Raw genomic sequence first — 261,164 nt, forward strand, 5'->3', positions numbered from 1 at the left:
CAGTCTATTGTCTAAACTGGAGCACTTTCAGGAATGAAAGGGAGCGGTCTTAAATACTACACTGGGAGAGCAAACACCAACTGGGGCTCTTCCGGGCAAACCGGGATGTACGTTACCCTACTTATCACCGCTTCCTAGCTGTGCGGATTCGGGCAGTTACATAACCTCCCTGAATTGTGGTTTCTGCATAAAAAAGGCTAATGTCTTGTGCCTGCCTCCCAGGGCTGTTGGGAGGGATTAAAGGAGTGAGGTAAACTATGTGAAAATTCATGGAACAGCCCTCGGCAGAGAGTGGCGTTTGCAGGTTTGTTCTCCTCCTGTGAAGAAGTGGGGTCCCTGTTCTTAAAAGCAAGCAAGGACCTGTCCACTTGTTGGGAGTCCTCACGGTGGGAGAGCCCAGCGAGGGTGCGTATACAGCTGGAGTCAGATTCTAGCCCTTGTGTCCTCCACAGGGCTGATGGGGGAAGGTGGTAGAGCCCCAGGACCCCCCAGCCCCCATCCTCAGGCCTTCCTGCACCTGGGGAGGGTGGGACAGTGAAAGGTCCTAGGCTGGAACTCTGGTAGACTTGTCCCCCACCTTCCTTCCGCGCCATGGTGATTTCTGTGCACGAAGACCCCAGTAGGGCCCGGTGGCTTTGCTGTCATGGGCTCTCTTTGGCTGCCGGGGGCACACACAAAGTCTGTGTGCTTCTGTTGTCCTGAGATTGCCCCACGTGGATGTGATGCGGCCTCATTCCACCCCCAACACCCCCCCCCCCCGCACCCCCTTGTCCTCCAGCAGGGGGAATCTGAGAAGGCTGGAGGCTGAAATGGAGGAGGAGGCCACTTATATTTTCTGTGCCTGTTCCTGGGGCCTGATGAATTGACCAGAGCCTGTTCCAACCCAGAATTTCTTAAAGAGGTGGGTGTGGGGCCCTGCTCTGCTACTGGACCCTGGGCTGGCCCCAGGTTCCTGCTGCGAGGTGGGGTTAGTGTTAGGGTCAGAGTCGGCTCCCTCTGCATGGCCCTTCTCCACCCCCACCCCCCCCCCCCCCCCCCCGGCCCGGGAGATAGGGGCACTCCCCAGAGATAGCACTCTCCAGGATCTGGGCAGAAGAGGCCTCAGGAAAGGAGCAAGTTAGGTTGGAGCCAGGAAGTGAACCAATGTCTCTGTGCAGAGCTGCCCCGTCACCCCCCTGAAGATGCCACAGGTGGATGTGACTTCCGGCCAGACACCCTCATGCATTGTCAACATTCCCAGGTGATCCTATCCCAGCAGCCTCAGCTACAGGCTACTTTTGTCCTGTGTCCTTTCCTCACCCAGAGGAGGTTCTTCTGGCTGTTCGAGTCAGAGCTGGCTGGAAAGATGGTTTCTTTCGAAATGTCAGCTCTGGGGGCGCCTGGGTGGCTCCGTCGTTAAGCGTCTGCCTTCGGCTCAGGTCATGATCCCGGGGTCCTGGGATCGAGCCCCGCTTCGGGCTCCCTGCTCCGCGGGGAGTCTGCTTCTCCCTCTCCCACTCCCCCTGCTTGTGTTCCCGCTCTCGCTGTCTCTCTGTCAAATAAATAAGTAAAATCTAAAAAAAAAAGAGAGAGAGAGAAAGGAAGGAAGGAAGGAAGAAAAAGAAAAAGAAAGAAAGAAAGAAAGAAAGAAAGAGAGAAAGAAAGAAAGAAAATGTCAGCTCTGGAAGACATCTTGAGAGAACAGAGCTCAGTGCTCAGCAGAGTCCTGCTGGGTCAGTCTCCTCCGTTCAGTGTGGAGCCCGAAGCCCCAGGTGGCAGTCACGGGAGCAGGAAGTCAGTGTGCAGCTGAGGGCTGGCCCTCGGGGTGGGTGCAGGCTCCACAGCGCTACTGAGCCTCTGGGCAGAGGCCACAAGGCTTCTAGCCACATCCCGCCTCAGGACCTTCGGCCCAGGCAGGGCCTCCTGTGCTCCACTCTCCTGACTAAGGTCCAGGAGAGAAGTGGGACGCCAAACAGGTCACCAAGATAACTTACAGCTAAGAAACGAAAGGTCTCCAAAAATGAGGCACTAAAGCTCCAAAAAGAGGTGCAAAAATCCCACGTTAAGACTTTCTGGCCAAGCAGCCTACCTGGGGAAAGTCTTGAAAAGTGAGGCCTCCCTAATATTAACCACAAACAGCTCCTGTATTCTCACCAGTAGAATGTCTGACCATTCTCTTGTTGGCCCTAGATTTTGGGATATTATCCAGCGTTGGCAACTTAAGTGGCAGAAGAATGGCATCTCATTGTTCTAATTTATATTTGTAACTGGGGAGACTGTGCGTTTTTCACATATTTGTGGGCCATTTGTACTTCTTCTTCTGGGAAGAGCCTGTCACAGCCTCTGTTCATTTTTCTACTGAGCTGGTTTTCTTTTCTTCTAAATGACTGATATAGGTACTCTGTATTATGGATATTAGTTCTTCGTCAGATATTTTTCTCTGTTATTTGTCTTTTAATTTTGTTTATGTCACCTTCTGCAGAGTTTTACAGTTTCACAATGTCCCATGCATGTCTCTTCCTGCGGCTTCTGTGTTTCATGTCGTGCTTAGAATTTCTCTCGCTGAGATGATTCAACTGCTGCTTCAGACGTTCTGAGAAATGACGGCCACAAGGCTTGCAGTGGCAGCAAATCATGCTTATTCAAAAGAAAATGTTTATTTTAAAAATAAGAACTGTCACCCCAAGCATTTATTCAAATATTAATAGTTATGGGTAAAAATTATAAATGGTATAACAAAACTAGCAGCTTTATATTCACAGATGGTGAGATGCTGACAAACAAGAAATAAGATCTATGTACATTGAGATTTGGTTGTTATGAAAATGCATATGAAGGCTTAAGAAACGGTCTATTTATAGGCTGTGGTGGAGCCATAATCCCCAATTTTCTAGTGGCTCCTGATGCTGCTTGAGAACCCTGCACAGAGGAATGGGGTCCAAATATGTTGTAGGATTTACTTTTAGAAGATGTCTTTCTGCACACGGTGGATCCCCTAAAAGGTGACAAAGAAAAGAGAATTAAAATGTTAAATAAAATCAGAAGTGAACTTGCTCTCCACCTGCGCAGAGCTCTATAATCAGTCTGCGATTTTCCTTGCTCTTCTGTGTCTCTGTGCATTTCCTGCCTATAAATCCCCTGGAAGTTTCCTTTACAGTTCAAGGAATAAAGGACTGCTGCCCTTCTCGCAATTCTGTCCTCAACTTGTCTTCTTAAAATGGCAAGGACTGTTTCTTAATTTTAGGACTTGAGACCAACCCCCTGTGCCTGCTCCCCACCCACACCATTACGGCTGAGAGATAAACCCCTCCCTCTGGACAACAGAGCCCAGATCCACAGTGCTCAATCTATTCTGCCCAAGGAAGGGAGAATACCTTGATTTAAGGTCCCAGATGCCCGGACGATAGACACGGTGGAGTTACGGTGCTTGCCCAGCTCAGAGAAAGGTAGCTTTGTGGCTGAGTGGAACTGGGGTCCTGCTTTCTGCCTAGTGGGGTGGCAGCAGAGCACAGAGGGGAGACTCCTCCAGGTCAGCAGCCCCAGCGCCGGGAGGGGGGAGGGCGGCAGATGCGGCCCCCGGGGGAGGCGCCTGGGTCTGGCACCTTGTCAGGGTCGCCAGCAGCTCGCTCTCTTGCCCTCTCTCCTCTCCTACTCGCTGCCTTTAAAACCAGGCAAAAAGCCCCACCACAGCCTATTACAAAGTCCTGCCAGCACCTCACTGCCCCCCACCCCCCGCCCCCAACCTGAAGATACCAGCTCTTTTTCTCTCCGCTATTGAAACGAAAGAAAAGAGCCACCGGGCTAGCATTTTACAAGGATAACGGGAGAAGCCTTTCCAAACTGCTTGGGTTATTCCCCATGGCTTGTAACGGGGCTGAGTCTGTGCCCAGAGTTAAATCGGTAACATCAGGGCCTGCAAGCGGCCTCCCATCTCTGAATGTAGAGGCCGGGGTCTCAGGGCCACCCATCGGCGCTTAAGGCATTCTGCTGGGCCGGGGGTGGGGGTGGGGAGTGCCTTTTTTAACATTTTTAAACTCTTGCTTGAGGGCAGTTTTACTGCAGAACTGGCAAAGATCTGCTGCACCCAGCCAGAGAAGCAGCCTTAAATTTCCCTACGCTGATTTCCTGCTGAGAAATTAAGCCCTGAGTGAAAACCTGCTGTTTATGTTGATTTACAGAACGAATCTGCCAACAGCGGTCTCTGGTGCCCGGGCCAACCATTTCACGCCCACTCTGAGAGCCCAGAACACAACTGGTTCATTGTGTGTTATTCGGAAGATGTAAAGCTCGGAAGGTAGGGCGGGGAGTTAAGGTCTCTGGCACAGAGCCACGGTATTCCGGGGCTGCCTCTCAGCCAGGTGAGCAGCCCGGAAGTGGTGGGAAACGGTCACAGTGGTTCAGCGGCGACAAGGGGAATGCAGCACGTGCACGAAGAGGCTGCTGCCGAGGGTCAAAAAAAAAATTACAAAACTCCCTGGTTTTGGGCCAGAAGGGATTAGAAGAGAATCCCATGGTAAACACGTAGGTTAATTAACAACTAGCATTCAAATCAGTACTGGCTTTTGGGGAAGTGTGAGTTTTACTACTTCTTCCTAGATTAGGCTCGAACCCACAGGGGGAGGTGCTTCACTCTTACAAACAGAAATTGGAAAAACTGCAAAGGGAGCCAAGGGCAATGAACACTGAAATATGGCGTGCTCTGTTCGAACAAGAAAGAATGGGAAGATCACAGTCATGTGTAAGGGAGCTCCACGGGCAACGTGCAGAAATGAAAGCACTCTGGGTGGGCGTGGGTGAGCCAGAGGCCGGTCCTACCTGGGCTGGGAAATTGAGACCCAGCTGGGAAAAGCCTCACACAAGCCTTTCCCAGGCCAGGTCTCAGCTTCCTCCTCATAAACCCCGGGGGGGGAAGGGGGGCTGGACCAGACGCCCCCCCCCTTTTTTTAAGATTTTATTTATTTATTTGACAGAGAGAGCGAGAGAGCACAAGCAGGGGGAGCAGAAGAAGGAGAGGGAGAAACAGGCTTCCCTCTGAGCAAGGAGCCCGATGCGGGGCTCGATCCCAGGACCCTGGGATCATGACCTGAGCTGAAGGCAGACGCTTAACCATCTGAGCCACCAGGCGCCCCCAGACGCCTTTTAAATTCTCCTTCTACTCCCTGAGCTCCTGAGGAAATGAGTATTTCCCAAAACAGAGGAATAAATGAGGAAAATAAGAAAATGTCCCCACTGAAGAACATCTGCTGGTCACTTGCGCATGAGAAACCACAGAATTAAACTAACATTTACTAATGCCTTTAATTTCTGTACCCTGGCAGAAGGATTAGCACATACAAGATGTTTGTTTATGGGCTTAACAAGAAAATGACAATTTGGTAACATTTGCCTTCCTTTCTCTTCCCCCACTCAATTTTTTTTTTTAATCACCCAGAAGGAAAAGAGGTAGAAAAACTGCAAAAAAAAAAAAAAAAAAAAAAAAAAAAAAAAAAACACAAAAAAGCTTGCAAAAGTTTACTGGGGACTTGCTTCCTTTTTCCTGTAAGCATTTCTGTTAGGTTATGCGGTTACTCGGGGGGCCACATTCTCCAGGCTGACGGGATGGTCCCGACCCTGCCAGACCTCGCTCACCTACAAGGCAACGGCAGTGCAATTATGAAGACATAAGAACACTGCACGGATCATCGGCCAGGACCTGACAGGGCCTCGGTCCCCGCTGGTGTGCAGGGAGTGCCCCAAAGGTGCCGCATCCCAGCCCCGGGGCCAGGAAAATGTGGGAGAGGGGAGGTGGAAGACATTGCCACAGCCCCTGGAGGCCTGGCTTAACGGACCTTTTGGTTTCCTCTTCTCTGCTACCCTGCACAGGTTGGGAGGTCGGTTTTCCCAGGTCTTACGGAAGGGCAGGGAGCAGAGCAGGGCCTGGGGGCAGAGGCCTGGAGATGCCACACCAATGAAAGCAGTGTAGCAGGTACTGATGGAATCATAAAGGCAATGGAGAAACAAAACCCTTTGTTTACTCAGCTAGTATAGGATTTGTAGCATTTTAGGCGGAAAAGTCCCTTAAGAAGAGAAATTATAGGCCACCTGGGTGGCTCAAAAGGCGGAAAAGTCCCTTAAGAAGAGAAATTATAGCCACCTGGGTGGCTCAGTCATTGGGCGTCTGCCTTTGGCTCGGGTCGTGATCCCAGGGTCCTGGGATCAAGCCCCGCATCGGGCTCCCTGCTCCGCGGGAAGCCTGCTTCTCCCTCTCCCACTCCCCCTGCTTGTGTTCCCTCTCTCGCTGTGTCTCTCTCTGTCAAATAAATGAAAATCTTTAAAAAAAAAAAAAAAAAAAAAAGGAAGAAGAAGAGGAGAAATTATAAAGACAAAAAGTTTTTTTTTCAAAGGTAACCTCAAAACTGGAGACATTTTGGCAAAGTAGACAACTTGAATGATAACTTAGGAGTAAGAGATTTTAAAAAATCTGAAAAATGTTTCTGTTTTGGATTCAGTCTTAATCATTACTCCATTCACTAGAGAGGCAACATTTAACAGTGAGTGAACTTGGTGCCGCCTCGCAGCCCTGGGGCAGGACCTACCCTTTGGTCTTGGAGCCACCAAAGCTGGTTTTCCTCCTCTTAGGCCTTTGGGAGGCTGGCATTCTCTTCCTCTTTCTTTCGTTTTTCATTTTATTTGCAAAGTAGTGAGAAGATACGGGTGTTCCCTCATCGACCTCCTCCGCGCCGCTTCTTCTGATGCCTCTGTGGCTGCCCGGGCTTCCCCGCGGGGAACCGTCCTCAGCTACAAATGGACAACGCAGACGTTTGTCCCTGATGCTGTGGAGGCCCACGCGCTGTGAATGTCCACGTGGAGGAACACCAGCAGGGGTGCAGTTGGGCTGATACCCAGCTGCTTTCCTGGGGGCCTCCTGCCACATAGGTTCAAAAAATTCCACAAGAATGGACGATTTCTTTTATGTCAGAGCCCCAGAGTCCTCAACGGAAATTTACTTTTAATGTAAGGAGATCAGAATTTGTTAAAGAAGGTGGTGAGATATATATAAAGTAAGCTCTATGCCCAACGTGGGGCTCGAACTCACAAACCTGAGGCCCAGAGTCACATGTTCCACTGCCTGGGCCAGCCAGGCGCCCCAGAAATTTGTGAAACTCTTTAAGTTAACTAGAGACATCAAGTGTCTGTTGCACATGGTCTGTGTCCCTGTTATCGCTTGGGCAGTTAATCCTGCTAAGCTCTTTGAAAAGTATCAAGTGCTATATAAAAGACAATTTTATTTATCATTTAACACAGGCTGGGAAAAAAAAAAAAGCCCAATATAAGAGAAACATAACAAACTATGCTCTGTACTTCATGTTTGAGCAACGGCTACGTAGCAAACGCATGCCAGAAAACCCTAGACCCTATCATGCTCTTCAAACACAAAAAACGCTTCTTCTTGTTCCGGTTGGGAACATTTCCCATACCATGCAGGAAACGGGTCGGGAGGAAAGCGCTAGTCTGCAAAGAAGGTGGTAACTTCCACGAGTACTGGCAGCCTAAGGCACCTAAAAAGCATGAAACCTCCTTGTGGGTCAACAGGGATCCCGGCTCCATTCTCAAAGGAAGGTATTTTGGGGCTGGTCTGGCTCCCCCTTGGGCTCTGCTACTGCCCGACCCGAAGGGCCCTAATCCATGGGACCCCGTGTCCGCCCAGCGCTGGTTCACACGGGGAGGCAGTGAGGCTCTGGCAAAGCTGCCAGCCCGTCATCCTAGCTGTGGGGCTTGGCAAAAAAAAGGCTACGAAATGGGGTGTTGTGAGGACTGAATGATACAAAACAGGCCAGGCTCTTGGCACGGCGTCTGTCTCTCAGTAAAGTGGGAGCGATCATCACCACACTGTGGGCTCTTTCCACAGAGCAGCCTGTCTTATGTGGGCAAAAATCCCCTTCCAAACAAGTTACTACACTAAACAAATGTTAAGTTCCTATCAATATTCAAAGCAAGGCTCTTAATGGAATAATTACCACATAGAGGAATTTATAAAAACCCCACTTTTCAGCACTTTGTTAATGGATAAAAAACGGAAGAGGAGGGACAAAACTTGAAAGAAACGCTCACTCATTCCTCATTCTGCTTACCTTTTCCAACAGCCTTGGGAAGAAACCCCCGCCGTTTGTTACAGAAACGGGAGAAACATTGAACTTGGCTTGTCTATTGTGTCTTAACTGCATGGCCATGTGCGGGAGGAGGGCATGGACGTCACTCACACCTCCTACAAGATCTGTCTCTCGATCTTCTCGAAGTTAATGCTGTCTATGGCTCAGTGAGGAGGCTCACAATGAGGGGCCACATGACCGGCCCACCGTAACCCTTGGGGCTGTCTGCTAACGATGCGCGCCCTTGGGCAGATTCCTTCTGATAACCATGATTATCTAGCATTCCAACTGCACATTCATTTTCCCAAAACATTTAAACTCTGCTCTTACATTTTATCTTTAGACACGCTTGTCAGATAACATGTTCCTCCCGCAGATAAGGAAACCAAGCACAAAGAGGGTATTTGTGGACTGCCAAGGATAGCAGAGTCGAGATGGGAGTCCTTGGGCACTTGCCTTAACAGAATTGGAACTCCTGGGCCCAAAGATCCTTCTCTGGGTCCTACCAGCAGGTCCAGTCACGGGCGTTCCCCAGGGGGGCCTAAGCGCCAGTGTCCTCTAAGAGGTGCCTGGCACAGCACCGGGACTGCTCTGCACTTGAATGTCAGTGTGACAAGGTGGAGGAAGCATTAACACAACCCAGAAACCACAAAATTCTAATCCAGTGAGATGCATTGCTTAACATTCAAACAGGCTTTTAGAAAACACAGAGTTAGCTGTGTACCGAACCTGGCAATGTCCACTCAGAGTATTTCTGTAATACTGCCATCACTTCTGCACCATATTTTTCCAGTTTGTCTTCAGTAACACCATCAATTTGAAGCAAAACCTCAGGATCAGAAGATAAAGATTCTGTGCATGGGCATAAAATTAGGAATTTAAATTACCACCCATAGAAAACCCACTGAATTCACACTCATTCACTCATTCAGCACATGCCTATGAAGTGCCAACTCACTGCAGGGCACCAGGCACACGGGCCAATTTTCTAAAAGGCAGTGAGTGCTAACAGAGGCAGCCAACAGGCCTGGAGGACAGGAGCCCCTCGAGCAATTCCAGCAGCAGAGGTGTGTAAGTCAGGGCGGGGGGGGGGGGGGGGGGGGGGGGCGGAGAGCGAAGGGCGCGGGGGGGGGGGGGGGGGGGGGAACCGGAGGCAGGTACCTGTGCTACGAGCCTCAGAGTTTAACCAGACTTTGCTCTCGCTTGCTGTTCTCACAACAAAGACTTGTCTAGCTGCCACAGTGATGCTCCCTGTTTTTGGAGAACGCCCACATTTGTATTTCCCAGCTCCGACTGCTCCCCAGCACTCCAGACATGGATATCCTCTTCCATAAGGGCTGTCACTGAGTTCTCCCTCCGCCCCCAACCCAGCCCCGTGCTTCCTCCAGTCTCCCTATTGGGGGGGGGGGGGGCGGGCGGGGAACAAGTATTGGACTTGAGCAAGTGGGCCATTAAGAGTCCTCTGCATACAGATGGCCCATCAGTCTTGCAGCCAGACAAGCCTGTCATTTTAAAGATCACCCTGGCTGTCGCGTGGAAAACGAGCTATCAGGGAGAGAGGAGACTGGGAGCCTGGCGGGAGCCCCTGCGCGAGCAGGCAAAGATGCCGTGAACTGACAGCTCGGTACTGGACTTGGGCGGGAGAGCGATCCGGACACATTTCAGAGGCCGGGTCCGGCTCTGGGGCGTGAGGAAGTGATAATTCCTACTATTTGAGCAAAGAAAGGGCCAATCTCAAATTTGTGATTTTCACATCATTTCTATGTTTAGAGGAAAAGGAACAGACCTGTGGGACAGACCTGCAGCTTTAGGGAGGGTTAAGGAAGATGAAGTTGGACAGGCAAGCAGAAATCTGTCCCTCTTCGAAAAAGCTGTTGGAGTTTTAGAGGACTCTGTGGGAGATTAAAATGTGTCTCCTGTTCATATCTGGAGTTAGAGACCAGGTAGGGAAGTCACTAATAGCCTAGAAACAAAATGCTGTTATTTCCTCAATTCGAAGACACACGCCTTTCCACGCTGTGCCGTTCCTGAGGTCAGCATGCGTCCGACAGGGGCTGCTGGCCAAACGGCCGCCGCCACCCGGGCGCGCGAGGCCTTGTCCCGGCCGCCACACGAAATGTCTGCTGGAAGAGACCGAGAGAGTGCTGGAAAGATGACCGTGGTGCAGAAAAGCTCAGGGTCACAGGGAACGGATTTGGCACGAATAAAGCCGATGTCTGCCTTTGAGGAAAAGGCCACAATTCCCTAACTTCTTGCGAGCCACAGCCAAGTGCTTATGGGACCCGAAAAGGACGCCGGCAGCCGATGGAGCAGCGTTACATTTGCGTCCCCGAGAGATGTGCAGCCTCCTGCCGACGCCTTCTGGCATCATCGGGGGACACGCCACCATCGTATCAGAGCAGCTGGCGTGGGATTTGGTTAAAATGCCGGGGAGAAGACTGGAGTGTGCTAAAAAGTCTGTGTCACTATCGTTCTCAATGACACGAGGGAAAGACACGGACAGCCGAGTCCAAAAATAATTCCCAAGAGTCGGGCTTTGGCTATGAATTTCTCTAAGCACCTAAATCAACTTGCTTTGATTTTATGCGATTTTCATATATGCAGTTATTACATACAATAAAAATCTGTATTTAAATAAGTCAGAAACAATTCTTTCCATAAAAGCACTGTGTCAGTTTAATTAGCGTAATTTTTTCTTTCTTAATAGTCCACAAAATAACAGTGTCTGAAAACAGCATCTCAGAGTTGATGAGACGCCGTGATGACCTAGGGTGGTAGGAATGGGAATAGAACAGAGAGGAGGCATGCATCATGAGATTTCATGAAGGAGGAATGTAGAAGGTAACATGTACACTAATCAGTCAACTATGTGAAGGACTTATTTTATTTTCCAGGGGCTTTCCTGTTAGGATTCTGGTTTGAGCTGTCAGAAGCTATGGAAATAACTCAGGTCAGCACGTATTTCTTAACTCAAGATAAGCAGTGTGCTAGGTCTGGGTTCAAAGAAGCATGAAACAATGTCTTTTCATAAGGAACGTAGCTCCTTCTTGCAAAGACATTTGTACTTAACACAGCCAAACATCATAAAGCAGGCGGAAAATGAAGACAAAATCTCTGAGTGACAGCTGGTATTAGAGGTTACAATTATCCAAATCCTAACATCCGGCATTAGAGGGAGAAGTATAAAATTAAAACTATGCTGTGTGTCTGAACAACACAGTACTGTTATGTATCTTATTATTATTTTTAAAAGATTTTATTTGTCAGAGAGAGAGAGAGAATGAAAGCACAAGCTGGGGGAGTGGCAGGCAGAGGGAGAAGCAGGCTCCCCACGGAGCAGGGAGCCTGATGCCGGACTCGATCCCAGGACCCTGGGATCATGACCTGAGCCGAAGACACTTAACGACTGAGCCACCCACGCGTCCCACTGTATACATCCTAAAGACCATATTTCATCTCAAGTTCAAGTTGTTTCTTTGAGCTCTCAATTTAGAGATTAAATACAAATAATGAAAATAAACTGAGCTAGATCTATGCACTTAAAAAAGTTCCTTAGCAAGATTAACTTTTGGCTTATTAATTCATGCCACGTAACAGAAGATTCACCCATACCTACCTGCAAGCTTCTTGAGAGTGACAGTATTAAAAATATTAAAGTAGTGAACACCAAAAACTTTCCCCAGAGACTTGCAGACTTCTGTCAGTTCTCCGAGACACTTCTTCACCACCTCTTCCCTCTGAGACATCTTTGCCACTAACGCTTTCTGTTTTTTCACACTGGTGGAATTTTCCGTTTCCATAAAGTCTACCTTTGTGAGAGAGAAAGTGATCACAGGTGTGGGTACACACGCACTTGTATCCAAATGCAGGCTTCATTTAATTCTTAATTGCGTTTGTGTGCTTTTTTTTTTTTTTTTTTTTTGTATTTCTGTTATGCTAAGTAAGCTATAGCAAGCCCCTTAGGAATCGGGGCTGTGCATTTCTCATGTTTACACCTCCAGTGCCTGGCACAGAACAGCTTCTTGATACATGTTTACCTAATGAATGTATGATGATTCAGAGATCGGACGACCCGCCTGAATTTACTTTGGCAGGTGCTACATTACTTGCGTTTGATTTTAAGCTCTCTTTCCAGATTATGAGGAACCGGGTACGTTCACGTAGGACAGTATATATAAATGCAGTATCCATAAGCTTTGGAGAATACCCTCTAATTTGCAGTAATATGTTTTTGCCCACTCACATTAAGATAATTAAAATAAACATTTAGAACCTCATACCTTTAAATGCCCATTTAGTACAGTTTGGGCTTTATTTCCCAGCATTACATAGGCAATCGGCTGGTCATTGGCGTTGATATATAAGTCTTCATCCAAAATCTTGTCAAGTATCAATTTTTTAAAAAGTCTCTCGGCATTGTGTCGTGAGTAAGTAGAGCCCTTTCCAAATATCCCCGACTGCATCTTTGCCTTCTTACTCCCTGGTAAGAAGGCCCAAGGAGTTAGATTAGTAAATGCAGGTATGTCAGAAGCCGCTAGTAGGAGAGGCTGAAAAAGTCATTTATGGACAGGTCTGGATAAATGGGGTAGATAATCTGTTCCACAGGAAAACCCACAGCACAAGTACACACCCATTTCCATAAAATGAGAATATGTGAGTAGAACTCTGAAGTTTCTACGGTTCTATGTACTTTTCCTCATCTTTTTACAACATGCAGTGACCAAAACCAGCAGCAAAATAAGGCTATCATTTTAGGATGGTGCACTTACAACGTATAAAATTACATTAGAGCAGAGAAATCAAAGAGAGAGTTGACATAAACTTTAAGCACTTCATATCACTGTGCGACATTAGGATAACTGTGCACTACTGATCTAGTTACAAACAAATTTGGACAACCATTTTCACAAATACTACGTCTGGTCCTATACTGAAAGCACTACTCGTGTGCAGTCCAATTACTGAAGCCCACACTTTTTGTGACCCTCAGGGAGGAAGCCTTTATAGACTGTAAGACAAAAATACATCACTCTCGGAGACTGCGTCCTTCCCTCCTCCTCCTACTGGCTGAAAGCACCACACTGGGCTGGATCTTTGGTCTCACATCCAATCTGCTGTAATCATTAATGTCTTCATTGTAAACACAACTTTATTATAGCAATCTACTTAAGAAGCCTTGTGACGCTGATTATAATCAGAATTAACAGTTACTCTGGAAAGCTTTAGTTCTATTTTAAGAGTTCCAAATAATTACATTAGTGTAAATGTCAGATGGCTTCTGGTCACATATGCCTCATGATTCAAGTTTTCCTTCCTTTGGTGGTTTGTATCCCTGAAACATCACATTACAGGACTAGCCCTAGTACTGGGGATAACTAAGTAAGCTGGAAAAATAAATAAACTTAAATTAAATAAGGCGGGGGGGCCTGGTTTGAGTTCGAGCCCCACACTGGTTGTAGAGATTACTAAAAAAAATAAAATGAACTTAAAAAAATAAAGCTGAACCACAATTTTCTTAAAAACATGAAAGAGCTAATGAGAAACTGGGTATGTCAGAAAAATGCTTGATTTAGTAATCTTTCTAGGAAACTACATGAAAGGTGCAATCAGAGATGCAGTTGAAGGTATATTTAAAAGGCCATTTATCACATCATTATGTATAATAGAAAAATATGTCCTTAAATAAGACTACTTAAATACATCTCATCAATATGATAAAATATAAATTACTGAAAACTACCTTAGAATAAAAAAATTAAGAAATGCTTATATCTTGTTATACAGAAATGATATAAATTATATGTACAATATGATAAATATGTGATTGTGAACCAATACTTCTTAAAATATTAGCATTTTTTTCTGGAGTTACTTGTATTTTCTACACACTGCAATGTGGAGTGATCACATATCACTCTTATAATACATTATTTTATCTGCAACCCCTTGTTCCTTCTGACTCCCAAAAGAGGTCCAAACTCAAAGGCAAAAATCCAGAAAGGGGGGCGCCTGAGTGGCACAGTGAGTTAAATGTCTGACTTCAGCTCAGGGGATGATCTCAGGGTCCTGGGGAGTCCCGGGATCCAGCCCCACATCGGGCTCTGCGCTTAGCAGGGAGTCTGCTTCTGCTTCTCCCTCTCCCTCTCCCTCTCCCCCTGCTTATGCTGTCTCTCTCTCTCTCTCAAATAAATACTATCTTAAAAAAAAAGGAGGGACGCCCCGGGTGGCTCAGTCCCTTAAGTGTCTGCCTTTGGCTCAGGTCATGATCCTGGGGTCCTGGGATCGAGTCCTGCGTCAGGCTCCTTGCTCAGCAGGGAGCCTGCTTCCTCTCCCTCTGCCCCCTCCCTGCTCGTGCTCTCTCTCTCTCTCTAATAAATAAAATTCTCCCCCTGTCCTCTGCCCCTCCCCCTGTTCTCTCTCTAATAAATAAAATCTTAAAAAAAAGAAAAAAAGAAAAAAGAATCCAGAAAGGGAAGACCAGCACTAAAAGTTGCTTTTGTCTGGAGGAAAGAGCAGACCCAGAAGGAATGGTTGAGGAACTGAGTAAACCACATTCCTACACCAATCTAGGTTATTAATGTTTTAAAAAATAAATGCACCTATTAATTGCTTTATCTGTTTTTTAAATTAAAGTAAGGTATGTACATGGGAAAAATAAAATATAGTACAGAAAGGTTTAGGATGAAAAGCAACATTCCTCTGTCCCACCCTTCCCTCCCCCCATCCTCCTCTCTTCTGGAAAGCAATCATGTTTTATTTTTTTTTTTTCATTTTAATTTTTAGTAATCTCTACTCCCAATGTGGGGCTTGAATTCATGACTCTGAGATCAAGAGTTGTGCTCTTCCTGGGGCGCCTGGGTGGCTCAGTCGGTTAAGTGTCTGCCTTCGGCTCAGGTCAGGATCCCGGGCTCCTGGGATCGAGTCCCCCCATCGGGCTGCCTGCTCCGCGGGGAGCCTGCTTTTCCCTCTGCCTGCCGCTCCCCCTGCTTGTGCTCTCTCTTCTCTGTCAAATAAATAAAATAAAACCTTAAAAGAAAAAAATATATATATTATAAAAGAGTGTGCTCTTCCTACTGAGCCATTTGGGCGCCCCAAGGCAGTAAATTTTTTTTTTTTTTTAAGATTTTATTTATCTACTTGAGAGAGAGAAAGCACGCTCAAGAGAGAGCGTACACACAGGGCACAGAGGAGGGCGGGGGGAGGGGCAGAGAGGGAGGGAGAGGAAGAAGGAAAGACTCCCAAGCCAACTCACGAGCCCATCTCAGGACCGAGATCATGACCTGAACGGAAGCCAAAAGTCGGATGCCTAACCGACTGAGCCAGCCAGGCACCCCGGTCCTGTTTTATTTTATTTTATTTTTTTAAAATCTTTTTTTTTTTAAAGATTTTATTTATTTGAGAGAGAGAGAATGAGAGATAGAGAGCACGAGAGGGAAGAGGGTCAGAGGGAGAAGCAGACACCCTGCTCAGCAGGGAGCCCGATGCGGGACGCGATCCGGGGACTCCAGGATCACGACCTGAGCCGAAGGCAGTCGCTTAACCAACTGAGCCACCCAGGCACCCCCCAGTCCTGTTTTAAATAGCTTTTGTTTTCAGCTCTTCTGGTGGCCACCTCCACAAGGAACCTAAGCCCTTGCTGTCATTCCACTAGCCAGAGCTACTGCCTGACACTTACCTACTGACCCCCCACTACGTAAGATGAGGCTTCATCTCATTTAGACTACTCCCTATACTTCGCCTTGCCCCAAATTTGGCTAGTTATATAATATTGTTTAATCTACTGATTATTTTGTCAACTTAATTTTTATTTATTTTTTTTAGATTTTATTTATTTGACAGAGAGAAAGAGTGAGAGAGAGCGCGCGAACACAAGCAGCGGAAGCGGCAGGCAGAGGGGGAGGGAGAAGCAGGCTCCCTGCTGAACAAGGAGCCTGACACAAGGGCTCGATCCTAGGACCCCGGGATCATGACCTGAGCCAAAGGCAGACACTCCACCCAGGTGCCCCTATTTTGTAACTTCAGACAGAACTTGTGGTTACTCTACCTTCTACATAGGAGGTTGTGAGCACCCCAAGCCTTTTATTTATTGTACTTTTATTTTTACATCATCAAGATTAACACACCCTGTCCTGTTCTCTAAACATATTTCAGTCTATGCGTTGACTCTAACTGTTGCAGCTTGTCAGCAGTGTTTATGACAAGTTTCCTTCCCTACTTAGAAGGTCCTGACTCCCGGGCAACCCTCAGGAGAATGTCTACCGCACCCAGACAATTGGACTGCTTTTTGTACATCTTATCAATTACTCAAAATCCTGTAACAATTTCCTTTGTTTTACATTCGACCTTGGCTCTCTTTGTATAATCTTTCCCATGGAATTTCTAAATGTCTTTCTCCTTCTGTTGAGAGTTAACATCTATATTCTTTACTGCCATCAAAAAATGTCATTTCTTATTCCTTCTCACGTTGCTTGGGACCTATTTTTCTTGACTTTGTTACAATTTGCACAGACTGCTTACTGCACCGTGGATCCGGGCTTTCTCTTCCCTGGACCCATCGGTCAGCTCCCCTGTTACGGTATCAGAATGAGGGCACTCACTTTCTTTGCCTTCTAGCCTCTAGGGTTGCTGATATTAATCACCAGTTTGGCTTTGGTTTCTTTCTTTCCAAAGTTTTCAGGATTATCTCTGAAGGGGTCCAAAATATGCCCCTGTGGCATAAAAATTATTTTGAGCAGGCTTTTGAGTTCCTGAAACCTCTTATCGGCAAAAAAGCAGAGACCCCCCCGCCCGCCCCAAAACTCAACTGTCATAAATTCTCTCCCTGGGAGCAACCAAAGACGACTAATGCTTATCACTGGAGATGAGAAGTCTCCATGCCACTCCTAAACACTGTCACAAAACTATTCTATCTCCCTCTCATCTATTCTCCTAAGGGCCCACTTATCTTTCCAAAAAATCCTTTGTTTTTCTGTAAGTGTTCTTCTCCCCCTCCCTTTCTGCTATTAAGATGGTATACAAGCCCCAATTTTAACTGGCCCTTTGAGTCACACTGTGATGAAATCTGTCTTTTGTCAGTTTAATTCACAGGTCCCCAACCACTAAATCTAACAGGATGGAGGAAAAGTTTTTCCTCCCCAACGTCAATTTATTCTTGGTATTCTCAAATCTTATAAAGCATCTCCTTTGGCATTCAGTGAACATTTTAATCTGAAGGCTTTTTTCTCTTTCACTCAGGGCAATTTTCTTGTATCACTGATTTGATAACTCCATCAAAAATTTTGTCAGATTTCCCATCTCTTAAGACTTGATCTATACTTTTTCTCTCATATTTTCCATATATCTTTTTGCTCAGGTCTCAGAAAATTTTCTTGACTTTATCTTTCAACATTTCCACTAAATTTACTTTGTCAATCATTTAAAATTTTTTAGCAGCTCTTGGAATGCCTGGCTGGCTCAGCTGGAGGAGCCTGTGACTCTTGATCTTGGGGTTGTGAGTTTGAGCCCCATGTTGGATGTACAGATTACTTAAAAATAAAAAATTAAAAAATAAATTTAATTTTTTAGTTTTTTATTTTTTTTAAGGTTTTATTTATTTGTCAGAGAGAGAAAGAGAGCACAAGCGGGGGAGCGGCAGACAAGAGGGAGAGGGAGAAGCAGCCTCCCTGCTGAGCAGGGAGCCTGATGTGGGACTCGATCCCAGAACCCTGGGATCATGACCTGAGCTGAAGGCAGATGCCACCCAGGCGTCCCAAAAAATAACTAAAACTTTTAACAGCTCTTTCTCTTTGTTTCTTTTCCATAACATTCTATTATTACTTAAGTCTTTGTGAAGATTCTAAATTAGGAGTTTCTCCTCCATTCTCCCTAACGCTACTGCTTATTTTCTAAATTCTCTCTATCCTCAGGGTCAAAAACTTACTTGGTTTCTCTGATTGCCCAGTTGTATTTACCTGCAGGGATCAGGTTAAACTTTTGAGGTGGATTTCCTCTGTTATTTAAAAAAAAATTTTTTTTTTAAAGATTTTATTTACTTATTTGAGAGAGAAGCGTGAGCGCCCGGGGGGAGGGGCAGAGGGAGAGAGAATCTCAAGCACACTCCCCACTGAGTGTGGAGCCCGATACAGGGCTTGATCTCATGACCCTGAGTTCATAACCTGAGCCAAAACCCAAGAGCAAAGATGATTAACTGATTGAGCCACTCAGGCACCCTTCCTCTGTTATTTTATATCTCTTTCCCCTCAAATTCTTCCCCTGAATGGGAATATCCAGGTTTGCTTTTGGGCGAGTGGGTGGACTGGGTGGTCCCCAAATGCCACTTAGGGGCTCTGGCCCCTAACTCAGCTGCCTTTCTATTCCTTAGGCCATTTATTTCTGTTCTAGAATCAATTCCAGGCTGGCATTTGATGCAGTTCTTTCCCCATTTCTGGCTCCTCTGCTTTCACTCCCACCCCCTTGGACCCGCAGACTCAGTCTGAGGCCTCCTGATCAGTGGAGTTCTGCCTGGTCCATAGTCCCCCCTCTTCTACGACACTCGCCTCTACATTCGTTTTGCAGGTGGCTTATTGTTATTTCATTCCAGATGTCACCATGCGTCGATCCATTTCCTAAAAGATTTGAAAAATCTTGAATCTGATGATGGTCTCTCCCTGGTTCTCCATGCCCTAATGAATTGAACCCCCATTTTATTTCCTATTATTTTAATAGGGTCTCAAACCCCTTTTTACAAGACATGCTTTTACCCAGGCTGCCATCCGGAACTGGAAGTCACTCAACAGGTAATTCTCCAAGGAAGTTATATTCCACTAATTCAGATGAAATTGTATATGCTATAATAACTTCTGTGTATTTATTATTATTACTATTATCTTTATTATCGTAGAGTTGACATACAATATTTTATCAGTTTCCGGTGTACAACATAGTGATTCAACAATCCTATACACTACACTACGCTCAGCATGATAGGTGTAGTCACGTTATTACAATGTCACTGATGACATTTCCTATCCTGTACTTCTCATTCCCATGACATACTCATTTTATAACTGGAAGTCTGTACCTCTTCATCCCCTTCACCCATTTTGCCCTATTATTTGCTTTTCTGAATGTGAAAACCTCACCTTAGTAACATATAAATTCTATATAAATAATTGGTGTAATTCAATAAAGTTGATTTTCTTTCATTACTCGAGAAAGTTTTATTCTGAAATCTTTAATTTCTATAAGACAGACAAGAGAGATTTTTTCTATGTACTTGTGATGAATTCTTTAGACGTTCAATTTTATTTTTAAAAATATTTATTTATTTATTTGAGAGAGAGAGAGAGAGAGTGCGCACCTACGCAAGCGAGCACACAGAGGGAGAGGTAGAGGGAGAAGCAGGCTCCCTGCTGAGCAGGGAGCCCAATGCGGGACTCGATCCCAGGGCGCGCTGGGATCATGACCTGAGCCAAAGGCCGACGCTTAACCAACTGAGCCCGCCCAGGTGCCCCTAGATGTTCAATTTTAATTGCTATAACTCAAACAATAAAAAAGATAACTTACCCAAGAAAATGTCGACCAGCATATTCATAGTAAATCTCCCGGAAGGACCTGTATGGTTTTTATTTCTTGTTCCTTGCAATGAACTATGTTCTTGAACAAATCTGACAATATTTTTTACATCATCAGTCACATCTCTTGTCTTATAATCCTATGAGTAAAAAGAGATTACCTTCTGCTGTAATTAAGATGATACTTAGATAGCTAGGGTTTCATACTGTGGTAGTCTCGTAACAAACCATTTCCACACCAAAACCAAGATCCAAACCCAAATTTCAAATATTCTTTCTTCTCTAAGCTCTTACGTTCAGCTTGTGTCCAGGACATTAGCACTCTACGACGTCTATGTTATTACTGGGTTGCAGACACACCTCTCAGCATGCTGTGGGTAGGAGTATCCTCTGCTCCTTTTCAAACACTTCATACCCTCTAGAACAGTGCTCTGTCACTTGGGCGGTGATTTCTGGGATCAAAAACACTGTCCAACCATGCAAATGTGTGAGTTCTGATCGCCTTTGGGGCTTTGGTGTCATAGTGAACCCTTTTAATGATCTCCTGTCAGTTCCCTTTCTCCATCTCCTCACTGGTCTCCAAACTCGGCCTACTTTTTAAAGCCCCCTTTCCTGTATGGTCTGTCTGCTTTCATCCATCCTAGATCTCCAAATTAGCAACACTAACCAGCCATTGTTCTCAAAAGCAGCATCATGCTTCTGGCCTCTGTCCATGCAGCCTCCTCACCTTCTAACCCTTGTTCCTCTGCCACAATCTCACGACCTCAAGACAAACCTCAAGGTTTCTTGTCTCATTCTAACAGTTAGTAGTGATTCTCAGGCTCTATCTAGACCCATCGCGAAACAGTGCTCTGTCAGTCTCTCCAACGTCATTCCTGCCTTAATTCTTGGCGACCCAGCAGACAGATGGTCCTCCCATCTTGGCCTCTGCCATCTTGAGCTCCTCTGCCCCACTGACCCCAGCTTCCACGTATTCCAGCCGCTCACTCCCTTGGTCGCGCCTACGACCTTGGCCTCACTAAAATCAGCAACCCCTTCATTCTCTGACAGCCACCTCACGCCGTCTAGTATATTCTGATTCCAACAGCCCACCGAGCCTGACTATCTACTCCTTTCCATCCTCGGAGGCTCCCCTAACTCAGCTTAAATTCCATAGCCCCTCATTACAGTACTACCGCTCATGTACCCTCAGCTCCTTTGCCCTCAGGTCAATTCATCCCATTCGCTGACGACACACACTAGATCCAACTCTTCACCATTCTGTGCCTCAACCTCGGTAGCTGACCTTGGCTGGAGAAACACATGCAACCATGTGGAAGGTCTGCACTTTCAACACATGGCCACAAACCTCAAGCGGACCCTTTACGCGGCCCGGTCATCATCACACATCCTTGAGTCGCACTCCTCTGTTCTAGAACAGGAGTCAGCACACTGTGGCCCATGAGCTGGACGCCTGTTTCCGCACATCAAATTTTATTGGAACACAGCCATGGAAAATCGATTTATTTATTGTTTATTATGTCTGCTCTTGGGCTAAAAGAGCAGAGTTGAGTACTTGTGACAGAGCCTGTGAGTCCAAGGCCCACAAAGCCTAACGTACGCACTCTGGCCCTTTAAGATAGAGTTTGCTGACCGTTGTCCTAGGTGACGGGACTACTTCACTTACTCCTTTCTCTTCGATCCCCTCTCTTATCCTGTCAGCTGACAACCTGGCCTGCGACTTCACTGAGAAAACTGAAGCAACCACGAGAGCTTTCACAAACTTCCCTCACAACATCTGTCACCAGCAAACGCCCCACACGGTCTTCTCCCTCCTGCTGCTCTTACAGATGAAATCTCTTGGTTCCTGCCTGAAGCCAATCTCTGGACTTGCACACTAGATCCCGCCCCCCCCCCCCGCCCAACCTATTCAAGGACATTGCTTCAGTGGTTCTCCCCTCTCCTTACACATCAGCTTTTCATCCTCTGCAGGTACGTTCCTATCAGCCCAGACAGATGTCACTTCTCCTGTCTTTTCCCGAATCCACTTCCCTGCCAGTTGCTGTTTCATTTCTCTGATCCTCCTTGAAGCAAAACTTGAAAGAGTTCTCTGTATTCGTCGCCTCCAGGTTTGCCCCACTCTGCGGAAACTGTCAAACCCATCCAGCCGCAGGGACTCCTGGGGCGTGAAAGCCAGCGGCGTCTTCTCAGTGCCTTCCCACCTGGCTTAGCGGAAGCACTCCCTCCTCCCTGGGATGCTTTCGGTACGGATTCGGGCTTTTCCTCTTACCCTGCTAATTCTCTTTCTTGCTCTCCTTCTCTAGTCCCCCCTCTTCTCCTTAAACTCTTAATGTCCCCGGACTCGGTGGTTTGGTTTTCTTCTCTGTGGGCTAACCTTATACCCCTGAAGATTTCAGCTGCTCTTATGGCTCTGAATACCACCTGTACGCCAACCACTCCCAAATTGGCAGGTACCACGAGCCTCTTTTCAGAAATTCTGAATCTAACAGATACATCTAACTCAAAACACCCCAAACCGAACCGATCTGCCCTGCCAAATGGCCGTCCCGAGGCATTTTGGCTGAGGGTCAGTCACACCACCCCTCCAGCTGCGGCTCTGGCCCATCATCTCTTTCCCTGCGACTGACTCTTAGCCCTGCTCAGCTACACGCGCTCCCTTTGCTATCCGTCATGTGCCCAGGCATGGCCCCCACACCTGGGGGCCAAGAATGCCCATGTCCAGGGAGCTGCTCAGCTAACTCCCTTTTCAGGTGTCCCCTGCTCAGGCTGGCTGCATCTCTGTGGTAAGACTTCCCTGGGCCACCGCACCTGATTCTGTAGCTTGCATCCCACCCACTACTCCTGGCTCCCACACTGCTGAGCTTCACGTACCCTTACACTGTCCGTACTCAGCCTCCCGCGGCCACAACGTAAGCCCCGCAAGGGCAGGGATCTTTTTTGTTGTTGTTGTTCAGTGATGCATGTCAATCTCCTAGAACAGTGCCTGCCACAGAGCAGGCACTCAAATATTTGTTAAACGAGAACTGACACTGATCGGTAACGTCTGCAGGGCAGGGCGTGGGGGGTGGAAATGGCCGTGAATCCACAGACCCCACCCTCTGCGCTGGCTAGTGCCGCCGATCTTTGTGACTGCTTATCACACAGCATCATTACAATCATGTGAATACGGGTGTGTCTGTCCCCCTCCCGTCTATGAACTGGCCCATAACATGCTCGTCTGTGAGTCCCCGGCACCTCGCACAGGCATTTCAAATAATGTATCAAATGTGAAAATGCTCTGTAAACTGTAAAGTACGGAGACATTAAAACAGAATTACCAGGAAAGGTAAAATTAAGTACCTGATGATTGACTTTAACAACTTCTCACGGTTATTTTTAGGACAGATGATAGCAAATTCATCTAGAAGCTATTGCCATTAATTCTTTATAGTTTTTAAATAACCAATTTATAGTATAATGTTACTGACCTGATTCAAACACATAGTACACCAGTTATTGTAACTCTTCAGAATGAGAACTTCAAATATATACTGGGATTGAATCTAAATATGCTACCTGCCCATGTTGATGTTTTTGGATATTTACAGATTAATGATATTTCTAAAACATCCTTATAGTACACACATATAACCTCAATATTTTAGATAGGTCCAGGATATTTTTTTTATAGGCTTCTAATTCAAAAGCTATTCCACAGAATTACTATTAAATGTTTCTATTTCAAATTACTATAGGGAGGAAGCCATCTTTCCCCGGTTCAATCCCTGAGGGCCCATTTATGGTAACCTAACTTGTATCTAACTTTGCTAAAATAAAGTCTCGGCAATTTCCTGAATTACAGGGAATTTAAAACTTTCTTATTTTACCTTTGTTTTACAGCAATTATCACAAGAAACATCTGGGTATTTCTTACAAAAATCAGGATTAAATCCATTTTCACCAAAGTAAGCCAAAAGCTGTATTCTCCTGCATTCTGTTATATTTTCACAGTAATGCACCATACTATACAAATTATTGAAGTGAGTCTCTCTGGTATGATGGTTTCCATCTTTTTCCACTAAAAGAGGTAAAGAACAAAGTAAAAATACTTATTAGAGTAGGGAAACAGAAGAAAATATCACAGAAATATTTGGAATAGATTCATATAACTTTAAATATTAAATGAAATAAAATTACTAATAGCATTATAGATCAGTATGACATCATTCTATATCATGACCAACCTTGTACTTATGTTTATCCCTCAAATTTTTAGTTTTATAAGAATAAATGAGTAGCTGAAAAAAACTTTCAAATCTGCATGAGTCCCAATGATGAAGATCTGAATCAAATTTGCTGTATTTATCAGACAAGCATGTCCTTAGCTGGACGTCTGAAGTCAGCAGAGCAGGCCCTTACGGCAGCAGGCCAGGCACCTCCCTGGGTATCTGGGGTCCAAGTAGTTAAGCCAGTGGTTCCAAAGCCGCGTGCCAAGGAGCCCCGGGGTGCTGCAGTGAACTCACGGGGGTGTTGGCAGGGTATTTTAACTTTAAGGGAAACACAGCAATATTTGAACGCCACCCAAACTGCCAGTCTGAGGACACGGTGCGCTACACTCCTTCGAATGCCATCACTGCGAAACTGAACTTTTGGCAGTTGTTGTGATAAATACAAGTACCTCCAGAAAATCCATGTGAAACAGGAAATAAGGGTGGCAGTGTCTAATCCAATTTCAAGGTTTGAGAATCACATGCACATACTTTCTGTTTGTAAGCAATGGAGGTTAGTTAAGAATGAAAATAAAATGGTTTTTTCTAGTTTATGACTATTCTTTTTTTCAAAATGTTGCTAAGCATTTAAAACTTAAATGCTTATTGAATTATTTGGGCCTAACTTAATATAGGTTCTGTTTAAAAACACAAATGGTCACGCTAAGTTTAAAAGTCTCATTTTTATTTTTTTAAAAAGATTTTATTTATTTATTTGAGAGAGAGAAAGAGAGAGAGCACGAGAGGGGGGAGGGTCTGAGGGAGAAGCAGCCTCCCTGCTGAGCAAGGAGCCCGATGTGGGACTCGATCCGAGGACCTGGGATCATGACCTGAGCTGAAGGCAGATGCTTAACTGACTGAGCCACCAAGGCGTCTGGATAGACTTGGGCCCCATCAGGGCTCTACCACCTACTGAGCCACCGAGGCGTCCACTGGATAGACCTGGGCCCTATCGGGGCTCTACCACCTACTGGTTCTACAGCTGCCGTGCTCCTGTGTGAAATGAGAGTAACAGCAGTACCTGGAGGCCTGTTGTGATGAAGGGATATAATAAGCAGTTAAGACAGCGCATACAGCAGGTACTAAGCAATGTCACCTGTCAGTACTGCTACCACCGTATTCCCCCCCCTCCGCCCCCCACTCCTACCACAGCTGCTGCCCATCAATGCTCTCTTGGAGGCAAGTTACAAAACCTTAATGAAGTTCCTTTTTACCATGGGATGGACTCTACCTCAAAAGCTAGGGGTTATGGGTACAAAAGATGACCCAATATTTGGCACAGTGCCCAGTAAGTGTCATATCCCGTGTGTAGTATCTCTGGCAGGATCCATTCAAAAGTGGTCTCAAAATAGCAAATTTATTTAGGAAATGTATTTAACTATCACAACTTAGTAGAACAGTGGGCAAAAGGCATAATAAGATTCTAAAATATGTATTCACTTTGACCTGGCAAGTCTAAGTCTGGACATTTATCCTATATAGACAATTGTCCAAATGCCCAAAGATACCTGCAAAAGGTGCTCAATACTGCACTGCTGATAACCATGAAAAACAATAAACAATCTAGGTATGTATTCCAAGAGGACTGGTTAAACAGACATGGAGGGCGCCTGGGTGGCTCAGTCGGTGAAGCGTCTGCCTTCGGCTCAGGTCAGGATCCCAGGGTCCTGGGATTGGGTCCCGCATCAGGCTCCTTGCTCAGCAAGGGAGCCTGCTTCTCCCTCTGCCTGCTGCTCCCCCTGCTTGTGCTCTCTCTCTCTCTCGGACAAGTAAATAAAATATTTTATTAAAAAAATAAATAGACATGGAATTCCATGTAGCTGAACTACATGTATCAAGTGGAGTCATAATTACATCCTAGTGTAGACTGAAAACAAACTATATGTACCTAACAAAGGCATATAATATAATCCCCAGCACAAATGGCAAAATATATGCATTTGGCAGGGGTAAACACCAAGTACAAGACACTGCTTCTCTCTGATGGGGGAGTGGAGGGCTGAGGAAGGACAGGGATATACGGGGCGTTTTATTTCTTAACTGGGTGGTGCGTGAGGGCTCGTTATTTTTCCCATTCTACCTGCATGTTTCTGCATGTTTGGAACACGTGTTACATGTGTTACAAGCAAGGATGCATGCACAGGTTGGATCTGGAAGGATACACAGGAAGCCAACAGCTGGAGTTATTTCCCAGGGCAGGACTGTATGCAGGGCACGGTTTGGACATCTTCTGCCGTGTACATGTCTGTGTACACACGTCTGTTATCATTCGAGTTTTACACGACAAGCATGTAGTATTTTTATAACCATTTAAAGAAAGCTGGAGCAAAAGCACCACAGTGGTAGGAGCAGACTCCCTCAGGAGACCGAAGAGGACGGGCTTAGCTTACTCCGTAAGAGTCTCTTCAGCCGGATCACATCATGATACGTATAGAAGAGCAGGCAGTGCGATATCTCCCCATCTCTCCCAGCTCTGCCGGATTCCTGGTAGTAACCCTCCACAGACTTAGGGAGAGATGCGTGGATCACAAACCGCACGTCGGGTTTGTCAATCCCCATTCCGAATGCTATCGTGGCACAGATAACCTGATGAAAGAGCAAAAGCCGCTTAGGCTCATAATAGATAGAAAGGGACATTTTAATAACAGGTGCCTCTAAAAGCTCTACTCTCTATTTTACTCTGTACAGCAATCTAATATCTTAACTTGGTCCCGTTATTTAGCATGACTAATGTGAGGTCTTACTATTGTTAACCTGCAATCCTATGAAGTCCCGAGAAGGTAGAGGAGCTCATGGCGGCAGGCACTTCCTTGTGTTATTTGGCATCATAGAAGGGGCCAGAATCAAGAGCTGTGACGTCTTGGTGGGCGGCCACAGCTTGCTCTCTTCCGTTTCTGATACGGAGGCGTGAGGGGCACTGTCCAGACAGCCATGACATCCAGTGCCAGGGTCAGGAACGAGGGTTCCCAGGGCTTGAGCTCCCAGAGGTCACCTCTGCCGGTTTCTCTGATGCTCCGGGAGCCGTGGCATATTCTCACCTGCCCCCGCGCTTACTGTCTGTGCTCCCAGTGGGAGCAGCTGATGGATCACACGCCAGCTCCTTTTCCTCAACAGCTGATTTCAAAGTAAAAACTTGTGAAATTTTTATTGGAACTCACGTGGGTGAAAGTCTGAGAGGTGCTTATACTAGAAAAAAAGCCTGGAGACTGTGGATCTTGGCCTATGCAAATTACTTAGGACAAGCAAGGTGACAGTTAAATTTCAAGAGCTTCATAAATCCGCTTTCAGTAAAAAAAAAAAAAAAAAAAAAATCATTTTCAAGAATATCCATTTCCGTTGCAAATGTAGGACTTATTAACCCAGACAAAAACATTTCATCTACAGGCAAGATTATATTATACAAATAAAGCTGCAAGACTTTTTTTTTTTAGCTCTCAAGAAAATAAATAGCAGCTGTAAGAACAGTATTTCAAAAGCAACTGAACTACCTGGCAGCCAGGCTGAGGCTGAGGACGTGGTCTTGGTGACTGAGCACCAGGGTGAGCAAGTGCAGGCGGTGGAGAACATGGCCAGCGAACAGGCGTGCTCGGCAGTGCCTGGGGCGGCTGTGGCCTGAGCTACAGGCCAGTCAGCCCTCCAAATTTAGGGCACTTTGATCGAAGGAAGTGTCCTTGGAAAAGAGAAAGTCTATTGGAGCCTCTAGTGGTGGAGAGAAGGTGAGAGGCTGTGCAGGGACGTGTGGCAGCCCACAGCCATCCAAGAAGCAGGGGTGCGGGTGCGGCTCCCCAGGTCGGGTGGGCCTTGGCCACGAGGCAGTGTGCGGGCTCCCAGTGAGGCAACCCTAAAGCCAACTCTCCCTTGAAAGCCTTTACTTCTTGTCACTGGGAAAACTGGCTTAGTCGAGCTGTTACTTCCTTATTTCTGTGTTGCTTTTGAAACTTCAGACTATAATCATTTCTTTGTGAAGAAAAACAATGAAGTTTTATTCTATCTTACAAATCTAACAAGATCAAGGTTGTCCAGTGACTGTATAATTATATCTTGACTGTGAGGATTAGTCTGAAAACAGAAACAAAAATTCACCCATTTTCTTGAACTATATTTTTGATCAAAGTGTTTTATATACATATATACAGATATGTATATATGTGTGCATTGGTATTATAGAATATTTATACTGTACAAAAAGATTTAAAGAACTTGAAAAGAATTAGCTTTTTTCTTTTTTTCTCATCTATTTTTTTTAAGATTTTATTTATTTATTTGACAGAGAGAGACACAGAGGGGGAGTGGGTGAGGGAGAAGCAGGCTTCCTGCAGAGCAGGGAGCCTGATGCGGGGCTCGATCCCAGGACCCTGGGATCGTGACCTGAGCTGAAGGCAGACGCTTAATGACTGAGCCACCCAGGCGCCCCTCATCTATTTTTCTATTAATTTTCTTTTTCATTTTTTTTAAAGATTTGCTTATTTATTTGAGAGAAAGCTAGAGAGAGCAGTGGGGAGGGCCAGAGGGTGAAAGAGTCTCAAGCAGACTCTGCACTGAGTGCAAAGCCCAATGTGGGGCTCAATTCCAAGACCCCAAGATCACGACCTGAGCCGAAACCAAGAGTCAGACGCTTAACTGCGCCACCTAGGTGCCTCTAAATTTTCTTTTTTTCGGTTGAGATTTCACACATTTAGGTTCTATTTGTCCCTATGTTTCTCCATCATCGACATCTGAACATTTTCATATCATTATGAAATTCTTCATAAACCATTTTCAATGCCAGGAATGCGCTATAATGTACCCAGTCACTCTCTCAGGACATTTAAGCTACTTACTATTAAAAATAATACTATCAGGGAGCCTGGGTGGCTCAGTCGGTTAAGCGACTGCCTCCGGCTCAGATCATGATCCCGGAGTCCTGGGATCGAGTCCCACATCGGGCTCCCAGCTCAGCGGGGAGCCTGCTTCTCCCTCTGACCCTCTCCCCTCTCACGCTGCTTCTCTCTCTCTCAAATAAATAAATAAAATCTTTAAAAAAATAATACTATCATACAGTCAATGATATTGTAATAACTTTGTATGGTGGTAAGTGGTTGGTACAATTACTGTGGCGAGCATTTCGTAATGTATAGTATTGTTGAATCACTATAATGTATACCTGAAAGTAATATAATACTATATACATCAGCTATACTTCAATTAAAAAAAAAAACCATTGCACAAACAATGAATCATGGAACACTACATCAAAAACTAATGATGTAATGTATGGTGATTAATATAACAATAAAAAAATTAAAAAAAAAAAAAAAAACCAAGCAACCCATAAACAAACTCTGATGTAAATTCCACACATGCGTTTCAGATCTGAGGCTCCTGTAACAGTCTGCCATCTTCTTTTCCAGAAAGGCTCTCAGGAACATTGCAGGAAATTGCCTCTTATAGCACCGTCCCCAACAGTTAATAAAAGTCTGCTGATACAGAGGTGAAAATGGTCTCTCACTGTTTTAAATTTGGATTCCTTTAATAATTAGCAAAGTTGCACTTTGAAAAACAATTCTACTTAGTCTTTTGTGGCTCCTTTTCGATGTCTCTTGATAGCCTGGGGTAATTTACTATTTGAGACCCATGTTTTTCTCATCAAAGTTTTGGGATGTTTTATTTGCAGAAGACATCATTTCCCTAGTTGTTTCTTATTTGCTATTGCCTTTAATTTTGTTCATCGATATAGAAATGTTTATTTAGATTTTTAATAATTTCTAGCAATTACTTCCTTTTGAGCTCTTTTTAAGTTTGGGTTCTCTTCCAGCCAGAGTTCATACATTTAAAAATACCAATACTTCTGCGGAGGCTGGGTGGCTCAGTCGTTAAGCATCTGCCTTTGGCTCCGGTCATGATCTCAGGGGTCCTGGGATCGAGCCCACATCAGGCTCCCTGCTCAGGGGGAAGCCTGCTTCTCCCTCACCCTCTCCCCCTGCTTGTATTCCCTCTTTCACTGTCTCTGTCAAATAAATAAAATTAAAAAACAAAACAAAAAACAATACTTTTATTTACCTGTAATTAATTTTGATAAGAGGATCCAAAACGATTCCCCCCCGCAGGTAAGTGCTACCACTGGCTGGATCATCCTCCTTTCCTCATTCTTTTTCTTTTTGTTTTTTAAAGATTTTATTTATTTATTTGATAGAGAGACACAGCCAGAGAGGGAACACGAGCAGGGGGAGTGGGAGAGGGAGAAGCAGGCTTCCCGTGGAGCAGGGAGCCCGACGCGGGGCTCGATCCCAGGACCCCGGGATCATGACCTGAGCCGAAGGCAGACGCTTGACCACTGAGCCACCCAGTGCCCCTCCTCATTACTTTTCAATGCATCCTTGCCACATATTGTTTTTACATGTTTTCCTTTTTTTTCTTAGATTTTTTTTTGGGGGGGGGTGGGGGGAGAGAGAGGGAGGGAGGGAGAATCTCAAGCAGACTCTGCCCTGAGCACGGAGCCCTATGCAGGGCTTGATCTCACGATCTAGAAACCAAGAGTTGGATGCTCAACTGACTGTACCGCCCAGGCACCCCGTTTTACATGTTTTCCTTCCTAATTCTGGATTTCTGTCACTGATCCGTCTGCAATGTACTGCAAAAGCTAGTGTTCATGTGTTTTCATTTTCTTGCCAAATTCTTTCAGTTATTTTAACTTGAATATTCTTCCAGGCAAACTTTAGAAAAAGTTTATCAAAGAAAAAAAATCCCACTAGAATTTTGCTTATTCAATATACAAATTAGGGAAGACTGGCATCTGGCACTACTTGAGTGAAGATAAGCTGGTGATGCGTTTTTGGACTTGACGTATCTGAAAGTGCCTTTCTGTTGTGCCCAACATCTGTGACAATGAGCTGGCTCTGAAATCCTTCAGTCCCAAGCTTCCCTCCTTTGATTCAAGACAGTGTGTTCCTGCTTTTGTTATTTAGTGAGACAGTCTCAGACCTGCCTGCTTTTTGTAGAGCATCCTACCTCTGTATCTTTGTGAATATAATTTCTTTTAGCTCTTTGCAAATCAAACAAAGTGGTGAACTTTGTCTACATGTTAAGTTTTCCCCCAGCGACTCTGAGATAATGCTTTTAAATTTGTTAAATATTTGTTATGTATTCATTTAGAACACATCTGACTACTTTAGCCACTTCAGCCATCTTCATTTCTTCCTTGGATACAATGATTATTCTTAGGCTGACATTTTCAAGTTATTCACTACCTCACTGATGCAGATGTCTGCACCGAGTTGAACCATTTGTGCCTTGATAGTGATTCTACTTGTTTTTTTGCCTTTTGTGCATTTTCTTATCTAGATAAATTGCATTTTTATTTGTGCCTTCATCGCAGCCTGTGATCTTCTTATGGCAAGTACTTCTAGTTCATATACGCCAAGTATTCTGACATCTTTCCAAAGACACTAGGCTAATATCCTCTAAGACTTTCTCCTGTTTTCTGTTACAAAATAATTTTGAGAGATATTTTTCCATTGAATCTTTGGGGTAATTTCTCTTTTTGTGAACTGAAAACTTCATAGGCTAAAAAAAAAAAGTTATTAGTCGTTTTTCTCAAATTCATCCTTGTATTTAGAAAGATCTATCCAGGGCGCCTGGGTGGCTCAGTTGGTTGGGCGGCTGCCTTCGGCTCGGGTCATGATCCTGGTGTCCCGGGATCGAGTCCCGCGTCGGGCTTCCTGCTCGGCGGGGAGTCTGCTTCTCCCTCTGACCCTCTTCCCTCTCGTGCTTTCTATCTCTCATTCTCTCTCTCTCTCAAATAAATGGGTAGAATCTTAAAAAAAAAAAAAAAAAAAGAGGAACTAAACCTTTAAAAAAAAAAAAAAGAAAGGTCTATCCAAGGCTGGCACCTGCCACTGTACGGGATGCCTAGAGTGTTCTTAGCTTCCTCCCTCTTGATCCACTTGGGTGACAAATCTGTCATCTCAACACAATTAGTTATTAGGGAAATGCAAATTAAAATCACAGTGAGATGCCACTTCACATCCCCTAGGATGGATATAGTAAAAAAAAAAAGTAGTAATAATAAGAAGTCAAGAGACATTGGAAGCTCATAGATCACTGGTAGGAATGTAAAATTCTGTAGCTGCTTTGGAAAACAGTTTGGTAGTTCCTCAAAAAGTTAAACAGAGAGTTACCATATGACTAAGTAATTCCACTCTGAGGTATCTACCCAAGAGAACTGAAAACATGTTCATACAAAAACATGTACACAGATGTTCACAGAAGCATTATTCACAATAGCCAGAAAGTGGGTGCAACTAAATGTCTACCAACTGATGAATGGGTAACAAACTAGGATATATCCGTACCATGGAATGTTATCTGGTGTACAAAGAGAAATAAAGTATTGATACATGTTACACCAAGATATACATTGTCTTAAAAACATTATGCTAAATAAATCAGTCACAAAAGAACACATACTGTATAATTTCATTTATATGAAATGTCCAGAATAGGAAAATCTATAGAGACAGAATAGCAGTGGTTCCATTAGTGGTTGCCAGGGACTGGGGAGTGGATGCTAAAGGGTATGGAGTTTCTTTCGGGGATGATGAGATATTCTGGAATTAGTGGTGATGTTTGCACAACCTTGTGAATATACTAAAACCCACTAACTTTTTAAGCTATGAAAGGGCAAATTTTACGGTACGTAAACTACAACTGAATAAAACTTTTTTTTTATTTAAGAAAGAAAAAGCAACTTAAGAAGTCTCAAAAAGATCTGTTTTTAAATTTTAGTCTTATTTTGATGTCTGCTGTCTTTAAAGTAAAAACAATTTTCATCCAGCACGTACAAGCGTGTTCATATACTATAAAAAATTATTTCCTTTGTTTATTTTAAAAAATGTTACCTGGCAGCCATCCTGATTAATCCACTTGTGCTGTACTTCATCCCTGGCAGAATCACTGAGGCCAGCGTGATAAGCAAGAGCAGCGAGACCATCTTTCTGTAAAGTGTCAGCCATGGTGTCACATTCTCGCCTGGAGAGGCAGTAGATTATCCCGGAGTCATCTGCCAAGAAACCAAAACAGTACTGAGACATGAGAGCTTTTAACATAAATAACAACACAATTTTTGTCATGTTCTTTTTTTTTAAAGTAGGCTCCACATCCAGCATGGAGCCCAATGTGGGGCTCGAACCCACGGCCCCGAGATCAAGCTGCAAACCGAGATCCAAGAGTGGGACGCTCAACCAGCTGAGCCACCCAGGTGCCCCTCATTATGTTCTTAGAAATACACAAACCACAAGCAGAACTCCATAGTCTTCTTAGAGTAGAGCGGGGTCACACAGAGTAATTTAAGCAAGGAGTTCAACGTGTACTGGAAATCACAAGATGTGACCTTTTGTTCTGTCCCCCGAATGGCTCCTGGGGTGGACCTGGACGAAGCCTGGGCTCTAACATGGGCTATCACATGGGAGGGGACCCTTACACAAATGCTGTGGAAAGCGTGTAGCAGTACGTATCAGCCTTACAAATGCTTCTAGCTTTTGATTCGGTTTCCTTCTAGGAAACTAATCTAGGAAATAAAGTGGTACAAGGATTTCTACGAAAAGTTTTGTTTCTCCTTTTGAAAATTAGAAAAATTTTAATGGCCAACATTAGGAAATTAAGAAAGGACATTAGGAAATAAGATATACTGAAACTTTTTAAGTGATTTCTAAGTTTAAAAAAAAAACCCATGAAAATGCTTCAGATATAAAACAGGTTAAGGGTAGGAACACTGCGGACACAGTATGCTAATGGAAAGAAAAATGCACACAACAACTGCTGGAAGGAAATAAACCCCGAACGGTAACGGTGACTTGTCTTGAGGTAAGCTTTGCGTTTTGCTTCTTTCTTCTTGTTGCTTTCACGGTTTTTCTTCAGTGAGCACGTATTATAGGTACGGTTTTTAGAGTCACAAAATTAAAGTTATGAAAGAAAAAGTCCTCTCTCCTTGGCAGAGCCAAAGGTATAGACAGACAAGCTGTCTACATTCTCTGCTTGGGAGAAGGAGGCCTGGGAGGGAGATCATGGATGACTTCTTAGTCTATCCCTGCATCGTTTGATCTGTTCAAACGAACACATATACTAATTTTTTTAAGATTTAATTTTTTTTTTAAAGTTATCCCTACGGTGCCTGGGTGGCTCAGTCAGTTAAGTGTCTGCCTTTGGCTCGGGTCATGACCCCAGGGTCCTGGGATCGAGTACCGCATCGGACTCCCTGCTCCTTGGGAGCCTGCTTCTCCCTCTGCTTCTCTCTCTCTCTGTCTCTCATGAATAAATAAATAAAATCTTAAAAATAAAATGAAATGAAATTAAAAAAAAAAAAAGGTGATCTCTACACCCAACGTGGGGCTCGAACTCACGACCCCGAGATCAAGAGTCGCTTGCTCCAACGGAGCCAGCAAGGCGCCCTGCAAAGATGTATACTAGTTTTCAAAAAATGAAACAGAGGTGGTTAGCAGAAACAATTCTCTGCGGGAAAGTAGAAAAGGGGTTACATGGAAAACTACCCGGCATTTCAGGATCTCATTTTAGTTAACAGAACTCAGAGGCACTCTTGGGAGAAGGCCCTAACACAGAGATCGGTGTAATTCATACCAACAGAAGCCAGAGGAGAGACACTGAAACCGTGAATTATAACACGGCTGTGTAGGAGGGAATATTTCGTATACTTTTTCTTAGGGTTTATTGTTATCAAACCAAATGCGATTTTATAATTTCCAGGATTGAGAGAGTTGCAATATTCTGTTCTATAAATAGCTAGTTAGTGCTATTGTAACGAAAAAAGAAATGTTTAATATGCACATTGATATATTCTATTGTGGTAACAAAAAGACATTTATTACTTCTGGACATAATCTGTCACATGGCTGTACTCACATGGGTGATGCTTTCTGATCCATTCTAAGCAGTCAAATGCCACCTTCTTGGGTTTTTTCGGTAACACGTAGTATTTCAGATTATGTCTGTTAAAGCTCATGCTGAACCTAGAAGTCCCAAACATAAAATTTTGTTATCGTAAGAAAATATATTTTAGCCACCTTCACACATTAAACACTGATTTTCCACTATGCCAACCTAATTATCAAGCCATCTCAAGCTGAATATGACCACCGGCAGCTTGCGCCACAGAACGGGGTAAGGAGCGAATGTCTACGGATGAGATGACCAGGAATCGGGAGGGCTGTAGAAGAGAATGTGTAGAAAGACAGGTGAATCAGGAGCCCAGTCGCAGGGATGAGGTTGACAAGCAGAGGCAGCCAAAACGTTATTTAAAAAGATTAAGAAAATCAGAGAAAACACATGTCTTTCGGCCACCGGCGTTCCCAAGTTTTGACCGTGTACATGAAGAGCTGATGGCAGGGCGGCAGCGGGAGCTCACGCCCTACACATCATGGGTCACCGTCCTCTGCTCTGACCCCAAAGGGGAGGTGGCTGACTCGGGAGACCGACGCACTCCCCTTTCGATGGCCCTTTGCTCTTGGTGGCCCACGTCCTCCCTCTCGCTTCCTTAGGGAGCTTTTCTCCATTCTCTCCTCTCTTGTACTTCAGTCTCTTCCACGAATTCTTCCCTTTTGTCTGAGTATGTTCTATAGGACCACCAATCCTAAAAGCAAAACAAGCTCCTCTGGACCCCATATTCCACTGTGGCTGGCACCTCATCTCTTTCTTTCCCTCCAATGGCAAGTTTCTCAGAAGACACTTAGGCCCCCAACCAACTAACCATACATCCAATTTCAATTCTTGGCACCTCCATTCTAGCTTTTGCCATTACCATTCTGCCAAAATTGTTCTATCCAGGCTTTTAAAACTAAATAGGGGTGCCTGGGTGGCACAGTCAGTGAAGCGTCTGCCTTCGGCTCAGGTCAGGATCTCAGGGTCCTGGGATCGAGTCCTGCATTGGGCTGCCTGCTCTGCGAGGAGCCTGCTTCTCCCTCTGCCTGCCGCTCTGCCTACTTGTGCTCTCTCTCTCTCTGTCAAATAAATAAATAATAAAATCTTTATTAAAAAAAAAAACAAACAAACCTAAAGAAAGGTGAGGGGACTGTTACAGGGTCCTTGGCCCTGCAGGGACCCCCCCACTACCCCAGGTCCCAATATCTCCACAGGAAGGAGAGGTAACACTGCAGAACAGTTAAGGTTAGAGCATAAAGACATGTCAGTGCCCGTGTGGATGGAAGAAAAGAAAGAGACCGTAACTGTGATGACGCATGGTTAAGGAGGATGCCTACGTACGGGGGTGTGGGGCTCAGAGAGAAGGAAGATGGGGAATAAAACCACTGGCTTTCTGGGCGCCTGGGTGGCTCAGTCGTTAAGCGTCTGCCTTCGGCTCAGGTCATGATCCCAGGGTCCTGGGATCGAGCCCCACATCGGGCTCCCTGCTCTGCGGGAAGCTTGCTTCTCCCTCTCCCAACCCGCCTACTTGTGTTCCTGCTCTCTCTGTGTCTCTGTCAAACAAACAAACAAACAAACAAACAAACAAACAAACAAACACTGGCTTTCTGTCTTTGTACCTGAATCCAAGCTAGTCGGGTCCAGGTTTTGTTGCCAGTGGTAGGGTAAGCTCATCTGGTCTGAGGACAGAATGGCTTGTACGTGGAGGGCAGCGTGTGCGTGAAGGGACTGCTATACAGGCAAGAAGGCCACGCAGCAGGGAGTGGTCACCCTCCCGCTGTGTGTGGCGTGTGCATGGGTCTTTGTGCAGACCTCCTTCTCTCTGACCTCTCCGTCACTCCGCACAGAAACCCCTTACGGGCACGGACGAGTTCACAGTCCACAGACTTGCCCCCCCCCCGCTCCTTTAATTTGTCTCCTTGTCTTCTTCCTTTGCTTACTCCTTAAGTGGGGATCACTCCCCAGCGTCCGGCTCCTTCTCTTCTCCCCGTCACCTTCTTTGGGGACCCCACTTGCCGCTTTAAGCAGCACCCAAGTGTCGTCCCCACATGTCCCAACTTCCGTCCCCCGCTCAGACCTTAGAGTTCTAAACCACAGTCCAACTTCTTTTTAAATCAGTGGTCTGAAACTGGGGTATGCATCCCCCAAGGGTTCACAAAGACTTTCTAAAGGTACATAAGCAAAGACAACTGTAAAGGAATCAATTTGCAGATCCTCCATTTTCACGCGGACTTTCTCCCAGAAGACTGATCTGAGGGTGCTCCTGCAGTCCAGACATCCTGCTTGTCACCCCTGCCCCGCCTCTCCCTTTTACAACTGTCCCCTCACTTTCCAAAAACAAACAAACCCTACTTTTCACCCATTCTGAACCTCATGACCGAGCACTGGTCTGGCAGTAAAAACCTCCAGGACACCACACAGAACAAACTGAATATAGTATGGGTGCAGCTGAAACTTTTTCTTTCCTTTTCTTTAAGGGGGGTGGGAGGGGAGGGGGGCGCCTGGATGGCTCAGTTGGTTAAGCATCCGACTCTTGATTTCGGCCGAGGTCACGATCTCAGGGTCGTGGGATCGAGCCCTGCACTGGGCTCTGTGCTCAGCACGGAATCCGCTTGTCCTTCTCCCCTCCGCTCCTCACCGGCCCCCCCTCCCCGCCACGCTATCTCATAAATAAATAAATAATCTTTGAAAAGAGAGTGTGCATGCATAAGTGGGGGTGGAGAGGTCGGGGAGATAGAGAGAGAGAATCTTAAGCAGGCTCCATGCTCAGTGTGGAGCCCAACGCTGGGCTTGATCCCATGACCCTGAGATCATGACCTGAGCTGAAATCAAGAGTCCAATGCTCAACCAACCGAGCCATCCAGGTGCCCCTGAAACTTTCTTTAATCAAAGTACCAGAAACCCTTGGTAGGGCTTCTTGTCTTGTAAGGGTTTTACATATTTCTGCTGGGAGTAAAGTGTGACACGAGGAATGAAGTACGCTGGCCCTTGCTGGGATATTCTGATTTCAGATACATCAAGAGCAAAGTGGTGGGAGTGGAGATGATTTTCACCTTACGATGGTGCTTCTTGCATAGCTGGCTATTGTCACAGGATATCTTGCTCTAAGAGTCTTGTGAGATCTCTGTTAACTAATACTTTGAAACCATCCCTCTTTTGCTATTTATATGCACCAAACACTGAGAGCTCTTTTCTAGGGTTGGAAAGGCAGAGGGACGTGTAGCGGGCTGTGGCAAGAAAAAGCAGTAGGTAAAGGACTGATCCGTCTATGGACTATTTTGATCGATCGTTCTAAGTCAATTACTTACAATCACTGCTGCAGCAAAGGAAACCACAGTCCTGACAGAATGATGGCATAAAAAGAATTGCTCAGGTATACAAATGTTGTAATGTTGTAGATGGTCTTTAAAATCATTTGAGTTGCTTTGGGCTTACGTTGGGAATGGTGCGTGAGTCTCCCTACCCACAAAAATGCTGAAATGACCATAGACAAGAATGGCCTTGTTACCTTTCCCTACATTTTACACTTTGCTTTAATTTCAGAACAATGTTTTATGTATTTTTTTTTTTTTTAAAAGGTCTGGGTCAAAAAAGAGACAATATCAAGTGCAGGGGGCATAAGGACTCTGCTGGTGGCAATGGGAAACGGTGCAGCTCCTTTGGAAAACAGCCCGGCAGTTCTGCAGGAGGTGAAAAAGAGAGTCACCCTACAAATGTGCACTTCACTCCTGCATGCGTGCCCACGGGAAGGGAAGACAGGGGTCCACACAAACACCTGTGCGTGAACATATATTTTAGCATTAGTCATACGAGCCCAAAATGGAAACAACCCCGATATTCGCCAATAAATAAAATGGGCCACACCCATACGATGGACTATTATTCAGCAATAAACTTTGAAAACATCATGTTAAGTAAAAGAAGCCAGTTAGAGAAGACCACAGATCGGGTGATTTCATTTGTATGAGATATCCAAAACAGGCAGATCTAGAAACAGAAGGTGGATTAGTGGTTGCTGGGGGCCGGCGGGGGTGTGGGGGAGGGGCAGTGACGACTACTGGATACTGGATGCCGGTGTTTTTGCAGGGTGAGGAAGACATTCTAAAACTGATTGTAGTAAAACTCACTAAAACCCACCGAATTGTACACTTTAAGTAAGTGAATTGTATGGTATGTGGATTACATTTCAATAAAGGGGTTATCAAAAACTGGCACATAATCTGAAAGAAAAAAAAATTTTTTTTAAAGATTTATTTGACAGAGACACAGTGAGAGAGGGAACACAAGCAGGGGGAGTGGGAGAGGGAGAAGCAGGCCTCCTGCCAAGCAGGGAGGCCAATGTGGGGCTCGATCCCAGGACTCTGGGCCTGAGCTGAAGGCAGACGCTTAACGACCGAGCCACCCAGGCGCCCCAATCTGAAAAATTTTTAATATTTGTGTCATAATTAAAAAAAAACACCTTAGAAATGTTAACTTAGTCAAACAAATTACTAAAAATAATAAAATGACATGAGATTAGGAAATAAAGCTGCCGATCTCAAACTCAAAACCACAACAGATATCTCTACTACAAAAGGCCCGCTGAACCCAGCACATGGGCCACTGGCTAAAAGCAGCTTGTACACAGTTTGCTATGATGAGAACGTGAACAGTTGCTTAGAGTTTGTCTTACTTGGTCTGTTGGAAAATGGGATGTTTAGAATTACCAAATATTCTAGTCAGAGAAAGGTCCCATCAACTGATGAATGTATAAACAAACACGGAATGCCCATACAATGGAAGATTATTCAGCCTTAAGGAACCCAGTACTGATACATGTGGCAACATGGATAAGCCTTGAGAAAACTCTGCTCAGGGAAAGCGGACGGGCACACACGAGAAGGGGAGCATGGGGAGTGACCGCTAACAAGTACCAGGTTTCTTTTTGGGGTGATGAAAATGTTCTACGCTTAGATTTGGGAGATGGCTGCATAACTTTGTGAAAAGACAACCCCACCCCAAATGCTAACCTTTAAATGAGTGAATTTTATGATGTGTCAATTATCTCCCTCTCTCTTATTTATTTTTTGAAAGAAGGCTCTTTGCCCAATGTGGGGCTTGAACTCACCACCTGGAGATCAAGGGTCTCACGTTCTACTGACTAAGCCAGCCAGGCACCCCAATTATATCTCAATAAAGATCTTATTTTTTAAAAAGCTTGAGACTCTACTGTATCTTCACTAAGGGAGCACTGTATCAGCTGACATTTAACATGGTAACTAGGATTAGGTCCAGGGTGTCAAACTCATGTCATTTTAAGTGATGTGTCAGGAAATGGAATCAATTTGTGCTCAGCTCTTGTTGCTTTTGAAACTGAGATAGTTGTCGCGGGGATGTGTACTAAAGAGTTTATGTGGATTGAGAAACAAAGTCAGAATTTTCCTTTTAAATAAATGAAAGTAAGTTTAATTTAGGAGATGGGTCTGGTGATGTACACTGGCTTTGCCAACCAGGTTATATAGTAGTCATGTCCCAGTATTTGAAAGAGCTAACTGGTAGCCACAGAATTTTGATAAAACTATTATTTAAAAGCATATCCCACAATAAAAATACCTGTCAAAAATATATTAAAAAGGTGTACTGAAACTAACAGCATTTTGATTTCCCCAACTCTTCCGAATATAATGGATACAAGATTCATTTCAGTGAAAGAGGAACAAGAATATTGATTGACTGATTGACTGATTGATTGGTGGGGGAAGGGCAGAGGGAGAGAGAATCTCAAGCAGGCTCCATGCCTAGTGCACAGCCTGACGCAGGGCTCAATCCCACAACTCTGAGATCATGACCTGGGCCAAAACCAAGACTTGGATACTTAATTGACTGAGCCACCCAGGCACCCCGGCAACAACAATATTTAATGGTCATTAGATAAGTCTTGGTAAAATATTTTTATAGCATGTTTCCCAGAAAAAGTAAAGTGAGTAACTAATGATCTGACTTATTTTGCCAAATAGTTTATAATTCTCTGCTTTCCACAAAATTTAAAGGACTTAAGTTGTAAACTGACAGATTAAAAATAATTTTTGATGACAGATCATTATGTAATTTTGGCATATATGTCAGAAAAAATTCAAATAACTGAGTGTTACTGCTATAATAAAATGCTTTCCATTCCCATCTACATGTTTATGTGAGCAATGGTTCTCAATGCTTACATCTATAAGAATAAGAAATATGAACTGTCTTGATTTGTCCACAGAGGTATCAGCTAACTGAAAAGAAGTCCTATCTCATTAAATTACATTCCCAATCAAAATGTATGCTTAAAATTTGAAAAATATGGTTAAACTATTCCGATCAGCTATATATAACTAATGATTATAGTAATTCAATCTGGAAGGAAATTTTGGCATGGGAGATTTAAAAACAACTTTTAATTTATATACCTGTTTCTCTTGCAGGTTAAGTATGACAGAGTAAGCAACAAGACTTCATGTATAAAAATATATTACCTTAGGATAAAAATCTGTGGGGAAACTGAAAGAGAAATAGGAGTTCCAAGAGAAAAAGGAAAGATGTAAAGTATCTGTTAAAGAAATTTTTGAAGAAATTTAAAGTTAAAAAATGTTAACGTGTTTTTTAAATGAGTGAAAGTAGGTACACAATTGCTATTATATTTATATTCTACTGGATACATTTAAAAGGGCTAGGTAACAATTTTATTTTAAAATGTTATTTGCAACAGACCATATTCTCTTTATTTAAAACTCATGCGGAAAAACTTTTGGTGTCAGTTTAGAAATACACAAGTGGGGCGCCTGGGTGATTCAGTCGGTTAAGCGACTGCCTTCGGCTCAGGTCATGATCCTGGAGTCCCAGGATCGAGTCCGGCGTCGGGCTCCCTGCTCTGCGGGGAGTCTGCTTCTCCCTCTCCCACTCCCCCTGCTTGTGTTCCGTCTCTCACTGTCTCTCTCTGCCAAATAAATAAAATCTTAAAAAAAAAAAAAAAGAGAATTGACAGGGCACCTGGGTGGCTCAGTTGGTTAAGCCACTGCCTTCGGCTCAGGTCATGATCCCAGGGTCCCGGGATCGAGTCCCGCTTCGGGCTCCCTGCTCGGCGGGGAGTCTGCTTCTCCCTCTGACCCCACCCCCTCTCGTGTGCTCTCTTTCTCATTCTCTCTCTCTCAAATAAATAAATAAAACCTTAAAAAAAAAAAAAAGAAATACACAAGTGGTACGGTTTTCCAAAATTCTTTTAGGAGGCCCATATGACCAAAGAAAGTATGAAGACTGAGGCCATCACCATCGCCACTCATCCCGTAAACACCCTCACACCACAGATCTAACAATCAAATTCATTACCCACCCCCCCACCCGTCTCCCCTCCTGCACGTCCAGGTATGGGCAGTGGTGCTGGTCACCCGCACCAGAAACAAGTGGAAACTTCCACGTTGTCTGCTTTCCTTACGCCATCAGCTGCCAGTCTTACCGCCTCGGCCGCGCTCTCCCTCCGCCCTGTCCCGCCTCCTCTCCCGCTGCCGCCGCCGCCACCATCACCCTCTCCTAGAACGCTCCAGTGGGCTTCCTCGGGCCGTCTGGCCTCTGGTCTCTCATCCCCCCGCTCCACCTTCTGCTCTGCTGCCAGGCTGGATCATTCTACCATAGGGTTCAGGTTAGAGAAGCTGGCACAGTAAGCTGAAATCAGGAGCGCAGAGGAGTAGCAGGTTTGACTGTGGGCAGGGGAGGGCTCCGTTTGAAATACGTCAGTGGGGCACCCGGGTGGTTCAGTCATTTAAGCGTCAGACTCTTGATTTCGGTTCAGGTCTTTATCTCAGGGTTGTGACATCAAGCCCTGTATCGGGCTCTGCACTGGGCATGGAGCCTGCTTAAAATTACCTCTCCCTCTCCCTCTGCCCACAGGACAAAGTCCAAATACTTAATCATCGCGAAACGCAAGATCCCTGGGAGCGGGCATCGAGCCGCCTCCCCAGGGCCAGCCCTTCTCCAGGTCTCTCCACTCATCCCATGGATTATTCTCCATTCCTTGGAACCAACCTGAACTTTGATGCCTGAAACTTCAGCCCTGAATCCTCACTTTCCACCCCTGAAAGCGCCATTCTCACCACTTCACACCCACTAGGATGAGTATAATCAAAAAGACACACACTAACACGTGTTGGTGCGGGGACACGGGGAAAAACCGCAACCCTCACACACTGCATGCTGCAGCTGCTTGTGAAAACAGCCTGCCGTTCCTTTGACCCAACGACGCCACTGCTGGACAGATGTCCCCGAGAAAGGAAAGCGCCTGTCCACGTGACAACTTAGACACAAAGGCTCATGGCAATATTCCTAATAATAACAGCCACACAATGGAAACAACTCAAATATCCAACACATGATAAATGAACGAATAAAATGTAGAGAGTACGCTTACGATGGCGTATTTTCTGTCACTGAAACAGAATGAAGCACTGACGCGCTACGACACGGATGAACCATGGACACGTGATGCTACATGAGAGGCCAGCCACAAAAGGCCATGTTTTGTAAAATTCTATTTATATGAAATGTCCAGCTTAGGCAGAAATCTATAAAGACACAAAGCAGATTAGTGGTTGTCTAGGGCTGGGAGATGAGGGGGATAGTGGGAACTGACAGCTAATGGGTATGGAGTTTCTTTTAAGGGAGACAAAGATGTTCTAAAATTAGATAGTGGTGGAGTTGCACAACCCTGTGAATAAACTAAAAAAAAAAAAAAAAATCATAGAATTGCATACTTTAAATAGGCGAATTTTAAGGTATGTAAACTATATCTCAACACAGCTGCTTACAAAAAAGACTACTCATTCTACAAAGCCCGCTTCCCTTATAAAATCCTATCTGACCCCTCCTCATTAACAACTAGTTGTTATTTTGGGTTATAGTCAGTCTTGCCTTCCTGAGTTCCTGCAGTCATAATTTACATCTCTAATTACCACTTACTTCATTCTGCAACTTATTAAAAAGTATTTAAAGGGTTCTAAAACCAGACTGTTTGGGTTTAAGTCCTCCCTCCAGCACTCACGAAACGTATGACCTTGTTGAAGTTATTTCTCCGTGCCTCCATTTCCTCATCCCAAAGTGAGGAAAACAGGAGTACTTAACCGCATAAGCCTTAACCTTTTGTGTAGAGAAATGAGTTAATATACATAAAATGTCAGGAATAGTGCCTGGCACATTGTATAGGCTAAATATGTAACTGTCAGCTCTTGTTATTGTTGTATTACGATATTATTGTTCTATCAGCTATCTCTAAGTCTGTCTCCTCTTTCTCACTTTATATTTTAAGGTTCTAAGGAAAAGCAATAAAGTCTCTATTTTATTACCTATCCTTGTACTTCCCAAAGAAGAGGTCAGCACAGACTAACTGTAGGAGAGGAGCACGGGGGCCATAGCTCCAAGCCTAGGGAGACCTGCCTTCACCAGGGCCCACGACAGAGCAGCAGCTGGGTAAATTTAATCCAAACAAGGGCCTATTGGCAAAAGAGATCAGGAAAAAATGTACCAGAAAGTGTCTGTTAAAATTTTTTACTTCCACTAAGAGATTTAAACTCTCCCAAATATAGAAGTACCAAATATATTAAGGAATCAACAGACTTGCCCAAATTTTCATATTTTACCCACATTTACCAAAATTCCTCCATATGTTCCATTTATTCATTCTTACTGAGTGCCAATTATGCACAGGGCGCCACATGCTAGACTCAGGAAATGTACAATCTATTGCTTTTCCAGGCTGATCTCCTCACACGACTAGGAAAAGATATTAAAGGTGTCTGTCTCTAAATGCATATGTGCAATGTTTACTCAAACAAAAACGACAAATTCCATACTTACAGAAAATTATTCAAAAGGTGAGTTGAATTTATGCAATTTCTTTTAACTGTGTGCATTTGGCAATTAATATGACTGGCCTAAAAGAGTAGACTGCATCTGGCATAAATTTGGTGGAAGAAAGCTAAAAACATTGCCTATTAAAAAAAAGAAAGGCTTTCACAGATCAATATAGTACTTACAGAAGTGAATTTCTAGCATGTAGGTTATTCACTAGAACCTAAAGCATAATACGACACCTTAAATATAATGTTATAATGTATACCAATTATGGAAGCAAAATCTCCCGGCGCCCCCAAATTCTACACAAACACCCTTCTGCAAGTGAGATTAAAGTCAAATATTCCATTCCAAATTTTGTGATTTCACACACAAAATTCTGAGGACTCTAAAATTTGTGTGCTCCAGAATGCCAGTCTAATCCCTGTGGCTGTCTTACTCCCATATCCTTCATGTGGCACTTTTGGTTTTTCCCATAACCCGCTGAGGGATGCTGCTGTTTTTACCAACGACAATACTTAAAGAGCCAGCTTTACTTGTCTTTACTTCCAAATGAACAAAAGGTGTGCCTTAACAATTCACCCCAACTACTGGTCATTTCTTCAGGCATTCCTCAAACTCAAAACACCCACTAATAAATTAGAAGGGAACAGTATTAGGAGGGGAAGAACGAAGGGGAGTAAGTCGGAGGGGGAGACGAACCATGAGAGACGATGGACTCTGAAAAACAAACTGAGGGTTCTAGAGGGGAGGCGGGTGGGGGGATGGGTTAGCCTGGTGATGGGTATTAAAGAGGGCACGTTCTGCGTGGAGCACTGGGTGTTATGCACAAACAATGAATCATGGAACACTACATCAAGAACTAATGATGTAATGTATGGTGATTAACATAATAAAAAATTTAAAGAAAAAAAAAGGAACAGTATTTTAACTGGGCACACAGCAGCTGTTCAGTAAATATTTGCTGAGTGAATGAACCTATCAGAGAATGCACCTGTCTCTACAAACTCATGGGGAGGTACGAAACAATCCAGGGCAACCTAGATATGTGGGGATATATATTTTTTTTACAGTAGTTTCTGTTACGAGTAATTATGGATTTGGTGGCAACAAGAAGCACTTTGCTGTTGAGATGCAAACAAAGTATAAAAGCTGTCACGCATCGTTTCTGGACGGTTTTCAACATCTTGGACATAAGTGGGACTTCAGGGCGCCTGGGTGGCTCAGTTGGTTAAGTGACTGCCTTCGGCTCAGGTCGTGATCCTGGAGTCCCGGGATCGCGTCCGACATCGGGCTCCCTGCTCAATGGGGAGCCTGCTTCTCTCTCGGATCCTCTTCGCTCTTGTGCTCTCTACCTCTCATTCTCTCTCTCTCTCTCTCAAGTAAATAAATAAATAAATAAATCTTTAAAAAAAAAGTAAGTGGGACTTCAGGGGAAAATGACAAAGCAGGGTCATCTGTTTATTTCATGATGTATACTCTAGGATGTACAGGAGCTGAAATTAGATGAATAAAAGCTAATTTACTCCTGGGACCATCCTAGAGTTAACAGGTACAGCACACACTTTACCCCTACTTCCAAAATACTGGGGTAGAGTTTTAATGTTAGTAAGTAAAAAGCCGTTGGGCCTCGGTTCCTGAATTATCCTGCACACTGGAGTCACTTGGGGATTTTTAAAAACATAATGGCTCATGGCCCCCCAAACTGTGATCTAACTGACAGAGTGCAATCTGTGCCTGGGATTTTTAAAGCTCAGTACACGATTCTAATGTGCAGCAATCCAGGAACCACTGTCCCAGGGTTTTTAAATTCAGGACTTTCAGCAACTTACACCTGAGGTTGGAGAATCTTCAGCTGAGTGAGGATGTCCTTCTGGACCCTGGGATTAGCTGTGGCGGTAAGGGCCATCACTGGAACAGAGGGGAACTTCTGGCGAAGCATATTCATTCTTTTATAATCTTGGCGAAAATCATGTCCCCACTAGTTGGGAAAAAAAAAATACCGCTTTTCAGACTATTTGGATCTTCCCTCCATAAAAAGCAAACACTGCTCACTGTATTGAGAACTATCTTATTCTTCAGTGAGCTAGAATAAGTCACTGATTTCCCTCTATTCTGAAAATATATATCCTATTGGGAGTATGTATTTATTGATATTTCAAGTCACATAAACCAGTATTTACCTGACTGACACAATGTGCTTCATCAATAACAAAACGTGCCAAGAGCTTCCTCTCATACAGATTCTCCAGAGTGGAAATCAGTCTATTACTCGCACAGACCTAGACCAGAAATGTATCCATTAGAGATCTGAAAACATTTAAACCCCACATCACCTTAAGGACTCTGTTGTCTTTAAGTTCCACTACAACTTAGGCTGTATCAACACCTCCATATAAAAGGAGTTCTTATTTCAGTGTATGAAGAGAACTGGCAGAAGTAATAGAAAATTCCAAATGAGACCTTCTACAATATTCACCCTTCATTTAGCAAGCAGTCATGTATTAGGTCAATGGTTCTATAACATTTTTTTTGCCTCAATATACCTGAGGTTCACCACACGTTTACACTGGTACCAGGGTTACAGATGTGTGTTGTGGGAATGCATGTCATTTAGGGGGGCGACGCACACTCTCGTATGTATGTTATTTCATGGTTCTGTCTATACAGGGCCTAGAAGCAATGATGTCCCGGTAGCAATGACAACATCTGGCATCCACGTCTAGACAGGGACATGTGAAAAGGACACAGAAGCAGTGAGATGGAGCTCTTCTACTAGCCAAGTCAAGGACAATTAGAAGATCCAAATAAAGAGAAGTGATTATAGCCCCCTGACAAATTAAGAACCCATGATTTTATGTTGATATAAATATATATGTAGGTAAAAGGGAAAGCTCTTCCTTACAGGAGAAATGCCAGCTAAATTAGAAAAATCATCCTTTGGCATCCATTATAGTAAACACTGACAGGGAGTCATCAACGGATGATAAAGACCCTCCTGGGTAAAAGTCTGATGAGTAACAGGATACTTATATGGTCTCAGTGTACTCCACAGCAGGATACCTACTCATTACAAAAGCAAAAAGTATGTTTATTTTTGTAATTATTATATTGATTGCAACAACAACAACAAAGAAATCATTGTACAGTGGAGAAATCAGGCAGACACTACCTCAACTAAGTGATCAAAGTTAACATCACCAGTAACAGAATGAACGGACGTCAAGCATGTCCCAGTCGGATGCACTGAGCGCCTACCGGCACCTATGATACTGCCAAAATGAGTAACATAAATCTAATCATGAGGAGACACAAGATACATTCGAACTGAGGGACAGTCCTCAAAACAACTGGCCTTCATGCTTTACAACTGTCAAAATCATGAAAGACAGAAAAACTTTAGAGACATGACAACCGAATGCCATTCATAATCTAGGATTTCCTTTTGCTATAAAGGACACCATTGGACAACTAGTGAGCCTAGAATAAGGTCTACAGATTAAGTCATTGTGTCAGTAAACATTTTCTCATTTCAATGATTTTTTTTTTTTTAAAGACTTTATTTATTTATTTGACAGAGAGAGAGACAACACAAGCAGGGGGAGTGGGAGAGGGAGAAGCAGGCTTCCCACTGAGCAGGGAGCCCGATGCGGGGCTCGATCCCAGGAAAGATTGTATTTATTTGACAGAGAGAGAGAGAGAGCGAGCACAAGCAGGGGGCGCGGCAGGCAGAGGCAGAGGGAGAAGCAGGCTCCCCGCCGAGCAGCGAGCCCGATGCGGGACTCGATCCCAGGACCCCGGGATCATGACCTCAGCCAAAAGCAGACACTTAACCGACTGAGCCACCTAGGCGCCCAGTAATTTTTTAGGAAATGCACTGTGAAGTGTTTAGCGTTGAAAGGGATATCATGTCTGCAATCTACTCTCAAATATTTTAGGAAAAAAGTAAAGAGAGAGAAAGAACGATAAAGCAATTATAGTAAAATGTTACCATTTAGGGTTTCTGGGTGAAAGTTATACAGGAATCCTTGAACTATACCGTATATCAGAAATTACGTCAACGGCTAAGTCAGTTGGGTGGCTCAGTCAGTGCTCGTGCTCTCTCTCTCAAATAAATAAATAAAATCTTTAAAAAAAAAGATCATGTCAAAAATTTAAAAACAATACGTATTCTAGTGGGCTTTAACGAGGTAACAGAAAAATGTATTGGTCTCTACTTCCAGTTCCTGGCACAGAGCTCTTGAAACCCTCGTAATTTGCTAGGTGATAAGAATAGAAGCCTCCCTGGTTCTAATATTTGTCTCTGACCCCATCCCTGACACAAGGCTCCTAAATCCCTTCTAAATTCTCAAGTGATAAGAGCAGCAGGAGTGTCTTTTGTTCTGGTGTGGTGACTCTGGGTGGGCTCCTGGATGGCTTCTGGGCGGGGGCTACTCACCAGAGAGACCGAGCCATGATCAGAAGCTTGGAATTTCCAGTAGTACCCCGTCCTCTAGAGAGGGGAGGGGGGCTGGAAATGATCCTGCCTACGCGAGGAGGCTGCCACAAAATCCTGAGAAGTCGGGGGTTTGGCAAGTTCCAAAGTGGACGGTGAACGCATGCACACCAGGAGGGTCACTCATCCCAGTGCCATGGGGACAGAAGCTCCTGCGCTCGGGACCCTCCCAGTCCCCGCCAGTCCCCGCCCTGTGTCTCTCTCATCTGGCTGTTCATCTGCATCCTTTATCACGTCCCTTAATAAACTGGTAAATGTTAAGTGTTCCCCTGAGTTCTGCGGGCCGCTCTAGCACATTAATCGAACTGAGGAGGGGGTCATGGGAACCTCTGATTTGTTAGCCAAATCGGACAGAAGGTATGGGTAACCTGGGGACCTTCTATTTGCTGCTGGCATCTAAAGAAGGGTGGGATCCATCTTGAGGGGCCGAGCCCTTACCCCGTGGGATGTGAGGCTATCTCTGTGCAGACAGTGTCATGCTGGGGTCACAGAGAGCTGTCAGAGTGAGGAGAAACGCCCACATATTTGGTCACCAGAAGTGAAACGCTCTACGTGATGGAAAAGGAGGAAACACAGGAGAGGAAGACTGGGTTTTTCCCTCCTCGAGAGGCAGCACTGGGCTGTTTTTCTAACACAGCTTTAATACCATATTTTAAAAATAATGGTATCAATACAAACCTTCTCTGGAGTAACATATAGAAGTTTGACAATTGGGTCTTTCTTGGATAATTGCAGGTAAATACTTGTTGCTTCTGAGTCAGTCTTATCACCTGTCAGATATGTAGCTGGAATCTAAGTACAAAAGTGGTAAACGTAAGCATATATTTATCCTTAGGTTCTATAAATATTTTATAAGTCACATATCAAACCTGGGTCAAAGGAAAGATCATCTCAATGCAGTGAAAGTAAGTAATTAGCACATATTTAAAAAAACCTCTTAGCCATAACTCAAAATATTCTCCTTCTTTCTTGCTTTTCTCTCTTTTCTTTACTACCTTTGCTTTTCATATCTGTGAGAAGATGAATATGAATTCAGCACCCAAGAGAGTCACATCCTAAGGTACGGCTCGTCTGAGTTTGGGCAAATGTATCTCCGGCATTTTTAAAGCACAGGGACGATGAGAGGGCCGTAGCATCAGGCCTGGTGGGCCACTGGGGGTGGGCACTGCACAAACACATTCTTTGGGAGAAAAATCAAACCAGTGGTCTTGTTGAGGGGTGGGGGCTCATAACCTTGAGAATATGCAGGATTTGGCAGAACGCATTCATGTAGGTTCTTAACCTCAGCCAGGAGGAAGAAGGATGCACGTGTGGGGGTGCCCTTGTGTATGCATTTTAAGATGTGAAGAAAGGCAGGAACTACGCTGATCTCGCAGTAGTAAGAATCCTTTCACACTAGTAAAAGAAATTCACATCAGCAAAATACAGGTTAAAAGTTCTTGCTAAATTACATTTTTCTAGAATAAAATCAGACTGAACTGCAGAAGGTTATCTGTTCCCAGAGTTTTCAAAGACTCATACAACTTAATGAAACTGCTGTTTTATTCTTATAGTTCATGAACTGCTTAATAAAACAAGGTTACCCAGAGTGCTGAAATATAGTTATTTTTATGTTTATTAGTATTTTTTATTATAATTGGTAGTGTTTTAACTTACATCCAAGGAAGTCAGCTTTTGGACTTGATCTACTATGAGTGATCGCAAGGGAGAGATGACAATAGTGACACCAGGAGAGACACAGGCAGGAAGCTGGTAACACAGACTTTTACCACCTCCTGAAGGGACAAAAACAAAAACAAAAACAAAAACAAAACCTGTCAGGTTCTATCTTGAGAACATGAAGGCAAAAGTTACAAAATAAATCATATGGTAGTATTTAAAAAGCAATTAAGTAATAGGACACCAAGTGACAGTCCCCACGGTGCCAACAATTTGCCATATTTGAATGAGTCAAAATATTTAGACAATTTAAATGTGCAAAAATTACCTTTTAGGACATCTCATGTAGGCATACGTGAATGCAAAAGCAAGAATCAGGGCAGGAAACTTAGAGGCAATAGAATTGCTTTAAAAATCGAATTGGGAAATCCAAGTGCAATACAAGGGGTATTCTACCATAGTATTAGGACGAAAATAATTACTTTGTATAATATTTAATTTTAAACACTTAAAACGTGATAAACTACACATCACTTAAGACCACAGTGAACATGTTTAATATTTCTTTGATGATCCAGAAAACACTTGCAGGATCTCACTTTTTTAAACCACTGGTATGAACCTTTCAACATTAGATATCTGTGCTTTGACTCCCTGTACGCTTATCAAGAAGGACATATTCCCAATCTTCCTTTAAGACAAAAAAAAGGGTAGAACTACACTGGTGTGTACTAACAGAAGATGAAGAGAAAGACATTCTGAGATGCACCTCCATCTCTCTGTGTAACTCTAATTCAAAATGGTAAGACAATCAGTACACATTTAATGATAACTAAAATGATTAGTCTCTAATTTTCAACTTCTCCCATCCACTAAAGGTAGAAGCTTGTGCCAGGCAGTTTCTAGGACTTTGTTGTTTTTTTTTTTAAACTGTACATCAAATTCTACCTTTTTTTTTGCATGTGGGGTAAGCACATTTCATTTTGGTATATATGTATGTGTAAATGTCAAGGAAAGATTGGGAAGCTGTGTTTTAGCTTCCATTCCACCACTTAATAGGCTGTCTGACTTAGAAACACCAGCTAACCTTACCAGGCCTCAATTTTATCACCTGCAAAATGTACTAGATCAGTGTTTTTTGGGGGGGGGGGAGGGCGGTTCTAAAAGAAACCTTATCTGGAATCTTTATCCGTATAAATCAAGAGGTTGAAACTGGGGTGGGAAGACCCTCAAAAAGCCTCTCGAAGTCCTAAAGGACGATGAAAAGTCCTGAAACCACTGGACTAGATCACTGTCATGATCCCTTCCAGCTTCTGTTCTGCAATACCAAAACAAGTCAGGGCAGAAGACAGTGAACAACAAGTTAAGGAAATATGAAATTCTGATTATTAAACCAGTGTTGTCTAAATTCTACAATCAGTTTGAAAAAGCTCAGATGCTTGCTCAACATAATTTAATAACGATGGCAAAAACTAACTGCTAAAGGTCACAACGAGGTGGGTAAAAGGCAGAGGGAAGGCTCCACATAAGTACCGCGGCTCAGATTCCTGAGCTCCCTATGCTAACTGCGGCTTTAACATTCCTTCTTGGATGACTATAAACCATCAGACAGCTGTTACAGACTTTAATGGCACGATGAAAAGTCCTGGATCTCTTCAAAACGGAGGCCAAGAAAGCTATGGCTAAACGCTTTCCGTTTAATCCTCACGACGTTCTGTGCAGTACTATCATCCCCCTCCCTGCACACAGGAGGAAGCCGGCGCTCGGGGCGAAGGGCCTCGCTCAAGGTCACACTGCAAGCCAGTGGCAGAGCTGTGTGCTGAGGCCAGGCCACCGCTCCAGGCCGATGATCTTAACCACCCTTCAACACTAGACTGTGCCAAATAAAGTGCCAGAGATAGGCAAGGTCTCTGACGGTAATTTTTTTGTTCAAGTTCCAGACTAATTTAGACTTAAAAAAGAGAGAGAGAGAGAGAGAGAGAGAGAGAGAGAGAGAGAGAGAGAGAGAAAGGAGTTCTAGATCGATTCAACACAACAAGCTTTGAGCTGCAAATCTTAAAGGGCTATTAGTGTTATCATGTCAACAGAGGACATGAGGTAAGACACTGTCTCACTGTGGCACAGGTGCTTTAGAGGTCCCTTGATGATGGAAATACCATGTGGGTGTTTGTTTTATTTCTATTAAAGGGCTTTCATTTAACATCTGCCAATGGACTCCTGCCAATTTACATCTAAAAATACATACCAGTGGGCATTAAGATAAAACAGTCTTCACCCAGCAGCGCAGCATTGATCGCCTCTAGCTGATTAGTTCTAAAATTATGCAGGCCAAATTTTTTATGAAAAATCTTCATCATTTCTTTTGTATGAGGAAAACTAAGACTTTGGAAACGCTCGTGTTTCAGATTTCTGGATGCTAAATTTTGTGCCGACTTGTCTGAGAAAATAATCGATGTTAAGAAAAATCAGTGCATTATTGTTAACAAGTCAGTTTTAGCATTTACCCTTTGCCACACAAAATCAAAGGCATACAATGTCCTCGCAGCACATCTTTCTTTAACCACTTATCAGGGTTTCATCCTCACCAAATGTCAAAGCCGCCAGAGACTTCCTGAGGCCAAATTCCAGGCTTTTCCTTGATCTTTCTGCAGTACCTACCACTTACTATTTCCTTTATTTCCTTCTTCCTTCTCTCTTGACCTTCAAGACAATCATGGGTTTTCTACTTAAATTCTCTCTCCTGGCTCCACTCTCTCCACCTGCCCCTTACACTTGGGAGTCTTTGCAGACTTGGGAGTCTTTTAGCCATTCTTGCTTTGGAATTCTCCTAGTGCTCTGATCTTAAACATCACCTCTGTGCACAGAATGCTCTTTCGTAAGGCCCCACTGACACTTGCCGAAGTGCCGGTCCTGCGCGTGTCTCCAGATGTCTGCAAGACATTTCTACCTGAATGACTTAACAACACTATAAGCTCCACAAGTCTTAAAACAGCCCTCCTCAACTTTTCTCCCAATCTGTTCTGCCTCCCGACTCCCCTGCTCTGCTAACGGCGTCACAGATTTCTCAGTCACCGGGTCTGAAACCTCGGAGGCATCTCGGCTTCCTCTGCTCTTTTTCCACCGTGTCTCTCACATCCACCCCCCTGCTCTGCTCCCTGCTCTGCATCCCTGCTCTCGCAGCCCTGGGTCAGCACATAGAACAAGGGGTGCTCACGCCAGCTCTGGCAGTCTCTCCAATCCCAACACTCAACTGTCTCAAAGATAATTGGGAACATCAAGTATGACACATTCTAACGTGATACAAAAATAAATCCATTAATGGTTATTCTAAAGGTCAACAGTGTAACCGTTAAGAACAACCTCCGTGGTATTAAGTCATCAATGGCAAAAATAGGGAAGGCTGTACTTCATAAAACCTTACACACAGAAACTTGTTTCAGTTAAAAAACACTCGGCAGTAACTTTACAGGGTCGATGTAAGGTTTTAAAATTAATTTTGGCTTCTCTCTGCAGCCTTTCCAGTGGCTAACGGCACTTCTCCACAAACTTCTCCTTCTAAACTGTGAGCTCCAGGAGGACAGGGACTACTTGTTACTCATCTGTCTATGATCAGAACCCAGCACAGAACAGGACCCAGAGTGCGCACTCCATAAATATTTGTTGAATGAATTAAAAGGATTTTAGGCCCAAAGAAATAATTTGTCTTTTTTTTTTTTTTTTTTTTTTTTGAGAGAGAGAGCACGCGCACGCACAAGCAGGGGGAGCGGCAGGCAGAGGGAGAAGCAGGCTCCCCACTGAGCAAGGAGCCCAACGCAGGGCTCCATCCCAGGACCCTGGGATCATGACCTGAGTTCAAGGCGGATGCTTAACTGCCTGAGCCATCCAGGCGTCCAAGAAATAATTTGTCTTAAGAAATTTCTGACTTCATGTCTTTCTTAGACTGCCCTGCATGTTTCTCTACTTTATAAATTGATCAATTCTCATCAATTCAGAGTTCTAAAAATACATACAATTACAGTTTTAACATATAAATTCAGCCTTGCTTTTACTCATCCGCCAAATTATTAAAAACTTGGTCCTCATGAGCTTTATTATTTTAGGGACTTAAAAAATGTTAATTTAAAGGCAAAGCACATTTGTAATGACTTTAGAGCTTTACTACAATAGGTTATAATTACTCATTTTATAAAACTACAGCTGCTATGGAGACAAAGGAGCAACTTGCTTTTGAAATTGTGATTTGTAATTCATAGTATCAGCAGGAATTTGCATAGAAACAATGTACTTTTCAGGCAAGGAGGATTTGCTATCGGTTTTTTTACACAATTCCAATTTTGGACAGTTATGTTTTCATATAAAATATAAGCATTTATTTTAAACTTACCAGTGTAATTCTGAATTGACTCTGAGTTTTTATTTTGAGCAGTAGATGCCACTGGAAGACAGTTTGTCTCGGCTGAAGAAATTCTTTCTGATACTGGCTTAACTGGCCGACCTTCCTTAATAGGTTGACAGGCAGCTGTGGAAGATTTGCTGGCTGCTAAATTATACATAATATTTTCCCAGTCATCATCATCATCGTCATCAAAGCCATCTATGTCAAAATTGTCAATATCACAGGCAGCCTGGATTTCTCTTTCTAAGTCATTTATTGGAGCAGCGCGTTTATTCTGATCTTTCACAGCCGTGCTTGTGAGAACATTTCCCGGGAAGTAAGAGCTTTCATTTCTTTTTTCTATCCTTGGTGTTTCAGCCCAGTTGCTACTTACAAAGGACTTCTGTAAACGGGGACTGAATAACGGTCTTTCAAAGGGATTCTTCGCGGTGGCCGAGAATCCTGTCTTTCCTGGGGTAGTAGCCAGTAAACACTCCCTAGTGGAATTAGAATGTGAGGGAAGGTGTGGAAAATTTAACTCCTTAACAGAATTCCCTGTAGGACAGGAATCACCCGTTGGAAATGCATCGAGAGCAGAAACAGATGCCATCTCCTCCGGAGGGCTACCAGGTAAGTCAGGCCTGCATCTCCACCCTGACGCAAGAATACTGGCGTCCCTTGTATTAAAATCGGCTTCAGCCAGGAGCTTCCTTCTGAAGAGGAAACAGAACACCACATGAAACGTGAGGCCACTCAAGTATACCTTTAGTTTTCATCCCAAACTGTGGCGAAATATATCCTTTTTTCCTCAGTCTCGAAAATGTGAATACAAATGCTAGAGGGGCGTTTGAAAAGTAAATAAATTTAAAATATAAAGCACAGTGACAATTAGCCTATTCCGTTTCCCGCTCAGAATGCCTGGAAATTCTGCCCTGTATGTTCTGACTTAGGTCGGTCGAAATGTAATCAGATATATTCCAGAAGAAGAAAAAGTAAGATACCTTATGTCCCGCTGCTGACGCAGTTCATTCCCACAATCCAGAGCTTTCAGTTCATCATCAGGAATAGTATCGACTAATTTACAGATCTGGTCCATCACGTGAATAAGCTGCTGCTGCAAACTTGTCTGTTTAACTATAAAGTGTTATAATTTCGTTAGTATTTTTTCTTGAAAAAAGACTTACAATTCTGACAGTCACGCATGTCAAATTGACAGTAGTTTAACAACAAGATTATGAACTACCCTATATTGCCATATTATCTGCCTGTGAAATAATCTGAAATCACGTTATCTCTACTCTATTTCATAAGAGTCCAAAACTGCATTATCATCATTTCATTTCAGGTTAGTTTTCAATTATTTCTCTTAGGGTAACCAATGTCCTTGTAAGATGCAAAGGTTTATCAGCTTACTATTGTTTTTCACTAACTTCAGGGGTCAATCTCACCAAGCCCAGACAAGGTATCAAGAACCCCCACCCCACCTGCAGTCCCGGGCTGCCTGGCACCCAAGCTTCCTTCAAGGTAACAACTCAGCACTGAGACTTTCTCTGTGGAGACACGAGGCCCCCAACCTCTGGGCATCTGATGTCAGGCGGCTCAAAGAGAAGTAGGTCTGGGAGTTTTCTGACTGCAAAAGAAGACTTCTCTTCTCAATAAGCTGGACAGGCTGCTGGTGGCCGCCCCTGCCACCACCCCGGGAAACACAGCTTGAAAATAAGACCCACACAAGGAAAAGCGGAAAGCTAGAAAGAAAGGAGCGGGGGGGACTGAGATGGGGGCTGGGGGTGGAGGAGAGGAGAGAAGACAGGTGTGAGAGAGAGAAATGCCTGATGACGATGTCTGCACGTCGAATCCGGCCAGCCCGCTCCACATTTTTTTAAATTTACATTATAGAACTAAGAAAAAGAATGTCAAAGGAGGTAAGGCTTTAAATGAAGGAAGAAAAGAAAGGGCTAGGGTAGCAATGGGAAGCAAGGAAGATGCCTACTCCACCCCAAGGACCTCAGGGATGTGGGAGAAATAAACGGTTTAGGTGAGCTGCAGAGGGAACTATTCTCAGGAGACACTCCGAGAGCGAACGGGAAGAGAACGCTCAGAGACAAGAATGAGGTTACCGGGAAATCACTGGAAGAGGGCAGCCCGCTGTAGGGTCCAAAGGGCAGGAAGGAGAGGGAGAGAGGACAGACGGGGGCCCGGGGGGACAAACGTCTATGTCAGAATGACTTGGGAAACATGGACTTTTACTGTGACCGGCACGGATCAGGACCTGAGGTCGAAGATGGTGAAGAGGGATTGCTGAATCCCTGTTTTGCCTGTTTTCTCTACATGGAGAGCGGGTATCAGATTAGAAAGAGGAGAATGAACAATGGTCTGAACGAAATGAGAGCCAAGATAGGCTCAGAGAGAGAAGAGCTATTGAAAAGGAGCTCAAGTCTCCTTGTCTAGACAGATTACACCTCAGAAAACAAAGGAAACCCACAAAGAAGATCCCGCTGATATGTGAGGCATTCAGTGAACAGAACAGTCAATGGAAGAGCAAAGACAGGCAAACACTGTTCTAATTTTCAAAAAATTCTAAACGGATTGCCAAAAGTTACAGGCTGGTGCTTTGGATGTTAATTTAAGGCAAAATTCTAGAACATGTTATCAAATGGCTGCTTTGTGAGCTCTAAGAAGAAGAGGAAACAATTATAGAGTTAGCAAGAGTTCATACAAATAAATCAGTAATCTTAATGTATTTCCTTCTTCAAAGGGATTACCAGACTGGCAGATAACAATAGCTACCATTTATCGAAGGCCGAGAGTACACTGGGCCCTTTACCATAAATCCTGACAAAAACCCAGCAAGGGAGATGTCACTCTTCTCATTTCATAGAAGAAACTGAGGTTCAGAGAAGCTTCACTAATTCTCCACAGTCTCCCAGCCAGGAGCAGGAGACAGGTTCGTATCTGGGGACTGCTTCACTCGGAAGCCCATGTCCCCCGCCCCGTTCCCTCTTGCCGCCTCAGACCCTGAACCTGTGGAGTCCTGTGAGTACTTCTGCAGCCCCCCTTCTGGGCCAGGGAGAGCAGCACGGTCTCAAGGCAGGTTTGTGACAACACGAGGTCAGCTGAGAGGGAGACCTCTGATGACATTCTGTCCTTGCCCCCGGCCTAGCCCACCACTTTATCAGTGGGACCATGCCGCACAAGCTGCAGAGGGTGTGGTTACAAGCATAAACTCGGGAGCCTGCACACCACTGGGTTTCAATCCCTGTTCTGCCATTGTCTAATTCTGTGAGCACATGTAGTCCTAGTTAACGCTCCTGTGCCACGGTTTCCTTATCTGTAAAACGGGGAGAAGAGAAACTACCTTACAGGGCTGCTGAGAGGATGAAGTTAATAGCACAAAACATCCAGAAGAGCGCCGAGGGACATCAGGTGTTTCAGGGACATCTCTAACAATAAATTCAGACACCAAAATAAAGAAAACGAAATTGGGAGGAAACAGAAACAACACACATATGTTGTACATGCACACCACCACACGTATGCACGTGCACACACCACCACACATGCGCATACCACCACACATGCGCACTACACGTGTGACACATACCTCACTACACACACGCATGTGCACACACACAAGTACAGAACCCATCAAAAAGGGCCAGAACACATTACAGAAATAGTCAGAGAATGAAAAAAGAGCTTTTGGAAGAGGGTTGATTAAAATGAAAAATCCCATAAACAAGTTAAAGATAAAAGTTGGTAAATCTCCCAGAAACCAGAGAAGCAAGAGATGGAAAATAGAAAAGATAACTCACGGAAGCCTAATATCCAAATAATAGAAGTCCCAGGAAGAGTGAAAGAGAAAAAAGAAGACAAACAAAAAAAGAAAAGAAAAAGAAATAGTATCAGAAAACGTTCCAGGATAGAAGGACACAGGCCTCGGAACTGACAGAGCCCCTGCGAAGTAGAAATCAGGAGTGGGAAAGGAGGCTGCCGCTTTCCAAAGTGGTAGGGTGGCTGCATTCTTTATATTAGATATTTAATAGAAAGTTTAAAAATGAATTAGAAACAAATCAAACAAAAAGTATTTAACTCTGCATGGACATCAAGTCATAAACCCAGAGTACAGACAAGGGAAAGTCAGGAGGATGGAAGGTCTCAAAACCAGTATCGACAAAGAAGAGTTAAAAGTCCTAACAATATTTAGCCCTTAAAAAAAAGCGGGGGGCGGGGGGGGAGAAAAGCTTCTAGGAGCTTTAGACTTATCTCACAAGGATTAAAGTTCCAGGAAGGCAAATTCTGGCTCAATGCGAGAAAAAACTCTCTAACCAGTAGTGTTTTCACAAGAGAGAATGGATTATCTTTAGAGAACACGAGTTTCTGGGTTATTCGAGCAAATGCTGGCTAATCAGCGCCCAGGGGTGGTTCTGTGTTAGAGCTGAGGAACGGCAAGTTTGCCATCTTATGCCAGACAGCCACGGGTTAAAAATACAACCATGCTTTGTTTTCCAACGTTAGGTGGTTAAAATATGTGCTATGTCGAAATACTTTTTGTACCGTCACAGTCTGTGCTGGTATCTTGAGTGGGTTGCTGCGTAGTCATCCCCTCGGGCGTTGGCAAGTCCTCGGATATGCTAGGACCATCCTTTGTGCCAGAGGTGTCAAGGTCCTTTAACATACTGCAAATTAAAAAATATAAAACCAACCGCAGTACAGACTTAGACCAAATGTATAATTTTTCCTCTCATGTTTTTCCACAACTGGTCAGACAATATATAACAGAAAAGAGAAACGTGTTTTTTTTATCTCCTCTATTCTAGAACCTCTTTGGCTGGCCTTCAAAGTCTCCCATCTTCTGGCCCCGAGAGACCTTTTCAATTCTACCTCCAATTACGTCCTTCTGGTAACCCCGTGAGGTGTCACAGGGCATGACTTACATTCCTCACAGGAGCCCAGTGTGGTCTACTTGGTCTACTTGAGGGATTCTGCCTCGCTTGCCTCTCAATTTGGAAAACCCGGGGTCCAATCTCTTCCGACAATTTATCATGCTACACAAAAATTATTAATACATATAAACATGGTCAGCCTGACTGGATACAAGAAATACTTTAAAAGTAACAAAATAAATGAGCACTAAAATTGGTGTTAAGAGAGGGTACCATGGAAATCCAAAGATAACACCTTCTGGAACTTGAGAAGGCTTTGCCAAAGAGGGAAATTTGAGGAAGCCTTGAATGACAGGTATGGGAAAATAACGGACCGTGAAGAGAGACAAAGGACAATTCTCTATATTTGATATCAACTGTACTTGCCTAAAGCAGGATTTTGGAATGCAATCTTATTTTTTTTTAAAGATTTTATTTATTTATTTGACAGAGAGACACAGCAAGAGAGGGAACACAAGCAGGGGGAGTGGGAGAGGGAGAAGCAGGCTTCTAGCTGAGCAGGGAGCCCGATGCGGGGCTTGATCCCAGGACCCTGGGATCATGACCTGAGCTGAAGGCAGACACTTAACAACTGAGCCACCAGGGCGCCCCAGAATGCAATCTTCTAACTTAATTGAACAGTGATAAATAACTATGCTTTATATAGTCTTAAAAACTGATAATTAAAGAAAAGGCCTTATATTTTTAGCAATGTTTTCTAGATTGTTGGTTTGTCTCATTTGGCTCATTGGAGCTTAGGGTTATCATAAGGGCGTAACTAGAGATAGAAATGAAGAGGTAATGTGGGGCCTGAAGATGGAGGACTTTGAGGGCTGACTTGAGAGGTTCGGACATGCAGGAGATTACACAAACATTTTTCTCTTTTTTGTTATTTATTACCTGACCGCTACACCTCCGAAATTAATCCAGAAGTAACAATCAGTGCTTCAAAACAAGATAAAATACAAAATAAAATTTAAGTGTGTACTGCACATAGTGAGAGTATCATTTGTGAAAATTCTATTTCAGTTTTAAAATATATACAAATATATATTTGAGATTCCAATGGAAAATATATAGAGAGAATCTACTTTGGGAATAACCTTGGAAATAAACATTTTCCAACTGCTTTAAAAATCTAGGTAAAGTTAACCATGGTATGACAACTCAATAAATTAGGTAGCCATTAGAAAGAATAAAGACTACGTAGCAATATGGAACATGTTTTAAAAATGTTAGGAGAAAATAATAAAAAACTATAGTTACATGTTGATTACAGCAATGCAAAAATCACATACACATGTAGAGGGTATCAAAACCTAACATGGGTAAAGAAAATGTCTGGTTTGTTGGAACTGCAAAACTACAAGCATCCTGGTAGCTGGCTGCAAGGTCATCTGTGCAACACACACTTTTTTAATAAATAGAGAAAAAAACCCCAGATGTTCCATAGGAATCAATATGGTCCAGGAAATAGCCCTACACTGGATCTTAGTCCATGTGCCATTAACTGTATCATCCTGGGCAATCCCCTGCTCCCCCCGGGCCTTGGCTGCTTCTCTGTTAAATGAGAAATCTTGTTTAGAATCTACATTCTATATGAACTCTTGCTCAGTTCTTTCATGTTCTATAATTCTGTCCTAACTTCTATGGGAAGGGAGGAGAGGGCAGCTCCTGTATTTTATTAGTTTTGTCATCGAATAGTAATCACACACTCCAACTTTTCCCTCCTCTCTAAACAACTAACCCACCAGTTAAAACACAACCCCAGAGAAACAAGGTTATGCAGGCAAACACCTCCTTCCTGCCTGCCTTCCTTAACTAAGGTGGTATACTAGAGGGACATGTTTCTCATCAAAATACTGGTTCACAGTAAATACTCCACCACTCACCTGGACCATGATCTAGATTGGGTCAGGGATGGAGGTAAGACTGACTACTAGTATTTTAAGCTATTGATGGGTTATGTGTACCACCTCTTTTTCCCATAATACTGCCCATTACCCACAACCATGTCACTGACTTACTAAAATTCAGTGAATGACAAATAAAATGGCCAATTCTATTCTGCAGGGCAAAGAGAAGAGAAAAGAAAAGAGAAAAGAAGAGGACATATTATTTACTAAGTCACTTCCCAAATAAGGCGTTAGTTTTGTGTCATTTCAGGTCTAGGAGTTTGGAAATATAGTATTTCTAGGAATATATTCCACACGTCAAAATCAACTAAATAAAACTGTTTGGAGGTCCCACGTAATTAATCATAACATAACTTTACAGCTTTAAATACCACCAATTAAATAAAATGTGTAAATAGGGATTTTTCTGATGCTTTCATGTGGATATAAAACTTTGCAGGAGCATGAAACGAATCTAAACAGAAATGACACTACCTAGCTAAACAGAATTAGCTCAAATATCCCAGAAATAAATAATAATGTTCATTGATTAACATGCTGTTTTACCCGAAACATTTTAAAGAGGAAGAAGAGGCAGAAATCACTTCTTCTTCTGGAGAAGGTGGGACAAAGTCTGTATCGTCATCATCTCCGTCAAGCTCAATACATGGAGACATCTCAATTGAATGTAAATCCGTTTCTTCCACGTTGTTCTTTTCACTACCATCTAAAGTAAAACCGCGGATAAACACAGGTTACTTTCGTCGCTACTGAGACAGAAAGCGCAGGGCAGGAGCACCGGGGTGGGCGCTCCGGGCGAGTCATCACCAATGCCAGCACCCTCTGCGCGCCCTCCTTCCACACGTCCGTGCTGGGGCTTTCTTCATGAATAATGACGGAGTCACCTGGATTAAGTCTAACGGATGCGGGAATGAGGCTGAAGATCTGCTTACGGATTTGTATGACAGTCTCCAGTTCAATTATGAAACTCCTGTTTTTCTATTTTTCACTCATATTTCAGTAAGAGGGAAGTATAAGAGATGAGTCTGATAATTGTACACTGTTAACTTTACCACAAAGGCACCCTAGTTACTAAAGTCCCCCACAGTCAGTGTCTCTCTCTTGACTATGTGGGATAATGATGCCCAATGGTTGCTTTCCAGTTTACCTTTGACCCAATTTTCCCTTCATAAGCAGCCAGCATTTGATTAGACTACTGTTGTACTTATTATCAATCACTTCTCTGTCCCCTCTCACCCCCTAGTAACCTTGATGGGATTCGGGTGTGTAGAAGCGTTAGTCTCGCACGTACAACCACTTCACAGGGCGGGTGCTTCCACACGTGGCTAATCTCAGCTGTGAGGTTCTGGACACCTAAAAACTAGGAGACCTAAACAGATAATGATTTCAATGTCATCTGTAATACTTTAACAGCATAATTAGATCACGTCATACATCCACATTTGGTGGAAACAAGCCATAAAGGAATTATAATGGAAAGGCTTAGTTTCACGTCCCAATTCTGCCACAGGCTAGCCAGTAGACCATCAAGAAACCATTTAACTGGGGCGCCTGGGTGGCTCAGTTGGTTAAGCAACTGCCTTCGGCTCAGGTCATGACCCTGGGGTCCTGGGATTGAGCCCCACATTGGGCTCCCTGCTCTGAAGGGAGCCTGTTCCTCCCTCTCCCTCTGCCTGCCACTTCCCCTGCTCTCTCTCTGTCAAATAAATAAATAAAAATCTCAACAAAAAAAGAAACCAATTAACCTCTATGGACCTTATAGAGCTACCCTTGGTGTTTATATAAAAATTGTATTAGAATAAAATCTTTCATTTCATCCGTAGGTCCTGCCTCAAGAAAGTGGCCAACAGACTGTGTAACAGGTCCCTCCACAGAGCCTAAGGACAAAGGCTGTATCTATTTGCTATTGTTCCCAGTGCCTAGCTTTGAAAAAATTAAGACAGTCAACATACTGAAAGGAGATAAAATATCATTTTTACCTCTTTCTTCTCCTAAATGAGTTTTTAAAGGATGACTCTCCTGAGCATCTCCATGTATAAGCTCTTCAGGATTGGGGTCATCGTCAATGCAAATCACATCGTTACTGAACCATTCCGAGTCGTCGTTCCGTTTCTTAGTCAAACATGCTTGCTTGCTTTCAGAGGAGGACGGAGTCAAATCAGCCTCTCCTGTATCTGCTTGGAGAAGCTGTGCTTTCAAAAAGTTTCTCTTAGACTTTTTCGATTTCTGAGCAGTGCTTACTCTCACAAAGTGATTTTTGCATGGCGTAACAAATGCTTTCGAATTTCCAGTAGTATCAAAGTCATCCATGTCATCCCAATCATTGATGATAACAAGAGAATCTGATGAAGAACTAAATTCTAATTTCTTGAAAGTAGCATTACTGGATTTCTTTACAATTGGTGTGTTCGGGGTATTACATAAGACTCCCTGTGAAACCTGCAACACATCTGGCAATAATGGTTTTGAAACAGCTCTCCTGGTTTGCTGTCCTGCTGGAGCAGTTTTGAAGTCGCTGGGCCTTGTCTGCTGACTTGTGGTGAGGGGCGGAGGTCCAGTGAAGGAAAAGGCCTCAGTGACATTAACATCTTTATCATTTAACACAGGTGTTTTCGCTACTGACACACTAGTGACAGATACATTGTTGGCCGTCGTTATTTTCTTTTTAAAAGTAAAACCTCTGAAAGACAATTGAAAAACTGAATTAGACTGATTAGTTTTAACAAACCCACCAACTATACGAACTCTAGAATCTGTTACTGATGTATACAGCAACTCCTTCACCGTATCACAAACGAGCAAAGAATCTATCTCCCTCTGATTTTGAAATTTATATGGTAACTTCAGTTACACTTTGTATGCTCTGATCTTTCCAATTTAGAAGCTAATTATTCAGTTTTGAGAGTATCCGGGCCATTCCCACTACTTTATTTCTCAGGGAGGTCATCCTTAATGTCCAGCGGGAGAAGAGAGCATAAAAGGAAAAGAGAAGAGACTCAAATGTGGTGACTTGTCTCTCTGATACAAGTTCTATGGGGAAGAGAGGTGACAACTGAACAGGCTACGTTGGAATCTGAAGGACAAGTAAAAGGGACAAGTGTCCTGGATGTCTGCTGGCCTTGGTGACGTGAAGTTTAATGGTGAATTTATAAAGTCCAGCACCCAGAACAGTTGGTAAAGTTCTAGAAATTATCATTAAACATATTACTATATTATACATAATTACATTATCAAATAGAATAGAAATATTTATTAAAGAATAGAAATTATTATTAAATACTGTCAGAAGGAGTTTGGAGTCTAGCTTGGAGGAAAGAAAAGAAATGGAGAGCTACAGTGTCCTTACAAACTGTTTTTGGGAACCATGAGAGACGATGGACTCTGAGAAACAAACTGAGGGTTCTGGAGGGGAGGGGGGTGGGGGGATGGGTTAGCCTGGTGATGGGTATTAAAGAGGGCACGTTCTGCGTGGAGCACTGGGTGTTACGCACAAACAATGAATCATGGAACACTACATCAAAAAGATATATATATGGCTCAGGGGCACCTGGGTGGCTCATTGGTTAAAAAAAAAAAAAAACAAAACTGTTTTTGGAATGGATATAAAATTATATTAAAATATTAAAAGTATCTATGTGCCCAAATTTATAAGAAGATTCATTATTCATTCAGCCCACAGATATTTACTGAGCAAGTATTATGCGCCAGGAACCATGCGAAGGTACTGAACATTTATTACCTGAGCTGCTAAAGCAAATGCTCTACCGTTAATTTGCAAAGTGGGAACATCAAGGACCCCTCAGCTTCATTTCCTCATCTGCGCAGTGAAAGGGTTGAAAGATACTTCATTTGTATGATACTGTGGGTCAGTGTGTGTATGAAAGCCAAAATACTTACAAAGATCTTGGTTTAGAAGGACTTAATTTGTTATTAAGTTTGCTGGCTGAATGGCGCTCTAGTTGCTCCTGTAGATTATTCTGGGGAACAGCGGCCATGATCCTAAACAGTGAGGAAAAGAACTATCAGCGGAGTTACGCACTTTGCATTAATCACAGTATTTCTTGGGGGCGGGGGTGTGCAGTACTTTCCAACTGTGCTCAGATGAATTAGGGTTTTTTGGGTCAATAAACTGTTTCGACATTTTTTCACAACTGGTGGTATTTGAAATATAAAACCCTTAACTCACTGAAGGCTCACTCAAATAGCAAAATGACCTGGTTTCCCTCAATGCTAAAATAAGCACAAAAGACATCAGAGAAGAGATTATCATTATCTGTAAAGGGTTTGGAGAAAAACAGGACCCGGCTTGGGCTTGAAGAGTAAACAAGCTGGATGGGAGTGAGGTGGGAATGAACGACGAGAGCACGCAGAAAACCACAGGAACAGGTGAAGAGAAAAGAAGAAAGGCATCACCAGTGAGAACAATGGTTTTCCCGCAAGATGCCGTGCTTCATAAATCATTAAGTCTCTGCCCGAAAGAGTACTTTCATCATGCACCTTTATACCCCTCGTGCGACAAGTGTGATACTGCTGCGCTACCGTGCAGGATAATGCAGTCTCAGCCACCTTAAAATTCGTGAGGCCGAAGGAAGACAGGATAGCTGATATCTATGCACAGTCAAAAGTTCTCATTCAGGCTGACAGTTACAACCCTCTTTCCCATTCCATCTTTACCAGAGATCTTCGTTTATTTTATGCCATGTACCTTAAGAGGAAGGGTTAACAACACTAGATGATATTCATGGAAATACGAAGTTTTACATAAATCACACTCCACTAGCTGATTATTAGAATGATCTGTTTAACAACTGTTTTACTTGATTTTTTTTTAAGTTTGTTTATTTTATTAATCTCTACATTCAATGTGAGTTAAGGGTTTCATATTTCAAATACCACCCAGTTGTGAAAAAATGTCGAAACAGTTTATTGACCCAAAAAACCCAAACTCTCGACCAAGATCAAAAGTCACACTCCTCTGACTGAGCCAGCCAGGTGCCCCTATTTTACTTTAGATAGTAGTGAAAACAACTTGGAGGAAATGGAATTATATTCAATTGAGAAATTCCCATTTGTCCAGCTTGATGAAGACGACTATGATATAAATTTTGTTCCACATTCTCCAGAAGGAATGATTTCTGCCTCTTCTTCCTCTTTAACATGCTTTAGGTAAAATAGCTAATTAATTAATAAACACTGAATAATTCACACTGATAATGTGAATTATATTTTTTCTTAAAGACTTTTTATTTATTTGACAGAGACACAACGAGAGAGGGAACACAAGCAGGGGGAGTGGGAGAGGGAGAAGCAGGCTTCCCGCGGAGCAGGGAGCCCGACGCGGGGCTCGATCCCAGGACCCCGGGATCATGACCTGAGCTGAAGGCAGACGCTTAATGACTGAGTCACCCAGGCGCCCCTGTGAATTAGATGTTAATAAAGTTGTTACCAAAGTAATCATAAAAAAGTAGACAGAGGGGTTATAATGAACTCCTACACACCCGTCACCCAGAGTCAACAATTATCAACTCCTCCAATATCGTTTCATCTGTACACACACCCCAGGGTCCTCACCTTACCATTCTGGAAATTAACCTCCTCAAATAATGTGTTGTAATCCTGCTGTCCCTTCTTTATTCATTACTTGCAATACTTCTATCAAGAGAAGCCGCCTCTGATCTACTATTTTGTTACCTAGTATAGTACAGTTCACACAGGAAAGACAGGATAAATGTTAGATTCTTTCCTTTACTTATTAATTTCCAAAACAATGACTTGATTTGTTTGTTTTAAAGACTTTATTTATTTGGCAGAGAGAGCACACGCAGGGGGAGAGGCAGAGGGAGAAGCAGGCTCCCCGCTGAGCAGGGAGCCCGACGCGGGGCTCGATCCCAGGACCCTGGGATCATGACCTGAGCCGAAGGCAGACGCTTAACAACTGAGCCACCCGGGTGTCCCTGACTTGATTTTCCAACAACCCCCAGTGAGGGTCAATTTTTTCTTCAGTATTATAAACTCACAGGTTAAACATATTAGGTATATTTTAGTCCAATGGTTATCGTCCTTATTGATTCTCCCATTATTTCATGTTTGGCCAGTGGGAGTCTCCTTAGTCCTTTTGACATAACCTTACTAGTCTTTGCGAGCTCCCCTGCTATCTGGAATGAAAAGATATTCCAGGCTAATCTTGTGCACTTTTTGCCCCAGACTTAGAATCAGCCATTTCCCCAAAGAGCCCTGATGTTTTTCATGAAGAATATGTTAAGACCACAGTCTCCATGTATGTGTCCAAAGGCACCTTCCCATTTCGTCCCAATGTGGGGCTTGAACTCATGACCCCGAGATCAAGAGCCACACGCTCCTCTGACTGAGCCTACCAGAAGCCCTGGCACCTCCCCATTTTATGTCCAGTTAAAAGGAATGGTCTTTTGTTGAAATATGCTCTCTCCAAGGTCCGTCCAGTGTGGAAGTCCTTCACGGTATAAACAAGAAACAGTGAAGTCACACTGCTGCCTCTCAGAATTTCAACCTTAGCAGCTGACACGGAGGCAGGGGAACACAGACCTTCAACCTTAAGACACTAAGTAGAACAAAATGGTCCATGGCATCATCATTACTTAACTTTTTCCCACATTCCTTCTAAGTTTTTATCTTATCCCTCTATGAATTTTCCATTTCTTATTTATTTTTGGATCAAAACCAGCCATGGTACTCTTAAGAGATTTCCAACATTACTCCATAGCATGATGATATGTGTAGTCAGTCATCTCGATAGTACAAATGTTTGATTAAATATTTCATAACTGTAGTGACACATTATGGATTCATAGTTAGCATGCAGTCAGCCTTAACCCTGGACCACCTTTCCCTATTTTTAAGCAACATGACACTTTGGTTATTCCCAGAGGGCAGCATCCTCTAGCCAGAGACATATTCCAAAGCATGGTAGCAAGCACACAATTTTCTTTTATTTTCCTTTTTTTTATTATGTTCACAATTTTCTATTCATAATCCTTTAGTGGGAACGCTCTTAAGAAGTTGGTGAGTGCTGGGCCGCCTGGGTGGCTCAGTCGGTTAAGCGTCTGCCTTCGGCTCAGGTCATGATCCCAGGGTCCTGGGATCAAGTCCCACATTGGGCTCCGTGCTTGGCAGAGAGCCTGCTTCTCCCTCTCCCTGCTCTGCCTGCCGCTCCCCCTGCTTGTGCTAAAAATAAATAAAATCTTAAAAAAAAAAAAAAAGAAGTTGGTGAGTGCTGAGAGGCAAAAAGGTGTCTCCTTTGTACCTACTCCATTAGAACATTAAATTGTTTAACACATAAAAAAATTGTTTACTAACAACAGCAAAGATCAGTGATATAAAATTAAAGGAGGAAAATAAATTGAAAATAGAGACCAGTGAAAAGTTTCACAATACCAAAGAAGAGGAACAAAGTAATGAGCCCAAAAAACTTAAAGTAAAATAAACTTCTGAATTAGACTCACCACAGAAATCACAAGTATAATTTGGAAAATGATCAACAATTTTCTCTCACTTACAGGAGGGAAATCATTCTTAAGCCACTGTAATAAGCAAAATACTGATTCAAAAGTGAGAAAAAAATTACTGAATGAAACAAAATAAACCACAAAACCAGAAAGAATAAATAAATGAGTAAAAAGAAGGAATGAGAGGATGATAACAATCCAGAGCCGGAATACAAAACATATACATAAACATATACCCAGTAAACGAGACTTCTGTAAGTCTTTGTAAATTAAAAGAAACCAAGGGCAAAAAATAAACGACCAAAGGGGTCCTATCTGAACAGTACCTTAATTTGAGTTTAGGCCAGAAATTGAGAGGACCTTTATTTAACAAACAGGCTGTGATACTAAGAAGTAGTCCAATGACATTAAACTAAAAGGGAAAAAAATTTAAGTAATCTCTACACCAACATGGGGCTTGAACTCACAACCCTGAGATCAAGAGTTGCATGCTCCATTGACTAAGCCAGTCAGGTGCCCCTAAAAGGAAAAAAAAAAAAAAAAGATCCAAACAACTTTCATTCACTTGTGACAAGAAGAGAAATACCTTCTTGGAGTTTTTTTTTTGGTTTGTTTTTTTTTTAAGATTTATTTATTTATTTATTTGAGAGAGGGAGACGAGAGAGAGTAGGAGAGCGAGTAGGGGTAGGGAACAGAGGGAGAATTTCCAGCAGATTCCAGGTTGAGTGTGGAGCCTGATGGGGGGGCTCAATCTCACAACCCTTCCATCATGACCTGAGCCCAAACCAAGAGTCGGATGCACAACTGACTGTACCACACAGGTGCCTAGAGTTTTAACATTGTGAGGTACAAGCCTTATCTCCCAAATTGGTTGTTAAGAAATTTGCAAATAGATGGGGCTCCATGCTCAGTAGGGAGTCTGCTTCTCTCCCTCTGCCCCTCCCCCAGCTCACACACACATGCACACTCTTTCCCTCTAAAATAAATAAATCTTGGGGTGCCTGGGTGGCTCAGTCGTTAAGCATCTGCCTTCGGCTCAGGTCGTGATCCCAGGGTCCTGGGATCGAGCCCCGCATCGGGCTCCCTGCTCCGCGGGAAGCCTGCTTCTCCCTCTCCCACTCCCCCTGCTTGTGTTCCCTTGCTCGCTGTGTCTCTCTGTCAAATAAATAAATAAAATCTTAAAAAAATAAATAAATAAAATAAAATAAAATAAAAAAATCTTTAAAAAAAGAGAAATGTTCAAATAGCAACACTGACTTTATAAAAACACAAATTTTGGTAGACACAAGGGGTGGCTTGCAGACTCTGTGTCCCTGCCTTGCCAGGAAACTACGAAAATTCCTGTGGAAGTGAAGCAGAATTTCCTAAGAACATCAGGGGTAGAGAAGAGAACACCTATGATGGCTGTGAAGGCCCATGGATGTCAAACTGATGTCTTCGGATGGTCATGAACTTAATGTGGAAAGAGAAGATGCACTAACATCCAGAACACTAAAAGCCACGTTGACGTGGCCCGAGTCAGTCTGCTGAGAATGAGACTACTGAGGTCAATTTCAGAGAGATCCCTTCATGTATGCTATCAAAAGTATGTGTGGGGGTGCCTGGGTGGCTCAGTCAGTTAGGCATCAGACTTGATTTTGGCTCAGGTCATGATCTTGGTGTCGGGAGACTGCCCCGCGTGGGGCTCCGCACTGGGCATGGAGCCTGCTTGGGATTCTCTCTCTCCTTCTGCCCCTACCACCAGTCTCTCTTAAAAAAAAAAGTACATGTGTATTTTCCCTACAAGGTTCACTACACTAACAGCGCCACAGAAATGCCTGAATTCCCAACTGCACCTGAAACTGCGCTGGAAATGCTGGTGGCTGCGAACTTCTAGGTTGTTTAATATGATAAATCATAATAAACCATTAACTTCTTTCAGTGTTTCAAAATAAACAAATAGAAACAAAAATTTAAAAAGTTCGTGGAAGGAGCGGCTCATCTGAGTTAACCAGGTCTGAGACGTATTCTGAGAACACTGGCAGGAAAACGACTGTTGCTGTGAAATGCACAGTTATTACAACAAAAGTAAGGTTAAAGACTGCAGAAAAACAGAAGGACATAGGACAGAGAAAGCCAAGTTTTCTTCCTTTTTTTTCTTTAAGGGCAGAATTCCTTTTCTTTCAAATAAATGAGACTAAAGTTACTATTATGGGATCTATCACAATCAGTACTACCTTCTTTCTAGGTCAAGCCTTTCTTTTATTCTTTTTGTTGTCTTAGGATGGCTACTTCAGGACATGGGGATACACTACTTAAAAAGACTGCTCTTAAGAAATCCAGTGCCAACTAACTTTCAGGTATGTCTCGCACTGTTTCCACTTTTCTGCTGGTAGTGGAGGTTTCAGGGGTGAGCTCCACTTGGTTACTGTTCAAAGGGAGGAGCTAACTTTCCTGGGGCAAAAGTGAGGGCCAATCATAACCTTACAAACCTCAACTTCACCTCAACGAGGCACCAGGGACAAGCAACACTCTCTCTAACCAAACAGCAAGCAAACACAATTTCTAGAAGAAGAGGGACTTTTGACTAGGATTTCATAAATGTGTGTTTTCTTCATTTATTGTCATACATAGTTTATCTTCTAGGAAGAGGCATATCTGTGTGAGTTATCCAAGAAAAGCAGAGCTGTCAAAATGTGGAATCTGACTGTATCCCACAAGAAAGGGAAATTTATTAATTACTGAGTATCACGTGGTTGCTAGGTCCATTTTCCCAAAGATCTTCCATATCGCTATTTTTATTACAAAGGTTTTAATTATCTCTCTCTCTTTTTAATACCCGTAGTAAAAATGTATTTAAAGTAATTCTCCATCTTTTAGACTTTTATTTAACTTCCAGTTATATTTGATAAGTAAAATTAAAACGGGTAAGAGCTATAAAAAGAACCTACACATTATATCAAAGAAGAGTCCAAGGCAAAGGGAATAAATAAAAGTCATTGCAGAATGATAAAAAGCCCAAACTATACTTAATCTCTATGACCCAAACAACATAGCAAAAAAATGAATAAAGCTCAAACTATTAAAAATGCAAGGAGAAATAATGGAAAGAAACAGAACTGTAAGATCAGCTTCACTTTACTACAAAACGCAAAGACCAGTGGAAATGAGAAATGTACTAAGATCCCAGCTTCTTTGGTCAATCCTGCCACAAATTCACTGTGTGGCTTGGAGGAATTCATTTACTCTCTCTAGCATCCTCATTTGTAAAATAAGGAGGTTGGGTGGGAGAATTTCTGTGTTTCCTTCTAAAATTAGCCTTCTATGATTCCAGAACTAAATGGTATCTGGCAGGAATAAAATGAGAAGTAGAGAATATAATCCTTTAAAAAATGTTGATAAGCAATAAAAAAAACTGTCAAAGAAACAATATACACAAAAAAGTAGAGGGGTGCCTGGGTGACTCAGTCGTTAAGTGTCTGCCTTCAGCTCAGGTCATGATCCCAGGGTCCTGGGATCGAGCCCCACATCGGGCTCCCTGCTCCGTGGGAAGCCTGCTTCTCCCTCTCCCACTCCCCCTGCTTGTGTTCCCTCTCTCGCTGTGTCTCTCTCTGTCAAATAAATAAATAAAATCTTAAAAAAAAACAAAAAAGGTAGAGATTACATAGTTTCAACTTGGAGGCACAAGTTAATAAAAACAAATTAATAAGGAAAATAAAAGCAAAATTTAGAAAGTTTAAATTATGGTCTAAATAAAACAACTGGAGCTGATAAGAAAATCTCAATATTATAGAATAATACTATTTTTAAACAGTGAAAATTAAAACACTATATATTGAACTCTTAGTTGGCAGTGGTTCTTAGCATTTTAGGTCAGAGATTCTGATAACAATCTGATGAAAGTAATGGACCCTCTGTCCAGAAAAATGAACACAATTTTGTCATAAGTTTCAGGTGGTTCTGAGTCCCACCAGAAACCCATAACCCTTTGTAAGAATCTGCTTTATCTTCTTTATCCATTCTATATTATATGTTAAAAAAAAAAAGATAATAGGAAGGGAAAAATGAAGGGGGGGAAATCGGAGGGGGAGATGAACCGTGAGAGACCATGGATGCTGAGAAACAAACTGAGGGTTCTAGAGGGGAGGGGGTAGGGGGATGTGTTAGTCTGGTGATGGGTATTAAAAAGGGCATGTATTGAATGGAGCACCCGGTGTTATATGCAAACCGTGAATCATGGAACACTACATCAAAAACTAATGATGGCGATTAACATAATAAAATAAAATTTAAAAAATCTGCTTTATCTGAGTATGACTGAAGGAAAGGAAAACAAGGAACTAGTTATACATTGTATAATCTTAGAAAAAGCACAGAATAACAATTCAAAAAAATTTTTTTTAAGATTTTATTTATTTATCTGACAGAGAGAGAGGGAGAGGGAGAAGCAGGCTCTCCACTGAGCAGGGAGCCTGATGCAGGGCTCAATCCCAGCACCCCACAGGATCACAACCTGAGCCAAAGGCAGATGTTTAACCAACTGACCTACCCACAGGCCCCTAAAAAAAATTTTTTTTAATGGCATGAAAGCCAATAAAGAAAAATTAGGGGAACTGATAACACTAAGAGGTTGTTTCTAGAGCACAATAAAGGGACAAATAGTAAAATAAAATATGAAAGGACAAGGTAAAATACAAAAAAAGAAATAAAACATAAAGAGAAACATATAAACACTAAGTACAAAAGTATGACAGTTGATTTGAAAAATCCAAATTAAATACTTTTCTGAAAAAAATGTCCTCAATATCGATACAAGATATAGGAAACCAAAATGAACAGTCAAAAACAGAAAGAACTATAAAGTTTCTCTAAAAAGCACCAAATTCATGCTATAACACAAGCATGATCCTGACCCTAAAACATCATAAGAACAAAGTAAGAAACTTAAGTTCATGCTCACCAACCTCAAATGGGCCTGCAGCTCTGCTGGGGAAAAGTACATTTCTTTGGTTAATCTACTCTCACCTTACTTCCTCAAACTTCCTACTCCTCTCTCTCAGCATATGACTTCCTTTCTACATTACAGAGAACACAGAAACCACCACAGGAAACTTTCTCACTTTTCTGCTGCCAAACATGCAAGCCCACCCTTTATGTGGACCCAGCCTACTCTCTTTGACAAGATCAAGTTCTCCACCTGAAGCTTTAGATTCCCCTACACATCCTCCATCTTCCCAAAAATCTTACTCTATTTATCACTAAAACCCCAAAACACGACACTTTATATGACTCTGTATCTCCTTTCCTGTAGAGCCATACTTTTTTTTTTTTTTTTAAAGATTTTATTTATTTGAGGGCGCCTGGGTGGCTCAGTTGGTTAAGCGACTGCCTTCAGCTCAGGTCATGATCCTGGAGTCCCAGGATCGAGTCCTGCATCGGGCTCCCTGCAGGGAGTCTGCTTCTCCCTCTGACCTTCCTCCCTCTCATGCTCTCTCTCTCTCAATAAATAAATTTAAAAAATTTAAAAAAATGGCGCAGTTGGTTAAGCGACTACCTTCGGCTCAGGTCATGATCCTGGAGTCCCGGGATCGAGTCCCACGTCGGGCTTCCTGCTCAGCGGGGAGTCTGCTTCTCCCTCTGACCCTCTTCCCTCTCGTGCTCTCTGTCTCTCATACTCTCTCTCTCAAATAAATAATAAAATCTTTAAAAAAAATAAAAAAATTAAAATAAAAAAATTAAAAAAAAGATTTTATTTATTTGAGACAGAGAGCTCATGCAAGGGAGGAGCAGGAGCAGAGGGACAAGCAGACTCCCTGCCAAGCGTGGAGCCGGACGCTGCACTTAATCCCACAACCCTGAGATCAAGACGTGAGCTGAAATCAAGAGTTGGACGCTTAACTGACTGAGCCACCCAGGTACCCCTAGAGCCAAACTTCCTGACTTACCTTCACTCTCCATTTCCCCACTCTCACAACCACTCTTCTCCGCTTATAAATCTGGCTTCTACCCTGACCACAATGCTAAACGCTTAATAGGGCCACTAATATCTCTCTGTTACTTAATCCAATAGCCTTTTCTGACCCTTCTCTTTTCTGACCTCTAAGTATATGACATAGTTGACTATATGCTCCTTCCTGAAACAAGAGGCTTCTATCAGACCCTCTTGACACAATTTACTCCTAACTCATCCTTCAACATGTCAATTGAATCATTACTTCCTTAAGGAAAACTCCATATTTAGGTAGTAGCATAAGAGGTTAAGAGCATGGGTTCTGGGCCAAAGTACATGGGTTTCTGTCCTGACTCTGCCACTTATTAGCTAAGTACCTTTGGACATTATCATTTAACCTCTCTATACTTCAGATTCCTCATCTATACAGTGCCCACCCACCTCATGTGGTTGTTATGTGAATTTAGGTGAATTATATTTGTGAAGTGTTTAGAATGGTCTCTGGTAGACAGTAAGCAATATATATATGTGTGTGTTTGATAAAGAACAATTCCCCTATAATACACTCTTATAATAACAGATACTCCTCAATTGCAGTTATTGTAGTTTTAACTCTACATTCATTTTTGTAATTATTTGATTGGTTATTTCTTCTACTAGATTGTAAGTACTACGCAGACTGGGCCATTATTTTCTTTTTTAAGATTTTATTTATTTATTTGTGAGAGCGAGAGAGAGAGTGTGTGTGCGCAAGCGGGGGGGCGGCAGGCAGAGGGAGAAGCAGGCTCCCTGTCGAGCAGGGAGCCCGATAGGGGACTCGATCCCAGGACCCCGGGACCACGACTCAAGCCAAAGGCAGATGCCTAACCAACTGAGCCACCCAGGCATCCCCATTATTGGTTTTATAACCCATAGTGTCTCTAAGTACATAGCACTTAACTAATACTTATTAAATGAAAGAATAAAAATAATTTTAAAGAATATAGAAAGGATGGCTCAAAAGGACTTTATTATTTTAAAGATTTATTTATTTATTTGAGAGAGAGAGAGAGAATGTGAGAGTGTACACATGTGCACAGGGTGGGGGGAGAAAGGGGCAGAGAGAAAAGGAGAGAGAAACTCAAGCAGACTCAGCTCTGAGCGTGGAGCCTGATGCAGGGCTCAATCTCACGACCCTGAGATCACGACCTGAGCCGAAACCAAGAGTCAGGTGCTTAACCAACTGCGCCAACCAGGCACCCCTCAAAAGAACTTTAACTGTGATCAACTATGGCTTATCTCAGAAATGTAAAGCTGGTTTAACATTAAGTAAAACCATTAATATGATATGTCATCTTAACAGTTTACTTAATAAAAATCGGTATGATCAGATCAACAGATTTTAAAAATACATTTCTAGTGGTGTATTTTAGTAAAACACATAAGCAGTAAAGTGCACTGAACTTAAATGTACGTCTCAATATAGTTTTACTTATATATTCAACTATATAAACAACATTCAAATCATAGTACAGAACATTTCTAACACCTCAATATGCTTTCTTGTTCCCTTTCCCAGTTAATATACCCCAGATGTAACCACTATCTGACTCTATTAAAAATGATTAGTTTTGCCTCTTCTTGAACTTCTTTATTCATATATAGAGAATTATACAGTATGTACTACCAATGCATTTTTGAAAAGCCATCTGATAAAACTCTATTTCTAATAGACTAAAACACAGAAGTTAAAATTAAGGCCCAATGTAGTATCTTATATTTTACAGTAGGGGTGAATCCAATAAAAATAGGGGCAAAAAACAAGGCTGTTCTCTTCTTTTCACTCTCATATTGGACATTTTTGCCAATGCAAAAATATTCAAAAAGGAAAATACTAGAAAAAAAGAGATGAGAGTATCATTACATGCAGACAATATGATTATATACCAACACAATCCAAAGGAAATCAGTCTTAACAATAGATAATTAAAACTTCAGCAAAGTGGTTAAATAAAAGATAAATAGAAATCCACAGAAGTCAAGTGCATTCTTGTGTAGTGGTAATAACTAACTATAGAAAATACAATTTTTAAGAAGCATTCAGTTAACAATAGCAATGACAAGTATTAAACTACCAATTAACCTAACAAAAGACATACATCTTCATGATATAAAGAAAGTGACCAAATATTGCTGGGAGAAATAAAGAAAAGTTTGGAAAAATATTTCATAGACAAGTATTTTATATTCTTCAATGAAAGTTTTAAGTATCATTAAGATAACAGTTTTTCATAAATTAATTCACGAGTTTAACAAAATTCCAATGAAAACACCACAAGAACACTTCACAAGACTCAACAAAAATGTTTCTAAAGTTCATCTGACAAAAGCACAAGACGAAATAACATTGGGAAATACAATTATGTTAAATATAACAGTAATTTAAATGGCATGGTATGCATCTTTAAAAAAGAAAATTCTAGTCTCCAAAACATAATGTTTAATGTGTGGTGAGAGAAACATAACAAGATAGGGAAAATAATTAGTATTTAACAAGCGTTACTGGGGTGTTCAGCAAGCAATATATTCTAGGGCGCAAGGGTGGCCTCAGTTGGTTAAGCGACTGCCTTCGGCTCAGGTCATGATCCTGGAGTCCCAGGATCGAGTCCCACATCGGGCTCCCTGCTCAGCAGGGGAGTCTGCTTCTCCCTCTGACCCTCTTCCCTCTCGTGCTCTCTCTCATTCTTTCTCAAATAAATAAAATCTTTAAAAAATATATATATATTCTAGATCAGGAGCTGGCAAACTATGACTCATGGGCCAAATCTGGACTGCAGCCCGTTTTCGTAAGCAATGTTTTACTGAAACGCAACCATGCTTATTTGTTCACATACTACCTATGGCTGCTTTAACACCATAGTTGGGTAGTTATGACAGAAACTATCTGGTCTGCAAAGCCTAAACTATTTACTATCTGGCCCTTTATAGAAAAGGTTTGTTGATAGTTGCTCTAGATTACTGTTGGGTAAAAAAAAAAAAAAAAAAAGGAATTATTAAATACATCAAATCTCTGACAAGAAGTTAAAAAAAATTATCAGGCCAAAATCTAAATGAAAGTGGGCAACCAGAGAGTTATGGAAGACACTGAAATTGCTTTTGTCCTAAGACAGATGTCTAATCCCGAGAATCTAGATATCAATTTTGATAGCCTTGGAGGGAAAAGATGGAAAAAATGAGAATTAAGGCCTAAACAATGTGGGAAATGCTCCCCTATAAAACCAGCACCCCCAATGGCTATATGATTTGGGAAAACGTAAACCAAAAGTAAACCCCATTTCTATCCCTGGTGTCTGTAAGCAATGGGAAGTTACCAGTTGCTGGGGGACTAAGTGGGACAGACCCTGAGACCACAAGCCCAAGAATATTTTCAAATCAATTTTTAGACCTGAATAATTCCTTAAAACTTCGAGTCATGAACTTAGATTAAAGTGATCCTAACTCCAAAGCACCTGGCAGAAGCAAATGCAAAAATGTCCCTGGAGAAATATACCTTTATCTTAGGGCTTAAATAATTTCCATAAATAATTTTTCAAGACAACGTGTAGCAAACACAGACAAAAATAGGCAAGTACACAAGAAAACAAGGCACCAAGAATGAGAACTAGTTGTAATAGAGAAACAGTCAAACAGTATTAGGCATAAAAGTTTGAAGTAATTAAACTTATTGTGTTTAGAAAAATCAAAAACGAGCTTGGAAGTATCTGCAATAAACAGAAAACTATAAAAATGATCTTGCCAAGAGACCTTCTAAAAATGAAAAATACAATAACCAAAATTAAGAATTCAATGAATGGATTTACCAGTACATTACACACAACTAAAGAGATAATTAGTAAATGGGAGGGAAAATCAGAAGAAAGTGTCCAGGATCTGTCTCCAGGGATTTCTCACATTCCTACATGGTCCAAGCCTTTTGAGCAAAGGACATGTTAAATTTTTGGCAGCTAGACATAGCGTGTCCCTCAAAGAGAGATCTGGAGTCATACCTCCCCAGAGACATCCCACAGTAGTAAAGACTAAGCCATCTAACTTTCTCTCCCTGGAGACATTTCCTTACATTTCAGGGTAATAAACCTTAAGACACCTTCCCCATCTCACCCAGGGCAGATTTGCCTACATCCTAGGGTAACGAGTAATCTCTCTGGAGGGAAGGATGTGCAGTGTGTCAGCAATCCTTAAGTGCTCAGAGTCTCTAAATTTTGGAGTTCCTTTTCTGTGATGCACTAAGCTGTATGCATGCACAGGTATCACCTTGCCCTCATCACCTCACCCTGTGGGCATTAGGGCATGGGGAACAGATGCAAGATATTGTTGGCTGTGTTTGCTGTAAAAAATTGTCTATATCTCTGATCCAGGGGTCTTGGGTCTTGTCAGTACTATGTCAATGTACACATATGTGTGTATAAAAACCTGTGACAGGCTAACTTGCTAGTTTAAAAGAAGGGCAAAATCTAAGATCCTTCATGGTTTCTGACTTAATAAATGCTTACACAGATAAAGAAAACAGATGGAAAATCTGAGAAGTTAGAAGACATGGAAGATACAGTAAGAAACTGTAACAGAAATTAAACAGAAATCTAGTTCCAGAAAGGAGAAAATGGTGTAGAACTAATACTTAAAAAAGTAACAGCTGGGATGTTTCCAGAATCAAAGACACAAATCTTCAGATTCAAGAAAGCAAACAAATTCTGAGCAGGATAGATAAAAAAGAAATCCACACCAAAATATATCATTGTACAACATTTGAATAGAAAATTGATCTCTTCAGCAAAAATGAAAATCAGAAGACAGTAGAATGATATTTTTCATGTGCTGACAGAAAATAACCTGGAACTCTTTTCCCAGCAAAAATATCCTCCAAAAATCGAGACTGAACCATATTCTTTAAAAGGATGAATTTTGTGGTATATGAATTACATCTCAGTAAAGCTGTTACTTTTAAAACTGACTATAACAAAAGCAACAGATAATAAGTGTTGAGAATGCAGAGAAATTGGAACCCTCATACACTGCTGTTGAGAGTATAAAATGGTGCAGCTGTGTTGGAAAAGTCTGGCAGTACTTCAAAAGATTAAACAGAGAGAGATTTCACTCCTAGATATATACTCAAAAGAACGGAAAACATGGATTCAAACAAATACTTGTACCTGAATGTTCACAGAGGCATTATTCATAATAGCCAAAAAGTAGAAATAACCCAAATGGCCATCCACTGACAGATGGAAAAATAAAACATGTGTATCCCTGCGATGAAATATTATTTGGTCATACAAAGGAATAGAGTACTGATTCATGCTACAATAATGATGAACCTTGACATACTACGTTAAGGGAAAGAAGCCAGTCACAAAAACCCACATATGGTATGATTCTGTTTATATGAAATGTACAGAATAAGCAAAGCTGTATAAAGGAAGTAGGTTAGTGATTGCCTGGGGGTGGGGGTGGTGATCAGATTGGGGGGTGATGGCAAGGGGTGTGGAGGTTCTCTTTGGGTTGAGGAAAATATTCTGAAATCAACCGCGACAATGATTACACAAGTCTGTGAATATAATAAGAGCCACTGAGCTGTACTCTTTAAATGGGCGAATTTCACGGTTTGTGAATTACATCTCATAGTTGTTCTAAAAAAATCAAGGTGAAATACAAACATTTTCAGATCATCAAAACCAGCAGTTTGCCCCCAGCGACTCTCGTTAAATGAGATTCTGAAGGAGGTACCTAAGGTAGTAGAAAAGTGAGCCTACCTGGAAGTTCTCAGATGATAGCTGGACTGAAGAAGTCAAGAAAGTGGCAAATATGTAGCTAAATCTATGAAAGCCTTGACTGCACAAAGTAACAATAATGTCTTGCAGGACTAAAATAAATAGTTAAAACACTCAACAGTAATGACACATAAGTAAGGTAAAGAAAGTTAATGTGCTCCAAGGTCTGTGTGTTGTGAGGGGTGTACGGTGTTGTTTAGCTTTAGACTTTGAGAGGACAAATATGCATGCTGCACTTTCTAGGTAACCACTGAAGAATAAAAAATAGAGTAACTTAAAACTCTTGATTTCAGCTCAGGTCATGATCTCAGGGCAGTGGAATGGAGACGCGCCTCGGACTCCACGCTCAGTGGGGAGTCTACTTGAGAATTCTCTCCCTCTCCCTGTGCCTCTTCCCCTGCTCACACGCTCTCTCACTCTCAAATAACTAAATCTTTGGGCGCCTGGGTGGCTCAGTTGGTTAGGAGACTGCCTTCGGCTTGGGTCATGATCCTGGAGTCCCGGGATCGAGTCCTGCATCGGGATCCCTGCTCAGTAGGGAGTCTGCTTCTCCCTCAGACTCTCCTCCCTCTCATGCTCTCTGTCTCTCATTCTCTCTCTCTCAAATAAATAAATAAAATCTTTAAAAAAAATAAGTAAATCTTTAAGAAAAGCTATAAAAAAGGAGAGAAAAGGAAAAATATAATACAAAGCACAAAATAAGTTAATAGCAGATTTAAATCCAAGTATTTGTTAGTTACAATAAATATAAATTGACCAATTACTTTGGCTGAAAAGGTTATCAATCTGAACTTAAAAAATGAAATCTAACTATTACATTTGCTGTTTGTTAGAGACATATCTAAAACACCAGGTGTATAGGAAGGTTGAAAGATGAAAAATATATGTAAAAACTCACCAGAAGGAAGCTGAGATTGCTATATTAATATCAGACAAAATAGATCTTAAGACAAAAAGCCTTACTAGAGGTAAAGAGGGTCACTGTATAATGATAAAGAATTCAATTCACTAGAAAGATATAACAACTTTAAATCTGTATGGCCCATAAAGTAACTGCAAAATACATGAAGCAAAAACTGATAGAATTATAAGAAACAGGGCGCCTGGGTGGCTCAGTTGGTTAGGCGACTGCCTTCAGCTCAGGTCATGATCCTGGAGTCCCGGGATCGAGTTCCGCATCGGGCTCCCTGCTCAGTGGGGAGTCTGCTTCCCCCTCTGACCCTCTTCCCTCTCATGCTAGCTCTCATTCTCTCTCTCTCAAATAAATAAATAAAATCTTTAAAAAAAGAATTATAAGAAACAGAAAAAGACTATAGATTTAAAATTAGCTCTCAGCAGTTGATAGAACAAGTAACTAATCAGTAACAACCCAGAAGATCTGAATAACACAACCTTTACAACTACAAAATGTGCGTTCTTTTCAAGAATAGACGCTTACAGAAGCTGACCATGTATATGGTATATATGGTAGACTGGTCTTCTGCTTTTTTAAAATTTCATTTTAGGGCGCCTGGGTGGCTCAGATGGTTAAGCGTCTGCCTTCGGCTCAGGTCATGATCCCAGGGTCCTGGGATCGAGGGTCCTGGGTCGACCATATGACCAAGGCCATAAGGCAAGTCTCAACAATTTCAAAGGACTGAAGTCCCAAGATGTTCTCCAACCAAATGTAATTATGCAAGAAATCAGTAATAAAAAGATAATTGGAAAAAGTAACTGTTTTAGTATCCATTGATGATTCATGCCTGAAGAAATAATAGTATGATTGTAAACAGCTTGTGTAATGATGGTTTTCATAACCCCATCCATCATTCTTTGTAGTTGGCACCATGATTCAGTAGCTGGCATAAAACTGTAAAGAACTTTCCCTTCTCCCCTATTTGCTTTTTATCAGTAAGGATTCTTAACATATTTGGTGGGCTGTAATCCATTACTGTCATTATTTTCATGCTCAAATGCTTTCATATTTGATTAGGGGGAATGGAGCTCCTTAAAGCTGACTCCTGTATCCTTTTATATTTTTAATTGTGCTAAAATACATGTAATATAAAATTTACCATCTTAATCATTTTTAAGCATACGGTTCAGTGGACTATAGTATATTCACATTGTCGTGCAACCAATTGCCAGAACTTTTTCATCTTGCAAAACTGAAACTCTATACCTGTTAAACAATAACTCTCCACTTCCCCTCTCCCCAGCCCAACAATCACCATTCTTTCTGTTTCTATGGATTTGACTACTTTAGTGGACCCATACAGTATTTGTCTTTTTGTGACTGGCTTGTTTCACTTAGTATATTGTCTTCAAGGTTTATTCATGGCTGTAGCATGTGTCAGAATTTCCTTCCTTTTTAAAGCTTAGTGATATTCCACTGTATAGATCTAACACATTTTGTTTATCCATTCTTCTGTCCATGGGCATTTGAGTTGCTTCCACTTTTTGGTTATTGTGAATAATGCTGCTGTGAACATGTGTGTACAAATTATCTTTGAAACCCTGCTTTCAATTCTTTTGGGTCTATACCCGGAGGTGGAATTCCTAGATTCTACAGTAATTCTATTATTTTTAATTTTTGAGGAATAGCCATACTATGTTCCACAGCAGCTGCACCATTCTACATTCCCACCAGCAGTGCACAATTTCTCCACATCCTCACCAATACTTGTTGTTTTCTGTTTTGTTTTGTTTTTTATAATAACCATCCTAACGAGTGTGAGATGGTATCTTGTGTTTTCAATTTGCATTTCTCTAATAAATGTGTGATGTTGAGCATCTTTTCATGTGCTTTTTGGTCATCTGTGTATCTTCTTTGACAAAATGTCCATTCAGATCCTTTGCACACTTTTAACTGGGCTGTTATTTGTTTTAAGGAACTACAGGAGTTCTTCATTCTGGACTAGGGGAAGGGAAGTAAGAAAGGAGGCAAGACAAAGGGGCATGAGGAAACTTTTGGGAGAGATGAGTATGTTAATGAACCTGATTGTGGTGATGATACCTCCTATCAAAACTGATCAAACTGTACACTTTACAGGGGCACCTGGATGGCTCAATTGGTTGAGCAACTGACTCTTGACTTCGGCTCAGGTCATGATCTCTGGGTCATGGGATTGAGCACCACGTCAGGCTCCACGGTTAGCATGGAGTCATCTTGGGATTCTCTCCCTCTCCCTCTGCACACCCCCCACCACACCCCCGCAAAAAATTGTACGCTCTACATATATGCAGTTTATTATAGATCAATAAAACTGCTTTAAAAAACACAAAACCCAAAGACATCTAGAAGACTGAAAGTTTTGGGGAAATTTTATTTCACTTTAGTCCTTCAACAACTCAAGACAGATGACTAAACCAACAATAGTAAGAATACAAAGTTAACTAATCAAAAAAGAATTTGGAAGTTTTCCTTCATTTCCTATGCTCTGAAACAATGTACTTAGCACTGGAATTATGTGGACTCAAAAATTTTTCAATAGAATTTCTCTATGAAACCATTTAGATCTAGTGTTTTTTTTTATGTCCAATGGGACAGTTCTTTCATAACCTTATTCTATGAAAACTGAGTTATTTAACTTCCAATCTTTGCTGGCGTCAATATTGGTAAATTATATTTTCCTAAATAATTTTCCATTTCATTTGAATTTTCAAAATCATTTAACACAGAAGTATGCAAATTAATATCATTAAAATTTTTTTTCCACTTGTCATTTGTTATTTTGTATTTGTGATTTCTCCCAATATTCTTAACTTAGCTATTAGTTTACCTGGTTTGTTAAATAGTTTAAGATCTAAAATTGTGATTTCTTAATCAGATGTTTCTCTGTTCTCCATCTCATTAACCTCTGCTTTAATCTTTATTGTTTTTTATTCTTTTGTGCTTTCTTTTGTTTTCTTTCGTTCTTTTTCTAACTTTCTAAGTTTGGAATTTACTTCATTTATTTTCCTTCCTAAATTGACAATGTGTGTAAGACAATAAATTTCCCCCAACCACTACTTTATATGTATCTAACAGAATCTGATGTTGCGTTTTCATTTAATTAATTTTAAGAAATCCTTTATTTCAATTTGTAGTTCTTTGTAGTTCCTTGCATCCAATAGTTCTTTAATTGAGGGTTTAATTTTCCATATGGACCGGTCTTCTGCTTTTTTAAAATTTCATTTTAGGGCACCTGGGTGGCTCAGATGGTTAAGCATCTGCCTTCGGCTCAAGTCATGATCCCAGGGTCCTGGGATCGAGTCCCACCATCGGGCTCCCTGCTCCTTGGGAGCCTGATTCTCCCTCTGTCTCTATCTCTCTCTCTCTCCCCGAGTCTCATGAATAAATAAATAAAAATCTTTAAAAAAAATAAATAAAATAAAATAAAATTTCATTTTAAATTTCCAGTTTTGTTGTATAGTGATAAGGACTATTTGTAACATTTCTACTTTATGGAAATTACTAATTTTTTCCTTGCAACCTAACATATGAACTATTATTATGAATGTAAATACACTTAAGAAGAAGATAGATCATGGGGCACCTGGGTGCCTCAGTTGGTTAAGTGTCCAAGTCTTGGTTTCAGCTCAGGTCACGATCTCAGGGTCCTGAGATCGAGCTCTGCTTCAGACCCTACGTTCAGTTTGGTGTCCCCCTGCTGCTCCCCTTGCCCCCACTCCCTCTTCCCTCTCCTCGAATAAAGAAATAATCTTAAAAAAAAAAAAAAAAAGATCATTACTGTACTAATCCGGCAACTTTTCCAAAGATTTTTAATTTTTCAAGGTAAAAGAAAAAAAATATAGGAAATCTCCATGTTTAGAAATAAATATACTTATAAATAAACTGTGCATCAAATAAGATATCACAATGGGTCCTGGAATATATTTGGAACTGAACATAATGGAAGTCCGTGTATAAAAATGTGATATGCAATTGAAGAGGCAGTGACCAGGAAATGTGCAGCCATAAATGTTAGAAAAGAAGGCGGAAAATTAATTAATGAGCAGAAAGCATCTATCTTAAATAGTTAGAAAATGTAAAACTAAGCCTGATGAGAATAGAAAAGAGAAAGTTATAAACAACTAAAAATAATAAATTATAGAGAGGATCAATAAAGCTAAAAGTTTGTTCTGTGAAAAGACTTACCAAAAACAAGAGAAAAGACACAAACCAGTTAACAGGACTGAAAGAAGAGACTTAACTATATATACCATAGACGTTAAAATATCATAATAGATCCTGAACAACATCATGCCAATAAACTTTAAAATTTACATGAAATGGACAAACTTCTTTAAAAATTAACTTATCGGGGCGCCTAGGTGGCTCAGTCATTAAGCGTCTGTCTTCGGCTCAGGTCATGATCCCGGGGTCCTGGGATCGAGCCCCACATTGGGCTCCCTGCTCAGCGGGGAGCCTGCTTCTCCCTCTCCCACTCCCCCTGCTTGTGTTCCCTCTCTCGCTGTGTCTCTCTTTGTCATATAAATAAATAAAATCTTTAAAAAAAGAATTAACTTATCAAAAGTCACTCAAAAAGAAACAGAAGGGGCACCTGCGTGGCTCTGTTGGTTAAGTGTCTGCCTTCAGCTCAGGTCATGATCCCAGAGTCCCAGGATCGAGTCCCACATCAGGCTCCTTGCTCAGCGGGGAGTCTACTTCTCCCTCTCGCTCTCCCTCTGTGCTCTCTTTCTCTTACTTTCTCTCAAATAAATAAATAAAACCTTAAAAAAAACAACAACAACAGAAAACCTGATAGCCTTATAACCACTTAAGGGAAATAACTATGGTTAAGACTTGCTCTGCCAGACACATAAACACTAATAAAAAACATCTTTAAAACCATACCAGTGATGGGGCACCTGGGTAGCTTAGTCAGTTGTGTATCCAACTCTTAATTTCGGCTCAGGTCATGATCTCAGGGTCGTGAGACTGAGCCCCACATTGGGCTCTGCACTGAGCATGGAGCCTGCTTGAGATTCTCTCTCTCCTTCTCCCTCTGCCTCTCCCCCTGCTTGCATGTGCTCGTTCGCTCTCTCAAAAACAAACAAACAAAAAAAGTGGTGATGATGTAAGGACAGGCAGGAAGACCAGTGGAAGAGTAAAAGGACCCAGAAACAAACCCACACACAGATAATTTGTAACAATTTATGACATTTATCACTGCAGAACACTAGAGAATGAGTCTTTTTGGTAGTTGGTGCTGCGGCCCTGGATACCTACATGGAAAAGAAATGAAGTTTAAACTCTACTTCATTCACTCCAAACACATAAATCACTTTCAAGTGAACTGCAGATCTAAACGTAAAGGGCAAAGCAATAAAGTTTCTGGGGGCGCCTGAGTGGCTCAGTCAGTTAAATGTCTGCCTTTGACTCAGGTCATGATCCCAGCACTCTGGGATCAAGCCCCATGTCCGGCTCCCTGCTCACCCAGGAGTCTGCTTGTCCCTCTCCCTCTGCTCTTCTCCCCCATGTGTGCACACTCTCTCTTTCTCTTTCTCTCTCTCAAATAAATAAAATCTTTTAAAAAAACCCAAGAAAGTTTCTGGAGAATAATATAGAATAACTTCATAACTTCTAAGGGATTTCTCAGATAAGATACAAAAAGTACTAACAAAAAAAGAAAAAGACTGTAAAATTGAATTATGTTTTAATTTAAGAATCTTTTATGTGTCAAATAGCCTAAAACAGCACCAAGACTTTTGAGACAATTGAATATAAAGAAAAGCAAGGTAATGATTACACACAAGTCAGGATAATGGTTGTCTTTGGGGTAGAGGATGAGACGGGGCAGACACGGGGCCTCTGAGGGTGTTAGCTATGTCCTTGCTATTTCTTACCTGAAACATAGGTACAAGGGTATTTGCTTTGCCAAATATGTCATTAAGCTATTTCGGGGGCCCCAGAGACTACCCCCTCACGTTTGGTGATTCACTGGAACAACTTACAGGACTCAGCATATAGTAAGTACTACTCACAGCTAAGATTTTCTATAGCAACACGGACACACAGCCAGAGCAGCAAGGGGAAAAGACCTATCAAGAAGAGCTTGTAGGGCTCGGCTCTCTACCTCCCATGAGAGCACACTCTCTCTCAGGGAAGATGCACCATTTCTGCCCCAGGAAACCTATCAGAGACTCAAAATCTAGGGTTTTTACAGGGGACTGGTCCCAAAACCCTCTGCCCACTAAAAATTTGGACTCTCAGAATGAAAGCAGATGTTAGTGTCCCAGGTGGGCAAAACAACCATATTGGCTCAGGAAAGGTTTCAAAAGCCAAATTCCCATTGACCAGCCAAGAACCAATCTTGCAAGTAGGTCATTCTAAAGATAAGTCTCAGGCCTACTATGTTAACTCATTCCTGCACAGCTTATATAGATGTTTTTTGCACTTTTCTCTATGACATTTCACAATAAAAGATGTTTAAAAATGGTAGACTACAATATACTAAATCTATGTTTAAAAGCTGCAGAGATGACATTTGCAACATATATAACCGGCAAATAATTAGTGTATGGGATGTTTAAACAATTCCTACAAAATAATGAGATAAAGGCAATACAGCTGCTAAGACAGAAAGACAGAAAACTTGAACAGACACTTTAAAAATAAGGAAACAGTCCATAAACCTAACATGGTGCTCAACTTCACCAATAATCCAGGGAATTAAAATCACAAGAAAATACTACTATACATATACTTACTAAATAGGCAAAAATTACAACACAATATCAAATATTAGCAAGACTGTGGAGCAAGGGAAAGTCTCACACGCTGGTGGGAGGGAATGCAACCACTTTTGAAAACAATTTGGCCTGCATAGGAAAGTAAAAGGTACACAATACTCTTCGGCCCAGTAGTTCTCTGGGCTACATACACAAACTTATGAACATGTGCACCAGGACACATGTACAAGAATATTCACAACAACATCAACAGCCAAAACCTGAAAACAATCCAAATGCCATCAAAAGCAGGATGGATAAAAATAAACAAACAAAAAACCCCAAAAAGCCCAGGATGGATACTGTGGCACAATCACACATAGGAATATTCTACAGGAATAACATAAATTTTTATTAAAAATTATTTTAAAAATTTAAAAAACCCTGTATCCACAATATGGAAGACTCTCACAAACATTGTCGAACCAAACAAGAGAAAGTAGAATACATAAACTATACATCTCAAAACCAGGTAAAACTGAACTACATTACTTATGGATGCATACATAGGGTAAACTATGAAGACAAAATAATCACAAAAATCAGAGTAGCTTTCTCTAGTGTGGGGACCAGGTTATGATGAGAGAAGCCACACTCCTGGGGCTCCAGTAATATCCTATTTCTTGATCTGTTTGATGGTTATGTGTAATTATAATTTTATAAACATCTTTATGTTTATATAATTTTAATGTATAAACTTTATAATTTTTTAACAATTCTTTAAATTGCATATATATACTATGTACTTCCTAAGATACTATGTATCTTCTTTCTCAAAATATTTCTTTGAGAGGGGCACTGGGTGGCTCAGTCGGTTAAGTGGTTAAGCAGTTAAGGACCTGACTCTTGGTTTCAGCTCAGGTGGTAATCTCAGGGTCATGAGATCAAGCCCCAAATCAGGCTCTGCAGTCAGCTTGGAGTCTGCCTAGGATTCTCTCCACCCTCCTCCCTTTCCCCCTCCCCGCCATGCATGAGCTCTTTCTCTCTAAAATAAATAAAATCTTAAAAAAATTTCTTTGAGAAACAAAAGTTAGCAAAAACAAAGAAAGAATTAGTATTGAAAACATACAAAGAACACCCAAATTCCCACAAACAAATGATCAGAGTATAAACACACTGTTCACCAGAATACACAAACTTACGAAAAAATGTTTCCTTTTCTAATAATTAATAGCATGAAGCAACAGTGCATACTTATTAAACCAAAGAGAGTGCAATACTGTGATAATTTATAAGATAAACGACAACCATGAAGACTGAGTAGCTACATGGAATAATTTAATATTGGAAAAACAAAAGAGTAAATAATGAGTGCATTAGGTTTACAGCTAAGAAAACCATACAGCTAAAACTTGGAAAGGACTCATGACAAAGGAAAATAGCTGATGTGGTTGAAAGACAGGATTATGGCTGCAATATTTTCCTTGATATTGTGAATGGGTTTCATTAAGATATCGGAATTTCTAAACAAAGTAAATTCAATAGTTCCTTGCAATTCTAGAGAACAAAGTCCATACGTCATAACCCCAAGACCTTTCACAAGCTGACTTCAGCATGTTATTTTTCACTCTGTGCCAGACACCATGCTGGGAACTGGAGCAGAGACGGGCAAGACAGAATTACTCCCCTCAATGAGCTTCTAGGCTGGCAGGAAATGGACATGTCAACAAATAATTACAACTCACTGAAGTAAGTCCCACAAAATAAAGTCTCTTCTTCAAAGTCTATGACTTCCCACAGAAACAGACCCATAAATACAGAGAACAAACTGATGGCTGCCAGAGGGGAGAAGTGTGTGGGGGGGGATGGGCAAAATGGGTGAAGGGGAGTGGGAGGTCCAGGCTTCCAGTTACGGAATGCGTAAGTCACGGGGACCAAAGGTAGAGCGCAGGGAAGAGTCGATGGTACGGTAGTAGCTTTGGGTGACGACAGGTGGTGGCTACACGTGTACTGCAGTGTGCACCGCAGAAAGACTAGAGCTGTCAAATCACTATGTTGTACCTGGGAAACGAAGGTAACACTGTGTATCAACTATACTTCAATTTAAAAAACAAAATGGGCCTGTGTGGAGGTGGGGGCCAGTCTGTAGCTTCCCAGGTGAAGGAAAAACTCAGGAAAATCATAGAGAAACTTTCAAAAGAACACTGAATTGGATCTTGAAGGACAGGTCAAAGCTTCCAGACAGGGTGGAGGTATGAAGGGTAGTCCGTGCCGTATTTGTGCCAAGTCTGAGGTAGAATAGCAGGTGCCTGGACAAGGAGACTGCTTAAAGACATGCTCCCGGCAATGGCGAACCACTAGGGTTTTTTGCATTTAGTTCCCGAGTACTTTGCAATTAAATTACTTTGGGCTTCTTTGTTCCAGCCTTTCTTCCCTTAAAAGAAGTATATAAAAGTATATACAGAGAATAGGTATTGTATGTTAGAACAAGTGTATATTCAGTTAAAATGAGTATTAAAATATATTTAATTTTAATATAGCCTATATTTAATTTTAAATATTTCAAACATACAAAAAAATGATACCCAGGTACTCACCAACCAAATTTAAGAAGTCCAATTCTGTCCTACTCTCTTTCAAAGGTATAAAATGTTTCAGATTTATTTAAAATCCCACTCACTCCTCCTATCTCCTTCTCTTCCCCCTCCCTCATAGATAATACTGACTATCCCAAAGTGGATGCATATGATTTCTCCGGGTATTGGTCTTTCACTACACATCTAACACTATGGGCTTTGCCCAGTTTTTAAACTCTGGGTTTCCTTATCAGTAAAATGAAGGCAGTAGCTACCTCTTCCAGTTAGTGGATCAGAAATAGAATGTATATGGTGGCTATCATGGTGACTGGCACTGAAAAGAACTCAAGACCCAGAAATTTCGTTCCCTCCTAGTAGACTATAAGCCAGTCTTGCAGCCTTGCTAAGAAAATGTTGGTTCAATTTAGTTCTATTTACATTCCCCATATGCAATACTTCTGCCTCCCTTCCTTCCCAATTTCTGACCTCTACACCAGTCTCTGCCATTACTGCCCCTTAACCTTGACAGGGACACAGAAATGCTACTTATCTACACTGGTGGCACCAGGAGCTGTAGGGTGGCTGCTCCCTCTCAGGCCATTAAATGTCCAAAGTGCTGAGTAACCTGAGGGCAGGTGAAGGGTATGGGAGAAAGCCTGGTGTGGAAGATGCCTTGGAGTCAGGCAGCTCTTTCAACACAGGGACAGTCTCCTGGTGCTTCAGATTCTCCTCGTCAAAAATCAGGACAATTTTACCAACTTCTCCGGGTAATGGTGATAACAGAACCCTTACTATGTACCAAGTACTCTTTGAAGCATTTATTGCATATATTAAGCCATTTAATCCTAACAAAACCTCCAGGATGTGGAAGATTTCCCTCGTATGACAGAAGGAAACCGAGGCACTGAGTTTAAATGAGGAGTGGACACAGTCACTGAGCTAGTACGTGGGAGGGCCGGGATTCGAACCCAGGCAATGTGATGCAGGCTGTCCTTAACCACTCCCCTTTGCGGAGGTATGGTGGAGCTACACCTGCAAGATAAAGGGCCCCAAGCACGTGGCACGCTGCACACGCAAAACACAGCGGCCCGGCACGTGACCGTGGAAGGGCACAGGAAGCGTACAGAGTTTTGGTCTTCAGGGGGGAGGTGGGAAGTGCCAGAGGACTGGGCTGGGATCACGGCAGGCACCCGAGTACAGGAACAAGAACAGAATGGGTGCTGGGCCGGCTCTTCCACCGACGCCCGGGGCGACCCTGGCCCCACCCCTCGGCCTCTGTTTGCGGGTCTGCGAACACGCGTGCTTTCCTGCTCTCCTCCCAGGCTACTGGCCGCGACAGAGGAGGGCTCTGCGGGCCTAGCCGAACCGGGGCGGGCAACGGAGGAGCCGGCGAGCCTTCCACTCCGTCCCCAGGGCCGGGTCGTGGGAGCAGGCCTGGGCTGGGCCAGGACTGGGGCCCGTCCGCCCGTAAGTCCGAGCGCGCCGCACTCACCTGTCCCGCAGGCTCGCAGCGGGGGGAACCCGGGTCCAAACTCCCCGCGCCGCCTCCGCAGCCCCCGCGCGAAGCGCCGGCTCACTTCCCGCCGGAAGCCGGCCGATCCCGATTGGCTGCTTCCTGAGGAAACCGACCAGTGCCGTCTCCCAGTGGCACCTGTCCCCGCCCCCGGGGGGGCTGCTGGGGCGGGGCGTTCCCAACGCCCAATCAGAGTCCGGAAGTCGAGGTCACGCGACCACGGTTACACCCCGGGCTTCCGGGACCCTCGGGATCTTTGTTTTCTCCGCGTTTCTTAGGGTCGGCGGAGGCTTTAATATAAGACAGGCTCCTGAGACCGAGAGCTGTGGGGGAAGTGAAAAACTCCGGGTTTGAGAGGAGCCTGACACGTGGCAGTTTCCACAGGCCACGCTGAGGCTCTTACCCGCTGTCTCTGTGAGGCTTTGGCGGATTCTCGCCTCCACCTCCTGGTAACGCTGGCCTCTGCCCGACCCGAGCTCCTGCGCGCGAGCGACTGTAAATTGTCATTGACCGGAAAAGGGGTCGCAAACTCAGATGCTTCGGGGGACATGTGCAGTACCCGAGTGAGAAACCACGCTGCTCTTCCGGCTGATTGTTGCCACGCCGGACTGTGGGCCCTGTGATGCCAGATTTGTTTTCCTCCCCCCCCTTCCCCCTCCCTCTCTCTTTTCCTCCCTCCCTTTCTTCCTTCTTTCCTTTCTCTTCTCTAAGAAAAATTGAAAATGTGTTTATGTGTGAAATCTGCCGATTTTAAAATGCTACAAAAATAACACGCTGCAATCAAACAAAACACAATGGGAAAGAGCAAAAGCAGGTTTTTCACAGAAAAATGGCCAAATAGCAGGATAGAGACAAAGTAGGAGGTATGAAAAATCTACCAAAAGAGAAAGCTCCTAAGACTCAAACGGTACTACTACCCAGAATGATAAGTAGGATCGTCTCAGAACTCAATGAGGGGTGACACTCAGCTGAAATCGCCTGGGCCACACACTGCCTGAATTTTCCTTTAGCTTTTTACTTCATTGTCCTTCACATTTCTGCCACCCTTAGTGCCAGGCATTGTGCTAAGCTCATGGAGCTTTCTAATGGAGCTCACAGGACATTAGACTTGCCCATAGGTGACAAGAGCGATAGGAATGCTGATGGATGTTTTGGGGGCACCCAGGAGAGACGCCTACACGGATTGGCCGCGTTAGGTAAGACTCTGGGAGATGAATAAGAGGTACGATTTGGAGGCAAAGGCCAGGAAACAGGAAAAACCACAGTAGGGTACCTTTGAGGAAATGTCAGGAAAATGAGCAACAGAGAGATGTCAGGAGAGGAAACCGGGACCAGATCTCAGTTTGGTCTTCACCCCAAAGATAAATGGCCATTGTTGGAGGGATCTGCGAACAAGTGGGTTGGGGGGAGCTTTGTTCACTAATTTTAAGTAAAATCAACGATTTTACATATATGTGTATATATATGTATCTCCACCACCCAAATCGGGGTATATACCATTTCCAGCACCCAGTAAGATTCCCTTGGGGAGCTTCCCATCTCTCTGTGCCCCCAGCCACAAGCTGGTATCACAAAGTGTATACTCCTCCATAGCTGCCTTTTTTGCCTCAACATAATGTCTGTGAGCTTCATGTATATTATGTGTACCAGTGACTCATTCTCTCTATTACTGTGTAGAGAAAATTCATGAAAACTTAGAAATGGTCCCCAAAGTATTACTTCTTGTCCAGTGAAAAGGTGTTGTCCAGCATACCCTCAGGGATATCTGATTCTATGCAGGCTCTACACCTTTCATTGTCTTCGATATAAAGAACAACTCTGTAAGGTTCTTTTCAAATAACGGTTCTTGTCTAGAAAAATACAAATTGTGTCCGGTGGAATGCATTTAATTGTCAATTTTTTTTTTAAAGATTTTATTTATCCATTTGAGAGAGAGAATGAGAGATAGAGAGCACGAGAGGGAAGAGGGTCGGAGGGAGAAGCAGACTCCCCGCCGAGCAGGGAGCCCGATGCGGGACTCGACCCCGGGACTCCAGAATCGTGACCCGAGCCGGAGGCAGTCGCTTAACCAACTGAGCCACCCAGGCGCCCCGCGTTTAATTGTCAATTTCATCAGTCCTGCCAGCTTTTCATCTATTTGTAAAGTATTTCATTATTTCTTATTTAACTACAGTATATATATGTGCGGTACTTTGAATTTTCCTTTGAATCAGTTGTAATATCTTTCTGGATCTCATTAATTAAAGAGCTAAACAGAACCTTTGATGTGTTTAAATCTTTATGAGAATCATGATTATACTTGATTTTAAAAATCATTCTTTAACACCAGTAAGCTATTGTATGAACACGCCACAATTTATTTATCCATTCATCTACTGATGGACATTTTGGTTTTTTCCCTTTGGCTATTATAAATAAACCTGCTATGGACATTTTTGTATAAGGCTTTTGTAATTGTATGCATTACTTTTTCTTGAGTAAACATTATCTAGGAATGGGATTTCTGGGCTATCGGGGTAAGTATATATTTTACTTTGGTAGAAACAGTCGTGTTTTCAAAGTGGTTGTATCATTTTATACTACCACTAATGCTGGGTGAGTGTCCCATTATCGGCCTCCTTGCCAACACTGAAATTGCCGATCCTTTCCATTTTAGCTCTTCTGCAGGGTGTTTAATGGTATCTCATTGTTGCTCGTTGTTGTTGTTGTTTTAGAGATTTTATTTATTTGAGAGCGAGCGAACGAGCATGGGGGAGGTGGGGAGAAGTAAGGGGAGAGGGAGCAGGGCAGGGAGACCGCTAGGGGACTTCTTCTGGGATCATAACCTGAGCTGGAGACAGCCACTTAACACCCAGGCGCCCGCATTGTTATTTAATTAGCCATAGAAGGTTTTCAGGAGGGAAGTGAGTTGAACAGATTTTAGAAAGCTCTTTTTGGTTGTTATGTGGAGAATGACATTTGTATACCCACGCTCACAGTGGACATTGATAATGGCCAAAACGTGGAAACAAACGAGTCCATTGGCGGATGAACAGATAAACAAGTGTGTATACATGCAGTGGAGTATGATTCAGTCTCAAAAAGGAATGAAATTCTGACACATGAAACAATATGAACCCTGAAGACAGCACACTAAATAAAATCAGCCAGGTACAAAAGGACCATTGTATGATTGTATGACTGTATGATTCCACTCATATCAGGTACCCAGAATTCAGAGATGGAAAGTGAAATGGTGGATACCAGGATTTGGGATGGGGGGTATAATGAGGAGTTACTGTTGAACAGGTAGAATTTATGTCTGCGATGGTGAAAAAGTTCCTGAGATGGATGTTGGGGATGGTTGTGCAACACTGTGAATGGAATTGATGTCGCTGAACTGTACACTTAAAATGGTGAATAGTAAATTTTATGTCACATGCACTTTCACATGTGCACACGCACACACAGATACACACATGAGCCTAGTATTCTGGGTCTGACGACTGAGCAGTGGCTCCTGTCTCAACTGTACCTGCAAAATTTTAATTTATGCAACTGACTGAATGAGGACACAGAAGATTTTATTAGTTAGTGTTTCCTGAAAGGAGGAAGCACACCGCACAGGGTCATGTGGGGAAGCAACAGGTTTGGTCAGGATGCAGAGAGGAGCAAGGGAAAGCCTAAGCCAGAGCCCTTATTGGGGTGTGTGCAGGCAAGGCAGGCCAGGGCAGGGAAAATAGCTCACGATTGGCTAGTGTGAATAATCCTGGTGGGCTTTGAGTCTGTTAAGAGATGTCTAGTACCTGGCCCTGAATGGATTTCGGCCAGGGGAAAACACTGGCACGGTGTGTGACAGTCAGATAAGGAGGTGACTGTGGTTACAGACTGGAGATTGGAGCAGGGTTTGTAATACGACTTTTCTGTGCTTGAAAAAGCAGGATCACAGACTTCGGCTATTCATCTGGCTGTGTGGTTAAGAGATGTCAAAAGGACAAATACAGAATTGAGGGGAAAAAACGAGTTGGCGCTGTGGCTATCTGCATCATTTCAAGGGAACTTTTGGGTGACGATAGTGGAGAACGTCAGGAAGTATGGCCTAAGTTGCCCCATACAACACAGAAAACATTTTACTGTGAGCGTGAAATGGAGGAACAGGTGAAGTATAAGGAGTCCTTCTAGGCCAGCCCATAACCAGGTTTTCCATTTGTACAGTATTAGTCGAGAAAAACACCGGAAATTTTTAGAGTCTCTTAATATTTTGGTCGAGTTTGTAAAGTGTATTAAAAACATGAGTTTGACAATAATGTCTCAGTGTATTTCTCAGGCCAGTTTGTACCCTCAGGCCAGGTATATTTCTTGCCAGTTATGTTGCTGGAGGGTATGAGCTGATATTTATAAAAGCAACATTGGCTATGGAAAGTCACAGACTCAAGGTCTGTGAGAGCCTCTATTTCCAGGAGAGCCCAGTGTGTAGCCTGTTATTTGTTGTTTTAATAGTGTATAGCATGGGGGCGCCTGGGTGGCTCCGTGGGTTAAGTGTCTGCCCTTCGGCTCAGGTCATGATCCCGGAGTCCCGGGATGGAGTTCCACGTCAGGCTTCCTGCTCAGCGGGGAGTCAGCTTCTCCCTCTGACCCTCTTCCCTCTCATGCTCTCTCTCTCAAATAAATAAATTTTAAAAATCTTTAAAAAAAAATAGTGTATAGCATGAGGCTAAGAGAGCTAGTTTCTTTTTTTTTTTTTTAAGATTTTATTTTATTATTTATTTGAGAGAGAGAGAATGAGAGAGAGAGAGCACATCAGAGGGGATAGGGTCAGAGGGAGAAGCAGACTCCCTGCCGAGCAGGGAGCCCGATGCGGGACTCGATCTTCGGACTCCAGGATCATGACCTGAGCCGAAGGCAGTCGCTCAACCAACTGAGCCACCCAGGCGCCCGAGAGCTAGTTTCTTGTATCACAAGCTCTTGGGCAACTTATGGCCATCATAAGTAGTCTAAAAGCTCCAGGAGGCCTAAGAAGAGGTTGCCAAAGACTCTACAGTGAAGGAGTTTCTGAGGGCACGAATGGGCGTGCCTACTGATTTTAATTTGGAAGGAAATCTGTAAATGAGGACTATGTCACCACCAGCCCCCAGAGGACTAAACGATATGGGACTTATATGTCTGCAAGGAGTGTGTCAAGTGAGTCTCCTCTGAGCAGGATGTCATCAGTCATGGCATACGTGTGCCCCTGGTGGGCATGGTGAAGACCTTGTTTGCACAGGCCATAGGTGGTGGCAAAGCTGTTGAGGGTCCCCATGCTTGGAAAAGGTTAAGTTGTGTCCCTTCAGGGGTGAAGGCAAAAATGCAGCTGAGAGGCTTTTGGAATAGGCACTCGATATAACATCTTAGCCACATTTATAAGAGCAAAATATAAACCTACTACTGACTGGATAGATTCAGTAATCTTCATCGTGTTAGATATTGGGTATCTAAATACCCAAAAATGGGACCAGAGCACTAATGTAGTAATCCACCATGAGTCACCTGTTATGGACTGATTATGTGTCCTTAGAAAACTGATATGTTGAAGCCCCAACCCCCACTGTGACTGGATTTGGAGATAAGGCCTTTATGAAGATAACTAAGATTCCATGAGGTCATAAGGGCAGGCCCCTAATCCAATAGGACTGGTGGCTTTACAAAAGGAAGAGAGCGATTTCTCCTTCGCTGCACCACCCGAGGGAAGGCCATGTAAGGACGCAGTGAGAAGGCCTACAAGCCAGGAAGAAAGGTCTGACCAGAAACTGAGGCAACGGACACCTGGATCTTGGACTTCCCAGCTTTCACAACTGTGAGAAAATCAGTTCCTGCTGGTTAAGTCACCCAGTCTGTGGTATTTGGTTATGACAACCCAAGCTAACTAATACAGCACCCTTTATTTTGTCCAGGTTTAAGAACAGGCGAAATTGGACTGTCAAATGGGGAAGCAGCAGGGATAATCACCCCTTTGTTAATTAGGTTTTATATAATAAGTTTTAATCCTCGAAGGCCCTGTTGTAACTTACATTGGGCCATAATAGCTATTTTAACTAAGGGGTCCGTGGAGTGCCATTGTTATCAAGCCAATTTGTGTCAAAGATTTAGTTTTAATTTATTATCCATTGTGCTAGAGTGTGTGTGACCAATATGGGATATTTTTAGGACAATGGGTATTATGACTATGGGAAATTTAAGCAAAGCTATAGTTAAAGTGAGACATTCCTACTTTTTTTCTCTATCTTATATTTAGTTACTTTCTTAAGATTATAGCAGGCACGATGTTTAAATTTAGTGGAATCTCTAGCTATAACTATAATTTGAGCCCCAGTATTAAGACCATGAAGTTGCGTCAATTGGCGCATTTTAGCAAATGCTGAAGTTAATTTGGAACTTTGGTTGCAGACGCACAAAAGACAATCAGCACCATTTTTATCTTTTTGTTACATAAATTCTTTTAGTATATACATTTACTGTACACAAATTTCGGATTTCTAACTGGGTCAAATTAAGAAAATTTCTTTTAGTTAGATGTCATCTATACATATGTAATGTATCTATTACACATTTGTGTTAAAATATTCTATAGACACATAATTTATTTAGTTACCTTTTATTTTCTCCCCCTGTATCTAGGATTTGGTTCGGTTTTGTTCTTTTTTTCTCTGCCTACCGTTTTTCTCCTGTCTCAGGCTTCTAGCTGCTGGAAGCAGTGGTTTTTAGTTTCCGTCTCTGGCTGGTAAGAGGACAGGGGGAAGGGAAGAGCCCCCTGATTCTAGGCAGCAGCCTCTCCCTGTCCACAGCCTAATCTGTCCCCTTGTTGCCATCTCCCCCAACACACACCTTTTTTCCTCTTAAGCAAAATCTTTCAGAACAGCCAGACAGCGGTATCTCTAGGTGAGTAAAGGTCCCCCCCGCCAACCCTTTCTTTTTCTTTCTTTCTTTTTTTTTCCTTTCCTTTCTTTCCCTTCCCTTTCCCCTTTTCTTTTCTCTTTCTTTCTTTCTTTCTTCTTTCTTTCTTTCTTTCTTTCTTTCTTTTTTTCTTTCTTTCTTTCTTTTTCTTTCTTTCTTTCTTTCTTTCTTTCTTTCTTTCTTTCTTTCTTTCTTTCTTTCTCTTTCTTTCTTTTCTTTCTTTCTTCCTTTCTTCCTTTCTTCCTTTCTCTCTTTCTCTCTTTCTCTCTTTCTCTCTTTCTCTCTTTCTCCCTTTCTTCCTTCCTTTCTTTCTTTCTTTCTTTCTTTCTTTCTTTTCTTCTTTCTCTTTCTTTCTTTCTTTCTTTCTTTCTTTCTTTCTTTGGATCTGGAAGGCATAGGGGCTGTCCCTAAATGTCTGTTCCTAGCCCTGGGCTGATTTAGGGCAGGGGAAATACTGGCAAAGGATGTGGGGTTATATAAAGGAGGTGGCTGTGGGTGTGGACTTGGGATGGGTTGGAGGGTTTGTAACAGGGCTTTCCGAGCTTGCAAAAGCGGATCACAGGCGAGATGTAAACAACTTTGGCTGTTTTTTTGGCCCTGTGGTTAACAGATGTCAAAGAGACAAATAAGGAATCCAGGAAAACATAGTTTGAGCAGCCCTTCTCCACCCTGAGGCATTTTCCAAGAGGCCAGGGCTAGCGGCTATGTGTCACCTCAGCCACACATGTGTTAGGCATAACAACACAGCTTCCAGGCATGAAGGAGCAAAAAAAAAAAACCTCCAAACAACCCCAAAGACAACAGCATCCTTCGCAGTAGACATCTGTCATTTTCACCTTTTCTGCTCGCAGCACCTTGATATCCCTTTGGAGAGCCACGCCTTCCCAACTCCCAGGCCACGCCCTTGTCGGGACTGACTTCTCAAGCCTAGAGCTCAATAGGTGGTCAGGTGACTTCCGCTTGGCCAATCAGCCTCTCCCGCTGTCTTGGCCTCCGTGATTGGTTGAGGGAGGGGCCTGTGATTCCAGCCAGTCCATTGCCAGAATGTACTGGGAGCCTGGCAGGTGCACCCTTTCTGGTGGGGTTGCCAACCTGTTAGGGTGTCATCTTGGAACTGGGACTGGGAGGGGCGCACCAGGTGGAGGGGAGGGAGCTAGCCTGGGAAGAAACCACCACCAAGGAGAGTACAGGCAAGAGCGGGAGAGAAACTGGGTTCTAATTGGATTGTCCGACACCCTGGATCCTGCGGTGCGGTCAAGTACATGAACTGATAAGTTCCCTTTCATACTTGAAAAACGCAAGGTGCAAACTAGGGGGCATAATATACTTCGGTTTGTGTAATAAAAGGAGGGGAAAATAGTGTTTATATGTATCTGCTTGCAAATGCATTTAATCTTTTCTGATAAGTAAGAAACAAATAATCAAGCATACCTATTATGGAATGAGAACTGAGTAAATGGGGAAAGAATCATAGAAAGACTTCACTGTATATTTGTTTTTTGAGTTTCTTTAATCGGTGTATTTGTCTTTTTTTTATTTTTTATTGTTATGTTAATCACCATACATTACATCATTAGCTTTTGATGTAGTGTTCCATGATTCCTTGTTTGTGCATAACACCCAGTGCTCCACGCAGAATGTGCCCTCTTTAATACCCATCACCAGGCTAACGCATCCCCCCACCCCCCTCCCCTCTAGAACCCTCAGTTTGTTTTTCAGAGTCCATCGTCTCTCATGGTCTGTCTCCCCCTCCGACTTACTCCCCTTCATTCTTCCCCTCCTGCTATCTTCTTTTTCTTTAACATATATTGCATTATTTGTTTCAGAGGTACAGATCTGTGATTCAACAGTCTTGCACAATTCACAGCGCTCACCATAGCACATACCCTCCCCAATGTCTATCACCCAGCCACCCCTCCCTCCCACCCCCCACACCACTCCAGCAACCCTCAGTTTGTTTCCTGAGATTAAGAACTCCTCATATCAGTGAGGTCATATGTCTTTCACTGATTGACTTATTCCACTCAGCATAACACCCTCCAGTTCCATCCACGTCATTGCAAATGGCAAGATCTCATTCCTTTTGATGGCTGCATAATATTCCATTGTGTATATATACCACATCTTCTTTATCCATTCATCTGTCGATGGACATCTTGGCTCTTTCCACAGTTTGGCTATTGTGGACATTGCTGCTATAAATATTGGGGTGCACGTACCCCTTCGGATCCCTACATTTGTATCTTTGTGGTAAATACCCAGTAGTGCAATTGCTGGATCGTAGGGTAGCTCTATTTTCAACTGTTTGAGGAACCTCCATACTGTTTTCCAAAGTGGTTGCACTAACTAGCATTCCCACCAACAGTGTAGGAGGGTTCCCCTTTCTCCGCATCCCCGCCAACATCTGTCGTTTCCTGACTTGTTAATTTTAGCCATTCTGATTGGTGTGAGGTGGGATCTCATGGAGGTTTTGATTTGGATTTCCCTGATGCCGAGTGATGTTGAGCACTTTTTCATGTGTCTGTTGGCCATTTGGATGTCTTCTTTGGAAAAATGTCTGTTCATGTCTTCTGCCCATTTCTTCATTGGATTATTTGTTCTTTGGGTGTTGAGTTTGATAAGTTCTTTATAGATTTTGGATACTAGCCCTTTATCTGATATGTCATTTGCAGATATTTTCTCCCATTCTGTCCATTGTCTTTTGGTTTTGTGGACTGTTTCTTTTGCTGTGCAAAAACTTTTTATCTTGATGAAATCCCAATAGTTCATTTTTGCCCTTGCTTCCCTTGCCTTTGGCGATGTTTCTAGGAAGAAGTTGCTGCGGCTGAGGTCGAAGAGGTTGCTGCCTGTGTTCTCCTTTAGGATTTTGATGGACTCCTGTCTCACGTTTAGGTCTTTCAACCATTTGGAGTCTATTTTTGTGGGTGGTGTAAGGAAATGGTCCAGTTTCATGCTTCTGCATGTGGCTGTCCAATTTTCCCAACACCATTTGTTGAAGAGACTGTCTTTTTGCCATTGGACATTCTTTCCTGCTTTGTCAAAGATTAGTTGACCACAGAGTTGAGGGTCCATTTCTGGGCTCTCGATTCTGTTCCATTGATCTATGTGTCTGTTTTTGTGCCAGTACCATACTGTCTTGATGATGACAGCTTTGTAATAGAGCTGGAAGTCCGGAATTGTGATGCCACCGACTTTGCTTTTCTTTTTCAATATTCCTCTGGCTATTTGGGGTCTCTACTGGTTCCATACAAATTTTAGGATTATTTGTTCCATTTCTTTGAAAAAAGTGGATGGTATTTTGATGGGGATTGCATTGAATGTGTAGATTGCTCTAGGTAGCATTGACATCTGCACAATGTTTGTTCTTCCAATCCATGAGCATGGAACGTTTTTCCATTTCTTTGTGTCTTCTTCAATTTCTTTCATGAGTATTTTATAGTTTTCTGAGTACAGATCCTTTGCCTCCTTGGTTAAATTTATTCCTAGGTATCTTATGGTGTTGGGTGCAATTGTGAATGGGATCGACTCCTTAATTTGTCTCTCTTCTGTCTTGTTGTTGGTGTATAGGAATGCCACGGATTTCTGTGCACTGATTTTATATCCTGCTACGTTACTGAATTCCTGTATGAGTTCTAGCAGTTTTGGGGTGGAGTCTTTTGGGTTTTTCACATACAGTATCATATCATCTGCAAAGAGTGAGAGTTTGACTTCCTCTTTGCCGATTTGGATGCCTTTGATTTCTTTTTGTTGTCTGATTGCTGTGGCTAGGACTTCTAATACTATGTTGAATAGCAGTGGTGAGAGTGGACATCCCTGCCGCGTTCCTGACCTTAGGGGAAAAGCTCTCAGCTTTTCCCCATTGAGAATGATGTTCGCTGTAGGTTTTTCATAGATGGCTTTTATGATATTGAGGTATGTAACCTCTATCCCTATACTCTGAAGAGTTTTGATCAAGAAAGGATGCTGTACTTTGTCAAATGCTTTTTCTGCATCTGTTGAGAGGATCATATGATTCTTGTTCTTTCTTTTGTTAATGTATTGTATCACGTTGATTGATTTGCGGATGTTGAACCAGCCTTGCAGCCCAGGGATAAATCCCACTTGGTCGTGGTGAATAATCCTTTTAATGTACTGTTGGATCCTATTGGCTAGTATTTTGGTGAGAATTTTTGCATCCATGTTCATCAAGGATATTGGTCTGTAATTCTCCTTTTTGATGGGGTCTTTGTCTGGTTTTGGGATCAAGGTAATGCTGGCCTCATAAAATGAGTTTGGAAGTTTTCCTTCCATTTCTATTTTTTGGAACAGTTTCAGGAGAATAGGTATTACTTCTTCTTTAAATGTTTGGTAGAATTCCCCTGGGAAGCCATCTGGCCCCGGGCTTTTGTTTCTTGGGAGATTTTTGATGACTGCTTCAATTTCCTTAGTGGTTATAGGTCTGTTCAGGTTTTCTATTTCTTCCTGGTTCAATTTTGGTAGTTGATACATTTCTAGGAATGCATCCATTTCTTCCAGGTTATCTAATTTGCTGGCATAGAGTTGCTCATAATATGTTCTTATAATTGTTTGTATTTCTTTGGTGTTGGTTGTGATCTCTCCTCTTTCATTCAGGATTTTGTTGATTTGGGTCATTTCTCTTTTCTTTGTGATAAGTCTGGCCAGGGGTTTATCCATCTTGTTAATTCTTTCAAAGAACCAGCTTCTAGTTTCGTGGATCTGTTCTACTGTTCTTTTGGTTTCTATTTCATTGATTTCTGCTCTGATCTTTATGATTTCTCTTCTGCTGGGTTTAGGCTTTATTTGCTGTTTTTTCTCTAGCTCCTTTAGGTGTAGGGTTAGGTTGTGTATTTGAGACCTTTCTTGTTTCTTCAGAAAGGCTTGTATTGCTATATACTTTCCTCTCAGGACTGCCTTTGCTGTATCCCAAAGATTTTGAACAGTTGTGTTTTCATTTTCATTGGTTTCCATGAATTTTTTAATTCTTCTTTAATTTCCTGGTTGACCCATTCATTCTTTCCTAGGATGCTCTTTAGCCTCCATGTATTTGAGTTCTTTCCGACTTTCCTCTTGTGATTGAGTTCTAGTTTCAAAGCACTGTGGTCTGAAAATATGCAGGGAATGATCCCAATCTTTTGGTACCGGTTGAGACCTGATCTGTGACCTAGGATGTGATCAATTCTGGAGAATGTTCCATGGGCACTAGAGAAGAATGTGTATCCCGTTGCTTTGGGATGGAATGTTCTGAATATGTCTGTGAAGTCCATTTGGTCCAGTGTTTCATTTAAAGTCTTTATTTCCTTGTTGATCTTTTGCTTTGATGATCTGTCCATTTCAGTCAGGGGGGTGTTAAAGTCCCCCACTATTATTGTATTGTTGTCAATGTGTTTCTTTGATTTTGTTATTAATTTCCTCATAAAATTGGCTGCTCCCATGTTAGGGGCATAGATATTTACAATTGTTAGATCTTCTTGTTGGATAGACCCTTTAAGTAGGATATAGTGTCCTTCTTCATCTCTTATTACAGTCTTTGTTTTAAAATCTAATTTGTCTGATATAAGGATTGCCACCCCAGCTTTCTTTTGGTGTCCATTAGCATGGTAAATTGTTTTCCACCCCGTCACTTTCAATGTGGGGGTGTCTTTGGGTCTAAAATGAGTCTCTTGCAGACAGCATTTTGATGGGTCTTGTTTTTTAATCCAATCTGATAGCCTGTGTCTTTTGATTGGGGCATTTAGCCCATTTACATTCAGAGTAACTACGGAAAGATATGAATTTAGTGCCATTGTATTGCCTGTAAGGTGACTGTGACTGTATATTGTCTGTGTTCCTTTCTGATCTATGCTGCTTTTAGGCTCTCTCTTTGCTTAGAGGACGCCTTTCGATATTTCTTTTAGGGCTGGTTTCGTGTTTGCAAATTCCTTTAGTTTTTGTTTGTCCTGGAAGCTTTTTGTCTCTCCTTCTATTTTCAATGACAGCCTAGCTGGATATAGTATTCTTGGCTGCATATTTTTCTCGTTTAGTGCTCTGAAGATATCATGCCAGTCCTTTCTGGCCTGCCAGGTCTCTGTGGATAGGTCTGTTGCCAATCTAATGTTTCTACCATTGTAGGTTACTTATCTCTTCTCCCGAGCTGCTTTCAGGATTTTCTCTTTGTCTCTGAGACTCGTAAGTTGTACTATTAGATGTTGGGGTGTTGACCTATTTTTATTGATTTTGAGAGGGGTTCTCTATGCCTCCTGGATTTTGATGCCTCTTTCCTTCCCCACATTAGGGAAGTTCTCTGCCCTAATTTGCTCCAATATACCTTCTGCCCCTCTCTCTCTTTCTTCTTCTTCTGGGATCCCAATTATTCTAATGTTGTTTCGTCTTATCGTATCGCTTATCTCTCAAATTCTGCCCTCGTGATCCTGTAGTTGTTTCTCTCTCTTTTTCTCAGCCTCTTTATTTTCCATCAGTTGGTCTTCTATATCGCTGATTCTCTCTTCTGCCTCATTTATCCTAGCAGTTAGTGCCCCCATTTTTGATTGCACCTCATTAATAGCTTTTTTGATTTTGACTTGGTTAGATTTTAGTTCTTTTATTTCTCCAGAAAGGGTTTCTCTAATAACTTCCACGCTTTTTTCAAGCCCAGCTAGTATCTTTAAAGTCATGATTCTGAACTCTAGGTCCGACATCGTAGTAATATCCGTATTGAGTAGGTCCCTGGCAGACGGTACTACCTCTTGTTCTTTTTGCTGAGGTGATTTTTTTCGTCTTGTCATTTTGTCCAGAGGAGAATAGATGAATGAGAGAACAAAATGCTAACAGGTTAACAATGTCCCCAGCAAATATACTGTATACAAATCAGAAAAGACCTGAAACCAGGGGAAAAGAAAGGGGAAGAAAGAAAAAATAAAGAGGAGGAAAAAAAAAAGAAAAAGATAAAAACAAACAAAAACAGAACAAAACAAAAAAAACAGAATATGATCAAATATGATCAGGCTAGTGCATAGATCAGTGCCACACACTGGATTTTGGGCGTATTTTGGTCTGTTAGAAGAAAGTGCCTCCTAAAATTTTAAAGGAAGAAAGACTTATATATGTACAAAATAAGGGTTGATACAATTAAGGGATGGAAGATGACTGTAAAGATGAAAATTATAAAAGATTTTATAAAAGGAATTGATAAGATAAGTTGTTTGAAAAAAGCAAGAAGATTAAAAAAAAAAGGGAGAGAATGTGATCAGGCAGGAGACTAGAACAAAGCCATACACCAGTGATTTAGGGTATATTTTGATCTGTTAGAAGAAACTGTATCTCAAAATTTTAAAGAGAGAACAACTTATCTATATATATGCCAAAAATAAGGGTAACTACTATGAAGGGACCAAATATGACTCTAAAAAAGAAAAATAAAAAATGTTTTTTTTTTAAAAAAGGGATTGATAAGATGTTGGTTGAAAAAGGGAAAGAGAAAAATAAAAAAAAAAACCAGTTAAAAAAATTAACTTTGAAAAACTAATGAATCATGGTGAAAAAGCCGTGAATTCTATGTGCAGTATTCCCCTAGCGCTGGAGTTCTGCCGTTCTCCTTGATCGGTAAACTTGGTCTTGGCTTGCTGGCTGTTCGTGCTGATCTTCTGGGGGAGGGGCCTGTTGCCGTGGTTCCCAAATGTCTTTGCCGGAGGCGGAATTGCCCCGCCCTTGTCGGTCCGGGCTAAGCAAGCTGCTCGGGTTTGCTCTCAGGAGCTTTTGTTCCCTGCAAGCTCTCGGTACAGCTTTGGAGGACCAGGGCGAAAATGGTGGCCTCCCAATCTCCCGAGCTGAGAACTCGGGGCCCCGCTCCTCAGTGCGCCCCCAGAGAAAAGCAGTCACTCCCGTGTCCCTGGTCTCTGGCCGCACTCCGTGCTCACTCGGCCTGTGACCGAGCGTTTCTATCTCTGGCACCCGACCCCGTGTGGAGTCTCCAAACCCAGCAGATCCCTGCGGTGCGCTCCCGCGCCGCTCCTCCCCGGGAAGGAAGGGGAGTCTCCCCGGCTCTGCCGCTTGTTGGGTCCCTGCTGGAGGAGCAGTGGCCCGACTGGACCGCGGATCACAGTTTATGGCCACCCCGAGCTGAGAGCCCGCGCCTCGGCTCCGTCTCTGCAGCCGGCTTCCCCGCTCCGATCCCTGGGAGCTCTGCCGCACTCAGGCACCCCCGGTCCTTCTGTGACCCCGAGGGTCCGGAGACCACACTGTCCCGCGAGGGTTCCACCCCCCGCTTAGCCACTGCAGCGACGTCCCTCCGCGGAGCCGGCTTCTCAAATTTCCGATTTTGTGCTCCGCGGCTCTAGCACTTGCCAGAAGCGGCCGACGGAGGCCCCCTCCCCCGTCGTCTATCCTCCCGAATATCGCCTCGGATTCACTTCTCCGCACGTCCTACCTTCCAGAAAGTGGTCGCTTCTCTGTTCAGAGAGTTGTTGCTATTCTTTTCTTCGGTCTCCTGTTGAGTTCGTAGGTGTTCAGAATGGTTTGATCCCTATTCAGCTGAATTCCTGAGACCAGACGAAATCCAGGTCCCCTACTCCTCCGTCATCTTGCTCCGCCTTCACTGTATATTTCGAAATATCTTTTGACATTTACACATCTGAGAATGTTACCTAGTCATAGTATTAAATAACAATTCTAAAAGTACAGAAACTAGAGTTTGCAGTGGTATTTGATAAACCTTAGGAAGAACAAATCCTATTACATCAACTACATTGAATTTTCAAAGCGTGTGCTAGTAAGATAAGTATATTTATATTCCTAACCACCCAGGAACAATGTAAAAAAAAGAACAGTTAAGAGACCAGGTATAGAGAAATATCTTAATTAAATTTAAGGTTAGGGCCGCCTGGCTGGCTCAGTCAGAGGAGCATGCGACTCTTGATCTTGGGGTTGTGAATTTGAGCCCCGAGTTGGGCATAGAGATTACTTAAAAAAATAAATAAATAAAACTTAAGAAAAGTCAATAGGGGCGCCTGGGTGGCTCAGTCACTTAAGTGGCTGCCTTCGGCTCAGGTCATAATCCCAGGGTCCTGGGATTGAGCCCCGCATCGGGCTCCCTGCTCAGCGGGGAGTCTGCTTCTCTCTCTCCCTCTGCCCCTCCCCCCGTGCATGCTCTCTCAAATAAATAAAATCTTAAAAAAACAAATAGGGGTGACTAAGTGGCTCAGTTGGTTAAGCATCCAACTCTTTTTTTTTTTTTTTAAGATTTTATTTATTTATTTGACAGAGACAGAGACAGCGAGAGCAGGAACACAAGCAGGGGGAGTGGGAGAGGGAGAAGCAGGCTTCCCACTGAGCAGGGAGCCCGATGTGGGACTCGATTCCAGGACCCTGGGATCATGACCTGAGCCGAAGGCAGACGCTTAACGACTGAGCCACCCAGGCGCCCCAGCATCCAACTCTTGATCTCAGCTCAGTTCTTGATCTCAGGGTCATGAGTTGAATGAAGCCCTGTGTTGGGCTCCATGCTGGGCACGGAGCCTACTTAACTAACTAACTAAACAAATAAATGAATGAATTTAAGGTTATGTATACATAGCCTGCCTTGTGTTATGTTTGCTGAGAAGATGCAAGAAGCTTTTTGAGATATCCGGTGATAACTGCAAAGTTCTAGAATATTCAATGTTATCCACAAGGAACTTCGTCTCTGAGTAGGAAGTAGGAGGTATCAGTAGGTCATCAGTCCTGCTGCAATAATTGGGTGGGGGGAAAGGATAAACTACAAAAATCATACATTTTTTTATTAAAAGATTTTATTTATTAATTAGGGAGAGAGAGAGAGAAAGCACAAGCAGGGGGAGTGGCAGGCAGAGGGAGAAGCAGGCTCCTCGCTGAGCAGGGAGCCCGATGTGGGACTTGATACCAGGACCCTGGGATCACGACCTGAGCCGAAGGCAGACGCTTAACCAACTGAGCCACCCAGGCGTCCCTACAAAAATCATATTTTTAAAGACATCAGAGAGCAGTGGAAGCAGAGAAGGAAGAGCCCTTTCTAGGTGAGCTGAGATTGTTGGACTTTTTTTGCCTGGGTCATTTGTGAAGTCTGGGCATAGGCTAAAGCCTGGGCTTGGTTTACACTGAACTGTTGAGGCCCCTCAGGCTATTGTTATAGGCTAGAATCTAGATATGAGGTTCTTTTCCCCTTGGGATATTTGGTAAGTGCTGGGGTAGACTGGGTCTGGGGGAGGGGGGAGGGGAGGGCCTGTCTGGGGTCTGGGCCGGAAAGACAGAGTAAGATCTGCTGTCTCTTAGTGTTTGGAAGGTGAAGTCCTCCTAGAGGGAAGGGGCTGCAACAAACACAAGGCAGGTCTCATTCTCAAGATAATTAAAAACAGAGGTGGACAGAGTCTAATTAAAGCTGCAACTCACTCCAACTCAGCTCAATTCCTGATTGGATTGAGGCATCATCTTTGAGCTACATTGCCTCACAGAGGATGGGTAAACCCTCCAGGAGAAAATATGATTACAACTTCTGTGATTCTTTTATATACAATATTTGGCATAAAGTAGAAAATTACAAGTCATAGAAAGAGCAGGTACAGTAGACTGAACAATGGCCTTCCAAAGATGTGTGTGTCCTAATTCCTGGAGCCTGTGGATGCAGAGACTTTGTGGATGTGATTAAGGATCTTGAGATGGAGAGATGATCCTGGCTTACCCAGGGGGAGGGGGCTGATAAAAGCACAGGGGTCCCTATGAGAGAGAGGCAGGAGGGTCAGAGTCAGTAGTCAGAGATGTGAGGATGGAAGCCGGAAGTTGGAGTTACAGGAAGAAGAAGTCGTAAGTCAAGGAGTGCAGGTGGTCCCCAGAAGCTGTAAAAGACAAAGAAATGGATTTTCCCCTGGAGCCTCTAGAAGGAAGCAGCACTGCCAACACCTTGACTTTAGCCCAGTGAGACCAGTTCTGGACTTCTGACTTCTGGAACTGGAAGATAATAAATCAGTGTTGTCTGCGATCACTAAATTTGTGGTTATATATTAGAGCAGCAATAGGAAATGAATACAGCAGGGCAATTCGACTGAGAATCAAGAGAAAAAAAAAATGAGACAGTAAAAGTAGACCCACATCTGATCTGGATGTTAAGGATTTAAAATAACTATTTAAATATGTTAAAGAAGGGGCAGCGCCTGGGTGGTTGGGTCTGTTGAGCATCCAACTCTTGATTTCAACTCAGGTTGTGATCTCGTGGTCGTGGGATTGAGCCCCGAGTTGTGTTCCACACTCAGCAGGGAGCCTGCTTGAGAGTCTCTCTCTCCCTCTGCCCCTCCCCCCCATAAAATGAATAAATAAAATCTTTTAGAAAAGTAAATATGTTCAAGAAAATAGTGGGAGCAGTGGACAAAATGGTGACAAAGTGGGGAATTTCGATAGAGAATTGGAATATGTGAAAACCAAATGAACATTCTAGAATTGACAGATACAATATCTGAAATAAAGAATTCAGATGGGCTGAGCAGCAGAGTGGACACAGCAGAGGCAAGAGATTAGTGAACTTGAAGACAGGCCAGTGGAGAACATCCAAACTAAAGTTCAGAAAGATAAAAGAATAGAAAGAACAATGTTAACTGCAAAGTTCTTGTTTAATGGCTTCCCAGAATACAGTATTTAGCCAAGAAGATTATTCCTTTTAATCTTAGAATAGTTGTAGAACATAAAAGGGAATTTGTGTATTTAAACTATAAATAAACTCACTTTATAAATCCTATCGTAGATGCTCCTATTAGACTCCTGGATCTAGTTTTCTCTCATGGATTATAAATAACATAAAGTAAAGCTTCTAGCAGGTTTGAATCTAAAAGCCGCCTCATTTGACAACTCTGAATTTGTTTTCACATTTGAAAAATGGAGGTGGTAGTACATGTCTCACAGTTTTAGGATGAGGATTAAGTGACATAAGGCCCTTAGCATAATGCCTGGCACAGAGTGAATGTCTGTTTTTATTAAGTTTTTCTCAGGCGGGTACATCTGCCTTGTCAGAAGACTCATCAGGGGAGTATGAGGCAGTGAACTTCCATCACATGAAATGAGGTTAAATGAGATAATGGGTGTAAAGTTTTCCATAAAGTCCTTACAAATGTGGCTTTTCCTATTATGGCATGAGTCTCAGTTTACCGACTCAGGTGTGCAATAAATAGCATTTTCTTTATTTTTAGATAATTTTATGTTTTGGGCTCCCAGTTGGCTAGAGTGATGGCACATTAATCTCAGGAATTTGGGGTCTTCTTTCCTTTCTGCTAAATGGTGTCAAATTTCTAGGGGCTCACATGGCGTCAACGTGTCAAGGGGTGGGTGGTCCTGATCATCCTTCCCCATAGTCACAAAGCAGGATCCTGTTCCTGTACAGGTGTCTTCTTCCCATCAGGGGACTCTCTCCCCAACTTCCATTCCCGGTTTAGGGGCCATGGGAATCTTTCTGCTGTAACTGTGCCAACCAAGGGCATGCAAACCAAGCCCAAAGGTATGCAGTAGGTAAGGGATCCAAGGATCTAACTGCTCTCAAGCTGCTTGCACCCAATCCTCATTATTTTAGACTTTCCTTCACTCCTAATTCCAGAGATACCGGGATCTTGGAGAGGCTGCCTGGGGCATGGCTGGTCCAGACATCTAGACAGTAGTGCCCTCTCTGCAATCACATTCCAGGGGGTGCTGGCCAGGAAGCAGGGTCCCACGCCTTTCTTTCCTGAACCCACCACATCACTGTTCTCACAAATCAATTCCTCATTTATCTCTTTCCCCTTCTTAAGGGGCTTTTATCTGGGCTACGTAGAGAACCCTGTCTTCTTAATAGGTGTAGGCCTCTGGAAACTATTGTTTTCAGACTATAGTAGTCCCCCTTTATCTGCAGGGGGTACTTCCAAGATACCCTCCCCCCCCACCCCACACAGGATGCCTGAAACCACAGATAGTACTGAACCAATATGCTGTTTCTTCCCTATACATACATACCTATGATAAAGTTTCATTTACAAATTAAGAGATTAACAATAACTAATAATAGAACAATTCTAACAGTTTACTGTAATGAAAGTTATGTGAATTTGGCCTCCCTCTCAAACTACCTTATTGTTTTATACTCACCATTTCTTTCCTTTGATTTATTGATTTATTTATTGATTTGAGACTGAGAGAGAGAGTACAGGAGGGAGGGGGAGAGGGAGAGGGAGAGAGAACCTTAAGCAGACTCCATGCTGATCACAGAGCCCGATCCCAGGACCTTGAGATCACAACCTGAGTCAAAACCAAGAGTTGGACGCTTAACTGACTCCACCACCAGGCACCCCTCTGTGCTCACCCTTCCTATGAGGAGGGGAGATGACAGAATGCCTATGTGATGGACAAAGTGAGGTGAATGACGTAGGACTGTGATGTAGCGTTAGGCTACTACTGACCTTCTGACGATATGTCAGAAGGAAGAGTCATCTGCTTCTGAACCACAGCGACCATGGATAATGAAAGCACAGTTGAGAGGGGGACTGCTGTATTGTTTTCTGCTTTCATTACTGCTTCATCTCTCATCTGAGCCAACAAACACAGAACTGTCTTAAATTGATGAAGAAGGGTGGAGGGAGGATACTACAAGAAAATAAAAATCTAGGGGCACCTGGGTGGCTCCGTCAGTTAATCGTCTGCCTTCGGCTCAGGTCAGGATCTCAGGGTCCTGGGATCGAGCCCCGAGTCAGGCTCCCCACTCAGCGGGGAGTCTGCTTCTCCCTCTGCTCTCCTCCAACTCGTGCTCGTGCGCGCTCTCTCTCAAATAAGTAAATGTAATCTTTTTTAAAAAAGAAAAAGAAAATAAAAATCTAGCATTTGAGGGTTCCAGCGATGGTGTAATCTTGGTACCAGATTAGCTTTCCTGACATAAACAACAGTAAAACTGGACAAAAGATATGAGCCACCACTCTCAGGCACTGGACAACAGGCAGTGCGTGATGGTGATCTCTGAGAGAAGGGGAACTCAGGAGATAGACCCCAGATCGTTTTGGCTGTCTGCTGGGGAACAGTTTTCCAACCACAGCATAGCAAGCTGGAGTCCTAGCAGAGTAGGGACGCCCTGCTGTGGTTCGGAGGCAGAGAGCAGAGTCCACAGTTGCTGAAGCGGACACAATCTATAGGTCATGGCACTGGAAAGGATGTTGGTCCACATGTGGGAGGCAAAAATCTATGTGGCAGGTCCCCTGTGTCATTGCCTGAGAGCTGGGATGCACATGTGTTGGGGAAGACTGCCTGAGGCTTCTCAGAGAGAAGCTGCTACAGAGTTGAGAACAGAACAGATACTAGAGGTCTAGCAGATAACGGAATCTAGAGCATCTACAGTGTATCATTCACAGTGTCCATGAAGCAATCTAAAATTCCTACACATGCAGGAAAACAGGAAAATGTCACCCAGACTAACAACGACAAACAGTCAATAGAAACTGACCTCAAGATGGTCCAGATGTTGGATTCAGCAAAGACTTTAAGGAAAATATTATAAATGAGTTCAAAAATGTAAAAGAAAATATGTCCAAAGAATTAAATGAAAATATGGTCATAATGAGTGTGTTAATGGGAAACCAAGCCCATTAGGTATGCAGTAGGTAAGGGATCCAAGGATCTAACTGCTCTCAAGCTGCTTGCACCCAATCCTCATTATTTTAGACTTTCCTTCACTCCTAATTCCAGAGATACCTCGTTCTTCTGATGGCTGTTCCTTCTTTAGGATTCTGCGGTATAAACTGAATTGGTTTTCACCTTATCCCACTACTGGCTCAGGAATGGTCCCTTCTTAGATCAGCTAAGACAATCACCATTCCTCTTCTATTGTGCAGCCTCCAAAATTGTATTACTGTTGTCTCCTCATCCTTGTAGATATATTGTTTTTTTTAAAAATCAGTTTACTGTGGTTTTAATAAGGGTTTTAGAGGGAATGAATGTAGACGTGCATGTTTAACCCACAGTTACAGCCCAGAACTCCTGTACTAAGTCTTAAAAGTGATTGCAAAAACATAACTTTTCCTGGAAACTGTTCTCATCCAATATGTGAACAGCCTTCTGTTTGCCTCCCCCTTACTAAAAGGCCTCAAATGAGATTCCTCAATTTGTCTTTCTTCTTGTGTTCTCAAGGGCCACAAAGCCTCTAACATAAGTTATAGTTATGCCAGTTCCAAGCCCATTACTTGGAAATGACAAATCAGGAAGAGAGAGACACTCATTTTCTTCTAAGGAAGGAGCCTCCTCAAGGGACTTGGGCTCACCACAATTATGCAAATGCATACCTTCTTGGACATGTCTGGCTTTTGATGACAGTAAATATTAAATTGTGCTTCAAATATAAAACCTCTACTGCATCTAACTCAAGCTAACAACATTAAATGATTACCTAGTTTTAAAAATCTAAAAGGCTTTTTCTTCCCTTAAACAAGTCCTGTCAGTCTCAGCTCCGCATTAATTATTCTCGATTCTAGTGAGCACTTCACTCTTTTCTGCCATCGGGCGGGGGGCGGTGGGGGAAGCACCTTTGTTGTACAAAGACTAATGGAGACAACTCCTTTTTGCCTATTATAATTCTCCACGCAGTTGGTAGCACCAGATGTGCCTCCAGCCTGTCGTGTGTGGTCTATGATTAGGACATCGATCTGGTTGAAGCTTTCTTCTCTTTTGGACTTGGCCGTCCCCTGAATGGGGAGGGGGCTGCGGTACAGTTTGGCCAATGGCATGCATCAGGGGTGCAGGTACAACACTCCTTCTAAAAACCAAACTACGATTCCTACCTACTGTCCAAGTTCGTTAGTATTATTTTTACCTATTTCAGCTGGTCATATTATCTTCATCCCTTGGGCCCAAGTAGACCCTGCACCTTCATTTCCAACTCCAACATACCAGAAAGCTTATAATTGCCTTACAGATTTTGCACCCCCCTCTGTTTGCCTTCACACAAGCTTTCTGCCCTCTTTTTTGTTAACAGAATCTTGATTTCGTGCAAGCGTCTGTGCATATCCCTCCTCTTCTAGAAACTGACACTGTCCCCAGCTCAGGGGCAAATCTTGATTAATTGGGTACCCTTTCCCTAGATGGGATTTTTCCAGTATGGATAGAGTTCTTCCAGTGACACATGTGGACACATCTCCTGGAGAGACTCCTGAGAAAGGTTTCCTCATTCCCAAAAACAGACCCCTAGGAAGAGCCATTCTCTTTCGCTGATCATTGTCAGATCTGAGTGTGGCACCCAGAGCTACAGCAACCTTCTTGTGATGGGGACAGAATCTAGCCTGGGGAGGGTAGAGGAGAAAGATGGAAAGACTTTGGGTCCTCCGTGACATCCCCAATTATACCAATCATGGAGCTTCCCCACTTGAGGAAATCTTGTTAGATAAATAAAATGCTCTTAATTTTTAAAGCCAAATTGAAGTTGAGTATATTACATTTTTCCTGTTTGGCACTTCAGGTCCGCTGTCCACTCGTCTCTGGATCAGGAAGCCGGAGTAGATCAAAGGGTAAGAATAGAGAGCCGTTCCCATAACTACTCCTTCTCTTTGCCCTCTCAAGTACGAGGGTAGCTTCTCTCGGTTACTAGTTACACCCCTTGCTTTCCTGAACCCAGCCCATACTTTGTAATCCCTTCATTAACCTCTCCGAAATGTCCCCTTTTCAACATGCCATCTCTTTCCGGCTGAGACCCTGACTGATATATCGGGTTTTCAACGGATGCAGTTACTGTCCATCTGACTGAACTACAATGGCCTCAAAGACGTTTTACTGTCTTTTACATAGATGGATCTGTTCACTGGTTTCAGTTCATGAGGTAGGGTAGTGTTCCCCTTTGATGTCTCACATCTGCGCAGGTGATGGACTACTTTCAACACACATACCCTTCTAATAAATCTACCCATGTTTTTATTGACTGCAGGTGACTTTGGGATTGTACATATTTATGGCCAAGGAAAACAATGAAGAGAAATAAATCTCCAAATGTCATTAGATTAAGGACTTTTTATGCCTTACAAACTGTCTTCCAAAGAAGCCTTGCAAGATGCTCCAGCTGAAAATGCTTTGGCAGCTGCAACCATTTCTCTCCTCAGGCCACCGCTTTGTTTTCCTCACCCACCAACCAGCCTCCTTTGACAACTTTCTTGAAAGTTGCTCTGCTCCAAAACCAGGCCCCACGTTCCGGGGCGGCGGGGGGGGGGGGGGGGGGGGGGGGGGGAGGGGCTCGGGGGGAGGGACAGCTGAGAGGCTGGAGAGTCTTCACCCAGATGACCTTAGATAATACCCCAGATGGCCACTTGATGGCGCCCGAGCATCTTCTCCACTTTGCTCACATGCTCCAGGAACTGCTCACGTGAATAAAGCAGGTATGATAAAGAAGTCGGATGAAAGCTATTGATGCGTTCTGAATGTTCCATTGTGGGTCATAGTACTGTCGTGCCTGCCATTTTTATGTCTGTTTGTTTGTTTGTTTATTTATTTATTTAGAGGGAGGGAGAGACAGAACAGGAGCACAGGGGAGGGAAGGCGAGGGGAGGGGCAGAGGGAGAGGGAGAGGGAAAAGCAGATTCTCCGCTGAGCAGGGAGCCTGTCGTGGGGCTCCATCCCAGGACCCTGGGATCATGACTTGGGCCGAAGGTAGACGCTTAACCGACTGAGCCACCCAGGGCTCCATGCCTGCCATTTTTAAAGCATGCAATGGAAGGGCACAATCCACAGCAAGATTATTCTGTTTAATTTCATCCAGATGAAGAGCTACTGATCACATAAACAGAAATGTATGTTCATAGGATATATAGAAATATCACCATATGCAAAATGTAATATACTATTGTCATCAAAGAGCTGTGGAAAGGTTTCACAGTCAGATCTGAAATACCCCTGTCTTTAAGATAAGGAGACACACACTTTATAGATTATACTGAAAAGAAGTCTGTGAAGCCTCTCAGAAACAGCATGAAATTCACTGTAGACTTTCAGCAAGGGGGGTGAAGTGGCAAAATAGGATTTTGAAAATTAAATTGTCCAAGATATGGGCAGATACCTGAATCAAACAGCCCAGATCTTGCCCTTAGTTCTTGCAAGCACAAGATGCGTAGCTATGAAAGAGACAAGAATTTCTCATCTTGAAATATTAATGGGTTGACTCATGAAACTTTCTTCTATACTCTCAGGGACACCCACTTAAAAAGCATCATATACTAAATGCCATCTTACTAAAGTAGTGCAAAGCATTAAAAAAAAAAAAAGTATGTCAAGCTCTTCCATACCTAAGTGTCCTACCATAGCAAACGCTGTTGGTGCTTCACCTATATCCCTTTCAATCCCTCTGATTCTGATTCCAGTTCCAACAGGTATTGTTTTTTCCCACACCAAGTAATTGTCTGCGTCACCATCTATCCAATTCCACTCAGTTCTGACACAATCTACCTGGAGATAACATCGGATCCCACGGGTTAAGGCAAAGTCCTACAAGACGGTCCCTCTCTTCAGATGCCAAACATAAGTCTAGGTTGTCCCCTGGGCTTCTGACCAAACGCTATAGATTGGAGGTTCCCATGGCCCCCTCCTTGGGCTCAATTAATTTTCTAAAGCAGCTCACAGAAAAAGAAACACTGAACTCACTAGATTACCAATTTATTATAAAAGGATGTGACTCAGCAACGGCCAAATGGAAGAGATGCACAGGACAAGGGATGGGGAAGGGGTGCGGAGCTTCCATGTCTTCTCCAAGCATCAGTCTCCCCAAATCTACACTTGTTCACCAACCCGGAAGCTCTCCAAACCCCATCCTTCTGTTTTTTTTATGGAGGATTCATTACATAGGCATGACTAATAAAATCATTAGCCACTGGCAGATGATTAAGCTCCAGCTCCTCTCCCCTCCCTGGAGGTCAGGGGGTAGGACCGGAAGTTCCAACGCTCTGATCACAAAATTGGCTCCGCTGGCAAGACCTTCGCCTTAGGAAGACCTAAGGGCATCCCAGGTCATCTCATTCACCCAACTTTAAAAGACACCTTTATGACTCTCATCACTTAGACAACTCCAAGGATTTTAGGAGCTCTGTGCCAGGATCAGGGACAAAGACCAAATATACATTTCTTATTATAAATCACAATATCACAATCCCTTTCACCATTTCTGTTTTGCGATCCTCCAGCCCCTGTGCCATTCATTTCCAGCAGCTTCTCCCCGTAATTGTTTGAGGGTCCCCCCCTCTGGCCTACGGGGGCTGCTTTGCACACCAGCACACAAAGCTTGCCAGGATGCCTGGGAGTTAATGTGCCCCTCCTCTGAGTCTGTGGCTACTGACCTGTGCGGGGGCCTGAGGAGAGACACACTCCAAGGCATGGTTTACCCTTCAGAACTCCCCTCTGTATCTCTTGGCGCTTGGCCAACATCACACTCTTGCTGGCTTCTTACCTTTCCTATATGTCTCTCCCCCATTCCTTCCCTTGTTTCTCCCTGGAGCACTTCCTTAATAAATCATTTGCACATGACTTCTGTCTCAGTATCTGCTTTTGGGAACCCAACCTAAGAAACCAACATCCCTATAAACCATGGGGCCATGGAGAGATAGCCTTACGTTGGGATACACATCAAAGTCCACCAGAAAAAAACAAAAACAAAAACAACAAAAACCCTTACTGAAACATTGCAGAAAGTCTTTGGCCTGGAATCCATTCCTGCAAAGAGAATTCGGCTTCAGAGAGGCAGAGTGATAATGCCTACCGCTTTGCTCTTGACAAGCAGACAGAAGCTGCCAGTGAAATGCCCACCAGAGTCCTCTGTGCTTCAAGAGGAGCAGTCACAGGGCCTCTTGGTAGGGACTCTGTTCTTCCTGACTGCTATGGAACGATCCTGGGGGGGGGGGGGGCGCGCCCGGGGGGCTCCGTTGGTTGACCATCTGCCTTTGGCTCAGGTCGTGATCCCAGGGTTCCTGCTCGAGCTCTCTGTTGCTATTTCTCTCTCTGTCTCAAATAAATAAATTAAATCTTAAAAAAAAAAAAAAGGAATGATCCTGGGTCTCTCTTTTAATTTCCTACTCAGTTGAAGATTTGTAACCCCAAGACAAAGATATTTGCCAAGTTTTTAAAACCCAGTGTCTCGAGAACTATTGGCTACACACTGGCTACAACTATAATTTTCTCACTCATCATTTCTGTCCATGCCCGCGTCCAGAACACTATGCCCAATAACTGTGGAATACGCTTTTTGTTTAAGAACACACGGAACTTTCCCCAAGATAAGCCATATGCTAGACCGTGAAATAAATAAATACATAAACACATAGATAAATAAATAAATAAATAAATAATGAAGGATTGATATCTTATAGAGTCTGTCCTCTGATAACAATGGAATTATATTATAAATGTTAAAAAAATTTTTAGCCAAGGAAATTTGATGATCTAAGGGGTTTTATTAAAGGATTCGTGAATCGGGCAGCATTCCATCTAGCAAGTAGAACAGAGCTCCAAAGGGCCACAGAAAAGGGGGGGGGGTTTAAAGGTAGAGTGGGAGTGGAAAAAAGGAAATTATAGCAAAGAATTCATTCTTCTAGGCCAGGTTACCCTCTTAAGAGGAACAGAAGGAGCCTATCAGTATATTTCCTAATGCTGATCAGGAAATCGCCACGTCCACTGGTAAAAGGTTACATTTCTGGGGGGATTGAAACTGCAATTAGGTTAGGTGTTAAGTCCTAGTTTACTGACTTAGGGCCTTAAGCGAAGTGATATAATTCTGGGTCTGTGGTTTTCTTTTGAAGAGAAATAATAAAAAGGAAACTAGAAGAGCCTCCACTATTTGGAAATTGAGCAACACACTACTAAAAACCTCACGAGTCAAAGAAAAAATCCACAAGGAAAATTTTATAATATCTTAGGGGTGCCTGGGTGGCTCAGTCAGTTGAGTGTCTGACTTTTGGTTTCAGCTCAGGTCATGCTCTCAGGGTCCTGGGATCGAGTCCGGCATCGGGTTCCTCACTCAGTGGGGAGTCCGCCTGGGATTCTCTCACTCCCTCTCCCTCTGCCCCTCCCCACCTCCAAAACAAACAAACAAACAAACAAACAAATAAAATCTTCAATAAATAAAAATACCTTAAACTAAAGAGAATGAAAATACAACATATCAAAATATGTGGGATGCAGATAAAGCTGTGCTTAGAGGAAATTCATGGCTTTAAGTGCTTATATTACAGAACAAAAGTTTTGAATCAGTGATCTAACGGTCCACCTTAAGGAGCGAGAAAAAGAACAACTTAAGTCGAAAGTAACAGGAAGAAAGGAGATAATAAAGACAAGAGTAGAAATCCGTGAAATAGAAAACCAGCAAAAATAGAGAAAACCAAAAGTTGGGTCTTGGAAAAGATGAATGAAATTGGTAAACCCAATAAAGACTTAGCAAAAAAGAGAGAGACAGAAAATAAAAGTGAGACCAGGCTACGAAAAAATAGACACTCAGATCAACGGAACAGAATAGAGAGCCCAGAAATAAACCCACAATTATATGGTCAATTAACTTACAACAACAGAGGCCAAGAATTCCAAGGGGAAAAGACAAGCTCAACAAATGGTGTTGGGAAAACTGGACAGCTCCATGCGGAAGAAGGAGACTAGACCACTTTCTTTCACCAGACACAAAAATAAACTCAAAATGGTTTAAAGACCTAATGTGAGACCTGAAACCATAAAACTCCTGGAAGAAAACAGGCAGTTTGACATCGCCCATCGCAACACGTCTCCAGATATGTCTCCTTGGGCAAAAAAAATAAAATAAAATAAAATAAAATAAAATAAAATAAAATAAAATAAAATAAAATAAAATAAAATAAAATAAAATAAAATAAACTGTTAGAACTGCACCAACACAATAAGCTTTTGCACAGTGCACGAAATCATCAACAAAATGAAAAGGCAGTCTGTCAAATGGGAGAAGATATTTGCAAACAATATATCCAATAAGAGGTTAATATTCAAAATATATAAAGAACTTATACAACTTGGGGTGCCTCGGTGGCACAGTTGGTTAGGGGTCCAAATCAGGTTGTAAGATGGAGCCCTGCATCAGACTCCCTGCTGTGTGTGTGTGGGGGGGTCTGCTTAAGACTCTCTTTTCCTCTCCCCCTGCCCTTCTTTTTCTCTCTCTCTAAAATAAACCTTTTTTTTTTAAAAGAACTTATACAACTCAACACTAAAAAACCCCCCAAATAATCTGATTAAAAATGGGCGGAGGACCTGAATAGACAGGTCCTCTTTTCCAAGGAAGACATCCAGATGCCCAACACATGAAAAGATGCTCAATATCACTCATCCTCAGGGAAATGCAAATCATAACCACAATGAGGTATCACCTCACACCTGTTAGAATGGCTAGTATCAAAAACACAAGAAACAATAAGTGTCGGTGAGGATGCGGAGAAAAAGGAACCCTCATGCGCTGTTGGTGGGAATGCAAACTTGTGCAGCCACTGTGGAAAACAGTATGGGGGCTCCTCAAAAAGTTATAAACAGAATTACCATATGATTCACTAATTCCACTACTGGGTGTTTACCGAGGAAAATGAAAACACTAATTCAAAAAGATATAGGCACCCCTATGTTTATAGCAGCATTATTTATAATAGCCAAGATATGGAAGCAGCCCAAGTGTCCAATAGATGAATGGATAGAGACGATGTGGTACACACACACACACACACACACACACACACACACACACACACACAGGAATATTAGCCATTTTTTAAAAAGGATGAGATTGTGCCATTTTCAATAACATAGTTGAACCCAGAGAGTATAACATTAAGTAAAATAAGTCAGACCGAGAAAGATAAGTGCCATATGATTTCACTTAAAGTGGAATCTAAGAAAACAAAACAAACAAAAGCCAGAAACAGACTCATAAATCCAGAGAACACACTGATGGTTGCCAGAGGTGGGGGGGGGGTGTCATGGGGGGATGGGCAAAATAGGTGTTGGGGACTGGAAGGTACCGGCTTCCAGGTATGGAATGAGTAAGTCACGGGGAGGAAACGTAGTCCGCGGTGCCCTAATAGCGTTGTGTGGCGACAGGTGGTGAGCCCAGCGTAAGGCAAAGAGATGCTGAATCACCGCGTTGTATACTTGAGACTAATGTCGCCTTGCGTGTCAACTATACTTCAGCTAAAAAAAAAAGCGAGGCCAGAGTAAAGGCTATGTGGTGGCGCCTGACACTGTTCCTACAGGTGTTCCAAGTGTCCGACACCACAGTGAGCTCCCCCCTCACCCGCAGTTTTACTTTGCACCGTCTCAGCCATGGTCCTCCTCCGAAGCTCTCCGGCAGCCTAATGCTAAGTCACAATGTCCACGTCATCTACCTCGTGTCAGCTCATCAACCGAGGCATCTTGTCCCCTCACGTCCTCACAGGAAGAAGGGGGAGTTCAGACAATAAGACATTCAGAGGAAGAGAGAGACCACGTTCACCGACCTTGTATCACAGGGGATTGTTGTAATTGTTCTATTTTAATCATTAGTCGTTGCTGTTCATCTCTTACTGTGCCTCACTTGCACACCAAATTCCTCCTAGGTATGTACGTGTAGGAAGAGACGTCGTGTGTCTCTTTGGTACCATCTGCGGTGTCAGCAACCACTGGGGCGTCTTGGGACGTATCCCCCGTGGAGAAGGGGTGACTACCGTGTACCAGAATACAAACTTCCACAAAGTGGGTGAAGTGTGCCAACTGATCATCTTGAACGACTCAAATTTTTGTCAAGAGGGACTGTCTTTTTCTGCTGAATGGAAGACGGGAGGGGGAGGAGCGTGGGAAGGGATAAAAGTGGCGGTGGCGGAAACGGAAGGCGGAGCCCTCAGCTGCCCCCCAGCGATCCCCCAGCTGCGAGGTCGGGCGCCCGCCTCTCGGACCCACAGGCCTGCGGCTGCGCGGCGGTGGCTCGGCCACGCGGAGCTGAGCTTGTTGCACGTTTCCGCTCGGGTGTGCATCCTCTTCTGGACGCTTCTTTCCCCCAACACTTAAACGCCTCTTGCCGCTTTAACCTAAACACCGTGCGAAGCCAGGTCTTTTCTTCGGTGTTACAGGGAAGAGGACTGAGTTTTATGGGAGGGAGAAGACAGGCATTTATATTTAGACGTGGTGAATGAAAGCAAGTCTCATGCTGCATCTGAATCAGAAACGAGGCAGAGACCCTTCTTTATTCTAAAAGCCAGCAGCTGCTCAGAGACAAGCAGATTGAACCACTTCCTCCTTGCTCAGAAACCCTGAGTACACACACACACACACACACACACACACACACACATTTATATACACATATGGTTAGAAGAATGAAGAAGAGGAGCACAAAGAAAAATAATTCATTGATGATGTCATTCGCAACTCCGGTGCACGGTTACATGTCTCGTGTCCCATGATGTCCTGCAAAAAAGCACGGTCACGAGCCCAGGCAATTCTCTTAAACAAGGTTAAGGATTGCATGACAGATAAGCACTCACCGACCAATTAAGACAGACTGGTTACTTTTATAAAACACACACAGAGAGATGTTACTTCTTTTTTTAGATTCTCATGAAAAATTTCAAACACACACAAAAGAATAGTGTAATGATCCCCTCCTATACCCATCACCCAGACGGAACATTCCAATTACACTGAGTTGGAAGGAATCATGAAACAGGAAGTCTGCAGTTTGGGATACAGAACAGGGCAGAGTTAAATTTAGCTTTCCTGGGAACTTGCTCCAACTTGATTAATCAGCTAATCAAAGCACTTTGTCTGATTTCAGTTTCCTTATCAGGGTAAAGAAAGGCTATTCAGGGCTCACCATCTGTGCCCGGTTTCCATAGGTCTGGATCGAATGCTCATGCTCCGTTCAAGATTCTCCATCTTAGCTGATCCCTTTCTCATCAGGTTGGGGGGAAAAAAAGATGACATATTATTTTCTATATTTCTTTCGACATAAATGAGACTTAGATTTTTAAACTGCAATCCGCCGTGTTTGCGAGGGTGGCAGGGTCCCCACGCAGAGACAATCACTGGGCCAATGAAGCTCTGCACCTGGCCGTCGGGAGAGAGTTTTGGACGGCACATCTGTCAGGATGGTCCATAGCCCCAGGAGACAATGTCAAGAAAGGAGAGTGCTGGTGGAGGGGAGAGCCCGAGTGGAATTCTGTGGGACACTCCCGTTCAGGGCAGGTCAGAGCTAGGTCCTGACACGCAGCTCTCGGAGAACAGAGGAAATGCAGGGCTCACGCCACAGCGGGTGCAGACATCCCTCAGAACTCAGCAGGAGGCCACCGTGGCACAGAGATGATGTGGCAGAGATAAAAACCTGCTTTCTGCCCAGCCCATCTCGTCCCGCTCGCCCTGCCCCGTGGGTCTCTCCTCCTTCTGGAATCCTGGTGCCCTGGGGGAAGAAGACTGCCCTTACTCCTTTATCTCAGTCCCCTTGTCACCTTCTTCCTCCCTATTCCTCCTGGACTAGCTAATGCCTCCTCAACAGTCAGACCTCAGCCTCAAGCTATCTTTCCTGATTTCCCAGGGAGGCCAAACCCCACTATTCTTCGCTCTGTACCTTTTCTCTATAAAACATCTAGGTGGTCACTGTGTATCTTCCTGACTCTTGATTACCCAGCGCCCTGAGTAGACCGTCAACCCCATGAGGGTAGAGACTAGGTCTGTTTCATTCACAAGGTGGAGGCCAAGTGCCTCCCTCAGTGGCTGGCCTGAGTTATGCTCAATAGACAGGGAACAAACGAAGGAAGGAAGGAATGAAGGCAAGGAGGTGTTGGCACATTCCCAGGACTCAAGGCCAGCTATTCTTTCTGGAATTGCTCGGAAGGGCCAAGCTACCATCTGCAGTTCTGCTCACAACCCTGGGGAGGGCCGACTGTGGCTGTCCCCTGCTGCCGCTCCCACGGCCAGAGTCCCTGCTGGGGTCAGGCCAGCCTCCTGCTCTCCAGCCGCTGCCCAGCCCTGCCCGGATCATGACTGTTCTAGCTGTCTCCGGGGCCTGGTGAGGGCGGAAGCCAGACCGCAATGGGTGCGAGGTGAGGGCAGGGAGACAGTGGACGTAGACAGCTTTCTCGCAAGCGTGGCTTCGAAGGGGAAGGGAGAATTAGGGTGATAGCTGCAAAGAGCTTCGGGGTCAGAGCAGGTTGGTTTTGTTTTTAATTTTGGGAGGGATTTAAATATGTTTAAAGGTTCTAGTGAGGAGGTGGAGGCTGAATAAACAGGAGGGAGAAAGAATCCAGAGGAGAGGAGCAAAGTTGCCTCTAAAGGGCCCACGGATGTTAACATCAGGTCCTTCTGCCTCACGGCGGCTTAGGCCCCTGACAAGGGCCGCCCCCCCCCGCCCCCCCGCCGTTTCCATGTGCGATGCCAGAGCTTCCAAGCAGGGCCAGGAAGGGAGATGTCAGAGCCCTGGATCTGAGTCACTACACTGACCACCCACCTTATACAGAGGTCGGATGGGCCCAGGGAGGAACCAGGAACTCGGAAGTTGATTTCTGCAGGAGATGCCTGCACCGTAGAATGCAAGCAGAGAGGAGAGGCGTGCTTTTTCTTTTCTCAAATCAGCTGCGGGGGGGCCATCTGCAGGACCTGAAGGGTGGTCCCTAGAGCCGGAGAGACATAGGCGTGCCCGAGTCATGCCTGGACATCTAGGGGAGGCTGTGGCCATGGCCAAGCCTAGGCTTTCACGAAGGGCTCTATTTGAGAGGTAGGTGAAGGTTGGTCAAATGTGTGTACTTCCTGTGGATCAGACGTGGGCGCCAAGCCTAAGACAGAGTGACCGGTGGTTGGTCTAGATCGATGGGTCTCACCTGGGGAGACTTTACACTCCCGGGGACACGTGGCAATGGCCGGAGACATTCCGATTGTCATGACTCATGGGGGGAGGGTCGTCTAGTGGACAGAGGCTGGGGGAGCTGCTACACAGCCTGCAGGGCACAAGCCAGGGCAGCACAGAGGGGAAGGAAGCGCACGTTTTGTGTCGGGAAGATGGGGAGTTCCTGTACGACGGTCTAAACTTTTTCTGTAGAGTAAGAAACTTGCCTTCTTCTGGGAGTGAAGGGGACGGGAAGGCCACGGAAATTGGAAAGAACAGATAATTGAGACAGTCGTTTCAGGAGGGAGAGAGCGAGGTGACGCGTGGTAGGGTTGTCAGACAACGGGCAAGAGAGAGCAGTGGGGGGCCTGGAAGAGGATTGAGGGTCCAGAGGCGGAGTGAGGACGGATTCCCGGGGAGCCCCCGGGGGCGGGCCTCTCCAGGGGCTCCACAGCCGAGCCCGTGCACCCAGGCCCCGGCACGGCATGGCGGGAGCCCAGAGTGGCACTGGGGTCCTCCCTGCCTATAGGCTCATTTTCTCTTGTTGCCGGAGGCCTCCGTCTCTCGCCGCCATCCCCCACTGGCCCACATCCAGGGCCAGGTCCTCGGCCGGGCATGATGCAGTTACGTGCAGGGAGGTCGCGGCCTCAGTGGTTCCCACTTCGCCTTGCAGAGGGGAGACCTCCTAACTTGCACCCCGTAAATGTCACTGAGCGTGGTTCTAGCCCCACAGGCTCTCGGCGGGAGGCGCCTTTCGCAGAAGGCCTTGGTGCCGTGTGGTGAGCGACAGACGCTGGCCCCAACCACGGGGGAGTTCCCCGCAAGGACACAGTCCTCATGAAATGGGGGGGAAAGGTGAAGAACCTACTCTGATAAAGGACAGAAACCAGGGAGGCCTTGGGGACCCAGAAGCAGAAACCGACTGACAGTCAGTCTCATCGAGCCGCTGCAGGGACAGCTCAGCCCTCCCCGGTTCCCAGCTTTTCGCTCCTCCCATTCAAGGGTCAGAGTCCCGGGAGAGAGTGCCTGGGGCGCCCCGGGTCCTCAGCCCGCAGAGAGGACACACACCGGCTCCAACGCCCGTGGGCCAGAATCCGGGGAAGTAGAGGCAGGCTCACGGGAGAGAGGAGGTCTGGATGCTCGTTTCCTGGAAGGCCCTCCACAAGCTCCCAAGGGGCCCTCCCTTCCCAATGGAGATTCCTTTGCTCTGAGTCTCGGATGGAAACAGAGCTGCAAAACAGCATCAGGGGGGTCACTGGACCCCCAGCCTAGACTCACCTCCTGCAGCTGCAGGCCTCACACACTGTCTCGAGGGAGGACATGTGCTCCCCCCTTTCACACCCACTGACACGTGGGTTATGCAAAGTGGGGCCCTAAGCCTGTTCTTAACCTCGTAAAATATTTTTTTTTACTAAAAGGGAAAAACACTGTTTTAGTCACTGTTTTGCAGAGAGAAAAAAGCCCTGTTTATCCTTATGATTCATGTCGGTGGTTTTTGGATGATGTTGTATTGATTCACGACGACTCACTCAGCATCTGGTATGAATTAAGTGGGACTTTCTCTGGGTGACAGTGAAATGAGAGCTCCGAAACAGGGCTAACATGAAAAGGAGCCTGGTGGGAGCACGGAGAGTTTGAGCAATCTTCGGGCCTTGAGCTGGTTCAGTCAGATGCTGCACGGGCTCAGCAAAGTGAGCAAAAAGTGACATGTGGCTTCAGTGTGGGGCTGCCCGTGACGTAATGTCTGATCCTCACTTTCTCGCCGATGACTCCTTGCGGGTCAGATGGCTTCCCATAATGTGTTGTTTTACCCGGTGGCCATTACCCTGACCAGACCCACAGGGGAAGGAGAGGCAAGGAAGCTTGCCCAAAGTGGCCCATCGGGGCCCGGGTTTTCTCTAGTTGGTCCAAGACGCTTCCCGTAGAATTCCAGAGCCTATCTGGTGGCTCTAAACGGGGGATGATTTTGGCACTCCAAGGGGCATCTGGCAATGTCTGGAGGCATTTCTGGCTGTCACGGCTGGGAGGGGGCTACTAGAATGGAGTGCGTGGAGGGCAGGGAGGCTGCTGAACATCGTACAGAGCACAGGACAATCTCCACGACAAAGAATTTTCCAGGCCCAGATGTCAACAGTGCTAAGGTTGAGAAACTGCTCTAATCCAAACCAACCCTTCCTTAATCCCAAGCGACTCGATGGTTTCAGGTCATTAACTGACTTAATGGAAAGGCCTCTAGTTACGGTTAAAGAAAACAAACAAACAGATCTTCTGAAAAAAATCCTGTAATTTCTGTGTTTAAAAAATACACAGTTGACCCTTGAACAACATGGGTTTGAACTGTGTGGGCCCACTGGTACACAGATTTTTACAATAAATACCGTCCAGTCCTGTAAATGTATTTTCTCTTCCTTAGGATTTTCTGAATAACATTTTTCTTTTCTCTAGCTTACTTGATTATAAGAAAATAATATATAATACATATAACATACGAAATGTGTGTTAACTGACTGTTTAAGTTATCAGCAAGGCTTGTGGTCATCAGGAGGCTATTCGCAGTTAAGTTTTGGGGGACTCAAGAGTGCTATATGGATTTTTGACTGTGCGGGGGTCAATGCTCATAACCCCTGCATTATTTCAAGGATCAACCATATATATCTTAGTCTTTTTTTTTTTTTTTAAGATTTTTTTTATTTTAGAGAGCGAGCGAGCGAGCAGGGAAGGGAGCAGAAAAAGAGGGACAGGCAGACTCTGTGCTGAGTGTGGAGCCCAATATAGGGCTCAATCTCAGGACCATGAGATCATGACCTGAGTGGAAGTCAAAAGTCGGACGCTCAACCGACTGAGCCCCCAGGTGCCCTAAGGACTTTTTAAATACCATTTTCCAGTCTTTAAATACCATTTTCCACCGAAATGAGCCAGGGCTTCAGAGAAATGGCTATCCCAAGGCTGGAAGGGTCAAGCAAGGAGGGTATCAAAGATCATGAGGTAGATTTAAAGGACACAAGGGGCAAGCTGAAGGAGCTCTCTCTGCTCACATGTGGGATGATTTGAGTGTCAAAAAAATGCCAATATGCTGAAATCCATATCTGCTATCCTGTGGCTTCTAGAGTTTTCCTTCATAAAATAAAAAGAAATGGTGCTTCCATTTCCTCTCAAACTTACGTGTTCTCAGTTTTCTTTAGCGTTATCCACAATGGAGGGAAGGAAGTTTGCATCATCTTGGCTCTGCTCCAGAAAGGGAGGCAGAATGAGGTACACGGTAATCACATAGTCATCATCAAACACACCATGACTGCGCACTACTCTGGGATGGTTGTAGCTCTTGTGTGGGAGACAGAAACGCGTTAACAGGGGACTGCAGAATAGATGGATGTGTCTGTGGGGGGGGTACTTCAGCTGGAATCTTCCTCTTCTAACCAAAAACCCAACTCAAATAAGTTTAAACAATAAAAAGAAGTTATTGGCTCATATAACCAAGACATCTAGACAGTGCTACTCAAAGCAGGGTCCATGGACTGGAATGGTCCACAAACTGTTACTGTTCCACAGTGAGATACAACTACCCCGTTGACACGACTCTGCGCATAATCCTCTTTGTACAAACTTCCTTTCCTCTGTTGATAATAATAAAGAATAATGAGAACACCTGGATTTAAGAGGCAACAGAAGTACCCCTTTGCAGCAGGGAAACTTCGAGAAACCATACAGTTCATTTTTATCATACGTTACAAAGTATCATAAGATAACAGGAATAGAAAAATGAATAGAAAAACCCAAAATACTGCCTTTGTTACAGACAGTTTGAGAAACACGAGCCTAGGATGCTGGTGATTCACCCTCCTGGCTGTCCCTTAAGCCTACCAGCTGAGTTTTGACAACTACTCATCCTGGAGCTCATTCCCAAAGATTTTGACTTAATTGGCCTGGGGTGGGGCCCAGGTATGGGTATTTTTAGAAGCTTACCGCGTAGCCAGAGTTGAGAACCAGTGGCCTCAGATGAGACTTGACCCAGTGCTCAAGTCATGGGCTGTTATCAGGGACCTGTGTTCTTACAGCACTAAATGCTTACATTAGAAAAGAAGACAGATCTCACATTGGTGACCCCAGCTTCGACCTTAAGAAACTAGAAAACAGTGAGTAAATTAAATGCAAAAGAAGCAAATGAAAGGAAATCATAAAGATCAAAGAAGATATCAGCGAGATAGGAAAGAGAACAATAAAGGAAATCAATGAAGCCAAAAGCTGGTTCTTTGAGAAAATCAATGAAATTGATAAACCTCTAGCCAAACTGACCAGGAAAAAATAGAGAAAACACAATTCACCGATAACAAGAATGAGTGAGGGGACACCACTTCGGATTGTACGCATGTGAAAAGGCTAATAAGGCAATAGGATGAGCAACTTTATATCAATAGGATCAATAACTTAGATGATATGGACAATTTCCTTTTTTTTTTTTAAGATTTTTTGTTTATCTGAGAGAGAGAGCGTGTGCGTATGCTCATGAGCAGGAGGGAGGGGCAGAGGGAGAAGCAGACTCCCCACTGAGCAGGGAGCCTGATGTGGGGCTCGATCCCAGGACCTGGAGATCATGACCTGAGCCGAAGGCCGACGCTTAACTGACTGAGCCACCCAGGTGTCCCGATACAGACAATTCCCTCAAAAGACTCCAACTACCAAAGCCAACTCAGGAAGAAACAGATAACTCGAGTAGCCCCATATTTATTAAAGAAATTGAATTTGTAGTTAAGAAACTTGCACACAAAGAGAACTCCGGGCCCAGATGGCTTTACTGTTGAATTCCACCAAACCTTTCAGGAAGAAAGAATGCCAGTTCTCCACAAACACTTGCAGAAAACTGAAGAGAGAACACTTCCCAATGCTCTGTTTCTGACCAGCTTTCCCTCGAGACCCAGACTAAAAACATAACAAGGAAATATGTATGGAGATCCTTAAAACTTACCGTTCTTGAGAAAGTCATCTCCTATTGCCTTCTCCTCCACAGCTTTTTTGAAAATGGGTTATTCTAACCCGGCACCTGGCCCATACGTAACTTCAAACTGTCCAACATGACCTCCTTCTTCTTGCTGCAGATGTTTGGACCCAAGGGCAGCCTTTTCACTTACAGCTGGGACACTGGCTTAAAAAGGTGTGCTGGAACCCTTCTCGGGAGGTTGACCTAAGAGACACAAAGGGAAGGAATAGTTGATGGTAGGAGCTGAGGAGGGAGACTCATACTGACCAAACAGCTGTGGCAGCCATATTGGAACCACGATGAGAAAGGAGAGGAAATGGGTCCAAAGACGGAAGTGGGGCAGATACACAGGCATAGGCAGAAATTGCAGAAGAGCGGGGGAGACTGAGAGGGAGAGAGAGAGACGGGGACAGAGAGAGACAGAAAGAGACAGAAAGAGTCAAAGAGGGAGAGACAGAGAAAGACCAAGAGGGAGAGACAGAGACAGAGAGATTGAGGGAGAGACTGAGTTAGCAAAGAGGGAGTAACCCAGTTTCTGCCCCTTGTGAGGTCTTGCTCTTCAGATTCTTTTGGATACATGGAAGACTCTTTCTACGTGACACAGTGAGTAGACTTCCCTTTCCTATAGCCCAAACTACCCTGACAAAACAAAATGCTCAGGGCGCCTGGGTGGCTCCGTCGTTGAGCGTCTGCCTTCGGCTCCGGTCATGGTCCCAGGGTCCTGGGATCAAGCCCTGCATCGGGCTCCCCGCTCCACGGGAAGCCTGCTTCTCCCTCTCCCACTCCCCCTGCTTGTGTTCCCTCTCTCGCTGCGTCTCTCTCTGTCAAATAAATAAAATCTTAAAAAAAAAAATGCTCAATAAAAGCTAAGATGCTTCCATTCCTGCACGTTAAAGCCTTGGTGTCAATTCTTAGCCTAAGGACATCATAGGGCACCTTCTTCATTCCCAAAGGCCTCGGAGATTTAACTGGATTCTCTTTTCTTTTCTGCGTGTTCATTAAAAAAAAAAATGTTTTTTATTGAGGTGTGACATACATATAGCAAAGCATACAATTCTTAGGTATATACCTTGAATAATTTATGCAACACACACACACATCTGTGTAACCACCACACAGATACAGAACATTTCTAACACTTACAGAAAGTTGACTCTTTCTATTCTCTGTGGGGTTGCAGACGAGATTATGAGCAGTTGTTGGGTGTCTATGTGCAACGGGAGTTGTGTTCTTCCATAATGCATGTCTTAAAACCCTAACCCCCATGTGACTATATTTGGAGACAGGGTCTTTAGGATGTAATTCAGGTTAAATGAAGTCATAAGGGTGGGGCCCCAATCTAACACAACTGATGTCCTTGTCGGAAGAAAAGACACCACAGCTCACTCTCTCCTCCCCCTCCCCAACGTGCACAAAGACGAGGTCCTGTGAGCCCACCGAGGTAGTGGCCCCCTACCTCCAAGCCAGGAGAGACCTCATAATGAAGCCTGCCTTGCTGGCACCTTGATCTTGGACTTCCAGCCTCCAGACCTGGGAGAAATACATTTCTGTTGTTTAAGCCGCTGGGTCTATGGTATTTTGTTACGGCAGTTCGAGCGAGCAGATTACTATACCGTGTGACCCACACAAAGAACAAAGAGAGGAGAAAGACGTCTTGAACAGAAAACTACCCTTGATAGGAGCCCAGGCGAGTGATTTCACGACCCAGGCAGGTGGCCTGTGCCCAGCGTGGGGCAGGAGGAGAGAGCAGGCAGGACAAACGGCAGGCCCACAGCCCCTCTGGCCACCGGGCCTGGTCCACCTCTAGGCTGGCTCGGACATACTGCACAGAGATATTTGATAAATTTGGAACCGTAGTTAAATGTCAACCGACAGCCTCTCATTCATCTGTCCCCCTCGGAAGTGCTCCAAGACAGCCCAACAATCCAATAGGGCTTGTATTTGATTTTCCGGAGCCAAATGTGAGCCTTGTGGGTAGACCCATCTGAGTATCGCCTTGTAGGAAACACGGAGCCCTCACCATGCAATGGGCTGAGTGCACTGGACCAGTCAGATGATACTGGGCCACCTCTGGAAACATCGCTCTGTCTGGTATGAACTGGGAACACCTCCTCCCCTGGACCTGGGGGAAACCTTCCCACGGGTAGCTGGGAAGGGTCCTTCCTGGTCCAGGCCCTGTTACTTTGTCATTGTCCCGTGGGTTGTCCACTCCCGGGCTTCTGTCTCCTAGGGTGGCCACTTGCTAAACTTGTCACTCCTGTGTCAGAGCCGATGTATCAGGGACAGAGAGCTTCTGGTCTCTCTCTCTCTCTCTGCAATAGCCATATTTCTTTCTCTCTCTCTCTCTCTTCTTTTAAGATTTTATTTTTAAGTAATTTCTACACCCAACGCGGGGCTCGAACTCATAGCCCTGAGATTAAGAGTTGCATGCTCCTATGACTGAGCCTGCCAGACGCCCCATGCAATTGCTGTATTTCTATTTGCTAGAGTTTTCCTGTCTTTTTTGTTGCCGCCATGATTTGTTTTCCTACTTGTTCCTGCAACGCTGAGAGGCCACCCCTTCACCCACAAGGCTCACCGCACAAGGCCATCCTGTCTGGGTTGCTGTGGTGGAGGGTGCAGGAGGGAGACACCCCAGACTCAAGGTAGCAGGTGCCTTGAGGCAGGGGGAGGGGATGCAGTGAGAGAGGGACCCTCTGGGGCCTTTGACTCTCTCGGTGACATCTGTTTTCTTTTCCTTACACTTGGTGATGGGACGTGAGTGTTCTGTATTAGTCTCTATGCCTTTTTGTATATCATCCCGCAGATACCTCAGACCCAGGGTGTCCAAACCAGAGTTCATCATCTCCCTTGGAAGCCAGCTTCTCCTTCTCTCTACTCCCATGACTGGCGTCTCCACCCGGTCAGGTGCCCTGGGGTTTCCTTCCCCGACTGCTGGGTCTAGGCCTGCACCATGTCTTCCTCGGGGAACCTGCTTCGGGCCTGCCCCTTCCATCTGTGCTCACAGGGCAGCCGCAGGCCTCGTTCTCAAATGCAGCCTGATCGCGACACTGCTCTGCGCCCAACTGCCCCGCGGCATCCCAGCTCGTGACCCGCTGCGCCCCCCACCCCTCAGCCCCGGCTCCGGGCCCACTGCCCGCGCTCGAGCCCCAGCATCTCGTCGTCCCTTTGCTGTCTCGGGCTTGTGCTTCAACTCCCACTTTTGTCTCCTCCTTCTTCCAGAGATCTCCCCCCACCCCCGACTTGGGGTTAGGTGCCCTTCCCATGATGGGGGAGGGTATTAATAGCGTCTTCGGCGGTCAGAATAATGTAAACACTATTAAATTAAAAGTGCGCTAGCATTCTCCTGGGGAGGGAAGGGAGGGGGACAGGTGTGTTTAGTGTGGGCGTTGGAGTGTGCAGGGGGAGCGGGGCGTGATAAGAGCGTCCTCTTCCAGAGCCTGAGGCTAGGAATCAGGACCGGATGGCTCAAACGGGAAAACCCATGAACAATCATGGGAGCTCATCATTGAGGATTATGGAGGTAAAAACCAAAAGAACTAACTTGAGAATGTGAACTTTGCGGGGCCCGAGCGGGGGACTGCTGCTGTTGAATCAATATTTATCGTCCGACTGACCAAATCAAAAATTAAATTAGGAAAATAATGGAAACAGATCAACTCAGAGCCTCCGTGCCCGGGCTAGGAGGGCAGACCTGGTCCCACCCACGCTGGGGACTTTGACCGCACAGCTGGAAACTGGACAAACCGTGGCTTCAAGAAATGCCCAGGAAACGAGGGGAGAACCGCCAAATGCCCTGGATGCGACACAGCTACTCGAACAACAATTAGTCTGGGGTTCAGGATGGCAGAATTCTGCTGCATTTCGTTTCTCGAACGCCGACATCTCTCTTTTGCAGTTTGTTGGGCATTCAGGAGCTGGAAGAGGCTGGAGGCTCTGCCCCAGGCTGTGTTCCCGGAAACCTACAGACTGTCCTGGCTCCCCATTTAAGAAGCTGTGTTTAGTGAGCGTTTTTTTCCCGGGCTACACGGGTTCCTTCCCGGCCCTCTGCAGAGAGGTGAGGAGGAGATGTGGATAAGGTGCACAGGAAAAAGCACCGTTCCCAGAGCTGTCTCGGACAATATGTAGGCTTTTTTTCAGACGTGATTCTGGCCATTTTTAAAACCAAGGAAACTGCGTGTTTTGGGTAGGTCCTTCCCAGGCCAAGTTTCTACACAGATTTTCAGCAATGTCAATGCATGATATATAATTATAGTCTCTTTAAATTAGGAAGAGGCTGCATGAAGATGCTAATGCAGCTAGCCGCATTTAGAAAAGCTTTCAGCCCGAATCATGTAGAACGGGGACCTATTTTACTATTTTATTTCACAGTCACATGTGAAACATGTCTTTTTTGAGCCTTAGAAATTTGTATATATTTATAAAACCTGCAAAAGGGAGCATTACCCGTGGGGTCCGCCCCAGAGATTTCCAAGAACACCTCTTCTGTGGGGTTTGTAACATAGAAGACTTTTTGGAGGTGTATCCCCAGGGTTTGCCCCTGTATCTGAGAATTCTCACACCTACCACCGTTCCCAAGAGGGGGTCCTGCTGTTCCCTGCCCCGTGCCCCAGCACGCATGCTCCCGGAGCCGTAGGACAGTGGGGAGGGCTGGCCCAGAGGAAGTGCTCCGGAGGCTGAGCCAACCTCCCCCTCTACCCTGTGGACTCGGACCCGGGACACCTGGAGACCAGGTCAGCTAGTGTAGACACCAAACTTGTTAGGGTCATGAAAAGAACCGTCGTGGTTCAGCAGAGATGAGAAAGCCACTCTGCAAAGAGAGGGAGAGAGGAAAAGCAGATGCTCTGGGCAAGCAGAGAGGACAGATCTCGTGTCCTGAGAGAGGCCAGCCGGCAGACACCTACAGGGACCAGGAGACAGAGAGACAGCAAGACAGACAGAGACAGACGCACAGACAGAGAAGACAAAGGGACAGAAGACTGGCCTTGGCTCCCCACACATCCCCCTGCCCTCAGGCCTGGCTACTCTCCGCCAGCAACCCCGAGCTGGTCCCGCCACCGGCAGGCGCATCGGCCTTTCCTCTTAACCTAACGGACGACGGGACTCTGTCCCTTTCGGAAGAGTCCCTGGCTGAGTCAGTCACCAGACAGGCGCTTGGCACGGAAGGGAGCTGGGGCTGCTATTTTGTGTCTGTTCTGGTAATCTATTTTTATCCTTTGGGGGGGTGGGGGTGGGGGTGAGGGGAACACTCGGTGCTTTCTTTCCCCCAGAGGCCTGGGAATTAAGCATGTCAGTCAGTATAATAAAACTCCCCAAATATGTCTCTTTGTTCAGACAATGGTATTTTTTTTTTCCTAGTCATTAAGTCAGGGCTGCTGCAAGAGTGACACTTAAGTGGCTGGGTTTTTATTTTTGTCCTCAAGGTACAAAAAGTACTGCTTACTTTCTTCTGTGTACGGGCGGGGTGATGTGTTCCAGAGCTTCGGAGAGCCGGGAATGCTTGATCTGTGTAGAGATCTGCCTTGGTCACCCCCTCTGCAGAGTCAAAAACCCCACAACGGCACGTTTTGAGACGTCTGCCCACCGGCTCGTAGCACACAGTGGGTACTCTCCAAACACACTGGAAAGGATGGGCAAGGGGCGTACACATGAGTGCTGTGGCCGGAACGTGGCTGCAGGGGGGCAGAGGGGGAGCAAGGAGAGCAGGGGGCCGAGGATCTGGGCTTCAGGGGTGCTCTCTCCATTGCCTTTCCTGCCCTGAAGGCATGCTGAGGCTGGGGGGGGGGGGCGGGGGGGGGCAGGCGCCTGCTCGCCTCTGGTCTGGCTTACCTGGAAGGACAGAAGGCTTTTCCAGGTCCACAGGAGCCGAGCTCTGGAGGGCGGGGGCCACAGGGGATCCGGGAAAGGGACCGGGCCGCCCGTTCCACATCACGACGAACACAGACACGCTGGCCGGACTCTGAGGACCTCATCACCATGAAGCTCTCCACGGCCTCCAGCGTCCCTGCCCCAACTCTGCCAGGGTGAAGGGGTGCCCAGCCTGAGCCCACCCCAGGGCACAGTGTGATCATAGGTCCTGGGAAGACTGTCTTGTGGGTCACCACCCGGGGCCCAGGGGCCTGCAGGGTCACAGAGCTGCAGCTGCCAGGGGTGGGCTGGGCGGCGACCTCCCCAGCGGACCTCTGGGGCGGGTCGAGGCTGCGCTGCTAGGCCTGACAACGTCCTGGCAGCGAGGCCACCCCTGCTCCGAGCGTTGATTCAGTCTTCCTTCCCTTGTGGCTCCAGGCCTGAGAGAAAGGACAGGGTGGGCAGGGCTCAGAGGGTGCTCCAAAAGTGTTGGTGGAGGGAGGAAGTGCTCTCCCTCTGCTGGTGGCCTTTAACCTCTGCCTTCACCAAAGGTCCCATGAGGCCCATTCTCTGCTTCTCTGCGCGCCCCATTGGAGATCACCTCCCATTGCCTTCCGGGCTTCAGGAGTCCCGGGAGCCTCGCATTCCCTCAAGGACTCTGTGGTTTTCACTCCATGGTCTCAGGCTGTGACTGTTGCCCTGCGGAGTTCAAAGCTGTCTTGGTTATGAAGATTTTTGGAAAACTATTTAACTTTGTGTTTTCTGCTTAAAATTTGGGAGAAGTCTTTATTTTTTTTTCCATCAAGTTTTGGGATCCCACCAAGTTGTATCTTAGGGTTAGTGGGCTTCTCATTTTAATTAGTGCAACATGACCTGTCTCAGTTCATCATAAAGTCTTCCACTCATTTATTTAACAAATATTAAAGGCTTCCTATGACCTAGGCACTGTTTTGGGTTTTGTTTGGTTTTCTAAAAGATTTTATTTATTTATTTGAGAGCGAGAGAGAGCACAGGCGTGGCGGGGAGGGGCAGAGACAGAGGGAGGAGCCCAACGTGGGGCTCGATCCCGGGACCCTGAGATCCTGACCTGAGCTGAAGGCAGATGCCTAACCGCCTGAGCCACCCAGGCGCCCCTGTTTGTCTTTTTTTTTAAAGTAAGCTCTAGGCGCAACATGGGGTTTGAACTCAGGACCTGGAGATCAAGAGTCACATGTTCTACGGACTGAGTCAGCCAGGCGCTTCTGGGGGAAGCACTTTTTTAAGTTCTGGGGAGACAGCCGTGAAGAAAACAGACAAGACTCTCTGCCGGTGTGTGTGTGTGAGACAGACAGACAGACAGCAGGTGAGGGGGGCAGGGAGGAGGGAGGGAGAGGAAGAGGGAGAGGGAGAGAAAACATAAACACGTTTTGATTATTGATTCTGTTCCACTTAATTTATTCTGAAATTTCAGGGACTTTTTTGTCCCCCCTGCGTGCTCACATTTTCTCCTAGAGGTCCGGCACAGCCCCAGCCCCCCTTCCCTCTCGCCAGTGATTGCCCCCACAGGCCACGAAGGTTTCTCTTGTCTCTCTTCTGTTTAATCATCCAACCTCCTGTCATCCTATTAACCAGAGGTTCCAGTGACAAGCTGAGGTGACGGGCCCCCAGCTCTCCTGCACTGTCCTTGTCTCATCCCCCCGACAATAGGGAATAGCTGTTTTCTAAAATCTTCTTTCTTTTCATCTGAGAGATCTATTTCAGAGAATAGGATTATCAACAAGATTTCACCGCTTTCTCCTTTTACTTCTATGCTCGGGGCTTTCTCATGGGATCAGATTCACTTTCTTCCTCTTATACTGAGACTTCGTGAAATTCATGTGTAAATCCACCAAGAGCAAGTGGATTTTTTTTTTTTTTAATCACCAAACCTTGTAGTACATACGTGCTCGAGAGGGAAGAGAAAGAAGAAAACAGAAAGAAGCGGGGAGGGGAGGACAGTGTAGGTAGGGCTGAGGTCCTGCGTCCCGTGGCTCACAGCGGGTGTCCCTCAGGGAGCGATGGGAAGAAGGTGTGGTGGGCATCCGTGCTTTGTCAGTGGGCCGGGTCCCCTGTGCCTCTAACGCTGCGAGCATCTCACGTGTGCTCTCCATACCACACAACCCATTAAGACAATCCAGCTCTGCCTGGTGCTCCACCAGAGAAGGAGCCATCTGTCTCCACTTGGAAGGGAAACAGGCTGAGCTGGAGTTTTCCTAGGTGGTGTGGTTCTGGAGAGAAATTTGTGGTCATGTAAGGGACTTTCACTAGACGCCACAACGTCTTACATGGGGAGCTGAGAATCCCATCCTCAGATGAGATGTGACCCCACTGTACCAGACATGTCAGCACCTCACACACATCTTGGGATCTCGCGGTCCCTTCTGATGGGCTGATGTCGGCAGACACCTCTCCCCGGAGCCTCCAATTTATAGGCCCTCCTGACAATCGATGGCTTGGGACAAATAGACAAGATGACCAATCGGATTCCTCTTCTCTGGAACCTGAAATTGGGAACAGCCAAAGAATAAGGTGGTTAGCCATAGGAGCTGAGTTTTGAAAGTCATGCACTGTCATTTCTGCAGGTCAGCCTTACTCAATGTGGGGAGGGAACATCGTGTACACAGTTCATTAACTTAACATCTATGGGCTCCCAGGATGTGCCAGGCCCCATTCCAGGTACTGAGGATACAGAGATAAACAGCGTCCCTGTTCTCACAGCACTTACCCAGAGGCAAGCAATAAATACATGAGCAAGATGGTCAGAGAATGGCAGAAAGCCCTCAAGTTTTGGAGCAAAGCCGTGAACTCTTTTCACAAGCGACCGTTTTCCTTTTGGGAAACAGCTCTTGGCTCACTACTGGGTTTTGTTGTTGTTTGTAAGTTTTAAGAAGGAAAGAAGGGTTGATGACGAAGCGAAGGAGACCGTGGAGGATCTGGGTCATCAATTCACTTTGGCCTCCCCAAACCATGGAATACTCTTTCTTGGTTTCGAGAATTCCCCACCATATGAACTCACAGCTCCCCATGGTGGAAATCAGGTTGAGTTCCCAGTCTCGCTTGCAGATGGAGCAGAGCATGTGACACAAGATGCCATCAATGAGATGCACCTGCACGAGGCTAAGGGACACTGAGAAGCAGATGCCAAGGAACCTTCTCTGGAGAATACAGCAGATCCATCTGGCTCCCAGAGGCGGCAGCGGCAGGCAGCCCGACGGTGCTCTCCAGCTTCAAGTGCCCACCTGGGCAACAGTGGTGTGTGCGTGCACGTGGCTCATACAAGGACTGATTGCTGGGTCCGGAGGTTAGTGCAAGTGGGCCAAGGACACGATGAGCCTGGGAAGGAGGCAAGGGCCGGGTCATGCCAGGCCTCACAGGCCAGGGGCAGGCATTCGGGTTTTGTTCTAAGGATGGTGGAAATCCATTAGAGGATTTCAAAGAGGGAGCAGCCTCCAGAATGCCCCCCACCGAGCCTCACCTCCTGGTATTTACAGCCTTGTGCAATCCCGTCCACACAGAGTATGGCTGATCTGTGCACCCACCAGGATACTACAGAAAGGGCAGCGTGTGACTTTCGAGGCTAGGTCATAAAAGACAGTGTGACTCTGCCTTGCTCTCTTAGATCTCTCCCTTGGGGGAAGCCAGCCACCCTGTTGTAAGGATGCTCAAGCAGCCCTATGGAGAGGTCCAACGGTGGGACCCTGAGGTCTCCTGCCCACAGTCCTGTGAGACAGCTCAGAAGCAGATACTCCAGCCCCGGTCAAGCCTTCAAATGACTACAACTCCAACTGACATTTTGACCACAACTTCCGGAAAGGGCCTGAGTCGGAACCACCCAGCTAAGCAGCTTCAAATCCTGACCCATAAGTGGGTGAGATCATAAGTGTTTGTTGTTCTAGGCCAGTGAGTTTAGGGGGATATTGCTACCTCTCTCCATTGTTCGCAGCTGGTGTCTCTTTTGCCTGGTGGGGGCCCATGCTTTCGTAGCTGGTAGGTATTTGGATTATCAGCCTTGAGTAGGAGTCATCACGTAGAGGGGAGTCATGAGTGAGATGAGACCAAATGGTGGAAGCAGAGAGAAAGGGGCGCTGTCGGGAGGGCTGAGTCACCCATGCTGTTTGGAAGAGAGCAGAGCAAAGACCTGCCACCTGCCCGGCTTGACTAGCGTCTTGGCTCTTCCTGTCCCTGGATTGTTCTCCTGGGCTCCTGAGCTGTGTGACCTCGCTGTAGATGCCCCATGACTTGGGGTGATAAGAGTTCTCTTCCTTGCTCTACTCAAAGCAATTCTGAACCTGATGCTGGATGATTGGGCTGTTGTTCTGGTTCCTTCTCCTGGGCTGGGCAGAGTGCTCAGCCCAGCTATGGGCACCAGGCACAGGCCAGTGCCAGGAGCTACCTTCTGCCTCCACACAGTTATGGTCACATCCTGACCTCGCATCAGCCTCCCCAGCCAGGTGGGATAAGGGGCTATGTGAAGGGAATCTGCTTCTTCCTCTCTCCCCATTTGGAGGGGCTGGCTCATATGGATCCCACATTCTGAGTGACACTTCCTCTCTCCGTTCTGCCTGTGCCTGAGAGCTTGTTTGGGTTGATTTCAAGGACACTTGAATGGGTTTAGGGATAGGAGGTGCTGGAATGTCAGCTCATGATAATAATTTCCTGAAAATCAGACACACAGCATTTCCCCCAACTGGGACATCAATTCAAAAAATATTAAATAGAAAAAGTTCAGATACGAAAATCTAAAAAGTGAACTTGCCTTTCTCTTCCCACCCTCTGATTCTTTAGATCATCTCCAGTGTTTCTCGACTACAAACAGTCCTGTGATGAGCGTATTTGTTCGCTTAGCCATGTGCAGTTGAGCAGGTCTTTCCAAAGAAGAGATTCCTGGAAGATTATCTGCACATTTTACATGTTCGTAGGTTCTCCCAATGGCCCATCAAAAGACTCTACCAGCACATAATGACCACAGCATACAGGAGCATCCCCGTTCCTTTAGCCAATACTAGATATTATCAATTTTTAAATCTGCATTTCTCCGATCCCTAGTGAGCATACGTGTTCCTCTCACCTAGCAGCCATTTGAATTCTCCTGTGAGTTGCCTGTTCTTGTCGTTCAACCATTTATATATTGGAATATAAAGCTTTATATTTGCTTTGAAGGGCCGCTCTATATTTTAGGGTCGTTATGCATGTTATACCTGTTGTCTTTTATCTTTTTTTTTTTGTCTTTTTTTGTCTTTTATCTTTGATAGGGACTCTAGCACTACAGATGTTTTAAATTTTGGGGGCCAAATCTGTCCATTTTTCCCTTTAGGGTTTCTAGATTTTGTGTCTTGCCTTAGGAAGGTTTTCCCCACCCCAAGAATATAAAAAAATATATTTTATCATATTTTCTTCCAGTCCCTTAAATTCCGTTTGCTAGCTAATGTCAAATTGCCCTCCAGAAAGGTTGTGCTACTTTACATCACACCAGCCTGTGTGCCCACACCCTCACTAGCCCTGAGCTCTGCAGTCTTTTCAAATTTTGCTAATAGTGAACCACAGGTATCTCCTTGTTTTAATTAGCATCTCTTTAATTATGAGTGAGGTCCAGAACCTTTTCATATGGGTATTAGTTCTCTGTATTTCATTTTCTGTGAACTGCCTGATCCTATCTGGGTCCCAGTTTTTCAGCTGGGTGTTGGCCTTTATCCTATCGATAAAGGACTCATTGTTTACAAAGGAAATGAGCCCTGCGTCCCACCCGGCCTTCCCCCAGTTTGTCCTTATCTCTCTGCTGTCCGTGAAAGGCATGTGTAACCAGCTGCTGGGCGCAGTGGATGGGGCAGGAGGCAGTCCTCACCACACTCCACCTGTCGCCTGGTCAGCTCCCTGGACCTTACTCCCACCCCTCCCCCCCGCCGCCCCCCGCACCTGGTGCACCCCTAGAGCCAGCCCTCTCTCTTCCCGGCATCCTTTTCTGAACATCTAAGTTTAGATTTTTACCTTCAACTCAATCCCATCTGCTTGCCTTTCACTTTCCAGCATCCTTTCTTTTTTTTTTTTTGCTTTTATTTTTATTTTATTATTTTTTAAAAGATTTTATTTATTTATTTGACAGAGAGAAACACAGCGAGAGAGGGAACACAAGCAGGGGGAGTGGGAGAGGGAGAAGCAGGCTCTCCGCGGAGCAGGGAGCCCGATGCGGGGCTCGATCCAGGGATCCTGGGATCATGACCTGAGCGGAAGGCAGACGCTTAACCGACTGAGCCACCCAGGCGCCCCCAGCATCCTTTATTTCTCATAATCTCTGATACTGAAGGATATCAGTTTGCAGCTTCTAGCCCTCTGACAGAGGCTTTAAATACAGATCTCCCGGGGCGCCTGGGTGGCTCCGACGGTTAAGCGTCTGCCTTCGGCTCAGGTCCTGATCCCGGGGTCCTGGGATCGAGCCCCGCATCGGGCTCCCTGCTCGGCGGGAAGCCTGCTTCTCCCACTTCTCCCTGCTTGTGCTCTCTCTCGCTATCTCTGTCACTATCTCCGTGTCTCTCTCTCTCTCTCAAATAAATAGATAAAATATTAAAAAAAAAATACATACCCTCTCGGTCACGTTTAGAGGGTTGCGTCGGAGCGCGGGGGCGGGAAGCAGGCCCCGAGCCGCCGTCTTGGCGCCGTCTCTCACCGCCGCCGCCTCCGTACTCCTCCGAGGTCCTTCTCGTCCTGGGTCTTGTGGGTGTCAAGTTGATTTTTCTCTTGCGCGTCAACTGTACTCAAAAAAATATAGATATATCAATATAAATAAATATATAAAATGTTCTCCAGGTTTTCGGGTCTAGAATCATGTCACCTGGAAATAATGCTCATTTTACCAAAAAACATCTTAAGCCACGCACGCATTCACACAAACCAGATGACCAGACCATTTTGAATTGGAGAAGAGGGAAAAAAAAAAAATCAACTTTGGGGCGCGAGGCTGCGGGTGGGCACGTGCCCGGGGGGCGGCGGGCCGGGGCCGCGAAGGCGTGTGCGGGCAGCGGGAGGCCGCCAGGGCCTGCTTCACGGCCGGCAGCCCGGTCTCCGCTTCACGTTCAAGTTCAGGTGTGGCTTCGTGGGCAGTCACGTACTTACATTAACGCTGGTCATCAATGGATGTCATAATAATACGATCGGTCAGAGGCATCTCTCGGGCTTCCTTGAGCCTGGGCCCACGGGCACGTCGGAAACGCTGGGTGCCTTCTCGGCCTCTCCTTGTGCTGTTTCTCTGTTTTGTTTTGTTTTTGTAGAGAGTGACAGAGAGCGCTCGTGGGGGAGGGGCCGGGGAGGGGAGCCCGGGGCGGGGGGGGGGGGGGGGGGGGGGGAAGGGCAGAGGGCGAGGGAGAGAATCTCAAGCAGGCTCCACACCCAGCACAGAGCCCCACACAGGGCTGGATCCCGGGACCCCGAGATGGTGACCTGAGCCGAAATCAAGAGCTGGATACTTAAGGGACTGAGCCCCCCGGGGCACCCCTCTTTCTCGGTTTTTGAGCCATCCCTTCCCCGTCTCTCCATTTGGTTCTTTTCCAAGTCTCGAAGTCTCCCCTGCACCCTGCCCTCGCCCATCCCTTCCTGCTTCCATGTCTTCCTCAGCGTGTTCCCCAGAACATCAGTCTCAAACGTAGCAATACCACCTGTAGATCCTGTTCCTCATGCCCAGGCTGACCATACGTCTCTTCGCGCCAGGCCCTGTTTATGCCCAAGGAGTGGGCATGCTCTGCCACCAAGCCCGCGTGAAGGCTTTGTCCCGGCACAATTCCTAACAGCACCTCCTTTCACTCTCACCAAGTGTTCTGGTTTGGATGACAACTTTTAAGGAAACTAGGCTAGCTGGAACCTAGATTATCCTAGCAAGATGCTGGTGGGCAGAGCATGGAAAACTGGGTCTATAGCTGCCCCTCACTAGCCCAGAACTCTGGCTCCCGTGCTCACTCTCCTGGGGCAGACCTCCATTATGTTAGTGGGGTGGCCATCACTGCCCCCTGGATATTTGGGCGCCTTTGCAAACTGGCCTTCCGCGATTTCTATGACTCCAAGGCTCTTTGTTTATATTCTCTCTGTCCCCACCTCTCTAATATGAACTGACCAGATCTTCTCCCTGTTTCCCTTCGTGAGCCTGACTATGAAAGAAGCCGTGTGGTCCCAATACTCCCGGGAAGGGCAGCTGCGCTCTGAGTGTTCCCCCACCCCCTGCCCCACCCCACAGTGGTTACCAAAGGTTGGGGCTTCTGAATCTTCTTGTCCAAATTTACAGATGTGTCCTAGAGGCAGAGGCCTGGGGCTCTCCACTCAGACTGAGCTGTCCTGGAGAGGGTGCCGATGGAGATGATGACTTTGGGTGCCATTTAGTTGGGCACTGGGTTGTCTGAACTGGTTAAGACACAGTCCTCACCTCAAGTTTCTCACAGACAAGAGGGAAGGCAGACTCTACAACAAAATCAGCCCTATGGCTAGTAAAGTGAATCTGTGGGACAAAGTAGGAAAGAGGAAATGGACAGAGAAGGTGTATCAGTCAGCTATCACAACAATGCTCCGTAACAAATGACGCCATCATTCAATGGCTTCCGTTAGCAGCATTTACTTCTGACTCCCGTGTCTGCAGATTGACTGGGGCAGCCCTGCCAACTTCAGCTGGGCAGCTAGATTGGCTCCTGGGCAGGGGTTTGGTTGAGATCTGCCTTATCTCATTCTTGTGGACCCACTGGACAATGCAGGGAGAGACTGTGCCCACAGCAATGACAGCAGCCCAAGTAGAGGGCATGCTCTCCCACCAAGCCCATGTCAAGGCTCTGCTCCAGCCCAGTCTCCAAACATCTCATTGGCCAAAGGGGCTGGAGGTATACTCCTCCCGCAATGGAAGCGGAAGGAACTATGTACTTGCCAAATAATAATCCAAGCTTCCCAGAAGGCTTCACAGAGGAGGTGTCATTTGACCTAGGCCTTAAAGGAGAAGCTGGATTTTTCCCAAGTGAAGATAGGCTAGGGCACGGCTGTCAAAGGGATGGAAGGACGGGGGTGGGGGTAGCGATGGGAAGCGTGGTCATGGAGGTCCCCTGGGCTAGAAGCCTGGCATGTGCTCTCCTTGAACACAGTACTCTCCCCACCCCCACCCACCCGTCATTTCCCTCATTTCCAGAGTCTGAAACTTCAGCTACGTATCAAGTTCAAGACTCGGTTTTCGGCAAGGAGTCACGATGGAAAGTGTAGTGGCTGTTCCCACACTGGGGAACTGTGCCAGTTTCACCCAGCATAAATCAGCCGATGTTATAGCCCACCTGCCCCCATTACAGAGTTCAGGTCTCCAGTCCTGCAGCCCAGAGGCTCCAACCCTGAGGCTGGGACGAACACAGCCCTCAGGGAAGGGACTCCGTGAAGGCCAAGTCAGGCCAGCAGGAGCACCACCAAAATAAAGCGAACTCAGGAGCGGGACTGGGAAGGCCATTTGAAAAGCGCTGGCAGGGAGCGGAGGACCCATGAGCACACGGAACTGGGCCAGACAATGGTGGGAAGGATGGTTTCAGGACAGGATGCACACAGCACAAACCTTGACAATGTAAAAATAAGAAGTCACGGCTTCTGGGAGGGGGGAGGGGATGGGAAGTGGGTGAGCTCATTTCCTCATCCTAAATCACGGGCTGTCAAGAGATGCCATCTACCGTGGAAACATGCTTCAAGAAAGGAATCCAGCCTCTCGGTATTTTTCTTTCCTTCTAGGGAAATAATTTAGAAACATAAGAAGCACAATTATTTGCAGCCGGGCAATTTCTTTGGTTACATCTAGGCCTCCTTTCCTTCTGTGAAATTTAAGTACTTTTCCCAGAAGAGCATGTATTGTATGAGAGCCCTTTTCTTGGAAAGCTTTCTCCATCCATCTACCCGTCCTTCTCTCGGAAGATGGACATGGAAAGGGGTCTCCGTCAGCGTTTCTGGGGGTGCTGGCTTTCGGAACCACTTGGACGTTTTCTGTTTGTACTCTTCAGTGTTACATGAGTTTCTTATAATGAGTGGGCACGACTGTTATACAAGCAGAGCCTTAAAAAACAACACATTTCTGGAAAAGAGACAATCCTGCCATGGTGGGGGCGGGGGAATGCCCTCTGAGCTCCCCGCCACAGAGAGGGTAGGAGTTGTCCCTGGGGCAGGTGGGGGCGGGGCCACCCCCACCCCCGCTGCGAGGTCCCCTCGGGAGGGCGAGGTCCCCGCGACTCCTGGAGCTCCGCGTGCACGGCCACAGGGTGGCCCTGGGCCCTGGGCTCGGAGCAGGTGGCCGAGCCTCTCCGGGGCTGCGTCTTCCTCTAAACCCAGGAAGTCACCCTTGCCCTGCCTTACTCTCAGGTGGCTGTGAGGGACATGTGATGTTGCAGTGTCTGTCGTCCGCGGCTGAGGGGCCACTAGACAGACTTCTTAGTGTACTCTTCCAACTGGGGATCCAGTTTGAACCAGCACCGCCTCCAGCCCGGTCTGAAGGCTCCATGTAAGAGGGTCAGGTGGCTCTCTCCCCTGTTTCTGGGTCCGAACAGCCACGCATGTGGTCTCAGCTCCATCTAGTGTCCACACTGGGACACGGTCACATGTGACAGGCTTATTATAAAATCCTCATTTCCATACTTGCAAAGGGTACCGCATTCATTGGGCTAACAGGCTGTACGTAAGATCAGTTTAAAACATTCCTCTCTGTCCTAAGATTTGGTATTTCAAAGCAAGCATTATACAGGTTCAGTACTACTAAAGATTTGTGCCTCCTGTCTTTGGAAGGACAGCATACTCGCGCAACAAGTAATACAATAATTGACATTTATTGAATGTTTACCATGTGCTGGGCACAATTCCAGGTCCTTTAATTGTGTGAGTTCATTATACCCTCCACAGCGCTATGAAATGGTGGGGTGTGTGTGTGGGGGGGGGTGCTTATTGTCCCATTTCATAGATAGGAACACTGAGGCACACAGATAAAAGCAAAATCCGTCACTTTTGATTTCTGAGGGCAGGTAGGGGCTGTGTCACGGAGCTGGAGATGAGGAGGCAGCCAGACGGGAAGCCCCTGCCAGGCTGAGCAGAGAGGGAATGGGGGCTGAGACAGCCCTGGGACTCGGGCTGGCTCTGAGCAGTGAAGGGGGACGAGGGTGCAGGCTGGCTCACGTCCAGCTTTTGTGTCAGGGCGGAGGCTGTGGTCTGAGAGGGAGCACGCAGGAGTGGGCAGTTTGAGAATATTCACTGAGCGCCTACACGCCCGGCTCGGAGATACAGACTTCAAGTGCGCAGCCATGGCCCCCGTCCTCGCGGGCTAGAGCCCCGTGGGGAAGGTGGGTGTCGAAGGCTGATTCTGAGCGCTTGCTGGTGCACAGAGATCTACAAAGGACAAGGGCAGCAGGCGGCATGGGATGGAGTGCGGGTGAACCTGAGCTAACAGGCAGATGGGGTAGGAGGCTGAAGGTGAGGGTCGTCAACTTGGAGGACTGGACGGTTGATCCGAAGAAAATGAGGAGGATACGCAGAGGAGATGGACGTGTGACCTGAGGGCACAAGAAGGGGGTTTACTGGAGCCAAGGAGCGGAAAGTGAGTGGCCACGGGCTCGAGGGTCAGGGAAGGGCCAGGAGGAGAGGGACTGGAGGGGCCCCCGGGGGTGGGTTGGGCAGAGGGGTTTGCAGCCGGGGCTGTGGATGCGAAGAGCGGGGAATGAGTGGAACACGAGCAACTCTTTCAGGAGGGGAAGCAGAGAAGGTTGTGGTCCAAGGAGAAGCCGGGTTGAGGAAGGCTTGTTTGCCTCTGTTTGTTCTTAGCAAGGAGGCGACAAGGCATATGTGTGGGCTGACGGGGAGGACCACAGAGAGCTGGGCTGACGAGGAGGACCACGGAGGGCGGGCTGACGGGGAGGACCACGGAGGCTGGGCTGACGGGGAGGACCACGGAGGGCGGGCTGACGGGGAGGACCACGGAGGGCGGGCTGACGGGGAGGACCACGGGACCACGGAGGGCGGGCTGACGGGGAGGACCACAGAGAGCTGGGCTGACGAGGAGGACCACGGAGGGCGGGCTGACGGAGAGGGCCACGGAGGGCGGGCTGACGGGGAGGACCACGGAGAGGGATGAGGCGGGGGTAGGCAGGGCTTCCTCACAGGAAGAGTGGGTCAGTCACAGCCGTGGTGAGTGAGGAATTTCTGGGCCTGAGGAGAGAAACGAAGGCTTCTGGAGAGGAAAGGTCTGGAGCACCCCACGCGGCAGGAGAGGGTCAGGTCAGCAGACCTGGGGTTGCTGGTTTCCTCCCGCGGAGCTCCCAGCAGGGCAAGGCAGAGGGTCGGAGGAGGGCTGTGACCATGCTCGTGGAGGCCGCCGGCCCAGCGGACGAGGCCAGGACAGGGAGGGAAGCCAGGAGACGACAGGGAGGCAGCGAGCAGGGACCAGGGATAGAACTCTCTGTGGGGTCAGAGAACAGGGTGTGGGTGGACCCGAGGAGACACGGTGGCTCAGGAAGTTGGGGTCGAAGATGGGATTTCTGAGTAAGACGCTGGAACAGCCACCTTTGTGACAATCCTGGGTGTGACACGGCTGTTGGGGGGCAGGGGGAGACAGGCCTGGGAACCCTGTGCAGGGGGCAGGCCTGGGGCGGAAAACGGCGCCAAAGCCCTTGGTGAAGAGGGGGCGGCTGGAGGCCGGGACGCGGGAGCAGAGCGCTGGGGAAGGCGCACCTGTGGCCCGAAGCTCAGAGCGGGAGGTGTGGGAGGTGAGGGCCGGGGCAGGGGTCTGCCAGTGGGTGGCAGGGAGTGAGGCGCTGCCGGGCTGCCCTCTGTCCTTGGTCTCCCTGGCTTTGAAGGAACCCTGGGCCCCAACGTCCCGCCTCAGTCTCTCGGGTGCGGGCCCAACGGCGCGTGTACTAGCAGCACTGGACGGGCCGCCAGAGCCCGGGGCCCGGAAGCCTGCCTGCAGGCCAAGCCGCGCTGCGGCGGGGGGGTGGGGGGGGGGTGGGGGTGGGGGGGGGTGGGGGGGGGTCGGGGGGGGAGGCGGACGGCGTGCCACCGGTCCCTCTCTCCGGAGGCTGACGAAAAACACCAAGTGCAGATACGACCTTACTGTGCTGCTTTTAATTACGAAAGATGTAAAACGACGTATTATAAAACTTGGAAGCGACTTTATACAAATTCCAATCTTTAAATATTTTTTTAACAAGGGACCCGGGAGTTAGGACACTGGCGGGAAGTCTGATTAGTTGCCGTGACGGTCCCACCGCGGAGCGAAGGAACCACCTGTGCGTAACGGAGCCAAGGAGAGCGAGCCGGGGACAGCGTCGGGTACGCGGGCTGGAATACGGGCTAGCGTACACAGGGCTTCAGCTCGGCTACTGTACAGTAGACTGAGGAGAGATGAAACACGACAGAGGAGAATTTATGGTGGTCTTGGCGTGATCAGAAAAATTTTCTCCTAACACTGTGTGTCCTAAAAACCACAACGGTACAGAAAAAAAAAAAAAAAAAAAAAATGGAACACAGATAGGTTTTTAGTTCGATACTGTTTAACTGCTTAGTAAATGACAGTGGTGCGGCCGTCGATTTCCTGTCACGAGACTAAAGAGCGGAAGATCATTTATTCTGATGCATGTAGCCGCTTCAGATGCCGAGGACCACGCCGGGTTTGTTGCAAAGGTAGCCGTGAAGGCAGACGTACCCGCTGGGGGTCAGAGTGACACCTGCCCACGGGTGTCCTTGACGCCATGTAAGCAAAGTGGGTTGGATAATGCCCAAAACCTTTTCACAGGAAAAGACTGGACTGGTGGACCTAAGGACAGATTTAATTCAGTGCTAAACCTTATTGTCATCATTATAATCCCCCTGGACAAGTCACTGTTCCCGGGAGCCTCCATCTCCACGAGTCACCGGGAGACTGCCCCGGGGGCAGCGTACTTCATCACGTAAGGTCCCGGGCCCCCTGCTGTAAGCAGGACTGCTGTGCAGACAGAGCTGGACCCCCACCCCGGGTAAGGCACTGCGCAACAAGTGGGTTATGCTGAGACGGCCACTTAAAAAAAAAAACAAAAACACAAAACCAAACTCCTAACATCAGCACCCTTCCCTGTGTGAAAGGCCAGGTCAGATTTGGGGGGGCCTCCGACCCAGGAAAGGCAGCATGGAGCTAGCTGACTTCCTTTGGCACACCGGGGAGCTGTGTACCACCACAAGGAACGGGCTTGTACTTGAACGAGTCACGCCCCTCCCGAGATCCTCAGGATAAAGGGATTTGAAAGTTGCACTGGGACCAGGGCTTGGAGCTCAGGCGAGGACCCCGGCTGGATTCAACAGCAGAGATTCGGGGCTACTGTGAGGCTGAGGACTTGGGCCCCAGAGGAAGCTGCAGTGGTGTGCCATCGGGGTTCTTTGGGAGACTGGAGATAAAGTGATCCCTCTGCAGACGGGAACGGGATGAGGTCTGGAGAGGTTAAGAGCCCAGAATCCCGTTCCAGACTCTTCTTGCTGTGGGGCGCCGTCGCGTCTGATTCAGACCTGTGCGGTAGAGCCTTGCTTCTTTGGGCAGGGGAGTCTAGTGACCTTCAGCCACACTCCTGGTGTCTTCTGGAAGGGCAGTGGCTGTCTGGGCAAAAGTTCCAGCGCCTTTCATCTCTCCCTGAGCGCTCCTGTCTTCCCCGTGCCCACATCCTGCCCCACTGCCCAGACCCCTCCCCAGAGGTGCTCTTCGAACCCACCCAGCAGATGTCTGGTCAGGGGCTAAGTCAGAGAAGGCAAGCAGCGGTGGGAAGCCAATCATACCATTTTACGCTAAGGTACTAATAATGACTAATGATGGCTTCGCGAATTAGGCCTTCATTTTACTGTGGATGTTTTCTTCAACCTCAAAGAATGAATCTCTTTTAAAAGCAATTTAGAGCAAAACACAGATCTGAAAGGGAAGATCTTTTGAGGTGGGGGCCTGGCTGGGAGCCCCGAGGCCTCAGTGTGCCCAGCCATTCTGGATGCACTCAGAAGACAGTTTCCACCCGCCTGTTCTGGAGCATGCCCTTGAGGAGACGGGGGCCCGGTCTCACCGTGGAGTTGGTCACCTAGTGTTAGAAGCGTATTAAAGTGCATGCCTAGCTTAACCACAGGCACAAGTGTTAGAAAAGCTAAAGCTCTGAGATTTGGCAAGGAATGGGGCTAGCTAAAGATTAGACTGCCTTGCAGCCAGGCAGATTCATTCATTCGTTTCTCCCGTTTGTTCATTCACGCCTTCAGGGCGCAGTAACACAGCACCTACCCAGTGCCCGCACTTGTTAGGCGCTTGGGGTTTGGTAGCGAATAAGGCACAGTCCCTGCGCTCAAGGAGCTTCCGGTCTAGCGGGGCTACATGAACACTCCTGCTGCACAGAGAAACAGCTCCCCCCGCCGCTGCTCGGCGGCCGGAGGGTCTGACCCGGACCCCAGCATCCCCGCAGCCGGCCTGTGGAGAGGGAGGCCTACGCTGGTCTGGAGCTCATCTGGAAGACATCGCGGGTCTGCGAGAAACCTACGGCCTTCCTCTCTTCCCTCTCTTCCCACCCCCCCACCCCCCCACCCCCCCCCACCCCCATCGAGAGGAAGCCCTTTCCTCTTCAGGCTCGTCCATCACCGGGGGACTGGTGGTTGTTTTTTTTTCAGTGACTGAATAAAACGGTCCTCCTTTCCCCTCGTCCACAGGAAAAGGTGTACTGAAGCAGCAGAAAGGAGATTACATACTCGGGAGAAAACAAATGAGCGTTCAGTTTGCTTAACTCAAATCAGTTCTTGAAATCGTGGTAAAAATTCTTCATACTGGAATTAAGGCACCTGGGCGATCCTGGCACGTGTGGTCAGCGGCGGGCAGCTGCCGAGCCAGGCCGGCGGCAGCGGAGGACACACCGTGGTGCTGTGGTACCGCTGCTCGAAGCTGAGCCAACTCCCGAAGGCCTGCAGCCCCTCCCTGCCTCGCAGGCCAGGCCCTCTCTTCAGTGTGGACTAAGATCAGTGGTTCTGAGCGCCTCACAACACTACCGCGGCCTGTTCCACGGTTCTGCTCTACTTTTACACATCGACGGACTAGACGGCCAAGGAAAGGGTGTCCTGGTCCCGGTGACGAGGGAGTCATCGGAAGCTCCGAAAGCAGCCCGCTTGCCCGAGGGCCAGGGCACAGCTCCGCTGTCGGCAGTGAGCCATGGGGTGTGAGATGGGGCCTCGTCGGAGAGCTAGGAGCCACGGACTTGGCTCCTTCCGTGTCAGGAGCCCGAGATCACTCAAGCCCCGGGGGTGTAGCTGGCTCCGTGCCCTGCCATTCTAGCACCGCTCCTGCAGCAATAAACGCTCCTGGCCCATTCCATTCTGCTCACAGTCGGTCGGCTCGAAACGTCTCTTCCACAGAGGGGTCAAGCAGGCCCATGCTGGAGTCACTTAACATGTTGAGTCCGTCCAGGCTCAGGGGTTCAATCTGGAGCTCTTCTTCCAATGGAAATGGAGTGTCCATGTTCAGGCCGACCTCGGGCATGCCCGCCAGCGCACTGCTGAGGTCTTTGAACAGGCTGGTACTCGAGTCTTCTGGAAGGAGCAGCAAGAGGGGGAAACGGTGCAGGTTAGGAGGCATGTACAACAGACGACATCCCCGCAAACGCCGGCACTGTCATCTTCCAGCCAGGACAGCGACGGCCCGCGTCCCCCCCCCCCCCCAACTCCCGGCGTCCCCGCCAGGACAGGGATCGCCTGCCTTTTGAAAAGCTAAACTTGAGCTGGGGGACTTTCATTTCTTTGCTTTATATGATGTTTAAACTCTCTTACAATGGCATCTGTAAAAACGCGGCAAAACACAAACAGTACAGTAGAGCTGAGGAGTGGCCCACACTCACCTGTCAGGATGGCGTTGGGGAAACCCCCGCAGTTGGAATACAGGTTTGGTCTCAGATGAAATGAGTCCTGCGGTTCTCGGAGACCTTGCTGCACCAGAGGCACCTGGAAGCATCAGAGGTCACACCGTAAGGAACGATCTCTGCTTTCGAGGAGTGAAGAATGCAACATGCATGGAACTGTCCTGGGTCCCTTCTCTCCAGGATCCCGCACAGAATATTCCTCTCAGGCAGGCAGGCGCTGGGGTGGAGGAGGGCTCCCCGAGGCCCACCGTGTGGGTGACTCGTCCCCGCTCACACACAGCCCGGCCCACTAAACCACCTGAAGAGGCACCAACGGTCACGGTCTCTGTGGCCCCTCTGGTCCCACACCCCCCTCCTTCCCAGCCACACCGAGGCCTTTGGAAACACCGTCTGTGGGAACCCTTCAAAGGCTCCTTCTATAACCAAGGAAGTGATATGACCAAGGGGCTCTTCTGCCCTTTGGTTTCTAGAAAAATGAGGCAGGGGGACCCTTTCCTTCTTACGCTCAGAGGGAGGAACCTCAGGCAGTCCCCTCTCCGTGAGACAGCCTCTGGGACGACTGGTGAGGACTGGGGCCTATCTTAGGTGCCTTTCCAGAAATTAATACTCCAAACTCTTTTTTTAATCTTTCAAAAGGAGGCATTTCTACCATCTTTCAGGGAGATACTGACTCATCTAAACTCAACGGACTTCTTCAGAAAATGAGAGGCAGGGACTACTGGTTTACGCCATGAGTCTTCACCACGGCCCACTCAGGAAACCTCTGTCTTTATTTCTTTTACCGTTGTAATTATTATTAAGATCTGTAAAATGCTCAAACTCCTTCCTTCTCTCCTTAATCCATCCTAGAGCCCAATCCATACTCAATGGACACTATAACATCTAGAGATATTTTAAATGGTCCATGTTAGGGAGAACCTAAAAAGCCAAAGGAAGGGGTTGAATGAAAGTACCTGAGGGAGGGACGTCTGGCCCCGGCTGGACCAAGCTCCCCTGGGAAGCCACACTGGGCCGGCTCCGGCAGCCAGGCCCGTGGGCCCAACCCCTCCTGCGTCTCAGTCTCCTCCGCAGGACAGACCAGTGGACTGTGGTGGTCCCTTCTGTCTGAGCCATTCCACAGTTCTAGAACTAGACTGTCATCAGAAATCTTCTACCACTTGTTCAAAGAGTTCCTCTGCAGAGCCCTGACACCAAATAAGGCAGCCAGCACCGGCACTTGGGGGCTAGGGGAGACTGCAGGCTCCCTTAGCGGCTGAGCCCACCTGAAATCCGGGCGATGGGGTACCTAGTCTATTTGGTGTGGTGGGTTCTACGCCCTGAGCAGCCTGAACAGTGCAAGTCCTGCCCCGAGGAAGAGGTCTGCCTGGATGTTCGCTCACCTGTTGAGGGAAGGCTGGGCCTGGCCTCATGGACTGCTGGTCAAAGCTCACATCTGGGAAGAAGCTGGTCAAAGATGAACCCTTCAGGGAATAAGGAAGGGAACGTTTAGCTCGGAACTTGGGGCAAGTAAGTGTTCCCTTGTGACCGGGGTCCCCGCTAGGACCCACCTGGGCCGTGAGGAGCGGGAAGCCGGACGGAGGCAGGGATGAGGCGGCCTGGGGCTGCTGAGCAGGAGGCTCCTGGGCAGGGGGCTGCTGTAGGCGAGGCTGGGAGAGGTCCTGGGGGGCGGGGTAGGGGGGCGGTGGGGACACTTGAGCTTGAGCTTCTGTGGGCAGGAAGGAAAGTGGGCTTCGATCTGAGGACACCATCTGTAAAACAAAGCCACTAATCAGCTTCGACTGGCGTTTCCAAGTGGTAAGTCCTTTAAGATTAGGAGGTGTCAAAGTGAGGGAAAAGCCTGAGCCCTTCTTCCCCGGGGTACTCTGTGCGATGCTCCCCGAAGCCTACTTCTTACTTCTGCTCTTTCGAAGTGATCTTAAATCTCACTTCCTCACCAGACATTTCCCATTCAATGACAATTTCTATTGTCTTAAAAAAAACAAAACAAAAACACCCGTCAATTTAGCCAGTGACCTCCGTGAAAATCATGTTTGTTTTTTTAAAGCCGTAACGTCTGGTTTAAGATGGAAGACTGAAGAAAAAAAAAAAAAAAGAACTTAGTTAGCCCTACTGTCTCCCAAACCTCGATTAAAAACAACTAAAACAACATTAAACAACAGGAGATATTAATGAACAACACTTTGAAAATAAGTAAGACTAAAATGCTAATAAACAGCACAAGGACAGAGATCATGGGAAGGAAGAAAGTGGCAGCACGGTTTGGAAAATGAAAAGCAACGGCCAAGCCGGGGCTGGGTGAGTGGCGCTGGGAAAGACAAGAGGCGGCTGGGGGGTAAACCAGGAGGCAACCGGACTCCCGTCCCGGGGCGGACAGGGCGGGCTGAAGAGCCGGGAGGAGGTGCGGTGAGGCTTCACAGCCCTTGCCCGTGGCGAGCCTGGGGGCGGCAAGAGGGCAGAGCTGAGGGTCTGCGGGCAGGACACAGCAAGCCCAGCGGGTGAGGCGCTTCACTGGAAACGCAGCGTGCAACAGAGCTCACCACTGAATCCTGAGGCCTCCACCTTTCTTTCCCAACCTGACTCGCAGGAGGCTGGAGTCTAGGTATGCGCCAGTGTCCTCTGGGGATCTGACCAGCCCGAGAGACAACTCTGAAACTCGGGGCACCAGAGGCTCCCCAGGGAAATGGCCGAGCTGGATCAGTGTACAGTGAGGACCATGCTCAACAAGCCCACCCGTCTACGTGGTGTTTCTGTGTCCTGTTCTTAAAGATGAGCGGAGCACCGAAGATCACCAGACTGTGAGGAAAGCATCTGCATAGAAATCAGAGACCAAGGCAGACGTACAAAAAAAAAAAAACTTGGAGAGGTCTGTGCAGGAAGAAGTCGTCATGAAAAGCAAAATTATCAGGTCCCTGGGTGGCTCAGTAGGTTAAGCTTTCAGCTTAGGTCGTGATCCCAGTGTCCTGGGATCGAGTCCTGCATCTGGCTCCCTGCTCAGTGGGGAGTCTGCTTCTCCCTCTCCCCGCCCCCCGCTCATGCTTTCTCTCTCTCACAAAAGTAAATAAGTAAGTAAATAAATAAAAATCTTTTTAAAAAAATCAAAATTATCATTATACTATTTAGTCTATAACAAATCCTTACCTGTTAAAAATACATAATAAAATATTTGCAATGTGTATCTCTATATACATATTTTTTCAAAGTAGGGATGTGGATGAAATAAGATTACAAAAATGATGATTGATAATTGTGGGCGCCAGGGTGGCTCAGTCGTTAAGCGTCTGCCTTCGGCTCAGGTCGTGATCCTGGAGTCCCGGGATCGAGTCCCGCATCGGGCTCCCTGCTCAGTGAGGAGTCTGCTTCTCCCTCTGCCCTTCACCCTGCTCATGCTCGCTCTCTCTCTCTCTCTCTCTCTCTCTCAAATAAATAAATAAAATCTTTAAAAAAATGATAATGGTTGAGGCTGGATGACAGGTATAGAAAGATTCATTCCATCATATTCTCTACTTTTATGCAACTTGGAAAACTTGTTACAAAAAATAAAAAGAAACCAGAATGAAAATTACCCCTGAAAACCTCAGAGAGACGAAAAAATGATACTGCATCCATAGGATGAGTACAGTGCTATAAAAAGGAACACTCACTTGGAGGATAAAAGAGAATTCTTGGCAATTTAAAAGTATGAGAGCAGAAAGGAAAACTCGACATAACAGCAGGATGATAAAGGTGAGAAGCTCTCCCAGAAAGCAGGGTGAAAAAAGATGAGAGAAAAGAGAAGAATGGAAAAAATAGGGTATGAGAGGAAATGTACAGGCAGTCCAACATTCACAGAATACGAGTTCCAGAAAGAGAGCACAGAGAAATCAAAGGGAAGAAACCATCCAGGAAGTAATTAATGAAGATTTCCCAGAAATGAAGGATGACAGGAGTTTCCAGATTGAGGAAACCCACCAAACATCCAGACTCATGTGACCCTGAAGTTTTGGAACTCTGGGGAACAAAAAGAAGATCCTACAAGCCTCCAGAGGGAAAAAAGTACATTTTGTTCAAAGTATTAAAAATTGGAATGGCACTGGATTTCTTAGTAGCAACTCTAGAAACTAAAAGGCAAAGAATTAATACCTTCAAAATTTTAAGAGAAAATTATTTCAGATTTGAATTCTGTGTCTGGCCAATTATGAGTTAAATGATGGGTAGAAGGAAGACATAGTTGAGTCATGCCAGGCCACATGCACTCTTTGCTGGAAATCTACTGGAGGGCTTTTTTTCCCCCCCTTGTTTTGTTTTGTTTTAAAGATTCTATTTATTTATTTGAGAGAGAGAGAGAGCACACGGGCAGACGGAGAGGGAGAAGCAGACTCCCCGCTGAGCACGGAGTCCAATGCTACACGGGGGCTCGATCCCACGACCCTGGGATCATGACCTGAGCTGAAGCCAGATGCTTAACCAACTGAGCCACCCAGGTGCCCATGGAGGGCTTGTTTTTTTTTTTTTTTTTTAAAGATTTTTTTATTTATCTTTTGACAGAGAGAGACACAGCGAGAGAGGGAACACAAGCAGGGGGAGTGGCAGAGGGAGAGGCAGGCTTCCCGCGGAGCAGGGAGCCCGACGCGGGGCTCGACCCCAGGACCCTGGGATCACGACCTGAGCCCAAGGCAGACGCTTAACAGCTGAGCCACCCAGGTGTCCCCAGAGGGCTTGTTTTTAAACGTATTGAGAGGAGATCTACCCAACTCCAAGAGGTGGCGATAGGACAAGCGATACACACATAGAAAACCAGACTCACAGAGTAAAACATCCATCAACTCCCAGGAGAAAAATATTTTTCATTTTGTTATTTCGTGGAATATTAAATGGTTCAACTCTGGCTATCGTAACCGGGAAAACACTAAACACTGACTATTGCTTTCATCAAAATTATAACAAAGCACAGTGTGAATGAGGAGGAAATGTGTGTGTAGGTGGGTGGGGTTTGGGGAGAGGTGAAAGAGAGCCGTAACCTGATCCTCCACGGTAGGATGTCATCAGGTAATACCTAACACTAAAAATCCAGAACAAAACAAGCATGAAATAACATGGATATACCAAAGAGATTAAAGTGGTGGAAAGGAGCCATCTCTAGGGAGTGAGAAATACGGTGCGTCGGGGAGGGGAAGACAATGTTGCTTCATAACAAGCCCTTTAGAACTATCTGACTTATTAAACTATGTGCACGGATAACGCTGATTTTTTTTTTAAGTCTTAGTAATTAAGCAAACAAAAAAAATGGAAACGTCTGGAAAAGGATGCTCTCTGTGCCTACAGCGCTCCTGAAAATGTAGCCAGAAAGCAAGAGTAGTATTTTTTACATCCTCTAAAATAACCTTACCAAAGAAAATTAAAGGCAATCCAATAACATAAAAAGAACCATTAAAAAAACAATTATGAAATACCCTCTCACCATCTCCCGAAAGGGATTACTCATGTTAAGAGTGACTAATAACTGGATCTGCTAACTCCTTCCGTTGTGTTCTGTCAACTCTTGCTTGCTAAATCATGACTCATTTATAGTGAGGCGGGGAGTAAATGATGTCACAATGTATCCAGGGAGGGACCAATAGGTTGAAAATATATTCGTTGATGATTATGGTAAGAGCCACCCCAAGAGCGCAGAATAAAAACGAAGTCAGGAAGACAAAATAGGATGTTTTGACATCTGAATTTCTCTAACAGGCTTGTGACTTCAAAATGTGCCCCTTTCTTTCTTTTTAATTCTTGGTTTTATTTTACTTTTTAAGCTCTATACCCAACATGGGGCTTGAACGCATGACCCCAAGATCAAGAGCCACACGCTCTACCCACTGAGCCAGCCAGGTGCCCCAAAATGTGCCTCTTTCTAAACAGACTTATTTAGGTCCTTTTACGGAGGACCCTGATCCTTATCATACCCCTACCCCTTCATGAGCAATAAAAGCACTGCTTCTCAAACCTGTAGGCGTAGTTAGGGGAGAGGTCTAATCCAATACCAAAGCTTCAGGAAGGTATTAAATGTCTTCTTTGGCTTTCCCCTGTGGCTTAAAATACTCACAGACTCAGTTATTGATAATTTTCCACACCAATTTTAAAGCCCCAGCCTGGTCACCCCCAGCCACCTTAGATGCGTCTGGATCGTGTTCTCTACGCCCTGCCTGGCCCGCAACGCCAAGGTTTGTGAGTCAGTGACTGCAGATCGTGTTGTTTGCGCAACAGCGATCATCGCCACAAACGTGCTGTGAGGACAAGAGTAGGGCTTCCCGAGCTATTCCCACTTGCTCCCTCCGGTCTCACGGGAGACCTCGGGGACTACACCAGCTGAGGGGGGGCCCAATCCAGGCCCCACAGGCCTCCCCCCGTTGGGCTGTGGGTTTGCTCTCACCTGCGCCGCAGGATAGGGGTTCAGAGGGCTGGTGGCCGAGAGCTGTCTGCTGAAACCCTGCTGCGCTTCGGGGCCGGGAGAGAGCGTGAGCGGGCTGACGGGAGGCTGCCTCCGCCGGGAGGGGCCGCTCAGGGCTGTGGTGGAGAGAGACGGGTTGCTGAGGGAGAAGAGCCGGAGGGAAGGGTGAAGAGCAGAGGCGCTGGGGGCGGACGTCTGCGGGTGGCTGTTCAGGGAGGAGGAGAGTGCGGTCTTATTGAGCGTGGCCTGGATGGAGGGGTTGCTCCGAGAACCCTGCAGACCTACAAGACAACAAGCGCACAAGTTACTTGCCATGACTGCAGGCCAAATCTTTCCTTTTCCAAAGTCTAAAGAAGACCTAACTTCCTCCCATCCGTATCTGACGATGATTCTGTGTGAGGGGGCAGCTCCCGGGCGGCTCTCCTACTGCGCACGTATCAGAGGTACCCGCGGCGGGGAAGAGACGCGTGCACACGGAGGATGACCATGAGTCTGACCCATGAGGACACGTGTACACAGCCGCTGGGTGGCAGGGCTAGGTGAACAGAGGCCAGGGCTCAGCCCCCACCCAGCGAAAAGACCCCAGGGCTGTACACACATTCTGTTTAGAGCCCCCGAATGCCTCTGTCCCAGGTACCCTGCCCGGACCCTCTGCTGCCTTCTGAGAGTTATGGCTCTGGGGCGCCGCCTCGGGGCACCCTGAAAATACCCTGAACGCCCCAGTCATAGGAAGGGACCCCCTCCCACGTCTCCTGCTTTCTCTCTGCTTTTCTGGCTCCTGAGAATTATTCATCACAGTCTATTCCAATTCACGGAATATGAAGTTTCTGCTGGGGCTCTGTCTTCTTTGTGGGGAGGGGTTGTGAATTTTAGCGTGAGCTGGAGAGTTTGGGAAACTTTCCATGACACAGCCTGCTCCGTGAGGCCAGGGACCGTGTCCTGTGTCCTGCCGGAGCCTTGGCACGAGGCCTGGCACAGAGTGGCTTCGCTCTGTGACTTCATGATGCTTCTGTGTACCTCAGAAGGCAATGCCTGTGTTTCACAGTTCAGCCCATCATCCTGGTACCAGCCGCCGGGGTGCGTACAACTGTGTGTTCTTTCATGTTCATAAAAAACTAGGTGTTCGGTAAAAGTTACTACAATGGAGCAAGGACAAAATAAAGCATTTTTCGCTGGCAAGTGATTTTTCTAAACACAGGAATGATGTGTCTGATAAAACCCTATGCAGCTGTCCCACAGTACAACTCTCCATGGATCCGGCCAGCTTGAGTCACAGTCAGAGCTAAACATGTGAGCTTCAGTTAAGAAACAAAGCCATGGGGCGCCCGGGTGGCTCAGTCGTTAAGTGTCTGCCTTCGGCTCAGGTCATGGTCCCAGGGTCCTGGGATCGAGTCCCACATCGGGCTTCCTGCTCCGCGGGAAGCCTGCTTCTCCCTCTCCCACTCCCCCTGCTTGTGTCCCTTTCTTGCTGTGTCTCTCTCTGTCAAATAAATAAATAAAATCTTTAAAAAAAAAAAAAAAAGCAAGCAAGCAAGCCACTCATTCAGAAGGAAAGCTCAAAGATGCCTGTACAACTTTGTATACCGTGCATTTTAAGGAATGCCTAGAAACTATAAAGCCTTGATACTAGTTCTGGACAAAATGATGCTTTTTTGAGGAAAATACACAGCGATAAACATAGGATTTTCAGCTGAAGCGAAGTGGCGAAGGCCACCCTGGAGAATGGTGGCTTCCCCAAGACCCCAGGGAGCTAAGTGTTGATGCTGTGTTACTTATGTGATCTCGGATGTCCTTGTTCATACAGAATTTACCAGGACACTTGGTAGAGCAGCAGGATAATAAAATGACCTAAGTGAGTAAGTAGAGGTTATCTCTAAAATCAATTCTTCAAACCTAAAATTATGTGGGACAATGGCAGTGCCACTGCAAGCTTTAGAGAACCTTCCAGATGACGGCTGTAAAGGGGACTTCTCTCCTGTGAGTGGTGGATTCTGATTTGTGTGGACAAGTCCTGTTGAACCCAGAGTGGAAACCAGCAGGCATGTCCCCCTCTGATGGACCATCACTGGCAACCCCTTCCCAAGGAAATGGTCTACACCACAGCTCTTTGAACTGGGACAGCCGGGGGCTGGACCGCAGCACTGGGAGTAAGAGATCAACGCCGGCCTCAGACATCTGCAAGAACGTCTGTCGAGACACAAGTAAACTTAGTCGTGTTTCAACATGGGGTCTGAGCTGCGGGCGCTCAAACTCGGTACAGTAACACCCAAGTCACATGGGCCGCAATTTCATACAGCCACATGCTGACTCTTAAGCCCTTCTGAAAATCTGAACCGGTGATTTTAAACTGTGGTAGATTTCTATTTAATATACCTATCTATGGAGTATAAAATGTTTTCATCACACCTAGTATAAATGTTCTAAAATTCGAAATATTCTCTTCTGAAATCCAATGGGAAAGCAGAGGGATCCAGAGAGAGAGCTGCAGTGATAAACCATCATCCCGTGCTGATAAGAGCCACTAACATTGTTCAGTGAACACAGAATGGAATGGACGCTTTTTTCTTGACTCTCGCATCTTACTCTCCAAGTCCCAGGACACCTGGGCCGGTGAAGACGATAAAGAAGGAGGTCTAGCAGAGCGTCCCAGAGCTCATGGAATCCAGCAGAAACAGACCACCAAAGTGAAATGTCAGCAGGGTCAAGGGCTCTAAGAATAGGTACATAGCTATCTGTAACTCAGAGGCAACCATTCTCATTCAGTGATTCACTGGGGGCCACCTATGATTAAGCCACCAGGGTACGTACGTGGGCACGTTCTCACAGAGCGGGGGACACTTACCAGAAGAGCTTCTTATGCCCAGGTGAGTCATAGCAGCTGGCAGGTTGCTCACACTATTCCCCACACTCATACTACCAAAGACGTGGTCACTGGTGTCCAGTGAGGCTGGCACGGGTGCAGAGTAGTGGAGGTTGGTTAGATCTGGCAATGACCCCCCGGTGTTCAGGGTCCCCAGAAAGGGTGAGAGGCCTATGTTTTGACCGTTGTGGGGAAAACCACTGAAAAAAAGAGAGAGAAGTGTTACTTTCTAAAGTGCATTTGGTTGCTGGGGAATAGAACAGACTTGTCAAAGAAAGGCCGTGGGTATCAAACATCCAAGTCCTTATGTAGGCTTGGACTCTCCCTCGTTCTGAGACCTTGCATCCTCGGCTTACCCTCTCTGAAGGGCAACTGCCTTACCTGTTAAATCAGACTAAGGACGTCAGCTGTGCCTACTTTGCAGAAATATCTTCCGAGACCAGATCAGACTATGGGTGTAAAGTTCTCTGAAAATTATAAAGCCCTACATAAAATGTGAGGCACTGCTTTATATTTGTACGCTTCTTTTTGCTAGACTTTAAAAAGTATCTCTCCCACACACACACACACACACACACACGTCTCTCTGCATCAAGCAGATACTTCCAAGATATACCTGGTTACAGTTTTCATCAATTTTAAAGTGAGAAAGAGATGTTAGCATTCACTTATCCGCTGTGTGCCAGGCACTGGGCTGAGTGCTGGCGGTACAAAGACCAAGGAGCCAGGCATGTGGGTTCACGGTCAGGCCCACCCCTGACATCTGCAGGCCTGGAGGAAGAGTGTGCACGGAGGCCCACATACCATCTGTTTAAACTTCTAAAAGTTATGAATCAAATGAACAAACCCTTAAATAAACTATGTTCTATGTTTCTGCCCTGACAAATTATACCTCCGTAAGAGCCTGGAAGGCCAGACTGAAATGAAGAATCCTCCGGCTCCTGGACGTTCTGCACGGGGACACAGGGGAGGTGGCCATGGTCCTCAGCCCGCCCACCGTCTCGTCCCACCTCAGCCTGCTCCTCACCACAGGGCCCCCGTGCAGCTATCCCAGCCTATAGGCCAAGCCCTGGCCACAGTCCACGTCCCCCCGGCCCAGTGCCCCTCAGGCAGATGGTGTGGTCCCCAGTGGCCCCTTGGACTCCAGACTCCACGGGAGCAGGGTCTCTAAAGTGTGGGGCTCTGGGAGGAGCCGCCTAGCCCAGGTCTCAGGGCACTGCTCTTGGAGCTCATGGGCAAGTAGGAGAGACAGAGAGGTGGTAAAGCAAGCACTTGCAATGTGGAAGGAAGGATGCGGGGCCAGGGCCGATGGGGGTGGGATGACCATGAGGGACAAGAGACGCGGGAGTTGTCAGTGTCAGGCTGGGCTGGGAAAGTAACAGTTTACCAAGCACCTGACAGGGGGGCTCACGCTTCAGGGAAGCAGCCGGGCGTGGCCAGGGCGTCAGGGCAGAGCCAGGAAGGGGTGGGGAGCAGGAGATGAGATTAGAAGGGGAGTGAAGTGAGCAAGGGTAAGATGATGTGCTGTTCTGAGAGTCCGGATCAGGGACTGGGGGAGGTAGGGAGCCCAGTGTAAGCTGGAGAATGACCCTTCAGAAATGCCACTGTGGACACGGCGTGGAGGACAGCGTAACGGAGCAGACAGTGAGGCAGCGATGGGCCAGGCCTGACCCAGGGAGAGAGCAGTGAGGGGAGGGTAATGGATTCCGCCGAGGATGCTGCCGTCCACACAGCACCTCCCAGGGACCAGCTGCGGGCATCAGGGCCTCAAGAGACTCGGACAAGGCAGGGAGGCAGCCCCGTGGCACAAGTCTGTAATGCAAGGACAGAGCCTGGCGGCGTGAGGTGTGCAGGAGCTAACCAGCGGGCTGGGAGGCTCCCTGGGCTGAGTTCGAAGACCCAGAGGGTCTAGGTGGGAAAACCACTTCAGGCAGAGCTCATGGCACGGGCAAAGCAGGGAAGTGTGAAACCGCACAGCATGCTCGAGGAATTTAGATACGACAGGAAATACGGCAGGAAGGTCAAGTTCAGGAGAGGCGGTGGTGAGGGCGCTGGTCCTGGGCAGGTAGGCAGAGAGCACACGAGGCTCGGACTGACAAGGAGCCGGGGGAAGGCTGGAGGCAGGAAAAGACACAACACTTCTGAGGACCATGTGGCTAACGGATGGGGGAGGTTAGGAAAGGCCCAGGGGGCAGAGCCTGGGGGCACAGAGGTGAGTGGGGGCTTTTGCTGCTCAGGAGTCCAGGAGACACAGGAGAGCATGGGGATGGAGTCGAGGGACGCTGAAGGCACTACTGAAGAGGGCCTCCTGATCTTCCGGCATGGGGACACTGGCCTAGGGACACCGAGGTGTGTAAGCAGACTGGGGCCGCGGGTGGGAGCTATGGGGATAACGAATTCTGTCTTAGACACTGAGTTTCCACAGGACGAGAGGACACGTAACAGGGATGTCTCTTGAGGACAGTTCCCTTGGAACAGTGTGGGTGGAGGCCAGGACACAGTGGGTCGCGGAGTGGACAAGCAGTAAGGGAAGAAGACTCAAGAGCAAATACTCTTTCGAAAGTGTGGCTAAGAAATTCTGGAAACGAGCAGGAAGGAAGTAATTAAAAGGGAATGCAGGGCTAAGGAAGGACTTTTTCTGTGCCAACTCCTCAATAAGTACATTTAAACGCCGAGAGAAAACCTAGTAGAGCAGGCGAGGCTGAACACCCGGGAGCGGGGGGTGGGGGGGGGAGAGGCCTCAGAAAGGCCAGTGCGGACAAGGGCCAGGGAGTGAGTCGGGCGGTCAGCCTTGGCCAGGAGGACACCTGTGTCTCCGAGACTAGGAAGACACACTGGCGAGGGGAATCCGGAGCAGGAGGGAAGCTGAGCCTGCCTCCCTGGTGGCCCCCCTTTTCCTGGTACAGGTAGGGGGGCTGGCAGAACTGTGCAGGCTTGGGGGGACATGGGGAAGAAGGGAAGGGGTCCAATCTGACGGAGGAGGAAGAAAGATTCTGGTGGTAGAAAAACCGAATGTGATACCCTGTCTTTCCAAGTGGCTGGATGTAGGAGATCGGTTATAGGGTTAAAGGTCAAGGACTAGAGAAATGACCTTGAGAAGCCAGAGCTGCTCAGCCTGACAGCGGACAGGCTCTCTGACTGATGGGTGGCAGACGGGAATGAAGGCAGGGGGAGGAAGCGGGGAAGGCAGGGTCCGCCGGCACGGAGCAAGGATGGACAAAGTCCCTGGGGCCGGTGCGAACCAGGTCATTGGTGACATTCAAAACAGTTTTCTCTCCGGACGAGAGAAACACAAATCGTAACTTTCCAAATACACCTACAACCTGCCGGAGTCCTCCCTTGAACCTGATAGGAGATAGGTAGTGCTATATCCCGGGTTCAAAACCCTCTGATGACATCCGTCCTACTTCACGTCCAGAGCAAGTGGCAAGGGCCTCCTTACTCTCCAGGCACCCCCGGCTCGCAGTCTCTACCCTTGCTGTCCCCCTGCCTGGAGCCCCTGCCCCCTTCACTTCCTCCCAGGTTCTGGGCACACAGCATCTTATCAAGAGAGGCTTGCCTCTGTTACCGTGCTTTCTTTCTCTTCATGGTGCTCACCAACACAGGACACGTTTGCCTAACTGCTGCTGCCTATCTCTCTCCGCTAGAGCATCAGCTCCTGGAAAGCAGGGATCTGACCTGCTTTGTTCACGGCTCTACCCCAGCACCTGGAATTAGGGGTCAAGAAGTACCTGAATGAATACGAGTCACTGAATGGAACTCTCCCTCTAACCTAAGAGCAAGAAAACAACACTCGGTATCTGAGAAACACCTGCTTTAAAGCTCTGGTCGGGGAGGACGGGTGGCCAAATATTGTGGCCCCGTTCCGGAACGCAGGCCTTCAGAGCACTGATCACTCAACTGTCAGGGTTCTCGAGGAGAATCTTAGCCCTCTCTGTGGGGACGCCCCGCACCCCGAGGTGTGCGGTCTTCTGTCCAGCTAAGCGTCCCGGCGGGCCTTTGGACTTTTTGAAGAGAAGGTCAATCCTCAGCTCAGCTCAGTGGACTCTTCATCGCAGGAGTTTATGTTTAGCCAAAAAAAGAAAAGTAGGGAACGCCCTGAATGAACCGCTGTCAAAGACTCATGGAACGCTTTGCTGGGCAAATAATATTTAAGGACGGCCTGAAGGAGATTTATTGCATCCACAGACTTCTGAAGTGTGTGCTCGTCCTCAGAGAGATCGTGCAAGGGTCCCATTTTCAAACCACATTATTCTGGCCCCGGAAGGAGTTGCTGCTTCGGAGCTGGTTTCAGTTCAAGAGGTGGCAGAGCCCTGAGCACACCGTGGTAACCGGCCCCGGGCACACAGTTCCCTCGGGTCCCCAGGGGTCCGTCCTGTCCAAAGAAAGTTCTTCCAGGCAGCCATGGCCCAGGAGCAGCAGCTCCTCCCCGGCGAGCACTGCCGTGCACCCCGAAACCCATGCCCCGGGGCAGACATGGGTGCTGCATTAGCTCTCAGCTCCCCCCACCCGTCCTTTGTCCCAATCTCCTCACACGCTTCCTCATCCATGTGGCTACCATGCCTATCTTTGCAAGCTGTCTGCAATTGCAATCTTCCAGGGAGTAGAGCTGAACGCTACTAAATACGCTGAGTAGTGGCTTCGTAAGCACTTTCTATATTTGCAAATTTTCCTTTACTCACCTTCCGCTGATTTTTAAGAACGGCGGTAAAATACACCTGATGGGAAGTTTATCACGTGTCCGTGAACGGTTTTGGTGGCATGCAGCATGTTCACAGACACGCTGTCAATCGGCCACAGGCGCAAGGCTGGTGGCTTCTCTGGGCGCCCCTGCTTCCAGGGCCCGGCTGTGTGTTCACCGATGCCCGGCCATGCTATGCTCTAGTGTATTTATGGCCGTTTTACTTGCTGGCGCCCTTATGTAACTTAATTACTTTAAACAAATGAAAAATGAGTACCAAAGGGAGCTGTTGTTTTGTGAACGTCCGGATGACTTCCAAGTTACACATAACAAGTGAAGTTTCTCAGAGTTTTGGGACAAAGTCATAAGACTTTCCTTCAGGAAAACCTTTGGGAAAGTCTCTGAGCCTCGAACAGGAAGAACATTACTTACTTGCCGCCTCCAACATCACAGGATCGAGGGCGCCCTGACAGGGACTGAATCTGGGGAGAGACACAGAAACCCGGCCTTACTCACTGCAAAGTCAAATTCAAGTTTTTTAAAAGTATCTTTGTGTCTTGCGGCTCCAGTCGGCGCAAGCGAGAGCATCTGCACACAACAGCTACTTCAATTCGGACTAGACTTTTCCTGGCACAAGGGAGGCATGACCTTCGTGAGTTTTCTTAATTTTTGTCTTGTTAATTTATCTTCTAGGTGAATATTATTTCCCTCAAAAAGGCCAATGTTTTATAGAGAGAGTTTCTAAATAAGCATTACTTTTCCAATTGGCCTCAGAGGAAAAGAAGAAAACAGAAAAACAAAACAGGGTGAAGAAGAAGGAAATTAATGTCAGAAGGAAACACGTATTTCAACTAGAACATAAGCTTCAACAGGGCAGGGTTTTTTATGTTGTTCATTGTACTATCCCTGCAGCTAGAGCACCTGGTGCCGGGGACTCGATAAATAGATGCTGGGGAAAATGAATGTACCACTGACTCAACTCTTCTCCCAGAAACGATTTATGGAGTGCTGCAAATCCCTAAGAAGTAGGGTGAACACCTCCTTCCGGAGAGAGCAGTCCCTGGCACCTGGGGAAGAGTGGGTGCCGCTGCCCTTCCCGCTGGAGAAGATAGGGCCGTCCTCCAATAAAAGCCTCCAAAACCACCTGTGCCTCCCACGGCCACAAGGACAGTGTGACTGTTTCTCCTCTGTTTGGTATGTTAATTTTTTTTAAGTTTATTTAAGTCATCTCTACACCCGACGTGGGGCTCGAACTCGTGACCCCGAGATCAAGAGTCTCGAGTACTCTTCCGACTGAGCCAGCCAGACGCCCCGAAGTACGTGCATTTAAAATTATATCTCCCCCTCCCCTCCCAAAAAGACAAAAAACATTATATACATCTTGCTTTTACCAAAAAAAAAAAAAAAAAGGTCCTTTCAAGCCCCCCCTTAAGGCTAATGATGACTTTGATAGATCTGGCAGAAGAAACTGGAATCTGACCATGAGGCAGCACAAACAGTTGCAACAGAGCATCACTAACGCTGGAACAGATGACCTGTTTTCTTTCAAAGGAAACACAGCTTCCCTATGGGAAGAAAGGCCAAGTCAAGTACCATGGGGCCATGCTCCTTCCACGGTGGGTGAGGTTCACAGACAGCTGTGGTGGTGGTCAGCTGTACATGCAAATACTCAAGAGCCTCAGAGAAATCACAGAACAGATGATTGACTTACTGACTCCCTGAGGACTCAGGTCAAATACCCTTCATCAAAGAAACGGATATCTGGTAAACCAGCAATTCCGCACAGAAGCTGGTGACGGGGAGAAGGTTTGGCTCTAAAACAGAAAAATCTGCCTATGACTGGTCACAGGCCTCAGAGCTTTTAAGAACATGAATGAGGAGTCAAGGACGGATAGGTTCTTCTGCATGAGTAAATTCACACGAAAATTGTAAGTCAAGAGATCACTGTACTAATTCATCAAAAAAATTGTGGTCAGTTTCATTTAAACCATCATTCCCTAATATATTCTTTCATCTCTGTCCCCTGACATCCTCACTTCCTTTTTTCTCAATTCTTCTTATTTCTCCCACTGCAAGACTTTACAATGATCTCACAAGTGTAAATATTCAAATAACAAACAGACTGCTCCCCTACCTCCTTGGTCTCCCACAGTTGTTTTGGCAGTGGCTTGGGAACGTTTAACAGATTCTCTTCTTTCAATGGGCCCGGGAAAGATAGCACTAAAGGGGGGGGGGGGGAGAAAACGCATATTCACTGCATTTAGAAGGCAGCCATCCCACCCTTGGCCAAATTATCTTTGCAAAAACAATGACTGGTATGATACATATGCATTGACCATGTACTAGAGAAGGGGCTGTGAGCATGTCTGTGGGGACCCCACAGAGGAGTGAGACATGGATTCAGCCCAGGACTGCAAGGAGCAGCGAGAACCCAAGGGTGCAGGGCTGCTGTGGTGTAGACAGGGAAGAGTCGGTGCGGGCCTCTGCAGCCGGGCCGGGCGAAGGCCTTTGGAGGCACAGGAAGAGGGCATTCCTGAGATGGAGAGAGAAGAAAAAAAGGCCTAGAAGCGAGGAAACGGTGGGCAACTATGGAGTCGAGCCGCTCTTCTCAGTGGAGCTTGGCCTAAGTAAAGGACAGGCAGGAGATCAGGTTTAGAAGGTTGAGGCCAGATCAGCGGGCCCCGCAAGCTTGGCAAGGAGAGCGTGGAAGCCGATGGGATGGGGAGGGACCACAGTGGCCCAGGAGGGACGAAATGAGGAGTCAGGAGAAGAGGAACACCACAGGGGAGACGGGGCAGCCGTGAGGCTGCTTGGTGATGGGCTGGGAGCGGGGCGTGGACAGGAACGGAGAACCCAGAGGGCTTAAGGCAGAGCCGCAGGATGGCCAGCTCTGCGCCGAGGGACCATTCCAGGGTTTTCTGCGTTATCGTTCTCTGTCTGGCCAGGAGAAACGGGGATCATGCCATCTGATCTCAGGAAGAGGGTGCATCACGAGAGACACTGGTGACTGCTTGAAACTACAGATGCTGTTAGGTCTTGGTGAGGGTCACGGCTGCCCCGTCTTAGCCCCACACAGGGCAGTCCGTGCACCCAAGGATAACAGACCCCGGAAAGAAGTCACTTGAAACAGAGACCAAAGTTGCAGAGCAAATTCTGAGATGCAATGCTCTTTACTCGGTGCCAGGAAGACGGCCGTCATGTCTGCCCGGATATTCTGGGGTGCCCCCACGCTCCCAGGTGTCTCTCTTAATCCTGGTATTCAAGCTCTCTTCGGAAGAGCTTATTTGGCCAAGTCAAATTTGAGGTTATAAAGATTCAAAGAAAGAAAACAGTGCCTGGTGCCGAATGAATAAAAGAACTGTGCCACTCATTTGTCACTGGCTCTCAGTGTCATCTCGGTAGATCTCCAACATCAACTGGCTTTATGAAACTCAGTTATCTCCTACAATTTCTGCAATTTCGTTTTGCAATCAATTTGCCTTTCTCTGGCATTGTTTACTTACGTTTGTCAATCACTGACTTGCAAAACTTTCTAAAGTAGGAAGAGACAGACAGCTGAGAAGGAAAGGGTCTTGGGATAACTAAGGGTCTGAGCGACCGATTCATTCATATTTTCATGTGGTTACAACTTTAGCTTCCCTGCACAACCGTGTGACCACAGGAGTGTGGGCACTCGGATGACAGGGAGTCTTTGTGATCCAAGTACACGGTTCCTCTCCTGTGCCCTTGATTGTGGCTAGCCTGGATTTTATACAGCCTCTTAGAAAAGTGAACCGATCAGCTGCCATCGGCCCTTGGGGAAGTCCTGAAAACAGGAGTTTCGGGAGCATGAAGGGAGGCTAGAGACAGTGCGGTCAGCATCTCGCTCAGCGCCGGTAGGTGAAAGCAGTTCATACCTTCCCCATGTACATCGTTCTCACCATCACAGAAACCTGGTGGGAAAGAAAAAAAAAAAACAACTTTTATGTGGTGCTTTCAATTTTATCTAAGAATTAGTGACTCTTTCTGATTTGAAATAGAATTGTGAAAATTCCAAGGCAATTTTGGTACACTGATGCTCATTCAAGGTCCATTAGTGTTTCTACTAAAATTAAAATAGGTATGGCCTATTTGAGTCTAAAGTTGGCTCCTTTCTACTTTTCCTTTAAAATGATCTCAGTCTTAATTTTTTTTAACTGCCTGTCCTGAAAGAACAATATACGCAGTCTGAGAACCTCTATTCAAATCACAAAATAAAAAAATACAGATTGAAACTCTTGTAAGTTGTGGTGGTGGGGAAGGGCAGGTAACTCCAAAAGTCTACGTGACTGTTTCACATGTACCATGCATGTCTAGAGGGACAGACTACAAGTCCCATATTGTATGTTGTTATATATATCTTGCTTGCAAATAATCAAATTATTTTCTAAAAGAAGTTTATCTGCAGTCTCTGTCAATTCAAATAGCGGGTATGAGAGCTATTCACAAAGTTGTAAACATTTGACTTGGAATAAATTCTGGCTGAATCAAATATATTTAATCCATAAAACATACCCCAGATTACAAAGTATAGTATTTTCCATTGCTCTAAGCTAAAACCCATGAATTATGCCAAGAATGTGATGTGTGACCATCCACCTTGGAGACAATCAAATGCACTAAATGAGTTTTCAGTATAAAATCAGGCCAAAGTTTTAAGTTCTGGGCCTTTAAATATACTTAAGTGCTTGCTTAAAGTTTAGATAAAGTTTCTGGAGATGCTCAGTCTATCGGTTAACCTGATGAGCCACTACAGCTTCCACACAAGGTCTAATGATCATTCATTCAACATGCATTCGTCAAGTTCCTGCACTGAGGGAGTGCTAGGCGTGGCCAGGTGGTAGAGCGCGGGTGAAAAGTTGGAACGCGGAAGCAAATTCTCTAAAACAGGTAGAAGACAGACGATTTCGGTGGAGCCCAGGGGCAGGGGCAACACTGAAAATCCCCAGGAGCACCAACAGGTTGATAAATTAAGCATACTCATAAAGACAGAACTTCTCTCAGCCCATGGAAGCAGAACCTAAGTTAGTAATTGAAGACTTTATTTTAGTGCACGGGAAGACTTGGGTAAGCCTGTTAAAATGCAGCTTCGTGGGCCCAAGCCTCAAAGACTGATTCAGAGGGTGTGAGAATGGGCCCCGGAATCTGTTTTTAACCATCACCTCTGAGGACTGTCCGCAGACCGTCCTTGGCCTGCTTACTGAGGGACCTGGACAAGGCCAGAGCTTAATCCCGATTTGACACATCCGAAGAAAGCAAGGTGAGGGCTGCCCAGCTGGCTCAGCGGGAAGACCATACAACTTTTGACCTTGGGGTCGTGAGTTCGAGCACCACACTGGATAGAGAGAGTACTTTAAAATCTTAAGGGGCGCCTGGGTGGCTCAGTCGGTTAAGCATTCCACTCTTGATCTCAGTCCGGGTCTTGATCTCAGAGTCATGAGTTCAAGCCCCATGTTGGGCTCCACACCCAGCATGGAGCCCACTCAATAAAAATAAATAAAATAAAATTTTCAAACAAACAAAAAACAAAGAAAGCAAGGTGAGCAGAACATCAGAAAATGAGGTGCCGAGAGACAAAAGGTGAAGCTCTACAGTCAGCACTGTCAGGAGGAGGGGAGAGAAACTTCTGATTCATCTCTTGTCTTCCTTGGAGCCCTCATCTTGGGAAGGGGCTGGGAACTTGACCATTCTGACCACGACACAGTGATTATCCCGTTACAAATAATAAACAGCAACCTGGTATGGTATGTTGCAACATCTGTTCATTATCAAGACCCCAACACCCTCGGCTCCCTCAGTCAGGCCGACCTGGCCCTGAAACACGGGGGCCCAGCTGAGGGCTACCTGACGGAACTGAGTGGCAAGCAGAAACCCCACCTGCTCTCCCGTTAGTGCCACCGCTCTCCCTCAGACGGGCACAGGAGGAAGGCTTCATGGAGGAAGTGGTACGTGAATTAGGCCCTGAAGGATAATGACGAGGATGGCAATAGTTAAGAGCCAGCATTACGGGTCACGTCCTACGGGCCAGGCTTCACAGCACTGTGAGGCAGTCCGCGTTGTCCTCAGAGCAGCCCCGAGACCGCACCATGCGTGGTCGGGCCTGTGTGCCTCCAGAATGTCCGACGGCTGGGGGGATGCGGACTCTGGGCAGTGAGGCGGAAGGGGACGCCCCAGTGCAGAGACGGGAGGAGGAGGAGAGGGAAGGGGAGGCCGAGTGTGTCTGGCAGGAGCAGGAACGGTGTCGGGCTGGAGCATGAGACGAGAGGCACGGCAGAGGGGGCTGCACTGAAGCAGGCTGCCGGTAGCTCGGCAGGACGCAGGAAACAGGACTGACAGGATTACAGCTGAGCTCTGGAGAGAGTGTTCTAGCGGCGGGGGGCGGGACAGATGGAAGGGGAAGGCCCCCAAGGCAGGGAGACGATGTGGGAAACCGGGAGGCTAGTCCAGGCAAGAAGGAAGGAGGGGCCGGGCATGAGGACAGGAAAGAGGCCCTCGGAGGCTCGCTGCGGGGCAGGAGCGCCGGGGCTTGGCTGCTGACGGTGTGAGGGCTGCGGGAATGAGGGTGATCACAGACACCCGGCTCCCGGGTTTAGCGCCCCGGTAAGCAGAACAAGGGTGGTGGCGCTAACTGCTGTGTGGGCGCCAAGCTAACGCAGAACCGGCGTAGCCACGCCTGGACTTCTATTACTGGGTCACAAAATACTGTAGGATACAACTAGAAATAAAGCGTTAAAACTAAAAAGGGAACGCTTTGTGACTGGACATCTGGAAACAGAGGAAACTCACTCACATCCGTCCCACAGGGCTAAGGGGTGGCCGCGGCCAGGGCTGCATCTGGGTTCCGAGCACCCTGGAGGCCTCCGAGCCGCTGATCGCTGACCTCCCGAGTGCAACACAGACCATGTACCCTCTACCCGCTCCCCTGCCTGACAGATCTAGACTCCTCGCACCGGCTGGATTTGCAGAGCAGGGTCCCTTCACGACAAGCGTCTGGGGCTTCAGCCTCCCCACTTGGGCACTCTTGCCAGCTGGGTGATGCTTTCGGCCCCTCTTCAGATCTGGGATGCCTGTGCCCTCCCCTCTCTGTCCTCTCTGTGCAATCAGGGGTCATTAACAGGCTCACTTCCTTTGGGGTTGTTTGCATTTTAGACCTTCTCCTTAACCATGCGGGTCATAGCGTTTGCCTGCTGACAGGTCACGGAGGTCCAAGACCTGCCTCTTCCCCAGGGGAGGAGCTTGGGGCTACGGTTCCCAAAGCTGGTACAACTCATTATCTATCTACAGCTGTGGGTGCAGAGAAGACAATTCTCCCACACTCTTCGGTCCTGAGCTCTAGACTGTTCCCGGAAAGGACAGGGACCACCCCAGCCCCCACCTCCATGACCACGTGGGAACGGAGGGCTGTTAGGGGACAGTTCTGGGCTATGGGACACAGCCAGGGCCACAGGGAGCCCTTACGCTTGCCCGGCAGTGTGCATGTGAAATGGCAAACTACACCTGTCGCCAGGGAAATCTGGTCATCGCTTCTCTTCACAGATTCTGGATAATGAAATGAGAAGAAACTAAAAACCTTGTCTGGTTGTATAAGCTTATTCCTGTCATTTACATCGACCACTTACCACTGACACCTAATTGTCATGCAACTCAATAACCATTGTGAAAATTACGAAGCATGAACAGACTAATGGCTTTATTCTCTGAGGACACAAACTCCTGCTCGTGGACGTACCAGTTTATTACTCATGTGGTTAAGTAAGAGCAGATGCTCTCTTATCATCAGCTTGCAAAGAAACAAACAAACAGACAGTGGGAACACAGAGGCTGCATCATTCTGCTCAGGAAGGATTCCCAGGGAAAGAGCAATTACCATTACTTCTGCTAGAGCCCGAATCCTGGGCTTCAATTGTATTTTCCCATTGCTTTTTAAATCTTTACTTTATTTGGTTGGTTCTATAATAAATACCTTTTTGCAAAGTTAGCTGGTATTTTTAAAATCCAAAAGGAAAGAAAATGAAAAACTTTTAATGAATTACAGGGGGAAAATACACGAAACTATTTAAAATAGCTCCCACCAACAAATATAATTCTCCAGAAATAATCCCCATCCTTGGAGACTTGAATAATATTTTAAACACACTGGCTTTCCCACGTAAACACATCCATATTTGGCCGTGTTTCTGAGCTCTGCTGTACTTGCACAGCAAGTGTGCACGAGCAGGCCCACGGCTCGGACGCTGGAGCTGGGGGCCCGCCCACACCCCACCCCCGCCCCCGCGCCCGTCAGACGCTGCGGACCCACGACCTCCAGCCGCTGACTTGACAAGGAGTGACCACCTCGATTCTCAAGTCAACCCAGGAATTCTCCTCCCGGATTTCTTTCTTGCTCTGTCTGCCAGGAGCAACACTGACATAGTTCTGCCTGATTCCTCCTCATGCACCCCTTCCGACATCTCTCCTCTCTCCCCTCAAAGGCTACAGGGCTCCTGGCATAAATACTGCACCCAGTTAATCCCTTTCTGCGCTTTTTCTCTCTGCGTGCAGGCCTGAAAGGCTCTTTATTTAAATCACCTATGGTTGCCTTCTGCGATCCAGGCTTCTGGCTCTTTCTGCAGAAGCATAACCTTTGCAGATAGGACAAGAGAAACGAAGCAATGGAAGAGGCAGAGAGGCAGCTCTGTATCCAGGGCTCCAGGGTCAAAACCCATCCACCTGGTTCCCTCCCCATCCAGGGAGACCAGGATGTCGCTGTACTTACTGGCACCCCCAGTGATCACAGTCTCTGCCTTTCTGCCTTTGTTTATATGCTCCTGTATCTGCCTCTCCTGGAGCTAAACTAGCACCTCTCCCCATAGACCCCACTCCTCTAAGCAGTGAGCAGTAGGCTCCCCGTCCAGTTCCCACATTGTGCCAGCTTGACGCTCCCATTCCCATGGGGGGAAACATGGCTAGATGGCCCAGACCGACTCTCGTAGATCTCACACTTGAAAAGTAAGGGAATGTTTAGGCAAAGGCGGTCATCTATGAATTCCATCAAGGGAAGAGATACAGCGACAGTTATTACTAAATCCCGCCCCTACTATGTGCAAGGAAACAAGACCTTGCACGTTCTCCGAACAGAGACTATTTCGGGTTCAAATGGTCTGAAAAATAAAGACGACGAGAAAGCCTGGGTTATCTTGACCAAGATTTACTTATTCCAGGTTTAAGACCAAACACCTAGCCCTGTTTGTGGACAAGAGTCAACCTGCATATGAAACGGGTAATTCAAGACCATTGTTCCTACTAGATTATCACCCCCAGAAGGAAAGGCAGGCGTGGAGTGCGTCTCAGCGAGCCAGGTTCAGGTTCGGTTAGGTGAGATGTCAGCACCTAGCGTGTGTTCTAGCAAGGGCTCTGTGCCTGCAAGCCACTGGGTAATTTCTCCATCACTGAGGGTTCCTCTGTGCCGGGCACCGCGCTGGCGGTAAGACCATTAAGATGCTGACTTTTCAAGAAATCCCCACTGAGCAGGGGGAGAGAAGACAGTCGAGTGGCACAGGTGCCAAGACAGGCCTGAGCCCGGAGGAACTCTGGCATGTGACAAGGACACGGGTAGTTCCGGGCTGGCAAAGGGAGGAAGGTCAAGGATGGCCCCACGGAAGTGACAACAAAGCCATGAGTGTTGGTCAGGTAGGCTGGGGTAGATCAGAGAGGAAGAGACAGGGAAAGGAAGACGCATCAAGAGTGGTTCACGTGGCCAACAGAGGTGACTGAGGGCCAAATCCCGGAGCTTGAGTCATTCCAAACAGAATGAGAAAGCACAGACGCTGTGAGCAGGGGCCTGTGTGTCTTACCCATGTATGGGGCAGGCCAGGCCGACTGGCCCCCTCCTCCATAGGGGTCCTGGGGCTTGGCGCTCAGAGCACTCGTGTGAAGAGCGGAATCAGAATTGGTCCTAAGGGGAGGAGGAGAGAGTCTTACTGAAAATCCATTTTTCCTTAGTAAGAATGCAATATTGTTTGCTGCAAATTACCAAAGGAGAGAAGTCAAGCACCCTTAAGATGAGGAGTCTGAACCTACCTGAAGTCCCTCACATCGGTAACAGCCTCTGAGGATCGCCCACACCCAAAAAGATTTTAATCTGTACCTGTATGGTCTTACACTTTGAGGCTAAGGGCATAATGATCTATTTCAACAATGCAGAGCTTGGACTCACAGCTTCCCCTAAGGAGCTTCCCATTCTCCCTTGCAACCCAGAAGACAGCTGGGACCAGCACGTTCTCTGCACCAGATTCTCTCCATCTGAGAGTAAATCCTCCTGTATGAAGGGTCCCTGACAGCAGTCGTTCAGGGAGCATGCAAGGTCGAGACAACTTTGAAAATAATACTGAACGTTCTTTGCCCTTCCGCTCTCATTCTCCTACGAGCACGGCAGAGTTGCCAGCAGTGAGGCTGTGAGGTCACCGTGGACGGAACGCATAAACAGAGAAGCCAGCTATCTTCAAGAGATTTGTAAAAGGTACAACAATGCCACTCTTCTCAATAAAGTCTTCTTTGTTTCAGAAAACATAACTGCGCTTCCTAAAAGAAGGTACCTTTTATGTTGACATGTGATGAGTTTATTACTGCTATTTTTTAATTTTTAAATTAACAAGTATCCTTTATAAATCTCTCAATTTCATTTCCAATATCAATAGATAAATATCAGCCACAGCCATGTACGCAAACACTCTTGGAGGGCCTCAGTGGTTTTTTAAGACTGTAAAGGAGTCCTCAGACAAAAAGTCTGGGAACCCCTGATATATAGCAAATTTCGGAAATTGCCCCAGATGGCTCCAATTTCTGCATAGCCTTAGCTGTAAGGGATGATTATTTACTTTTTCTCATCCAAGGGTCAAACTATCTGCCATAAAAAGAACTTGTGAGAGACTTCAAATTAGCCTAACATGCTTCTCTGTGGTCTGTTCCAGGTGACAGCCTCATGGGCACCGCGGCAGTTGCTGTGTTCGGACAAGGGTCGGGGAGCGGGGGAGGGTTCGGAAGCCGTGTGAGGCAGCAGGAAGAGCACGGACCCTGGGATGAGAGACCCCCGGGTTTGGATTCCAGCTCCTTTAGAGATGCAAAGAGGTGCAAGAGAGTATCAATCAAATGCAGACAGACAACTGGGAAAATCTGTATATAGCCTGGGTATTGGCTAATATTAAGGAATCGCTGTTAATTTTGTTAAGTGTAATAATGGCATTGTGGTTGTGTTTTCTTTAAAAGAAGTTCTTAGCAACCTTTCCTGTTAGAGACGTTTACAGGTGCAACAGTCTACCTAGCGGGGCTGCGGCGGGGGTTTACGGCAGTACTCAGATGACGACCAAAGCCGAAGTGTGGGCACGGGGCCTTCTAGCAATGCTTTTCTCTTTTGTGTATGTTTTATATTTTGCACTATAAACAGTTTAAAAAAAAAAATCCCAGTTCCATCACATGTTAGCTACGTTGCCTTGGACAGGTCATTTAATCTCTTAAAACAGAAAATAATATTCATTCTTGAAGGCTGCTGTCAGGATTGAAAACACTGACCTCCACAGAACACTCACCCCTGGAGTCCAGCCCAGGTCGATCACGACACGAGCTAACGTTGACTGAGTGCTAATGCTTCCCCCGTTTCTTATAAATCTTAGCTGATCCTCACAGCCACCCACCACCCTCACAGGGTGAGAGAGGTATTGTTATCTACCTTTTCCAGATGAGTAAACCGGGGCACAGAGAAGTTATGTAACTTAGTCAAAGTCACACAGTAAGAGCCAGCCCTGTAGTCCCCCCGGGACCCCCTCTAGGTATTCGGTACTATCCGTGCAGACAGTCAATAAATGGCGGGAGATCTAGGCTAAAAAAATACTTCCTATAAACACATGTGACATGAATACCCTCTGGCAACTGGATAATATATAAAGAACATCAGGACAATCAAATTGGTCGTCTTTAAATTTCTTTCTACTAGGAATCAACCCGGGTACCTGTTAAGAGCAGATGTCAGCCTGAATCCAGGGTGCTTTTCTTCTTTCCAAGGATGCTGCTGCCTTTAAAAACCAGAATGACAGAAAAAGTAAAGACATTCAATTCACAGGAGCAAAGGGGAGCCTCGGGCCTGAGTTTGAGAACTGGCTCTTCTACTCACCTGGGCAAAGTCACTTCAAACACTCCATGCCTCATTCATTTTGCTCAACATCGTTAAAATGAGGTCAGACTGAGTGATCTCTCCGATTCCTATGATTCCTGATTTCCATGATTAAAAACCACCACAAGTCCATGAGAACAGGATTAGCCAGCGAGGCATATATGGAGCTTTGGTTTTGTTTTGTCTTAAAAAGGGCAGACAAGCATCTTTGAAATAGTTCAAAATCTATGACCGACTCCTCTCTAGGGGATACGAGGTCTCAGTCCAGATGTGTAAAAAGTCACTGCTCGGCACACACCCCGAGAGTGTGTGCAGGGGGAGCCCTGACAATCCGGAGGTGAAAAGTGCCTTCCCAGAGACAGCCGTGAGGAGGGACACAGCTGGCTCAGGTGTCCGGTTCACGAAAATACTTCTCTCACTACTCCCGGTGCTCTGGGCAGCTGCAGACACCTTTTCCTTGGATACAAATTTTCGAAATATCGGTCTGGAGATGTCTTTTTATGACCGAACATACCATATCGTATCGACCCCACGACCTTGGATCCCGGGATTCTTGGGGGCAGCCGAGACCCGCCCGGAGGCGGGAGCCTGCTGTTACTCATCCTCATACGGACTTCCCAGGTCCTGACTACGTTATTCACCGTAAGTGCGCGGTCAGGGTTTGCCCAGAGGGTGGATGGAGAGTCAACCTCAACGCAGAGAGCACTTTGAATGTCTCTTTTTTGATACGTACACTTCAATGTCTCCTAAATCTGACTTGGTGATCTGAGAATGATACCACACAAGCAATGGATACACCCGTCTTTGCAGTTAGTTTTAGGTTCTGTCACCCTCTATACTCAAAAATACTCAATTTTGGGGGGCATATATCCTCTGTATACAAAAATACTCAGAGACCCTAAATCAAATCCACTGTGCAAATTACATTTTGAGAAGCTTATTAAATCTTTCACTCCTTCCAGCGGCTAAGACACCCTGAGCGAAGACAGTTATTTTTCCATGTCTCAAATGAAAGAATACTGGGGCGCCTGGGTGGCTCAGTCGGTTAAGCGACTGCCTTCGGCTCAGGTCACGATCCCGGAGTCCCGGGATCGAGTCCCGCATCGGGCTCCCTGCTCATCGGGGAGTCTGCTTCTCCCTCTGACCCTCTTCCCTCTCGTGCTCTCTCTCTCTCATTCTCTCTCTCTCAAATAAATAAATAAAATCTTTAAAAAATATATTTAAAAAAAAAAAATAAAAGAATACCAAATCAGGGTATCCTACTGGTAGATGTAGTCCAAGTGTGTTTCCATTTGATTTTAAATATGAAGATCTAGATTTTTAAAATGATTTTTCATCTTAGACTTCCATATCAGCCTATGAGTCTACCTGAAAGACCTACGTTTTCTAAGAGAAAACAAGAGTCTATGATTCATATCAGAAATTTCCAAAACCATATTCAAGGTAGATAAGAGAAAGTGAAATCGACAAACAACACGTGCCCACCATAGCTTTTAAAACAGCTTGCTTACCTTGGCCAACTCTCATCCAGGGGCTGTGAGGAGTAACTGGCTCCGAACGTACTACCATCAAAGTGAAATTTTTTAATAAAGGAAAAATAAAATTAATGGAAAGGTGAAGCAGAATGAAGAAGCCAGAACTGTGGAGAGCTAAATACCCGAGTTTCTGGTTCTTATCTCTCTATACACCAACAGCTCTTCCTCCATGCTCTCTCTGATAAACTTCCTCTGGAAAACCTATTCCTCCCACCAGCGCCCTCTTTGTGATTTATGTGGGGGTCTTTTTTTTTTTTTGCCTGCATAGCATCTTTTTGTTTTCAAGAACTGCTCCCGCCCTTCACCCCAAACCTGGTGACGACATCCTTCTGCGTGGGCCCCTCTGTCCCGGGGGGATGTACCAGGCTCAGTATTTCCAGTCAAGGTACCTTATACCCCTGGGAACAGTGATCGGCTCAGGGATGGGCTCATGACACAAACAAGCCCAAGAGAGCCTCAGAGGAGGAAAGGGAGTGCCCTCAGCTGGGGTGCTGAGCCTGAGAGTCCTGTAAAGCTCTGCAAGAGAGAGCCTGTCCTTGCGGGAAGTCAACACAGACGTGGCACCTCACAGATGCTATCGTATGAACCCCTGGATCTAGCCCTTGGGCTTCCAGTGACATAAGCCAGTGAGTTTCCTTTCCTCGAGCAGAGGATTCCCATTACTTATAACCATAAGAGAGTCGCATGAGATCTGTCGTGTGCTCAGGGCTGTAGTCGCAGGGTCGGGAGACTGAGCCCCGTGTCAGGCGCCGCACTCAATGTGGAGTCCGCTTGGGTTTCCCTCTCCCGCTGCCCCCCCCCATTCTTTCTCTCTCTCTAAAAATAAATATATAAATCTTTTAAAAAAATTTTTTAATCATAATATTCTCCTGCTAAAAAAATCTTTAATGATTCTATATAGAAGCCGCCACCTGCTTGGGCTCAGGAGGGAAGGGAGGGGCCTATTACGCAGGCCTGGGCTGGGCGCCCCAGGATCTGGCACTCGTACTAGGTGGCACTCACGGGTTCCCAGTGATTTGGTGTGAACGGCCTCCTCTGTGAGGAGAAGCGTTATGATCCCAAGTTTCACTTTCTGTGTATTCATTTTGTCCCATCCAGTTAGCTTATTCCTTCATCTGAATCGAAGTCAATACAATAGAAGAGAGGATTTTCAAAAGAGAACCATTTCTTCAACATTAACTGTTAAGCTTCACGTAGACGAAGGGCAGACGAGAATATGCTACAGGAGGAGAGAGAAGAGGCGAAGGTGGTCATGAAATAAGCAGCTCCCCCTCCCCCTGAGACGAAACGCTCCAGCATCTTCGCCAACAGAGCCATTAGTGAGGAGGCGCTGACTCCCACCACCTGTGGTTAGCCACCTTTCCCTTCCCTGCAGTTTGATGAATCTCCATCCAGCTAACACAACGCAGCGTGCAGGGATAGAACAGGAACATCATGATCAAACACCGATTACTTCAATGTTAAGGTTCCAATTAGCATTTCAAGCTCTCCGATGTATATTAACAGCATGAAGTGTAGTGATTTCCTGAAATTTATTTTTTACGGGCATCTGGCTATGTTGCCCAGGCTGCAGCTCCTCGGCTATTGACAGGAGTCATCCCCCTGCTGACCTGCCCTGTTCCGCCCTGGGCAGGTTCACCCCTCCTCCTTAGGTAACCGGGTGGTCCCCCACTCCTGCAGGTCACCGTGTTGGTGCGGAACTTAGCCTGGACACCTGACCGGCATGGCACACTACACCCCAAACTCCCGAGCTCAAGCCGTGCCCCCCTCAGCCTCCCGAGGGGCCGGGGCCCGGACGCACCACCATGCTCGGCTGGGATTTTTAATACGACCCGGCTGAGGCATCAAATGTGAAGAGACGTGACCTCTGAGCATTCTTAATTCTCACTGTCACGTCTCATTTATTGAATATTAAAAAAGCCCGAGAACTGTTGGCATCAAGAGAACCACCAATGTTATCATCGGCTGACGGTTAAAGTCAACCAAAGGGTGGGGTGCCTGGGTGGCTCCGTCGGTGAAGCGTCTACCTTCAGCTCAGGTCACGATCCCGGAGTCCTGGGACTGAGTCCCACATCGGGCTCCCTGCTCAGCAAGGAGCCTGCTTCTCCCTCTCCATCTCCCTGCTGTGCCTCCTGCTTGTGTTCTCCTGCTCTATCAAATAAATAAAATATTAAAAAAAAAAAAGTCAACCAAAGGGAAACCTAGAAAAGGTTCATTTCTTCTGCTGATTTCAGAAAGGTTCATTCAGGTGGCTCTGACTACTCCACCACACTGACAGGTCCTACAGAACAACCTCAGGATGGGGAAAATAGCCTTATTTGTAAACCTGAATTTACCATTAATTCAACAAACATTTTTGGAATGCCTACCAGCTGCTAGCAACCAAAGAGAAACGCAGGGTTTTCAGCAAGCCAGACCAGCTCCTAGACCACCCCCCGCCACCCCCTGGTCAGTTAGCCTACGTTAAAGACTTAAAGACGTTTCCACCTGCACCTCTGTATCTGCCCCACCCAATGCACTCCTTCCCAGCTCCTTTGCGACCTCCTCCTCTGCCTCCAATCCTGCCACTCCTGGAGGTCTGCGGCCTCGAAGCCTCTCCCCAAGGAGCTGCCGGGGCAAAGGGCCGCAGAATCGCTGGGTGCCCTGCAGCGGGGGCAGCCCCGGAGGCCGGAGACACTTGAGGCGGCGTGCTGAGGACACAGAGCCGGGACCACCCAAGCTCGCCTGGGTAGCCCCACCCCGGCCTCTGGCTCGAGGCGGCCCTGGGAGCGCAGCAAGTCACAAACCCAGACCCCCGGCTGCCAACAGCGCGCGGACCCCAAGTCTGAGTCTCCTGCTGCCCCTTCAGCTTCACAACAAAAGTACTTCAGCCTCCACCTGAAAGCCTCCCCCCTCCTCCCCCCTGGCGCCTCTGCCCCTTTTCTAGCCCACCCGCCCGTATTTCAGTATTTCCCTGACCGAGGTGCTCCCCAAGTGCCTACAGCTCTGGAGAGGAAACTCCTCCTCGTGTTCCTGCCTCAACCCAGCGACAAAGGGGCGCCCCTAACTCCTTCTCCACATGGGCAGCCGCAGAGGGAAGCTTCTTACTCACTCTTCCCCAAAGGAAGGGGAGTAGCTCTTCTGCTGATAAGACAGGACATCTGTTGGCCCACGTACCCATGGGTGGGGTCACTGAGCCACAGAAGCGCCAGAGAGTTCCACCCTGTCTCTTTTCTGTGCTCCCTGCCTCGTGGCTGGAGAGCACAGCCGGGCTTCTTCTTTCGGCTTCCTGTTCCCCTGTGGTAAGTGCACCTGGGGCAGGGCTCGGGACCGGCCTGCTGGAGGCAGTCTGGACGCCGGCCACGTTCTCTCCTAGCCTCGAGGACTCCGGGTTCTCCCGGGCCGGCCTTCGCGGGGCAGGCCTGTGACCTCCCGTGTAGCTGGCGGGGCGAGGGAACCCCGAGTCGGCTTGATAGAACCCGCCCACCAAGACGAGTTCCAGGGTCAGATTTAAAGACCTAAAGCTGGTCACAGTTTGGTTCCTTCCTCATTTCTCAACCAGGTCTTTGCCATCACGCTACTTCCTCTTGTCCTTGATTATCCAACTACGTCCCGCTAGAACACATCGTAAAATCAAATGTTAAGGGAAGTGTAGGAGCGGGGTCCTCTGGAGTCCTCCCGTGTACGAGAACGTCCTCCCGCTTCCCTCAGCACACGAGTGACAGCCAGACGGCATGGGCAATTCTGAAGTCTGACTCGGTTCCCCTGAAGACTCTACACCCCAGCCATTTCCTCGTCCTTCACGATGGAAATCACTGATGGGTATTAGGTAAAAATCAGGTGTTGTGATCAAATAAATTCTGTTAGTCCTGGGTGAAGAGACCGTTTCTTGACTGCAGGGCTTCTCGGAGCCCCAGCTTCGGCTGCGAAGCTCAGGGTGGGGGGACAGAGAGTAGTGTTTCCTCAAACCTAACAGGCCATGCGTGTCAAAGAAAGTGTTCTATAAACCAGTGCCCTAAAATTTTCATCTCATTGTATGAAAAGAATCAAAGCAAAGCCTGTTCCAAAGACGAAAGCCATTCCTAACTTTGGCCAGTCTTAATGCCTCTCTTCACGACTGTCCGTGCTGGTTTCCCAGATGCAATACACTCTTGAACCTTGTTGGGAATATAAATCAGAAATTTCTCAGACATTCACTCTTTTTTCTCTCTTTCTAAAAATACATTTAGGGGAAGGCATTTTCTATGATTCTTCATTGTGTCCCCTTCTTTCTCACTGCATTATCCACAGGGATAATACTTATGTTAATTGTTCAGAAATTCAGCAGGATGGGGTTTGGGACCCTTGTCTAATGCCCTCGAGGAGTGAAGAGGGCTGCTGAAGGCATGAGCGCTTGAAGAGCCTGTATTCTGAGTTCTCAAACCCAGGCCCCAGCCAGGGACCAGGCAGTGCCTCTCCTGTGCCCTGAGGGTGGCCCCAGGCCAGAGCCCAGAGGGACAGCATCCTGGTCTTTGCCTGTGGCGGCCACCCATGCCAGCAACAAAGCCCACGGCACTCGCCTTCTCGGAGGCCACGGCCGCCCACTGCAGAAGGAATCTCCCCAGCCCAAGCTCTGCTTGCTCTAGCTGCCCGCTCTGGGTGGAAGCCAGAATATTTATGAAACAATGTTCATTTTATGTATCATAGGACTGAACCCTTGTCTAGGCTGATCTGCCCCTTCTAAAATAACTTCCAAGCCAAGAAGCAGCTGTAAGAAGACAACTCTGGGGCGCCTGGGTGGCTCAGTCGTTAACCGTCTGCCTTCGGCTCAGGTCATGATCCCAGGGTCCTGGGATCGGGCCCCGCATCGGGCTCCCTGCTCCGCGGGAAGCCTGCTTCTCCCTCTCCCACTCCCCCTGCTCGTGTTCCCTCTCTCACTGTGTCTCTCTCTGTCAAATAAATAAATAAAATCTTAAAAAAAAAAAAAAAACAAGTCTGAATACATTTTTTCTCTTTGTCCTAACAAACTGTTCAAACCAGCGTTAACACTTGCAAAGGACAGAAGTGGGTAAGCGGCATTAGGGAGGTAACAGACACACACGTGAAAGGCCACCATTTAAAGCAAATTATTTCTAAATCAAATGAATGTGGCGTGAAAGGAAAGATGGAATCTAAGTTCTCCTGAATCTATTAGCATCTTCGACATAAAATCATCCCTCTCCTATATTTCATGGGACTCATGGTCCCTTGATTCTGCAGGAGAGATGTGCTGTCCATTTATGGACAGGCCTAAGCTTTTTTGAACGAGCAGATGTCCAGTCCCCAGGCCCCCAGCTAGATGCTTAGGAAGAGCATACGGAGAGACGTTTCAGACCTGTACCGTGTGATGATCTTTAATTTACGGGCATATTTAGTTTTTGCTTCCCCTCCCCTTTGGAGGTGACCTGCTTTTTGCTGTTGCTGTCAAAAGGTGACTCGTACATGGGGTCAAGTTACACCCTATCATACAGTGTAGTCACTCCTTCCGCGACTCTGCACAAGACATTCCCCCGGCCTGGAATGTTCCCTCTCCAGCTGTCTTCCTCTCTCTGTACCACTTACCACCATGTGCGGTCACTTGCCTTAATCATTGCTGTACTGTTTGCTGGCTGTCCCCTCCCCCAGACTGTAAACCCATGAAGGCAGGGACATGTCTTATTCACCATCGAGTGTCCTGTGCTTAGAACAGTACAGGGCCACCTGGGTGGCTCAGGCGGGTTGAGAGTCTGCCTTCGGCTCAGGTCGTGATCCCAGGATCCTGGGATCGAGCCCCGTGTCGGGCTCCCTGCTCAGCCGGCAGCCTGCTTCTCCCTCTGCCTCTCCCCCTGCTCGTGCTCCCTCTCAAATAAATAAATAAAATCTTAAAAAAAAAAAAAAAAAAGAACAGTACTTCTACAGAGAAGAGACACTGTAGCTGTCTGCTGAACACATGAATGCATTATCCCCTTACCTGCTGCTTCTTCAAGCCTCAGATTTACCTCCAGGATGCCTTCTCCGGCCAACACTGGTCCAGGCTGCCCCTCCTATGAGCTCGTGCAGCCCGCGTGGTCCCGGCTGCAACTCAGCACACTGTGCTGTGATCTCCGAGAGCGCCGTGAGGGCAGGGAGCCTATCATGCTCGCCGTTACACCTACAGGGTCGGAGCGGGGCCTGACACTGGTGGACACCTAAATTATTTTTCCGTGAACGAGTACCTTCCTCGTCCTGTCACTTTCCTTCGACCCCCTCCTCTTCTAAGTCACTCCTTCAGTTAGAAAAGCAGTGAGCACATGTCAGTACTGAGACCACACTTGCTGCAAAGAGGATCTGAGATAGCTACAAACAGGTATTTATAAATATGCCACGTACATATTATCATATTTAGAGAGAACACCTACAGGAGAAAAAGAGAATGGAGAATTGGAGAAAGATATATTGTTAAATCAGGCAAAGAAACACTCAAAGCCTTTTGCTTGAAAACTCCCAGCCATCTGGACAACGGTCTGATGTACTCAGTCCATCCACACGTGTGCACTAGCGGAAGAATCAGCTGGATTCCATGGAAGTTAGGACAGTTCCAGAGCGAACCCAAGGACTCAGTCGTCATCCCCACCGTCCCGGACCAGTGGTCACGAAATCCACGAAGACTACAAGTCAGCGTCTCTCACGGACCAAAGTGCTGTGTTCCCGGGGTCACTCTCCCTGCCTCCAAATGGAAGACAGCAAGAAACGGGGGTGGGGGAGGCAAGAGAGGTCCTGGCTCCCTTGGTGGGTCCTACAACTCCTCCCACAGGGCCTCTCTTGACGGGGCGGCGGGGGGGGCGGGGGGGGGGACCTGGGCCGACCCACCGAGTGGTGCCCTGAGGGGAGAGGCCCAGGCCGGGGCTCAGCTTGCCCCGGGGCTCAGTCTGTGCCCTTCCAACCTCAGCAGTGGAATCTCAGACAAGTGACTTTGACGCGCAGTTTCCTCCTTGGAAAACGGAGGTTAAAAAAAAAAAACAAAACGAACTACTCAGTGAGTTTTGAGGACTACGTGACGCATCAATTGCCCAGCACAGTGCCTGGCATGGGTAGGTGCTCAGCAAACATGCGTGCCCTCCCCCCACTTCCTGGTTTCTCGTGAAGCCAGCTCTACCATCACTGCCAGGAACTCGGCTCTGCAGTAACACTCGCCCCGCCTTCCTGTGCCCCCCCCCCCCCCCCCCCCCCCGTGAGGAGCGTGCAGGGAGAGCACCAGCCTTCCTGGCACACTGCTTCTCTGTCCTCTCCCACAAAACCTCCACAAAACCCAGCTCAGTCCTGTGTCCCTGAAGCCCTGAGCACAGAGCTGGTGTTCCAGCGGGTGACCTCCGCCCACCCCCCCGCGGCCCTGGCCCCCAGTTAAACGAAATTGCCAGGGGAACTCACAATCTCCTTCTCCTTATTCCTACTTAACAGCATAGGATTTGGCGGATGGACAGTGTAAGAATTTTCCTAACTACCAGCTTTATATCTCAGGTGTCCTTTGCTGAGTTTGGAACTCAAAAAATAGAGAAGATCCTATGAAATTTCTTCTCTAAGTTCTAACGGCAGGTTACCAGGTCAACAGGAATAAAAATTAGTCACTTATCTGTCTCTCTGTTTGAGCTAGATAGACTAACTCTCTCTAACCTGGTTCAAAGTCAGGTTTAGCTCTGACCTGGCTGCTTTCTGAAGAAAATGCCGAGGAGGCCTTGCAACAGGGCTAGGTTACAGGTTGTTTATGTTCCGTCCCTTAACTCAACTCTATCAATGTTTTCATCAAGTAAATACCCGCGATGATCTTTCCAACTTTTAGCTGCAGAGATGTTTCTAGTTTCCAACTCATTTATTTTTATTGCCCCCATTCATCAGATAAAATGAAGGCTTTGAGGCCAAAGGGGAACTGTGGGGAAGATAAGTCCTGAAAACCTTTCAAACATTTCAAAAACTCATACCTCCCCCCCAGACAACGAAAAAGGATATTTGTCGTCCTGGCTTGTCCCCGGACCTTCGATGGAGAGGGTGGAAGCGGGTCCTGGATGGCCTCTCTACCAGCCCGTGGTGGCGGGTCCCCCGCACGCTATCAGCCTGGTGAAGGGAGGGCTGCCGAGAGAAGGGGTAGGAGTCGGCCCGTGACCGTGAAATTGCCATTCACCCTCAAGAACAACAACAGGGAACAACAGCAGATGAAAGGACCGACTTCAGGTTTCTACAGGTGTTCACGACTGGGCCTCGAGTCAAGGCAAATCCAACCACGTGGCACGTGGAGCTCTTCCTTAAGGGTTACAGAGCAATTTAAAACAGTCTTCTGGGGACGCCTGGGTGGCTCAGTTGGTTAAGCGACTGCCTTCGGCTCAGGTCATGATCCCGGAGTCCCGGGATCGAGTCCCACATCGGGCTCCCTGCTCGGCGGGGAGTCTGCTTCTCCCTCTGACCCTCTTCCCTCTCATGCTCTCTATCTCTCATTCTCTCTCTCAAATAAATAAATAAAATCTTAAAAAAAAAAAAGTGAATTAAAAAAAAAAATAAAACAGTCTTCTGTGTGTTAAGGTGAGAGCTGAAAGAATGATAATATTAAAAGCTGTCATAATTCAGAGGTGGGACTACGGGTTCATACATCACACCCCAGACACTCAGAAGTACACCTGAAATGCACAAGAAGCATATCTAAGACAGATAAGCTGGACACCTACAGACTGTGGACTACTTGTTCTGCAGAGAGTCTTTTTAAATTTTTGATTGAATTGACAATGTTTAAAAATTCCGGTTTGAGGCTTCCAGTGAACAACCCGAACCCCTTGGCCACGCCAGTCCCACATTCCCACACAGCAGAAGGGGCAGAAATTGAGAGCGGCTGCTTTCTCTGGGTGGGACACCCATTCTCAGGCTTTGAACGCTTACACCCGACCCCGGGATTGACTTACTATGTTAGCCCCTGCGTTAAGCAAAGAGAATACTACCTCAACACAAGTTGAAAATGTGCAACTCATTATTCCCCCAAATGGCACAAGTGAAAATATAAACAGATTCAGGGTAAATCCATGCTCAATAAATCCAAAGTCCTTTGTTAAGGAGGCTTAGGGTACATTTGTAACATTTTTGAGACTGGCACCATAAAAGGCAAGTTAGTTTTGGTTGTCGAAGACCAAACACTAGGCTGGGCCATTGTATCACACACATGATGTGTGGCGATGTGCACACACTATTCTGCAAGGGCTGTGTTTGTGAAACATATGAAAACAGATTTTCTTTTATGTAAATGGAATCATATATGAATAGTTAGCTTACTCTGAAAGGAATCACATAATGGAATATGTTTTTATAGGGGAGCTTCTTTTAGCTAAGAATTGGTCATTAATTTTTCTTTGTTAAACATACAGATTTTCTCACCCTGGATTTGGGGATGACTCCTATTTCTCCTCAGTGGGCTGATAAAATGTCTGGGCTGATTGAGTCTAACGGTTCTAATCTATTTTTACAACCTTAATCTGTTAACTCCTAAAATAAAGAGATCTTGGTGAGCAACAACTTCTGAGGGCCTGGAAGAGAGACAGCCATCGTGATGGATAAGCGGGCTGTTGATCTCAGACGATACAGCACACTCTTCCAGGGAGTGACAAGTTGAAATACCTTTGTAAATCAAGAGGATACATACCCACACTTTTTCAGAGCCTGTTTACACAGTAGACAGAAGGGACAGATGGCTGTGTTCCAGGATAAAAGGGAGGATTCTCTGGTAATGCAACCACTATTCACTACAGCGATGTTAAATGTACTTGAAAACACATTTTCACTGAGGAGTCTCAGAGCACAAATACTCCAGACTTGGCTCTCAGAGGCCAGCCTAGAGAGGTGGGGCTGAGAGTCTTTAGAAGGGGTTCCGAAAAAGCAGAAAAGTTCTTGGAACGTCTTACAGACTTCCTATGATACCCATATGTGCTATTTACACTTGCCTCTTCTGCATTCATCCCCATGGGCCCAAATCCTGTATTGCTACTTGGACTCAGTTGCGGGGGCAGGGGGGATGGTCTCTGCTAACATTTTAATTTTCTTCTCTTCCTCACTGTGGCACTACTGCAACTCTCTACCCCTGTGGTAGCTGATCTCCCTCCAAATGGTACTGAAATGAGCTCAATCTGGTGTTCAGTCAGGGAAGCCAGGGGCTGAAGTGGACTTGGAGCAAGGAAGCCCGTGAAACACTATGGTGTTAGGCTTGCTGAGAGCTAAGATTCTGTTATTTAAAAATGTATTTTTGGGGCGCCTGGGTGGCTCAGTCGGTTAAGCCTTCAACTCTTGGTTTCGGCTCAGGTCATGATACCAGGGTCGTGGGCTTGAGCCCTACATCGGGCTCTGTACTCAGTGGGGAGTCTACTTGGGACTCTCCCTCTCCCTCTCCCCCTGCTCGTGCTCACTCTTTTTCTTTCTCTAAAATAAAATACAATCTTAAAAAAAATGTATTTCTTAGGGCAACTTTAATACAAAAAGAAATAGAACCCTGGCACCCTGAAGGCCAAGTACATCATGCTTTCTGTTCCTTTTCAAGTTTTATTCAGCTTTTACAAGGCTTGTACCCACAGAGCACATCTATTTTCATGGTCTATATTCTGTACTCAACAGTATTTTGTAAACAGTTTTCTGGATACTCTATAACACTTATAGTTACTAATTCAGCAGGTGCTCAGTCCTTCACTTCTAACCTTCTAAGGCCCACCCTCCATGCTGCAGTTCAAAGAACATGTGATTTGGAGTCAAACGATTCCAGTCCAGAATCCCTTACTAACTAGCAAGTCACTTCACCTTATCTGTAAAGTGGAAATGATGCCGCTGATAACTTCCTCACAGGCTTGTTGAGAAAACGAAATTAGATCACGCGCATGAAAGCTGCCTTATCCCAGGGATACTGGGCGCTAGCAGCTGAAGTGTCCCCCCACCCCCACCCTAATTCACAGGTTGAAGCCCTAACCCCTGGTGTGACTGTCTGTGGACCCAAAACCTTCAGGAAGGTAAAGAAGGTGAAATGAGGTAATAAGGCTTTCATCTAATAGCACTGGGGTCCTTATAAGAGGAGAGGCCTCACCAGAAACCAACTCTGCTGACACCTTGATTTTGGACGTCCAGCCTCCAGAACTGTGAGAAAATAAAGGTCTGTTGTTTAAGCCATCAGGTCTGTGGTATTCTGTTAGGGCAGCCCAAGCCGACTATGACCACTGGGCATGAGCAGAGGATGCATGTCCAGGTGGGTGGATGCTGGGAAGCATCTTGTTAAAGGTGAGGCTACCCTACAGAGTCCCTTTATGGACCACAAGAGCAGCACCACTGTTAGGGGCTCACCCAGTACCCTGAGCCTCCCAAAGTATCCCCAAGGGACCTAGACCTTCGTTAGGCACCCATCTGCTGCCCATGCCAGGTCACCTCTGAAAGCTGCCACCTGGGGACGAAGGGCTGAAACGAACGTTGGCAGGGCCCTGTGACTGGCTTCGGCCAATGGCTCATGAGCAGACGTTGATATGAGTTTGTCCAAACAGAACCTCTCATACTCTTTTCCTGCTGCCATGAGAATTCCATGACCCAGACAGGGATGCTCCCTCGGCCTCTGAAGAAGGAGAAGAGACGTGGAGGAGAGCCACAACAGCAGCAAAGAGGAGTTTAAAAAAAAAAAAAAAAAAGTGTGCTCAAAGTCCCAGAGTTTGGGGAATAACCATTCCCCAAGCAAAGCTGACTAATACAATAGTGACAGCAGAGAGAGGCCTCAGTGAGACAGAGAGTCCTATATTTTTTGAAGAGCACCAAGAGGGGTGCCGAGTCAAAAGTGCCTGCAAATTGGTTCCTATGTGTTTTGAGGATGGCCTCAGGCTCGGACTCTGCCAAATGCCATCCTGTTTCGGAACACGGGACCCAGACACCAAATGAAGGCGAGAAAGCTTCTGTGCCTCCATCTACAAGAGCTCCTCCCCGTTGATGTCAGGGCGCCAGTGCTGGACTACCCACAGATAGACCAAGCACATGCTTAGGGCACCAGCAAGGCAAGGGCAACGCAGAAGGGGAAGGATCTACTTGAGAGGGTGCCCAATAACGTTCAAAGTATCATTGTGGGAAAAATCAGAATTGAGCTGGATTTCCTTTCCTTTTTGTCTTGGGATGGCTTAATGGTTTTTATTCTGAAATACATACACGGATGGGGGGTCCAATAATCTCTGCAGGGCCTGAGTCAGCACAAGTCTTCACACGGCCCCCTGGGCACTAGAAAGCAGACGGGAGCGGCACACCGGGGGGCAATGTTCTCAGTGGCAGCCCAAGATAATGCAGAGGTGCCCACGTCAGCAGCCTGACGATGAGGTTTGGCAGCAGGAGGCTCACCCAGGAACCTTAGCAGCGAAGGGGTAAGCTATCAAATTCTGCTTCACATTGTGACCTAACTGCCAGGGGCTGAGTGTGGGAAGAAAGGACAGAGTGGTCACCCGAGGCAGGGAAAGGTGGATTCTGGGCATCAGTCACCAAATCTGAGAGAAGGCAGACTGCGGTTGGAGCGCAGCCCGAACACCAAGGGTCCACAGACCTCAACAGTGAAGGGCAATGAGCGGGGTTCGGAGTGGGGGGCAGGGGGTCAGAGTGACTCCCGAGTTGGCTACAGCCAATTCTCACCAATTCTGTGGTTGGGCTTCGGGGGGAAGGAGGCATATCTTGAGTTCAAGGCGCTGCTGAGAACTGAATGTCCACGTGCACACAGCCCTGGTCTTGGGCTGCTGATTGTTTCTGCAAATATTTCCGTGTGGATGGCAAATTGGCTCAGGCGTGCAGGTGTTGGGATGGCTGCTGGGGGGAGGGTGGTGTGAAGGGGCCAGTACTGATGGAGAACTCTTTCTGAGATGAAACAGGATATCTAAATCTTCCAAAGAAGCAGAGTTGTGCATTTCCGGGGAGAAGTCCAGAGCCAATGGCATAGACGACAGAGCGCTCTGAGCACTCCCCCAGAGAACCGAGATCTCATTTAGGCATCTTTTGTGTGTAGGCACCCATCTGCTGCCCACCTCACATCACCTCGGAGAGCTGCAGCCTGGCATGAAGGGCTGAAAAGTTGCAGCTGACTTTCCTTACCTTTCTGAGGGGGAAAAACACTTCCTCCAATTAGACACTGCTGATCTATCCACGTGACCTATATTTGCATTAACCCTTTCAGCAAATGTACCACATTGTTGGCATATCAAGTTTGTGGTTAATTAGAAACCCCAGATCTTTCCACGTGACTAATAAGCCATAAGCAGATTCCTCCTAAGCCCTTGTTATGAAATGAGCTCAAGTCTGAGAGTGGGAGAGCTGTTTATTGTCAACTCCAGGAGATTATCATTATTGAAAGTATCCTACAGTATATTCTATATAGACACCTTCTGTTTATGCTACAGTATATTCTTTTTTCTAAGATTTTGTTTATTTGAGAGAGAGCATGAGCGGGGTAAGGGGCAGAGGCAGAAGCAGACTCCCCAATGATCAGGGAGCCTGATGTAGGGCTCGATCCCAGGACTCCGAGATCATGACCTGAGCTGAAGGCAGACGCTTAACCGACTAAGCCACCCAGGCACCCGGCTACAGTATATTCTTTACCCATGAAGGACCAAGTAGCACTTTTTTCTCGCTACAAAGATCAATTCTAGCTTTTGATGGTATTTCTATACGATGTTATTAAAAGAGGGAGAACTGGAGTGCCTGAGTGGCTCAGTCAGTTGGGTGTCTGCCTTCAGCTCAGGTCATGATCCCAGGGTCTTGGGATAGAGCCCTGCGTTGGGCTCCCCGCTCAGTGGGGAGTCTGCTTCTCTCTCTCTCCCTCTGCAGCTCCCCCTGCTTGTGCTCTCTCTCTCTCTGTCAAATAAATAAATAAAAATCTTAAAAAAAAGGGAGAACTATAATTTGCAAATTTTCTCAAGTGAAAAAGGATGACTAAATACATTTTTACATTGTAAGAAGCTTTAGTGAGGGGCACCCTGGGTGGCTCAGATGGTTAAGCGTCTGCCTTCGGCTCACGTCATGATCCCAGGGTCCTGGGATTGAGTCCCGCATCGGGCTCCCTGCTCCTTGGGAGCCTGCTTCTCCCTCTGCTTCTCTCTCTCTCTCCCTCTGTCTCTCATGAATAAATAAATAAAATCTTTAAAAAAAAAAAAAAGAAGCTTTAGTGAGTTTTTTAAAATGCATTTAAAAAAATAAATAAAAATGTACTTAAAACATGCACATGGGGTGCCTGGGTGGCTCAGTCGGTTAAGCATCCCACTCTTGATTTCGGCTCAGGTCATGATCTCAGGGGTCGTGAGATCAAGCCCCACATCAGGCTCTGCCCTGAGTGTGGAATTTGCTTAAGATTCTCTCTCCCTCTGCCCCTCCTACCCCAGCTCACACGCATGTGTGCGCTCTCTCTCAAAAAAATAAAAATGAAATAAAATAAAAACAAAACATGCAGAATACCAGGATGAAGCATGTAAACAGTTCCTTCGAAAAGCCTTGATCCAGAATATCCTAACCACAGCATCTTTACAAAGGGGTGCCCAAACGGTATTCAAACAGAAACAATTCTACGTAAGGCAACTTTCAATAGCTCCACTGGCACGCATGATGACTACAGATCAAGAAAAAAAAAAAAGATAAAACTCCTGTAAGAGAAGCATATGTTCTCCTGGAATACCACTGTCAACACTAGAAATACATCCTGGCAGGCAGCTTCGACAATACAGAGGATGTGCTCCGTGTGATGTCCCCGTTACCTTATGGTGTGAGGACAGGGGACTTGCCTAAACTACGGGTGACTTAGGCAGTAACCTCACCCATCTCAGCAGCGAACCAGGAAGCAAAGAAAGCCTCTAAGCAACAGAATCGGTTAAGAACCCCCAAGGGGTGGAGCGCCTGGGTGGCTCAGTTGGTTAAGTGTCTGCCTCTGGCTGAGGTCATGGTCCTGGAGTCTCGGGATTGAGTCCGGCATCGGGCTCCCTGCTCAGTGGGGAGTCTGCTTCTCTCTCTCTCCCTCTGCAGCTCCCCCTGCTTGTGCTCTCTCTCTAATAAAATAAAATCTTAAAAAAAAAAAAAGAACACCCAAGGGGAGCACTCAGAAGGGAGCCCCCTCAGGTCTTCCATCATGTCTTACCTGAGCCTAACAAACCGGGCCACCCCGTTTTCATGGGGAAGAGCAAGAGGAAGGAATGGGGGCTGCTGGCTCATTAGGGTGAGCTTCACAAGTAAAAGCAAAGGGACTGCTGACCCTACCAGCCCCCCAGCTCCATGCTTTCCTTCTCCAGATGAGAAACCAGGATCCAGAATGAGGAGGGGCTTTTCTCAAGGTGACACAGCTAGTAACAACTAGAAGCTTGAACTCGGGACCCTGAGCCTCCTGCAGGGTTGGACTCACCTCGCCATTTTGCCTCCTTGGCTAAGGAGCCTACATAAAATCAGTTGTTTTTGAGACTGTGAGTGGATTTTTGCTGGCACACCACAGAAAGAAAGTAAAAAGGTGAGAAATTTTCCAGATAAAATCACATCCTCGTAAATCTACTGAAGAGCTAAGATTTGATGAAAGGACACCAGCCCTGCTGGGATCTCGGACTGTCCTGCAGCATAAACAGCACACCTGCAACTTGCTATTGGACCCAGCAGTGCCAGCTGCAGTAGGTGTCGAACCTCGTATTTTATAAAAGGTTAGCTGAAAGTCCCAAGGCTATTTATTGACCATCCCACGCTTCCTCCTAGAGAATTAAGATGCTTCTTCAATCATTCTAAATTCCTCTGTGTGCTGGAGCTCGAACCTGTGTCCCTCCTCTCCAGCAGGGCGGGGTGGGACAGCGGACTGGCTGGAAGTTTCACCTGGAGAGGGCGAGCTCACGCCTGGCCTCGAGGTCACACTTATACTCACTCCTGTGCTCTGCAGGACCTCCGGCCTGCCCGTGATGGTGTCCTTTAGTTCACAGCTTTAGTTCTTGGGAAGTTATGAAAGATTGGCCCCTAGGACTGATGGAACTTCTCGTGGGGAAGAGTGAAGACTTAACACGTGTGGGAAATAAGGCAGGTTCCTTGAGCCTGCGGCTCTAGTTAATGGAAGCTGCTACAGGCCCCCTCTTTGTCAAAGGGCAAGTCTAACAAAGGGACAACTGTGCCTCTCTTGTGAACCCAGCTGGAGATCATTCCAGCCACAGCCTATATCTCCCTTGGTTCTCATGATGAGGAGAGGGAGTTGTATGGACCTGCCCACAACAGAGAAGAGGCTATTAATTCACTGCCTTGGGGTTACACGGACCATTTTAATTTTCCCTTATAAACTGTGAAGAAGAAAAACGATTTCATAGCTGGATTAGAGACTCTTATTATACCACTACCAAAAAAATCAAAAAAACCCAACTCCTTTACAAATCTCCAGAGTCAGACCTGCTCCTCCTCCCTCACCGCAGGCCCCAGGCTCTTCCTTTGCCATCTGTGGGGTCAGGACCAGGCCGGAGCTGGCACCTACACACCTGCCAGAGGGTAAGGTCTTGGGTCCACCAGACTGTAAAGTTCCTAACTTCGGGGAACGAGGTGAGGCTTCTCTCTCAGCAGCGGGCCAGTCTTACCCCAGCCCGGCAGGATGATTTGGTCCTTAGAGCCCCTGAATCACCACAGGGATGTTTTGGTTTTTGTTTGTGTGTTTTTTACCCTGGAGACTATGCCCTTTTTGATCAAATGAATTTGGGGTGTGACCTCCAAAGGACCAAACGAGCCCTACCATGAAGGTGCAAAGAAGTTACAAAGAACAGAGCAGGCCTGGGGTGGGGAGGTGCTGGCACCCCACCTTGAGGACCTGCCCTATCACCACATCTGGGGCCCTTATGTTGCCCCTTCCTCCTCCTTATTATAAACGAAAAGTAAAAGGGAAGTAAAGTTAATGAGATAAACTAAGATAAAAGATTACTCTAAAAAATGACAGAGATAAAAGTTTGTTTTTTATGGCTCAAAGGTCCAGACACACACACACACACACACACACACACACACACACACACACAAGCAAAGGTCCAGACACACACACACACACACACACACACACACACACACACACACACACACACACACACACACACACACACACACACACACACAAGCAATCAAAATGACCTTAGAGGGCCAGGAGAAATAATCTGTCAGAATAAGAAATAACAGCAAAGCGGGGTGCCTGGGTGGCTCAATCGGTTAAAAGACTTAACACTGTGGGAAATAAGGCAGGTCATGATCCCAGGGTCCTGGGATCGAGCCCTGTGTCAGGCTCCCTGCTCAGTGGGGAGTCTGCTTCTCCCTCTGCCCCTCCCCCTGCTTGTGCTCTCTCTTTCTCTGTGTCAAATAAACAGATAAAATCTTAAAGAAAAGAAAGAACAGCAAAGCATAAAACGCACCCAGAGTGTGGGGCCCAGGGTTCACTGCGGGCTCCTGTTCAGGAAGGGGCTGACGGGTCAGTGTCCTGGGCCAGACTGCACACCTTCTTATCTGGAGAGGTGGGGATGACATCCCTCCGATGCAGTGGCTAGAAGCAGTGAGACCTGTCGACCGCCCCCAGAGTCTTCCCTCTCAGCACAGTGGGTTCCCATACACATTTGCTCTATCATTATGTTTCCAAATAACTGGGCTCCAAAGCAGAGTGTGTGCCTCTCAGGGGGCGTGTAAGATGTGTACGGGGTGTAGAGAAGACACTAGAAGCTCTGTTTCCACTCAGTTTTCTACTTTTTGTGTACATGATATAACAGTAGAGTGTATGTGTCTATAATTTATAAACAAACAGAGATACCCAGATTGCGGATATAAAGCTCTTTTTTACTGCTAGGGTGCATGATCAGAAAGTTTAAGTGACAAAATGTTGATAATTACTGAAACTGGTGACAGCTATATGGGAGTTTATTATTCTCTTTCTACTTTTGTGGATAGCTAAAATTTTCCATAATAAAATGAAGAGTTTCCCTTCAGCCCCTCCGGGATGAGTGTGGGCACGGCAAGGGTTAATGCAGACCCCAAGCCTCTAAAGGCATCTTGCTGTCTTTCCAGAAATGCCACACGAGCCCCCACAAAGGGAGAAGTCTGAAGCTGTCCATTGCCACCCCATTCTCCTGCCTGGTGTGATGTGTTTGGTAGAGACGGAGGCCTTCTGTTGAGTGCAGTCTGACCTCTAACTCTGCGGCTATGATCGTGACCCCAGAGATTAGTTCTGGGTAAACCGGGCCTGCCCAGTTATTTCCTCCAGAAGAAGCTGATTTGCCTCTCACGATGACAACAATGATGAGAAGGAGCTGTGGAAGCAGAGAGGGGGTTTTTGTGAGCTACCACGTGAGCAGTAACAGGGGCAAAGGAGGCCAGTCCAGAGGCGGGTTATACAAGGGTACACAGGACCGCAGCTGGTCAGCAGAGTGAGGCCGCGGTGTCCTCGCAGGCCAGACGGGTCAGGGGGGCACTTCAGATCAGGCAGGAAAGGGGGTCAGGGTGCCTGAGCCTAGCTGCATCCCAGCGTGGGCCTCCTCCCGCAGTAGGGATGGGAGGTAAGGAACACCCCCCCACACTGCTGCTGACCACCTTTATCCCTGCTCCCTTCCCTCTCTCATTCCCAACACACAGCCTTCCCAATCACAATCACTGCGTTCCCCATCACACTGCCTTCCCAATCACAATCACTGCGTTCCCCATCACACTGCCTTCCCAATCACAATCACTGCGTTCCCGATCACACTGCCTTCCCAATCACAATCACTGCGTTCCCCAACACACTGCCTTCCCAATCACAATCACTGCGTTCCCCATCGCACTGCCTTCCCAATCACAATCACTGCGTTCCCCATCGCACTGCCTTCCCAATCACAATCACTGCGTTCCCGATCGCACTGCCTTCCCAATCACAATCACTGCGTTCCCCATCGCACTGCCTTCCCAATCACAATCACTGCGTTCCCCATCGCACTGCCTTCCCAATCACAATCACTGCGTTCCCCATCGCACTGCCTTCCCCATCACAATCACTGCGTTCCCCATCGCACTGCCTTCCCAATCAATCACTGCGTTCCCCATCACACTGCCTTCCCAATCACAATCACTGCGTTCCCCATCGCACTGCCTTCCCAATCACAATCACTGCGTTCCCCATCACACAGCCTTCCCAATCACAATCACTGCGTTCCCCATCACACAGCCTTCCCAATCACAATCACTGCGTTCCCAATCACACTGCCTAAACCACTGTGATGAAACGTGCTAAGACACGTCGCTGAGTCTAGAAGAAATCTGTAATTTGGCATTAAAAAAAAAAAAGCAAGGGTGGAGATAAATAAAACTGACAAAATGTTGAAAATTATTGGGGGATGGGAGGTGGGGAAGTGGGTGAAGGTGGTCCAAAGGTACAAACTTCCAGGTTAAGGTAAGTAAGTTCTGGCAATGTCATGGACAGCACGGTAGCGGTGGTTAACAATACTGTACATTGGAAAGCTGCTGAGAGAGGAGATCTTAAAAGTTCTCATCACAAGAAAAAAAATGTAACTGTGAAGTGATGGATGTTAACTTACTGTGACGACCATTTCACAACATATACATACAGCAAATCATTATGTTGTACACCTTGAACTATATTATATTATATTATAATTTACATGTCAACTGTATCTCAATAAAACTGGAAAAAAATATTGAAACAGGTGATGAGTATAAGGGGGGCATTCATTATTCTATTCCTTACTTTTGGGTACATTTTGTATTTCCAAATAAAAAGTTTAATTTTGGGGGGGCGCCTGGGTGGCTCAGTCGTTAAGCGTCTGCCTTCGGCTCAGGTGACGATCCCAGGGTCCTGGGATCGAGCCCCACATCGGGCTCCCTGCTCCGCGGGAAGCCTGCTTCTCCCTCTCCTACTCCCCCTACTTGTGTTCCCTCTCTCGCTGTGTCTCTCTCTGTCAAATAAATAAATAAAATCTTAAAAAAAAAAGTTCAATTTTTTTTAAAGATTTATTTATGAGAGAGAGAGAGTGGGTGCGAGCTTGTGTGGTATGTGGGGGGCGGGGGGGGGCTCTATCTCACAACCCCGAGATCATGACCTAAGCCGAAATCAAGAGTTGGACGTTTAACCCACTGAACCACCCAGGCGCCCACAAAAGTTTACTATTTAAAAATTAAAACTGTGGCGCTGTAACACTTTTTAAGCTTTACCCCAATAACTTCCAAAGACATGCAAAAGCTGAGGTTCTCTACCACACAGCCAGCAAAAATTATGACTAAAATATTTTTTTTACATGACTTTAAAAGACAAAATCAGTGCATAATTTCACAAAGGAGCTAAAAAAGTATCATGAGAAAATGTTTTTTGGGGGGGAATAAAATAATCTGGTACACTTAGTTAGCTACAATAGCACATGGCAATTCTAAATAGAGCATACTGAGTTAAAAAAATATATCCTGTTTTCGATTTCCAAGAGCCCAGGGTACTTCTCATGTGGGCCTGTGCTCATGGAGAGGCGCACACAGCACCCGGCCGGCCGCACGCGCACTCACGAGAGTTGGGAAGGCCCGTGCAGCCCCCCGGCAGCCGTGCTAGAGACCCGGCAGCCGTGCTAGAGACGGGACCGACCACTTTCCCAGGCCGGCCACTCCTCTCTCATGCAGCCGTGCTTCTGGTATGTTTTCCCTTACACGGAGCTGGGACACATCCCTGGAGAAATCTCTTGAGGGAATCTGCCCGGATGAGAGGTTTCTAAAAATTCATCATCGTCAGAGGTTCTTCTCCAGAAGGAAGCAAGCAAGCTACATCAGTGGAAGAATGTGTCGGTGGGACCAACTTCTTCACTGAATTTGAGTTAAAACTGCGAGTCCGGTTGCTTGTTTGGAGACTGAGCTCAGTTGGTTGGGCATTCCTTTTGTCAACCAAATAGAAAAATGGGCAGAACTCATAAAAGGAAGCCTTTTTTTCTTATCTGCAAGTGCCCACCTCTGCCTACAGACAGGGCAGGGGGGAAAACGGACGTGAGCTGCTCTCCCTCCTTTGGATGGGCTACTGAGCTCCACGCCGGGGGCAGCACTGACAGCGTCTTGGCTCCCAACAGGTCGGCAGGGTCTGCCCCTTACAAGGAAGGTGGGCCTTTCTCCAGCTCTGGCCTGTGACTGGAGGGATGAGCCAGGGTGGCCCTGCCTATGCAGGCTCAGATGGCCTCACTTCTGGGAAGAGGGAGGAGGGAAGGGGGGGTGCGGATGTCCCATTTTGATTCCAGGGCCCAGCCCCATGGAGCCTGCGGAGCTACTGAGTGGCCAGGAATGAAGATCATAAAGCTAATGATTTGATCCTGTGTTGGGTCCCCACTAGTGCAGCCCAGAAAAGAAAATGGTCATCACCCAGCTTCCTTAGTTGCAAGAAGAGTGAGTTCAGCGGACTCAGATTGGGTAGTAACACAGCCCTAACCTCACCTATCCCACGGGACCTGGTACCCTAGAAAGTGGAAAAGGAAAACTAGCACTAATGAACTTGGTTACATCTGTGGGATTTCAACATTTTGCGGTGATTTTTTTTTGTATTTCATCTGATGTTGCACAGTGGGGTGTGCGATCAGCATCGACTATAAAACTAGAGATTAAAAGTAAAATATGTTTAACCAGTGCAATAATTCAGATATTTGCTCTAAAACCACAATGAAACCTATTGAGCAATGCTAATGGTTTTTTCTTTCATTTTCAGTGTATTTTACTTATTTGTTCTTTGGAAAAATTTTGAGATCTTTTGAAAACTTTTGGAGTTCCAGGCAATAATTTTTTCCATTTCTACACTTATTTTTTTATTGAATAAATTTGATACCTAACATTGTGTAAGTTTGAAGTATACAGCATGTTACTTTAATACATGTTATATATTGTCGTATGATTGCTGATATGGCACTATTTACCACATTAATAATTCCAGTGTAGGGGCGCCTGGGTGGCTCCGTCATTAAGCGTCTGCCTTCAGCTCAGGTCATGATCCCAGGGTCCTGGGATCGAGCCCCGCACCGGGCTCCCTGCTCCACGGGAAGCCTGCTTCTCCCTCCCCCACTCCCCCTGCTTGTGTTCCCTCTCTTGCTGTGTCTTTCTCTGTCAAGTAAATAAAATCTTTTAAAAAATAATAATAATAATTCCAGTGTAATACTGTCTACATTCATCATGCTGTACATTACATCTCTATGGCTTATTTACTACTTATGACAAGCTTGTACCCCTAAACACCGTCACTCTTCTCCCCTCACCCCCGGTCACCGCTGTCTTACTCTTTTACAAGTTTAATTTTTTAGATCCCACATATAAGTGATATTGTACAGGACTTGTCTTTCTCCGGCCTATCTCGCTTAGCGTAATGTGCTCAAGGTCCGTCTATGGTGTTGCAAATGGCAGGATGTCCTCCTTTCTCATGCCTGAATAATATTCCATTGTGCATATGGACCACATCTTTTTTATCCATCCATCTGTTCACAGGCATTTGGGTTGTTTCCGTATCTTGGCTATTGTGAATAACGCAGCAATGGACATGGGAGTGCAGATATCTTGCTAAAATCCTGTTTTCGTTTCCCTGGGAATAATTTATAATGATCATGGAGAGACGGAAAGTCACAGGACTGTCACTGGGATGTGCCACAGCCAGGAACGGGAGAGCCAGGGTGAAGCTTCTGCCTGTATCGGGGTAAGGACTGATCTCCTTTCTCCTTTTCTTTCCCCATAAACCAGCTTTATAACTGAGATTGTGATTTGTAACAAATATTTGGTTTTCATCCCTGTTTCTGGCACAGAGCTCCTAAAAGCCTTGTAATTTCCTAAGTGATGAGAGCAACAAAGATGACTTTTATTATATTAATTAGGTGACTTTTGGAACACACCTAAAGGTGAGGGCTGGTTGTCAGAAGAATCAACCACATGGTTGGGGACTGGACCTTCAGGGCCCCTCACATCTCCCTGGAGGGGAGAGGGACTGGAGCTTGACTCAGTTGCCAGTGGCCAATGATTTAATCACTCATACCTAGTAAGGAAGCCTATGTACAAACCCAAAAGGATGGGGTTCAACACATGGAGATTTGGGGAGAGTAGAGAAAGCATAAGCTCTGTGCCCCTTCCGATATACCTTGCCCTATGCCTCTCTTCCATCTGGACGTTTATCTGCATCCTTTATCACATCCTTTTATAATAAACTGGTCAACGTAAGTACTATTTCCCTGAGTTCTGTGAGCCACCCTAGCACATTAACTGAATCCAAAGAGGGAGGAGGTCCTAAGAACTTCTGACTTGTAGCCAAGTTGGACAGAAGTTGTAGGTAAGTTGGGGACCTGAAGTGTGTGCATGTGAGGGGGCGGGGAGCAGTCAGGTGGGACGGAGCCCTTAATCTGTAGGATCGGATCCTGTGTCCAGGTAGACAGCGTCAGAACTGACTGAACTGTAGAACTGCTCCCCGGTGCCCATGGTGGGATTGGGCGCACAACCCTTAACCGCCCACACAGTCAAGCTGTGGTTAATAGGGCCAGGCGGTGCCAGGCCACAGTCCTTCTCCCTGACCCAAGACCCGGGACTGTCCGCTTCCCCAAGGGTTCTGGTGTCCCGTGGGGAAGAGTAGAGAAAGGGGCAAAGATCCACACCTCACAGCGTTAAGGCAGGAGGGCTTCTTAGTGGTTCTTGGAGGCAGAGGACAGATAAATCACAGACAATTAGAGCTATCACTAACTAAAAATTCAGGCTCTGCCAGAACCATTGCTTTTAGAGATAACCAACCAGCTCAGATCAAATGATTTGAATAAGTAATGTTTACATTCTTAAATAAAAAGATGTGAAGATGACACTGAAGAGGCGGCCTCCCACTGTTGTTTTCCTTCTGTCCGGTTCCCACCGCCCAACGGGAAACTTGATTACTAGTTTCTTTCAAGTCCTTCCAAATACGGATTATGCATGCACAGCAAGTAAGAATACCTATTACTTCTGCTCCTCCTTTTTTTACACACATGGTGGCATACTAGTACACTTCTCTGTACTTTGCTTTTAAACTTCATCGCCAATGAAGTTTGTAAACCTGATTCCAATTTCTTGGTTCTTTGTCTGAATTTGAAAAATGTAAGAAGAGCCAAACAAAAATTTAGAAAACTCAACAAAATTAAAAGTCAAAACTGTCAGAGAACATATGCCAACATCTTAACGGGATCACTCTCTTTTAGACCATTCACGTTGGCCAATTTCTCTAAGTCCTTACAACCATGTCAGTGTTGCCTTGTCCTCAAAGAGGATCCCAGCCCTCTGCCCCTCTATGGGCTCATCCATCTGTGTCCCCCTCTCTTCTTTGCAGCCAAGCGTCAAGATGAAGGGCTGGGGCGCCTGGGTGGCTCAGTCGTTAAGCGTCTGCCTCCGGCTCAGGTCATGATTCCAGGTCCTGGGATCGAGCCCTGCATCGGGCTCCCTGCTTGGTGGGAAGCCTGCTTCTCCCTCTCCCACCCCCCTGCTTGTGTTCCCTCTCTCGCCATGTCTCTCTCTGTCAAATAAATAGGTAAAATCTTAAAAAAAAAAAAAAAAAAAGAAAAGAAAAAAATTGTTTAAAAAAAAAAAAAGAGGAAGGGCTTACAGCCAAGACTTCCTTTCCCCCCCAGTCCCTCCCGCGGCCCCCTCCCCTCTCTACTCCGCTGAAATGTCTCTTCCCAAGGTAACTGTGGACTCTCCTTGTTACTAAATCCAACGGTACTTTTCAGCGCTTCGGTTACTCAACCTCTCAGTGGCGTCTGAAATCAGTAACAATTCACTCTTAAAAATGTTCTTCGGGCTTCCTATGACTCCTCCTGCGTCTCTGGGTGTTTCTTTCCAGTCTTCTCTGCATACTCCTGGACTTCCTGACCACCCTCTGAATGCTGAGGCTCCTCACAGCTGTCCTTCAACTCTGTCTCTGCAGCCCAGATCTCTCTCCAACGCTTCAGAACTGTGTGGTCCACAGCCCCACGGACGACTCTTCTAGGATAGCCCGCGGGCATTTCAAACGCAACACGTTTGGAAGTGAATTTGCCCTCTTCCTCCAAAACCAGCCCGATTCCATCTGTTCTGGATCTCTGGGAATGGCCCCACCCAGCTGCCTAACCCAGGACACTTGGGGTCATCCTTGAGTGTTACCTCCCCCAAACCTTCCCATCCCAGGCATCTCCAGGTCTGGCCACTCTAACCTCCTAAACACCTCTCAAACCCACTACTACTCTCCGTTCTCGGTCTGTCCACTCTTCTCGGGATTACGGTAACAACCTTGTAATTGGTCTTTTTTGTCTCTAATCTTGTTTCCTCCAACCCCGTTTCCACACTGCAGTCAGAGTAATCTTCCTAAAATACAAATCTGATCACATTATTCAGCTGCATAAAACCCATTAATGACAGGATTTTTAAAAAAAAGATCCTAGCAAGCCGATTTTAAAGTTCACCCGGAAAAATAAACATGCAAGAATAGCCTGGAAAAATCATTGAAAAAAGCATGAGAGCGAATTAACCCTACCAGAGTTATAATACATAACACAAAGCTACAAAAATCAGTTAAAACAATGAGATTCTGGTGTATGAATAGACACATAAATCAATAAAAGAGAACAGGAAGTCTCAAAATATAATCAAAATACATAGGAATTTTGTATATGATAAAAGTGGCATTTTAAATTAGTGGAGAAAAGATGATTATTCATAAACAGTGTTGGGACAACTGGCAAGCGAACTGAAAACAAAATTAAGTCAGACCTGCATTGCATGCCTTACATTAGCATAAGCTCCTGATGGATCAAAGATTTTTAAATCTAAAAATGAAGGCATAAAGTATTACAAGAATCAGAGAACACAGCATGACAAAAAACCTAGAAGCCATTTAAAAACATTAAATTTTGCTGCATAAAAAGATGTAGATGTCTGCATGGAAAAAGAATCCATCATAGAGAAAGCCAAAAGACAAATTTCATAGATAAATGTCTACTTTTACTCATACATAGAGAGCTCCTAAAAACACCAATAGGAAAAAGATCAACCACCCAAAAAAACTAAGGTCAAAAGATACAGATTGCTCACAGTACAGATAATGCAAATGATTCATAAACATGGAAAAAATGCATCTCACTCAATAATAAGAGAAATGCAATTTAAAACTACACAGAAACATGATTTTTCACCTATAAGACTGACAAAGATCAAACAGTTTGAAAAATACTGAGCTGGGGAGGACGTGGGCAAACAGTGCTCTCATACATGGCAGACAGGGATGTAAATTGATACAACTTCTATGGAGGGAGACCTGACACTACCTACCAAAACTATAAATGCCCCAGAGATTCCACTTCTAGAAATTTCTTCTTGCAGATATATCTGCATGTGTATAAAATTATATGTATATAAGGTGTGTATTTTTTGCAAGTATGTAAATAAATGTTCATAATCAAGGAACTAGTTGAATAAATTATGGTAGATCCATAAACAGACTACTACTGAGTATTCAAAGAACAAAACAAAACCCAAGAATAAGGACGTTATATGTGAGCTGTTATGGAAAGATCTCCAAGATCTAGTAAGTGGAAAAAAACAAGGTACAGAAATGTGTATGGTTGGCTATCTTCAGGGTAAAAGGTAGGGTAAAGTGCATTACACATTCACATTTGCTGATATCTACACAAAATAGCCCTGAAAGAATAAACAGACACGACAATACTGATTGCCTCTGGGGAATGAACTGAGCGTCTAGAATAGAGATGGCAGGAGTATTTTTCACTGGACACTCTTTTGATTATCTTTAATCTTGAACTGCATGAACATATACATATGGAAAAAGAATCCATCATAAAGAAAGCCAAAAGACAAATATCAAAGATGAATGTCTACTTTTATATATATGTGTATATATATATTTGAATGTATATGTACATATATAGGTTCAAAAAACAAGTAACATTAAAATAAAAAACATAGCATAAAGCCACAGTTAACTATACTGATGTGGAATGGAAAGGAGACTAAATGGCCAAATCAATGGAACAAAGCAAGAAAACAGAAAGAACCATATAAAAATTAAATTATTCAAGAACTGAGACAATAGACTGGTCATAGAGGAAAGTGGGATCTCTGTCTCAAATCTCACATCAAAATAAATTCCAAAGTGGGACGCCTGGCTGTCTCCGTCAGAGGGTGCAACTCTTGATCTCAGGATTGTGAGTTCAAGCCCCATGTTGGGTGGAGAGATGACTTAAAAATAAAATCTTTTAAAAAACCCCATAAATTCCAAAGTAATAATCGTATTAGAACAAAATATGAGTTGAAAAAAATGAAGTTTAAGAAATCTTAGAGTGATGAAGGCCATTCTAAACATATTACAAATTATAACACAGAAGCCACAAAAATGAGCAATACATTTGTCTCATAAAAATTAGAGCAGAAAACTCCCAAATAAAAATGACTAAATGGAGAGAATATTTGGATTATAAATGGCAGACTGTGGTGGACAGATTCTAAGGTGTCACCCGATGATCCCCACCTCCTAGTGTTCACATTCTGGTGTAATTCCCTGCCCGTGAGTGAGGATAGGACGTGTCACCTGCTTCTCATCAACAGAATATCACAATAGGGATGGAATATTGCTCCCATGATTACGTTATGATATTTATAAGACTCTGTCTTGTTAGCAGTGGTGCTAGAGAGACTCTTCTTCACTGGCCGGGAAGAAACCAGCTGCCATGAAGTCAGAGGCCATGTTGGAGAAGCCCACGTGACAAGGAAGTGTCGGGGACCCATAGGAGCTAAGGGAGTCTTTGGCACGAAAGTGATGCTTTTGTCCTGCAACCACAGGGACATGAATTCTGCCAACCACCTGAAGGAGCTCAGAAGCATATTCCCAGCTCAGTCTCTGAGGAGACCACAGCCCCAATCGATATGTGGATTGCAGCCTGGGGGGACCCTCAAGTAGACAGACCAAATAAGCCATAGCCAGACTTGTGACCTACAGAAACTGTCAGATAATAAAAGGTAATTTTTATTTTATTTGTGGTCATCTGTTACATAGCAATAGAAAACCAATACACAAAGAGACAATTTCCCTAATATATAATAAAGACTTCTTAAAGGCCAATAAAAAAATAAAGTACTCAATAGAAAAAGAGGCAAAAAGGGAGCCTGGGTGGCTCAGTCGGTTAAGCATCTGCCTTCGGCTCAGGTCATGATCCCAGGGTCCTGGGATCGAGTCCTGCATTGGGCTCCCTGCTCTACGGGGAGTCTGCTTCTCCTCTCCCTCTGTGTGTATGCACTCTCTCTCAAATAAATAAAGATATTAAAAAAAATTTTAAGAAAGCACTACGATTAAAAAAAAAAATAGGCAAAAGGCTTAAGAACATAGTCTACAGAAGGGAAGTACAAATGGCCGGAGAAGCGTAAAGAGAGGCTCCATTTGGGTTTTGTGTTACGTCCTTAGAGCAGTGCCAGACACACAGGGGCCACTCAATATTATTTGCTGAATAAATGAATACATTTCACTCATAATTAAAGAAATGCCAAATAAAACAAGATACAATTTTTTACCCATTAGGCTGGCAAATATGGAAAAGATGGATACTCAACTTGAACAGACAACAGACGTTTCTCTAAAGATGATACACAAATGGTCAGTAAGCGTATACATAAAGTGGTGCAGCTACTATGGAAACCAGTATGGTCACTCCTCAAAAAATGGAAAATAGAATTATCATATGATCCAGCAATCCTGCTTCTGGGTATATACCCAAAAGAGCTGAAAGCAGGATTTCAAAGAAATATTTGCATGCCCATGTTGACAGTAGCATTATTCATAATAACCAAGACCTGAAAGCAACTCAAACGTTCATTGATGGAAGAACAGATAAACAAAATGTGACATATACATACAATGGAATACTATTCAGCTTTAAAAAGGACGGACATCCTGTCACATGCTTCAACATGGATGAGTCTTGAGGACATCATGCTAGGTGAAATGAGCCAGCCACAAGAAGACAAGTACTGTATGATTCCACTTATATGAGTTACATAGAGAAGTCAAATTCAAAGACAAAAATAGACTGGTGGGGGGCACCTGGGTGACTCAGTCATTAAGCGTCTGCCTTCAGCTCAGGTCGTGATCCCAGGGTCCTGGGATCGAGCCCCGCATCGGGCTCCCTGCTCGGCGGGAAGCCTGCTTCTCCCTCTCACACTCCCCCTGCTTGTGTTCCCTCTCTTGCTGTGTCTTTCTCTGTCAAATATATAAATAAAATCTTAAAAAAAAAAAAAAATAGACTGGTGGTTGTGGGGGTGAGGAAGGGTAAATAGGGAGCTGTTGTTTAATGGGTACAGAGTTTCTGTTTTGCAAGATGAAAATGTCTGGAGATTGGCTACACAACAGTGTGAATGTACATAACATTCCTGAACTGTACATTGAAAAATGGTAAAGATGATAAGTTTTATATGTTTCTGACAAGTTTTAAAATGGGTATATTCTGGGGTGAAGAAGAGACACTCTGATGATACCAGTGGGAGCCAAAAATGTTTTATCTATAGTGAATAATTTTACAATATCTACCTTAATTTTAAATATGCAAACAATCCTACCCAGTTGTTTTACTTCTAGGAACATATCCTACAGACACCCTTTCAGAAATACTCAAAGATATACGTAACAAGAACGCTCAGGCGGTGTTGCTTCGTAACAGTGAAAAGGTAGACATAGTCTAAATGTCCCTCAATAAGAGACTGGTTAGGTAAATAATGGGGGAGCGATTTGAAGGTATACAATACAGCCATTGAAAAGAATATGTATCTTTACATACTAATCGGAAAAAATGTCCAAGATGTCAAGTTTCGTTTTTAAGGTAGAAATTATTTAGTGCAGCTTTCACTTGTGTGAAGAACAAGTACGTGTATACGATATATGCTTGCATTTACACAGGAAACTTCTGGAAGGGTGCTAAAGAAACAGTAGGTACCTCTGGGGATTAGGATTGGGGGAGGATGTGAGGGAAAGGGAAACTTATATTTTTCATTTTATATGTTTCTCTATTATTTGAGTTTTTTGCAAAAAATGTGTATTACTTTCATATGAAAATTAATTTGGTGGGGTGCCTGGCTAGCTCAGTTGGAAGAGAATGCAAATCTTGATCTCAGGATTGTGGGTTTGAGCCTCACACTGGCTGTAGAGATTACTTAAAAATCTTTTTCTTTTTTTGAGATTACTTAAAAATCTTTAAAAAAATTAATTTGGAAGAATAAGTGAGCAAGTGGGCAAGCAAATAAGTATTTTCCAATAGCTTTACACTGCCCCTAAGACAAAATCTAAATGAGAAAGTAAGGTCTTTCGTGATGCGGTTCCTACTTCAACCTCCAGCCATCCCTCACCACCACATCTCACACTCAGCTATGTTCCAGTGTCACCCAACTTCCCCTTCCTCAAACAGGACAAACTTTCTCTTGCCTCTCAACTTTGCCAAACTGTGCTGCTTTTGCTCAGGTCCCAGCTCAGACGTCTATTCCTCCGGGAAGCCTTCCCTGGTGCGCCCCCCCAACCCCCCGCCACCCCCAGGCTCAGTTAGGCAGCACTAAGATGCATTCAACCCAGTCTCTGAACTCCTCTACCCTGCGTCTTTCACGTGGTCTCACAGTGACTTGTAAAAACATCTGCCTCTCCCACTGAAGTTCAACCACACAGTGGCCATGCCCGTATGGGTCACTGTCCTATCTCCAGCAGCAAGGACGGGGTCTGACACATGGACGGTATTCAGTAGTTATTTGTCAGACTGGACTTGTAGAAATAAAACCACATCATAGACAGCTGAGGAGCAGAAGGGGGAAGGGGGAATTAGGATCCTTCCATCCAAACACAACCACAGTGTTCCTCCAAGAGTTATGTTCCTGGGCATGTTTTCTCATAGCTGTATTCCCAAGCTAGACATTTTGACAAGGCCCTTGGGACACAGTCATTTTGGTTGGAGAACATTTTGCTGCACCCTTTCAAAACATGAGGCTTTTATAAGCCGAAGTAAAGATTACTGTTTTTATAACCAAGTAATGTGTACAGGAGACCACAGGCATCCCGGGCCCTTTCTCACCACTAACCTACCTCTCATCCCTGAGGACTTTCGCTTTGTACTTACTAATTAGTTTACAGTCTAGTGGCTTGTTTTTAAAACTTACTGTTAGACCCCCAAAATTGTCATTATAAAGAAGTATTAGAACATTAATGTAATGTATTACTGAAGAAATTGTTAAGAATTTCATTGAGGACACCCCTAACAGTGGTGAGGTGAGAGAGAGGAAGAGATCACACTGATGCCCGAATATCCCTTCCTGCCTCCCTATTGAGGGTCTACCCAGAGAAGGATGAGTTGGAAGAGAAAGCCACATAAGATACCAGTGAATCCTCAGAGCCCTGCCTCATCCCTCACTACCCCCGGCCCAAGATCAGAGGTTGACAAGGTGGATGAGACCCAGGCATGGGATTAGGTTCTATGTTTTGCTCATTGTGAGGTTTTCTTTCTTTTCTTTCTTTCTTTCTTTCTTTCTTTCTTAAACTCCACGAAAAGAAAAAGTAGTCTCAGAGTGGCACCTGTCAGAAAGGCCCTGGAGACAAACCAGCTACGTCCTAGCAGCTATGTAGAAACTTCATATGCTCCTGTAATCGCCGGGGCATACGATTTGTACCTCCTTTTAAATTTTTGCTCAACGCTTCCTCAGGTAGCTGCAGACACTTTACATTCAAAATTTCACACTGTACTGAGCAGAATGAATGAAATATCATACATTTCAATGATTTGCAATGAAAAATAATCCCACAACATTATCAGGCCTAAAGTTTTCTTGTTATACCCTGGAATAGTTTCTCAGGATAAAGTACCATAAATAGAATTCATCAAAGAGTAAGAACACCTTAAGGGCGCCTGGGTGGCTCAGTTGGTTGAATGTCCCACTCTCGATTTCAGCTCAGGTCATGATCTCGGGGTCACAGGATCAAACCAGTCGGGCTCTATGCTGGGCGAGGAGCCTACTTGGGATTCTCTCTCTCCCTCTGCCCCTCCCCCCATTCATGCATGCTCACTCTAAAATAAACAAATAAATCTTAAAAAAAAAAAAAAACCTATCTCAATACTCTTCACACTAAATATCTTCACTCTTCATTCCTAAACTGCTTTCAGAAGGATGTATACCAGTTGACAATAACTGTAGGAATGCATACAAGAGCAAATTTCATCGCCCTTTCCCCAACACTGAGTATTAACTCAAAAATTTTTTCCTGATTTAATGAGCAAAAATGCTAAATTGTCACTTGGATAATAATTAACCTTTACTGGCATCTACAGTGTTCCAGGTACAGTACCAGGCACTTCATATCCATCATCCCATGGAAGCATCACGACAGCCCTTCGAAATGATACCATTACTACCCTCATCTTATGTTCCTGACTGTGAAGCTCATAAAGGGTGGAGGAGGCTTTGAATCCAAGCTGCCTATATCCTGTGCCCATACGCTAACCACTCTTGCCTCTGGTGTCTCATTACTGTTTTAATGCATGTGTCATGGCTTATAGCGACAACAAACATATTCCCAAAGATTTCTTTGCCGGGTGAATTTCCTAGTTCCTGACTTTTCTACCCGTGGCAAATACTAACAAGTCCAAAGGCTCAGAGTTAGCTTGAGAGCTGCCATTTCAGAGCCATGGTTTTGACAATGAGCAAGACAGGGTTTATAGTAAAAGCAGATCGGAATCAAGAAGAGAATGTCCACAGTAACTGCAGAGACAAGTCTTGGGGTCTTCGCAGCCTGTCTTTCCCCAGTGGCTGGGATGGTGAGCTCCCCAGGCTTAAAGGCCAGATGCAGAGCAGACAGAACCAAAGAGGACAGTCGAGGGCCTGATTCTCCGAGCAGCATCTGAAGTTTTTACAGAACTATTCCCACTTCGGTCTTGTATGTGAGGATGAGAGCAGCTAGTACCAGCCCTACTGATGTCATGGGGCTAACAAATGAAGAAATCAGGAAATGATTTCTTTTTTCTTCAAGAAATACGCTGGTTGAATTTCCTCAACAGGTTTCAACTTCTGCATTCAGAGAAAATAGTTCTGTTTTAGTAATGCAACAAAAGAACAACAACAAAAACATCCAAAAAAAAACCTGCCAGAAGGATAACTAGCAGTTACTAGTGTGGACTCCAGAATCAAAGAGCCCAGACTTTGGGCTCTTGATTAGAGCCCAGATCTAAGGAAGTTGAACTCCTTCTTAGCCTCCATTGTATCCCCCATAAATAGAGGCAGTAACTACCTACCTCTGGGAGTACCAGGAAAACTACATAATGTGTACAAAGCACTGAACCATAGTGCCTGGTGCCGATTCAGGACATTTCCACCAACAGTGGGAGTGGAAGAACTAGCAGTAGCACTTATACTAAGAGTGGTAACCTTGTCTGGAAGGAAGGAAGGAAGGAAGGAAGGAAGGAAGGAAGGAAGGAAGGAAGGAAGGAAGGAAGGAGGGAAGGAGGGAGGAAGGAAGGAAGGAAGGAAGGAAGGAAGGGAGGAAGGAAGGAAGGAAGGGAGGAAGGAGGGAGGAAGGAGGGAGGGAGGGAGGGAGGGAGGGAGGGAGGAAACTTCTTTTTCCATTGCATTCAGAAACAAAGTGCAAAATGTGTTGGTCAAATGGTATGAAGTAGTTGAAAATCTCCACACTAAGTAAGCAGATTTTGATTCTAGCACCGGCCACTTCCTGTACTAGCTGAGTAACATTAAACTAATTACCTAATTTTTCTTGCTTTCAATTTTCTGACCTATAAAGTGAGAGTATTACATCAAAAGAGCTACAGGGTCTATTCTGGTTCTAAGAATTCTGATTCATCTGCCAGGGCAAGTAGTCCTGGAAATATCTCTGTTCCAAATTAGAGCCATCCATTATTGGCAGAAGCCCAAGTGAGGCTGTTTTGCTTCCCATAAATGTTTCCCCTTTAATATTCTCTCTGCTTTGTTTTGAGTTACATTTTAACTTACAAGCTGCTTCAAACCTTTTAAATGATAGCCCTGACTTAATTAATTCTAAATTAACGCCCAAAACTACTTAGAGACTGAACAGGCGCAGACCAGTTGAGGGCATCTCTTGGGCAATTTCATGAACGACAAGATGGCAGAGGAGAGATACTGAGAAGACATAACACAGTCTCTAATTCAACATCGGGTCTCCGGGCCCCTGAGGCCACAGGCATCCGTGGTCTCAAGAGTGGAGGACGAATCACAGCCTGTGTGGCCATGTCTGCTCTTGTGGACAGCCGCCCACTGACTCTAACCTTTTGGACCCCCACCGGCCTGAGCCTTCCTTTGCTAACCGATCCGCTTCCTCCACCCTGCCTTTGGCGTCCCAGGGCTGGCCTCTCCAGACCACATTCCAGGGTGAAAATCCTAGTTCGGGGGGAGTAAGACTAACCTAAGGAGAGATTTCCTCGATAGTCAGGCATGGACTGAAAGTAGGATTAAAGTAGCAAAAAGACGTCTCAGGTGGCTGAGGGAGTTAACAAACAGAAAATAGCCTAATCTAAAAGGAGTCAAGCAAAGGTCACACGGAACTGCACATCTTAGGGCCCCCGGTGACCAGAAAGAAGCATCTATCCAGGCTGAGAAAAAGGAAGAAGACACTCTTCCTAACTGACAACGAATTGGTTTTGTGTGTCCCTATTTGTTTAATGTGCAAAATACGAGCAAAAGCTTGGGAAAGATAAATCTGGGTTTGAATCCTGTCACTGAACTTTCGTGGGACCTTGGGCACATGACTGTTAATGTAGCAGTGGAAGGGAGGTTAACAATACTTGTGTCGGAGGGCTGATGTGAGGACAAGGGGAGGCCGGGACTCTGACTGTACTCTTCTCCCTAATTACCGTCTGTGGGGAGGGGTTTTCCCCGGCGCCCCAGCAAACCAGCATAAAAGCAGGTGGTTACCACGGTGACAACCCCCACCCCACCCCCAGAGGCTGCAGGAGAAACCAGGGCGGGGGGCACAGTGCTTTCTGCAGTCACATCCCCGAGAGGTTGGGGGTACAGACGGAGAAGGGCCTAGGCGTTCGTTAGCTAGCTGTTGTCCAGGCAGCCAATTTCCATACCCAGGGAGTTCCTTGAGGCACAGACTGTTGCCTTTGAACAGGGAAACCACTTTGGTATCTGGCATCAAGGCCTGTGTAGAATCTTCCACAGATGTTATCGTGACTCCTGGAAAACGTCCAAAGTAATCATAAATAAGTAAAAGCTTCATTTTAAAGTTTAAAGTATGAAAACTGGCTGTTTCATAACAGAGGGACCGATTCTGACTCCCAACTATTGTGAAACTACAGGGAATGGGGACAAAACTTTGGCAGGTTCCATGGCCAAAAAAATGTGAGAACTTGAAAGTTCAGTTAGAGACGGCCGCGGCTCTCCACACAGTGCTTCTCCCTCCCTTTTATGACTTGGCAGTCCAAGGATGGACTGGGAAAGAGAGGGAGGAGGGCTGCTTCGCATTAATATGACTTCAGCTTCAGCTCCACATTAATATGACTTGAACTTCACGGGCAGTCAAAGGGCGAGGGAATCCAGGGACCTGGGCTGGGTCCTGGCGCTGGCTCTGCCGCCCCCCAGGCCTGTCCTCCCTCTGGGCATTTCCCTCTGCATCTCCCAGAAGCTGCAGGGGATCAGGGCATCAATCGACACCCAGGACAGGCTCAGGAAGACTTTCAGTCAAAGTGTTTTCATCTAGTCAGCGAAGAATGAGTAGGATGTAACCAGGCATCTGGAATAGAAGCAGCTTTATATAAATAGCCAAAGCTTCGGTCTCTGGCCCTAGAGAGGGTAACTGCAACGAAAGAGAGGACGGGGTGCCTGGGGGGCACAGTCCGTTGGGTGGCCGACTCTTGGTTTCCGCTTGGGTTGTGATCTCAGGGTTGTGGGGTCAAGCTCCGCACTGGGCTCCGTGCTTAGCAAGGAGTCTGCTTGGGATTCTCTCTCCCTCTCCCTCTGTCCATCCCCCTGCATGCTCTCTCTCTCTCAAATAAATAAATAAATCGAAAGAAGGAGAAGGAAGGAAGGAAGGAAAGAAAAAGAAAGAAAGAAGGAAGGAAGGAAGGAAGGAAGGAAAGAAAGAACGAACGAACGAACAGTGGTGTCAACCATCTGCTGAGTCAAACTGGAAGGCTGGGAGGTCCAGCTGCCAGTACTTTGCTCAACAGGAGCAGAGTCTGTAGCAGGAGCTCTACGGCATTTATTGAGCAATAACTATGTGCTGGGCGTGGTTCTAAGGATAGACATGCATTAACTAATTTATGCCTCACACGAACTTTCTAGTAGGTCCTAAGGAGCAACCACATCTCAGAGGAGTGGGCTGAGGCATGGAGAGGTTAAGGACTGTGTCGAAGGCCCGACGCTGGTTAGTGGGGAGACCGGTAACCAGGTTCCCTGGTGTGACTCCTGACCACCATGCTGAAACACTGAAGCACAGCATGAAAACTGGGTTTACTTTGACACACTGGGGGGCAGGTCATAGAGACTCATGGAAGAGATTTCCCGAAGCTGCGTTTTCAGAGCAAGGACCGGCGTGGTGTCAAAGGTCTGTGAGGGACCTGTGTGACTGAGCTCCCAAGTGGCTGACAGGACAGTTCTTGGCTGAGATTTCTCCACAAACTAACACTGAAACTGGAACACAGGTGACTGTCAAGGTGCTTCCATGATTCAGACTCAAACTGGACCTGCGTGGCGGGCAGGCAGCCTGTGGGCACTGCACCCGTTCCCCACGGCTGCGACACCCAGTCCCGTGAGGATCTGCGGGGCCGCGCCTGAGGTTATGTCACATGCTGTGGAAGAGCCTCTCGGGCTCTGACGATGAGTTGTGCGCCCGGTTTCTGGGGCGGCCTGTGCAGTTCACCCCACAGGGGATGTCTGAGGTATTCATCAGCTGCCCTGTTCACGCTGCGTAGTTGCCGGGAGGGTGGGGTGAGCTGAAAGCAAACTGCCTGCAGAGAAGACAACGTATGCCTGACCATTTGGAGCCAAGCCCATAAATTCCAGAACTCTTTTGAAATTTCTGATTATGTGGCCAAAGTCTGGGAAATGTTTGGGTCTACTTGACTCTAAGAAAACACATTCTCTTTCAAGAATCTGCTAAAACCGAAGCAGAGAGCCACCGTCAGTGACGCAGACCAAAAGCCAGGATTTAGAGCTGTCCCAACTGAAAGAATATCCCACAAAGTTCTAGCACTCAGTAAATATTTGTTGAATGAATAATCTGTATTCTCACTGACTTGACCAATCACTAACACTGGACTTCTAACTATATGAATAAAGGAAGATTCCAAAAACATTATCAAAAGACAAATGCTACTGTGGGAGAAACTCTGTATAACACATTCAAAGAACTCCTGCAACTTGAAAAGAAAAGAGAGAGAGAGAGAAAGAAGAGAGAAGTGGGCAAAGCTTATGGACAGGAAATTGCCAGAAGAAGAAATGTGAACGGCCAATAAATACATGAACAAAATATCAACCTTGGACCCGCAATCAAGAAAATACATATGAAAGTCACAAAGCCACGATCTCACACAGTCCTTCTACCCAAGAGATAGAATCACTACCTACATTTCATAACTGAACTTAAGCCTGAAGAGGTTTTAACTCAAATGATAGTTGACAGAGTCCAATAACTCTGTTAACAAAGTCTATGTTTGTCCCAACATGCTGCCCTATCCTAATATTTGTGTCACAACTCGGATCCTGTTAGTCAAGTCACTTAACCTAAGACTCGGTTTCCTCACTGCCAAAATGGGAATCACCAAAGGACCATCACCCAAGGGTACGGGGAGGGTTGGATGAGATAACGCACACACAGTGCGTGGGGACAGGGCTGCCGTGTGGCACATCTGCAATGACCTGACGCGTGCACCCAACAGATATTCAATGAGCTCAGACTCTGGGCGGGCGCCGTTCCGGGCTTTGGAAAACAAGGCAGTGGACCGAAGTGCCCTTGCCCGCAGGGAGCTTGCGTTCTAATGCACTGTAATGAGGACCCAGAATATAAACAAGATAGAGTAACAGAAACATACAGTATGGCCAGAGAAGGCTGTTCCTGGCAGAGAGATCCTAGGGAGGGCTCAAGGAGCAGAGGAAACGGGGAGTGTGGCTGGAGTGGAGCGAGCGAGGCAGGAGCTAGACAGATGTGTCGTGGGAAAGAACGGAGAGGGAATCGGGCCCTTCCCAGGCATTACTGCACTTTGCACTCTGGCTCTACAAGTGGGAGGAGAAGCCATTGGAGATTCTGAAAAGACAAGTGACATGGTCTGGCTCCTATTTTAAACAGGTCACTCAGATGGCAGTGTCGAGGCTAACTGGAAGGGACAAGGACCGGAGCCAGGAGGGCAGTCTGGAGGTTCTCTGCAAGAATCTGGGGCAGAGATGACGGGGGGCTCGGATCGAAGTACTCAGAGTCTGGACAGATTTTTAATGTAGCACCGAGAATTTGCTGAAGGCTCAGATGTGGGACAGGGTATGCCGGCGGCGCGGGGGGTGGGGGTGGGGGGGAGGCGTTAAGAATGACTCCAAGGTTTTGGCCTGACTAACTGAAGAATGGAGTTGCCATTTGCTGCGATAAGTGTCCAGAACAGAGGCTTCCTGACTGCACGCACCGCAGAACAGTGAGAGATCTGGGGCACTCTGGAATCCCGCCCGAGAGGCAAAATCAGGAAAGTGCATCGGTCACTGTGTTTCAGGGCAGGACTTCAGTTCCTGGGAGGAAAGCTGATAAAAAACGAGGTACTGGGACATGAGCAGGTTACCATGGGATTCTGGCACCCAGGAGCCAGACAAGAGTCCAGTTATCAGAGCTGAGGCACAAGGCCAATGTAGTGACTTGAAGCCAAATTACAGAGTGTGAGGCGGCCTCAGTCCCTCGGCCTCAAATGGAGCTGGGTCCTAGAGACGGGCGATAGGCTGGCTAGTCAGGGGTCAAGTGGCCCCGGAGTCCGGGAAAGAAGGCTACCACAGAAGCCCGAAACCAGACAGACCTGACTCCATCTGCACCCGCAGCCACATCATCAGGTGACGTCGGTATATTACAGACTGATTCTAGACCTTTAACATGGGCAGGCCACGAGGCCAGTCACTCTTTGAGAGGTCCAGGTGTGCAAAAACCCCACCCCATGAGGAGGCCCCATTTTGCATGTGTCCGAGATCCTCATGGGGAGAAGAGTCAGGGGTGCTAGTTTTCTGGGGGCCAGACAGGAGGCATCCGTAGCTACCACCACTTCCCTGTCACTGAAAGGACAGAAAGCAAGCTCAAGGAGCAACAGCTCAGACAAAGGGGTGAGGGGGAGCTGCTCGTAGGCTGTGGCGTGGAGGGCGGGGGGGGGGCGGGGGGGTGGCTGTTCCGCTCAGAAGTGCAAGGTTAAGCAGATTAATGTGTGATTGGCCCAAGCGAGGTCTCTTCTGCTACGCTTATTCTCAGACTCCTAGACACTGATGAAATCATTTTCCCCACACTCACTTTCCTAGCTGGAGGACAAGACACTCCCACCAAAATACAGAGAACTCTGTTTTAAAATTAAAGCAAGTAAGGGCACAATATCTATTAGCAGCTCACTGTCGGATGATTTCATCTGTGTACTTATTTTCCTATTTTCTTATAAAGATACATATTAACCATCTCATGATTTATTATAAAGAGAAGAATTTCTTCAGCTGGCACTAAAAATGAAATTGCACTTATTTTCCAGAAATGACAGGTTCACACAGACTACCAAGCAATTAGAAACCAGGAGACTTTTGCAAATCTTCACTCTTGTTAATATGTAAACATCTGTACAAACTCCTGGTTTGCTCTTGGGTCACATTTCTCGGACACAGATATTCTCTGCATATTTGTACACCATAAATTAACAGCCATTTCAGTTTTCACAGAAGTTCTCCATATTAAAAAAAATAAGCACAGGGGGCGCCTGGGTGGCTCAGTTGGTTAAGCATCTGCCTTCGGTCAGGTCATGATCCCAGGATCCTGGGATCGAGCCCCGCATCGGGCTCCCTGCTCCGCGGGAAGCCTGCTTCTCCCTCTCCCATTCCCCCTGCTTGTGTTCCCTCTCTCACTGTGTCTCTCTCTGTCAAATAAATAAATAAAATCTTTAAAAAAAAAATAAGCACAGTTCTACAGCCACGTATGAGAGCTACTCCAGAGACTGCCCGGCAGCCCTAGTCACTCACAACCAAGGGACCTAACTACATACAGCAGCTGCGAGGCCCATGTGATTAATTCTGTGCTTCAGTAAATATGCAAATGACTTTATGCATGAACTTTGGAGTCACTCTTGAATAGTCAACACTTGGAATGCTACATGTGCAAAAAAGGCTTTGGATCTCTTATAGTTCAGGTAATAAATATTCAGAGCAAAACAAAACAATTCTGTTAGGTTAAGTATCTGTGCCGAAAAGCAATGAAGCCACGTGTATTAATAACCTTACAAATATTTCTACTCTTAAAAAACAACAACAAATATTTCTACTCTTTGGCTGGATAATTCTGCCTATGGAAATCTATGATCAGAAATACAGATGACTCATACACCAAGGTGTTTATTATTATATTGCTCTTAATAAAGAAAAACTGGAATCAACCAAAACGTCCAACATGTGGGGGAGTGGTTCTAAATCATATATGAAATATTTTGCTATTAAAATTATACTTATAGAGGCACCTGGGTGGCTCAGTTTGTTAAGTGTCTGACTCTTGATCTCGGCTTAGGTCACGATCTCAGCGTTGTGAGATCGAGCCCCACGTTGGGCTCTGTGCTCAGTGTGGAGTCTGCTTGAGATTCTCTTTCTCCCTCTCCCCCTTCCCCCCATGTCTCTCCCTCTCTCTCTCAAAAAAATAAACTTACTTTAAAAAAATGAAATTCTACTTATAAAGTATTTTAATAACATAGGGAAATAATGATTATATAATGGCTGAAATGAAAAACAAAACCAACAGGACATAACATAAATATGGAGAGTGATATTACCTATATACAAGTTGCATGAAAATTTTATTTATTTTTTTAACAGCTTTTTAAAAAAGATTTTATTTATTTATTTGACAGGGAGAGACACAGCGAGAGAGGGAACACAAGCAGGGGGAGTGGGAGAGGGAAAGGCAGGCTTCCCGCGGAGCAGGGAGCCCAATGCAGGGCTCGATCCCAGGACCCTGGGATCATGACCTGAGCCAAAGGCAGACGCTTAACGACTGAGCCACCCAGGCGCCCCATGCATGGAAATTTTAAAAAACACATTAAAGTGGAAATATTTGTTGATGAAATATAATTTTTTTCTATTCCTTTGTAATTTTTACATATTTTCCAAATTGTATACAATGAGCATGTATTACTTTTATAATGAACAACAAAGAACTATGGAACAAGCTATAAACAAAAACAATGAATTACTTTTCCTGAATGTAAAAGTCTAAAAATGGAAGCTGAAGAAGAAAAAGGTTTTTCAGCTGCAGTTCTTGTGTCTATGACCTGTCGTCCATCAAGCTTAATTATAAGCTTCTTAAATGGACATTATCTCAGTAATCCTCATAAACCCAATAATATCTCATTCATAACAGGCACTCAACCAATATCAGTTAATGAATAAGAAGTCAGGGCAAGTTACGGTAGCTGTTTACTATAGTGAAAAGTGACTTCAGCAGTCAAACACGCCTCTTCCTTGTGTGCACATATGTCTGGACAGGAAAGAACGGCTCAGCACGGGGGGCTGCCACCTGGCAAGCAGTGGGGGGGGGGGGGCAGAGGTTTGCCACGTGGAGGAGCGTGGATGTGAGAGTGTGCGTCGTGGCCTCTGCGGCAGAAAGCACAGCACTCCACCACCAGAGATTCTCAAACATGTTTTCTGCCCCCACATGGGACACTGAACATTCCAATATTGGGCCCGTGTTCCAACCGGTGTCCCCGGGGTGTGCCCAACCCTGGGGGAGCAGGCCTGCTTTCTACAGGTGCTCTTCACTTCCCAAAATAGAACTGAACAGCAACAATGTTATGGTGGGGATAACCTTGTCCTAGCTCTGACTTTTTCTTTTTTAAGATTTATTTAATTATGGGGCGCCTGGGTGGCTCAGTCGATAAGCGTCTGCCTTCGGCTCAGGTCATGATCCCGGGCTCCTGGGATCGAGCCCCGCATCGGGCTCCCTGCTCCGCAGGAAGCCTGCCTCTCCCTCTCCCACTCCCCCTGCCTGTGTTCCCTCTTTCACTGTGTCTCTCTCTGTCAAATAAATAAAATAAAATCTTTTAAAAAATTTATTTAATTATTTTAGAGAGAGAGAGAGCATGCACATATGTGTCCACAGGAGGAGGGGAGGGAGAGAGAAAATCCCAAGCAGATGCCACGCTGAGGGCGAGCCGACTACCAGCTGGATCCCACCTGCCCGAGATCACCACCTGAGCCAAAACCAAGAGTCCCACGCTTAACCGACTCTGCCATTCAGGAGCCCCTCTCATGATTTTTTAAAAATACATTTTACCTGTTAAAATTAAACCTGTTAAGTTTTAGCTGTCAGTAAGAACAAATTAACCTATGACACAACTTGCAGTGGAGGGTGCCGCCCCCACTGAGAGCCACCGCAGTCACAACAGGGACGTGGTGGCACCGGCTGCTCGGGCGGGGCTCGGTGCCTCCCATGTGCTGTCGTACCTTATTCACACCCCTTCTTAGAGGTTTGTAGACTTGAGTAGGACAGCCAGCTGGTAAGTGGCAGGGCCAGACCTCAAGCCCACGGTGCGGGAGAGGCTGCGGAGGGGACTACAGCAGGGACGGGGGTGGCAACAATCCTGAGAGTGAGAGGAGACTCCGCCACCGTGCTTCCCCTGGGCCAGACGCTGCTCTAAGAGCGTAAGATACCTTAACTCACTTACTCCTCACAACAAAATTCTGATCTGAGCATGACTACCATGCCCCCTGCGCAGCTGAAAACTGAGGCAATGGGAGACGTTAAGTGATTGGCCAGAGGTCACAGAGCTGGAAGTGGCAGAGGCCGGATTTGAATTCTGACGTTCCAGCCAGCAAACCTCGCAGCCTCTGTATTGCCCTAAAGCTTTAATTTTAAAACAACACTTACGTTGGTGCTTTAGTCCTCACGGTGCTTCTTTTCATTCGTTTCACCCAAAAGATGGACTTTGCAGAAGTTCCCATCTCTTACAACCTTCCTGGCATTGAAACTTTAAATGAACGGAATACAAGTCAGCTACAAAAGCTCTATTTGGAGTACCCATGCTCTCCCTGACCCTCTAGTGCATGAATAATTGGGAGCACGTGAAAGGCAGAATGAACGTGGCATCATTCCAGTCCCCATGCTCGAGTTCCCATGGATGCAGATGTTCCTAATTCGGTGTGTGGGGCCGATGTTTTCCTGCCCCCTGTATGATTTCAAAGACCTTTATTCCTGACTGCTAGAGATTCACGAGTTGTCTACTTTTCTCTTTTATTTCCTAAGTCTTTTATTCAACACATTAGATAAAAAGGAAGGGGAAAAGTGCTACCCAAATCTGTATTAAAAATACGACTACTGGGGCACCTGAGTGGCTCAGTCAGTTGAGCACTGGACTCTTGATCTCAGGTCAGGTCTCGATCTCAGGGTTATGAGTTCAGGCCCTGCGTGGGGCTCCACACTGGGCGTGGAGCCTACTTAAAAAAAAGAAATACGACTACCATACTCTTGGTCACACAGTTCCTATTTGGGGACAGATACGTATTCCAAATCTATTAAATAAGCCCCTTTCTGTGCATCTCACTATTTCCTCAAGCAGAAGAGGCGAACGTGCTGCTGGAAGTCAAAAGTCAAAGGTAAACCAGTAAGCAAGTCAAACAGAGATAGAAACAAAATACAAAAGAAAGAAAAAAAAAACTCAGTTGCAAAGTGCATGTGGATTAGGAGGTACGGACTCCTAAAGAGAATTTAGGGACAAGGTCAGAAAAATGTTATTCTCTGAAAAAGAAACTAAGACATAACATAAAATAGCTATTAGTAATCAGTGAAAATCTTTCCGTAAAACATGCTAAGATAACGTGTGAATGTCTTCTAAATCTCATGCAGAAGGTCACTGCCCTGTCTCATTATATCTACTAGTATTTGGATAAAAGGGTTTCATGGCTGGCAGAGAGCATGCTGTACCCAAGAGCAGGGCTGGCTAAGGCTTATGACCTTGGGAACAAAATTCCCTCTTACTTTTAACTTCTGAGCAGATGACTACACCACAGAAGCCACGAGCTGTGACGAATGAGCACACATAAACAGAGGTTAGTTAGCGGCTTGGGAAGGAATCAGTTATCTCCACATCCTCGCTCCCTGAACTTGCTCTGGCTCCCACATCTCTTGGTCAGTGCCTCCATGTCCCCCATTTCCTCTGCTTATCCTATGAGTAATTACTGCGGTCCTTATTTTACATATGAACAAACAGGCTGAGAGAGGCTGAAGAGGTGCCCAGGCTCACAGAGCGAAACAGTCGTGCAGCCAGGACTCACACCCGGGCCGCTGCACACCCACCAGACCCCGCCTTACACCAGAGCCGCCCCCCACCCCCACCCCGGGAGCACCCAGCAGAAGCAGAGGCTTGTGGCCAGTGCAGCCAAAACTCCAGGGGACAAAAGAACTGATATGGGACGGTCAGGAAAGAGGAGCTGGGGGCTGAAGGCAGAGACAGAATGTCTGAAGAACAATGGAATGCAAGAGAGACAGCTTTGAGGCCTCTGTGGAGACTCTCTCACCTGTGACTCAAGACATAACCATTTGGGGACAGTCTCCAAGACTCCTCGATCATTCACGGCTTGAGGCAGGGCAGCCCTCCTTCGGTGAGGAGCAGTGGCTGGATGCAGGCCACCAAACCTGAGGACACAAAGCTGGTGGTGGTTCACGAGGACGAACTGGGCCGCCATCTTCTGTGGCGTGGCTGGCTTAATCGCTTCTGTTTCCCACACCTTATGCAGAAGTGTTAGATTTCTGCCACCAGAGCAGGTGCTTAAGAAATATGCGCTGAATTTATTTATGATTTATCTACCGGCCAGTTAATGAGAAGTAAAAAAGAAGAGTAGTGAACTCCTCACTTAGAAGAGGGAACAGGAGAACACAAAGCCCTCTCTGGGACAGCCTGTTCATTTCCATGCACACCTACTCGTGTGTGTGTGTGTGTGTGTGTGTGTGTGCACGCACTTGCAATATAGCTTAAGGATGAGCCCTTCCACACAGGCTTTCAGGTTAACTGCCACCTTTCAGTGCGAGAAATTCTGCCCACTAGAGATCTGATTTTGCAAGCATCCTCTTTTGAAACGCATGGGCCACAGAGGAGGCAAAAAAATTTTTTTAAGTTTTTATTTATTTGAGACAGAGAGACAGAGCACGAGCAGGGGGGAGGGGCAGAGGCAGAGGGAGAAGCAGACTCCCCGCTGAGCAGAGAGCCCGATGTGGGGCTCAATCCCAGGACCCCGGGATCATGACCTGAGCTGAAGGCAGACACTTAACCGGCAGAGTGAACCAGGCACTCTGCAAAAATTTTTTGTAAGCAATTTAATCAGAATGCTCTTCTTACCAGCCAAATAAGCACGCTAGCCAGGACACAGGACTCTTGACTGGCTGATGAAGAAAAGGAGGGAGGCGAAGATGGTCTTCAAGCACCAGCCAGGATGGGAAGGGGAAGCCTGGGCGAGTTGGGGCTGAGACTGGGGCCCAGAGCTCGGCATGAGAATGCTCCCTGGCTGGAGCAGTGCTGCCCAGGATGGTAGCTGCCAGCCATATGTGGCTACTGGGCACAGGAAATGGGGCTTGTGTGACAGAGAAACCGAATTCTGAATTGCATTTCATCTTAATTCGTTTAAATGTAAATAGTCACATATGGCTAGTGACTACCATCCCTGGACAGCATAGGTCATGGGGGTGCAGGGAGAGGAAATAAAAAGAGTTTGCTGGGGTGCCTGGGTGGCTCAGTCAGTTAAGCGTCTGCCTTCGGCTCAGGTCATGATCCCAGGGTCCTGGGATCGAGCCCCGCATCGGGCTCCCTGCTCAGCAGAGTCTGCTTCTCTCTCTCCCTCCGCCTACCGCTCGCCTGCTTGGGCTCTTTCTCTGACAAATAAATAAACAAAATCTTTAAGAGCACAGACAAAAATGAGTAGATACAAACTTCCTACTTCAAAAGTGTTTCTAAGCAGTATTTCTGTTAATAACTGATGGTTGCTTTGGCCATCACAGTTTCCAAAGCCCTTCTGCTTTTATTCTGCATTCATTAAATCCTTTTAACAAGGAGTCACTGTCATTATGATCACAAGGTTCAGAGAATTCTGTGCTTCGCCTAAGGGGACTCAGTGGGAGGGTGGTCTGCAGCCCCTCCAGAGCCGTCCAGGTAGCAGGGAGGAGCCTCAGCCCTTCCTTCCGGGAAAATGGACTACCAGGTGCCCAAGTGTGCTGTTCATGCTATGTTCCGCCCTCTGCAATCTGGGAGGATAGTCAGTGAGAATCATTCTCTCTTGTTTCACTGCATAGCTTCTCACCTGCTTGGAATTCAGCTCCTGAGGTTGGGAGTGTTCCCTGTGCCATGGGGTGGGCAGGCAGATCTCAACGCTCCATCCCTCCCCTACCCCCTCTCCAGCGCTCACAGTCTACCATGCGGACAAGAGCTGGGCAGAGCTCTGAGAGAGGAGCTTTGGCCGCAGGAAGTGAAGGTGTTTCAGATCATGCATGCTGATACCTATACGCTACCTACAATATTACTCTGAAATTCAAAGAAGCAGCTCTCAAGATCTGGCTTTCAAGTAACACGGATAGGACTAGGGGCCGCCTGGGAGGCTCAGTGGGTTAAGCATCTGACTCTGGTTTTCGGCTCAGGTCAGGATCTCCCAGGATCCAGCCCCGCGTCAGGTTCCGTGCTCAAGCTCATGGGGAGTCCGCTTGAGATTCTCACTCCCTCGCCTTCTCCCCCTCCCCGCACACTCTTTCTCTTTCTCTCTCTCTCTAAAATAAATAATTAAAAAAAATGTGTACAGGACTGGATTTTCTGCTTGAGGACAGAGGAGGTATCAAAAGCTGCTAAAAGGCCGCTTGAGGATTAAGGGAGCAAAGCAAAGATTTTAAATAACTCCTTTTCTGCCCCTCCAACCTTGTACCAAGTTACTGAAACACTGTCCACAATTTTCTTTGGATGCATTTGACAGAATCAGAAAACCAGGCATAGAAAGATAAGGCAAGTGATTTTTTAAAATATTTAATACAAACTTATAAATAAGTGTAAATCGTCTTAAGCCAACAATTCTTCACATGGGATCAAAATACGTGCAAACATGAGTGTAACATGTTTGAAATTTTCCCTAATAAAAAGTTGAAGAAAGTGAACGCGGGGCACCTGGGTGGCTCAGTCGGTTAGGCAGCCAACCCCTGATTTCGGCTCAGGTCACGATCTCAGGGCTGTGGGATCGAGCCCGGAGAAGGGCTCCGTGCTCAGCGGGGGGTCCGCCTGAGAGTCTCTCTCCCTCTCCCTTTGCCCCTCCCCCACTTGTACTCTCCGTCTCTAAAAATAAATAAATAAACCTGTGAAAAAATTAATAAAAACAAAACAAAATCTTTAAAAAAAGAAAGTGAATGAGAGCATGTGTACATGTATATATATTTTTCTCAGGCAGGACTCACAGCTTCCATCAGATTTTCAAAGTGAAAGCAAACTTTTAGCTCTTCATATTCTCTCAGGCTGTATAGATTTTTTTTCACACAGTTCTTATAAGTTTCTTTAGTAAAACAAATGTTTTATACACATACACATACATATTATTAAGCTATTACAAATGTGATCTTTTTTCCCTCTATATATTCTAACTTGCCATTGACAACATATGCAATAAGTTTTTAAAAGATGTAAATGTTTGATCAAGTGGCTGGATTTTTTTAAATTATTGATTACAATTTTTTAAATGATGTTTGAAATCAATTTCTCTTGTTTAATTTCCTGAGAATTTCTTTGGCCTAGTGCACGATCAATTTATACACACACACACACACACACACACGCATCCTATGAATAAACAGTGAAAACAACCCAAATGTCCAATAATAAGGGGGCAGTTAAACTGTGGGACATCCGTGTGACAGGATATTGTTAAGTCACCAGAAATTATGCTTTTGAAGACCATTTAAACATATGGAAAAATGTTTATGACATGAAAAAATAAGATATGAAATTATACATGCAGTAAATATGATGCTGATTTTGTTAAAAATATTTATGGTCCCAGCAAAAACTACTGAAAGAAAAGAGCCAAAGGGGAGCCTGGGTGGCTCAGTCGGTTACGCATCTGCCTTTGGCCCAGGTCATGATTCCAGGGTCCTGGGACTGAGCCCCACGATTAGGCTCCTTGTTCAGCGGGGAGTCTGCTTCTCCCTCTCCCTCTGCTCCTCCCCCCTGCTTGTGCTCTCTCTCTCAAATAAACGGATAAACTCTTAAAAAAAAAAAAAAAAGGGAGAGAAAGAAAAGAGCCAAAATGTGAACAGGGATGTTACCTGTTTTCTGTGGATTTGGCAACTGTGTGGCATGATTCGAGTTTCATGTGCTGAAGTGACATAGCAACAAATCGTGAAACCTGCTCAATAAATGGTAGCTATTATCCATAGTACTTTCAGATTAATATTACTACTAATGTTTTCCATTTATTGGAATTTGACTCAGATTATCTTTTGCCAATCTTTTTTTTTTTTTTTTTTAAGAATCTTATAAAAATTTGAAGGGAAAACCATAAAAATTGAACTAGGAGCCAGACTTGATTTTTAAGTTCTGGTTTTCTCACATACTTACTGTGCAAACTCTGAGCCTCATTATACGCTCTCACGTTGGCAGCAGGCCCCAAGAAAATCACTGGCCTGGACCTGGCCCTCCCTGTTTTACTGCTGTGCGACACGGCTTTCTCCCTTTAGCTACCAGACTGTTCCCTGAATCAGAACTTATAAACCCTCAGTTATAAACAAGATGACACAATTTTGTTAAAATGTAGTAATCAGAAAGACAAAAAGTGTGATTAGATTTAGTGATAGAATTCAAAAGGACAAGGTAGGTTTCGTGGAGGCTCTGAAGGGTTATAACTACACCCAAATAGCCCTACACAGAGAGAAGCCGTCTGTCCCTCTCTCTGTAGCTGCCACACCACCAACAGGTGCCTTAGCTCTCAGGCAGGCTGGGACACGGTGCAGAACAGTCCACTCTCCCCCGTGTCCCCCCCCAAAAGACACAGCCCTAGCTTTCAGAGAAGATAATCCCGCTTCCTCTCTCGGCCTCCAGTGGACACATGCTGGGCCCTGCCTAGAGACTGGAGGCTGTAACCCCAGCCGCCCCTGACTGATGACCCACCCCTCATGGAGGATTATCAGAAGGCAGCCTGAAAAGCTCGCTTTGGGCTTACTCATCTGATAAGTCTCTGTTCTCTGTACAAGTGCCCAATGGGTGAGAGGAGAAGAATGTGCTTTGAGATCCTCCATCAGGATAGAAAATTGATCTTTAACCAATATTCAAACACTACTGTGGGCACCAAACTAATGTTGTAGTAAAGAGCAGTAAAATAATAAGATGTGAAAGCATTTGGTAAACTCCGAAGTGATCTATAAACATAAGAGAAAGAGGACTGTGTTTAAAAAGTAATTATAAGCAACTTCACCTGAATCACAATCTGTGCTTCTGTACCACGTTTATGGATTGGGAGACTCATTATCGTCGAGATGTCAATTCTCCCCAACCCGATCGACGGATTCCACGCAACCCCACCTAAAATCCCAGCAGGCTTTCTTTGTAGAAATCAACAAGCTGATTCTACAACTGTATGGATAAGTAAAGGAACTAAAGTAAGCCACACAACTTTAAAAAAGAACAAAGTTGGAGGACTCTCACTACCTGATTCCAAGCCTTCCTGTAAAGGTACAACACTCAAGATAGTTTGGTATTAGTGGGATCTCACTTAGATATGGAATCTTAAAGGGGGGGGGGCAGATGAAATGGGTTATGGGGGTTAAGAGGCACAAATTTCTAGGTATAAAATAAATAAGTCATGAGAATATAATGTGCAGCCTGGTGACTATACTTAATACATCGTATTGCCTATTTGAAGGTTGCTAAGAGAGTAAATCTTAAAAATTTCTCATTACAAGAAAAAAAATTTTTCGGTAACGGTATGGTGACAGACATTAACTAGTCTTATTGTGGTGATCATTTTGTAATACATACAAATATCGGATCATTATATTCCATGCCTGAAACTAATACACTGTTATATGTCAATTATACTTCTTAAAAACGTGTGGTATTAGGCGCACCTGGCTGGCTCAGTCAGAAGAGCATGCAACTCTTGATCTCGGGGCTGCGGGTTCAAGCCCCACGTTGGGTGTAGAGATTGCTCAAAAATAAAATCTTTAAAAATAAATAGGCAGATAGATAAAAAGTGGGGTATTAGCAAAATGAGAGACATGGAGATCAGTGGAACAGAAGATGGAGTCCAGAAACAGACCCACACATACATGGTCAAATGACTTTGAACAAATGTGAGAAGGCAATTCAATAAGCAGGAAAAGTCTCCTCACATATGGTGCTGGCACAATTCAACCTCCATATGCAAAGAGAGTGGTCCTCAATCCATACTTTGCACTACATAAAAAAAAACTTAACTTGAAATTTTCTAAGTGTACAACCTAAAACTATAAAACTTCCCAAAGAACACACAGGAAAAACATCTTTGTGACCTTGACTTAAGCAAATAAGTCTTAGATAAGACATGAAAGGCACAAATCATAAAACAACAAAATTTATGAACTTCACTGAAAGTAAAAACATCTGCTCTTCAAGACTTTGTTGAGAAAATGAGAAGATAAGCCACAGACAGGGAGAAAATATCTTGCAAAATACATATCTGATAAAGAAATGGCATCTGGGGCACCTGGGTGGCTCAGTCCATTGGGCGCCCGACTCTTGATTTTAGCTCAGATTTCGTGATCTCAGGGTCAGGAGATCTAGCCCTGCCTCGGGCTCCGTGCTGGAGCCTGCAGAAGATTCTCTCTCCCTCTCCCTCTGCCCCTCCCCCACATCCACAGCGCTGCTCACGCACATGCATGCTCACTCTCTAAGAAAAAAGAAGAAAAAAAAAAAAAAAAGAAATGGCATCCAAAAAAATACGAAGAACTCTCACACATAACAGGCAAATGAGCAACTCATTTAAAAACTGGACAAAAATTCTGAACAGACATCTCAACAAAGAAGAGATCAGGGTGGCAAATAATCACACAAGAAGATATTCAACATCATTAGTCATTAGGAAAATGCCAATTAAAACATAGTAAGATAGCACTACACATGCACTAGAATAACAAAAATCTTTTAAACTGAGATACCACCGCCTCACACCCGTCAGGACGACTACTATCAAACCAACAGAGACACACAGACAGTGACAGGTGCTGGTGAGGTTGTGGACACACTGGCGCCCTCGTGCCCTGCTGGTGGGAGGCAGAAATCGGTGCAGACGCCACGGAAAACAGTACGGCCGTTACTTGAAATACTTAAAATAGAATTACCGTATGACGCAGCGATGCCACTTCTGAGCATACACCCCAAAAGAACGGAGAGCTGGATCTCTAGGAGATATCTTCACACCCACGTTCGTAGCAGCATCATTCACAATAGCCAGGAGGTGGAAGTGACCAGGTGTCCACAATGGGCGAAAGGACAAACAAAATGTGGTCTCTATATACAATGGAATACTCTCTGCCTTAAATAAAAAGGAAATCTTGCCACACTCCATAATATGGGTGAGCCTTGAGGACACCATGCTAAGTGAAATGAGCCAGTCACAAGAAGACGATACTGTAGGATTCCACTTGCACGAAGTGCCTAGAGCAGTCAAATTCATAGAGCCAGAAAGTACAATTGTGGTCCTGGGGCCAAGGAGGAAGGAAGAGGGAATCAGCTGTTGTCTAATGGGTACAGAGTTTCAATTTTGTAAGATGAAAAAGTTGCACAACAATGTGAACATACTTAACAGCACTGAACCATACACTTAAAAATGGTTAAGATGGTAAATATTATGTTGTGTTTTTTGCCAAAATTAAAAAAAAAAAAAAAAAAAAAACCACCCTGAAATACTGGAGAGGAGTGTAGAATCACTGCAACTCTCTATACTGCTGATGGGAAAGTGAAACAGTACAGACACATTGTAAAACAGCCTGGCAGTTTCTTATAAAGTTAAAGATACACGCGTGCTGTATAATCCAGCCATTTCTCTATTAAGTATTTACATAAAAACTGTATGTGCGCGCCTGGGAGGCTCAGTCAATTAAGCGTCTGCCTTCGGCTCAGGTCATGATCTCAGGGTTCTGGGATCGAGCCCCACATCAGACTCCCTGCTCCGCGGGAAGCCTGCTTCTCCCTCTCCCACCCCCCTGCTCGTGTTCCCTCTCTCGCTGTGTCTCTCTCTCAAATAAATAAATAAAATCTTAAAAAAAAAAAAAACTATATGGGAGTATCTTTATTCACAATTGCCAAAGCCTGGAAATGATCCAAATGTCCATCAACTGATGAATGGATAGAGAAATTACAGTACCCCCATACAATGGAATATTACTCAGCAATAAAAAAGAATGAGCTACAGATAAATGCAATGCAGTGAGTTGAATCATGTTCCCCTGAAAAGATATGCTCGAATCCTAGCCCCCAGTACCTGTGAATGTGATCTTATTTAGAAACAAAATCTTGACAGAGGTAATTAACTTAAGATGAGGTCGTAGTGGATTAGAGTGGGCCCTTGATCCAATGAGTGGTGGCTTTAAAAGACAAGGGGGAGGGGCGCCTGGGTGGCTCAGTCGGTTAAGTGTCTGCTTTCAGCTTGGGTCATGATCCCGGGATCTTGGGATCGAGCCCCACGTCGGGCTCCCTGCTCTGCGGGAAGCCTGCTTCTCCCTCTCCCTCTGCCAGCTGCTCTACCTATCTATGCTCTCTCTCTCTCTCTCTCTCTATGTCTCTGTCAAGTAAATAAATAAAATCTTTAAAAAAAATTTTAAAAAACCCAACATATTCAAAGAAAGAATCCCAGGAAGGCCAAGAGCTGTTAGTTCATCCCACCTCCCGCTGCAACAGGACAGGGGCAGGATAGTAAGTTCTATCTATATTCCTCTAAAGTTGACTACCAAGTACCACAAAATCAGGATCTCAAACACAGCACACCTTGGCAGTGCTCTGATTTCAGAAGCATGTAATCCAGCATAAAGCAGAGACCTGCTTTATCTGGATACTGAATGATCCAAGAGGCCAATGCAGAAGATCATCTGGTCTACCGAGGTAGGCCTCCGATATAGGCGGCAGGATAGTGAGATTCCAACACCAATGTAGGAAATTAAGACCCAGTATGACAGGGTACAAGTGTGTTCACATTGTGCTTTTTCTAATAACCGTTATATTTAAGAGCCCCTGTTAGCACTCTCAAACGGAAGTCTCTATTTTAAATAATACTTTTGCCTTATAGGACCATCATCAAACAAATACACCCAGCTTTCACAGCAAAGAAAGAAGATAGTGCTTTTAAAATGGACAGGCATCCAAATAAATCAACTTACATCTTGTCTTGAAGTTCCCAACTTCGACACCAAATCTTAAATTGTTTAATTAGAACTATGACAGGCTCCTAATTTTTCAGACTCGGATGTCTACTTCGGATCTTAACAACAGTATCCTATACCATTGTCTGAAATATCGATTCCACGTTATTTTGAACAAAGTTCTTCAATGCTATGAATGATTAAGGCACCGTGTGACACTGCACTAATGTAAATGCAAGAGACCCTATCTGGCCCTTAGATCTGCACTGTCCAATATGGTAGAAACCAACCACATGAAGGCAGGAAAATTGGCTAGTCTCAAGGGAGACGTGCGTACGTGTACAATATGCACCAGATTTCAGACTTAGTACAAATTTTAAAAAGAATGTGAAATATCTCATTTGTGTTTGTTATACTTATTATACATTGAAATGATAATATTTTGGATCTACAGGGTTAAATAATAATTTATTTAAATAATATTAAAATTAATCGCACCTGTTTCTTTGTCTTTGATGTGGCTGCTAGAGAAGTCTGGATTACATATGTGACTCACAGTATATTTCTCTTGGACAGTGCTGCCTTAGCCAGCCCATGAGATAATACTATGTCAGGCTATAGAAACTAGGAAAAAGAATGACGGGCTTCCCAGAAGAACACTGAACTGTATCTAGGCCCAGTTTATCCCTCAAGATCCAATCTTTCTAAGGACAATCGCCGCCTATCTTTTTATACTCGATTCAGACTGGAGGAAGGAAGTATCTGGAGGTACCTGGAACTCTGCTGCGCTGCTCCGCAGCTGGCTCACGTTCGGTAAGGACCCGCCATGATACTGCGTGAGGCGCAGTTGCTGAAGCTTCTGAAATTGGACCTGGAAACAAAGAGATTTCAAGATGGTTGAGAGATGACAGCAAAGATCTGAGGGAAGCATTGAAGTGCGGGTATTTTGTAGCAGAAAGGTTCAAGAGTGAAAGTCTTGGTTTCAGTTTCTTTTCTACCTAAAACCTTCAGGTTTCCAGTGCCTTCTGATTTTTGACTAGTCTATTTTTGGAAAGAATCTACCCATGTTCCAAATGTCCCATGCGCCATGATAGTGAGGTCTTTGCAAGGTCTTTGTGTGTGTGTAGGCGGGCACAACCTCTAACAGCAATAAAAGAGTCTCTTAAAGGAAAATAAAGCCATTCTCTAGGTCTCTAACACATTAACTGTTCTCCCTTCTCCTGTCCAGTCTCCGCTCACGTGTGTGTGTATGTGTAATACCCGCATGGCAGTAGTCATAACTCAGGTATGATCCTGCGTGCTTACATCTTAACTCTTTCCTAGGATATTAATCATCTTTAATGGCTGTATTTCCTAAGAACACATTCCAAAGAGTGATTCCTGAGTCTCTGTGCGCGGGCCTTTCGACGGCTCTCAATACATAACGTCAAAATGCAGTCCCAGCGGGTATACATACGAAGTATGTATGAGAAAACAGTTTCACAAGAAAGCTCACTAACACTGAATATCATCCTTAATTGGGGCAAAGGAGGAGGCCAACTCAATAGGTATCAAATGGCATTCCACTGCTTTCATATGCCTTTCTTCTGGAAGTTCTTCCTTGCTTCGTTTTTCAAAAGGCAATAAACTGGTTACAGTTCTTATAAACCCCAAAGTGGTCCAATTTGGTCTTTAAGAGTTCTGTTTCTCAAACAATAAATTACCTCTGTGGTTATATAACCCTTGGCACTTATAATTCACGTGGGGAAGAAAGAGGCAATGGGAACCCTGAAGGCTTTCATCATTTGATCTTTTGTCTAATAGTAATAAAAAGCTACCAGATAGAAGCCCCTAAGATGAGCCAGATACTGTCCTCAGGCGCTTTGCCCAATTCATCGCTAACCCTCTCCACAACCATCAAGGGAGACCATATCATCCTGCTTTTACAGACCTAGAGACCCAGACTTAAGGAAGCTCAATATTTGCCCAAGGTCACACAGCTAGAGGAGGCCAAGCTATGGCTACCTCAAAACCCACATTCTTGGGTGCCTGGGTGCCTCAGGTGGTTAAGTATTTGACTCCTGGTTTTGGCTCAGGTTCTAATCTCAGGGTTGTCAGATCAGATCATCTCCACACTGGGCATGGAGCCTGCTTAAGATTCTCCCTCTCCCTCTCCCCACCCCTTCCCTCTCTTAAACACACACACACACACACACACACACACACACACACACACACACACACACACACACACACACACACACACACACACACACACACACACACACATTCTTATATCTGCCATGGTCCTTTTCTTTGCTCCATTTCTCTCTCTCGCTTTTTTAGGATTTATTTATTTATTTGAGAGAGGGAACACAAGCAGGGAGGGAGGAGGGGCAGAGGGAGAGGGAGAAGCAGACCCCCCACTGAGCAGGGACCCCCCCCCAACATGGGGCTCGATCCCAGGACCCCAGGATCATGACCTGAGCCAAAGGCAGAGGCTTAACCGACTGAGCCACCCAGGCACGCCCACCCCCACTTCTCTCTCAAAGATCATACTATTTACAAGCTCAGAGAAAAATGAAGTTTGGTTGATCAAAAGCATTGCTGGGCCTATGAAGCTCTCTGGTTTTGTTCAGTCTTTATATTTATTATGAAAAATTTCAAATATATACAAAATAAAGATGAATACAATGAAACCCCATCTAATAGCTTCCAGCTTCCACGATGATCTTATGTCCAGTCTTGACTCATCTTTACCCCCTGACTACCCATGGCACCCCACTGAAAGAAATCCAGACATTGTCTCATTCCATATTTCAATATGCATCTCCAAAAGATAAGAGCCTACATCTGGCTGGAAGTTTTAAAGGCATACAAAACCCCTTGGCAGCCTTAACTTCCTTGTACCCGCAGTATTTGATTTCCCAAACACACTGCACTGGGAGGCAGCTATAATCTATTCATCAGAACCCAGATCCAAGAGTCAAATATGAGGAGGACATAGTTAGCCTTTTCCATCTATCAGCTGAATTATAACAATAAAGTGTCAGCTTTTGATCTTAACATTTTCAAAGCACTTACCAGAAGCATTTGACTCTCCGTCCTTGAAATTCTCTAGACAAAATTCTTGGCCCCCTTGATCTCAAGCCTTTGATTCCTTCTTCCATCAATCCATCCATTTATTCACTTATACAAAAACTTTTAACTGTGTGTGTTAGGTACTGTGCCAAGCACTGCCTTGCTAAGATGAATACATGCCAAGGTTCCTGCCTTCAGAGCATTCCCACAAAGGCTTGAACTTGTTCCCAAAAGCCTTGACACTTCAACCAAGCTAAGTTTCTAAATCTAGCTAGACACCTGCCTTCACCTGAGCCTAAGGCCCTCCCACAACCTCCCATACCTGCTCTCCCTCCCAAAGTGCCTGTTCTAGAGTCTTCAGAGACTGCTGAGTTATGGGAGAAAGAGGACTGCATTCGGAACTGGAAGACCTGACTGTGTGCCTTGAAGCTCCCACGCGGTTGGGGAAATTATTCTGCCATCTACTTCACAAAGACAACGTAAGGATTAAAAGAGAGAACAGATATGACAGTGGGGTGTAAAATGGAAAGCTCTGCACAACTTCTCAAAGTATCATCATCATTGTTGATATTCTCAGCTACCTCCTAAACCCCTGAGTAACCAGGATATATTCCTCTTTTGAAATCTAGAATCGATGAACTAGAAAGAACTTTAGAGACTGTCTTCAACGCCGTCATGCTTCCTGAGGATGAAAATGGGCACCGAAGAATGAGTAGCCAAAGGCGGAGGTCACAGGTTGGCAGGTCAGGGGCCACGTTTAGAGAATTCTGTTTGACCCACATGATACTGACCCACTCAATGCTTTACACTTCCATTTTGAATTGGAAGACTGTATAAAAACCTGGATCTCCAACTTCTCTTGACAGAAAGATAAGGCAACAATGCGTGGAACTGAGAAGCAGCTGTCCCCCTGCACAGGGCTTGAGGCATCATTTGTCCAAGACCTCACTGCGCCCTACTATTCCTCCACCATGGCCTGAGATCAGCTACTACTTACTCATTCCTGGCTCCTCCACTCCTTTTCCCTACATGCCTCACCTTGAAACTTAAGTTAGCAACCTCCAGCTTGCAGCCACACACTTTAGGGGAACGTCCTTCAATGTCTATATGAAATGAGAGCCACGCCTCACTAATTCCCTTTTTAAAAAGTCTCACAGCAGCCAATCCCAAACAAAAATCTCAGCAGACCTTTTCACAGAAACTGACAAGATAATCCTAAAATTTACAGATCTGCAAAAGACTAACCTACAATAGTCAAAGCAATTTTTAAAAGGAGCAAAGTTGGGGCGCCTGGGTGGCTCAGTTGTTAAGTGTCTGCCTTCGGCTCAGGTCATGATCCCAGGGTCTTGGGATCAAGCCCCGCATCGGGCTCCATGCTCAGCGGGGAGCCTGCTTGTCCCTCTCCCACTCCCCCTGCTTGTGTTCCCTCTCTGTGTCTCTGTCAAATAAATAAAATCTTTAAAAATAAATAAATAAGTAAAATAAAAAACTAAAAAGAGCAAAGTTGGAAGGCTGTTACCTTGTTTCCAGACTTACTATAAAGCTACAATAATTCAAGCATGTGCTACTGTCAGAGAGATGTAGGGATCAATAAAACAGAAGAGAGAGTCCAAAAACAGACCCACACAGTATCTGGCCAGTGGATTTTTGACAAAAGTACCATAGCAATTCAATGAGGAAAGTGTTTTCAACAGATGCTGCTGGTATAAGCAGATATCCTTGGGGGGCGGGGGGGCGATTAAGGCAGTGGGGCACAGAGACATTCAAGGGGACAGCCACATTCAAACCCCAGCTCTGCCGCTAATCAGCCATGCAACTGCACCTCTCAAGCCTCAGTTTGCTCATCTGCAAAATGAAGAATAACCTAGATACACATTCCCTAGGGTCATTGCGAAAAACCACAGGAGATAATGAATGTAAAGGAGTCAGCACAGGACCTGGCAAAGAGACTGCACTCACTATTTAGCCCAAATCCAGTATGTCTAGTCTTTTCTCCTCTCTCTCTCTCTCAAGACTTTATTTGTCAGAGAGAGAGAGAGAGCACACAAGCAGGGGGAGGGGCAGAGGGAGAAACAGGCTCCCAGCTGAACAAGGAGCCCAACGTGGGACTCGATCCCAGGACCCCGAGATCATGACCTGAGCCGAAGGCAGACGCTTAACGACTGAGCCACCAGGAGCCCCTGTGTGTCAGCTTTTTTTTTTTTTTAATATTTTATTTATTTATTTGATAGAGAGAGACACAGAGAGAGAGGGAACACAAGCAGGGGGAGTGGGAGAGGGAAAAGCACGCTTCCCGCGGAGCAGGGAGCCCGATGCGGGGCTCGATCCCAGGACCCCGAGATCATGACCTGAGCCAAAGGCAGACGCTCAACCGACTGAGCCACCCAGGCGCCCCTCTTTTCTCCTCTCTCCTCTCCTCACTGCTACAGAACACATCTAATATCTGTTTGTTTTAATATAAAAATGATTCTCCCCAAATATTCAAGCTAAATTAATACTCCAGGCTGATGTGCCGTGTTTACCCCGTGGTTTCTGAAAACTACAAGTTGTCCTTCAAAGTTGAACTTCTGGAACAAGCTCCCGATCCAGTCTCTCTTTCCTTCCATTTGGTCCTGGATACCTCACAACCTCCCTTCCAACCACCTCACTGTGAACACAGGGGCTCTCACCCAGAATACCAATGGCCTCCACTTGACTAAACCAAAGGACACGTCCTTATCATGTCAGACTGAGTCAACAGCACTGGGCTCGGCTGCTTGACATGCTCTCCTTTCCCTCTCTGGTTGCTCTTTGGTCTTTTTTGCTGGCTCCCTTCCTCCACCTCCCCTTTACATGGTGGGGCTCCCTGGGCTTCTCTTGGTCTCTCCACATTTCACTCTATAGCAGGGCTCAAAAACTCAAAGGTCTGCAGGTGCCAAGTGCAGAAGAGAAGTGAAGTAGCTGGAGTCATTGTGAGGAACACCACAGGGAGCAGTGGTCGGGACTGTGGCAAACTGAACACATATATGCACTTTCCAATGGGGGAAGCCACTATGGGAGCTCCCGGCAACTGCTGTCATGCAGAAATGTAGTGAGTGTTGTTAGATGATTTCATTTTTCAAAAGAAGCCAGAATCCAAACTTTAGTATAAAATCCCAATATTCACTGTTGGTCCTAATTTAAAAAAAAAAAAAAAAAGCATCCAGGTACACACGCACCCTACACCCCCACAAGGACCAAATTAGAATTCAGGTCACCAATTTGCAAGATGTGTTCTAGGAATTCTTCTTAGGCAGCACAACTATACACCAAAGGTTCCCACATTTCTATCACTAGTCTAGACTTGCCTCCTTATTTGGAGATCCTTATATGGCTTCAGGGCCATATGAACAATGGCCTGCTGGACCATCTCTACCTCAGTGCCCCGCAGTCTCCTGACACTGAGGCATCTGCTCCCCGCCCCCCGCCCGCTGCTCCCACCAGCGCTCCCCCTCTTAATGGAGGAAACCTTGAATGGCTCAAGTCTGAAAGCCAGGCAACACGCATTCACCAAGTTTGGTCATTTCTAGCTCCTACGTATTGATCTGCTACCACCCCAGTGTCAAGGCGATCATCACATCTCCTGAACCACTATCTCGACCTCCCTCCCCCTCAGGCTTTTCTGCCACCTTCCCCTCAGTTCTATCCACCTCTGGAGCTACAGGCATCCTTTTAAAATGCAAATCACCCCTACTTCAACCCCTTCATGACTCTCCATTGTCCTTAGGATCAAGTCCCAAATCTCCTGTCTCTACAATCTGATCCCTGTGAACTGCCTCAACTCAAATCACCCTCTTTGTCCCTTTGCTGAACCTCATACCCTCAAAGGGCTTCCCTACCCCCACTAATCCTTTAGGCCACTAGAAGAGGTGAGGACTCCCTACCATTCATTTCCAGAGCTACATGCTTCCCCTTTTGTAATATTCATTAAAATGTGTCCTTAACTTGTCAAAAGAATATCTTCTCCATTAAATCCTAAAATCCACAAGGAGACCGTGTTTTGCCTGCTCACTATTATAATCCCCAATGTCCATCCTAAACCTCTGGCACACACTGGGGACTCAGTAAGTATTGGATGAACAAATTACTAAGACCTCTGAAGCAAGACACCATGACTTCACCTCCCCCCTCCCCCCACAGACCCCATTAACCACAGTTGGTACTCCAGGACTGACAAATGAATGAATGAACAAAGGAACAGCCTCTTTCCAGGCACACCTGTCTCTACTTTTTCACCCTTCTAACCATCCCAGGTACACCATTAAGTAACCCCGCTAGCATTCTCTTCTCAAAATATTCCCACTGCTTCCTAATGAGGCTGAACCCTGAAGCTAGAGTGAAAAATTCCACATAATCTAGTCTATCCCACCTACCAGGCAAATAGGATTTAACTTGAACTCTAAGGACTGGCTCTGATTATGTAGAGAACGCCTTGGAGCCCAGCACAGGCTCAGAGAGGAAAGAATATCTAGATTGATTATCGATGTCTGTCACGGGCTGATAATGGAAAGTCAGTATATCTGCCGTCCAGTGACCAATAATGAACTAGCTGGAGGTGCCTGGGTGGCTCAGTGCTTAAGCATCTAACTCTTGATTTCAACTCAGGTCATGATCTCAGGGTTGTGAGACTGACTCCACACTGGGCACAGAGCCTGCTTAGGATTCTCTCTCTCCCTCTCCCCTGGCTCTCATAATTAATTAATTAATAAAAAATAAGTAAATATAATGAGCTGGACAGATTCTTCTCCATCTGGGATCTTTGGACGCTTGGACGTTTACGGACATATGCCTGGGAATCTAAGAGTTCTCTATGAGAAGTGTTCAGTTTTGTAAATTTCATTATGAAAATAATCCTTAAAATTTTTTTTTTTTTTAAGATTTTATTTATTTATTTGACAGAGAGAGACAGCGAGAGAGGGAACACAAGTAGGGAGAGTGGGAGAGGGAGAAGCAGGCTCCCCGCTGAGCAGGGAGCCTGATGCGGGGCTCGATCCCACATGACCTGAGCCAAAGGCAGCCGCTTAACTGACTGAGCCACCCGGGTGCCCCAAATCCTTAAAGTTTTTAAATAAGCAAATACAACTCGGCAAATGCAGTGTTCTCATTTGCCTTTGTGTTTATAGATACATTGGACCCTGGGGTGCCCGGCCGGCTCAGTCAGAAGAGCATGCAACTCTTGATCTCGGGGTCGTGAGTTCAAGACCCAGGTGGACGTAGAGATTACTTTCAAAAATAAAATTAAAAATACATTACAAAATATAAACACAGTGGACCAAAGTAGTATTACTTTACCTGCAACTGGTAGCACAGAAAGAACACAGGAGGAATTAACACGTAAATGATGTCCTGTACCAGGGGAAGGGCAAAGTGACATCATAATTTTGTAGTAATTAGAACACAGAAAAGTGGTGGCTGAATTGAGTTACCCCATGGGGCATACCTGATCAGCCTTGCTAAATTCAAGAAAGCCTGAACTATAGGGGTTAGCACCATATCCGTACTGAGATTTTCAATTGAGTTCAGCAAAATAGCATATGTCATAACAAATTAATGATGTGAATTTGAATTTACTGCATTTTTTAAGGTTGAGTGAATTCATTTTGTGCATGTCTTTTAGTTATGGTTGTAACACAGCTATGATCAAAGGACTTTATGTACAGTGGATGTCTGAGCATATTTAAGTAACATAACCAAACTCGTTTAAATAATCTCAGAGGATCTGCGAAAAAATTTTGCCTTAAAACAGCCTATACATTACTCAACGGCTTTATCAGGGATGCTTTAAAGAGGGCTTATGAATTGGGTGAGACTGGATTAACTCTAGGTATATAGACAGACAGAGTGCCTGTATTTGTACACACACTTTATCTAAACAACAAATAACAACCCATGCCCCAGCATTAATTCTCAGCTTTCACCCAACCATTCCCAATGTGCTTTGAGCTCATCACGCTCATCCCTGAATCTAACCAAGGTCACACATGTATATGCCTGTGGACACCAGGCTGATAAATAAATGAGTGAAGCTATTCAGGGCATGAGGAAAAAAATTTATTGAAATCCTCAGCCTTGGGGCGCCTGGGTGGCTCAGTAGGTTAAGCATCTGCCTTTGGCTCAGGTCATGATCTCGGGTGCTGGGACTGAGCCCCATGGCAGGCTCTCTGCTGAGTGGGGAGTCTGCTTCTCCCTCTGTGCTCTCCCTCTTTCTCTCTCAAATAAATAAAATCTTAAAAATAAATAAATAAAAGAAATCCTCAGCCTTATCTCTCTATATTTTTCTTAGCATAAAAATATACGTATATAGGGTGCCTGGGTGGCTCAGTTGGTTAAACGACTGCCTTCGGCTCAGGTCATGATCCTGGAGTCCTGGGATCGAGTCCCGCATCGGGCTCCCTGCTCAGCGAGGAGCCTGCTTCTCCCTCTGACCCTCCCCCCTCTCATGTACTCTCTCTCTCCCACTCTCTCAAAATAAATAAATAAATCTGTAAAAAAATATATATATACGTATATAAGAAATATTTCATTTCCCATTTACTTCATTAAAAGAAGACATCAAAAATATGATAAATGGCAAATGACACCTAGCTTCGGTGTGGGAGCTCATGACGGTGTGGTGTGAACTGTGGCCAACTAGAGAATCCACGCTCCAACTGAGGGGGCAACCACCACCCAGCTCCAGCCAAAAGCTGTCATATGGGAATTCAGGATGACTGCTACCAGGTCTCCCAATTTTAAATATACATCTAAAGATAGGAAAAGAAGAAAAGGAGGAGAGAGACCTAGGAGGGAAGAAGGGGGGGGAGAGAGAGAGGGAAAGGGGGGGGAGAGAGAGAGGGAAAGGAAGGAAAGAAGAAAGGAAGAGAGAGAGGGGGGAAAGGTTTTATATGAAAATCTTCCAATTAAAAAGTTCTGGCAACAGATTCAAGACGTCTTCCCAAACACTGTACTTGGCCAAGAAAGATAACGTGTCTGCAGCTGAGTGAGCGGGGCCCCGCAGCGCGCAACTCCGCTCGCAGCTCCCCTTCAGGCCTGCCCCCTGCCCAGCATCTGCATATCCTCCCCCGGGCTCGCGACGGTCCTTCAAGGTCAGCATTAGGGAGCCTCAAGGCCTGGCCCGCTCCCGCTGACTCTCCTCCCCGCAGCCCTGCGCCGACACTCCTCTTGGCTCTCCATCCTCCACTGCCTCACTCAACAGTTTCCCAACCTCCGGGTGTTTGTCCCGGCTCGCGCCTTACTCACTGCTCCTGGACCCTCCTCCGTCACCAGCGACGCTGTGCACCTTGCCAGGGCTCGTTAAATCTCCGGGCTGAGCACGGTAAAGCGGCCCGAGAAGGCACCTCCGCGGCGAGACGAAAGCCTCGCTCGGCACGCAATGCCCTCCCGGCACCCCCCTCCCTCCCCGCCAGCCCGCCTCGGCCCGCGCCGGCCCCGGGCTTAGGGTGCACGGGACTCCCCACCCCCACCCCACCCCACCCCACCCCACCCCGGGCCCCGCGGCCCTCCTCGGCCCGCCGTCCAGAAGGGCCGGCTGGCGGAGGATGTGCGGAGCCACGAGAAGCCGCACCGCCCGCCTCCGAGCTGTTTGTGATTTCCTCCCGGGGCTCCGTTCGCCCTCCCCCTCAGGCCGCCCTCGCGCCACCGCCCGCCGCGCCCCGCCCGGCCCCTGCCCTCTCCCCGCGCACCCGGCCCCGCGACCCTCCCGCCTCCGCGGGCTGCGGCGGGGGCCGGCGGGCGGGGAAGCGCCGAGGCCACGGCCGCGCCGGCCCCGCTCCCGGCGCCCGCTCCGCCTCGCGGCCCCGGCCGCGCCGCCGCCGCCGCCTCGGCCCCGCCGGCTCCAGCCCGCCGCTGGGGCCGCCCCCGCCCGCGCGCGCCCCGGCCCCGGCCCCGGCCCCGGCCCCGGGCGCTCACCCGCGACAGGGTGAGGTCGGTCATGAGCTGCTCGAAGGCCCGCGTCTCCTCGGCCTGCCGCTGCGTGTGCAGCGCGATCTTCTCACTGAACTTCCGCGGGTTGGCGCTGCCCGAGCCCGGCGAGGCGGCCATGGCGCGGGCCCGGCCCGGCGGGAGGCAGAGACGGCGGGCGCGGGGCCTGCGCCTCGGCCCGCGCGTCCGTCCGCAGGCCGCCCGAGCCGCCGCCCGAAGGCCCGTCCTCCGGCGCGACCCGGCAGAGGAGCCGCCGCGGCCCCACAGCCAGCGAGCGGCCGGGAGCGCGCCGAGGTCCGCCCCCGCGCGGCCGGCCCCGCCCTCGCCGCGGCCCGCCCGCCGCCCGGCCCCGGCCCCCGCCGCGCGCTGCCGGCCGCCGGGCCCCGGCCCCCGCCGCCCGCCCCTGCCCCCGCCGCCCGGCCCCGCGCTCGCGGCCCGAGGGCTGCAGCCGGCGCTCCCAGCCCGGCCCCGGCCCGCGGGGCGCCGAGACTCGCCGCGAGCCGGGTCAGCAGAGCACGCCGGCTCGGCCGTGTGGGAGCAGCTGTGTGACCGACGGGCTCCGGCGCGGGGGGGCATCGTGGCCTCGCGGTTCGCGTTACGACTTTCGAACCGGCTTGTGCGCCCCCCCCACGCCCCCGGCCTCTTGCCTCCCCTCTCCCGGGCCGCCGCTTCGCCCCCGGGGGAGACGACTGGGCGCCCGAAGCCTGAGCCTTCCCTCCCGCGGCTCCCGCGCTGCGGGGCCTCCGGCCGCCCGCCAGGCCCGCTCCCGGCCCGCGCCGCCCTCGGTGGGCTCCGCTCACGGTCCGCCCGGGCGCGCGCAGCCGGCGCTACCAAACCTGCAGCTGTTTTTCCCCAAAACCATCTCGTGATGTGCACACCCTGGAGCCGCCATCCCCGCCCTGGTGCGAGCTCTGCGCTGCTCAGCCCCGGCCCCTCTTCCAGGTTCTTTCCGAGTCTCCCCGGCGCCTCCGCAGACGCCGGCTCCAGCCAGGGGCCCGTCTCCCCGCTGTCCCCCCAACTTCTGCAGCCCAGGAGCTGCTCCCCGACGACGGCGCCTGGACCGCGCCGAGAGTGGGGCTGTGTTTTGTCAACTAGGCAACACCGGACACGCGGACGAGTCCAGAAAATTATACTGATGACACCCACGCCCCCCACTCAAGAGTAAACCTAAAACGTTTTGCTTCATTTGCTTGGTACTTATTAAAGAAATATAAAATTAGACCTAACTAAAACCCCACCCTTATTTCCCCTTCCTCCCAATCACTGGGCTCAAGTGGGTGCATATCATTCTTACTCATGTTTTTATAGTTTCATTACATATGATGTATGGATCTGCCAACTGTATAGAATACCAATTTTTGTTTTTCAGGTTTACGAAAATGACGTCATGCTGAATAATCTTTTGCAACGTTTCTCATTTCCCATTATGTTTTGGAGATTCATCTGTGTGTATGATTAACTACTGTGTAGTATTTCTTTGTTTTTCATGTGTTTCATAGCATATAGCTCGATTTTTAAAGAAATTTTAATTTGAGAGTATATCTCTATTAGCTAGAGTTAAGCTTGTCTTAATAACTATAATTGGATTAATTCTCATTGTCATTGAATTCTTCTGTTGTATTTTGGGGTATTTTTCATACTTTTTTTATATTTTATTTTCTGCGTTCCTGTTATATCCTCTGGGTTCAGTTTCAGAGAATAGAATTCATTCTAGATAGTTTAAGTACAAAAGGATTTATTATAGGGTATAAAATGGCTAAAGGGCTTCTCTGGAGGGCAGAAGAAGCAGATTCTAGGTTGAACCTTCAGGAGTGAGTTTGAGAGGCATGCTGCAGAACCAGGCCACCAAAAGAGCCACTGCCCCTTCTGAAATCTGGAAGCCACTTCTTGAACGGGAAAGTTGTGGCTGCATTTGCCAGCTCCTGAACCGTACGGCTAGTGTTATAAGAAGCCACCACAGAAAAATCAGACACCTCCACAGCAGTCCTCACCCACAGAAATAGCACAGACCCAGGCTCTGCTTCACTTCCACCTTACAAATCAAATAAGAGAAAATGTGATTGGAAGACCCAAAAGTGCATCCAGAATCCTAGCTTCTGAACTACAGGAAGGCCCAGGAGGACACAGGAATGGGTAATGAGCTAACTCCACCATATTCATCCAGCGACTCACCAGCATTTATCTACCATGCCTGCATTTTATTGCATTGAATGGTTTTTATTTCCACATTTCCCTGATCTGGTTTGGAAGATATTCATTCCATTTCTATTCTTATTACGGTTAGCCTGATCATTCTCAATTTTTTAATCAAATAAATACATGCGAAGTATTTAACGATAGTTTTACAAGACCTATGATTTGGAAGATATTCATTCCATTTCTATTCTTATTATAGTTAGCCTGATCATTTTCAATTTTTTAATCAAATAAATACATGCAAATTGTCAATAGTTTTACAGGGCCTATAATTTTATTTTTTTTAAAGATTTTATTTATTTATTTGACAGAGAGAGAGACAGGGAACACAAACAGGGGGAGTGGGAGAGGGAGAAGCAGGCTTCCCACTGAGCAGCGAGCCTGATGCGGGGCCGGGGCTAGATCCCAGGATCTTGGGATCATGACCTGAGCCGAAGGCAGACGAAGGCAGATGCTTAACGACTGAGCCACGCAGGTGCCCCAAAGCCTATAATTTTAAAAAGAAGTAATTCCCATTTCCCTCTATATATAAGTTTGTCCTGCTGTTTTGTGGGGTTTTTTTTCAGTTTTAGATATTGACTATTCATTTTCTATGATGGAAAAGGACACTCTGGCCATTTTGTATCCTCAACAAAAGTATGATCTTCCCTGCTCCCATTCTTTCAGTGTGGTTATATGATAATTTTTGGTAAGTCAGTAGTAAGTGCTTACATAGCATACTATAGTTCCATTTTTCTACAGTTGTGGGGGCAGGAGGAGTTAATTACTGCCTCTGATTTTTATTTGCTTACATTTCTCTCAACCCATTACAAATCCTTCCTCCAAACTCTCCAGCAGAATAGTGGAAGACATGGCTGAGTCTATGAATGGTCATTCTGGGGGGATCTTCTCTACTAGAGCACTTGGACTTCTTGCTCCACCTGGACCAGTTGCTCTGCGGGGCCGACTGCTGCCCCCACCATCATCCCCCGTTGTGCTCGCACTTCATGTACTCCTTCACTGTAGTGGAGAACAGTCCCCACTAGTTTCCTGAGAAAAAAAAGAGTACATAAAACCCCTGCAGCTGTGTGTGTGTGTGTGTGTGTGTGTGTGTGTTTATTTTACCCTCATATTTGATTGATAGTCTGGCTAAGAATAGTCTTCTTCATTGGAAATCCTGTTCACTTAAATCTGTGAACACATTGCTTCACTGTTTTCTCACTTCTCACATTGCTATTGAGAAGGCCATTCACATTCTGTTTCCTTTGTGGGTGACCCGGTTTTTGAGGGCCCTTATTGTTTATTTTTATTTTGTCACCCTTGTTCTCTGAAGGCTTAATGTTCTGATGTTTTATGATGATATGCCTTGGTATGGGGTTTTTGTTGTTGTCCACTGTGCTGGGCAGTGATATGTGTCTACAAACTGGACACTTGTGTCCTTCAGTTCTGAAAAATTGTCTTTTTTAAGATTTATTCATTTTAGAGAGAGAGCACGTGCTCACGAGCAAGGGGAGGGGCAGAGGGAGAGAGAATCCTCAAACAGACTCCCCACTGAGCGTGGAGCCCGACGTGGGGTCATGAGGTCACTGAGGTCATGACCTGAGCTGAAATCCACAGTCAGCCACTTAACCACCGAGGCACCCCCAAAATCATCTTATTTTCGGATAATTTTCTTCTCATTTACTTTGCTCTCTCTTTCTGGAAAATCTATCAGTTAATAGATCTTCTAAATTGCTCTTCTAAAAAAATTGCTCTGTTAATTTTCATATATTTTCTCTTCTATTTTCTTTTTCTTTTTTTGTTGCTCTGTTTCCTGATACATTTTCTCAACTTTATCCTCTGACCCTGCTAATTGAACTTTTATTTCTGCTATATTTTTAACTTCTAAGAGCTTTTCCCTGGTTTCTGAATGTTCCTTTTTTTTTTAAGATTTCATATTTGAGAGAAGAGAGAGAGAGAATGATTGGGGGTGGGTGGAGGGGCAGAGGGGGAGGGAGAAGAAGACTCCCTGCTGAGCAGGGAGCCCGACCTGCGACTCAATCCCAGGACCCTGGGGTCATGACCTGAGCCAAAGGCAGATGCTTAACGACTGAACCACCCAGGCGCCCCTGAATATTTCTTTTTTAATAGCATCCTCTACTCGGGCGCCTGGGTGGCTCAGTTGGTTAGGCGACTGCCTTCAGCTCAGGTCATGATCCTGGAGTCCCGGGATCGAGTCCCACATCGGGCTCCCTGCTCAGCGGGGAGTCTGCTTCTCCCTCTGACCCTCCCCCCTCTCATGTACTCTCTCTCTCTCTCATTCTCACTCTCTCAAAATAAATAATAAATAAATCTTTAAAAAAAATAGCATCCTGTACTCATTGCATGGATGAGCTATTAATTACAGGTTATTTCTGTTTTTACATTTTCTTCTACTCCTTACATTGTCTGCCTCAGTTTTGTCTGAGTTCATTTTTTTTGGTTCATTTTGAACCTCCATCTAGAGGCTTTCCCCAGATCTCTGGTGATCCTTGACTCTAAAATCATAGTCATAGGGCGCCTGGGTGGCTCAGTTGGTTAAGCGACTGCCTTCGGCTCAGGTCATGGTCCCGGAGTCCCGGGATCAAGTCCCACATCGGGCTCCCTGCTCAGCAGGGAGTCTGCTTCTCCCTCTGACCCTACCCCCTCTTGGGCTCTCCCTCTCTCACTCTCTCTCTCTAATAAATAAATAAAATCTTTAAAAAAATAAAATAAAATCATAATCATAATTAAGGCAGAGATGATAAATATGTATAGATTCCTTTTTTCTGGAAATAAAAATGTTTTAAATATATATATTTAAATATTCTGTAGTAGAGATTGGTGGCTGTCTCCCCATACTCATTCTCTCCTTCTTCCTTTATTAAAGGAAACCCGGAGTTTTAGAGGGGTACATCACGCCCAACTAAAGCCAGCTAAAGACTACATTTCCCACTCTCCCTTGCAAATAGGTATGGTCATGTGATTGTGTTCCACTCAATAGGGTGTGAGCAGAAGAAGTATAGGCAACTTTCTCAGGCAGTTGCATGAAAAAGGGGAGTAGTCTGTTTCTTCTCTCCTGCTCGCTGGCTGGAATATGGATGTGGTAACTAGATCAGGAGCAGCTATCTTAGGCCATTAGATAAAAACCTTGTGTTGAGAATGACAGGACAATGGTAGCAAAGGGACCTAGGATCCCAGCACTGTGGAACCACAATATTAGCTCTGGACTGCTTGTAGATCATTACATGACCGAAAGATAAGCATCGATTTTGTTTAAAGCCCTGTTATTTTGGCCTTTGTTACAGGAATCAAACCAGGACCTTTTATACTTAAATAGAAAAATTTGTGTAAACATATCAAGATATGGTTAACAATAGTTGCCTTTGGGGATGTAGGGACTACTGGGAGACTTTTATCTTCTGCTTTACACATTTCTCAATGATATGTGTTTAAAAAAACAAGTATGTATTACTATTAACATCAAGAAAACGTAAGAAAGAACAAACACCCTTCAGTTTTAAACAGCTGACTGTAAGCTGTGTGTGCATGTGTGTGGCTTTTTTATTTTTTTAAGTAGGCTTCGCATTCGCACCCAGCGTGGAGCCCAACACGTGGCTTGAACTCATGACCCTGAGATCAAGACCTGAGCTGAGATGAAGAGTAGGCTTTGTTCCATGAGCTTTGCTCCACACTTAGCCGACTGAGCCACCCGGGGGTCCCACAGAATCCTGATTTTTAGTTGGGCATGTGACTTTCTTATATTTTGGTGTGGCCATGTAAGTTCTGTTCAATGATGGATATAAAAAGAAGTTCATGCCGCAGCCTCTGAGAACCTTCCTTATAAGAGAGACACAGTGCATGTGCCCTTCTCCTTATTTTCACCTTCCTCTATCTTGCTGCTTAGAATGTAGATGCCAATATCTTACACCATAAAGTTGAGGTTTTGAATAGCAGAACAACAAGATAAATACCTTGACTTCTTTTTTTCAAGTGAGCTCTACGCCCAATGTGGGGCTTGAACTCGCTGCCCTGAGATCAAGAGTCACATGCTCTACATACCGAACCAGCCAGGTGCCCCAATAATACCTTAACTTTTGCACGAGAGAGAAATAAACTTTCATCCTGTTTAAGGTCCCTTTTTGGGAGGTTTTTCTGTTATAGCTAAATCTAATCCTAACTGATACACATCTTCAGAGAGAAATATATTGAGTTCTAAACAAGATAAACAAATCAAAACCCACAACTCAACATAGTAGAAAACTGTAAAGTAACAAAAGAGAAGAGAAAGCTTATCGATGAAGGAACAGTAATTAAGCTAACAGCGCCAGCAACCAAAGAAGCCAGAAGATTTTTTTTAAAAGTCTTCAAAATCCTGCATTTTCAAACAACTGATTCCCACAAATACTGAGCAATTCTCTTACAATCTTTACCAAACATGAAAAGTTCTGAGAATAACTTAAGACCAGGGGTCAGTTATCTACAGTCAATGGGCCAAATCTGTCCCACTGTCTGTTTTTGTAAATGAAGTTTTATTGGAGAGCTGCCATATCCATTTATTTATGTGCTGTTTATGGCTACTTTCCTGCTACAGTGGCAAAGGTGAAGAGCGACAAGGAAATAAAACCCTATGGCCTGCAAAACTCAAAATATTTACTCACTGGCCCTTAACACAAAGGAGTTTGCCAACGCCTGACTCAGACAAAGGAGACATATTAGTAAGTGTGAATTCCCAGGTTTTTCCTTCTGGTCTTCAACCTGGGGATGCTTGGGGAGGTGGCGACTATGGTCAACAGGCCCGAGAAGCTTCAAAATAAAGCTCCCAGGTTTTAATTCCACCTCTGCTGAAGCATCCGTGTCAGCACCTGGAAACAGCTTGGGTCATGGGGGTCCTGAGTCTGGGCTCAGGTTCAGGGTCTTGAAATTCTTGGTGTGTCCAACTTCTGCAACGTCTGCTTACCTGTGCCTTAACTTTTCACTTTTGTCCAGGTGGGGGCTTTCTGCTGGAAGGCCTAGCTATGGCCCCGCCACACATGGACCAATGGTAAGTGCCAAAGCAGAACAAAGGAAACCAAAAAAAAAGTGCCTGAGAACCAAGGGAAAGGGGACAAGCTAATAAGAAGCAAGATAATTTACATCAAAGAACTTCAGAAAGTGGACCAGAGGCAGCAGAGGAGGGGAGGGACGGGGCTGAAAATACAAATATTGGTTGAAAGTGTGTACAAGGAGCAGTTAGACATCCGACTCTTGATTTGGGCCCCTGTCATGATCTCAGAGTCATGAGACCGAGCCCTGGGTTGGGCTCCATGCTGCTGAGTGTGGAGCATGCTTAAGATTCTCTCTCTCCCAGGGCGCCTGGGTGGCTCAGTCGGTTAAGCGTCTGCCTTCGGCTCAGGTCATGATCCCGGGGTCCTGGGATCAAGTCCAGCGTCAGGGCTCCTTGCTCAGCGGGGAGTCTGCTTCTCCCTCTGCCGCTCCCCCTGCTTGTGCTCTCTCTCTGACAAATAAACAAATAATTTAAAAAAAAAGGGGGGATTTTCTCTCTCTCCCTCTCCCCTTCCCCCACTCACTCATGCTCTCTTGTGTTCTCTCTCTTAAATAAATAAATACATTTTAAAAAAATCAGGTTTCTGGGGCACCTGGGTGGCTCAGTCAGTGAAGCATCTGCCTTCGGCTCAGGTCATGATCCCAGGGTCCTGGGATCGAGCCCCGCATCGGACTTCCCGCTCGGCAGGAAGCCTGCTTCTCCCTCTCCCACTCCCCCTGCTTGTGTTCCCTCTCTCGCTGTCTCTCTCTCTGTCAAATAAATAAATAAAATCTTAAATAAAATCATAAATAAATAAATAAATAAATAAAAATCAGGATTCTATTATGATAGACCAGTGGTTCTCAAACTCTAGTGTTGATCAGAATCACTGGAGAGCTTATTAAAACACAGATTCCTGAGCCCCACTTCTGAGTGTATGATTCAAGAGGTCTTGGATGGGGCTGAGAATTTGCATATCTAACAAGTTGTCAGGTGATGCCAAGGCTGCCTGCTCTGGGACCTCACTTTGAGGAACATTTCATTAGATAAGGGGAGAACATCTACTGGAGAACAACTAGAAGACTCCACTACACACCTTTCGAATGTTCTAGAAAATTTGCTAAAATCTCTTCGACTACTGCTTCTTCTCCATATTCTCCATTCTTTCCCTCTAGAAGTTCAGTTAGATGCTTATCAAACGTTCTCATTCTATTTTTTGTTTCTTTTTACCGACCTTTCATATTTTTCCACTCTAGTTTTGTGCTACATTCTGGGTGATTTCCTCAGATCCATCTTCCACTTTATTAGCTTTGCTCTTCAGTTCTATCTAACTGGCTGTTTAACCTGCTCATTGAGTTTTGTCTTCTTTAAGAACTATGTTTTCCTAGGGGCGCCTGGATGACTCAGTCGGTTGAGTGGCTGCCTTCGGCTCGGGTCATGATCCCAGGGTCCTGGGATGGAGCCCCGTGTCAGGATCCCTGCTCAGTGGAGAGCCTGCTTCTCCCTCTCCCTCTGCCTGTGCTCTCTTGCTCACTCTTTCTCAAATAAATAAATAAAATCTTCAAAAAGGACTATGTTTTTCCATCTAAGCTTTTCAAATCTAGCCTGATCTTTATTCAGAGTCCTGTTCTTATGTTTTTTCCCCTTCTTTTATGCCTTTAGTTATACAATTTTACATTCTCTTTCAGCATGTTGTTCTGTTAGCCCAAGTGTGGGGAGCTCTGATCCTATTTGTTGCATCTGCTGGCTCTTGCTTATGGTGGATTGTTTCCTAAAGTTTTTAACTATGCTTTCATCTTTAAGGGGGCTTGATTTTTTTTTTTTTCTTTTTGGTCCTGTGAGTATCATGGGAATCCTGGGTAGTGGGAATATGACTCAGATGTATTTATGCTTTGTTCCATGAGCTACAGAAAAATCAATTACTAGACATGAGGATTTTTATTACATGGATTTGTAAATGCAGACCCTAAACCTATGTAGGGCCAAATTTTTGGTTTCTCAAGGGTTTTTTTTTTTTTTCCCCCAGAGCCCAGCCAGAGATAGCCAAGCTTCTTTGTTAACTTTACCATTGGGTAGCATTCACTATTTCCAGCTGAAATTTTACCTTACAAGCAAATGCATTAATCTGCACTGTTTCGTGGATTTTGGCAGGAGGCAAGAGATTCCAGCATGAGCATCATTTTTGTGTCAATTCCCTTTACCCTCCAAGTCCGACAGGGGTGATACAGAAGGGCCCACATGGATGCCTACACATGCAGTGGGTTCTGTCACGGGAGAAGAATGAGCCCGTTCTTTGTGCCAGAAGAAGGCATTACCTCATCTCTCAAAGCTGCTTGCTGCAAACACAAGTCTGAGAAATGGCCCAGTAAAGAATGATCAGAGATTTGCGTTTGCGGCATAACCAGCCAGCATGTCCAAGACTGCTCAGGTCCCAGAGAAGATTGCTTCTCCCAATACACCTGAGGTCCTGGCTTGGGTTCCTGGTCTAACTCTCTGGGACTTAAAACTGAAACTCCAGCCATCACAGCCAAGAGGAGCCTAAGGGGACATGATGACTAAATGTCATGTGGAATCCTGGAACAGAAAAAAGATAATAGGTAAAAACCAAGGAAATCTGAATCAAGTATGGAGTTTAGTTAATTAAAAAGAACCCCAAAACTTTGAAGCTCCTAGATTACTGGAATAGATAAGCACATGCTTACTATTTGATCTTTAGTCACTTGAGGATTTTCTTTTCTTGTGAGTTCAAGTATGCATTACAGTTTTTGTCATGTCTTATCCAGTATTTCTAGGTGTTTTACTGTTTTCCATTTATCTTTGTCTACAACTTTGTTGGAATCCAGGTGTTTGTTTAAAATTTATATTCCTGGATCCCAACCCCAGAGATTATGGCTTCTGCAGACTGGATTGTAGCACAGGATTCTGCCTTCATAACAAATGATTCTGTTACAGGGGGCTTGGGGGCCAAATCTTAAGAAATGCTGCCATTAAGAATGGAATCATAGGGGGCTCTTGGGTGGCTTGGTTGGTTAAGCATCTGTCTTCAGCTCAGGTCATGATCTCAGGGTCCCTGGGATCGAGCCCCGTGTGAGGCTCCCTGCTCAGCGGGGAGTCTGCTTCTCCCGCTCCTTCTGCTGCTTCCCCTGCTTGTGCTCTCTCTCTCAATAAATAAAATCTTTAAAAAATACAAGAAAAAGACTACAGACTATTAATTCTTTGACCCGTCCTATGATTCCATTCTTTTCTCTTTTTTTTTTTTTAAGATTTTATTTATTTACTTGAGAGAGAGAGCACAAGCAGGGGAAGCAGCAGAAGGAGAGGGAGAAGCAGACTCCTCGCTGAGCAGGGAGCCTCACACGGGGCTCGATCCCAGGACCCTGAGATCATGACCTGAGCTGAAGACAGACGCTTAACTGAGAGCCACCCAGGCATCCCCAGTTCGCAGTTTTCAAATTAAAAGTATTCAACCTCTTAGCTTGGCAAACACTCCCTCCAGTCTTCTGTTGCAGAGACCAGAGACGCAGATGCCACTTCCTGGCCTCCCTCAACCATGGGGTTGGCAACATGGCCAGTTTGGTTATTAAGGGCAAGCCTTATGGGAAGCTTAACAAGGGACACATTCAGCTGCGGCTAGTCTCTTCCTTCTGTATACTTTGAATACAGAGGTGATGCCTGAACCTCTGGGGCCATCTTGCCACCATGGAAAGAGAAGGCATAAAAACAAACTCAGTATTCAGAAAGATAAAAAAACAATATTGCCATTGTTGAATAGCTAAACCAATACTGAGTTTTCCTCTAGATTTATGTGAAATAAATTTGTTTAAGTCACTAGAAGTCAGTTTTCATTTCTTGCAGCCAAAATCATTCCTGATGCACGTAAGGATCCTCATTTCTTTAAAACTTTTTTATTTTACATAATTTTAGACTTTTAGAAAAGTTGCAATAATTTAAAGAATTCTTGGTGTTCCCGGCTTTCTCAGTCAGTGGAGCCTGTGACCCTTGAACTCAGGGTTGTGAGTTCAAGCCCCACGTTGGGTGTAGAGATTACTTAAAAATAAAACTTAGGGGGCGCCTGGGTGGCTCGGCTGGTTCAGCACCTGCCTTCAGCTCAGGTCATGATTCCGGAGTCCCGGGATCGAGCCCCAGATAGGGCTCCCTGCTCAGGGGAGAGTCTGCTTCTCCGTCTCTCTCTGCCCCTCACCCCACTCGAGTCTGCTTTTCCCTCTGCTCCTTACCCCACTTGTGCTCTCTCTCAAAATAAATAAAATCTTTAAAAAAAAGTAAACTAAAAAAAAAATAAAGAGGGGCTTCAGGGTGGTTCAGTCAATTGAGCAACTGACTCTTAGATTTCAGCTAAGGTCATGATCTCAGGGTTGTGATATCAAGCCGTGCGCTGGTCTCCGCACTGGGCATGGAGCCTGCTTAAGATTCTCTCTCTCCCTCTGCCCCTCCCCTCACCCTCTCTCAAAAAAAATTTTTTAATTAAAAAAAAGAATTCTTGGGCGCCTGGGTGGCTCGGTTGGTTGGGCGACTGTCTTTGGCTCAGGTCATGATCCTGGAGTCCCGGGATCGAGACCCACATCGGGCTCCCTGCTTGGCAGAGAGCCTGCTTCTCCCTCTCCCTCTGCCTGCCTCTCCCCCTGCTTGTGCTCTCTTGCTCTGTCAAATAAATGAATAAAATCTTAAAAAAAAAAAAAAAGAAATCCAGAATGTAGAAATTCTACAGGATCAACATAAAACTGCAAGATTAAAAAAGAGAGAGAATTTACAGTTGAAGGATTTAAAAGACCTGTCAACCAAATGGGATATGTGTACCTTGTTTGGCACCTGATTCAAACATATGAACTATTTGACCAATTACAAGAGACTGCAGAAATGCAAACATCAACTGCATGTCTGGTATTTTGAAATGATTAAGTGTGATAATGGTTTGGGGATTTTTTTCTTAAGACCTTCTATGTAAAGAGTGGGATTTCTCACCCCAGTACTATTGACATTCTGGACTGGATAATTCTTTGTTGAGGGAGACTGTCCTGCACATTTGTAGGATGTTAATCAGGATCCCTGGCATCTACCCACCAAATGGCTGCAGCCCTCCCTTACTTGGGACAACAACAACAAAAAATCTCCAAATATTGCCAAATGTCTCCTGGGAACACAGTTGCCCCCTAATTAGAAACACTATGCTAGAGAAACATCCTGAAGTACTTATGGTTGAAATGATACTATATCTGGGATTTGTCAAAATAACCTAAGGGGGCTTGGGATGGCATTAGGGAGGAGTACAGTCTGACTATGTGTGGATAATAATTGAGGCCATATGGGAGTTCATTATACAATTCCTTCTATTTATATGTTAGTTTTTCCTAATAAAAAAGTTTAAAAATTATAGTGCTGAAGGCGTATTAAAATATTTCCATTTCCCCCAAGCATCTTTAGCATATTGGGTTAAATATGCTGTCTCTAAGTCAAAAGGTTGTGAGTTTAATTCAGTTATTTAATAAGTCTTTCAGAAGCCCCTTGTCTACTTCCAAAATCTGGAGGAAGTGGATAATTTCATAACTGAATAATAAATTCAGGCAATTTTTTTTTTTGCTTTTAACAAAATTGCAAGACTTAATCATGTTCTAATTATCATAAATCATTGAGATTCTTTGGATAAACTAAGGAGTCCCCCAAGATGGATGACATCATTATAAGGAAACACCTTCTATTGCCATATGCTAATTTGATAGCAAAGGTTCACAGAGCTTACATTTATAAAAATGAAAAACGGAAGAGAACTGGCCATGAGCCCTATCTCATTCTAGCAAGTAGTAATGTTTATCCATAAGTTTCTTAAAGCTTCATTTAAAAACTCTTCATTTGGGCACCTGGGTGGCTCAGATGGTTGGGCGTCTGCCTTCGGCTCAGGTCATGATCCCAGAGTCCTGGGATCGAGTCCCGCATCGGGCTCCCTGCTCCTTGGGAGCCTGCTTCTCCCTCTGCCTCTCTTTCTCTCATGAATAAATAAATAAAATCTTTAAAAAAAAATAAAAATAAAAACTCTTCATTTATCCCATTAAGAACTGCATTTCAAATATCTTACTTATACGACTGTCCAGACAATATGGGACTTGGATCAAACATACACTAACGAGAACTGTAATGACACAAAGTATTTTTCTGGATCGCATTAAGCCTTATGGTCAAAGGAAATAAAACAAATTTTTATTTTTGTTAGATAATCATGACAGAATCATAAAAAGACTTATGCTTTAATTACATTAGGATAAAATTCTGAGGGAAGTGGAATGGAAATGTGAGCTTAAAGAGGAAAAAGATGTAAGGGTTTGAACTGATAAAGAGCTGTTTGTGTACCTTTAAAAATGGAGAGGGGACAAAAATAGACACACTGATCAACAGAATAGAGAACCCAGAAATAAACCCACACTTATATGGTCAATAAACCTACAACAAAGGAGAAAAGAATATACAATGGAGAAAAGACAGCCTCTTTAATACATGGTACTGGAAAACTGGACAGCCACATGCAAAAGAATGAAACTGGACCACTTTCCTACACCATATACAAAAATAAACTCAAAATGGGTTAAAGACCTAAATGTGAGACACAAAACCGTAAAACTCATAGAAGAAAACATAGGCAGTCATCTCTTTGACATTGGCCTTAGCAACATTTTCCTGGATAGGCTGGGAAAACAAAAACCAACTATTGAGACTATACCAAAATAAAACTTTTGTACGGGAAAGTAAACCATCAAGAAAATGACAAGGCAACCTACTGAATGAGAGAAGATATTTGCAAATGATATTATCGGATAGGGGTTAGTATCCAAAATACATTAAGAACTTAACAGCAGGGCGCCTGGGTGGCTCGGTTGGTTAAGCGACTGCCTTCGGCTCAGGTCATGATCCTGGAGTCCCTGGATCAAGTCCCGCATCGGGCTCCCTGCTTGGCAGGGAGTCTGCTTCTCTCTCTGACCCTCCCCCCCTCATGTGCTCTCTCTCCCTCATTCTCTCTCTCTCAAATAAATAAAATCTTTAAAAAAAAAAAAAACTTAACAGCAAAAAATTATGATTAAAAAATGAGCAGAGAGGAGCACCTGTGTGGCTCAGCTGGTTAAGCGTCAGGTCATGATCTCAGAGTCCTGGGATGGAGCCCAGTAGGGAGTCTGCTTCTCCCTCTCCCTCTCTTCCTCCGCTCTCTCTCTTGCTCAAATAAAATCTTTAAAAAGAGCAGAGGACCTGAATATTTTTCCAAAGAAGACATACAAATGACTAAAAGACACTTGAAAAGATCTCATCATCACTATTCAACAGGGAAATGCAAATCAAAACGAGATATCACCCTACACCTGTCAGAATGGCTAGAATCAAAAAGACAAGAGCGAG

At 45.7% G+C, this 261,164-nt stretch overlaps 2 protein-coding genes, 5 long non-coding RNA genes and 1 pseudogene across 12 annotated transcripts; 5 read left to right on the forward strand and 3 right to left on the reverse strand.

The window, feature by feature from the left end:
- Positions 1-2,654: 2,654 nt before the first annotated feature.
- On the reverse strand, positions 2,655-93,109 carry BLM (BLM RecQ like helicase). 2 transcript variants are annotated; one of them, XM_027571201.1, is made up of 22 exons: positions 92,958-93,109; positions 65,938-66,039; positions 64,020-64,720; positions 62,587-62,746; positions 59,757-59,878; positions 56,204-56,336; positions 55,212-55,915; positions 53,073-53,264; positions 50,825-50,943; positions 49,847-49,960; positions 46,857-46,955; positions 46,506-46,654; positions 34,801-34,907; positions 32,784-32,944; positions 26,298-26,493; positions 23,527-23,717; positions 19,653-19,800; positions 12,389-12,588; positions 11,725-11,917; positions 8,838-8,960; positions 6,555-6,756; positions 2,655-2,974 (listed from the first exon to the last, which is right to left on the reverse strand). In XM_027571201.1, exons 2-22 carry the CDS (start codon positions 66,033-66,035, stop codon positions 2,797-2,799), a joined length of 4,290 nt encoding a protein of 1,429 aa, XP_027427002.1. In that variant the 5' UTR covers positions 66,036-66,039; positions 92,958-93,109; the 3' UTR covers positions 2,655-2,796. The 2 variants fall into 2 exon arrangements, with proteins under 2 accessions (XP_027427002.1, XP_027427003.1); XM_027571202.1 differs by lacking the exon at positions 53,073-53,264 and having other exon boundaries at positions 92,958-93,108.
- On the forward strand, positions 2,994-8,828 carry LOC113909721. Its single transcript, XR_003515797.1, has 3 exons — positions 2,994-3,425; positions 4,158-4,273; positions 8,103-8,828. It is a non-coding gene; the product is annotated as an uncharacterized LOC113909721 (long non-coding RNA).
- On the forward strand, positions 8,981-10,746 carry LOC113909722. The gene is made up of 2 exons (XR_003515798.2): positions 8,981-9,175; positions 9,332-10,746. It is a non-coding gene; the product is annotated as an uncharacterized LOC113909722 (long non-coding RNA).
- LOC113909720 lies at positions 70,938-71,397 on the forward strand (annotated as a pseudogene).
- Positions 93,110-98,638: 5,529 nt separating the features above from the next.
- On the forward strand, positions 98,639-117,040 carry LOC113910390. The gene is made up of 3 exons (XR_003516028.1): positions 98,639-98,790; positions 116,320-116,368; positions 116,782-117,040. It is a non-coding gene; the product is annotated as an uncharacterized LOC113910390 (long non-coding RNA).
- Positions 117,041-137,061: 20,021 nt separating this feature from the next.
- Positions 137,062-144,261, reverse strand: LOC113910168. Its single transcript, XR_003515943.2, has 4 exons — positions 144,102-144,261; positions 139,874-140,025; positions 137,489-138,205; positions 137,062-137,194 (listed from the first exon to the last, which is right to left on the reverse strand). It is a non-coding gene; the product is annotated as an uncharacterized LOC113910168 (long non-coding RNA).
- A 6,333-nt stretch (positions 144,262-150,594) lies between these two features.
- CRTC3 (CREB regulated transcription coactivator 3) lies at positions 150,595-246,820 on the reverse strand. Of its 4 annotated transcripts, none has more exons than XM_027569685.2 (15): positions 246,560-246,820; positions 236,346-236,444; positions 190,000-190,119; positions 182,017-182,078; positions 180,345-180,407; positions 178,194-178,294; positions 172,239-172,274; positions 170,477-170,562; positions 168,775-168,824; positions 163,644-163,861; positions 160,784-161,082; positions 155,940-156,140; positions 155,772-155,852; positions 154,372-154,474; positions 150,595-154,063 (listed from the first exon to the last, which is right to left on the reverse strand). In XM_027569685.2, exons 1-15 carry the CDS (start codon positions 246,689-246,691, stop codon positions 153,858-153,860), a joined length of 1,857 nt encoding a protein of 618 aa, XP_027425486.1. In that variant the 5' UTR covers positions 246,692-246,820; the 3' UTR covers positions 150,595-153,857. The 4 variants fall into 4 exon arrangements, with proteins under 4 accessions (XP_027425486.1, XP_027425485.1, XP_027425487.1 ...); XM_027569684.2 differs by having other exon boundaries at positions 150,595-154,066; positions 246,560-246,819; XM_027569686.2 differs by lacking the exon at positions 246,560-246,820 and adding an exon at positions 238,637-239,905 and having other exon boundaries at positions 150,595-154,066.
- LOC113908946 lies at positions 245,101-256,882 on the forward strand. 2 transcript variants are annotated; one of them, XR_003515648.2, is made up of 7 exons: positions 245,101-245,966; positions 247,514-247,764; positions 247,941-248,704; positions 251,634-251,715; positions 253,338-253,461; positions 253,733-253,787; positions 255,921-256,882. It is a non-coding gene; the product is annotated as an uncharacterized LOC113908946 (long non-coding RNA). The 2 variants fall into 2 exon arrangements; XR_003515647.2 differs by lacking the exon at positions 245,101-245,966 and having other exon boundaries at positions 247,454-247,764.
- Positions 256,883-261,164: the final 4,282 nt, after the last annotated feature.

Source organism: Zalophus californianus, chromosome 6, assembly GCF_009762305.2.
Source record: "Zalophus californianus isolate mZalCal1 chromosome 6, mZalCal1.pri.v2, whole genome shotgun sequence".
Lineage (NCBI taxonomy): Eukaryota > Metazoa > Chordata > Mammalia > Carnivora > Otariidae > Zalophus > Zalophus californianus.

Excerpts from the sequence above, each read along its gene's own strand:
- BLM (XM_027571201.1), bottom strand. The coding sequence starts at position 66,035 with ATGGCCGCTGTTCCCCAGAATAATCTACAGGAGCAACTAGAGCGCCAT. Across the intron at positions 55,916-56,203 it reads CGTCAGCAGCGGGACATAAG|AAGGAAGCTCCTGGCTGAAG; the intron begins GTATCTTACTTT and ends TTTCCTCTTCAG. Across the intron at positions 8,961-11,724 it reads CACTCTCAAGAAGCTTGCAG|AATCTTTATCTTCTGATCCT; the intron begins GTAGGTATGGGT and ends GCCCATGCACAG.
- CRTC3 (XM_027569684.2), bottom strand. The coding sequence starts at position 246,691 with ATGGCCGCCTCGCCGGGCTCGGGCAGCGCCAACCCGCGGAAGTTCAGT. Across the intron at positions 154,475-155,771 it reads GCCCAGCCTTCCCTCAACAG|GTGCCTCTGGTGCAGCAAGG; the intron begins GTGAGCGAACAT and ends TGATGCTTCCAG. Across the intron at positions 154,067-154,371 it reads CCCCAACGCCATCCTGACAG|AAGACTCGAGTACCAGCCTG; the intron begins GTGAGTGTGGGC and ends TGCTCCTTCCAG.